General features: G+C 36.6%; 3 protein-coding genes across 36 annotated transcripts; 2 read left to right on the top strand and 1 right to left on the bottom strand.

The window, feature by feature from the left end:
• Positions 1 to 60,723: 60,723 nt before the first annotated feature.
• LCORL (ligand dependent nuclear receptor corepressor like) lies at positions 60,724 to 238,746 on the top strand. 27 transcript variants are annotated; one of them, XM_078003176.1, is made up of 9 exons: positions 61,354 to 61,714; positions 112,032 to 112,097; positions 122,114 to 122,193; positions 123,137 to 123,266; positions 176,287 to 176,538; positions 198,642 to 198,735; positions 206,606 to 211,428; positions 217,777 to 217,803; positions 237,154 to 238,746. In XM_078003176.1, the coding sequence occupies exons 1-8, from the start codon at positions 61,558 to 61,560 to the stop codon at positions 217,800 to 217,802; spliced, it is 5,628 nt and encodes a 1,875-aa protein (XP_077859302.1). In that variant the 5' UTR covers positions 61,354 to 61,557; the 3' UTR covers position 217,803; positions 237,154 to 238,746. The 27 variants fall into 27 exon arrangements, 22 of the variants coding, with proteins under 22 accessions (XP_077859310.1, XP_077859312.1, XP_077859302.1 ...); XM_078003179.1 differs by having other exon boundaries at positions 61,381 to 61,710; XM_015138044.3 differs by lacking the exon at positions 217,777 to 217,803.
• A 1,096-nt stretch (positions 238,747 to 239,842) lies between these two features.
• Positions 239,843 to 272,704, bottom strand: NCAPG (non-SMC condensin I complex subunit G). Of its 4 annotated transcripts, none has more exons than XM_015138089.3 (21): positions 272,316 to 272,704; positions 271,062 to 271,265; positions 270,348 to 270,576; positions 268,370 to 268,515; positions 268,014 to 268,098; positions 265,908 to 266,100; positions 265,277 to 265,426; positions 260,293 to 260,433; positions 259,639 to 259,762; positions 258,357 to 258,446; positions 257,855 to 258,034; positions 254,721 to 254,831; positions 252,041 to 252,160; positions 248,851 to 249,075; positions 246,027 to 246,208; positions 245,550 to 245,724; positions 243,522 to 243,683; positions 243,147 to 243,285; positions 242,674 to 242,760; positions 240,966 to 241,035; positions 239,843 to 240,049 (listed from the first exon to the last, which is right to left on the bottom strand). In XM_015138089.3, the coding sequence occupies exons 1-21, from the start codon at positions 272,424 to 272,426 to the stop codon at positions 239,926 to 239,928; spliced, it is 3,048 nt and encodes a 1,015-aa protein (XP_014993575.3). In that variant the 5' UTR covers positions 272,427 to 272,704; the 3' UTR covers positions 239,843 to 239,925. The 4 variants fall into 4 exon arrangements, with proteins under 4 accessions (XP_014993575.3, XP_077859320.1, XP_077859321.1 ...); XM_078003194.1 differs by having other exon boundaries at positions 242,674 to 242,763; positions 257,849 to 258,034; positions 272,316 to 272,703; XM_078003195.1 differs by having other exon boundaries at positions 257,849 to 258,034; positions 272,316 to 272,703.
• Positions 272,705 to 272,747: 43 nt separating this feature from the next.
• DCAF16 (DDB1 and CUL4 associated factor 16) lies at positions 272,748 to 280,641 on the top strand. Of its 5 annotated transcripts, XM_078001921.1 has the most exons (4): positions 272,748 to 273,055; positions 273,523 to 273,774; positions 278,262 to 278,380; positions 278,725 to 280,641. In XM_078001921.1, the coding sequence occupies exon 4, from the start codon at positions 279,357 to 279,359 to the stop codon at positions 280,005 to 280,007; it is 651 nt and encodes a 216-aa protein (XP_077858047.1). In that variant the 5' UTR covers positions 272,748 to 273,055; positions 273,523 to 273,774; positions 278,262 to 278,380; positions 278,725 to 279,356; the 3' UTR covers positions 280,008 to 280,641. The 5 variants fall into 5 exon arrangements, with proteins under 5 accessions (XP_077858047.1, XP_077858048.1, XP_028703995.1 ...); XM_078001922.1 differs by having other exon boundaries at positions 272,748 to 273,774; positions 278,740 to 280,641; NM_001194742.1 differs by lacking the exon at positions 273,523 to 273,774 and having other exon boundaries at positions 272,939 to 273,055; positions 278,725 to 280,460.
• The last annotated feature ends 7,717 nt before the right edge of the window (positions 280,642 to 288,358 follow it).

The following is a 288,358-nucleotide window of genomic DNA, read 5'->3' as shown; positions in this document are numbered from 1 at the left end:
CCACTCTCCTTCCCTTATCCAAGAGCTTCCTATCCACTGGTATGCTGGTCAGTATTTAACAACCAGCTTGAAATCACTGAACACAAACTTGGGAAGAGGAGCTAACAATCAAGTCTCATTAATGGTGTAAACCAGTTCCAGGACATCACTGTTTTCATTACACGTAGAAAAAAATCCAACGTCCTTACTATTAATTCATACCCTGCATGGTTTCCACTTATGGCCCCTCAGACATCACTACTCTTCTTGTTTATTGCCTTCAAGTAGTGAATTAAAGGGAAAGATAGAGAACCAAGATTAGGGAAGAAAAGGAATGAGAGTAGGTCTGGGCATCTTGAGGCAAGAACAGAGTAGTAATAATACTACCAGTATATGCAGTTGCAGTTATAATGCATACTCTACTTTAATATACACCAGGTACATTCTAAGTCCTTTAGATATTCACTAAATATCTATTAAATAGTATTAACTTACTTAATACTCACAATAGCCCTGCGAATTCAGTACTATTGATGATTTCACTTTACAGATAAAAAAAAAAAAAAAAAAAAAAAAAAAAAAAAAAAACCTGAGGCATAAAGAAGGTAAGAAATTTGCCCTAGCTACGGTCGCTTAAACCGTAAGTAACTTGCTTCAGCTGTGATATAACCAGGAGTTAAACCCAGTCTATCTGGCTCTAAGTCACTGCTCTTAGACACTCAGCGTACTACATAGCTCTTCTGATGGATAATCAATTCAGGGCCCCAGTGGCTTCAATCATTTTCCTTTTTTGTGTGTTATTTCACCAGGATTCAAATTTCCAGGAGAGGCACCACAATTGGAATGGCTTGGGTCCCATGCCCATCCCTTGGCCAAGGGAGACCATGTCACTTTCTGACAGTGGTCCCAATACTGACAGAAAAGAGAAAAAAGGAACGACCTTAAAGTAAATCATGGTGGCATCACCCAAAGCAAAGGGAATGGATCTTGCTCAACTAAACACCACATCTCTACCATACCATTTAACTTTCTAATTAAGCTTTCTAAGGTTTTCAAGAGCCCTCTCATTCCACGATGTGTCTGTGATTTACATAAACTCTCTAAGGGTCAGGCAAGGACCAGCACAGGACAGTAATATACTTTACAGGGGGAAAAAAAAAAAGAACAGGAAAAACAATTAAGAACTATTTCCCGATCTTTTAACGGGTATCAGAACACTGTACTAACAGCTTTACATATAATTTCATTTCATTCTCTCAACGCTATGAAATATTTCACACAAGAGGACTTCGAAGGTTACAAAGATCCAATAATTTGCCCAAGGTCACACAGCCAGTAGAGCTGAGACTTAAACTCCAATTTTTCAGATTAGAATTTTAATTTTCATTATTTGTAAGATATTAAGATATGCTTGACTGTATAAAATTTGGAACAGTTATTTTGGTAATGAGAAAACAATTCCAAGTGTATATAATATGCATAATATGCAAATTATTTTTTAATAAAAACCTGAGAAGATTAAGTTAAATCATAGATGTGAAATTGCTAAAGTTAAAATTACTAATCAGATGGAGTATATTATCCTATAATTGGCGTAAGGTTATTAAAATTACACATTGATTATAAAAGTATTGATCCAGTAAAGCAACAAAAAAGAATTGCTTTTTATAATAAAAGCATCATAACCTCGAACTTTCTTTATAATCCTATATTTTAGGTGTTGACATCTCTGATCTCCAGCCCAAGGAAGGAGAATGGGGTAAACAATTCAGAAGGAAAAAAGGTTGAATGTTGATGATGCCTTCCAGTCTCCCGCAAATCAAGTGGGTTGTTAGTTCAATTTAACCCTCCATTTTTCTTGCAAGGAAAAAGATCGGTTCACTTACAGAGAAGTTGTGCAGGCAACAACAATTTCCTGTTAATTCAAACCATTTTTTAATGAAGGGAAGGTTAATACAAGGAAATTCATTTCCTTCCCAAAATACAGGGAGGGAACGCCATAGAGAAAGATGCAAATAAATAAATCTATAATTAGTCTTACAGATCAATAGCATTTGTTTATCTGTTTGTGAATATTTGTGGAAAACGGGGTGCTATGCCTGCATATACATTATCTATACAACATACAGAATAGAAATACACAGGCTAGGACTTTTAGCTACAGATAGAAACCGCAGATATGCCAGGTTAAGTCATTAACTAATTACACGACGCTGGGCAAGTCGCTTGACTTCCCTTTGCCCTTTGGTCCACCCACTAGTTGGGCACTACGCAGAAACTCCCTGAATACCAGATGTTACATCAAAGTCACTATTTCCTGGAGGCCAGCCTTGCTGACTTCTTTGAAAAGCACTAAATTTAGAAGTAGCGCGCAAATAACATTGTTCAAATTAAACTCGCTTATTAGTGGTCCAGATGATAATCAAAGGCAAACAGATGGTCCCTTAATGAATGTTATTGGAAGGAAGGCATCTTTAAATGTAGGATTTGTATGAAAAGTTTGCTTTTTCTTACAAGTCATTTTGACGATTATATTAGAATGTTGGCATCTCTTTTCAGAATATAACCTTGTGGAGCCTCACATAGGCATATTGAGCAAGATCAAAGCTTTGGAGAGCCAGCGAAAGGTTTCTCCAAGTCTAATAAGCAAAATTATGCAGTTAAAATGGAGATCAAAAACCTTAACTGAAAGCATATAGTTATCCAGAGGCCCAGACTGTATATCTTAAGGAATCAAGAGACACCACGTATACCTTGCTTTTTAGAAACCTGATTTGTGAAACCAAATCTATACCAGTGCCAAAATAGGAAATGGTTGTTTGTTTCCTTTACAGTAGATTTATAATAGGATACCTTATGACCCACAGTACCCTAACATATTTAAAACAATGTTTGATTTATTTTTTTTCAAGAAACACATGTCATCCTCTTTGCTCGGCAAAAATGTGATTAGTAGCTACATCTCATTCCCTTCTACACAGAGGACAGAATTATAAACTATATTCTAAAACATGCAAGATTGCTTTCTATATATCTCCTGGAGACTCAACCAGCATCAATTCATGTTACTGATGTTAATTAATGTTAGTAACACAATTAATCAAATATCTCCAATATTCTAGGTGTCAGGCAATCTTTACAAAAGTTATTTGTCAGCCCAGCATGGTGGCTCATGCCTGTAATCCCAGCACTTTGAGAGCCCAAGGTGGGTGAATTGCTTGAGCTCAGGAGTTTGAGACCAGTCTGGGCAACATGGAGAAACTCCATCTCTACAAAAAATATGAAAAAAAAAATTAGCTGGGCATGGTGGTGTGCACCTGTAGTCCCTACGACTTGGGAGGCTGAGGTGGGAAGATTACTTGAGCCTGGGAGATCAAGGCTACAGTGAGCTGTGTTCATGCCACTGCACTCCAGACTGGATGACAAAGGGATATCCCGTCTCAAAAAAAAAAAAAAAAATGCTTTGTCAAGAAAACTTGACAAATTACACACATATACCAGTTTTCCTGGAGTACAACCACGGCTGATAGTTAACAACTCTACAAGGTTCTTATATCATTCAAGGTCCATCCAGAACACACAACCACAATAGTTATGTGAAATGAATATAAACTTATTAACTGTGTTAACTGAGTAACTGATGGAATAAAAAGAAAACTCTAAAGTAGTGATGGGCTCCCAAGTGATTACAACGTGCCCTTTAGTTGGGGAAATCTTGTTTGCACCATTTGCTAATTTCTATGATGTAAATCCTTCCACCAGGGTTGAGGAAAAAGACTCAGGACCCCAATATAATGTCGTGTCTGGGGACATCAGAACCAGCAAACAATGCAGGCTTAGAACACCAGCCAGAGCTCCAAACAGGGGTCTGCTGCCAGTGGTTTAACTACTTGCAAAATTCCTGAAAATTCTTCAGGCAACACCTAACACCCCTTGGGCTGACAGGAAGAGGCTGAAATTATGAAAACATAGAAGCTTGGAAGAGTGACCCTGTGCAGAAGTGAGAGTTCTCAGGAGGGGGTGGAGCTCGACTGGTACTGTTGGGAAGAGTTGAGAATAGGCCCCATAGGCCTGAGACACAGACATCTGAAAAATGAGGCGTGGGCAGTGCCAGTGACTCTGAAGTGGAGCACGATATTTGAAAGTGTCAGAGAAACTGCAAACTGGATTCAATTCTTAAAAGTACTGCCAGTGCCAGGAGGGAAAAGCACTGCTAGAGTGCAGCTCACATGAACAGGAAGCTGATTAGAAGCCAACAAGAACCAGACAGGAAGGGGCGTGCGCTCTCTTCCTCCTCCAAGGGCAGTCTCCCTCTAGTGCCCCCTAATGGAAGAGCAACAAGGAACAGCTGACAAAGCAGAAATACGTTTTGCAAAGTCTCAGTCCGAACACTGCAGAGCCAAATGTAGAAAAGAGGATTTGGAGCTGAAAGACAATATTTTAATAACTGGCACAGTTATAATCAGAAGAATAATCCTTTATACTATATAAAACTTTAAATTTTAAAAATTCATTTGCAGTAATAACCACCATTTACCACTATTTACATTGTGCCAGGAACGATGCTGAATGTTGAACATAACCACGCTAAATGTTATACATAACCTGTCTCCCGCAGTTCAACCCCATGACTGCACAAGCTGAAAGGGAGCCTGGGAAATGTTTTGGGTTTGCTTGTTTGTTTGTTTGTTTGTTTTTAAGTTGGTCCTATTGCCAATCAATAAAAAAAGAGTTCAATTAAAAACAAAAAGAAGAAGAAGAAGAGAGTATGGATATTGGTTTGACAATTACACATGTCAATCACAAGAGACAGGACAGGTAGGATCAATAGCCTATTACCCCTTCACTTTCTGTTGACCCTGTGACCCAGATTTCCCAAGGCAGCCTCAGTTAAAAGTATTCTACCCCTTTGTCCCCAAACGCCCTCATACTTGTTAGTTCATGTGTGCTGACTTTGGTTTGGAAAATATGTGTTAATATAAACTGCTTACTTGTTTTGTGGCGTATTCTTTAAAAACTCCAGCTCCTCTTAACTCTTGATTCAGGTACAACTGACTCTAAACCTAAGGCTCCAGGAGGACCCCTTGCAGTTTTTCTTTCCTTTTTGACCATTTTGACAAACTTTTATCCTTTTCAGTAATTCGATTTAACATTTTGAGGGATTTGGAACCATTATTGGACCCTACTCAATAGGATATATCAAGAGGGCATACTAAACCTCATCTGTAATAATCTTCTCCTTCAATAAACTATCTACTCTCCTTTTCATCTAAAGCAATTGTGAATTTGAAAAGTGAGCGCTAGGAGATCCTAAGAGTTTTGTCTGTGAGCTGTTCAACGCTTTCCCTCACCATTACTTTATATTATCTTAACCATAATAAATACAAGCTTAACCAGTGAGTCAATTTGAAGAAGATGGGAAAGTGTTCCACATAAACATAGTACCCAGCATCTCCTCGCCTCCTCTTCTCTCTCTTCCTGTCCTTTCCCTCCAAGAATTAATGGCCATGAGAGAAAGAGTAATCAAGCTCCAGTGGACAAAGACTTACCAAAAAGATATCTGAGGTAAGAAGCAAGTGACATCTCATAATTACCATGCAATATCTTACCCTACATTTTAGTAGATTGTCATAAGGTGTTGATTGTGTGTGTGTGTGTATGTGCACTTAATTCTACACACTTACACAACCATAGCAAGCTCTTATGCTTTTTTCTTTTTTCTCAATTTTTAAAAATAGGATTTTTTAATTTTGTAAATAAACATACCACATAATTTTATTCAACCTTAAAAAGAGAGAAAATTCTGATACCTGTCACAACATAGAAGAACTTTGCAAACATTATGCTAAGTAAAATATGCCAATCACAAAAAATGACAAATATTGTATGACTCCACTGATACAAGGTAACTGGAGTAATCCAATTCATAGAAACATAAAGAAGAATGATAGTGACTAGGAATTGAAAGAAGGGAAGCTTGGGGATATTACTCATATTCAATGGGTATAGAGTTTCACCTTTTTTAATCTAATACACTATCTTACCCTAATACACTGTTGGTGGGAATGTAATTTAGTACGACCACCAGGGAGAACAGTTTGGAGATTCCTCAAAAACCTAAAAATAGAGCTACCGTATGATCTAGCAATCCCACTGCTAGGAAATTACCTCCCATTTATAAGTGAGAGCATGTGGTATTTTGTTTCTATTCCTGTGTTAATTCACTTAGGATAATGGCCTCCAGCTGCAACCATGTTGCTGCAAAGGACATGATTTCATTCTCTTTATGGCTGTGTAGTATTCCGTGGTGTATATGTACCATATTTTATCTATATCATCCACCATCAATAGGCATTTAAGTTGATTCCATGTCTTTGCTATTCTGAATACTGCTGCAATGAACATACGAGTACATGTATCTTTTTGGTAGAACAATTTATTTTCTTGTGGATATACACCCAGTAATGGGATTGCTTCATCAAATGGTAGTTCTGTTTTCACTGCATTGAGAAATCTCCCAACTGCTTTCCACAGCGGCCATTCTGATTTACATTCCCACCAAGAGCGTATAAGTGTTGCATTTTCTCTGCAGCCTTGCTAGCATCTGTTGTGTTTTGACTTTTTAATAACAGGTACGCTGATAGGTATGAGATGGTATCTCCTTGTGGTTTTGGTTTACATTTCTCTGGTGATTAGTGATGTTGAGCATTTTTTCCTATGTTTGTTGGCCGCTTGTATGTCTTCTTCTGAGAAGTGTCTGTTCATGTCTTTTGCCCATCTTATAATGGGATTATTTGTGTTTTGCTTGTTAAATGGTTTAAGTTCCTTGTAGATTCCAGATATTAGACCTTTGTCAGATGCAAAGTTTGCAAATGTTTTCTCCCATTCTATGGATTGTCTGTTTTCTCTGTTAATCATTTATTTTGCTGTGCAGAAGCTCTTTAGTTTAATTGGGTTTCTCTTGTCAATTAAAATAGATTTTTATAAATCTCACCACAGTTAAAATGGCTTTTATCCAAAAAACAGGCAATAACAAATGCTAGTGAGAATGTGGAGAAAAGAAAACCCTAATACACTGTTGGTGGGAATGTAATTTAGTACAACCACCAGGCAGAACAGTTTGGAGATTCCTCAAAAACCTAAAAATAGAGCTACCGTATGATCTAGCAATCCCACTGCTAGGAAATTGGGATATCGAAGAGATATCTGCACTCCCATGTTTATGGCAGCACTATTCACAATAGCCAAAATGTGGAAACATCAACAAACGAATTTTTTTAATGTGGTACATATATGTAATGGAGTACTACTTGGCCATAAAAAATGAATGAGATCCTGTCATTTGCAACAACATGGATGGCACTGGAGGTTACAGGCACAGAACAAACAAACTTCACATGTTCTTATGCATTTGTGGGAGCTAAAAGTTAAAACAATTGAACTCATGGAGATAGGAAGTAGAAGGATAGTTGCCAGAGGCTGGGAAGGGTAGTGAGGGTCATAGGGAGAAAGTAGGGACAGTTAATGGGTAAAAAAAAATAGTTTAAAAGAATTAATAAGATCTAGTATTTATAGTACAAATACTATAGTCAATAATAATTTAATTGTATTTTTTGAAATACTAAAAGAATATCATTGGATTGTTTGCAACACAAAGGATAAATGTTTGAGGTAATGAATACCCCATTTACCCCAATGTGATTATTACACATTATATGCCCTGGATCAAAATATCTTATGTAACCCATGAATACATACACTTACTACGTACCCATAAAAATTGAAAATAAAATTAAAAAATAAAATAGGTTTTTTAGAACAGTTTTAGATTTATAGAGAAATTGAGCAAATAGTACAGTGTTCCCAAATAGCCTCCCTGACACACAGTTTTTCCTATTACTAACATCTTACTTTAGTGTGGCACAATTAACGAACCAATATCGACACATCATTAACTAATGTCCGTAGTTTATTTAGATTTCCTTAATTTTCACCCAATGTCTTTTTTTGTTGTTGTTGTTGTTCCAGGATTCCATCCAGGATACCACATCACATTTAGTCATGAAGTTTCTTTAGGCCCTTCTTGGTTGTGACAGTTTCTCAGACTTTCCTTAATTTTGATGACTAATAATTTTGAGGAGTACTGGTTAGGTATATTGTAGGATGATCCTGTATCAGAATTTGTCTGATGTTTTTCTTATGATTATGCTGCAGTTATGCATTTTTGGAGGAAGACCACAGAAGCAAAATATCATTTTTTACTACATCATAGCCAAGGCACATACTATCAACATGACTTATCACTGTTGATATCAACCTTGATCACCAGCTGAAGCAGTGCTTGTCGGGTTTATCCACTGTAAAGTTACTCTTTTCTCCCTCTTTCCATACTGTCTCTACATTTTGGGACATATTATATCCAGCCCACCCCTAAGGAATGAAGGATTATGCTCCCCCCCTTTAAGATGGAGAATCTACATGATTTATTTGAAACTCTTCCTCATGGGAGATTTGTCTCTTCTCTACCATTTTTATTTATTCAATAATGTGTGTGTGTGTGAGTGTATATATATATATATCAGTGTGGACTCGTGGATATTTATTTTGTACATTGGGCTATAATCCAATACTATTTTATTTCTTTTCTTGCTCAAATTGTTCCCACTTTGGCCATTGGCAGCTCTCTCAATTGACTCCTGTGCCCCGTTGACACACACATCAATACGGGTTTTTTTCATTTTGTTTTGTTTTGTTTTGTTTTGTTTTTCAGAATTTCCTTACTTCCTGACACTATAAAACTTCCCAGGCTCATTATGTATTATTCCTTACTCCAATGCTAGTATCAACCATTTTTCCAATTGTACTGTATTTTCGTCTTTACTATCAATTTTAGTTCTTTCAACAATTCTCTGTCCAATAAATAATCATGATGTTCCTCTTTCCTTTCACTTCCAACAAAGAAGAGTTGAGAGGCAGACACAATAAAATAGGCTCAAAAGCTGTAGATTCCTATGGGAGAAAGAAGCGGTCTTGCATCTCTATGCTGGTTTTTTTCTATGCTAGTTCCCAGCAAGTAAGACACACTCTCAGGCAGTCAAAAGGGAAATCCATCTGCAAGAGGAAGTCACTATGTGGACTGCCTCAGAGCATCCCTAGAGAGTCCTCTGCCTCCAAAAGAACCTCTGCTTTCTCCTTCCTGCAGGAAAGGGTTCTTACATCTCATCTTGCAAAGAGAGGACAAGCATCCAGCACATCTATGTGCTCCAGAGATGGTTCAAACTCTGGTTCCAACAAAAAGAAGGATAAAAGGAGTCCAGGGAAAGTCTTTAATGAACATAGGAATAGCCGTAAGCCCTTCAACTCAGATGCCCTTATGGGAGTTGCCACCGTATATTAAGTGGCCTATGGATCTTTCCATGAAGCAGTCTCAAGTAGGAGGCACTGAGTGCCATTTCTTAGGGGCACTGGAATTATGTTGGTAGGATCACAACATACTGGGAAGGAGACCCAGCAAATAGTGTGCTCCTAAAGGTGCCAATAAATGTATGGAGGGAAAGAGCTAGAACTGCTGACTGGAATTTCCCTCTGATGGTACTCAGGCTGCTTCCTTCAGAAAACCTTCTCTGGTCCATGGGCTGGCCTGAGCTGGTCATCTGTGAGCACCTAAGGCTGCAAACTCTCATTCACTTATTATCCAATGTTTATTCTGCCCCTATTATAAGCCAAGCACTAAGCTACGTGCTAGGGATAGAAAGATGAATGTATCCTCTGAGGTCTTAAACTCACAAAACAGGAATCACAAATGTATCAACATGAAATTATAATACTTGTGCTATGATAGGTAATAAGAGGCAAGAGATAATAAGAATACCTAGGGAAATGAAGATTGTGTAGATGAGGAAGCATCTAAGCAGAATCTTAAAGGATGACAATTAACCCTTCAATTCCTTTGATGTTTCCAATCTTCCACCCTTCTACATATTTTCTATTACAATACTATGTTCTTCTCTCCCTTTACTCAGCTACTTTCTTTTTGGCTCCTTTTATAGTCACTTTTTTGATTTGTTCTCTGTATCAATCAGGGTTCCACCAGAGAAAGAGTCAGTAGAAGTTGTGTGTATATGTATATGTACACACGTGTGTGTGTGTGTGTGTGTGTGTGTGTGTGTGTGATGTATGGAGAAAGAAAGACAGAGACAGAGATTTATTGCAAGGAAATGGCTAACACAATTTCACACAATGGCTTGGCTAGGCAAGTCTGAAATCTGTAGGGCAGGATGTCAGGAAGCACAGGCTGGAAACTCTCCTGCGGAAACTGATGCTGCAGTCCACGGGTGGAGCTTCTTCTTTGTCAGGGAAACCTGGGCTCTGTTTTTAAGGCCTTTCAATTTATTGGATCAGGTTCACCTGGATTATTTGGAACAGTTTCCCCTTAGAGTCAACTGACGGTAGATGTTAATCCCATCTATAAAATACATTCACAGCAACATCCAGATGAATGTTGGGTTGAGTAATTAGAGATTATAGTGGAAGTACAATAAAAGAAGGTGAAGCAGAGAAAATAATAAGTACTCCAGCCTGGGGATCAGGAAGGTTTCACAGTGGAACCTCACATGAGCTGGACTTCAAAACATCAGAGGTACTTTCCTGAGAACAAAAGCAGAGTTGGGAATGTAAAACCTAAGGAATAGCATATATGAAGAGGCACAAGCACAATGTCCCTAGAGTCCAGGGTGAAAGGAGGGTAGGAGTGTGTGGCAGGGAAGAGAGGTGGAGGGAGGTAGGGGAGATGGAGAAGTGGGAGGGTGGTAAGATGTAAAGCCATCTTCTGAAGGCCGATATGGCATGCTCCCAAGTTTGGCCTTAATCCTGAAGGCAGTGAGAGGCAGACTTCCAACTTTGCTTTTGGCCATGGAGCAACTGTACTGTAAATTAATAAAGCAGCATTTGTATTTACTGTGTACGAGCCAGACATAGCAAATGCACACATCCCCATGGAAATGTTACTCGCCAGGATCATCAGTAATCATGGCAGAGTAGGAACAGGGAGATTACACATACCGAAAACAAGTCAACCGTAGCACCCAACCCAGCCCATCACCTTACATCACCACATGGCTGAACTTACAGAGACTTTGGGAGGAAAGAAAACCCTCTTAGCTAAAACAAAGGAATATATCCCCCTAATACTTCTGTCTTCTCTCTCCTTCACACATGCCAGTTCTGCACCATTTCACACAACTGACCATTCCGTCATCCTTCCAGTACTTGTTTCTCTTGGCTTCTGGGACACCCCATTCTTCTGGTTGTCTTCCTGCTTTGCAGAGTGATCCTTCTCAGCCTCCTTTGCTGGTTCTTCTTAATGTTGGAGCCCCAGGTCTCAATCTTTGGACCTCTTCCCCATCTTCACTCACTCCTTAAGTGATTTCATCCAAACTTATTACCTTAAACACTATCTATGTGCTTTCCCAAATTTATATCTCCAGCCCAGACCTCTCCTCTCGATTCCAGACTCTATATCCTATTGCCTGCTCAGTATTTCTCCTCAAGATGTCAGGCATCTCAAACGTAAGATGAATCATAAACAAACAGTTGCTCTTTTGAGATAAGCCTGTTCAGTAAACATAAATCACAAGAATCATTTTAAAGCATAAATCACAACACCTCACTCCTCTGCTCAAAACTGTCCAATAGCTCCTCATTTCATTCACAGTAAAAGCCAAAGCCCTTGCCATGTCCTACAAAGCTGTGTCTAATTTCCTTCCCTTTACCTGCCTAAAACTGATCTGATACTCTCCATCTTGATCACTCAACTCCACCCACAATAGCTTCCTTGCTTGTCCTCAAATACATCAGGCACCCATGAGCCTCAGGGCCTTTGCACCTGCTGTGCTCTCTGCTAAGGATGCTCATTCCCCAGGTTATCTTATCTCAGATGTCACTTTCTCATTGACATCATCTTTAACCACTTTATTGAAAATATTACACCAATACTACTGATGCCCTTTCCAAAACACCCTGTCTTCTTCCTGCTTTATTTTCTCCATAGCACTCATCATTATCTAATATGTTCTACTTTTTTCTTATTAGTTTGTTGTTTTTCTGTCTCTCCTGCCTCCTCCTCTAGAATGTAACAAGCCATTAGTATTTTTTCTTCTGTTTAGTTCACTGCTGTATTCCTAGTGCATAAAACAGAACCTGGCACATAGTGCTCAATAAATATTTTTTTAACTAATGAATCAATCTAGGGAGAAAGCCCAGGACTTAAGAGTTTGAGGACCCTAGGTTTGAACCCAGGCTTCATGAGTGATGTTCTTTGTAACATTGGGCATATAATTTATCTTCTTCAGCCTGAGCTGCCTCATCTAAAAAGTGAGGATAATAGTATCTGTTTCACATGTATGTAGCAAAGATTAGTTAGGTTTATATATAAAAATATGATACAGTGGGCACTCAACAAATTATTACACATTCATTTACCTTATCTAATTTTTCTGGCAAATCAAAAAGCCAACTTGGTAACAGAATGAGAGCTTCAATCATTGTTAGCAGTTATTAGATAAAATATGCATTGTTAAAATGGAGTTTAGAAATCTACATTTTAAAACACTATTATTTCCATACTTATTACCATATTAACTCCCCAGACTTCAACAGGAAGTTAGGGCCCACATATATTTTTTAATTAAAATGATAGACTAAAATAACAGGTTGCCTATTTCATGTCAAGTATTCATTCATAAAATTATTTATTTCACAAACATTTATTAAGTGTCTACTAGGGGCCAGGCATTGTTCTAAAAATAGAGTAGAAAATGAAACAAAGTTGCTGTTTCTGGGACATTTATATGCACCAAGGGGGAAAAAGTAAACAGATTGAGATAATAATGTGTTGTGAAGAAAAAACAATCTAAGGGGACATAGAGTGATAGTGAAGACAGAGATGCTATTTTTTATAGCATAGTCTGATACGGTAACATTAGATTAGAAACCCGAATGAAATAAGGGACTAAGCCACAAGGATACCTGAGAAAATGATGAATCATGCATAGGAAACAGTAAGGGAAAGTCCCTGAGGTAGAAGCAAGTTCGATGTATCCAAGAAACAAGAAATGAAGCCAGTGTGTCTGTAACTGAGAGAGCAAAGGGGACAAGGTTCAAAATGAAGCCACAGATTGCCTAGGGACCAGAGCCTGTAAGGAGTTACAGGCCTTGACTTAACCACTAATCTTAGCCACTAACTAATCTTCAAGGGATAGGATACATATTTTAATATTATACTCCTAATGTTTGATTAATATTGTGGCATATTCCATCCAGTTCTTATTCCCAGGAATTTAATCATGCTTTCTTTTGTTCATTATTGTGATTATATTATAAATATCTTGCTTTTTATACTTCCTACATCATCCAAATTTTGCATGGTTTTAAGCATTTTTCGAACATATCTATTTAATGGTTGTACAATGTACCATTATGTAGGTGTGCTTCAATTTAGTTAATCATTCCTCATTTTAGAAGTTCCTTACATTTCCCTACTCTACATAGGGCAAAGACTTGGATTAAGATGGTGAACAAGGCCAACTTCCCATTCCTATCCACCCCAATCTATAGAAATCATAGAAGTAATATATAGGAAGAAGAGGGAAAGAGGAAGAGAAGGTGGAAAATGAAAAAAAGAAGACGATGACGACGACGAAAGGGAGAAGGAATGGAAAAGGATAAAGAAATCATTTTGATATCAACGGCCAGAAGTAAGCATATCATCAGTGGACCAGAAATTGGGAGGAATCACTGAAAGATAAAAAGCAAAGGATCATCCGGGTGCAGTGGCTCACGCCTGTTATCCCAACACTTTGGGAGGTCAAGGGGGGCGGATCACGAGGTCAGGAGATTGAGACCATCCTGGCTAACACGGTGAAACCCCGTCTCTACTAAAAATACAAAAAATTAGCCAAGCGTGGTGGCGGGCGCCTGTAGTCCCAGCTACTCCGGAGGCTGAGGCAGGAGAATGGCACGAACCTGGGAGGCGGAGCTTGTAGTGAGCCGAGATTGCGCCACTGCACTCTAGCCTGGGCGACAGAGGAAGACTCCGTCTCAAAAAAAAAAAAAAAAAAAAAAAAAGCAAGGGGATCAGATTAACAGAGGGAACCACGACACAAAACGTGCTGTGCTCTGAGGAGGGGTGCTGTGGAAGTCCTAGTAGTGTGCTGGGGTCAGATACAACTAGTACAAGGAGCAGAAGCCCTCCCACTCTCATCAGGGTGGCCAATGGGAGAACAGCAATCAGCGCAGCTATGCAAGTCATCCCTTCCTCCATACTTCCTTGTGGTGAATAATAAACAGTAGGTTCACCACTTTGGCCTATGAAAACTCTTGTGAGAGAGAGTTAGGGTAGTGACTGGGGTTGCTAGATCCACCCAGGCCCCCATATCTGTGAGTCCAGTGTAACCTACTTATGTACACATCTTGCCTTTCACCCATAATCACAAAATTTCATAACCAAATCATCATTCATACTGAAGCAAAAAGGATTTCTTCCAACACAAAGATAAATAGAGAGGAGTCGCTAAACACTTATAATAAACAACAGCAAAAACAAAAACAGAAGGGTAGAAGAAAGATTTCTGGAATAGGAGAATAAGGACATTTGAAGTTAAGCGCCTACATAAAAGCAATGAGAACACTGGCAAAAATTATCAAAATCGACATTTCAGAACTCTGGAAATTAGTGAAAGGCTTAAGGCAAGCCAAGGAGTTTTTATTAAGGAAAAATGATCAAAGCTCAGTAAGAATGTGAACTTTGTGATGTTTTCACTTGCCCTATTCCCATCTCCCTATCCCTAGTTCCATAGTAGCTTTGAAAACGAACAGTCTTGCAACTATAATACCTGTGAAAAACAGCCTACAGCCAACGGATTACGCAGAACACGCTTAGAGTGCCCAGCAAATCTTCATTAGAAGAGCGTTATTATTATTATGGCAGCTTCCTAGAAACCTCCACTCATAGAATTTGTCTTTGTTTGACCTCACTTGGAGCTGTTAGCTGTTGCCTTTTCCCCAGAGCATTTGTTGAAACAAAAACCAGTGACAATTATTTAGTATCACAGCTGTCCAAGTTAGTATTAACAGCAGGGGCAAATAAACAAGAAGCTGACTAAACAACTTTTCTAAAAAAACTTTTAAATGCTGAGTCATAAGTGTCCACAGGAGGCTTTGAGAAGGCACCAACATATTCCTGTGAATCTAGAAGGTAAAGTACATGCACAGGGCTGTGCATATGCCCAGGAAAGAACTGAGGTCTGATGGAAATTGATTCTCTGTGCAAGCAGGAAGTGAAGGCAAAAGCAAAATGGAACTACCTGAATATTGGAAGTGTGCCAAAACATGCGCATAACCCTTTGGCAAAGGCTGGTAGAACCGCTAGGTTTGAAGGGTTCAAGGAAATTCCTGTCTTAACTGACCACTAAGCTAACTGAGCAGAGACTTAATAGGCCACACATGGCAAAAAACACTGACCTTACAGAATTTGTTCAAGAAAATCACTCAATAAATACAAAGCAAGAGCAACAAAAACAAACATAAACAATAACATACTATGGGGAAGGAAGGAGGAAGGATCTGATTTTCAGAATTGCCATGTTATATTGTTTAAAATAGCCAATTTTCAACCAAAAATTATGACACATGAAAAGAAACTGGAAAGTATGGTCCATACATGGGGCAAACAGGCAATGAATAGAAATTGTCCCTGAGGAAACCCGAACTTTGGGCTTCCTAGGCAAAGATGTTGACTCCACCTTACCTAGGAAGTAAAGTGGATTGAGGGTCCTCTAGACTACCCTCAGGTTCAGTGATTCACTAGAAGGACTCATGGAACACAGGAAAGCTGCCTCTCTCATTATTATAGTTTATTAAAAAGAGAGGATACAGATTAAAGTCAGGAAAGGGAAAAAGCACATACAGCAGAGTCCAAGAGCTGCAAGGCCCAAGTTTCCAGTTGTCCACTCAAAGTAGAGTCATACAGTCAGAGCTTAGTTCTCCCAGCAATGACCTATGACAATGTGTACCTTAAGAATTGCCAACCAGAGAAGCAAACCCCTGCCTTGGAGTTCCAGGTTTTTACTGGGAGTTAATCATGTAGACATGAAGCACCCATGTGACTGATCTTACCTACTTAGTTTCCAGCACCTCCTCACAGTGGTCAAACTGATACAGCATAGCCTACAGCCCCAGGGAAACAAAAGCAGGCATTCAACATGAAGCATATTGCTAGCATAATCTATCTGGGTTGACTCAAGGCCCCAGGTATACAAAGACAATCTTATCAGGCAGGATATTCTGAGAGATAAGAGGTTATCTCCCAGGGCCAATTTTTTCTTTGTAATGTGCATGGTTTAAACATCCCAAGCCCACTGAGTTAACTCTGTAATGGACACAGCTATCATTAATATGTTCAAAGAACTAAGGGAAACCATGTCACAAAATGTAAAGGAAAGCATGAGAACAATGTCTCACCAAATAGAGAATATAAATAGATTAAAATTACAAAAAAAGGCACCACACAGAAACTCTGAAGTTGCAAAGTACAATAACTGAAAGAGGATTCTCTATAGAGGTTCAACAGCAGATTTTAGATGATAGAAGAAAAGAATCAGGGAACTTGAAAATAGGCTAAGTGCAATTATTCATTGTGAGGAATAGGAAGAAACCCTAATGAGAATCATCAAGTGGGACACCATTGAGTACCAATATACACATAAGGAAAGTTGCAGAAGGAGAAGAAAGAGATAAGGGGGAAAAATAATTACCAACAACTTCCTGAAATTAATAAAAAAAACATTAACCTACTTATTTAAAAATTTCAATAAACTCTAGGTAGGATAAATGTAAAGAGATCCACACCTAAACACACCATAAATAAATTGTTGAAAGACAATGCCGAAAGCGGAATCTTAAAAGCAACAAGAAACAGGCAACTCATCATTCACAAGAGTGCCTCAATGAGATGAACAGCTGATTTTTCTCAGAAACCATGGAGGCCAGAAGGCAATGAAATAACATATTCAACGTGCTGAAAGAAAAAGATCAGCCAAGAATTCCATATCCATTAAGACTATCCTTCCAAAACGAAGGAGAAATAAGGACATTCCTAGATAAACAAAAACTGAGAGAATGTATCATAAGCAGAACTGCCCCAAGCAAAATACTAAAAAAAGTTATTTAAGCTGAAATGAAAGGATACTAAAGAGTACCTTAAATCCACATGAGAGTAAAAGATCACTGGTAATACATGTAGCTGACAGTTTTGAAGATAGAAATCAATAATTCACAAAAATTATTGCATAGCTCAATACTATACTTTCAAAAATTAAAAAACTAGGCATAAGATCAAGAATAAAACACAGGACTTGAATTAAACAATACTATAAACCAACTAGACCAAACAGACATCTAAATATCTAAATACCACTCCATCAAAAACATCAGAACACATATTCTCAAGTGTACATAGAATATTCTTCAAAATAAATCATGTTAGGCCATAAAGCAGGTGTCAATAAATTTAAAATAATTGAAATCATACAGAGTCTATTCTCTGACCACAATGGAATGAAACTAAAAATCAAAACAAGAAGAAGAAAATTTGAAAATTGTACAAGTATATGGAAATTAACAGACTATAAATATCTACTGGTCAAAAAAGAACTCACAATGTAATTAGAAAATACTTTCAGGTTAATGAAAATAAAAATGTAACATAGCAGCTAAAGTACTGCTTAGAGAGACATTTATAGCTATAAATGGCTATGCTAAAAAGAAGAAAGTCTGGGCATAGTGGCTTACACTTATAATCCCAATATTTTGAGAGACCAAGGCAGGAGGATTGCTGAAGGTGAGGAGTTCAAGATTAGCCCTGGCAACATAGCAAGATCCTGGCTCCACCAAGAAAAATTAAGATTAAAATTTACTGGGCATGGTGGTTCATGCTTGCAGTCCCAATTACCTGGGAGTTTGAGGTGGCAGGATCACTGGAGCCCAGGCATTTGAAGTGCACCACTGCACTCCAGCCTGGGTGACAGAGTGAGAACCTGTATCTTTTAAAAAAAATGTTATGTTGGAGGCCAGGAGTACAATTATGACCAAGCAGATTTTATCATAGGAATGCATGTTTGTTTTAATGCAGAAAAATTAATCAATATGAAACACCATATTAATGGAAAAAAGGACAAAAACCACTTGGTCATCTCAATAAGTACAGAAAAAACATTGGATAAGATTTGGTACCCAATCATTGTAAAAACACTCAACAAATTAGGAGTAGAGAGAAGCTTCCTTAACCTGAAAAATATACTCTTAAAAATATCCAGAGTTAACATTATACTTAATAGCGAAAGACTGGTTGTTTTCCCCCTAAAATTAGGTATAAGATAAAGATGTGCACATTCACCATTTATTTATGATTTGGAAGGCTTAGTGTTTTTAACATATGGATCTACAAATTCTATGTAATTCCTATCAAAATCCCAGCTGTGGGCTGGGCGCTGTGGCTCACTCCTGTAATCCCAGCACTTTGGGAGGCCGAGGCCTCTTGAGTTCAGAAGTTTGAGACCAGCCTGGTCAACATGGTGAAACCCTGTCTCTACTAAAAATACAAAAACTAGCTGGGCATGGTGGCACACACCTGTAATCCCAGCTACTCGGGAGGCTGAGGCAGGAGAATTGCTTGAACCCGGGAGGTGGAGATTGCAAGGAGCCAAGATCACACCACGGCACTCCAGCCTGGATGATAGACTGAGTGAGACTCCATCTCAAAAAAAAAAAAAAAAAGTCCCAGCTGCCTTTTTTTATTTTTGCAGAAATTGATAAGCTGATTCTAAAATTTATATGAACATGTAAGGAATCTAGAAAAATCAAATCAATCTTAAAAAAGAAGAACTAAGTTGGAGATGTTCCTGATATCAAAACTCCAAACAAAACTACAGTAATCAAGACAGTGTAGTGCTAAAAGACATGCAGATCAATGAAATAGAATTGAGAGTCCAGAAATAAACCCTTAGATTTATAATCAACTGATTTTTGACAAGGGTGCCAAGACTATTGAATAGGAAAAGAATAGTCATTTCAACAAATGGTGCTGGGACAACCAGATATCCACACACAAAAGAATGAAGGTGTACTCTTCATGCCATATATAAAACTTAATTCAAAATTAATATGTATATAATTTTTTAAATGATGGATTGAATAGTGTAATAAATATAGCTGAAAATAAATATGTTAGTTGGAAATGTAAGTCAACTTATGCTCCCAGAACATGGTATAAAAGGACAAAGAGGAATGTGTTTTCAACACTTCAGGAAATACGTCAATTGGATTCAGAAGTTTAGAACATATTTAATAGGATTTTTCAGAAATAATAACAAAGAATGGAGAAGAAACAACCAAAGAAATAAAAGAAGAAAATTTCCCCAAACTGATAAAAGATATGAACATTCCAGAGTCTAATATACATATTATAAGGAGTATAAATACATATTATAAATGTTCAGAATTTCAAGCAAAAGAAAATATCCTGGCCGGGCGCGGTGGCTCAAGCCTGTAATCCCAGCACTTTGGGAGGCCGAGGCGGGCGGATCACGAGGTCAGGAGATCGAGACCATCCTGGCTAACACGGTGAAACCCCGTCTCTACTAAAAATACAAAAAATTAGCCGGGCGCGGTGGCGGGCACCTGTAGTCCCAGCTACTCGGGAGGCTGAGGCAGGAGAATGGCGTAAACGCGGGAGGCGGAGCTTGCAGTGAGCTGAGATCCGGCCACTGCACTCCAGCCTGGGTGACAGAGCAAGACTCCGTCTCAAAAAAAAAAAAAAAAAAAAAAAGAAAATATCCTAAAAGCTTCCAAAGTAGGGAGGGAAGGGGCATTAACATCACAAAAGACAGATTTATAGTGGTATCATAATTTTTATTAATTTTAAATGCCAAAGGTAAGGGAGCAATATCTTCAGAGTTCCAAAGGGAAAAGTAAGCCTAACAAAACAAGCATTTACATTATTATAAAATGTTTATATTTGAAAACTAACTGAATATTTACAGACTATCACAAACTTCTCAAGAATGTAAAACAAAATAGGACTATACAATGAGGTTCATTTAAAAATTAAGGAACACTATTTCCATTTATTCAATATGTATACATGTATATTGAACTCCTACTACATGACAGAAAATACTACAATCACAAAGGTGAACAAGATACAGTCAATCTCATTTATTCATGATTCCATATTTTCAAATTAGCCTGCTCCCTAAAATTAATTTGGAATGTCCAAGCACTTTCATAGTCATTTGTGGGAATGCACAGATCAGTGAAAATTTGAGTCACACATTTCCAGCTGAAGTTGAACAAGGTGAATCTCTGCCTTCTTTGTCAGCTGTCATACTATAAATGTGTCTTTTTAGTGGTCTATTTAGTGCCAACTTTTGTGCTTTTTTTTTGTAATCTCACTGTTTAAAATGGTCCCCAAGCATAGTACTGAAGTGTTGTCTAGTGTTTCTAAGTGCGAGGAGGCTGGGATGTGCCTCACAAAGAAGACATGTATGTTAGCTAAGCTTCATTCAGACAAACATGAGTTACAGTACTGTCAGCCATTGAGTTCAATGTTAATGAACTAGCGATGTATATTAAATGGGTTGTTTTTAAACAGAAATGAACATAAAACAAGGTTATGTATTGATCAATTGATGAAAATATGACCAGAGGCTTTCAGGAACCTAATCCTGTATTTCCCGCGAGTAATAGTTTTGTAGTTGCTAACTCAGTGTTTACAGAACTTTACCACAAATAACAAGAATTGACTATTTTGTTTGTCCTCAAGTAGAGTACAAGCTTTTAAATAATATATAATTTTTCATAAATAAAAACCAAGTAAGACATCTAAAAGCTTGAAAAATGTAGTTCCAACTGTATTCTTTAAACTTTACCAGCTGCTTTCCCTATTCTTTCAATATCTAAAATGTTCTAAATATAGTTTGTCAGTTCTAGCATCCTTAAATTCTTAAAAAGAGGGGAATCTGTATTTATGTTATTGTGTCAGCCATTTTTCTGGGTGTTAAATCTCACTTTGTGTATTTCTTAAATTTAAAAATAATAACTTATTTTCCTGGGTACTTTTGGAATCTTCTGTAGAAATCTCAGCATGATGATTAATTTCAGGTATTAACTTGACTGAATTAAGAAATAGCTAGATAACTGGTATTATTTTAAGGAGTGTGTCTGTGAGGTTGCTTCTGGAGGAGACTGGCATGTGAGTCTGAGTGGACTACGTGGAGAAGATCCACCCTCAATATAGGCAGACACGATCCAAATAATTGGGAGTCCAGACAGAACGAAAACAGAGGAAAGGCAAATTGATCCCTCTCTCTTCTTGAGCCAGGATACTCTTCTTCTCCAGCCCTCGCACATCAGAAACCCAGGCTCTTCAGCCTTTGGACTTCAGGACTTATATCAGTGGTCCCCGCAGGTTCTTAGACCTTCAAACTTGGACTGAGCCATGCTTCCAGCATCCAACTTGCAGAGGGCTGTCTTGGAACTTCTCAGCCTCCATAATCACATGAGCCAATTCCCCTAATAAATTTTCCCTAACATATTTTTCTATAGATAGATATAAAGGGAGATGAGAGATAGAGACAGACAAATATATTAATAGATATATCCTCTTGGTTTTGTCTGCTTGGGGAATACTGACTAATACACTCAGTATATCCTTCACTTCATGAGGGAGAAAAATCTCTGTTTTTTAATCTACAGAATAGTCAGCTTTGCATCTTTTAAAATAAATGTTCTTCTTTTATAAATTTTATCTCTTTAAGGTCATTTTAATTTTTTTTATAAATTTGCCAATTATTAACCAGTAAGAAATAGCAACACAGAAAAAAAATTAAATAAATGGAACAAAAAATACAGTACCAAGCAATGGTCAGCTTCCTGAAAAGCAACTGGGGAAAGATGTTAAATACTTTGAAAATATATATTCGTATTAATTCTTATGAAAATATCTTTTTAAACTGAATTTCCTTTTTATTTCCCTTAAGAAATAGAATACATTCATTTTTATATAAAATAACATATTATTGTAATTATTTCTCTCATTTGCATATTTGGCAAGACTCGCTTCTGTCAACCACTTATCTATAATGCTGAGACATTTGAAAGAGCTAAAACACGGCCAGGCGCGGTGGCTCAAGCCTGTAATCCCAGCACTTTGGGAGGCCGAGACGGGTGGATCACGAGGTTAGGAGATCGAGACCATCCTGGCTAACACGGTGAAACCCCGTCTCTACTAAAAAATACAAAAAACTAGCCAGGCGAGGTGGCGGGCGCCTGTAGTCCCAGCTACTTGGGAGGCTGAGGCAGGAGAATGGCGTAAACCCGGGAGGCGGAGCTTGCAGTAAGCTGAGATCTGGCCACTGTACTCCAGCCTGGGCGACACAGCGAGAGTCCCTCTCAAAAAAAAAAAAAAAAAAAAGAAAAGAAAGAGCTAAAACACAAGGGTTAATGGAAGTATGACTCTAACATACACTGAAAGGCATTTCTTATTCTTGCTGTCTTTGAACAAGAAAGCAACTAAATTTGCATACCATTTTGCTAATACAGGTAGTCCAAGCTCAACTGTGAGAGTGGAAGAGGAATTCTAAAAGTTTTTTAACTGTTCTAAAAAGTACCTTACTGAATCCAACTCCTGTTTTTCAGGGGCAGACTGACCAATATATACCAGATATAAATTAAAAATTAAAAATATATAATTTTCATAGCATTTTCTTTCAGTCCAAAGTGTTCTAGTGATGAGGGATTTGTATGGAGGGGGATAAAGAAGGGGCTGAGGGGGCTGATATGGCTCTGTTTTCTGTTTCACACATCTCTTGGGCAGTTATCATCTCTCTAGTCTGCCACTGTTTTCTTCTGGCCCAAGATATTACAGATTTTTTTAAACCTTAATTCAAAAGCCGTTTATTTTTATTGAGGAGTTAACTGGAAACATTTTATCATTTCGTACAACAGTAGCAGAACTAGTTTTTAGTTCATGTAAAATATAAGATATTTGTGTTTGTTTTCTGGATCACCTAACCTTAAGTATTATAATATGTTGTAAGATTTTAAGAGCAGTTGCAAAAATAAAGGAACTTTTGTATCCTGTCTCAAAAACAGCTTGGTCAAAAGGAAAATCTGGTCATCTGTGTCAATATGAGAATTCCAGGCTTTGGGGTGCAAACTACAAGTAACACTTTGAACTACAAAGAAACCACAGGCTTCCAAAATAGTAACCAGCAGGAAGTTTTGGTTTTGGTTTTGGTTTGTTTTGTTTTTGAGACAAGCTATCGCTCTTTCACCCAGGCCGGAGTGCAGCGGCACGATCTCAGCTCACTGTAACCTCCGCCTCCTGGGTTCGAGCAATTCTCATGCCTCAACCTCCAGAGTTGCTGGGTTTACTAAATTTTTCTGTATTTTTAGTAGAGACAGGGTTTTGCTGTGTTGCCCAGGCATGGTCCCGAACTCCTCGCCTCAAATGATCTACCCGCCTCTGCCTACCAAAGTGCTGGGATTATAGGCAGGAGCCACTGCACCTAGCTGGAAGTTTTGTTAAAAAAAAAAAAAAAGAAAGACATGAACTCAGCCTTTTATATGGCTGCATAGTATTCCATGGTGTATATGTGCCACATTTTCTTAATCCAGTCTATCATTGATGGACATTTGGGTTGGTTCCAAGTCTTTGCTATTGTGAATAGGGCCACAACAAACATACCTGGAACTTAAAGTATAATAATAATAAAAATCTTTCTCTGCAATCTTATTTTCAATTGATTGACTTACATTTTATTTAAAACAGTTGATGATTTTCCTTCCAGAGGAGGAGGCAGCAAGGATTCCTTCTCCATGTTAAAAAATAGTAACAGTAAAAAACACTCCATATAATAGTTGAAGAAAATGCTTAATAACAACAAAAAACCCTGTGAATTAATTACACTCTTAAATGAGATTGCACTATGTATGTCATTATAGCATCTTAACTGCATGGAGAAATAATATTGAATACATGGGTGAGAATGAATTTATTTAGTCTATTAATTTCTCATATAAAGCAATATGGATTTACTATTCTACTGCAATAAATTCACAGCCTTTTTAAGATTCAGAAGCCCAAAATGTGGGAAACTACAGTCTGCAAGAAAAAAATTACAGGTATTGAAACCAATAAACTTTATTTTTATTTCTGACTGCACTTCATTTGCTGAACTTGGCCCAATGACCTTGAGCCTCAATTTCCTCATCTATCAAAAACAAGTGCTAGTACATTCCTTACCAGATCTAATTATTAAGAGGAACAAATTAGAAAATAGATGCAGAATCTGGATGAAACTTTGAAAGTACTATACAAATTATTCACATTGTTTATTATTAGAAATACCATTAATTGTTTAATGTCTAATTTTAACAAACAAATCAAAACTTGCTATTGAATAGAAATATATCCAAATTGAAGATGTGTGTAATTTTTAATGTGCTTGGTAACAAAATATTTTTTCTTAATAAATCAAATTCACTGTGACAGTCCTTAAACTTATAAGTCCTCTCAATTTCAAAAAGAATGAAATTATTAATTGAAAAATTGGGTTAAATAGAACTTCATAACTCTCTTGATATTTATTTTTTACCTTATCATGGAAAAAAGTACATGCCTTATCTTGCGTTCAAATCATAAGCTCTTTGAAGACAGTGTTCCTGTTTGTTTCATCTTTGCAACTTTCACAGAGCCTGCACACATAGTTGAAAGCACAGTAATTATAAGCCACAGGCATTCAACAGAAAAAGAAGCAGCTTAGTTTCAGATCCAAGTCTATCTAACATCACAGTCTTATCCTTTCCTGATGTGATCCCAGCACCATAAACTAGTCACTCATTTTGCAAAATGGTGTGTAAGGTTCTATTGGTAGCAGGTCCTCCAATTACATGTAAGATTTCAGTTAACCTATACACTTGGCTTCTCCAACTTGTATTCCTGGTTCATGCTCTTCTCACTGCTCCCACCTCTCAAACCTTTGCCTGGTTGGTCTTTTCCACAAAGAAAAGATACTTGGAGCCCTTTAACCCTAAAGCACAAGATGGTCTCCTTTACCCCAGACAGAAAAGAAGATGTGGGTCCCACAGAATCCCTTGGATTCAAATTCAGGTTGGATAATTGATGTTTTGAAAACTTCTAAATATCAGTGTTGTCTATCAGCATCCCTGTTGATATCAAACCACTGAAAATCTTCACTACTTGCAAGTACTGTGTTTTCCATCTTGCCCCTGTGTTCCCAGTGCTACCTCACCATGGGTGGGTGCATCCTAGAGACATTGTGTGTAAAGTTGTCAGATGGGTCCACCTCATTGCTTGCTCATCCTGGCCTTGTTCTCTAACATCTGGACTTCAGAGGGAAAACAAAAAATTACTGTTTTCCCTAGAGAAAGGTAATATCCAAGGAATCAATTAATTGGTGTGGACCTACCTTTACCGAAAGCACGTTCCTCAGAAAGATAGCCCCTGGAGATGCTCCACCAAAAAAAGAAAGAGAAGAAAAGAAGAATGAGGGAAGGAGGAAATGAGGAAGCAAGGAAGGAAAGAAGGAAGGAAGGAAGGAAGGAAAGAAAGAAGGAAGGTAGGAAGAAAGGAAGGAAGGAAGGAAAGAAAGAAGGAAGGTAGGAAGAAAGTAAGGAAGGAAGGAAAGAAGGAAGGAAGGAAGGAAGGAAGGAAGGAAGGAAGGAAGGAAAGATGGTTGAGGGAGAGAAAAAAAGAAATATTCTTGTGATCAAAAAAAAGTGTGGTAATTATTTCACAGTATATATGTAAATCAAAACATCATGTCACACACTTTAAATTTATGTAATTTTATTTGTTAATTTTATCTCAATAAATCTAGAAATGAATAAGTAATACTGATGACATTTTGCTAAAAAACAAAATGCAAGCAAACAAAAGTATGAGAAATTCTGCATACCTTACCATTTGCTTGCAGATTGACAAGAGATTTTCACCCACCCTTACTTCCCTAAAAGTAGGAAAGATGCTTCTACTATGTCCAAAAGGCTACTAGTGACTTATGAAAGGTACTTAACGAATATTTGTAAACCAAAAACTAAATTCATATTCAATTCTAAACACTGAGAAGAACTACAACTTAAAATCTTTTTTTTTTTTTTTTTCAGTTTTGCTTTACTCGGATTTACCCGAATATATCTGAACCAAGAACACTTGTTTCAAGGAACATCTTCAAATGGCCCAAAGAAACAATGTTTTCTAGATCAAATTCTAGGAAATGTTGGTGGCCACCGTAAATCAAGCCAAAGAAAACCCACTTTGCTCTACAGATTAGAAAATATTTTGTTTGAATTCTCTGGAATCTTGAGTATTCCTGGAAGCAATCAGACCCTTATCCAGTTATTAGACTCTTATCTAATTCCCATTAGAAAGGGTTGTTAGGAAAGTAGAGACCTTAAAACCTCTTACAGTTGCTCAGCTTCCTGACATTATGGGTATATTAACCAGTTCAATTTTAGGAGATAGTCTAGCTTCGTGTTTTCTAATAGTCTATTTTCCTCAGACTGTGTAAACACCAATTTACCATCTTTATCAGATTTTTTAGAGATATATACAACTCTTTATCCCATTGTCAACATAATTTCTTAAAGCTTAAGAATAAAAAATACCTCGAATGTTACTCAGTGACCTAGTTCTACAAGCAGAGAAAGAACTAAGAATTCTCAAAGAATTTTGAATTCAAAAGTCTGAGTTTTATATTTTTAAAAACTTTTTGAAAAGAAATGTTTTTAAAAGTTGCATTTTTTCAAAAATGTTGATAATGATCTTAGTCATCTATGAGTTTGTTTTTTAAATTTACCTGAAGTCTTGTTATATTCAATTCCTCAAAGCAGATCTAAACACTTTTAGGTTTCCAGTGGATTGGTAATCAAGACTATTGGTTCTGCTTTGTATAGGAATTATTTTTTTAAAAAATGGAGTATCAGTTTATATTCCAAGAAATTCATTATCTCCTAGGATCATTATAGATCTAAAAGTCCAAATTCACATGTTAGACGAAAAAGCTGAGGCAAAGTATTCAGCCAGTCTGAGCCTCAGTGGTCATATTGTAAAATGAGCATAATTATGGAGCCTATTTCATAGATCATTGTAAAAAATGGTGGAAAAGTGTTTGACACATTGCCTAGCACGCAGACACCATTCAATGTTAGCTTTATTGTTAGCTCAATCCCCTGTTTTCCAGAAGTTAAAAATAAGACCCAGACAGCATAAGGAATTTGCCCAAAGGAACACATCTAGTTAGTATCAGAGCAGGAATTTTAACTTAAATCTCCCAAATCCAGTCCAGCTCTCTTACCACCATGTTGTAACAACAAAAAATAATAGTGCACAGAAGAACTTGAAAATACATAAAATTTGATATATAGAGATACTTTAAATTGATGTAACTGTGAGACACAATTGGCTTAAGAATCAAGAAAACTATTGAGCTAATGAACTGGTCATATTCATGAAGTTAGGCTAACCACACAAAAATGCTTTTAAGTCATATTTTGATGAAAAAAATGGGACATGTGGAAACATGAAGAAGACAAGGAAGCCAGTGGGAGGAAGGGATGACAGCAGAAATTTGAAGGATCTAAACAAACTTCATGCCAAGACCAGCAAACAAGTTTCCCTGCCCGCTGTATAGGGTTTGAGATAATTTGGAATAAAGACACTCAACATTTAATGAGGAGTTACTATGTGTGAGTTGAACACTATTCTGGGCTGTACCCAATCTTTCTCTTTCAGTCCTCCCAGGAACCCTGTAAAGTAGGTACGATTATAACCTTCACTTCCAGGTGAAGAAATGCAAGTTCAGAGTGGCTGAGTATCTTGCCCATAGACTGATACGTAAAAAGTGGCACAGCCAACAGTTAAACCCAGGTCGTCTAACATTAGGGCCAGAACAAGTTATCATGCTACAATGGAAGATGGAGAGGAAAAAAGCAAGGGAAATGATGACTTCTGAATGTTTTACCTCTTTATAGGTTTAAAATTTTAATGTTATATTAAAGATGTCACAAATATATATTTTGCATGTATGTAAATATTGTATATGTACATCTAAATAAATCATACATACATGATTTTTATCAGGTTTTGACAAATTTTAGGAAAACTGTTGAAAGTATTGTATAAAATTTTTTAAGTCAAAACAACTAAATTGTAAGAAAAAGATTTCTATGTTTTACAAAAGTTTGATAAACTTTCTGATGCTAAGAATTGTTCAAATCCAAATATCCAAAAAGCAATCAGAGCCAATTTTTAAAACTCAGCCATATCTGGCCGCATTTATAAATGGCAAAGTCCTAGTAGCATGAAACTCTAAAGTACTACAAGGTACAAATGACCCAATAGCAAAGGGAATGAGATATAATATCTAGAGGTGTTATATGAAAAGGCTTAACAGAACTTAAATAGGCAGCTTTAAGGTGTCTCTTAAAATATGGCCATCTTGCCAAGCTTTTTAACTGAATTAGTCAATTTTCACACTGCTGTAAAGAACTGCCTGAGAGGGGGTAATTTATAAAGGAAAGAGGTTTAATTGACCCACAGTTAAGCATGGCTGGAGAAGCCTCAGGAAACTTACAATCATGGCAAAAGGCAAGGGGGAAGCAAGGCACCTTCTTCATAAAACAGCAGGAAGGAGAATGAACGCAGGAGTATCTACCAAATACTTATACAAGCATCAGATCGCGTGAGAACTCACTATCACGAGAACAGCATGGGGGAAACCGCCCCCATCATTCAATTACCTCCATCTGGTCTCTCCCTTGACACACACAGATTATGGGCATCACGGGGATTACAATTCAAGTTGAGATTTTGAGTGGGGACACAGTCAAACCATATCATTAACTATAATGGGGTGTCCTACAAATACGTTTTCATTCCAGATCTGCAACTTACTGTGAACACAGGCACATTACTTCATTTCACTAAGTAATACTAGTATTATGTATTGCACATACAATAATACATAAAGTGCTTATCACAGGGCCTGCCAACTAATCGGCATATTACACAGGTTACATTTTACTTCGGTATTTGTAATGTTTTAAATGCTTCAACTGACAAATTGAAAACAAGTATACTTAGTTCTCATTCTCCTTGAACATTTCACAACACATTTGACCCTTTAGCTTATTCTTGAACTTCTCTCCTTCCTTAACATCTATGTCATCGAACTGTATCATCCTTCCACTCACTTTTGTGAATGCTGTTATTCATTCCTTTCTTCTATTCTCCCACTGTGGGCTAACCCAAAGAGTAGTCCTTGGCATTCTTATATCTCATCATACTGTCTCTCCCCAGCAAGCTCATTCACTGTTGTAACTGCCTGAATCACATCTAGGTAGATAACAACCAAATCTGCATTCACTCCTGCGTCCTTTCATGCCCTCCTTGTGCTTATCCAGCTGACTGTGGACATTTCAGTGTGACTGTCATGCTATTTGCTATCACTCATCATGACTAAAATGCCAGTCACTGTTAACCTCACTGTAGCCTCTGTACATCATCATCCAACTTTCCAAACAAACAAAAAACCAAACTCTCACCTGAAGGAGAAAATGAATTGATTGGAAGGCTATGGGGGTAGCTCCTAGGATCAATGGGAGGGCTGGAGAATGAACCTCAGAAAACAGGCAGAAACCAATGGGAGCCAAGACACAGGCACACCCCACCACAGACCCAGGCTGCTGAGGATGCTGCCCTCATGCCACCACCACCCAACACTTACTATTGTAAGCGTTGGTTGGACTCTCAACTCTGCCACACCAAAAAATAATCTCTGACCAACCACCGCCCCTTCTCATTACTTCCTCAAGCACCAAAGTTCCAGATGGGAGTATCGAGTGGGCCTAGCTTAGGTCACATACCTACTACTACTAGGTCACATACCTAGCTACTGTATGCAGAAGCTTGGGAAGATATTATCTGCTCCTGAACCACACTTCTGTCTCCCATGGTGGAGGTAGGGATATTTGTCAGTTTTCTCAAAAAAAGCAAAATACTATATATATATAAAATATATATATATTCTATGGAGATGGATATATATAAACATATATATATATGGAAAATAGAAAGTCCTATAATCTGCAGTCTACAAGCTGGAGACCCAGGAAAGCCGGCGGTGTAGTTCCAATCTGAGTCCAAGGACCTGAGAAGCAGGAGCACAAATGGTGCAAGTCCTACCCTGAGGGCCAGAAAAGACTGATGTCTCAGCTCGGCCAGTCAGGCACAGAGACAGAGAGAGCGAATCCTCCCTTCCTCTACCTTTTTGTTCTAGTCAGGCCCTCAACAAATCGGATAATGTGGGGCGGGGGGCAATCTGCTTTACTCAGTCCCCCAGTTCAAATGTTAATCTCATCCAGAAACAGTCTTGATGACACATCCAGAAATAATGTTCAGCCAATTACTTGGGCACCCTGTGACCCAGTCTAGCTGACACATAAAATTAATAAATACAATAGGAATTGAGTATTTGTGTCGTGGGCAGCCGAAACCAGTGAATGTTTCTGCGCCTTCCTGTAAAACTAGCTTTCCCTCCTAACCACGTTGCTTTTGTCATTATCCTCAAATCACTCATGTGGATACCCTCATCATTATCAACTGGTTTTGGGGTATTATCAAAACTTTCCTCATGGTATCTTCTTCACTCAAGTCCGATTTTTCATCGCCCCATACGGCACTTCTGAAATCTTTTCACTGGCTCCATCTTTAGCTTCTCTTCTAAACCTTTTGTTGTGGACACTTTCTCATTTAGTAACAGTACCCCCATTTTTTTTAGATAATTAGCTCTCCTTCATTGCATCTGAGACTATTAATCAAGGTGAATTCCAACCTCGAAAAGCAGATCCATGACTAAAATAAGCTATCACACATTTCCTCTTGAAATACAAATATTGAGCAGACATAATGCAAAAACTGCAAATGGTTGTATCTAATTTATTTCAGGTGATATATCTTGGCAGTTCTATAATCTCTCTACCTAGATCCCTGGTGTGTAGTTGGTCTTGTGAGAATCTAAGACTGATTCTCTAGGCTTCCCTGATGTGAGTTCCCCCATATTCTTCCCCTCAAAATTACTTTTTCTTTAGACAGGGTCTCACTTTGTCACCCAAGCTGGACTGCAGTAGCATGATTACAGCTCACTGCAACCTTAACCACCCATGCTCAAGCAATCCATCCACCTCAGCCTCCTAAGTAGCTGGGATCAGGTGCACATCACCTTGCCCAGCTAATTTTTTATTATTATTATTTGTAGAAACAGGGTCCCACTGTGTTGCCCAGGCTGGTCTTGAACCCCAAGCAATCCTCCCACCTTGGCCTTGCAAAGTGATGGGACTACAGGCATGAGTTATTGTGCCCAAGCTCAAAATTACTTTTGAGCTTAAGTTAGCTTTCAATTATAACTCTCTAAAAAAGCATTGCTATCAAATTAATTCTCCTGAAATATCTCTTTAATCATATGACTCTTCTGTTCAAAAACTTCCCAAATCTCCCCATGGAACAAGTAAAAAAGTCTTTCAAATATCCTTTAATGCCCTCCACATTGTGGTCTCAAACTATCTGTTATAGGTTGAGTTGTTTCCTCCCTCTCCCCCAACCAAAAATTCATATGTTGATGTCCTAACCCCCAGTACCTCAGAGTGTGACATTATTTGGAAGTAGGTTTGTTGCAGATATAATTATTTAAGATGACCAAGCGTGGTGTTTCATGCCTGTAATCCCAGCACTTTGGGAGGCCGAGGCAGGTGGATCCCTTGAGGTCAGGAGTTCAAGACCAGCCTGCCCAATGTGACGAAAGCCCATCTCTACTAAAAGTACAAAAATGAGATGGACCCAGTGGTGCACACCTGTAGTCCCACCTACTCAGGTGGCTGAGGCAGGAGAATCTCTTGCACCTGGGAGGCGGAGGTTGCAATGAGCCAAGATCGCACCACTGCACTTCAGCGTGGGCGGCAGAGTGAGACTTTATCTCAAAAAATAATAACAATGATAATAATTACTTAAGATGAGTTCATACTGGAATAGGGTGGGCCCCTAATCTAGTATGACTCCTGTCCTTATAAAAGGAACACCATTTGAAAAGAGACACATACAGAGGGCAAATCATGGGAAGACACAGGGAAATGACATCTACAGGAAATGCCAAAGATTGCCAGCAAACCAGCAGAAACTAGGAGAGAGGCATGAAACAGATCTCCCTCGCCACCTACAGAAGGAACCAATCCTGCCAACACCTTGATCTCAGACATCTGCCTCCAAAATTGTGAGAAAGGAAATTCCTACTGTGTAAGCCACCCAGTTTGTGATACTTTCTTATGGCAGCCCTAGCCAATAAACACACTATCTTTCTACATCTAGCCCCCGACCACTGTCTTACAAAAATAATTTTCTGCAGTAAAATAATGACTCACTAGAGCATAAAAGACCATTTACGTTCTCACCTCTATACCTGTTACCATGACATGCCCTTCCATCTTGGCATCTTCACGCCATTATTTTCTTCAATCTAAATCCTATCTAATCTTCAAGACTCAACTATTGTCCTATATCCTGTATCTTTGTTCTGTATTTCTTTTCCATCTCAGACAAGCTTCCTAAAGAAATAATTAATGCTTGTGTGTTTACATTCACAAGTTCTATTTTCCCATCAACCTCCAGCAATATGTCTTCTATGCCATCATTCTACAAGAAACTACCTTCTCTGATGTCCCAAGTATCATCTTTGTTGACAAATCAAATGGACAACTATTTGGTCTTCATTTTTTCTGCACCTTTTTATTCTATTTGACAAAATTTGCTACTTTTTCTGTTATGAACTAAATTGCGTTCACTCCAGACCCCACCGAATTTATATGTTAAAACTCTAAACCCCAGTGTGACTGTATGTGAGGACACAGAGAGAAGGCAGCCATTTGCAAGCCAGGAAGAGAACCCTCATCAGAACCCAACCATGCTTTCACCCTAATCTTGGACTTTCAGCCTCTAGACTGTGAGAAAATAAATGTCTATTTTGCTTAAGTCACCCAGTCTGTGGTGTTTTCCTTTGGCAGCCAGAGCGGACGAATATCCCTTCCTTCTTAAAAGCTTCTCATTCTCTAACTTCCGTACTACTACTCTTTTTTGATGTTCCTCCTACTAGTCTGGCCACAGTAACTCAGCTCTCCTTCCTTCACTCATCGGCCAAATGCTGTTGTTCTCCTGGGGTCTGAATTAGGCTGTCTTCAAAATCTACTCTACACCCCTTCCTGGAATTAAGTCATCCATTCCTATGGTGTTAACTAATAGTCATATGATAATGACTTCCCAAACTGAGATTCCTGCACCTCAGATATGATATGCTAGTGTCTATCCCCAGTACTCGGCAGGAGAAAAGGCTTCCCTGTAGTAATTCTGAATTGACCAATGATGGATGCATGTGATTTCTATTTAGTTCCTACCATCATGAATGGAAGACATGTTCCAGTTGAAACTGGCAGAAAATGGACAGCTTAAGCCAGAAGCCCAGGAGTCATCCTTGATTCACATAATTCAACATGTTCTATGGTTTCCAAGTCCTTAGTATCCTTCAAATGCATCTTTTTCTCTGAAGCTACACTGTCCTAGCCTTACTGAGCCCTTTACATTTTTCTCATTCAGAGCACTGCAACATCCTAACAAGTCTCCTGACTTCTTTATTCCTCTGTCCATGACACAGCCACCAAAGTACTCCCTCCAAGATATAAATCTGATCATTTCACTATACCCTAAACAATTTTAGTCTCTCTCCTCTGCCTCTAGAGAGAGTGTACACACTCCTTAGTATGGCATACATGGCCCTACGCTATGGGGCCCATGTGCTCCTCTTTGACTTCGTTTCTCCTCAATCTCCTCTTCTAGAACCATTTCCAGATGTGAAAATTAGGCTTTAGGCTCATTGAATTTCCTTATTTCTCTATATGATCACATTCTCACGATTATTCTGTGCTTTGCACATGCACACCCCGCTATGTGGCATCAGCCCAGACACAAACTTTCTTGCACATTTGTGCCATCTTCTCCGCATCCTTTCCTTTTGGAAACTGCCTTCTCCTCACTTTGTGTGATTTCGGTTAGGATCACGGAAAGTGATACGACCAGTCATTATATTCATCATGAACTTGAATTAAAGCAAGACTTTAAATCTGAAATTTTGGAGATAGAGAAATAAGGTAAAGGATATCCCAAGAAGCAATTAGACATATATTCAAAATGCAAGACATTCTATAGAACAAGTGACTAGGTTTTCGCAAGACATCAATGACATTTTTAAAAGGTAAAGGAACCCTCTAGATTAAAGGAGACCTAAGAAACGTAACAACCAAATATAGTGTGAACATCTTATTTATATTAAATGTTAATAGATCATATGTAAAAAAAAAAAAAAAAGGAGGGGGAATATTAAGAGAATTTGAATATAAACTCTATTAGATTTTATAAAGGAATTATTGTTACTCTTGTTAGACCTTTATAAAGGAATTATTGTTACTCTTGTTAGACCTATGGTCTGTTGGATATACAAGAAAATGCTCCCTCTTTTAAAAGAATGCTTCCTGAAATATAGAGAGAATATTGAATATTCTCTCATGAATATTTCAGCAAAGAAAACAAAAGGAGAAGCAACATTGGAAATGTTAATACCTATTCAATTTAGTTGATTGATATACTGATATATTCAATATACTATTGTCTTTATTTCTGTGTACATTAGAAATTTTTTATAACAAAAAGTTTTTCCTCAGTCTCAATGGATTTTTTTTTCTAGAAATTTAGCAAGCTGATTCTAAAATTCATATGGCTAAATAAAGGGCCACGACTAGCAAAACACCCAGAAAAAGAAAAAGTGCAGGAAATTGCTCTATAAGTATCAAAACTTATTATGAAATTATTTTAATTAAGATAGTGACTTATGAGCATAGATATAAACAAATTGCTCAATGGAGCAAAATAGACTGCCAAAAAACTAACCCATACATGTATGGAATATTGATATCTGGCAGAGACAACCCTACAGATAATTGGAAGAGCAGACTTTTCAATTAATGATGCTGAGACAACTGGCTATCCACATGGAAAAAATAAAAGTAACATTAAATCCCTACCTTATGCCATACATAAAAATCAAATTCTAATGTGTTTGAACCATATACGTGATGATAAAACTTTAAAACTTTTGGAAGAAAAATTTTGGAAAATATAGTATGACCTTAGGATAATGAATTTCTTAAATAAGGTAAAAGCCATTAAGAAAAAAACTTATAAATTCCACTATATTAAGATTAAGAATTTATTTTCATCAAAAGACACTGTATTAGTCTGCTCAGACTGCTGTAACAACATATCATCGACTGGGTGGCTCAAACAACAGACATTTTATCACCGTTCTGGAAACTGGAAATCCAAAATCAGGATGCCAGCGTGGTTGGGTTCTGGAGAGGAGGGCTCTCTTCCTGGCTTGCAGGTGACTGTCTTCTTGCTGTGTTCTCATATGTGAGAGAGGGAGAAAGAGAGAAAGCTCTCTGGTATGTCTTCTTATAAAGACATGAATCTCATCATGAGGGCTCCACCACATTATTTTATCCAAACCTAATTATTTATGAAAGGCTCCACCTCCAAATACCATCACATTGGGAGTTAGAGCTTCAACATATAAATTTGGGGGTGGTGGACACAAATGTTCTATCTATTACAGACACCATAAATAAAATGAAAATACAAACCAGAAACTATTGAGGAGAACAGCAACACAAATAACTGACAAAGGATTAGTATCCAGAATATATTGAGAACGTCTCTAAATCAATACAAAAAAGCCAAATAACTCAGTAGAAAAATGTGTGAAAGATGAATGGGAGCAGTGGGCTCACACCTGTAATCCCAGCACTTTGGGAGGCTGAAGCAGGCCTCCCAAAGCAGATCACTTGAGGTCAGGAGTTTGAGACCCGCCTGGCCAACGTGGTGAAACCCTGTCTCTACTAAAAATGAAAAAAAAATTAGCTGGGTATGGTAGTGCGTGCCTGTAGTCCCAGCTACTCAGGAGGCGGAGGCGGGAGAATCACTTGAACCTAGAAGGCAGAGGTTGCAGTGAGCCAAGATTGTGCCACTGCACTCCAACCTGGGCAACAGAGCGAGACTGTCTCAAAAAAAAAAGAAAAATATGTGGAAGATACGGACAATCATTGCACTGGAAAGAGATCAGTTCAATATATGAAAACGTCCTCAACTCCATTAATAACAGAGACAAGTAAACTACAATAAGGCACGTCATATACCCAGTAGATAATCAGAGGGGGAAAACAGAACAATAATAAATATTCACAAAAATGCTGTTGGTGGGATTATAATTTGGTGTAATTACTTTAGAAAAAAATTTGACATTATTTTGTAAAGTTGAACACAACCCAGCAACTTAACTCTTACGTATATATTCTAGAAAAACCAGGAAACATAGACCAGAATATTCACAGAAGCATAGTTTATAATAGCAGAAATAATGGGTATAACCAAAGTGTACAATCACAGATGATTAGATGTAATATGTTGACACATTGGATTTTAAAAGGAATGAACGAAAGCCAAAGGCAACAATAGGAATAAAATGTTAAAAACATAACCTTGAGTGGGAAAAAAGCAGGCCACACAAGGCTACATAGAATGTGATATTTTATAAAGCTCACAAACCAGGAAAATTTAACAATATGTTGTCTAAGGATACATACAAAAATGGTACTAATTGTTAATGCAAACACAAGCAAGGGAAGGATAAACATAAACTTCACAACAGTTTACATGGTTGGGATAGAGAAGGGGAGGCCCAGAATAAGAAGAAAAGCATCCTTGAGGAACACAGATCATTTCTACAGCACTGGGTAATACTAATATTCTATTTAAGTTTCATGGTGGGCTCAAGGGTATCCATTTTATGATTATGCATCAAATCTTATATATTGCATGTATTTTTTTGTATTTGATGTTACATAATAAAAAATTGAGGAAAATGTTTCCACATTCTAAGATCAAATAGGTTAGTCTTATGCCTTCATTCCTTGCATTTAAAGCATCAATACTTTTCATGTATTATTTTCATGTATTATAGAGAGGTGATTCTCTATGTGTTTTTAAATTAATATATTAGTTTGTCATGGCAGCATAACAGATTGCAACAAACTTCGCAGCCTAAAACAACATTCATTTATAAGCCCATAACTTTGTAGGTCAGACACCCAACCACAGTGTGACTGAGTTCTCTGCTAACAATCTCACAGAGCTGAAATCAACGTGTTGGCTGAGCTGCCTTTCTTTCTGGAGGCTCTGGCGAAGAATCCATTTTCCAAGTTCATTGAGGTTTTTGGCAGATTTCAGGCTCATGTGGTTGTAGAAACGAGCTTCACATTCGCTGGCGGGTTGTTAGCTGGGGGCTACTTTTGCCTCCTGGAGGCTTCGTAGGAGAATCTCCCTCTTCTGGAATCCTGTTCACACTTCAAATCTCCTTCCGGAAAGAGCTTAGTCCCTTTTAAGGCTTATCTGATTAGGTCAGGTCCACCTCAGTAATCTCCCTATTTTTAAGGCCTACTGATTTGGGACTTAATTACATCTGCAAAAATCCCTTCACAGCAGCACCTAGGTTCATCTTTGACTGAATTATTTGAAGAATGTTTGTCCACACCAGGAGCCACAAATCTTGGGAGTCATCGTAAATTCTCCCTACTACATTTACCTAATGATCAAGCTTAATGTATTTAATAATTTCTCCCATTGCCACTTTTTTATGCCACTGCCATCATACTGTATATGTTTATATATACTAAGATCCTGTTTCTAGACCATTAGTACTTTTGTGTTGATCAGCTTATCTAATTTTTACAGCATTTCCATGTAATAATTTTTAACTATAATATTTATGATGTATTTTATTATCTGATATGACAAGTTTTCCCCCATTCCTTATCCTTTTCCATATTTTGGGCTGCTTTGATACTTTGTGCTCCCCTCAAGTTAAAAATAATAATAATAAATAATATTTTGGAATTTTTATTATAGATAAATATATATATTTATTTCTGATTATAGATTTCTGACAGGAAATTTGACAAAACTGAAAATCTGATTGGAACTAAATTTGGGAACCATTAACAGTCGTATTAATCTGAATAATTTCCATTGCTGATGGAAGAAATCCAGGGAAAACTAACTTAATCGTTGTAAATAATATTAAACATTATCTGGCATATAGTCAAAATATCTGTTTAATTAATAAGTAAGCTATTGTTCTGGTCTCATCTTAAATATTTTCTCATCAGAGAGTCTTTTCCTGACATCTTAAGTTGTAGTTCTCCTGTTACTTTTCATTCCATTTTCCCTTTTCATTTTCATCACAGCCCTTATCTCTACCTAATATTTTCAAGTTTTTGATTTATTTGTTTATAGCCTGTCACCACCTGTTAGAACTTAAGCTCTAAGAACAAATTGTCCTATATGTGTTAGACATGTAATAAATGTGGAAAAAATAAAAACAAAGGTGTGAGAATTCACTGGAAGGATGCTGAAGTAGTTTACAGAAGGAAAATAAATAAATTAACAAAGTAAGGAGTAAAGTAGCTCTGGAGTACTCAATGACTGGCTCCAGGAACTTGACTCCTCCAAACTTTGCTGACTTTGTCTTATCACTGCTTATCTCTCTGGGCTTCATTCTCTGCTACCACAGATTGACTTTCTCCAAAACGGTAGAAAACATAGCTGCCAGGAGTCCATTCTTTCAATTCCAAGACGTGAACACTAGTGGAATGTCTCTCCTACCTTCCATTTTTTTTAATCCTGAGAAAGTTTCTGAATGTTTCAGTTTGGTCTGAGCACTCACCTTTCAGTCCAGTTACTCCCACAGGAGAAATAAAGTATTGCATTTGGCCCAAGATTGGTTATGCACTCGCCTCTGCATCCCTAACAAATTTGTATCTACTGGAGCCATTCCATTCATGAACATAATACATCTGTATTTATTTGAGTTTTCTGTTTGTTACGTCTCAACAAAGTTTTTTGTTTTCTATATATTACATTTTCTTGTTAACATTGCTCTTAGGTCTATTTGTATTCTTACTGTATTTTTCATTTTTTCTTTTTCTCAGTAATTATTGCAAGTAATAAGGAACATGATTGAATAATTTCTATACTTTTTCTTAGTTACCTTTCTAAACTCTCTTCTTTGGCATGCCATAATAAAATCTCTCCTGCTTTCAAAATCACAAAATAATAAATCTGTACCTTTTGAAGTGATGTTGTAAGACTTTTAATAATTAATTTATTCTACCTACTTAAGAGTCTTCTATGAATTGTTTGCACATTAACTCTGTCAAAATTTCACAATTTTAAAGAAGAGGTGACTATAAATGAAAGTGACTTTTTAAAGCAAACACTCAAAAACTTATACTTTAAATATGTGGCTATTTCCCCCAAAGTTGTCACCTTGCAAGTCATAGTAAACACTTATGGGATCTATGTCCAGTTCCTGTTCCCTTTACTAAGGACTTCTCCCAAACCCACACCACTTCACTCCAATTATTGACCTTTGTATTAGGTCAACTCTGTTGCCCAACCAGTCAATTAGACCAGAGTTGACACTGAGACAAAGAGTACTACTGAGCTCTCTCTACTTGGAATTTGTCATTGAGAACCCGAGACAGCTAACGCGCATCAGTTATTGGTAGGTGCTGAGTTTCTGTATTGAGGTCTGGGACTTCATTTTATGGTCAGCCATCTCTCTGCATTACATCCCCATGACACATGTATCAAAAAGTAGAAAAATTAAACAGGAGGGGAAATATGCCTACACCAATCCATTCTGGGCTGTATATCAAGTTCCTTGATATACATCAGAGCACCTAGTATAAATGGTTACTCAATAAATACTGGTTGAATGAGTGAATAAATATCATGTTTTCTTCCTACTCTGCTCCATCCCCCCCAAAAAAATTCCATTTTCATGAACTTGACCTTGCTAACACTCTTGTCCCGCACACCTTGCCGTCATCATCTACTTCCGGTCTCTGGGCCACTGTTAGTTTGGGCTATTTGTGCACTACATAAAGAGGCTACGCCCAGGGAATGTGGAGAGTGAAAATCCAGCTTATTTTCTGCTCTCCTGCTGTGAGCCCTGGCAGGTGTCCACCCAAAGGGAGTATATTTCCCAATTTACACAGACTCCATACAGGTGAACAGAGGCCCTTTCTGGACTGGACTTTGTTATGGATTGAATTTTGTATGTTCCCCCCATGCTGGTGTAGGGTGGGCCTCATACTGGAGTGGGGCCCCTGCTCTAATATGGCTGGTGTCTTTATAAGAAGAATACCATGTGAAGACAGAGACACACAGGAGGAATGTCTAGTGATAAGGAAAGCAGATTTTGGAGTTACCCAACTGCAAGCCAAGGATCTGCAGAGATTCCCAGCAAACCACCGGAAGCTAGGAAGAGGCAAGGAAGGATTATCTTACAGGTTTCAGAGGGAGAATGGCCTTATCAATGCCTTGATTTCTGACTTCTAGTCCCTAGAACTATAGAATAATATGCTATTTTAAACTACTCAGTTTGTGGTTCTTTGTTATGACGGCCCTGGAAACTAATACACATGCCTGATACCATCTTATTTTATCAGGTGACGCAGAAAAAAACAGAGAGAAAAAAAACCAAATACTCTGCCCACCATCAACTTAGCAATTACCTTTTCCCTTGCTTCATCCTTTTTTCTCCTCTAGTTGAATAAAAGACCGCTACTCCAAGGAAGAAACTACAGCGAATTTAAGGTTGTTCTCTCTACATAACCAGTGATAGTTGATTGGCACCTGAGCTTGCACAAAAAGCATATTGTGGGATCATTTCTTAAGCTCAAAAATTTGACTATGCAAATTCCCTTGCTGCCTACTACATAGAACTACCCTTTCAAAATATATTCAGAGATTAGCTACTAATGGCTGTCACAAATATGCTTTGGCAAGCTTATTTCTGGGTTCTAAACTCTCAAAAATAGAATCTTCCTGATACAGGAATAAACCTGAAACATTCCATGACAACAGAAACGTTATTCACCTGTCTGTAAGATCTTTCCATGTCTGTATCATAGACAGATGGGAGAAAAAATAACTAGTTAAAACACAATTTTTTTTTCTTTTTAGGCAAGGCCTCACTCTGTCACCCCAGCTGGAGTGCAGTGGTGCGATCATGGCTTACTGCAGCCTCAACCTCCCAGACCCAGGCGATCCTCCAACCTCAGCCCCACAAGAAGCTGTGACCATAGGCATGGGCTACCACACCTGCCTAATTTTGTTTATAAAATACAAAAATATTAATGGCCAAAGAAACAATGAGATATATAAGATGTGAATATAGACCTCTTTGATCCTCTCCAACAATAGTCTCACACTGACAGAGGAAAGTAGTTCAACAAAGTAAACAAAATGGTACAACCAAACCATGCCCTTTAGAATGGACAACATGCCATCACTACAGTTTAAACTTGCATCTATTAACATCACTGGGATTGCTGAATTACAAAATTCATCACTTAATAACAAGAACACTTTCAGAAAGAACTCAGATCAGGGTTGTTGCAGCCATTGCTCAGTTGGCTTCATTTTATGAATAGAATTCATTGTGCTTGCCCAAATTGGTTTTTTATTTTTTCTCTTTGCCAAGGAGCTTAATCAAATAAGTTATTTATTTATTTATTTATTTATTTCAGAGACAGGATCTCACTCAGTTGCCCAGGCTGGAGTGCAGTGGCACAATCATAGATCACGTAGCCTTAAACTCCTGGGCTCAAGAGATCCTCCCCACTCAGCCTCCCAGCAGTTGGGTGGCATAAGCCACTATGCCTGACTCTAAATACGTTATTTTTAATATAATTTACTATCAAATAATAATTGTTTTAAAATTTTTTAGAAAAGAAAATTGTTGTGCAAATATTTTCTGATTCTAGAATGTTTGCAAATCCAGGCTTATATTGAAGCCAGTAAATGTAATACAACAAGCATAGAAAAAAAAAATCACCTTTGTGGTTGAATTTTTCCATGTATTTTAAGCCAGTCTTTTTTTTTTTTTTTTTTTCTGTGAGATGGTTGATAAAAAATTATTTTTTTACAGCCTTGACAATGTGAAATACTTTCCATTTAAGTTTAAAAGCAATTATACTGTGAAATCCTAAATTTTTTAAGCAAATTATCCTGAAGGGTAACATTTCTTAGTTAAACAATTTTAAGTCAGTCTTCTATGTATTATAAAGATAAAAACTGAAACTGAATATAGTCACCAAGCAACTTTAAAAGAGAACAAATACAGAGCAGATAAGGTATACATTCATGTATGACTCTGAAACTGTCTCAACTACTTGGGATAAAAAAAAGGATGAACATTTGAAAATTTCCAGACCCCTCTGAGTGCTCCTTTAAAACAAACAAATAAACAAACAAAAAAGCCTCATTTCTTTTTATTCACTTTTTTGTTCATTTACTTATTTATTCGAACATTTATTCAATGTTTGCTTTCTTTGAGGCACTATTAGATGCTATTGCTTTATTATTCTATCTACATGAACTTTTGTCTTAAACTTATATGATCTTTAACTAAAGCCTGGTATTTGCCTGGAAAAATGAAAAAGTAGTATTCCTCTCTGTATTAGTCCATTCTCACACTGCTAGTAAAGACATACCTGAGACTGGGTAATTTATAGAGGAAAGAGGTTCAACGGACTCACAGTTCCACATGCCTTGGGGGATGTCACAATCATGGCAGTAGGCAAAGGAGAAGCAAAGGCACATCTTACATGGCAGCAGGCAAGAGAGTTTGTACAGGGGAACTCCCATTTATAAAACCATCAGATCTCATGAAACTTATTCACTGCCACAAGAATAGTATGGGAGAAACTTCCCACATGATTCAATTATCTCCACCCGGCCCTGCCTTTGACACAGGGGGATTCTTATAATTCAAGGTGAGATTTGGGTAGCAATACAGCCAAACCATATCACTCTCCAAAGGTATCAAGCAAATAATCTAGAGAAAACTATGGTAGCTTACCACAGACATTGGTAACTGTGTGAGATTATATGATTTGCTCATAATTCTTCCTTCCGTCCCCACAGTGCTTGCCAAGGTTCATCATGGGCAGAATAAAATTCCCCCTTCATGGACTTTGGCCTCAGTTGTGTGACTTGATTTGGCCAATGGAATGTTAGCCAATGTGATATAAGGAGAGGCTTTAATGTTTCATGTTGCCTTACTTGCCGTTATACGATTCTGTCATCTTTGTGATGACAGCATGCCCTAAGTAGCCATGGATCCCAGAGTGAAACAGGTGGAGCATACGTAAACATGACCTGCAACTTGTAGCCACATCTACCTGAATCTAGAAAACTTTCACAGATTCATCAAGTTGAGAGAGACAGAGTGGGGGCAGAGAGAGGACAGAGAGAGAGAGAGAGAGAGGTTTGCTGTTACTGTAAACCACCGAGTTTTGAGAGTTAGGTATTCTACAACAGAATTGCAGCAATAGCTGACTAATAGTGCCTGAGAGCAAAGCTCTCCACATCTGGCCCACCAGCTCACCTTGAAGCATAGGTTGCTAGTTTCGAAGTTCAGTCTGTGAACACAGTGTTTCTAACAGGTTTCTATGTTACCTCATTGTTAAATATAAAAGGATAACTAAGGGTCACCAATCACTTAAGGAAACTGTAAACATGAACATAGGGGATAAGGTAAACAAAGAGAAGGAGATTGGGATACCAGAAGAAACAATTCAGGAAGAAGTTAACTTAAAATGAATTTGAATTACTATCCTGAGATATACTTTTTTAAAAATGTAACATAAAGTAAGAATAAGATGCTATGAAAAATGAGTCATTGTATTACAACATACATATGAAGAGTAAATACTTGTTTAGTAAAAAGAAAAAAAAACACAGTAGAATAGTTTGAAACGTAAACAAATCTTCCACAATGTAGAGAAAAGAACAGAAATGAGAAATATGAGAGAAAAGTAAGAAAGAGGGAATGAATCCCGATTGACAGGAGTACAAGAAAGGGAGAAATGGGAAATGAAGGAAAAAAATTTTCAAAAAAAAAATAATAAAAGATAATTTCCCAGAGCAGAAATATTGAGTCACCAAAATGAAAGATCCTTTTACATATCCCACATAATGAATGAAGAATGACTTAGCTTTCTGCATATCATTATAAAATTTCAGCACATCAAGGATAAAGAAACATTAAGGGCTTCCAGATATTTTTTTTAAATGGTTATTGCTATGGTTCGAATGTGTCTCCCAAAGTGATGATGGTCATGTGTTGGAAACTTAATTCCCAATCAACAATATTGAGGGGTGGAGCCTTTAAAAGGTGACCAGGGCATGAGGGCCCTACTCTAAGAAATGGATCAACATCCTTATCTCAGAGTGGGTTTGTTATAAAAGCCAGTTTGTGCCACCACCCACCCCTCACTCACCACACACATTCTCTTTCCTACATGATATCTTTCATCATGGGATGATGCAGCAAGAAGACCCTGGCAAGACACAAGCCCCTTGACCTTGGACTTCTCAGTCTCCAGAACTGTAAGAAATAAATCTCTGTTCTTTATAAAACCCAGTTTGTAGTATTCTGTTACAGCAACACAAAATGGACCAAGAAAATCCTATAAAGGAGTAAAAATCAAAATACCACGAAACTTTTCATTAGTAATTCGGGGTGCTAGCTGACCTTGGAACAATGCTTTTCAAAGTTCTGGATAAAAAATATTAATCAGGCATGAAGGCAGAATTTTAAAAGTTTAAATATAAAACCTAAGAAAATGCACTTCTCAGACACCCTTTACCAGGAAATTCCTGGAGGATATAATCCCACTACATGAAGGAGTAAACCAAGAAAGGGAAGGCATTCACCTGTGGCTCCTATCAAGTACAGCAAGGACAGAAAATGCTTGTGCCTACCTGCCTAAAAAGTAGCCAGTCCATATTGGAACAGGAGAAAAGAGGACGGCCAGAGGAGGTACCTGGGGGGAAGGGGAAATTCAGGAGGTTTGCAAGTATCCTTGAAAATGACCTCAAGGTTCTGTTAGGATTCATAGTGCAAGAGGACAACAAGGCAATTGGAAACCTAAAGAAAACGAAAAACAAACTACTTGGCTACTCAGTGAACATCGTCATTACAGGTAGATGACTTCTACTGATTATTGATTTTTAGGACCAACCTATAAATAAAGCATAGAAGATTTAAATATGGTTACAGAATACATTGTAAATGTTATCAAACTTGACGTGAAAGTACAGAAAATGAAAAGTAGAAACTGAGAGGGTAAGAAAGAGCAAACAGAAATGAGTGTTAAAAACCCTCATCTTGAGAAATGGAGAATCAAATATATTGTCTGTAGTTGATGAAACAGGCAATACAAGTATATTACACACTTCTAAAATTTTAATCACAGTATGAGTTTACTAAGGCTGCCATAACAAAGAACTACAAACTGGGTGGCGTAAACAACAGAAATTTATTTTTTCACCATCCTGGAGACTAGAAGTTCAAGATGGGCAGAGTTCATTTCATCCTGAGGCCTGTCTTCTCGGCTTTCAGATGTCCCTTCTCTCCATGTGTCTTCATATGTTCTTCCCCCATGCGTGTCTGTGTCCTAATCTCCTCTTCTTGTAAGGACACCAGTCATATTGGATTACAGCCCATCCTAATGGCCTCATTTTAACTTAAGCACCTCCTTAAAGGGTCTATCTCCAAATACAGTGACAATCTGAGGTACTAGGGGTTAGAGTTTCAACATGAATTTTGGGGAGGATGCATTTCAGCCTATAGCAATCACAAATGTATTTTTTTAATGTATTAAGATATGGATCTATTGAAAGAGAGGAGGAGGGGAAAATGGATAGCTTGATAATGTCTAAAACTGAAGTGAAGAAATGGTGGTAAGCACATATAATTTAGAGATATGGCACTAATTGAGGGATGCCACAAAGAGTTGTACAGATTGGTAAGGGTACAACTGAATATGGCAGTCCTGACTGACCACAAGAACAGCTTCTTCCCCCCCACCCCCCACACCGAGATGGAGTTTTGCTCTTGTTGCCCAGGCTGGAGTTCAATAGCGCTATCTCAGCTCACTGCAACCTCCACCTCCTAGGTTCAGGCCATTCTTTTGCCTCAGCCTCCCGAATAGCTGGGATTACAGGCACACACCACCGCGCCCCGCTAATTTTTGGGTTTTTAGTAGAGACGGGGTTCCACCGTGTTGGTCAGGCTGGTCTCGAACTCCTGACCTCAGGTGATCCACCCGCCTCGGCCTCCCGAAGTGCTTGGACTACAGGCATGAGCCACCACGCCCAGACAAGAATAGCTGTAGTCATGAACAGTCTAAAAAGTTAAAAGTCGTTTGTTCTGGGGAATAGGACTGAGCTTGAGAAAAGCAAAAGCAGACTATTGCTTTTTCATGATAAACCACTCCGTATGAGTTTACCCTTAAATCATGTGTACATATTACTTTGACTAAAAATATTTTAGGCTTCAATTTAATAAAATAAAGAGATAAATGTTTCATTTCTCCTTTGCCTTCTCCTTGCCTCTGCCCCATTATAGTGATTGGAATAGACAGGAGTAAAGACTTCTAAGTGTTTTCTTGTCTCCAGACTCCTCCGACCCATTCTGTAACACCTCTAGATTATTCTGTTTCAAACAAATATATGGCCATTTCACACTCTCCTGCTTAAAATATATCAATGATCCTGCCGTTCCCTGTGTGATGTTCCTTACTCTGGGAAATAAGGTTTTCCAAGATCTGTCCTTTGCCTACCTCTCCACTCTCTTCACTAATCATTCCAGTATTACCACTTTATGTCCCCCAAAATGAACTGTTTGAGGTTTTCCCCACTCGTCATGCTGTGTCTCCTTTAGTCTTGTATTTATCTGGTTGAAATTCTATTTCTTCTTCTTCTAAACTCCAACATCTCTTCTCCTCAACCTAATTGCCTTCATTCAGCTTACTTTCTTCTTTTCCTCCTTTATTCCAAGTTTATTGGCTTTAGACAAGCTCATTACAGACTTGGTTTTCCTCTGTCCTTTGGTAAGCTCTTTTTGTTAGTGTTGGTTTTTGTTCTCAAAGTACATGTAGTGGCACTACGGTTGTTGCTATGGTTTGACTGTGTCCCCACCTACATCTCATCTTGAATTGTAGCTCCCATAATTTCCACGTGTTATGGGAGGGACCTGGTGAAAGATAATTGAATCATGAGGGCGATTTCCCCCATACTGTTCTCGTAGTAGCAAGTAAGTCTCACCAGATGTGATGGTTTTATAAGGGGAAACCTCTTTTGCTTGGCTCTCATTCTCTCTGCAATTCTCTCTTACCTGCTGCCATGTAAGACGCGTCTGCTGCCTTCCATCATGATTGCGAGGCCTCCCCAGCCGTGTGGAACTGTGAATCCATTAAACCTCTTTTTTCTTTATAAATTGCACAGTCTCAGATATCTCTTTATCAGCAGCATGAAAATGGACTCATACAGTTGTAGCACAGTTACAGGAAAAGAGGAAGGGTCTCTTCCCAAATCTCACTGTGTCTCATTGACCCTGACTAGGTAATGTACCTGTGCTTGAGCCAATCCCTGCGGGCAGGGTGATTCGACGTTCTGATTGGCCAGTCCTGAGCCACCTACTCTAGTTTGCAGTCAGGGGCACGGTCAATTCCACAGGAAGCAGATAAATTAAGAACAGGAGAGGCGATAGTCTTCAGGAAAAAATAAAGCTATTGTTTCCAAAATGAAGGTTTACAAATGCTCTGCAACAAACACTACATACAAACACCATGAACACAAGAGTAGATTCTGTTTATCTTCAAAGACCCAGCACCTGGTATAGCACTTGACCAACATTAGGTGTGAAAATGTTTGTTGAATTTTTTTGTAAGGTGTTGCTTTCTGACAAAAAGATACACTTTATGATAAAGTATGGATCTTAAATATTGACATTTTAAAATTAAATTACCCAGTTTAAATGAGTTCAAATTGTTTAAGATATGTGTGAAAAATGAACTGAATTTTTATAGTTGGATATAAATTCTAATCATACTAAATTTGCAAAGTAAAATTCTGTCACATTTTTATATATACTGTAATTTTGTTTGAACTGAGAAAGTCATGAAAAATCTATCCCAAAGTAGTTGACATTCTGGAGGGCTTTTCATTTTATGTTTTTTATCTTTCTTAACCTAAGGAGTGCTTGGAAACCTATGCTTTAATTGAAAATGCTGCTTTGGCAATAAGTTTTACATAATTCTCCAAGTGCCAAAATAAACTCTTGGATCAAGGGATTCATAACAGAAAAAAAATCTTTCTTTTTAAATGTAAGAAAAAGTACATCTGAAGATTTATTCTCAAAAGTGAGTGTGTGCAAACCAGACTTCTTTGAGGAATAAAGGTGTGCTAACAAGTATTCTATCTTAGCATTCGAGAGTCCCCCAACAGCATGACGCAACTATTTCATTAGCTGCATGTGGGTAACTTGATTCTTCTCACTCCCTCTATTCTTTGTAGAACCTATCTGGGCAGCCATTTAATGCTAACAAGCCAAATTCTTTCTTCACTTCTTCCTGCCAAGTAGTACCATAATTGTCATCAAGACAGGATCATCTGTTTCATATTGCTTTTACTTATGCTGAATGAAAGCACCAGTGCGATTTGCCATTTTATTTCAGCTCTTATTCTTGAAAAGTAGAAAATTGAAAAGTAGAACTGTGGTAAAAGAACACTTCTTTTTATTCCCTTTTCCAAATTATAAGATGGCGAATAAATTAACATTGTCCTATTTGATGCATTTTACTATTTTATTGGAACCATAAAAATTACTAGAATGGAAAGGGAAGGTTTTTAAGAGGAGAAATTGGTTGAAGGAGGGAGAAAAAGAAAACTCTACTTAGTAGTATATGAGATCTTTCACAGCCCAGAACTGCTCTGCCAAATATAGCCTCTAGCCACTGAGATTACAAAATATGGTTAATCTGAATTAAAATGTACTGTTTTGTACAATACATACAAAATTTCAAAGACAATACAGAAAAAAATGTAAAATATTTCAGTAATAACTTTCATATTGCTTATGTTTTTAAATGATGTTTTAGATATACTATATTAAATAAAATATATTCTTAAAATTAATTTCACTTTTACTTTTTAAAGGTGGCTACTAGAAAACTTTAAATTCCACATGTGGCTTGCATTTGTGTCTTACATTATGTTTCTGTTGAACAGTGCTAGTACACAATTTACATGCCAAGAAGCTAGAATGTTCAGAGATGAGATATAAAGAGGTTGAAGTCATATTTAACAAGTATGCTCAGTGCTATTTTCTGTTTTGAAAGGCTTCTTTGGAGAAATATTTGTCTCTCTAGTAGAGGTCAGGATAAAGTAGGTGCATTTTTTCAGTAAAATTGTCAATTGTTTTCGCCTGCTGGGTAGATATATTCTCTTTTTCTGGTAATAGTGCACTGGTTGTCTCTGAGGAACTCTCTCCCTCCTTGATTTTGAGACCCTGCGGTTTGGCTGAGGCTGACCCATGATTCTAGAGTTGAATGTGTGACTCAGACCTAACCAATCAGAATATTCCACTCCCATGGCCAGAATAATTGACTCAGGAAATTGATAAAAGTTGGTCAATTGAATCAGTTCTGTGATTTTGAGTAATTACAGAAAAAGAGGTGTTGCTCATCTAGGGGATTAAGTCTGCAACTACTCATGTACACCTTTTCCAGCACATGACCTGAAAATGGAAACCACCAAGAGGAGACAAGAAGAAACAGGCTCTGTTTGAATGCCTAGATCCATTCTGTGACTAAAGCTGCCATTTGGAATTTTTCAGTTTGTTTTTGTTTGTTTGTTTTGGGGAGTGGGGACAGGGTCTTGCTCTGTGGCCCGGGCTGGCGTGCAGCCGTGGGATCTCAGCTCACTGAGACCTCCACCTCTCAGATTCAAGCGATTCTCATGCCTCAGCCTCCTGAGTATCTGGGATTACAGATTCTTTTTGTGTTTTTATTAAAGACAGAGTTTCACCATGTTGCCCAGGCTGGTCTCGAACTGCTGGGCTCAAGCAATCCACCAACTTTGGCCTCCCAAAGTATTGGGATTACATTACAGGTGTGAGCCACAGCACCCAGCCAGAATTTTTCAGTTTAATAAGTTCCCGTCTTTGATCAAACAAATTTAAATTTAATTTCTTTCACTAAGAAGTCTGATTAACATAAATAACAAATAATTGAATAAACGATTGCATTCATACAAGTCAACAAACATTCTTAGCATTTGTCTATGTTCAAGTAACTGCATTGGGTGCTGGTAGAGGAAGGCACAAAATTTATTATTATTATTCACTCATTCATTCATTTATACATTCAGGAAACACTCATTAAGATTCTTTTGTGCCAGGCACTATCTTAGGCACTGGAGAAGAAAAGACAAAAATTAAAGTCACAGATATTGAGGATCTTTTATTTTTCTGAATTACATTAACAATGTGCCTATTGCTAATTATTCTTGCTCTCCCCAATATAATTTCAATGTTCAGTTTTCCACAAGTCAAATCTGTTATATAATCTCTGTTCCATTTTGTACCACGAAATTCTATTTTGGATCCTTTCATCACCTTACTTGCTTTTGGACTTGTTAATTTCTGGGTCTGCTGTCATCTCTGATCTGTAACTGCCCTCCCTCCCCTTAGGAATTCCTTGACTTTTTTCTTGTGTTAGATTCCTGCTTCCTAGATCACTATACCTCTTTGTTATAAGGAAGCACATCTTCCGGTAGTATCTTGAAAAGGGATACAGTATTTGTGAGGTCAATGTTTTGAGAACTTGCAAGTCTGAAAATCCATTCTATTCCCACAATTGGCTGATAGTTTGATGAAATTTAGAACTTCTAGGATGGGTATCATTTTCAGTTATAATTTTGAAGATATTGCTCCATTGTTTTCTGTTGAGAAGCCCAATGCTATTTTGATTTTTTTTTTTTTTTTTTTTTTTTTTGAGACGGAATCTCGCTCTATCACCTAGGCTGGAGTACTGTGGCAGGATCTCGGCTCACTGCAAGCTCCGCCTCCCGGGTTCACGCCATTCTCCTGCCTCAACCTCCTGAGTAGCTGGGACTACAGGTGCTCGCCACCGCGCCCGGCTAATTCTTTTGTGTTTTTAGTAGAGACGGGGTTTCACCGTGTTAGCCAGGATGGTCTTGATCTCCTGACCTCGTGATCTGCCCGCCTCTGCCTCCCAAAGTGCTGGGATTACAGGCGTGAGCCACCGCGCCAGGCCGCTATTCTGATTTTTAATCCATTGCACAGGGTCTCTATTTTCTCCCTAGAAATTTTAAGAATCTTCTCATTATTTCTAGATTCCTGAACTTCCATGATTATATGTCTTGGAGTGAAATTACTTAATCTGGAGGATCATTTCCCTCAGTTCTGGGAACTTTTTTTTATTATTTCTTTGATAATACTTTTTCCTCAGTTTGCTTTAATCTATCTTTCTGAAACCCATGTCAGTCAAACATTGGGCTTCCTAGGTTGATTGTTAAATTTTCTTATCTCCTATTATCTGTATTCATATTTTTGAAATATTACTTCAATGAAATTTTCTCATCTTTATTTCTCAGCACTTCTTTAAAATTTTGTTTTAATTTCATCTGACATATTTTTAATTTCAAGAGCTCTTACTTGTTTTCTCATTGTTCTCTCTCTCCAAGCATCTTGTTTCAAAGTAATTCTTTCTTTAATGATGTAATATCTTTTCTAATCTTCTTGAAAATGTTAATTATAATTAATTGAAACTTTTTTCTATTTCTTGAAACGTTTCTGTTTTTCTCTGAGTTTCTTTTATCTGTTTGTTTTGGTCTCTCTCTCTTTCAAGTTGGATATTTTCCTCAAATGTCAATATATATTTATGAGTGAGGTCCTTAAACGTTTATTGAAAGGTCTGCAGAGTGGGTGAGCTTTCTGAGACTTTGAGTTTCTCTTGAGAGGGATCGTCAATTTTTTGCTGAAGGGAATAAACCTGGTTATAGGTGTTCCAAGAACAAGGTGGAGGAATTCAGCAAACTTTGACTGTTTAATCTGTGTTCACTCTACAACGTTTGCCCTACCCTTCTACCATGCTTGGTGTCCTCCAATCCATAATCTTTTCAGTTCAACTTTTCCACAGGGTAAATTTCTTGCAGGGGTTGTGATAAAAATACTTGGCTACATTATAGTGGAGACAAAGTCTGGAGGAGCAGGCGGTTCTCACAGCTCCTTATATAACATTTCAACAAATCCCCAGGACTTCAGCTCTGACTCTGACCCTTACTTTCTGCTTTACAATCATTCTATTTCCTGAGAACAATGAAAAAAAAAAAAAAGACAGATTCGGGGAGACCACTGATATTAAAAATAGTTACAGAGTTTTGCTGTGGTTTGGCTCTGTGTCCCCACCCAAATCTCATCTTGAGTTGTAATTCCCATGTGTTGAGGGAGGGACTTGTAATCCCCATGTGCCAAGGGAGGTAAGATATTGGATCATGAGGGTGATTTTTTGTTTTAAATAAAGGAAAGAGGTTTAATGGACTCACAATTCCACATGGCTGTGGAGGCCTCAGGAAACTTACAATCATGGTGCAAGGCAAAGGGGAAGCAAGACCTTTTTCACATGGCAGCAGGAGAGAGAAGAGCAAAGGAGGAATTTCAAACACTTATAAAACCATCAGATACTACGAGAACTCACTCATTATGAATGAGAACAGCAAGGGGGAAACTGCCCCCATGATCCAATCACCTCCTTCCCTAGACACGTTGGGATTACAGGTCCCTCCCTCAACACAATTTGAGATGAGATTTCGGTGGGGACACAGAGCCAAACCATATTGTTTCATAGTTAGATTTACTTTTCTTTCAAGTTTCAGGTTTAGAGCTTAATGAATTTAGTATATAAAATCAGGTGGTTTTGCCTATTGAATTTGAAAGCCTGTAATAGGATAATAATAGGTTGTTCTTTACTTTCCATTGTTGCATAGGGTGATTATTAATTGTAATTTAATCTTATTATACTTAAATCTTCAAATATTATAACATTTTGGTTAAGTTAAAAGGTATTAAACGTTTACCAACGTCACATTTTCATTCACATCTCTTTTTTATAAGGGAAAATCATGACATAATTTAACTGCCTTATTCTTTTCTCTTTAATCACATGTATTCTCCAGGTAGATAGTAATATGGGCCATTATCAGATTAAACAGTTTAAACAAACCTTTCTTATAGTAATATGTTAAAATAAACTTCTTTAACCCAATGGATTTTACTTCAGAGGTTTATTGCATGGCCTCTTTACCATGAAACATTGGTATTTTGTACTACTTTCATATAAAAAATTTTTTGCATTTTGAAACTGAGAGTCAAATCCTATTGTCAACAGCCTGAGAAACAATTGTCAAGTTCATAAATTGTTCATATTTCTGTTTGCCTAAAGCATGTTAGTAAGTAAAATGATATGCTTTGTTGATATAAATGTTATGACTTAGTTTGTGTCAGGCGTTTCAACATGCAGAAAGGCCAAATGATGTTAATTTCTTGGTTTGAAGTATACTCTGTAAAATGCAATTGTGTGACCACCTTTTGTCACTGTCTTGACATCGGGTGAAAAATAAGTTTGGGTTTACGAGTAGAATTTGAGAATAAGGGTAAGTCATGGATGAAGGAAGCCCTATATCTTCCATATTTCTTTTCTTTAAAAAATCTCAATTAATTACTCTTTCATTTCAACTCAACAAAAGTCTCTTTGATACCTACGAGGTGTAGAATGCAAGTATAGAATGCACAGAGGTGGTGAATACCAGGCTCTGACTTCACAGTCTACAAGGTTATACAGAGAAACAATAAGAAACAGTAACAAATAATTATACTACATGGAAAAATACGGTAAGACTCATGAGAAAAATAAAGTGTTCTAAGAGCATAGAAAGTAGTAATAATCACCACTCAGTTGAGAAGTGTTCTTCATGGGAGTAGGATAGCATGGAATGTCAGATGGGGACAGCAAAAACCCCAGTTTGGCTGAATGATAGGTTAAACATTGAGAAGCCATAGTTTTGTGTGCTACTGAAAATGTCACTATCTATATCTTCCCCCAAAGATAGAGACAATATCAGTAGCCACTCCTGAAAATCTGAAAAAAATCCAGCTTCCTCAATTTCTGATTCCTTAATAGGCAGCTTTTCACCTTCTTTCCTGTTCTCCAGTGAAAAGCGGTAGTTAAATTTGGAAAGACAGAGATTCAAATTCTAGTTTCATCAGTAACTAGCTAGATAATGCTAACTTATTTAAGTTATTTAACATCTCTAAGTCAATTTATATTTCTTTCTCTCTGATATGGGGATAATAATAATGAAAGTACTTAATTGTATAAGATTATGGTAAAAGGTAAATGAATTAATAATGTGTATAAATGCCAAACTCATAGCTCTTATTATAGGAAATAGTCAAGATTAGGAATCAGGAAATTGATCTTTAGTTTGGGTGTGCTACTAATAAGCCGTGTGACCTACATAAATTGCTTATCCTCTCTGGGCCCAATTTCTCTATCTGCAAAATTAGGGGATTGACCTAGATGATCTGTATTACCTCTAAACTGAGATAGTCTAGGTACTATAGATGACATTTTTATTTTACTTTGATACTGAACTGTGCAATTGGATTAAATTGGATAAAATTGCCATCATTGAGCCTTTAATACATTGAAATTTTATTAAAAGGCTGAAAATGAAAGTGACAATAATGCGTTAGGCCAGAGAAGTGATTTCAAATGGACACAAAAAGAGTAGTGACAGATCAGGTCCTATTATCATGCCTGGATGCAAGGGAAAGTAGATGGTAAATGGTATTAAATTCAGGTGCCAAGCTCAAAGGTGTATGATTTTATGTAAAAAAAAAATTAGAAAACATACTCACCCTAATTTTGGTATTAATTATCCTGACAGTTTAGGGCCTGAGTTGTCCTAATATAGTAAATCTTAGGTCCAGCTATATGAAATTTACTATACAGACAGTAACAGGATATAACAGTAATATTTTTAAAGTATCCAATGATTGAACTCAACAATGAAAGTAAAGAATAAAAACCGGAGATGCCACCTTGATATAAGTGACAGAATTGGACCAGCTATCATGCCCATTATTATGTATACTAAGGATAGTCTTAGAATAGGAGAAAAGGAGACAGTATAATCTAAGAAACGAAGTACATTACCACTACATTTCTGTTTCTTGAATCATTATTCCTGCTGTAAAATTTTATCTTTGTTCCTACAAAATGTACAGAAAGGTGTTGATAGTATTTGGAAATGCATCAAGAAGACAAAATCATCATATATTTTAGATATCTCTAACTATTTAACTGCAGTATTGAAAATAAATACATTAACATGTATGTATTTCAGTTAATGAAGACTTTAGAGTCTGTACTTCCATAAGGAAGAAGACTATTGAGAAATCTTTGACTCATGAGCCTGGGTGAATCTCAGATGTTTGCATAAAATTTGGTATAATATGACTATGTAGTTGATTAGAAATTTTCTGGAAGGGAAATTTGTTCTATGTCCTAAATAATTGGTTAATCAAATTTTTCTCTGAAGTTTTAATCTTTGATCAGTGAACTGTATTACAGGTCAGAACCAAAGGAAATATAGTGAAATGTGATTCTTTACAAGACAGATATAATTTACTCAAAAGATAGTTTCTCAGCATTATAAAGCATTGTACAGTTAAAGTATCTAGCAGTTATGCTTTACAACTGTAAATATCTAATGCATACAAAATTGTTTAGATTTTATTAAATTATAAAACATATCATTTTATGGTATATATGGATAACATAGAATTGAGTAGGTATTTTACAATCCTACTAGTATATTGGATTGTTTATATTTGTTAAAAAATATAAGAACAGCTTTCATTTTGGGTTAATATCTCAAAAATACGACTCTAGTCATACCTCTCTGTAATTTTGTATTTCTCTATTGTGGAAATGTATTTCAAACTTCTCCAATGTATTTGTATTTGTTATATCACGTCCTCCTAAAAAGCACCCTAGCTTGAAATTCACTAACTGGTAAATTAATAAACTATTATTTGGCCCTGCAATTTATATGTCTTGGTACTGTCTAAGAACTCTATAGATGTGCTCATCAGTTTTAGGTGGATAATAGTGAACTTGGATAGTTACTGATGGTAGTTTGATTGAAGTGATGACCCAGATTTGTTCACACCTTTCTGAATCCATGCCATTTGTTAGTGTCCTTTAATTCAGACTTTGGGCTTGACCATGAGATTTGCTTTGGCCAATAGGATAGTAGCAAGCAGAACACGATGCAAGCTCACTTGAAAAGCACTTCTACATTAGTACTTATCATTATATTGCACTTCACATGCTGCCACTGCATAAATTATTGGCTCTAGCTAGCCTCTAGATGGTAAGAGACACATGACTCAGCCATTCTCATTACCCCAGCAAACTGGAAGCCAAACTGTACACCAGAGTGAGGCCATTCTAGATCATGCAGCTTCCAACACTAGCAATCTCAGGTAAGATTTGCAGAGCTTCACCTGATCAGCAAAACAGCCCACCTGAACTGCACTGTGAATAATATCTAGTGGTTGTTCTTTATGCAACTACCCTATGGATTGGCTTGCTGCACAGCAATAAATAACTGGTACAACATGTATAGGAAGTAGATAACAGAACAAAATTATTTCTCCAAAGAACATTAACATTTCATATCATATACCTGTTGTTATATGAAAATCCTTTGTGAGTAACTGGATTTTCAGTGTAGGAGACAATCTTTGATATGACCCTCTTTTTTTTTTTTTTTTTTTTTTTTTTTGAGATGGGGTTTCGCTCTTCTTGCTAAGGCTGGAGTGCATTGGCACGGTCTTGGCTCACTGCCACCTTCGCCTCTCTGGTTCAAGCAATTCTCTCACCTCAGCCTCCTCCCACCTGTAGCTGGGATTACAGGTGCCCACCACCACGCTCAGCTAATGTTTGTATTTTTAGTAGAGATGGGGTTTCACCATGTTGGCCAGGCTGGTCTCGAACTCCTGACCTCAGGTGATCCACTGGGACTCCCAAAGTGCTGGGATTACAGGCGTGAGCCACTGCGCCCGGCCGATATGACCCTCTTTTTATACTTGACCTTATAGATAACTCAAACATGTATCAAACCAATAAATAAATATTAGACACCATATTAGTGCCTGGCCCAGCACTCGATGCTTAGAATGTAATGGTTAAAAGACTCCTATTTTCAGGTTCATTGGGTAATTACAATACATTCTGTAGTACTTGCCATGGAAACTTCTTTGCTCTTCAAAGTGAAGCTGAATTCCAAAGTTAACTCCATTTGTGTATTTCAATATTTCTGGCCTTAATCTTTATCTTCTCCCAGAAATTCTAGATATGTGATACTCATTAGTTCTGTTTATATCTTTAGTTCTCCTTCTTTTGGAGAATAGGATAACCTTGCACTTTCCCAAATGTGGTAGACTACAAAAGTGGCCACAAATTATTTCTTTCTCTCTGTCCAAATCCCTTTGTAATGTGACTTGCAGATCCTTCTATTAAGAGGTAGAATATATCTCCCCATATTGACTCTGGGCTTGGCCATGTGACTTGCTTTAGCCATTGGGACCAGAGCAAATGTGACTCAAACCGAGATTTGAAAAGTGTTTGTGCATGGGTACTTCTTCTCTTGCAGCACTTTGGATCCCTCTGACTGCCACCATGTGAATAAGCTAGGGCTAGAGCTGGCCTCTTGATGATACTTGGCCTCATTGCTGTGTGTTCCCAGCTGACAGTCAGAGAATCCTCAGAAACAGGGCTGCCTTGCTGACAGGCAGCTGACCACAAACACCTGAGTGAGTCCAGTAGAGGCCAGCAAAAATGTCCAGCTGAACCTAGCACAAATTTTCATTCCACAGAATTATGAGCTAAATGAACAGTTGGTGTTTTAAGGTATTAAGTTGTGGGGTGGTTTGCCCTGCCCTCAAAGCTTTCTAATATATAACTCCTTAAAAGTCAGGCATGACCATAAAATTTGCTTCATCTATTGAAATGTGTCGCTTCTGGCAGAAGCCTTAAGAGTTGGACTGTGATTTAGTATCATCTTTCTCGTTATGGTGACTGGGGAGCTTCCAAACGGCATAGCCCCAGAAGCCTCAGTCCCTGGATGGATATGAGGCTTATAGGGTTCATGTTCTTTCCATCCTTTTCCACACTGACCTTTGGAAGACGGATAGTATACTATGAAATAAAACTTTTGTATTAAGTTTTGTATTAAATCACTGAGGTTTTGAGTTTGCTAGATTTTGGGTTTGTTACTGGAGCAGAACATAGCACATTCTAACTAATGTATAAATTGGCACCCAGAAGGAGGTACAGTTATAACAGAAAATCTAAAATATGTGGCTTTAACTCAGAGGCTCACTGGGTGGTAGCAAGGAAATTGTCAGAGGCTGGAAAGTTGGAGATGCTAACTGTCGTAAAATATTTGCTGAAACGGTTCCTGTGTGTCTCCCATTTTTCTCCTTTCTAAACAGGAATGTTTACCATATGCTGTGGTTTGAATTTGTCCACGAAAAAGCACGTGTTGGAAACATAAACTCCATTTCAACAGTGTTGGGAAATGTGGCCTAATGAGAAGTGATAGGCTATGAGGGCATAGTGAATGGATTAATGCCATTATCAAGGGAGTGGATTCTTTATAGCAGGAGTGGGTTCATTATAAAAGGATGAGTTTGGCCCTTTTTTACTTATTTGCCTTCTCTTTGCCTTTCCACTGCGGGGCCATGTAACAAGAAGGCCCTTGTTAGATGCCAGTACCCTGATCTTGGACTTTCTAGGCCCCAGAACTGTGAGCGATAAACGTCTATTCTTCATATAAATTACCCAGTAAGTGGTATTCCATTACAGCAGCAAAAAATAGACTAAGACACGTCTATTTAGTTCCTATTCCATCACTCTGTGTGTGTGTGTGTGTGTGTGTGTGTGTGTGTGTGTGAGAGAGAGAGAGAGAGAGAGAGAGAGAGAGAGAGAGAGAGGGAGAAGAGAAATTGCAAGTGAGAGAGATCGGGGGAGGATACCTTATCTTTTTAGTTGTCTATAACAAGAGCAGCTTTATCCAGTTCCAATATGGAGACTACCAAGCATCACCCAGAGATGCTAGGCTTTGAGATTAATGCCTTTACTGAACAGAACTTTTGGATTGTCTCACTTTGTGATAGGAGCAAATCTATTTTGTAGTGTAAAGAAAGTGAACTGTAACTGGTGACTAGAAAGATAGATCACAGTAATCCTTGATACTATTTACCAATAAATTCTGGTTATCTTCTTTTTGCACATATAATAGGATCGCACTTCCCTGCTCCCTTTTTTACATGCCCATATAATTTGCTTTGGTCAATGAAACGTGAGAACTGACTTGTATCACTTTTAGGAAGAACCAGTTTGCCATTCTTCATCTTCCTTTTGCCTATTACACAACGGGGGACGTTCCACATGGAATGAAGCCCCCTCCTCCTGCCACCCAGAGATGAACATGTAAATAAGCAGGAAATAGTTTTTTGTTGTTGTTTTAAGCCACTAAGATTCTTGGATCATTTATTACTGCACCATAATTTTTCCCATCCTAACTAATGTAGATTACTATAAAAGCGATCAGGAAAACTGCAAAGGCTGATCCTCGTGGCAATTATGAGTGGAAGTGGTTAACTGAAACCATCCACTGACAATTCCAAGATCACCTTCATTAGTAATTTCACCTGCACTCCAATTGTGACCGTTCTAGAAAAGGTGATTATGCGTTCAGACTTTATTATTTTTAACTTATGAAAATGTAAAATTACATCTTCACTACTGAAGTCATAATGAGCAAAGAAATACTTTCTCATAGGAAGAAAAAGAAAGAAGGTGGTTAAGGATAAGCCACAAAACATGGAAGGTGGTACTGAACTCAGAATTTATGAGATTTCCAAGAAGAATTAAACATATTTCCCACAGACTTGTGAATAAATTTCCAGACATACACAGTACTTCTTAGCAAACGTTGGGTGGCTTAGCTTCGGCTTGATCAACTGCACGTATACGGAAACAAACGCACAATCGCTCTGGTGCAAAAGTAAAAACTCTAATTGGAGTCTGTATTTAAACATAAGATTCCTCTCTCGCTCTCTCTGAAGAAGTTATTTTCTCTAGCACGGCGTAGAATTCATTCCATAACATTTGTAAAGTGCTTAATCCCGCGTCACACACTGTACTAGGGTCTAGTGAGTGACAGATGTCACGGTACAGAGGTCTCAGTGGGTCGCTGCCCTCCAGGAGCTTATAAAGAAAATTTTCCTTCTGCAGTTTTCAGCCGGCTACGCCCAGTCCCCTGCAAGTAATTTTCAGTGTAAAAACCCCGCATCTTTTTCCTAGTCCTTGTAAGGATTCTCGCTTTCCGATATCTCTTCGCCTTGAAAACCGAAGTCACTCCGGGATCTCTCTCAGGACGTTTGGCAGTTATTCCAGATGTAGGCGAATGACCGACTTGCCCTTATCCCTGCGGAGTGACAAGAAGACAGAGACCCCGGAAAGTTTCCAGCACTTAGAACACAAAGCGAAGCCTGAACCCACAAGGGGCCGACAACTCTTGCGGCTTCCACCACCCTTCTATCGCGGAGCCTGAGGAAGCTAAAGCAGTCGGGTCAGAACCGGCCACCCGGGCAGCGCACGGTCCCGGGCGCAGGGAGCGACAGGCTCAGCACCCCCAGCGGCGCGGCGCAGAGAAGTTCCAGGCCAGCCTGCAAACCCGAGTGTGGAGGGGGGGAAACGATCCTTTCTTTTGGACTACAATGACCGGCAAGCAACGCGCCACGGCGCCAAACTCGGCTTCGGGATCCTGGCGCAATGAAGCCTGGGAAGTGAAGTCTCCGGACTGTCGGAGTCCCGTAGTGAAGGCAGAAAGTAGGCGTTGCTAGTCCGCTCCACTAGCACGCCGGTTCCTGGCTGGGCTCCGGGTCTCTCGCTCCCGCTCAGGGTTTTCGCGGGCGGCGGGAGCGGTATGGCTCGCCTGAGTAAACTCCAGCGGGAGGGGGAGGAGGGTAGTGGGTGGGGAGGCGGGGTCAGCGGAAGCGGCAGGTTGCTTCCTTCTCCTCTGGCTCCCTCCCCGCCTCTCCCTGAGGGAGCGGTGGGAGGGGGAGGGCAGGGCAGAGGGAAGGTAGTGACACGTGTCAATCAACCCCCCTCCGGGGGGCGCGCGCTCCGGGGCTCGCGCCGAGGGCTCGCGCCCCTGCCTCGTGCCTGCGCTGCTCGTATGTAAATGAGGGCGCGTGACGCGGGACGCAGATGGACAAGGGAAGAGAGAGAATGGCCGCTGCCGCCGCCGCTGCTGCCGCCGCCGCCGCCGCCGCCGCTCAGTGCCGGAGCCCTCGGTGCGCGGCGGAGAGGAGAGGATTCCGGCGGGAACTCGACTCTTGGCGCCACCGCCTCATGCACTGTGTAGGTAAGAGAGACGCGGGCCGGGGCTCCGGGCTCCGCGCGGCGACGGCTGTCGCAGCCCGAGGAGTTTGTGGCTGAGGGGTTTAGTTGAATCTCCCGTTCGGGTTAGTTCGGTGGGGGAGCGAGATGGGAGCGGCGCGGCGCGGCGGCCCCGGCGCTCGCCTTTTGTCTTGCGGGCTGCTGGCCCGGCGCGGTCCGCCCTCCTTCGCCTTCCCAGCTCTTGGGCTCCCCGGGAACTGTTAGTTCGGACCCGCTTGCTGAGCCCCCGCGGAAGCAGCCCGCTAGCGCTCTCCCCGTAACTCCTCGGCGCCCGTCGCTGCCGGCAGTCGCCAGCCGTCCACCCTGACAGGAGGGAGGAAGCGGCCCGGTGGGTCGGCGCCCTGGCGGAGGGGAGCCGGCGGGCAGGGCGGGCAGGGCGGCCGGAGGAAGGCGGGCTGGTCCGCGCCCCCGCCGAGCGCACACACACCCCCTTCTCGCCGCCGGGGGCCGGGTGAGCAGACGCGGCCAGTTCCTGGGGACCTGGACCTGGAGACCCCCCGGGCGCTCGTAGGGCGGGGGCCGCGGATGGGCCGGCTGGGGGCGAGGGGCGGCGGGGGCGTCGCCCGAAGGGCGGGGGGCGCCCAACTCTGCCCTCTCGCGCTCGGCGGCGGCGCTGTGTGTACCCCTTTAAGAAGGAGCCGCTTGAGCGCTGACGGTTGGGATTTGAAGTTCTTCCTCCCTCTTTGGAAGTCTGGACGGATGGGGGGTGTTGCCACGGCAACGACACCCTCCCCCCCTTTTCTGCTTGCGGACGCCCCGACGACTCTGGTCCTCTTTCACTGTCATGTGATGGACTCTTCCTTACACACACACACACACGCACACGCATCGTCCTCCCCACCTCCCATCCCCATTCAACTGCAATTCCCTCTTTTTGGTTGGATATGAATCGTTTTGCTTCAAACTTCTGGGCTTGGGGCTGTCACCCTGTGGATTGTTTAGGGTGACAGGAATGGTGGGACTCCCGACCTTGCTGCAGTCGCTTTTTTTTTTTTTTTTTTTTTCCTAAGTGAGACGAATGCATAGAGCTGTTATCCAGCAGGTTTGTTTAGTGGGCTTAGAGGGGCAAAAACGGCTTATGGAATGGGGCGCGTAGTGGGTGTTTGTTTTGGAAAGGGGTTATGGGTGGGAGTGTAGGGGAGGAGGTAGAAAGGAAGGTTGTATTGTGTAAGCAGTGGATAGTGGCAGCGGCTTGCTCTACTGGCGAGTGAATCTTGGCATTTGGAGTTGGGGAGTAACCCTAGTGTCTTAAGAAAACGACTCTCTTACCTGGTTTCCATCTGCTCTGGCACCACCTCGCACCCCCGACCCCGCCTCCCATGTGTTTGGTTAACGCCTTAAGATCTTTTTTTCACTAGTGGAAAGGAGATCGTATTAGTTAAACTTAATACAATTTCAATTCAGAAATGTGTACCGCAGAATGCATTGAATGTAAGAAAATGTACGAGAAGGGAAGGTTACTTTAGGGGGCATTTAAGTGATGTTTAAATAATTTACTGCTTTTGTTTTACCCTTACGAGAAATGTATTTTGGTCTTCTCTAAGGAAAGACGATGAGAAATAGCTTTAGTCAAGTATTCATACGTGATTTTAGTTTATGAAGTGTAAAAAATCTCTAGGTGCTCTTTATATAAATTGTTTAAAAAACTATTGTTGTTTGTGCTTCTTGAATACAAAATGGACTGTTTTTGATAATTGCTTATGTAAAGATCTCTTCTGGACACCAATTTAGAATTACTGAGCTCATTTAGGTAGAATAAGGTAGGATGACAGCTTTGCAACACTAGCTTATGATATTACTGTTAAGTTTTGCCAAGGCACAAAGTGATTTGAGGATGTCTTTTTATGTTTTGGAATATTTTGGGTTTTTTTTTTTTTTCTCCTGATCTTGCTTATTTAGATACATTAAGTATAGCTTTGCATCATAAAAATATATAGACTTTTGAAAAATGGTCAAACTTTAAATGAAACACAATTAATTGGATTTGATGGAAAAGGGAACTAGAATATCTTTTTGCCTTATCTACTTGTATATTCAAGTAAAATTGGAAGACATTGAAAGTTAATACTGTATTACACTTTTAATGCAATATGCGATTACATTGTATCGTATGTGAAAAGAAATTGTGTCCCTGGCTTCTAACTATATTTGAGAATTGTTTCCCACAGTCCCCATCCTAATTAAGCCCTATTAAAACCTGTCTCATATTTTGTTTTTGTTATTTGTTTATTTATTGAGATGGAGTCTCACTCTGTCGCCCAGGCTGGAGTGTAGTGATGCGATCTCAGCTCACTGCAACCTCCGCCTCCTGGATTCAAGCGATTCTCCTGCCTCAGCCTCCTGAATAGTTGGGGTTACAGGCGCCTGCCACCACGCCCAGCTAATTTTAGTATTTTTAGTAGAGACTGGGTTTCATCATGTTGGCCAGTCTGATCTCGAACCCCATTGTTATTTAAAAATAAACAATAACATCCATTTAAACAGAGTATACACTTGTTGATTGGGCTTTTTTAGCATCTTAGGTGTTAAGCACTTAATTTATAGTGCGAATTGGGATTAAATGGAGTTTAGATAATTACCTTTTGCTGTTAATGTGCCTTACATTCATTACTTTGTAAACATATTTACAAAAAAGCCATATTCTTTTCCCTTTGCATGTGTATACATGTGTGAATATATATGCGTACACATATGTGTATATTCAGTGTGTATATATATAATATTCGGTGCTCTCATTGCTTACAGCCATTTTTACAAAATAATATCCTTCTTGCCTTTTGGGGAGGGAAATAATCCAAACGTCTTAATTTTAAGTGAGATACGGAATTGTAGGCAGCATCTCAGGGTTGTACAGCAAATTAGTATTGAGCCCCTAATGAGATTTTGAATCTCAGTTCTTAGCCTAACTCTGATTCATTTTATAACTCATATAATATTCTAATTTTATAGGGAAGAAAGTTGTTTTAGTTGTCATGACTGATTGTAGTTAGCCACAAAGGTAAACGTTTAACTCTTAATATGGAATGAGATGTTTGCCTTCCTCTAATTGTGGCATTCATCTCTTTATGTTAGATTTTTAACTACTGTTCTGATTCATTCCAGATAGTTTTCTTTTCATTGAAGAGTTGTCGTACAACCTTTTGTCCCAATTAATATCTATTTACATTTTGGTACTTTTTATAATTTGACTGTTTTTCTATAATTAGCCTATACTGTACTGGGTTATAGTTTTCAGTAGCTCATGTAACAAATGTTTGAGTGCTTATTGGATATGGTAAATAGTATCCTAGTACTAACTATGATATTGAGAAATAACAAATACAGTCCTGGATCTTATGAAATGTATAAAATAATTAGCATTTGATAAGTCATGCAATTTAAAACAGGTCTAGGATAAAAGAAATACACCTGTGCATTTTTAAACATCATCAAGACTTGTATAGTCCATTAGGATATCTGATCTGGGAGACTGGCCAATATTTTAAAATTTTGTATTTTGGTGTAATTTCAATCTAAAAAGTTGGAAGAATAGAACTCCTGTGTACCCACATTTGTTGTTTTACATTTTGCTGTGTTTATCATTCTTGCTTTATACTGATCTCTCTATATTTTTTCAGAACAATTTGAGAGTAATTCAGAGACATCAACCTCTTTACCCCTAAATTCTTCAGTGTATATTTTTAAAAAACAAGGATACCGTCTTACCTAATTATAGTGAGGTTGTGAAAACCAGAAGATTTACTGATATACTGTTATCTAATTTATAGTCCATATTCAAATTATATCTGTTTATTTTTTCTGTTAGCTTTTTTTCCCCCTTATTCTGGGATCCACTTCAGGATCATGCATTACATTTGGTAATTATGTCTCCTTAGTCTCTTTTAATCGGGAACACTTCGTCAACCTTACTCTTTCTTGACCTTGACATTTTAAAAGTACAGGGCAGCTATTTTGTAGAACATCCCTCAATTTGAATTTGTCTTTTGCTTTCTCGTGATTAGATTGGTTATGCATTTTGGCAGGAATACCACTTAAGAGATGTTCTGCCCTTCTTAGTGCATCATATTTTGAGATTCATGATGTTGGTGTATACCAGTGTTGGTGATGTCAGCTTTGAAAATTTTGTTAAGCTGGTATTCCTCATATGTATCCCTGAAAGTCATTATTTATCTCATTGTAACTAATATGCAATTTGTGGAAAAATAATTTTGGGGAACAGTATATTTACATAGTATAATCAAAACTTCACCCACAAGTTTGAGCATCAATTGATGATTATCTGACCTCATTCCTTCTATAATTATTAGTTGACATTCTGACATAAGGTAATCTTTCCCATCTCCATTATTTATTCAGTTCTTTTTATCTGTATGAACTCATGGATTCTTAATTTTATTCAGTGGTTAAATCCATTGCTGTCGTTATTTTGGTTCACAAATGGTCCCAGGTTTGGCCAATGGGTGTCTCATCAATCTGGTTCCAGTGTATTTCTGCCAAAACAAGATATTCCAGGTTAATTTTGTATTTTACTTGTCCATGCTGTGGCATGAGCTCCTTTTTCGAATTTACCTCCATTCTTTTCAGTGGAAAATAGACTTAGATACCAAAATCTAAGCTGCAGGTTTTAGGACTGTTTTTTAACCTGATTTTTATGATACAGAAGCTGATAATCAGTGTAACCATTTTGTCTAAGGTAACAGCAGCAAAACAGAATGGCAAAGATTGGTTTAGAATCGTTCTGTAAACTCCAGTATCTTTCCTACATAGCAGTGTTGTCCAGCAGAAATATAATGGAAGTAAAATAGGTAATTTTAAATCTTCTAATAACCACATTTAAAAAGAATATTTTATTTAACACAATGTGTTAAATATATTATAATTTTAACACTAATCCGTGTAGAAATGATTGAGTTAGTTTATATTTTTCAAAATATTAAGCCTTCAAAATCAGGTATTTTACATTGATAGCACATCCCAATTTGGACTAGACACATTTTAGGTGGCTTAATAGCCATATGTAGCAAATGGCTATCACTTTGGATAGTTCAGTTCTACACAGTAGTTGCTCCAGCCAACTCTTGATTACTGCGATACCACTTAATTAAAGACTTTGATAATAACCAAACCTATAGCATAATTTATTTTTCCTCAAATCTTTTATTTTGGTAGTATAAAACAGCAAATAAACATAAAGGTTCTAGAGCTAGACTACTTGTGTTGAATCCTATTGTTACCACTTAGCAGTCTGGACAAGTAGCTTAACCTCTCTATACTTTAGTTTCTTAATCTGTAAATTGGAGATAATCAGGTTGTTTGCTAATTTTGTTAGTATATGTTGATATGTGTCTTTCATATAGAAAGCATTCCCTAAGTGTTTGCTAGTATTATGATTGGTTTACACAGGTTATTAGCAGCTTTGAACTCTTAACGTTTCTGCCAATAGATTCTTTCTGGTAGGAATCCTGATGAACAATGAAAAGATCGTGGAACATGTTAAAGAAAAGATAGTAAGGGCTTGAATGGTCTGTATTCTAGACTATTCTAGAGCCATAGAATTATAGTTTTAGAATCACAGGGTATCACTTAGTCTAATCCTGGCTTTTTATGTATGAAACCAGGAAGGCCTTTGATGCAAAAAGGATTATTTTGGCTGTGTTGGTAACTGAATACAATAAATTATTTTTAGCTCATTTAAAAAATGTATATCATACTAGATCATCTTGAAGTTAATTTTTGTCGGTATCTACTCTCTATTTTACTTTTCCTGTTAGTCAACTTGCTGCCACTTTCTGGATGCTTCTTGTTTCCTGCTCCTATATTTTACCAATTTCTCCCTCATCTTGTCACTGTTGCCATGTAAACCCCATAGGAGTAGATTTACTTAGAAATCTGGATTTATGGGACTGGTATGGATGGGTCTGCTATCCAGAAGACTTTGTTTATACAGCTGTTTTTTTCAAGCACTATCAAATATGTTTTCTATTTTAAAAGATGTGAATTGTGGCACCATCTAATAGTGTGCATTGGACAAATGGAATCTGTGATGCTGATGAGTAGTTGGAGGGTTAAGACATATATCAAGTCTTTCTGTAAAATAGGCATATTGATGAATTTTGCATGCAAAGTTTGAAGTTCTCTGTACTCTTGGATCTTTTCATATCTGAAAGAGTGAAATTCTGCCATCTTTGGAACCAAGCAGTGTGTGAATTTTGTAGTTTGTAAATGTTAGATATGGGCTGTGGACTGGTCTTAACCGTTCTTTTTTTGTGTGATGCCCTCTTTGTGCACATACTGCATCCCTTGTTTGGCTACATGGTTGCGCTGCTTCCTGATTGGCTGTGCGCATGATAAATTGCTGTTACGTGTCCTCTACATTCCTCTCATTTGTCTGACTTCCAACCCTGGTCTTTAATTCTGCCACAGTGCAGTTGCTCCTTGGAAGGAGCAACAAAGATCTATAGATTTTTGGTTAGGTTATGTAACTTTTTATTCCTCATTAGTAAATCTTATCTTTCAATTGTAATAACCTACATTTTTGGTGGGAAGTTTCTATCTTTTCGTTTTAGTAGTATTCCTTCCCTTTGGTATATATGACTAGCGTTCATGGCTGATAGATAACAGAGCACCAAGGACGTAGGTCCAAACTTTTAAGGACCTGCCTAACTTTGTAGAGTTCATACTTAAGAGCTGAATCTATAATCAGGTAATCTTTTCAAGAGTTTTTATTCACCATACAATCTAGATAAGAAAATGTGAATGGGGGCCCAGACCAGCCTACTGCTACCAGTAGAAAACTGATTAACAAAGTAATGCCATCTTTGTATTTGAGGAATACCACTTTGTTCTTAATTAAAGCAAAATAAAAATTTTGTTTTGAGAATTTTTGTGTTTGATAGAAAACAAAACTTAAAATGAGGAATTGTCTGTATCTCCTTTCCTTTCATATAGTTTCCCCATAATTGGCAGCAACTCTATCCTGCTTGCTTCATTTGCTTCTTTCTTTTCTTCTTTTTTTAACCTTAATCTGTTGCCAAGCTATTATTACCTTCTTTACAATATCTCATGGATTCAATTTTTTTTTTTTTTTTAAATGCAGTAAGCATTAGGATAGATCCAGATAAGATTCTGGTATATATCAGTGTCTGCATTGCTGGTTTTACTGTCTTTCAGTCTGACTTACAACCAATAGTAAATCATTGTATAAAGTAGCTGCTTTGATTTCATAGTTTACAAAGCTGTAGTATCTCCCATTTGTCTTTTTTTCCGTGAAATAAAAGCTGCCAGCCTTGTTGATCTAGCTGGTCATAGTGTACCAGCCTGCTTCTTCAGTTTGTCTAGATTCTTCTTTAGACAACTCAACCTTTTTCATAGGCTTTTGTTCTTTTTTATCCACATTACCCCAAATTCTTATCTTTTTAGTTATATCTTCTACCCTGCATCCTTAGTCGCCTTTAAAATTCAATTGCAGGCCGGGCACGGTGGCCCATCCCTGTAATCCCAGCACTTTGGGAGACTGAGGTAGGCGGATCACTTGAGCCCAGGAGTTGGAGACCAGCCTTGCCAACATGACAAAACCCCATCTCTACTAAAAATACAAAAATTAGCTGGGCATGGTGGTACATTCCTGTAGTCCCAGCTACTTGGGAGGCTGAGGCACGAGAATTGCTTGAACCCAGGAGGCATAGGTTGCAGTGAGTGAGATCATGCCACTGCACTCCAGCCTAGGTGACAGACCAAGACTTAAAAAAAAAAAAAAATTCAACTACAACCTGGAGTCTTTTCTAAAGTATTTATTGAAAAGCAAATTTAAGCGCTTTCTCCATTAATTTAAATTGGCCAATTCTTTTCTGACCACTATGTGCAAGGCGTGCACATAGGAAGTAATTTTTTCCAGTAGTCTTCGTGTTTAAATTATAAACTGTTTAGGAACAGTAAATCTCACAAGTGGTAGAAAGGACTTAATGGAAATAATCCAGTTTCTTCTTAGCCCCTGTCATTGTAACATTAGGCACAAATCATTCCACTTTTTACAGATGGAAATCTGTGAAACTGGGATAATATCTGTCCTCAAATGTTTGCCATTTTTATTCTTATGAAAGATGTTATAATATTTATGTAGTAGTAGTATCTGGGCTAAAGGTATGAATTAGAAAATTACCAGCATAAAGATGATACTTAAATCCACAGAAATAGATGAGATTACTTAGGAATAGGGGACAGTATATCTGGAGTATAACTTGAGTATATTAGAGCTAGTTTAGATAGTATAACTAGTAAATGACTCAGTACCACACCTTAAGGAATCTTAGCCTTCCTTGAGCAGAAGAAGAGAAACCTCAAAGTAAGGTCACTGGCTGAATAGTAAAACCAGGAGGGAGTGGTATTACCAAATCCTAGAGGAGAGAAAAATATTACAATAAGGAGGGATCGTTACGTGTTGATGAGATGTCAGGTACCATGAAACAGGGAAATGTACATTGTTTTTGGCTCTAGGTGACCTTGACTAGATAAATTTCAGTAGTGATGGAGATGGCAGCCATATTATAATAGGTTAGAAAGTAATTAAGATATGTGTAAGTGGAGATAACATTTATAGTAAACTACTAATTTAAGAGCCGTGTTTTGAGGAAGAACTGATAATGGAGCAGTAATTGGAGACATCTGGGGTCTAGGGATGTTTGTTTTTTAGATGGGCGTTACCGTTTACCATACTTAGTAAGATGGGGAATACTGTTCTGTATCAGTGATAACCATGATTCTTTTATGTGTTAATTTCATTAAGCTGAGAGCTGATCGTAACAAAATACTTATTAGATAAAGAAATGGGATAGGCTTAGTTTTAATCTCTTAATTCGGATTCTACATTTTTTTTCCCTTCAAAAAAGTTTTCTAATCAAGTTACTGAGATGTGGTATGTTAACATTGGTGCATCACACATTTTAAAAGAATGTTCTTTTCTACAGTTAATTTACTGTTGTCAGTCATCAGTTATCTTAAGTCCTATGTGTGACCATTACTTGGGGATATAATTTTATGTTTCTTCTTTACTAGATTCTGAACTAGAAATAGACTTCGGAATCAAAGCTCAAAATATTAGCTTTTTAAAATGGTAAGGTTGCATTGAAGAACTTGGCTTGGAACTGAGACCAAAATTAGACATTAGATTGCCTTACTCCCTAACTCCCTGAATTGAACTTAGCAACCTATCAAAGACAGTACAGCTGGAGCCACAGGCCTCTTAAAATACAAGAAAGCTGTACCCTAGTGAGTTTACCATGTGATTTGCTTGTTGGTAGGAGTGAGCAGGAGGCTTGGCCATGAATGAAAAATGACTTTTAAAACATTAATCCATCCCACTAGGGACCAACTATAAGGATGTTGCCAATATTAGTTATTCTTCCTTCTTTTGGGAGGACTGAATAAGTGGTAGAGAAAAGAGCCAAGTTTATTCCAAAGTACTTCCCCCAAGAATGTGAAAAGTGTTCGTGGGAGTTCTATTTTATGGAAAAGACAGGAACTGTGGTGTGGTTCAAAAAGCTTACTGTTTACACAGGAATAGGATTTACCTTGCTTTTAAAGAGTTCACAGTAATCAGGGATGTTAAATATTAGACTTCGTGTAATGTAATGGAAAGACAGAAGTGGGAACAATTAATTTTGACTTGAAGGATTCAAAATGACTAGGCTTCAAAACATTGAGTGAAAGCAAGGATTGACAAACTTTCTCTAAAGGGCCAGACAGTAAATGTTTTAGGCTTTGTGGACCATCTGGTCTCTATTGCAGCTACTCACCTCCACTGTTGTAGTGCAAAAGAAAGACATAAATTAATAAGCATGGCTGTGTTTCAGTAGCATTTATTTATGAAAATAGGTAGATTTGGCCTATGAACCATAGTTTGCTGATCTCTGAGGTAAAGGATGCAGCAGGAAAGTACAGTGGAGGGAATGGGCAGAGAGTATAAGCAAATATATTTAAGTATAAATAATAATATATTCTGAAAATATTTAGCATTATAGTGCCATTGGTTTATAGGGTAGCAGCAGAAAGTAGGACTGGAAGTATAAATTATGGCTTCTACAAGGAGGAAATTATAAGCCTTTGAAGTTTTTTTTTTTTTTTTTTTTTTTTTTTTTTTTTTTTTTTAAACGGGTAATAAGCATGATCAGATAAGTCAGCTTATTTTCATTTGGAACATCTGTTGTTGGTGCAGGTTTGAGGGCTTTTTGTTTGCAATAGTTTTAAGAAGCTCAAATTAAAGCAGCCCTTTTAAATCAAAACTGGAAAAATGAGCAGTCTTCATTCACTTCAATGTATTAAGACATTCTACTTGGGCTCTGAACAACTTGAGAAATAAAACAAGGAGAAAGATGGAAGCCAAAATAATCTTTCTATTACTGATATAGGCCAGGTTAGAGGAATAGCTTGATGGGGAGTCAGATGGTCTGGCATAGGCTGACTTATCCATCCAGCCCTAGGCGCGGTAGAGAAGCAGAGCCCAATGTGAGTCTTTGGAGGTTTGTTCTCCTTTGAAAGCTCAACCCCAGGGGCAGGAGGAACAGAACTGAGCTCTTCCTCACATCCAAAATCACCAATCGGATAATTCACTTTACATACTTAAGGGTAAAAAGAGGCTCAGGTTGTGCTTTTGACACATCCTTCCTCATAGAAACCAGGAGCAAGGGAAAGGTATTATAACAATCACAACTGTTAATTTTTGCAGGGTTGTATCTGGGGATAAGTATACTGGAAACAATACAGCTGTTAACATCCTGAAAACAAGTCAAATTTACTTGTTCTGGATATTTAAAAAAATATGGCCGGGCTCGGTGGCTCATGTTTGTAATCCCAGCGCTTTGGGAAGCTGAGACAGGCAGATCATGTGATGTCAGGAGTTCAAGACCAGCCTGGCCAACTTGATGAAACCCTGTCTCTACTAAAAATACAAAAATTCGCCAGGTGCGGTGGCAGGTGCCTGTAATCCCAGCTACTTGGGAGGCTGAGGCAGGAGAGTCGCTTCAACCCGGGCAGCGGAGGTTGCAGTTAGCCGAGATCGTGCCACTGCACTCCAGTCTGGGCAACAGAGCAAGACTCCATCTCAAATATATATACACGTATACACACACACACACACATATACACATACATATATGTACACACAGACACACATATATATATATGCACACATATGCAAAAAATTTATATTTTAGTGTTTGGAACAACTGTATTTTTTAAATTCTCAAAATAAAATTAGTAGGGTTTTTTCTTCTTTTTCAATTAACTAGATTTTCCACAGGCCTATGTAAGATACTTAAGTAAAATGCATGTTTGGTTAGAAAGAAACCCAGTGCTCTCTTCTGTATTACACTTTTCAATTAACTTTTTAAACTTAGAAGGAATTAGTGTAAAAGAATAGAGTACTGTTTCTTTATTTGGAAAAAAGCAGGTACTTTGACAAATAGATTATTGTTTTAATTAGCTCTGATTATAGGTGCTTACACAGTTTATTCAGTGGTGTCTCTTTTTAAAAAAAATATAATTAATTGTTCTTCAGTGTCTTCTCCTCCCTTTCTGAACAGCTTAGGACTAAAACATCAAGTGGAAGAAAACAAGGGTAGGTATCCACACCAGATGGGGTGTGCGGTAGGCAGAGCCACATCATCGTTTAAGAGGAGTGGGATCTCAGAGCCTGATGGGGTGAGGAGGGTGTCCATGGGGGAATGAAGGGTAAGGAGCACCTCTCCATTGGAAGGCATGCTAATGCAGGGTATTGGAGCCCAAGCAGGGTGATATGGTGTCTCTGAAGGAGAGTGGCCTGGTATGGGGGAAGGTCAGCTGGTCCCAGCAAGGACATCTACTTAGGGTGGAATGACACCCTGAATGAGCTCTCAGGGCCCCAGTAGATAGCAGGGGATAGGGAGTGATCCATGTAGGGTTGCAATCTGGTGTAGGTATATTGAGGCTCAAGTGAGATGAGGAGGGAGTCCATACATGGAGGTATCTGAGTCCAAGGTGTTAGAGCTTGAGGGTAGAAGGAGAAAGGCCTCTCAGTGGAGACTTGGTACAGTATGGGATTTCATAGCCTGAGCAGGGTAGGGAGGATTTTCTTGTAGGAGGGATGCCAAGCATGAGGAATACGGACCTGAACAGGTTGAGGAGATTATATACATGGGGTAGGGATTTTGCGGCCAAGAGAGGTGAGGAGTGTGTCCATGCAGGGAAAGGGAAACAGCTACAATGGGAGATTGGCTACATACATGGAGATTGATCACATAAATCAATATTAATAATGGGAGCCAGGCTTCTCATTGAGAAGGGAGTTACAAATATGAAAGTAGGGAAAACTAGAATGCCGTCTGTGGTGTTGGATAGGAAATGAAGTACTTGTGTGAACTCATGGTTTTCATCATATATCGATATAGAAATATATGTGTATGTATACATACACATGCCCTATACTGGTCATTGAGAAGGGGCTTAGGAGCAGTGACACTATGATAGCAGTGAGCATAATGTGTTACCGTTAATTTCCTGATTTTAATGGTTGTTTTTGTGAGAGAATTGGGAAATACTAAGAATTCAAGAGTGGTGGGTCATTATGTAGACATTTACTCTCAAATGGTTGGGAAGATAAAAGCCTTACTATACTTAAAACTTTTGTTTAAAGTTAAAGATTGTTAAAACATAAAAGTATTTAAAAAGTGTCATTAGTCTACGTATGTTCTTGTGAATTCATCACTTTTAGTCCTAACTACCATAGTTGGTAATATACATGTTGTCTTACAGATTTTCCAGCACCAATAATTGCCCCTTGAAATAATGATAGATAATATTTATTGAGTGCTTACCATGTGTTAGGCAGATACTAAGTTTTTATGTGTATTATCACGTATAATTTTGCATATGAAATAGTACAATTTTTATCTTCATTTTACAAATGAGAAAATACAGGCTTAGAGAGGCTAAGTGTCTTACCCAAGTCTTTCTGCCTAGCAAATACAAAAGTAGAATTCACATCCAGTCTTAACCACTATACCAGGTCAAACTTCATTTAAAAATTAGCAAGTCTCATCCTTTCTGGTCAGATTGTTACATCTAAAACTTTAGTAGTGCTGTTTTCATTTTATTTTAGAATTTGAGTTTCAGGGTGGGAAAAAGTATTCTGGGTTTAGGCCTCCTCAGCCTTTTTGTTCCTGTCTTGGAGTGAGAGAGAACTGGGACTTCTGTATTTGAGTGCACGGTATCAGAGATAAGGATTCCCCTGTGATGGGTTAATCAGAGAAAATATCCACTAATTTTTTTCTTGCTTTTACAACTGGGAATGGATGATGATGACAACATGGAGTTAGTGGGCAAGGCTTTTCATTAGCACAAACTTGCAGTGTTAAGTTTTTAGTCTCAGTATAAAGTTACCTTCTATTCTGATTCTAAGAATGATGAACAATACCTTTCCATCTCTTTTGAACTTTCCCCAAGAGTGGCAGATGAATTAATAGGATATAGCTAATTGTTTCATTTTAACCTTCCTTTCCTTGTACTCATCTGTGCCAATTTAGGGTATGGAAAAGTAGTTTCTTGGTAGAATCCTATATTTTTTTTTTTGCATACTACTCTTTTGGCATCAGCCCAGTGATCACTTTTTTCTTCTTTGCTTTCTTAACCTTTTAGTATTTGTATTCTGGCATAGCACATAAATAGAATAGAATTTGCCTATGAGTACATATTAGCTTGCTTGTCTAACTTTTCACTCTTAACAGTCTGAGCCCACAGCTCCTTTCATATCCTCTGTCAGAGTGAGTTTCTGCTGACCTACTCATTCCTCAGACCCATTCTAAAATTGCTCCCTTTATTTTATGTAAAGGATAATATTATTTTCAGTGTTGAAAGAAGCATGGCCATCTGCTAAAATCCTTTTGCATATATTTTCTTCCTCATAATTTTTTTCAGTAAGTATTTATGGACAGGGCAGTGTACTAGGGGACTCGGGTGAATTAGATTGTCTTCGTGAAGCACAGTCTCAGGTGAGACTCAGGTGAATTAGATTGTCTTCATGAAGCACAGTCTCCTGGGGAAAACAAGGCTCTCTGACTACAGAATATGATAAATGCGATAATAGAAGCATATACAGTATTAAATGTGTATAAAGTATTAAATTTGCATAAAGGAGGGGAATGGTGAGGTTTCCGTATATGAGTCCATGAACAATCATAAGATGATTGTGGGAAATGAGAAAAGATAGTTTGTTTAATTGAACCTAGTAGTAATTATTTTAAATTGTTTTACTGTGGATTAGGCATTAAGTGCTTATACTTAGAATTTATTTGATTTTCACAACTTTCTTATAAGATAGGAACTATATTTTTTATCCTACTTTGTAGATAAGGAAATTAACTCACACTATAGGTGGAGAAAAAACATTGGAAGAATTTTAAGCATGGGAGTGATAATTTGTGGTTTTATAAGATTACTCTGCTAGTATGGAGAATATAACAGGTAAATCAGGAGATGTCAAGATAGACCAAGCAAGTTTTGAGGGTCTGAAATAAGAGTAGTAGTGGAAACGGAGAAGATGGGGAGACTATTACAAGAGGATTTACAATAAACAGATTTTAGTTGTTGATTAGATATGACCATACAGAAAAAAGGAGAAAGAACAGAGGATCATTTCCAAGCTTCTGTTTAGGAGGCCTAACTGGATTATGGGACCATTATCCAGAACAAGATATAGAGCATTGTATTTTCATATAATATATAATAATAATATTTGTGATATGGTTTGGCTGTGTCCCCACCGGAATCTCATCTTGAATTGTAACTCCTACAATTCCCACGTGTCGTGGGAGGAAACTGGTGGGAGGTAATTGAATTATAGGGGTGAGTCTTTCCTGTGCTGTTCTTGTGATAGTGAATGAGTCTCACGGTATCTGATGGTTTTAAAAAGGGGACTTTCCCTGCACAAGCTCTCTTCTCTTGTCTGCCTCCATCTGAGATGTGCCTTTCACCTTCCACCATGACTGTGAGGCTTCCCCAGCCACATGGAACTGTAAATCCCATAAACAACTTTCTTTTGTAAATTGCCCAGTCTTGGGTATGTCTTTATCATGCAGTGTGAAAACAGACTAATACAGTAAATTGGTACCAGTAGAGTGGGGTGCTGCTGAAAAAATACCCAAAAATGTGGAAGTGACTTTGGAACTGGATAACAGGCAGAGATTGAATAGTTTGGAGGGCTTAGAAGAAGACAGGAAAATGTGGGGAAGTTTGGAACTTTTTAGAAACTGGTTGAATGGCTTTGACAAAAATGCTGATAGTGTTATGAACAATAAGATCCAAGCTGAGGTGGTCTCAGATGAAGACGAAGAACTTGTTGGGAACTAGAGCAAAGGTGACTCTTGTTATGTTTTAGCAAACAGACTGGTGGCATTTTGCGCCTGCCATAGAGATTTGTGGAACTTTGAACTTGACAGAGATGATTTAGGTTATCTGGCAGAAGAAATTTCTAAGTAGCAAAGCATTCAAGAGGTGACTTAGGTGCCGTTAAAGGCATTTGGTTTTAAAAAGGGAAACAACATAAAAGTTTGGAAATTTCTCAGTCTGACAATGTGAAAAAAAGAAAATCCCATTTTCTGAGGTGAAATTCAAGCCTACTGCAGAAATTTGCATGAGTAATGAGGAGCCGAATGTTAATCCCCAAGACGGTGGGGAAATTGTCTCCAGGTCATGTCAGAGGTCTTCACGGAAGCCCCTCCCATCACAGGCCCAGAGGCCTAGGAGGAAAAAGTGGTTTCATGGGCCAGATCCATGGTCCCTGTGCTCTGTGCAGCCTAGAGACTTGGTACTCTGCATCCGAGCCACTCTAGCCATTACTGAAAGGGGCCAACATAGAGCTCGGACCGTGGCCTCAGAGGGTGCAAGCCCCGAGCCTTGGCAGCTTCCACGTGGTGTTGAGCCTGTGAGTGCACAGAAGTCAAGAATTGGGTTTAGGGAATCTCTGCCTAGCTTTCAGAAGATGTGTGGAAATGCCTGGATGCACAGACAGAAGTTTGCTGCAGGGGCTGGGCTCTCATGGAGAACCTCTGCTAGGGCAGTGTGCAAGGGAAATGTGGGGTCAGAGCCCAGAGCCCCTGCTGGGACACTGCCTAGTGGTGCTGTGAGCAGAGGCCCGCTGTCCTCCAGACCCCAGAATGGTAGATCCACTGACAGCTTGCATTGTGTGCCTAGAAGAGCTGCAGACACTCAACATCAGCCTGTGAAAGCAGCTGGGAGGGAGGCTGCACCCTGCAGAGCCACAGGGGCAGAGCTGCCCAAGACTATGGGAACCCATCCAGTGTGACCTGAATGTGTGACATGGAGTCAAAGGAGATCATTTTTGAGCTTTAAGATTTGACTGCTAGCCAGGTGTTGTGGCTCATACCTGTATTCTCAGCACTATGAAATGCTGAGGCGTGTGTGGATCGCCCGAGGTTAGGAGTTCGAGACCAACTGGGCCAACATAGTGAAACCCCATCTCTACTAAAAATACAAAAAATTAGCTGGGCGTGGTGGCAGGCAGCTGTATTCCCAGCTACTCAGGAGGCTGAGGCAGGAGAATTGCTTGAACCAGGAGGTAGAGGTTGTAGTGACCTGAGATCACACCATTGCACCCCAGTCTGGGCAACAAGAGTGAAATTCTTGTCTCAAAAAAAAAGATTTGACTGCCCTGCTGGATTTCGGACTTGCATGGGGTCTGTAGCCCCTTCGTTTTGGCCAATTTCTCCCATTTGGGGTGGCTCTATTTACCCAATGTCTGTTACCCCCATTGTATCTGCTAACTTGCTTTTGATTTTACAGGCTCATAGACAGAAGGCACTTGCCTTAGATGAGATGTGGGACTGTGGACTTTTGAGTTAATGCTGAAATGGGTTATGACTTTGCGGGGGGACAATTGAGAGGGCATAGTTGGTTTTGAAATGTGAGGACATGAGATTTGGGAGGGGCCGGGGTGGGATGATATGGTTTGGCTGTTTCCCCACCCAAATCTCATGTTGAATTGTAATTCCCACAATTCCCGTGTATCATGATAGGAACCTGGTGGGAGGTGATTGGATTATGGAGGTGGGTCTTTCCTGCTCTGTTCCCATGATAGTGAATGAGTTTCATGAGACCTGATGGTTTTAAAAATGGACGTTTCCCTGCACAAGCTCTCTTCTCTTGTCTGCCGCCTTCTAAGATGTGCCTTACACCTTCTGCCATGACTGTGAGGCCTCCCCAGCCACATGGAACTGTAAGTCCAATAAACCTCTTTCTTTTTTAAATTGCCCAGTCTTGGATATGTCTTTATCAGCAGCGTGAAAATGGGCCAGTACAATGTGAAATACATATATGAATATATGTTTTCACATGATACGTGTATTTTCATATAGTATATGTGGTTGGTAGAGTCAGCATATATACAGACTGAAATCGGATCAACACATTGCTATTTGCTAGTTTGTCTTAAAGCCAGTTATTCCAGGGATAAAAGGATATGTACAGCAAGACTTCCCAGAGAAAGCAATCACAGAATGGAGTTTTCCTCTACTTATAAGTTTTGTGCTTTGGTTCAAAAGCTCTTGTGTTTCTGCTGCAGGAATGCATGTAGCAGCTGTACATTCTTGCATTCTTAACATTTGAAGATCCACAGGTGGCTTTGGACTTTAATTATTGTTGTGTGTGTGGTGTACCCCTCCCCCAGGTTTCATCACTTACTCTGTCAGGAAAATTTAGCCAAGTAACTTTATGTTGTATTTTATGTTGTATTTTTGTGTGATAGGTTGAGTAACTTTATGTTGTATTTTTGTGTGATAGGTTAAATAATTTTATAACACATGTTATTTGGAAAAGTTACACCTCAAGTCAGTTTTCAGTTGATAGAGTGAATGTAACGTGGTTCAGAATTGTAGGTCTTAGATCCCTATAGCTTTGACATACAGTGACTACATCTTAAAACCTAAAACACTTTCTTCATCTTCATTTCTCTATCTCCCTACCAGTTACCTATCCCAATATTTGACTTACTCTCTCTCTCTCCACTTGTATGTCTCTCAGGTATTCTAATATTAAGATATTTTGCCATTACTTTCTGTGGCAAAAACCACAGATTTTTGCCACAGAAAGTAATGGCAAAATATCTTAATATTAGGTATGTACCATACCTAAAAGTTAAATCTTGATCTCCCTCTGTCAAATACAACGTCTGTTTCTCTGGTGTTCTTTTTATCTCAATGTACCTAATTTCACAAGCCAAACACCTGAAGGTCATCTTTTACTTATCTTCCTTCTTATCTCCTATGCCAATCCACCAATTAATTATGTTTTCAAATATATCTTAAACCCATTCATTTCCCTTTATTTTCACTCCAGTTGAAGTCAGCCTCATTTCTTACCTAGACTGCTGCAAAAAATTCTTATATGGCTTCCTATCTTCTCCTCTTATTCTTCTCTAGTTTAATCTTCCATAGTGCAAAGAAAAATCTGTTTAAGTACTTTGCTCTACTCTTACCCTTTAATGACTTCTGCACCAATAACAAAAGCATAGAGGTATGATATATTCTGTTCCTGGAAAATTATAGCACCCCCAAAAGTTGCAATGTGGCAGAAACCATGGCTGTACAAAAGTTGGCTTGAGGTCAGATTGTGATTTTAAAAAGTATGTATTGTCCTTTGGACTTTGGTTCTTATTCTGTTACTAATTGGGATTAAATTGATATTTAAGTTTGTTTTTAAGCAGTGGGATTCATAGAGATGCCACTTTCCACATTCCGTTTAGTAATATTACTGGTACAATTCTCTTTTATACCAACCCTATGCAAATTCTGATTACTCTTTCTTTGGAGAAATCAAAAGCTTTCCTGAGAGAATACCTTCCCAAGAGACTATATGAAGACTTGGGCTGAGTTTTAAAAATCATCATGGACAATTTTAAATATGTACAAAAGTAGGAGAAAACATAATGATTCTCAGTGTTTCTGTGACCCAGCTTTAACAATATAACAAATTCTGGCTTAATTTTTAATATAAAAATTATCAGTCAAAACATTTTATATGTTGGTTGTCTGATGTACTGTAATTCATTCCATGTTCTCATGTGAATAAGCACAAATTACACATTTTCTTGGAGTTGTAAATTTACAACAGAAGGTGGAAAGTATTAACATCATGACATGATGTCTTACACTTGCTTTTAGCTTAATATTAACTGTTTTTGTTTGTACTGTATGGTTTAGTAATAAACCAAAAAAGTTGAGTTCTAGAACCCAGAAGCTTTTTTTTTTTGTCTTTTGTGAGAGGTGGGAGTGGTGGTGATGAGAGCAGCTTATGTATGAAATGCGTTTTGAATAACTCTAAAACCCAGTAAGAAAGCATTGTTTATGTCTTGGATGTATCTGACAGTTTACATTCATGAAGCAAACCAAAGAAGATATTGCTTATTATAGACCCATAGCATATGCTGAACAGTGGTTCATTGTTTTTCAATCTTGTAGAGCCACCAAGTTAACAGTGATGTAACTAAAGGGTAGAAAGCCCTCAGAGCATACATCTTACTTGGTTGTTGAAATAACAATAACTTAATGAAAATGTTTTCACATTAGAGTTATATTTGTCAGCACTCATGGTAATTTGGTGCTTATGTCTTGGGTGTTTATTAAAGATCCACACCAAATTATGCCTTGGAAAATCTGAATTTTAGAGAAACAAACGTGTGTGGATGGATATAGATCAACAGAGATATACAGATAATGTGTATAGGACTATCTATTTGCATATATGTGTATAATTTGTAGTTAGTAACAAGTATAATGATTCTGGGAGACTTTTTTTAAATTTTTGTTTTATTTTAATGAATAGTTAAGGAGAATGCCCTGTTGCCATTTGTGTAGAATTAAAGTTCATAAAATGTATTTCATTGTGATTTTGTAGTAAATTGTGATCTTGGAGTTAACACCTTATGTTCACGTTGTAGATGTCATTTATTAACTGTGTAACCTTGCAAAATTTATGAGCTATGTTCTCAAAAATATTTGCATACTGATTTCCAGATCTGTGCCTTTCTCTGTCTTTCATTCTTTCTTTATACAGAACTTTTCTCTGCAAGAATGGTGATAGCCCCTTTCTTCTTGACTTCTTTTTTTAAGTTCTTTTATTGCATAACTCTTCTAAATTCAAATATGTTCATATTACCCCTGAATAAAAATCTTCATTGGTTCCTCCATTGACCTTAGGATAAAGTCTTAAATTTATAATATGGTTTAGAAAGCTCAGCATAGCCTACCCGCTCTGTACTGCCTTAGCCTTTCTGTTTTTCATTCTACTTTGAGCACTGCAATCAAAGAGCATATCAGTAGCAGAGTAATTGACTAGCCTTTATTGACTACCTATTAATAGCAGCTTTTATTGACTACTTATTAATACTTATGCCAGGTATATGCTTTACACATATTATATCCTTTAATCCTCACAATAATCTTGAGTATAGGCATTATCTTTAGCATACACTGAATCCTTTTTGGTTTTGTTTATTTGTTTGTTTATGAGATAGGGTCTCACTCTTTTGCCCAGGCTAGAGTGCAGTGGTGCTGTCATAACTCACTGCAGCCTCAAACACCTAGGTTCAATCAGTCCTCCCACCTTGGCCTCCCAAAGTGCTAGGATTATAGGTGTGAGCCAACTCACTCAGCTTGAACTCTTTTTGGATTCTCAAGCACTATGCCTGTGGGCTTTTGCATATTTGTTTTCTTTCTGGATTACAGTAGCTGCTGCTCCATTGCTACTTTTTGTAAACTGTTGTTTCTAAATAGAACTACATGGAAAAAATGTATCAGATCATGATCTTACACCTCAGTGAATAAAGTGAACATATTCTTATAACCACCTCCAGATCAAGAAATGGAACCCCCAGAAGTCTCTTCATATCCCTATCCAGTCACTAATCTCTCCCACTCAATATATGAATAGTATTCTGACTTTTTAACAAAGTAGATTATTTGTGCCTGTTTTGGGAAACTTTGAAATGGGATTATATAGTATGTATTTTGTGTTTAGCTTCTTTAACTAAGTATTTTATGTAATTCATTCATGTGGTTGCCTATAGATATAGTTGGTTCACTTTTAGTGCTCTATAATATTCTGATATGTAAGTATATCAAAACATTTATCTTTGAAGGATATTTAGGTTGTTTTCATTTTACAGTCTTAGAAACAATGCAAAGAACATTCTTAGACATTATACATTCTTAATTTTGATTCAACTCCTGGTATATTTTTAAACTTCGTTTTAGTTGTCGAGATTTTACTTTTTCCAGGAGTCCTTTTTTAACCTCTCCAAGTTTCAGATTTGCACCCTTCTTTGTGCAGTGATCGTCACTCTGTTTCCCCTATCATACACATTTACGCTATTTTTAATTGTCTGTTTGCTTTTTTCTCACCAAGTTCAAAGTGTATGTCTGTGTGTCCACAAAGAAGTGTACCATATTTTCCCCTTCCCTGTCTTTCTGGCACCTACCAAATACATAAATATTTGTTGAGCGAATGACTTTTTAATATTGTCACTCTTTCAGTGCAAAAAAAAAAAAAAAAAAAAAAAAAACCACAAATCTAATGGAAATTGAGTAATAAACTTAGTTACTCTCTGTCTTTGTTTTGCTCAGTTAGATGTGCAGAGTTACCTTAAAATGGGTTATTGTCAAGTTATGCTAAAATTTTTTCATGTGCCAGGCATCTTGTCCCTTTTGTACACTCATTCTACCCCACAGCTATTGTGTCAAGTATTTCTGGACATTGTTTTTATAACTTGTGGGACATTGAACAACCTTATTTGTAGCAGACTTAGTATGTGCTCTTCGTGGGTGGTCTTGAGTGTTGAAAATTGCCAAAAGACATTTGGAAACTGCCAAAAAGACTGAGAAATTGTATCAAAAATGAATTGAGATTTTAAGGAACATTGACTTTCTTCCCCTATTTCCCACCTACTAGTGTCCTTAAAACAATTTCTTACCAAATTGTCACTGAATTTAGGTTAAATTAAGTCACTGAGATAAACCAGAGTTTATAGTATATTGTGCTTTTGCCTTAAAAATTGATTACTCTTGCAAGTTACTTGTATGTACTGTCATATGCTACATAAAGACGTTTTGGTCAACAACAGACCACATATAAGAGGGTGATCCCATAAGTGTATAATGGACTTGAAAAGTTCTTATCATCTAGTGATGTCTTAGACATCCTAATGGTTGTGGTGCAATGCATTACTCACGTGTGTGTAGTAATGCTGATATAAACAAATTACTGCCCTTCAAAAATATACCATATACAATTATGTACAGTACGTAATACTTGATAATAAGTGAATGTGTTACTAGTTTATGTGTACTATACTATGCTTTTTTTTTTTTTTTTGGAGACAGGGTCTCACTCTGTCACCCAGGTTAGGAGTGCAGTGGTGTGATCATGGCTCACTGAAGCCTTGACCCTCATCGGTCTCAGGTGATCTCCCACTTCAGCCTTCTGAGTAGCTAAGTTTCCCGATGTGCACCACCATGCCTGGCTAATTTTTGTAGTTTTCGTAGAGACAGGGTTTCGTTATGTTGCCCAGGCTGGTCTTGAACTCGTGAGCTCAAGGGATCCACCCACCTTAGCCTCAAACTGCTGGAATTACAGGCATGAACACCATATCCGACCATGTACTATAGTTTTTTATCGTTATTTTAATTTTTAAAAGTCCTTCAGGAGATATTCCAGAAGAAGGCATTGTTATCATAGATGACAGCTCCATGCCTATTATTGCCCCTGAAGATTTTCCAATGGAACAAGATGTTAAGGTGGAAGACAGTAATATTGAAGATCCTTACCCTGTGTATGCCTAGGCTAATGTGTGTGTTTGTGTCTTAGTTTTTAACAAAAAAGGTTAAAAAATTTTTTAAAAAAGTTTAAATAGAAAAAAGTTACAGAATAAGAATATAAAGAAGTTTTATTACAAAAGAGCCGAAGATTTTTTAAAAATTAAAAGTTTATAATGTAAAAAAATTATAGTAAGTTAAGATTTTTGAAAGAAAATAAATTTAGTGTACTCGTACAATGTTTATAAAGTCCATAGTAGTATACGGTAATGTCCTAGGCTTTCACATTCACTCATTACTCACCCAGAGCAACTTCCCATCCTTCAAACTCCATTCATGGTAAGTGCCCTATACAGGTGTACTATTTTGTATCTTTTATACCATATTTTTATTGTTCTTTTCTTTGTTTAGATATGTTTAGGTACACAAATATCCTTGTGTTACAATTGCCTACAGTATTCAGTACAGTAACATTCTGTACAGACTGTATATAGTAGGCTTTTCTATTTAGGTTTGTGTAAGTACATTCTGATGTTTGCACAACACAACAACAGTAATAACACCTCAAAGATGCATTTATCAGAATGTGTTTCCATTATTAAGCAATGCACGAGCCCTTTATACTTAAATATTATTTCTTCAACTTGCAAGAGTATTTTGTTTTTCATTTTTAGCCTTGTTTATCCTGAATTTGTCTTCTCTGAAATTAAAATTTTCATCTTTGTTTTAACCATTGTGTCCATTACTGACACTCAAACAATAATGGTAGTATATCTTCTACCATCCAGAATTTGTCTTCTCTGAAATTAAAATTTTCATCTTTGTTTTAACCAATGTGTCCATTACTAACACTCAAACAATAATGGTAGTATACCTTCTACCATCCTCTTTCTCCCAGTTTTTCTTAGGCTTTAGCTCTTTATTCTTGCTGATCTCAGACGTTGTATGCATCTTTATCTTTCTTTCCCACTAAACTATGAGTTTAAAATAGGTGTTTATTGGGAGCTCAATAAAACTTTAAAAATGACGACTTTTGTCACTTGTTTTAGTGTTCTCTGAAGCATTATCATTTGCCACAAGTGCTCATTTGTATATTAGTCATCTTTGTTATTATTTAAAAACTGTTCTGCTTCTTTATTGAAAAAGCATTATGTTAAGTAAACCCTTTATCAGCCATAAAATTCAATTACTTTTATTAGGTGAATCACTGTGACAGATCCGGAGGGTAATATAAAGGCAGTAATATTGTTCCTGTTGTCAAGGAGCTAAACATTCTAGCCCTCCTCCCCAACCCACCTTTCCCCAAACTCTCAAGTCATAAATGTAATTAGAATATGAATGTGCTTGGAGAATGTGGTGTTGGTAACAATGAATTCCAACAAATAACATTGGAGAAGGCGTTGAGACTATAGACCAGTACATACTTGTTTGTATGTTACATATTAACAAACTATTGTTTAGTGTGGTTAGGTAATTGTTCAGTTTGTGATAAAACTAGAAGAAAACGTTTTAGTTTAGTTTGGAAGACAGGACACTTGACAGATGAGCAAAGATGGGTAAAAAGACATTTCAGATAGTACGTGCAAAAGTTCAAACGTTTAAACAACGTAATGGGTTAGTTGTTTCTTATAAGTGCCTATAATTTACTTATGATGGAATGGTTGGAGAAAAGGCAGGAGTTAGATCAGGGAAGGCTACGTATGCTGTCTTAGAATATTTATAATTCGTTTTGTAGACAGTAGAGAGCCAGAATTTAGTATAGACTTTTTCCTTTCTGAATGGTAAAAGTTGATTAAAACAATGATTCTGATATCCATTATAAAAGCCTTGAAAGAGATATTTTAGTGAACCTTGAATTTTCTGTACTGCTGAGAAAGATGTTCAACAGGGTTGAATCTTTGATATATCAAACTTACTGTTTGGAATTATGAAACTTTTTTTTTTTCAAGTTATGAACGATGTCAGTCTCTGGAAATTTTACAGAGGAATATAGTGTATGTTCAGCTACCTTGCATTTAAAGGAATAATATATGACAGATGAAATTGAAATTCCCATCTGTCATTTGCCAGTCCATTTCCCTTTCCTCCATCCTGGAGGTATATATTTTTCACTCACTATCAGTCTTCTATAAAGTGTTCATAGTCTTTTCTGTAAGTTATTTCAGTATAATGAATCAGTTATACTTTATTTACTAGGTATATTTTATAAGAGTTTTTCTGTGTCTGATTATTTTACTCAACAAAACTATTTAAATTGTATCTTCTTTTAAAGCATGTTAACCCCAGATTTTGTCCTTTCATTTCTCTACATCTAGATTATTTAGCTACATTTGCATAAAATGTACTTATCAGTGCTATAAATACAAAAATTCTAGTGTTACAACTTTAGTAATAATTTACCAAGTTAGTAAAAGATAAAGGGAAATAATATGGATATAGCCTGTTTAGAATATATCTCCTGAATTTGTGCCTAAGAACTTAGGTATGAGTAAATCTGGTTCACACATTTGAATTGTATATTTCTAGTTTCTGACAGCATCCAGCACTTGTTTATTGCATTACATTTTATCAAGAAGTTCCAGTGCAAATTAATTCGGTATCTGGAACATATGTGTTTTACTAAATGTTTTTCTTGAAATAATTAAATCTTCCTGTGAGGTGTTGATAATATTCCAAGTCTTAAAGAAGAGGGATCAGTGATTCAGATAGATACATTTGTCCAGAATTACTACAGCTAGTACCATGGCAAATCATGGACTCCAACCTGAGTCTTCACTCCATATTCATTACATTCTGTATTTCATGAGAAGGCAAAACAAACTTACATAATATTAGATATAAAACTCAGGACACTAATGAAAGGGTGAGACTAGTTTCCCCAACAGTAACTAAGAGGCATTTAAATAGACTGAAATATTCTAGCATCAGATCAGTTGTGTTTAAGCCTTCAACAGGGGAACCATATATCTTGTACATGTATTTATTCCTCAGTAATTCTTTATGACTAGTTTGGTTTCTACTTGTTGCATAAGTATAAATTAGGGAAATCAGTGGATAATTAAAGTGGATTTTTAATTTTTGGATTTTTCTCATTTAGTGTCTATTTAGATACATTGATCCGGTTTCTTTAATGCTGAGTTTCTCAGCCTTGGTGATATTGACATTTTGGGCTGGTTAATTCTTTTTTATTGTGAATTGTTTTGGATATTTAGCAGCACATTTGGCCTCTTCCCACAAGATGCCAGTAGTTTGGGATTAAAGAGACCAGGACCTTGTAATAGCAACACCTTTACTAATGGAGACACTATAGTCCTTAAGTCATAGCAGAGAATACATCTGACATACGCCTAAAAGAAAGGACTGAACAGAATAGTAAAAAAATGCTTAAAAGAAAGGTAGTAGTTACCCTGAAACTAAATAAATTGAAAAAGCACTAAACAAAACCAGACAAAAGAATGGGTTGTCTTTCTTAGAAGAAAGTAGGATGTAAATAAATAGAGCATTGTGGCTGTGAATTTTAGAAAGTTACCTGATGTGAGGAAAGATAATTATTAATAATAGGCAGTTTTTAACTTGCAAATTGGGCTGCATTCTAAAAGTTGTTTTGAGGATGAATATATTTGGTTTCAGAGTGAAATTTTTCCCTCAAACATTTATGCAACAAATACTTGAATGCCTAACATGGGCCAGGCATTGGGCTAGCATAGCCAGCAAGATGACAGGATGCCTCTGCTTCTTTGGAGCTTATAGTATTTTGTGACATTTATCAAATAAAAATACCACATAAATGTTAATTTATGTGTTTTTTTTCCCCCCTTCTGTTACTCCCCTTCTCTCAGTTTGAGTTGAGGGCACAACTCTTGTCTCTTTTTACTCACTACTGTATCCCCAGAGCACCTGGTAAACATGCAAATATTTGTTAAATGAATAATTGATTAGTTGAAAGAGACATAAAAAAATTACACATGATGAAGTAGAGTTATGATCAGTGCTCCGAAGGGAATAATACAGGGGTTTATATAATTTAAAGCATGTAACAATGAATCGAGTCTAAAGCAAAATAGATTAGATGAAACTTTAAATTGAGGCAGTGATTCTTAAACTATGACTTTTAAGAATGAGTAGGAGTCATCCAGACATGTTTTAGGAATGGAAATGGGAGTTGGAGTGTATTGTGACTGAAGAAACAGCTTCTGTGAATACCTGAAGGATCCACATTTTATAGGGTTTGGGTGTTGGCAGGTGCGAGGGTTAGGGAGTAGCATGATATGAGATGGAATATTGGTTTTTCTTCTATTTTGTACTGAAATATGGAATATTATAAAACAAAATAGCATTATGACAATATGGCAATGAAAATAGAAAAGCAGCTTTTAAATGGTAATTTTAAAATATTTTCATTTTGATACTTGAAGAAAACTTGTTTTAATTAATTTAATTAGGAAATTAGACCCCATCTTCCACCTGCATACTGATGTCCTTTAAGTCTTTGTTTCTACCTCCTGATATATTTGTTTGGTTTATGCCCCACATATCCAACCAAAAATGAACTTCATTTGAATCTACCACTCAAAGCAAAACAAACCTCATGGATTTCTTATCTTGGTGAATATTTAATCACTCTGTTTCTCAAGCCAGAACTTTTTTACTTCTCTCACTCCCACCTCAAAATAATGAAGCTGTGTCACTAAATTATTTCCATTTAATTGTATTGCTCAACACTATCTTCTTTCTCTCAGGTAAACTTCCACCACCTAAATGTACATTCTTGTCTTTCCTCTGATGTATTTCTGCAAGCTTTCTAACCATCCTGTCTTCATTCTTTTCCTTTTTCAGTCTATCTGCCACGTGCTGTTTGAGCAGTCCTTTCTGGATGTAAAGCTAATCCCGTTTCTTGACTTCAGGGCTTTCTATGGTTCATTTGGCTTTCAGGATAAAAATTAACTCCGTGGCAAAATATAACTAGGCTCCTCAGGATCTGTGTTGCACACGTCTTAAGCCTTTTATATTGTCCTCCTTTCATATCACATTCTTACCCATTTTTTTTTTTCAATTTGTAGACATAGGTATTTAAATTTAAGTTAATTAGGCCGGGTATGGTGGCTCCTGCTTGTAATCCCAGCACTTTGGGAGGCGGAGACATGAGGATCACTTGAGGTCAGGAGTTCAAGACCAGCCTGGTCAACATGGTGAAACCTGCCTCTACTAAAAATACAAAAAAAATTAAGGCAGTTGTGGTGGCACATGCCTGTAATCTCAGCTGCTTGGAAGGCTGAGGCAGGAGAATTGCCTGAACCCGAGACAGAGGTTGCAGTGAGCCTAGATTATGCCACTGCACTTCAGCCTGGGCGACAGAGCGAGGGTCTGTCTCAAATAAATAAATTTAAATAGAATTAAATAAAATTTTCTCAGCTACTGTATTGAACAGCGAAGATTCAGAATGTTTCTGTCATCACAGAAAATTTTATTGGATAGTGCTCTTCTTAAGCATATCAAGTTTTCTTGTCCCTGTGTCTTTATACATGCTGTTCTCCTTTTCTAAATGTGTAATGTGCCCTTCCTTATTTTGCCTAACTAACATTTGCTCTTCCATTAAGACTCCACTTAGGCATCATCATTTCTGGAAAATGACATCTTTTCCTGTCTCCCCTAACCCTAAAGTCTGTGTGTTGTTACCTTTTGTCTTAGTGTCTTTTTGCATTTAAACCCAGGAGTCAGTGCATAATAGCAAAATTCTAACAAAGTATAAATTACAGTTTTACATTTATGAGTATGGTGCATGGATTTACCAGCATGTGAGTGACACTTAAATGGATCTCTCATCTGAGTACTGAGTAAAGAAGCACTTCACTAGTTAAGTGTGACCTTAGGAAAAGATAGAGTCAGTTTGTTTGTTATGGAGGTCAAAGTTATCAGATTTGCTCCTTGACTGATAGTAATTGCATACCCTTAAGCAAATTTCAAAAAGTAGAATTGAATCTAGCAACTTAAGAATCTGTTCACAGATAAATAGGTAAATTTACAGGTAGATAGAAAAGCATTGCATCAGAATTATACAATGTAATTAAATCAGACGTATTTTCATTATGAAAACACAGCATTAAATTTGTAGCCATCAGATCAGTTTTAATAGCATTATGATAAGCAGTGATATAGTCTGGCTCTGTGTCCCCACCCAGAATCTCATGTTGAATTGTAATCCCCACGTGTTAGGGGAGGGACCTTGTGGGAGGTGATTAGATCATGGGGGTGGTTCCTTCATGCTGTTCTTGTGATAGTGAGTTCTCACGAGATCTGATGGTTTTCCCCACTTCACTCAGCACATCTCTCTCCTGCTGCCATGTGAAGAAGTACACATTTACTTCCTTTTCCACCATGATCACAAGTTACTTGAGGCCTCCCTAGCCGTGTAGAACTGAGAGTCAATTAAACCTCTTTCCTTTATAAATTACCCAGTGGGTATTTGTTCATAGCAGCATAAAAATGAACTAATATAAGCAGATTGGGGAATATTGAAAACGTTGTGGTATGTATTCTGAAGTTTATAGTATGATTACTTGTCATCAGAAAGTTTTACCTCTGCTCGCCTTTTATCCATTACTCTGCATCTCACCATCACTTTGTGTACTTCACTTCTGTAATCATAATTTCAGATATACCTCTCTGTGAGGGTGAGGATGAGGGTGAGGAGAGATTAGATTGAGCAAAGTTTAGGGCTTCAGATATGGTATTAGTGGGTATTACAAAATATTTTATTTTTTTCTTTTTAAAGGAGGGCAGGCTTGAGATTTTTGTCCATGGCTGGTCTTGTGCCCTAAGAAAGGGGCAAAAGACATGTTCTGCCTCTTGTCTATTTGTAATAAATTTGGTGACTGTATTTTATTTACCAGAGATCTGGATACATGTTCTAAAAAGAGATGGGTTTTTACAATTGTGGTTTTGGGTTTGTTCATTCAGCAATATGAGGCTATCGTGGAATAAGTTTAGATGCCAAATATGTATCCGAATGGCTTATGGAAATAATAGATTTCCCAAGATATTTCTGATTTCAAATATTCCAACTTGGAATGTGTGACTGTCAGAACCCCAGTTTTCTGAACTCAGTTGACTCCAGTTACATTTGGGATTAGAAAAGCTTCTTTGATATAGCTTAGATACTTTGAATTGTGTGACACAAATAGGTATGGTAAGCATTTAAAGATGAACAGATATTAATGAGGAATGGTTTAATTAGAGGCTCTTTCCTTGAAGACACAGAATTTGAGTTAGACAGAAGAAGGAATGGAGAAGAACAAGGAGTAGAGGCCTTAAAAGCAAAGAAGAATGAATGAGCAGAGTATTGGGGAATAATTGAAACAGAGGAACACCAGAGTAGAGTGGAGGATTAACTAGTGATAAGAGAGATTATGCTAGGTAAACTAGGACTAACTTAAATTCTTTTATTAATCTTTTATTTATTAAAAAAATTTATTTCTTTGAATTTTCCTCTAATTTTCCTAAGCTCTTCTATAAAATGTTATATTGATGTGAATATACCTCATTATCCTTACATTTACTCTTAAAAAGCTTTTTTTTTTTATTTTTTTTGAAGGTAGTTTTTCTGTGTGTACTCTGGAACATGATTTTGCTTTCGAATCATTGTTGCGCCCCCATACAAAATGCCTTTTATTTTTGAGGATCATGGACTTTTTAGTATGGCATGAGTGTGCTAAAAGCCAGATATCTTTCCATATTCACTGGTGGCTTTGACACCTAGTTTTTAATCTGCCATCCTTACTTTAAACGCTGATAGTGCAGTCGTCAGTCAGGGCCAGGACAGGGCTGATGCCCTGCGTGGAGATGCTACACCACCAGCAGAAAGCCGAGACCTGCTTACCTGTACCTGTTCACTTGTAATAAAAAGAATTCTCACAGAAAAAACAAAAACAAAAACAAGATGGGAATTTAATATATGAATTTATAGTCACTGTCATTAATAATGAACTTTACCCTTAGTGCATATCATGATGCAGTAGGCAGAATTCTAAGACAGCCCTCAAGACCAACCCTCCCACCCCACCCCACTCCCCCACCTCATGATTAGTTTGTTACAAGGCACAGTTGACATTAAGAGAGAGATTATCTGAGTAGGTCTGACCTAAACTTAAATGAGCCTTTTTAAGCAGAGGATTTTTTTGTTTTGTTTTGTTTTGTTTTTCCCTGCTGGTGGTAGAAGAGGATGTGGGAGATTCAAATTCTCTGCACAGTTGCTGGCTTGAAGATGGAGGGAGCTACATATTAAGTAATAAAGGTGGCCTCTAGGAGCTAGAGGATGGCCCTTGGCTGACAGTAAGAGAATGAGGACCTCTGTCCTGCAACCACACCAAACTAAATTGTGCTAACAAGAAGGAACTTGGAAGCAGATTTTCCCTGGCACCTCCAGATGAGAACTCAGCTTGGTCAACCAGCCACATCATACCAGGCTTCTGACCTAAAGAGCTGTGATGAATAAATTTGTGTTCTTTTAAGGCACAGAGTTTGTGGTCTTTTGTTATATCGTGGTAAATAAATAATACACATGCCTTGAATGATCAACTAATGATTTTTATGACTTGAACAATATGAAAACATTTTATAGTATTTTTAATTTTATCTTTTTCTTTTTTATTTTGAACATACATGCAGATATTGAGGGTACACAGTCAAGTTTTTACTGATGGGACTTGTGTTCCAAAAGTTTGGGAGATACTTCTGCAGACTCTGTACCTAGAATTTTTCAATATCTGAAATCATAAAGTCTAGTGTAATTCACTGGCTGCTACTATCTCGAACTCAGTAAACTTGTTTTGGTGTCATTGAAACATTTTGCCCTTGACACTGCCCATCTCTTTCCCCATGTGCCCAATTAACAAATTCTTTTACTCTGGATCAAAGTAAAAAGAGGTGCCATAGAAGGAAATCGTTATTCTGATAAAGATATGATATCTACAGAAAATCTACGGCAAGTATTATATGTGACTTCAAAATGTTATAAGAATTTCATTGTAATCAGTAAAATGGAAAGGATGCTCATTATTTCCAGTTTTGTTTAACATTACCTTGAGGAGATCATCAAAACAATAAAATAAAGGAAAATAATTTGGAAGAGGAATTACAGTTATCGTTTTCCACAGGTATTTGTATAGAAGTGTAAGAGAATCTATAGATATACTATTAAAGCTGGTCAGTTTAGCAAGTGTTTTGGATGCAAATTGGCCACATCCATGTAAACCAAAAAGAAGGGGTTGTTTTTGTTTTGTATTTATTCATTTATTTTTGAGATGCAGTCTCAGTCTGTGCCCCAGGCTGGAGTGCAGTTGCGCAATCTCGCCTCACTGCAACCTCCACCTCCCAAGTTCAAGTGATTCTCCTGCCTTGCCTCCTGAGAAGCTGGGATTACAGGCACACACCACCACGCCCAGCTGATTTTTGTGTTTTTCATAGAGAGAGGGTTTCGCCATGTAGGCCAGGCTGGTCTCGAACTCCTGACCTCAAGTGATCCACCTTCCTTGATCCTAAAGTGCTGGGATTACAGGTGTGAGCTGCCATGCCCAGCCAAAAACAAGATTATTTTTAAGTTAACATTTTTGATGATTATAAAAACTATAATGTAAGCAAGAATAATTCCAATAAACAGTGTGCTAGACCTTTATTAAAGAAATGATAAAATGTTACTAAGAATATTTTTAAAATCATAAAATAGTGATGTTTAACACACTGCAGTGTTAGCTTAGGAGTAGATGAGCAGATGAATGGAAAGTCTAAAAAGAAAGTCACAAAGAAACATGAGAAACATAGCGAAACCTTGTCTCTACTAAAATAAAAAAATAAGCCAGGTATGGTGGTGCATGCCTGTGGTCCTAGCTACTCAGGAGGCCGGATCAGGAGGATTACACGAGCCCAGGAAGTGCAGTAGTGAGCTGTGATAGTGCCGCTGGACCTCAGCCTGAATTCCAGAATGAGATCCTGTGTATTAGTTTGTTTTCACACTGCTGATAAAGACATACCCAAGACTGGGCAATTTACAAAAGAAAAGAGGCTTACTGGACTTGCAGTTCCACATGGCTGGGGAGGCCTCACAATCACGGTGGAAGGCAAGGAGGAGCAAGTCACATCTTACGTGGATGGCAACAGGCAGAGAGAACTTTGTGCAGAGAAACTCCCATTTTTAAAACCATCAAATATCAGAGATTTATTCACTATCACCAGAACAGCATGGGAAAGACCCGCCCCTATAATTCAGTCATCTTCCACTGGGTCCCTCCCACATGGGAATTACGGGAGCTACAAGATGAGATTTGGGTGGGGACACACAGCCAAACCATATCATCCTGTATGAAGAAAAAGACAATCCACAGGCTTGAAGAAAATATTTGCAGATGGATGAATATCTCATAAGGGATTTGTGTTCAAAATAACTCTCTTACAGCTCTATAATGAAAAGACAAATAACTCAATTGAAAAATGGGCAAAAAATTTTAATAGACATTTCACCAAGTAACTTACATGAAATGCCAATGAACACATGAAAAAATGTTCAACATCGTCACTAGGGAAATGAGACTGCACTTTGCATCCACTAGAATGGCTATAATCAAAGTGTTGGTAAAGATGTGGAGAAATTGTTATGGGAATGGTGCAGGCATTCTGGAAAGCAGTTTGTCAGTTTTTTAAAATGTTAAATATAGACTTACCATAGACCCAGCAATTATATTCCTATAGACCTACCTAGTAGAAATGAAAATCTATTCCATGTAAATTTCATAGCAGTTTTATTCACAATAGCAGGCTGAGCGCGGTGGCTCAAGCCTGTAATCCCAGCACTTTGGGAGGCTGAGACGGGTGGATCACGAGGTCAGGAGATCGAGACCATCCTGGCTAACACGGTGAAACCCCGTCTCTACTAAAAAATACAAAAAACTAGCCGGGCGAGGTGGCGGGCGCCTGTAGTCCCAGCTACTCGGGAGGCTGAGGCAGGAGAATGGCATAAACCCGGGAGGTGGAGCTTGCAGTGAGCTGAGATCTGGCCACTACACTCCAGCCCGGGCGACAGATCGAGACTCCGTCTCAAAAAAAATAGCAAAAAATGGAGACAACCCAAAGTTTCATTAGCTAGCAAATCGATAAACAAATGTAGTATATCCATACAATGGAATGCTATTCAGCAATAAAAAGAATTGGAGTACTGATGTATGCTACAACATGATGAATCTCAGACACATTATGCTCAGTGAAAGAAACCAGACACAAAAGTGCATTCTCTTTATATACAGTATCAGAAAAGGCAAATGTATAGAGATGGAAAGTGAATGAATTTTATGGTAGTAAATTATTATTCTTTTTTAAATTATACTTCATGTTCTAGCGTACATGTGCACAACATGCACATTTGTTACCTATGTATACATGTGCCGTGTTGGTGTGCTGCACCCATTAACTCATCATTTATATTAGGTATTTCTTTTAATGCTATCCGTTCCCCCTCCCCCAACCCTACAACAGGCTCCAGTGTGTGATGTTCCCCTTCCTGTGTCCAAGTGATCTCATTGTTCAGTTCCCACCTATGAGTGAGAACATGCAGTGTTTTGTTTTCTGTCCTTGCAATAGTTTGCTGAGGATGATGGTTTCCAGCTTCATCCATGTCCCTACAAAGGACACAAACTTATCCTTTTTTATGGCTGCACAGTATTCCATGGTGTGTATGTGCCACATTTTCTTAATCCAGTCTGTCACTGATGGACATTTGAGTTGGTTCCAAGTCTTTGCTATTGTGAATAGTGCCACAATAAACATACGTGTGCATGTGTCTTTATAGCGGCATGATTTATAATCCTTTGGGTATATACCCTGTAATGGGATGACTGGGTCAAATGGTATTTCTAGTTCTAGATCCTTGAGGCATCGCCACACTGTCTTCCACAATGGTTGAACTAGTTTACAGTCCCACCAACAGTGTAAAAGTGTTCTTATTTCTCCACATCCTCTCTAGCACCTGTTGTTTCCTGACTTTTTAATGATTGCCATTCTAACTGGTGTGAGATGGTATCTCATTGTGGTTTTGATTTGCATTTCTCTGATGGCTAGTGATGATGAGCCTTTTTTCATATGTCTGTTGGCTGCATAAATGTCTTCTTTTGAGAAGTGTCTGTTCATATCCTTTGCCCACTTTTTGATGGAGTTGTTTGTTTTTTTCTTGTAAATTTGTTTGAGTTCTTTGTAGATTCTGGGTATTAACCCTTTGCCAGATGAGTTGATTGCAAAAATTTCCCCATTCTGTAGGTTGCCTGTTCACTCTGATGGTAGTTTCTTTTGCTGTGCAGAATTTCTTTAGTTTAATTAGATCCCATTTGTCAATTTTGGCTTTTCTTGCCATTGCTTTTGGTGTTTTAGACATGAAGTCCTTGCCCATGCCTATGTTCTGAATGGTATTGCCTAGGTTTTCTTCTAGGGTTTTTATGGTTTTAGGTCTAACATTTAAGTCTCTAATCCATCTTGAATTAATTTTTTTATAAAGTGTAAGGAAGGGATCCAGTTTCAGCTTTCTACTTATGGCTAGCCAGTTTTCCCAGCACCATTTATTAAATAGGGAATCCTTTCCCCATTTCTTGTTTTTCTCAGGTTTGTCAGAGATCACATGGTTGTAGATGTGTGGTATTATTTCTGAGTACTCTGTTCTGTTCCATTCGTCTATATCCCTCTTTTGGTGTATGGTAGCAAATTCTATCTCAATAAAGCTATGAATGGACAAGAAATACAGACCCACATCATTTTGAGACTTCATGAGTAATGAAAGTGGCCTGAAATCGAATGGTGCTTCAGATAAAATTGATTTTCTGTTTTATACTGTTTATAAGTTTATAAGAAAAAATTAATTCCAACATATTAAAGAACCACATGTGAAAAACCAAATGCACACTCGTATTCACATGTAAAATTATTTTCGACTTTCAAAAATTTTTCTTACGTAAGAAAAAATAAACCATAAAACAAGATACAAAAAAAGGTTAAACTATGGTACACTAAACCAAAAGAACCACTCAAAAACAAAATGAAAAGTTAAGTCATAATTGGGAATGTTTGCAATTTATGAATTTGATAGTTATTACCCAGAATACATAAAACTATGCCTGAATTCTTAAAAGGCCAACAGTTCGGTTGAGAAGTGGCCAAAGCTGAAATAGCAATAATTGAATTCAGAATATAGATAGAAAAAAAAAATCATTGAGATTCGGGAGAACAGCAAAACCCAATCAACAGAAAGTAAGAATCACAATAAAATGATATAGGAGCTGAAAGACAAAATAGCCAGTATAAATAAACAAACAAGCAACACACCTAACTGATCTGATAGAGCAGAAAAACACACTACAAGAATATCACAATGCAGTCATAAGTAGTAACAGCAGAATAGACCAAGCTGAGGAAGTGATCTCGGAACTTGAAGACTGGCTTTCTGAAATAAGACAGTCAGACAAAGAAAATAGAACGAAAAGGAATGAACACAGTCTCCAACAAATATGGGATTATGTAAAGAGGCCAAACCTACAAATCACTGGCATCCCTGGAAGGGACAGGGAAATAGAAAACAACCTGGAAAACATATTTCAGGATATCACCCATGAAAACCTCACCAACCTCACTAGAGAGGCCAACAGTCAAATTCAGAAGATACAGAGAACGCCTGGAAGATTCTGTGCAAGGTCATACCTATGATACGTAATCATTACATTTTCCAATGTCAGAATGAAAGAATGTTAAAGGTAGCTGGAGAGAAGGGGCAGGTCATTTACAAAGGGAACCCTATCAGGCTAGTAGCAGACCTCTCAGCAGAAACCCTACAAACCAGAAAAGATTTGGGGCTTACACTCAACATTCTTAAATAAAAATATTTTCAACCAAGATTTTTATATCCAGCCAAACTAAGCTTCCTAAGCAAAGGTGAAATAAGATCCTTTTTAAATAAGCAAATATTGAGGGTATTTGTTACCATCACACCTGCCTTATGAGAGATCTCAAAAGAACCATTAAATGTAGAAAGGAAAAATCATTACTAGCCAATAAAGGAACACTTAAGTACACAGACAAGTGACACTGTAAAGCAACCACACAAACAAGTCAGCATAATAACCAACAACAGAATAACAGGGTCAAATCCACACATATCAATACTGATATTGAATGTAAATAGGTAAAATGCACCGTTTAAAAAGCAGAGAGTAGCAAACTGGATAAAAAAGCAAGACCCAGTGGTATGCCATCTTCAAGAGACTCACCTCACACACAGTGGCACCCATAGGCTGAAAATAAAAGGATGGAGGAAAATCTACCGAACAAATGGAAATGAGAAAAAAGCCAGGGTTGTAATCCTAATGTCAGACAAAACAGACTTTAAACCAACAACGATCAAAAATGGCAAAGAAGAGCATTAAATAAGAGTAAAGGGTTCAATTCAACAAGAAGACCTAACTATTCTAGATATACTTGCACCCAGCAGAGGAGCAACCAAATTCATAAAGCAAATTCTTAGAGACCTACAAAGATATTTACACTCCCACACGATAAAAATGGGAAAGTTCAGCACTCACCTGAGGGTATTAGATCATCAAGGGAGAAAATTAACAAGATATTCAGGACCTGAATTCAGCATTGGACCAAATGGATCTGATAGACCTCTACAGGACTCTCCATCCCAAAACAAGAGTATACATAGTTCTCATCACCACATGGCACATGGCACATCACATACTTTAAAACTGACTGCACAATCGGACTTAAAACAATCCTCAGCAAATGCAAAAGAATGAAAATCATACTAAAAACTCAGACCACAGCTCAATAAAAATGTAAATTAAAACTTTAAAAAAATCACTCAAAACTATGCAATTACATGAAAATAAAACAATGTGCTCCTGAATAGCTTTTGGATAAATAATGAAATTAAAGCAAAAATCAACAAGTTCTATGAAACTATTGAGAACAAAAATACAACACACCAGAATCTCTGGGGCACAAGTAAGACAGTGTTAAGAGTGAAATTTATAGCACTAAATGCCCACATCAAAAAGTTAGAAAGATCTCAAATTAATAGCCTAATATCACAAGTAAAAGAACTAGAGAAGCAAGGGCAAACTAACCCCAAAGTTAGCAGAAAACAAGAAATAACCAAATTCTGAACTTAACTGATGGAGATTGAGACAAGAAAAATCATTCAGAAGATCAGCGAATTCAGGAGTTGTTTTTTGAAAAAATTAATAAGATAGGTCACTAGCTAGATAATACAGAAGAGAGAAGACCTAAATAAGCACAATTAGAAAAGACAAATGATGTTACCACTGACTCCATGGAAATACAAATAACCATCAGAGGTGACTACAAACATCCCTATTCATACAAACTAGAAAACCTAGAAAAGATGGATAAATTTCCACCCCCCACAACTGAACCAGGAAGAAATAGATTCCCTGAAGAGACCAATAATGAGCTCCTAAATTGAATCAGTAGAATACCCTACCAACCTAAAGCAGCTCAGGACCAGATAGAATCACAGCCGAATTCTACCAGATACACAAACAAGAGCTGGTACCATTGCTACTGAAACTTCCAAAAAATATAGGAAGAGTATCTCCTCCCCAACTCATTGTATGAGGCCAGCATCATCCTGATACCAAAACTTGGCAGAGACACAACAATAAGAGAACTCCAAGATGGTATCCTTGATGAACATAGATGCAAAAATCCTCAACAAAATACTTGGAGACTGAATCCAGTGGCACATCAAAAAGCTAATACACCACTATCAGGTAGGCTTTATCCCTGGGATGCAAGATCGGTTCAATGTATGCAAGTCAATAAATTTGATTCATCATACAAACAGAACTAAAGACAAAAACCACGTGATTATCTCAGCAGATACAGAAAAGGCTTTCGATTTATTGATTCAGTTTCCCTTCGTGTTAAAAATTCTCAATAAACTAGGTATTGAAGGAACACACCTCAAAATAATAAGAGCCACGTATGAAAAACCCACAGCCAACATCATACTGAATGAGCAAAAGCTGGAAGCATTACCCTTGAAAACTGACACATGACAAGAATATCCTCTCTCACCACTTCTGTTCAACATAATGTTGGAAGTGCTGGCCAGAGTAGTCAGACAAGAGACAGAAATAAAGCACATCCAAATATGAAAAGAGGAAGTCAAACTATACCTGTCTATAGATGACATGATTCTATATCTAGAAAACCCAATAGTCTCAGCCCAGAAGCTCCTGCAGCAGATAAACAACTTCAACAAAATTTCAGGATACAAAAGCAATATACAAATATTACTCTCATTCCTATACACCAACAACAGCGAGCCGAGAGCCAAATCAGGAACTCAGTCTCATTCACAGTTGCCACAAAAAGAATAAAATACCTAGGAATACAGCTAACCAGGGAGATGAAACATCTCTACAGTGAGAATTACAAAACACTACTCAGATAAGTTAGAGATGACACAAACAAAAGGGAAAACCTTCCTTGCTCATGAATAGGAAGAATCAGTATCATTAAAATGACCATTTTCCCCTAAGCAATTTACAGATTCACTGCTATTTCTATCAAACTGTCAATAACATTCTTCACAGAACTAGAAACTACTATTTGTAAATTTGTATTGAACCAAAAAAGAGCCTGAATAGCCAAGGCAATCCTAAGCAAAAAGAACAAAGCTAGAGGCATCACATTACCTGACTTCAAACTATACCACAGGACTACAGTAACCAAGACAACATGGTACTGATACAGAACTAGACATATAGACCAATTGGATGGAATAGAGAGCACAGAAATAAGGCCATATACCTACAACTGTCTTATCTTCAACAAAGCTAACAAAAACAAGTAATGAGGAAAGGACTTCCTTTTCAATAAATGGTGCTGGGATAACTGGCTAGCCATGTGCAGAAAATTGAAACTAGACCCCCACCTTATACTTTATACAAAAATTAACTCAAGATGAATTAAAGACTTAAATGTAAAACCCAAAACTATAAAAAGCCTTGAAGACAACCTAGGCAGTACCATTTAGGACACAGGCATGGCAAAGATTTCATGACAAAGATGCCAAAAGCAATTGCAGTGAAAGCAAAAATTGGCAAATGGGAACTAATTAAAGAGCTTCTGCACAGCAAAAGAAACTATCAACAGAGTAAAGAGACAACCTGCAGAATGGGAGAAAATATTTGCAAACTATGCATCTGACAAAGGTTTAATTTCCAGCATCTATAAGGAACTTAAATTTACAAGAAAAAAAAATTCCATTAAAAAGTGGGCAAAGGACATGAACAGACACTTTTCAAAAGAAGGTGTGCATGCAGCCAACAAGTGTATGAAAACAAGCTCAATATCACTGATTATTGGATAAATACAAATCAAACCACAGTGAGATAATATCTCACACCAGTCAGAATGGCTGTTACTAAAAAGTAAAAATATACCATGCTGGCAAGGTTGTGGAGAAAACAGAACACTTACACACTTGGTGGGAGGATAAATTAGTTCAACCATTGTGGAAAGCATTATGGGCAGTTCCTCAAAGAGCTGAAAGCAGAACTACCATTCAAACCAGCAATCCCATTACTGGGTGTATGCCCAAACGAATATGAACTGTTGTATTGTAAAAGACACATGCACGCATATGTTCATTGCTGCACTATTCACAATAGTAGAGACATGGAATCAACCTAAATACCCATCACTGATAGATTGGATAAAGAAAATTTGGGGTGTGTGTGTATACGTATATATACACACACACATATATATACACATATATGTATATATACATACTCATAGATATACACATATATGTATATACATATGTATGTATACATATATATGCATATATGCATATATACACACACCCCCCCATGGAATACTGTGCAGCCATGAAAAAGAACAAGCTCATGTCCTTTGCAGGGACGTAAATGGAGCTGGAGGCCATCATCCTTAGCAAACTAACACAGGAACAGAAAATCAAATACCACATATTCTACCATATAAATGATGAGAACACATGGATTCAAAGAGGGGAGCAACAGACACTGGGACCTGCTTGAGGATGGAGGGTGTAAGGAGCAAGAGGATCAGAAAAAATAACTATTAGGTATTAGACTTATTACCCAGGTGATGAAATAGTCTACACCAAACCCCTGTGACATCAGTTTGCCTATATAACAAACTTGCACATGTACCCCTGAACCTAAAATAAAAGTAATAAGAAAAGCCTGGATGACTCTAGCCTGTCATCCAGGCTAGAGTGCAGGAGCGTGATCATGGCTTAGCTCACTGCAGCCTCAGCCTCCTGGGCTCAGGTGATCCTTGCACTTCAGCCTCCTGAGTGGCTGGGACTACAGGTGCATGCCACCACTCCAAGCTAATTTTTTTTTAATATATATATAGAGAGATGAGATTTCGCCATGTTTCCCGGACTCAAGCACTCTGCCCACCTCAGCCTCCCAAAGTACTGGGATTACAGTCGTGAGCCACCATGTCTGGCTAAAGGAAATCTGAAAGTAGAATATTTAAAATATACTGAAACTCAATAATCAGAGAACTGCAAATTAAAATGGGAATAATTTTGTATTCATGAGTTGGACAAATATGAAGTCTGATGATAACTTTTGGTGACCATTTGGGGACAATAGGAACTCAAATATTGTTGGTAAGATTGTTAAGATGATTCAGCCATACAATGCAATATTTATTGTAGTAAAGTTTAAAATATTCATACTCTAGGGTCAAGTAATCCTACTTAAAGATTTCTACTCAGTAGAAACTACCAGTCGGACAGGATAAGCCATTTATGGAAGGTTCCAATACAGCAATGTTTGTAATAACAATAACAACAAAAAAGTTATCTAGCTTTCAGTAGGGAAATGGGTAACTATGTACTTATACAAATGAACTCTATAGTATGATCAATCTTAAAGAACTATGAATTTTGGTCTTTGGAAGGGTTAAGTTATCTAAATCAGTGGTCCCTAACCTTTTTGGCAGCAGGGGCCAGTTTCATGAAAGACAGGTTTTCCATGGACAGGGGCATGGTTTTGGGATGAAACTGTTCCACCTGAGATCATTAGGCATTAGATTCTCATAAGGAGTACACAATCCAGAATACTTCACAAGTGCAGTTGACAATAGGGCTCATATTCCTGTGAGAATCTGATCTAACAGGAGGCACAGCTCAGGAGGTAATGCTTGCTTGCCCGCTGCTCACCTCCTGCTGTGTAGTCCCTTTCCTAACAGGCCACAGACTGGTACTGGTCCATGGCCCTGGGGGTTGAGGACTCATGCTCTGAATCAACCTTTCTTCTAAAAATGAAAAGTGCTGGATTTTTAAAAAGTTTCAAATGGCTAAGAATTAAAAAGACAGTTGAGAATACGCAAGCTAATTTCAGAGGTAAGTAGAAAATGAGAGGTAAAAAGCTGCTTAAGCTTGAAGTCTTTGTTAGTACCACATATTTGTGTTTTCATGGCTGTTTAAACAAGAGGATCACAATTCTAGGGCCATAGCCTGTCCAAATAGTTCTATGGGAGATCGTCTTTACATTAAGCTGTGACATCAAAGAATTATGCTTTAGGATAAACGCAAGTGGATGTAAATCATCTTGCCTTTCCCCAGTCCCAAAAGCTTGCCTTGGTGATGATCAGAGCAGGAAAAGAAAAGTAAAGGTAGAAAATATCAAATATTGAACTTGCCACAGACCAGCCCTCTAGTAGATCTGTACCCTGAGTCAATCAAGGAACTTCAAGTCATGAAATTAGTTTGAAGCAGGGATGAGTTTCCTATTAGTGTTGTAATGAATACCACAAGTTTAGTGGCACATGACAAATTTAGTATCTTACAGTTCTGGAGGTCAGAGGTCTAAAATGGGTCTCACTGGGCTATTATCAAACTGTAGGCAGGGACATGTTCCTTTATGGAAAGGTCCAGGTCAGAATCAATTTTCTTGCATTTCCCAACTTTTGCAGGCTGCTAGCATTCCATGGCATGAAGTCTTTTATTTCCAAAGCCAGCAGTGCTGGTTGATTCTTTCACAATTTCATCTCTCTTTTTCTGACGACTCTGCCTCCTCCTTCCCCATATAAGGACCCTTGTGATTATGTTGAATCCACCAGGATAATCTTATTTTAAGGTCAGCTGATAAACAACCTTAATTCCATCTGCAGCCAGCCTGTTTCCCCCTTGCCATGTATCTTAGTTTGCTCAAGGGTACTGGGTGCTAGAACTCTCTGGGGGAGAGCACTTCCATTCTAGGCCTTAGAAAATTTGATCTTTTGAGGGCAAAAGCCAGTAAGTACTGAATTAATTGCATGAAGAAACAAGGCAAGATGAGCAAGAGGCATCAGACTGCAGAAACAGACTCACTCAAGAAAAAGTATTGAAATGATTGGATACCAAGTTAATTTTTAATACTGATTTTTATAATATTTCATATTTAAAGAAATAAATTATAGACCTAGATAACTGCAAGGTATGGAGAGCTATTAAAAAGTTTTTAAGTTTTGAAAAAACAGCATAAAGCTTGTATAAATTGTTGAAATTAACAAGTCAGAGGATGAACGTCTACCTCTGTGCATGAGGGAGTAACAGAGTTTGGACTTACCTTCTCCTGTAGACAGCTGGGAAACTGGACCACATATGCACAGACAGTGGAAAACAGGGAGCACAAAACTGGTCCCTGAGAATAAGGAAACTAATGATTTAGGCCATATGATCATGCCAGCTTTTTTGCTTGTAGGTAATTTGCAGATTATAGCACAGACAGGGTTGGCCTAAAAAGAGCCCAGTGGGCTTGCTGACTTAAGAAGGCAGAGATCTGCCTTTAGTGTATTGTGAGTGGCTGGAATTTATGAGGTCATTGTACCAGAACGGAGAGAGCTGCAGAGAGAAAGAGCTCAAGAAATCAGCATGCAGCGGTGCCCTTGAATCTGGCTGAAAACCAGTTCGTGTGTGTAGGGTGACATCCATAAAACCTGACAAATAACACCTTTGGGAAAGCAGTTTCTGGGACATATAATGCAAACAATTTTCAGAACTTATACAGGACTGGCAATCATTATTCAAGTTCCCACCACCCAAAGTGAAAGCAGTCATCGAAGCCAAGAAAGCTAAACTTTTGGTTTTTTTTCTTTTTGAGACAAGGTCTCGCTCTATTGTCCAGACTAGTGTGCAGTGATGTGATCATAGCTCACTTCAGACTCCCAACTCCTGGCTCAAGCATTCCTTCACTTCAGCCACCCAATTGGCTGAGACTATAGGTGTGTGCCACCACTCTGGGCTAAGTTTTTAGATGTTTTTGTAGAGAAGGGGTCTTGCTTTGTTGGCCATGCTGGTCTCAAACTCTTGGTCTCAAGCAATCTTCTTAACCTCAGCCTCTCAAGGTCTTGGTATTATAGGCATGAGCCACTGTGCCCAGCCCTTTAAAAACCTTCCTTAAAAACCCCAAAATGAACTTTAAGTAACTTACCTTCCTGAGTAAACATGGTCTGACTCCCTTTAAAAATGGGGAACCCTGCACTCACAATATAAAATTCACAATGTCTGGCATTCAAGCAAAAGTACTAGATATGCAAAAAAGCAGAAAAATACAATTCATAATTGGGGGAAATACCATCAGTAGAAATAGAACCAGAAATAATAGATGATAGAAATTGCAAAGAAGTATATTAAAACTGCTATTAAGGTTTGCTAAGTTATGTTCAAGGACTAAAAAGATAACATGAACATAATAAGAGGGAAATGGAGGATTTAGGGTAGAAACAAATGGTTTGTGCATCAAATAGATACCAATACAGAAACAAAAAAAAAAATCAGTCCTCTCACACCATCCACAAAATGTAATCAAAATGGGCCACAGACCTAAATGTAAAATTTAAATCTCGATAACTTTTAGGAGAAAGCCTTTGCATCCTTGGGGTAAAGAAAATGATCGTTAGAGCAGAAAAAAACACTGTAAAGAAAATACTGTGCAGCCATAAAAAAGGATGAGTTTGTGTCCTTTGTAGGGACATGGATGCAGCTGGAAACCATCATTCTTAGCAAACTATCACAAGAACAGAAAACCAAACACCGCATGTTCTCACTCATAGGTGGGAACTGAACAATGAGATCACTTGGACTCGGGAAGGGGAACATCACACACTGGGGCCTATCATGGGGAGGGGGGAGGGGGGAGGGGGGAGGGATTGCATTGGGAGTTATACCTGATGTAAATGACGAGTTGATGGGTGCTGACGAGTTGATGGGTGCAGCACAGCAACATGGCACAAGTATACATATGTAACAAACCTGCACGTTATGCACATGTACCCTACAACTTAAAGTATAATAATAATAAAAAATAAAAAAAATTTAAAAAATAAAAATAAAATAAAAAAGAAAAAAAAAGAAAAACTGGGTAAATTATCAAAATTAACAACTTTTGTTCTTTGGGAAACACCATTAAGAAAACAAAAATGCAAATGATAGACTAGGAGAAATATTCACAACATATATTATTAGACAAAGGAATTGTATCCAGAATATATTTAAAAACAAAATAGGAAAGGCTCTTAAAATGTTATGATAAAATGTCTGACAACCCAATTAAAAATTTTGCAAATGATTTGAACAGAGGTATCTGAAGTAAGCCTGTGAAAAGATGGTCAATAGGGAAATACATATTAAAACCACATGGAGACATGAGGATATTAGAATGTTTTCTACAAATCACTCCATTTATTTATTTATTTATTTACTTACTTATTTATAGAAAGCAAAAGAAAAACACAACTAACCAAGTGGTGATTGGGATGTGAATCAGCCATGGTAACTTTCATACATGGATGGCAGATGGCAGGAATGTAAAATGATACAATAATTTTGAAAACAGTTTAGTTTCTTAAAAAACTAAACATAATCCTACTATATAACCCTACAATTGCACTGTTAATTATTTGCACAAGAAAAATGAAAACATATATCCACCAACTTCTGAATAGATTAAAAATTGTAGTATATCTGATATAATGGAATATACTGAGAAATAAACTAGTGATAACCAGCAACAAATAAAGCTCAAAATTATTCTATTGAGTGAAAAAGACCAGCCCCCCCAAAAGAGAGTCTGTTCTGTAAGATTCGATTCTCATGAAAGTCTAGAAAATAGAAACTAATCTGCCATAGAAATCAAAATAATTCTGCAGATTTAGTGAACTCAATAAATAATCAAAATAATTCTGCAGAGTTAGTGAGCTCAACCAGGAAAACCATGCCAAGACACATAATCATCGAACTGCTGAAAATCAGTGATAAAAAGAAAATCTTAAAAGCAGTCAGAGAAAAAGGCACATTATGATGTACAGAGGAACAGGGGAAAGAAAGATTGTAAACTAGCCAGCAACTATGCAAACCACTGGACACTTAAAGCATATCTTCAGTGTGCCAAAAAAAAAAACTGTCATCCTACAACTTTATACCCAAAACAACATTTTTTTAAAAATTGAGACAAATGATTTTGTCTTTTAAGAAAAACGGTAGCTAGTAGAAGATCTTTAAGTATAGGTTTACAAACACACACAAAAAGTGACATTGTGAGTAAATTTAAAAGACTTTCTAATGTTTTAATGTATTTAAAATGTTTTTAAGTAAGTTATATATAATGAGATTTTATTCTTGCATACTATGTATTGATTCTTACATACTAAGTAGTACTATAATGTTTTAAAGTAGATGTTGAAAAGCCAAAGTGAATTTTGTAAACCTTAGGGCAAGCCCTAAAAAATCTAGAAGAGGTATAGCTATTAAGTTTATGGTGGCAACAAAATGGAATACCTCAAACTTCTCATTTAACTTAAAATAATGTTGTAGAGTGGAGAATAGGGAGGGATATATAACAGAGGAAATAAATAGCAAATAAGATGGTAGATATAAACCCAACGATTTTAATACATTCAATTTTAATGGTCTAAACACTGTCCTCAAAAAACAGATATTTTCAGACTGGATAAAAATGCAAGTTTCAACTCTGTTGTCCACAAGAAACTCAATTTGAATATAAAGACATAGGTTAAAAGTTAAAGAATTGGAAAAAAAAATACGTAATGAAAATGCTGCTAATCGTAAGAAAGCTGGTGTAGCTGATATAACAGTAGACACAATAGAATTCAGAACAAGGACAAGGAGGAGCATTTTATAATGACGATGCCAATTCACAGAGGGGACATAAAATATGCAATATAAATGTACCCAATAACAGAGTATCAAAATACATGAAGGAAAATTGGCAGAAAAGGAGAAAGGCCAGAAAATCATGAGAGATAAAAGACCCAAAGAACATTATCAATCAGCTAAATCCTAATTAACATTTATAGTACATTCTTCCCAATAAGTACAGACACATTCTTTTCTGTGTTACATGGAATATTCACCAGTGTAGATCATATGCTATCCATAAATTCAGTTTCAGGAAATTTGGAATGACTGTAATGTTACAGTCATTTTTACATGTAATCTTACATGTTTTACAACCTCAAAGAATCTTGTACATTTCAATAACAGGCTAGGCCCAGTGGCTCATGTCTAATCCAAGCACTTTTGGCAGGCTGAGATGGGTGGATCACCTGAGGTCAGGAGTTTGAGACCAGCCTGGCCAACATACATACATACATACATACATACATACTAAAAATACAAAAACAGCTGGGCATGATGGCATGTGCCTTTAATCCCAGCTACTCAGGAGGCTGAGGCAGGAGAATTCGCATGTACCCAGGAGGTGGACGTTGCAGTGAGCCGAGATCGCGCCACTGCACTCCAGCCTGGGTGACGGAACGAGATTCTGTCTCAAAAAACAAAAAAAAGAATTCAGCAAAGAGAAAGATTTCTGAACAATACCTAAATATTTGAAATTAAGCAACACATTTATATCCTATGGGTAAAATAAGGCATCACAAGGGAAATTATAAACAATTTGAGCTAAATGAAAATAAAGAGACAGTATATCACAGTTTATGGAATAGAGCTAATGTAGTGAATAGAGGGGAATTTATAGCTTTAAATGATTTTATTGGAAAAGAACAAAGGTCTCAAATCAATGATCTAGGCTTCCACCTTAAAAACTTAGAAAAATAAGTTTGAGTGACAATAAAAAATAATTAGAAAGAAGGATATAAAGAGGAAAGGGCAGAAATGAAAAACATAGAAAATGAGTGATCAAGAAAGAAAATAATTGAAATCAAAAGTTGATCTTTTGTAGAAAGATCAATAAAATTACTCAATTTTTAGTCAAGTAATCAGTGAAAAAGGAGAGAAGATACCTAAACTGGTATCAGGAATGAAAGAGGGACATGACTACAGATTCTTCAGATGTTCAAAAGGTATTAAAAGAATTTTTTGAGCAACTTTTTGCCAATAAGTGCTGTAATTTATACAAATTACCAAAACTGAATTAATAAGAAATTGATAGCCTGAATAGTTTTTTTAGTTTTAAAAACTGGGCTTATGATTAAAATTTCACCACAAAGAGAGCTCCAAGTCTGATTAATAATTAATAAATATTACAGTACACAAACTCAAAAAATGGTGAAGGTTGGATCATTTCCCAGTTTTCTTTATGAGGCCGGCATTACTCTTACCAAAACCAAGTAAAGCCATTACAGGAGAAAAGATGCTTTGGAAAGGGGTTTGGGATGTTCCAGGTAATTACTCAGAAGGTCACAAGGGTACCATTTGAGTTGATGGAAATAATTTCTGTCTTGGTTGTGTTCTTGGCAAAATGAAAGTATGGATTTTCAAAAGTTACTGAACTTTATTTTTAAAATGGATACCTTGTATTATATGAAAATTATACCTCAATAAAGTTGACTTTTTTTAAACAAAAAGATGTATTTGTCAGCAGTTTGAACCATAAGAATTTCATGAAGTGGAATTTATAGTAGAAGAAATTAACTAAAATGCAGTAAAGAAAGCCAAAGAGACATAAAATGCAGAAGAGAGTTAGTGGCATGAAGACTATAATGAGACCAACTAATACACTTTTGATCAGTCTTAGGAACTGTGTTATCAGCAACAGATGCTCACAAGTGCAGTAATATTTTTGAAGCAAGTCGATGACAGAAAAATAGAGTATCTTCTACTATAAAATAGAATAACCCTTCTATAGAAGGATTTGGGCTTAATCTGTCTGAGTCTCTACCCAGTGTGATAGCTTGCTCAGGCAGTAGGTAGTTCATTCACTTTTTTACCAGGAAATTTCTGCTCATGGGAACTAGTACTGTCATTTCACAAAAGATTTTATTTCATTACATATTTACCAAGTATCATGATAGCTACTTTACTTTGTGAAATCTAAGATATTATTAGTTGTAGGATGCATCAGTAGTTCATGTTTTATTAAATGAAAACCTGTAGCTAGTTTTTTACTATGACAGTAGATTTTAAGATGACTCTTGATTTTGGAGATGTTAATGTTTTTCAAAAGCATCTTACAACTTATAAAATATTTCTGTAGAAGTATTAATAATGTTTTATAATTTAGGAATACCACTGAGAAAATCTACTTTTTCTTTGATTTATAGGGTCTGTCATGCTGTGTTTAGTTTTTTCCTCCCAAATCCACACATGGCTTACATTAGTTCCTTTTCTTAGCTTCTCAATTATTTTGCCATCAGGATTGTATTTTTTTTTTCTTTGGATGTCTGTAGTTGATTGTTGCTTAAAATTAAATATGTTACTTCAAAGTCAAAAATTGTAAAATCTTAAAACTAGTATGTCCAGAAAGTGTATTTTTGAGAAATTAATAAACTAGGGTTTTGTTAACTTGACAAGATTTTCAGTAATTTTTTTTACCTAAAATTTAGGGCAATCTATAGCAATGACCAAATTGTTGTGTTTTCATTTTTACAAGTAAGTTTAAATTGTATGAATCATATATTTAACAGAAAGATTTCTCCCTATTGACACTCATATACTCATTCTTGTAATTGATGTTAAAGGTGCTATTTTTTTGTATTTACTTTTTTAACACAAATGTAAACAATTATAATACATGGTCTTCTAATTATTCTTCCCCTCTCTACAAGATTATTACATACAAAATCTGCCCATAATATTTTACCCAGGAATATTTCTAAATGATAAGTTGTTTAGTTGTTTTAGTAGTGAATATTTGCATTTTGATATTTTAATTTCTTTACAGTCATGTAATTTCTGGTAGTCATTGTGTGACTGTTATATTGTATATTGCCTAGTTCAGCTTAATGCAGCTAGAGGAAAAATACTTCTGATATGTTAAATTAATTTGCTGATTGATACAGAGTTTATGACTTTAAATTGTAAAACATAACTTTTCTAGTAGTTAATATACTTTTCTCTCTTTAAAAACACAGGTTTTGAGAGTATTTTAGAAGGGCTTTATGGACCACGGCTACGAAGAGACCTCAGTTTATTTGAAGGTAATTTTTGAAATTTTATTTAAAAATTGTCATTTCCTATTCTATTTTAAAAATGAAAAATTGTTGTTCTATACTAACTTTATATTAAACATGAATTTATGATCCTATTTAATTAGAAAATATTTTAAAATTAATAAAGTAATCCAGATTTTTTATTACATATCATATTTTTAAAAAATTTTGTATACTAAATCGAAATAGAAAATAAAGCTTGTTTGGGGGTCAGTGATGTAATTTTTGTTGTTTTATAAATTCCATGCCCTAACTTATTCTTAAATAAGATTTTTTAAAAAGTTAATTAAATTAATTGAGTTAGGTAATTGCTTAATCAAATTATTAAACTTTAATTGAATTATTTGATTCAATTTAAGTAAATGTTCAATTGAATAATTGCTTTCTAAAAAGCTATCACCCAAATTTTCACTTTTGTTTGTTCTTTTAATATTTTTCTTAGTGAAACACTTGTGAATATTGGGAAGGAAGAAACAATGGCTAAGTGAACTAATATACATTGACTTCCTTTTATTTGTTTTTGTTAGGACATCTCTTTCTAATATCTGAAGAGCTAGAGTTGTAAAACATTTTTTAAATGAGGAATTTATAGAAAATATTGAGTAGGGCCGGGCGTGGTGGCTCAAGCCTGTAATCCTAGCACTTTGGGAGGCCGAGACAGGCGGATCACCAGGTCAGGAGATGGAGACCATCCTGGCTAACACGGGGAAACCCCGTCTCTACTAAAAAAAATACAAAAAAACTAGCTGGGCGTGGTGGTGGGCGCCTGTAGTCCCAGCTACTCGGGAGGCTGAGGCAGGAGAATGGCGTAAACGCGGGAGGCGGAGCTAGCAGTGGGCTGAGATCCGGCCACTGCATTCCAGCCTGGGTGACAGAGTGAGACTCCGTCTCAAAAAAAAAAAAAAAAAGAAAAGAAAATATTGAGTAGAAGTCAGGAGATTAATTTTTTCTAGTCACTTAAACCTGTAAGATCAACGTATTTCTAACCTATAAACTTGGCTCTTCACTGGCATAGTTTTCAAAAATAAGTAGAGCCTTTGTTGCTATTGTTCAAAGGAGAAGTGTCCTTGGTAGTGATATTGTAGTAATGATGCTAATATTTAATCAATTAAAAATTTTTTTAACTTAACATGAATACATTTCTTACTAGGCATGACCTGCTTTGATTTTCTTTCCAACTATCATATCCAAGGGATATTACTAAGCAGTAACTTACAAGATTTTCTTAATTTCTTAATATAAATTTTAAATATTAAGTACAATTTATTATTTTAGGATTAGATTGTGTTTCCAAAGTGTTACATCCTGCTTGTAAATTTTTTTGTATAATTACCATCATATTTTATACAATTTAGGCCAAAGAGCAAGTTTACTATCAGATTGAAAGTAATTTATTTTTAATGATAAAATCTAATGCTTTTAAAGTATGGTTGGGAAAAAGGATTTTCTGTGTATATGCAATTTTGAGCTCCTGTGTATTACTGGTACACCCATTCTGAAAAAGTTTTATCAATAAATATTCAAAGCTTAAAAAAAACATAACTACACTGTATTTTTAGGTATCACAAGAAAATAATCAGATAAGTATGCAAAAGATGTATTCTATATAAGGCTGCTCATTATAGTTCATTTAAAGTTGTTTCCAGTTTTTTTTCTATTACGTATTTAAAAAGGGGCTATTTAATATTTTATATTTATAATTGGGATATATGCAGGTATTAACAGTTTTGTTGAGTTTATTAATGACGTGGAAGGATTGTTAGACTCAAGAAAAGCAAGTGCAGTATATATATAATGTATATTGACTCATTCTATTTTTGTAAACAAAACAACTGAAAAAGAAAGTATGTATGTTTTCATTGCAAATGGACTAGAAAGAAAAGACACCAACATGTTTGTCGTGGTTATATTTGAAGTATGGATTATGCATAGTTTTGGTTTCCTTTTATATATGTGGCTTTTTCCAAAATCAAAAATGTATTATATAATTTTTAAAATGTGAAAATTATGAAACTCTTAAAAAGCACACTTTGCATTTTTCTTACTGAAACTCTTACCAGTATTGGAAAGGGAGGTCTATGGCTGACTAAGATCGTTATCTATTTTTACCAACAATTAGTTTTTTCAGTGATTTTGATCATATTATATGTGTAATGCTAGTGTGGAATATCAGATGAACTTTAGCCGATATTTTAATTTACAGAACCATAAAGGAAATAGAATTTTATTTGGGTTCTCATATGTGTAAACACTTTCTTTCACATATAACCTGTGTTTTCTTAAACTGTCCTTGGAATGGGAATGAGATCTTCCAAGAATATAGGAACATAGCATGTTTTCAGTCTTTCCCATGAGGTTTTCAAAGAACTTGTGGATTATCTTAAATGTATTGCAACAGCTTTAAGGCCTTTGAGGTTCTCAAACCTTGAAGACAAGGCATTAAACCTTGTATTCTCAGCAACTAGTCAGTGCTCAAAAGTGTCTTTATTGCCCATTGAAGCCCTCGGGCTCCTGGCTGCTGTTGGGCAATGTAGGTTACAGGTTTGCAGCTGTTATGTTCTATTGCTCATGATACAGGCAGCCTGGAACTCAGATTGCCACTCCAGGAAATACTACCTTGTGTATTCAGAGTTTTATATTTTACATTATACTGTTCGTTATTTATTATAGCCACCTCTTCCAAAGGCTGCAGCTCAGATACTCTTGGAAGCTTTTTGATCTGTGATGTAATTGCAATACCACATAAACAGGTTAGCTCTTTTATAGCTTGTTTGGAAATGTAGAGCACAAGGGGAGAACATTTTTGTAGATATATCTGAAATTTTGGAGTACAATTCATTTACAAAATGAGTAGTGTTGTAGATTTTCTGCTTTGTTTTTTGAATGAGCAATTTCTGGATCTTGTATCTGGTCAGTTTTATGTGCTGTCGTTACCTTCCACCATACTATGGTACTTTCCATTCTACCGAGACACAAAGTATCACTAAGGATCCTTCTCTTTTTTGTATAAATACATGTTTTAAGTTAAGGAAGTGATAGTGGTGATGGTGGGAGTAGTTAAAAGTTTACTGCTCATCTTTATTAATGTTGAGCAGGATAATTCAGTTTTGAATCACAAAGCTGAAAGTACATATGAAAGATATCCCAACAAAATATTATCAGTCAGATGGAACGATAGCCATGCACAACATGACTTTAAGGGTGGAGACTCCAAAATGTACCCATTCCAGTGTTTTATTATTCTTTTGGCTTAAGAGAGCTTTTTTTCTGAAATCTCTTAATTTTAATCATTTCTTATTTTAACGTAGTTTTGCACTGAATTAAATATTTTTGTCTGAAATATTTAAACAATGCTAATTTTAGTTTAACCAGTTTTTCTGCTGAGTTTACGAATGAACAAAGGAAAAATCTAAAGAATCAAGAATTTAACCCATGCTTGATGTTTCTTCAGCCATCCTTCAAGATAATATAATTCTTGTATATTCTTGTATATTATCCTAAGTTCTTTTTAGTTATAAAATTAAATACATATTATATACATTTAAGTTAAATACACTTTTAGTTTGCAAACCTACTCTTTTCTCTTGAAAAATATATTCTAAAGTTCATCCTACTACCTTAAAAATCAACTTTGGCACAGCGTTTTAAAGGTAAAGACTTCTTACATGCTCTTGTTTTGAGAGGTTTACATTTTAATTTTTGAATTTGATTCACAACCGCCTCCAGATTAAGTGGTTTTGAAAGAAACTTTTGAGTGCTGCTTATTTTTAATTTGTTAGAAACAAAATCTCCTTTAGTCTGTCTTGTGACTGTCCTTATGAAGAAAGCATAACTATTCTCTTTTTGGAGTGAGGTCTCCAAGGAAGTCACAAACTTCACACATTTGTGTACTTTTAGAAAAGTTCCCAGTACTCTATGCCTGCCTTGCTCCTCCATCTACCCTAACTGCACTTCTGCCATCATAGGACTTTTTAAGCAAAAATTTACTCGTTTCCTGCCTTAATCTTTTATGTCTTACTGGTAGGCCAGTTTCTTTCATCTGGTTGGGGGAAGGGGTCATCTGATTTTATATACTTGGCTATGTTTATTTACAAAAATATGAATAGAATGTATGTCGCATGAACCTCAATGCATTATGGCTGTGGAAACTGATAAATGCTTACTGTTTTTTCTCTAGGTGTGGCAACATACCAAAGGCATTATTTGTATCAGAGATTTGCAGGTTACAGCTTGTGGGCTAAATCCAGCTTGTTGATTGTTTTTGAATGGCTTATGAACTAAAAGTGGTTCTTACATGGTTAAAAAAGTTAATATTTCATGAAAATTATATGAAGTTCAAGTTTAATTTTTCAATTAATGAAGTTTTATTGTACGTAGTCTCACTCATTCTGTGACTATGGCTGCTTTTATACTATAATGATGGAATTAAGTAGTTGTGAAGAGACCGTATGGCTTGCAAAACCTAAAATATTTACTATTTGGCTGTTTATAGAAAAGGTTTGCCGACTCCTGACTTGTAACACTGAAATTTAATATGCTTGGCTTAATATCATTTTTTCTACCTGTTAACACTATGGAGACAACAAAACTACTTTTTAATAACATTTGTTTGATGAAATATTTTCAATGCTTATTTTGTGTTAGATGCTGTGATTAGCAGTAAGGAATAAAAGGTGCGTAAGTAAAATCTCTTCTTACTAGGAACTCATGGCCTAGTATTTACTGAGAAGTTGATAGTTTTCTAATATGAATTGATGGTTATTTATATTATATAATTAAAACCAGAGAATTTAATGCTATTTTATTATTAGTTACAAATTATATTAGCCCTTATCACATATGTATGTTTAAGTTGGTGCAAATGTAATCGTGATTTTTGCCATTACTTTTAACATTCGAAAGTAATGTCAATAAAAAGTAATGGCAAATGGCTGGGTGCAGTGGCTCACGCCTGTAGTCTCAGCATTTTGGGAGGCCGAGGCAGGCAGATCACTTGAGGTCAGGAGCTTGAGACCAGCCTGGCCAACATGGTGAAACCCCATCTCTACTAAAAATACAAAAATTAGCCAGGCATAATGGCGGGTGCCTATAATCCCAGCTGTTCAGGAGGCTGAGGCAGGAGAATCGTTTGAACCTGGGAGGCGGGCGGAGGTTGCAGTGAGCCGAGGTTGTGCCACTGCACTCCAGCCTGGGTGACAGAGTGGAACTCCGTCTCAAAAAAAAAAAAAAAGTAATGGCAAATGGCAAATAAATCTAAAGGCAGAAACTGCGATTACCTTTCCACCAACCTGGTATTTGATACATACTTACCTGAGGTAAAGACTTACCTGAGTATAGTCATCATAATGCTTGTAATACAAAGACTGGAGAAACAGGCTAAATATTCAGTAATAAGATTTGGCTAAATAAATTGTAGTGCATCTTTTTGATGGACTATACTTAACCAAAAATTACTTTGAGTATGGGAAATATTTGTGGTAAATAAGCATAAAGGTATAATATTATTTTAATTTTTTAAACTAAAATATTTTAGAGCAATTTTAAATTTACAGAAAAAAATTGAGTAGAAAGTACAGTTTCCATGTACTCTCTTTCCTCTGTCTTCAGGTCCGTGTATATTAGCACATTTTGTGAACCAATTGATATATTATTATTAACAAAATTCCACAGTTTACATTAGGGTCACTCTTTGTGTGTTGTGCAGTTTTATGGGTTTTGCCTAATGCACAGTGCGGTTAATCCATCATTATAGTATCAGACACGGTGCATATTGCTGCCAAAAAATGTCTCCTAAACTCTACCTAGTCATACCTCCCACTTCCCCAAACCTGTGGCAAACGCTAATCAGATTCTTATGGTCTCTAAAGTTTTGTCTTTTTTAGAATGTCATATAGTTGGAATCATACAGTATGTAGCTTCTGAAGATTTGCTTCTTTCACTTAGAAGTGTGCATTTAAGGGTCCTCTATTACTTTTCATGTCTATTTATTGCTGAATAATACTGCCTTGTATAGATGTACCCACAGTTTGCTTATTCATTCACCTATTGAAACACATCTTGCTCACTTTCAAGATTTTCCTATTAGGAATAAGGCTTCTGTAAACACTCACAGGCAAATTTTTTTGTGGACAAAATGTTTCAACTCATTTGGATAAATATTTAGGAGTGACATTGATAGACTATGTTTAGTTTTGTAAGAAACTGTAAGGGTATCTTCAGTGGTAACTGTACCATTTTGCATTCCCACCCACAATGAATGAAAGTTCCTATTGCTCCACATCCTCACCAATATTTGATGTCAGTGTTTTGGATTTTAACCATTCTAACAGGTATATAGTGGTATTTCATTGCCTTAATTTGCAGTTTCGTAATGACATGGTATTCAGCATCTTTTCATATGCTTAGTTCCCACTACGTATCTTCTTGGGTGATGTGTCTATTCAGACAGAGTTTGATATTTGGACAATGATGGGTTCATAGAGTAAGTGAAGAAATATTTCCCTTGCTGCTGTTGTTAGAGACAGATTGTATGGAAATCATCTGGGTTGGTGGTTTCTGTTTCAGAAGGTTTTTAATTATTAATTTCTTTAATAGATATAGGGCTGTTGAGGTTATCTATCTTACCTTGTGTGAGATTTGGTAGTTTGTGTTGTCTGAGGAATTGGTCCATTTTATTTAAAGTTGTCAAGTTTGTAAGCATGATGTTGTTCATAATACTCATTTATTATCCTTATAATGTCCATAGGATCAATGTGATGGCCAGTCTTTCATTTCCAATATTAAAACTTTGTGTTTTCTCTTTTTTTCTTGATTGGCTAGCCAGACTTGGCTGGAGGTTTATTAATTTTACTGACTTTTTTCCCCAATGAACCAGCTGATCCTAGTTTTTTAAGTGGCATAAAATATAAACTAGAAGAATCTATAGCAAAATGTTAATCATTGTCTATGGATGATGGGATTATGAATAACTTTTCTCCTTTGTACTTTTCAATATAATTAATACGTAATTTCATAATGAAAAATTAGTTTTTAGTTGTATCGCCTGCTGATCAGTATCTTTCCCTCAGACCAACATAATTATAACCAGTGTTTCATGATCTTCATGAAAAATCTAGCTCAGTATTCTTCTTTTTCATTTTTCACTGAACTTTGTCTTTGGAAACACTAAATTTACAGCTTATGGATAAAGGGACCAAAAAGCATTAAAACACTCAAAAATTATTTATTAATAGGTTATTTAGAAGAAAATAAAAATAACATCTGTTGAGGTGTTTTACACATGCTTTAATTTTTACTACAACTTTAACATGCAATGATTATTCTCTTTTTCAAACAAAGAATCTAAAACTCAAGAGAAATTAACTTGCCTGACTGAGGCTACATGAGTATGTGGAAAAGCCACAAAAAGTTCAGTACTAGGGTTCTCCTATTTCAAAATCTGGATTAGATAAAATGATTCAAGGTAGATTTTAACTATAAGAGTATATATCCATGGTGGAAAGGTTGATCTTTGTCATTCATTAACTATTAGTTTTCATTATGACATCACCTTTTACTAATGAAGCTATTTCTATGAGATATATAATTTAACCTTTTTTGAGTTTATGCATTACAGTTTCAAAAAGAGAAATAACATCTTTTAGAGATGAGTATCTTATTCATTGTTTGAGATATTAAAATGAATGTTTTATTTCAGCATTTATTTAGTTTTTAATGACATGAAAGATAACCTGGGGAGAGTGAAAATCTGGCCTAGAGTTGATTTTTCAAAAGCTATTTTCACATATAGAAAAATTTATCCCACCAAACATCATTTGTCTGGCTTAAAATAAAAAGTTAATATAGAAAGAGTGATTAAATATTTGTAAGTAAAGCTGTACATTTTGAACTTAGAAAAATTTAATGGTCTTTATATTCAATTGATTATTGATTGCCATTTATTTGACTGTGTAAGCATTTGTTATAATTTACATTTTCTTGAAGAATTCCTAAAATATCTAAAATAAGTGACAATCTCGGCATGCCTTGATACTATCTTAAAACTGGCAATTGTCTTAATCTAAAATTGTTGGCCCTTGAGCCAGGATGTTTATCACTGAAACTTTATGAAACCTTATAGCTATTTTTTAAAAATACCCCTTCCTGAAGCCTACAAGCTGTTTTCCAAAAATTAATGAGACACTGATTTAAAAAAAAAAAAAAAAAAAAAGGCAGTAAGAGTTCCTTGACCTATCAAAATTATGTTATGCTTGGCATGTGAATCATGTTTTTGGCACAGCAGTTCCAAAACAACTCCAGAATCTTACATGCTTATGGATGATCTGGTTCAGCTGGACTCCAGGCGGTGAGTGGGGAATAACGTTTTCACATGAGTGTTAGGTCCCAAGTTCCTCTTATGTTGTATGGTGATTCTGTCCTAGTGAGGGGGTAAAAATTTGAAACCTACGTAAGCCTACATAGCTACAGTTCTATAGGAGCTGGGTTTTTAATTATATAGAATGTTGAAACTTTGATTTGTCAGATTTTACAGAAAGTGACCAGTTTTCTTAATGAAAATTTAAGTAAAATCTTTCTATAAACTGACCTTATTAAATATACCTACAATGATATAGGATTAAAAAATAATGACTGGTAATTCTATCTTGTTTATAACTGGCTTTTGTATGGTGCTTCATAGTTTATAAAGTATTTTTACATTTTTTCATTTAATCCATAAGTTAGGTGATGTGATCCTTATTCACATATGAGGTAATTAAAACAACTTTGTGGCTTGAAAAGCTTAAACTAGTAAGTGGGATTCCACCCCACATTTTCAGAAACTTCAAATCTAGTTATCTTTCCATTACCCTACACTGCATCTTAGTTCCCATTCGCTGCTCTAAGTTTATGTAGATATTAGTAATATATTTGTGTACTACTGCAGCAATTAAAGGGAGTTGTTACTATATTCTTTATATTCCAACATATTATCTTTTCTGATCAATGTTTCGGGGTTGATTTGGGGGAGTCCTAGCTACTGATCCCAACTAGTATTTATTCATTATCATTCCAAAAAAGAAAAACTTTATTTTCCGTGCATTTTAGCAGAGACAAGTATTCAACTTCATTATATATTTCAAAAGTATGAAAATTGCGGTAATAGACCAGTGTTTTTCAAATTAGTTGCAGTATAACTGCCTTAGATGGTAATGATTTTGTGTTTGAGATTCTGCATATGAATTTATTTGGGAATAGCAATTGGGGAGAGTTTCTGCTGTAAGGGTTAAGTTTTAAAATCATGTCTATGCCAAATATATTTAGGATGACAATGTTATTATGCCTTCATAAAATTCAGTAGGAACCATTTTTGTTTTCCAGAAATTCTCTAATATATTACAACAGTTGGAATGTAAGGAGTATTCTTCTGGGAAAAAAAATTCATGTTTTATATTAAATAATACACTTATTTGTTTACCTGATTTTTACTCTTAATTCTTGTAACAAAGCCTTTAAACAAGATAATAAAAAACCGTTCTGACTTTTGAGCTATAGACTTTTACTTGTTTTCTTGGGCATCATTCCATTTTCTGAAATCTGTGGGCTTTTCTGGTGCTTTCTTCTATTTCTCTATTTTATGTTGTCTTTCATGGTGTGCAAAGTTTATTTCCTCCAGATATCTCCCCCTTTGTTCTGATTTCTTTCATAGCAAAAATAAAATTAAAGCACAATGATAAGTTGACTCTTTCAGAAAGTTAGATGACATTTAAAACCCTATTGTTGGAAAATTGTTAATTTATAACCAGCTCATTGTTCTTGCTATTTTGTCCCATAATAGTGCAGATTACTCTCCTTACAGCCTTCTCTGTTTATTTCTAGATGCCATGAGTTTAATTTTAAAGTTAGTTCTTCTCCCCTTACTGTTAGTTTTTTAAAAATTATTATGTGAGCCATTGCTGTGGAGAGTGGTAATTTTATTTGTTTTAATAAAGTTAGTATATTTAATGAATTTTTTCCCTCTTTTAAAGACTGTGAACCAGAAGAGCTGACTGACTGGTCTATGGATGAAAAATGTTCATTTTGTAACCTACAGAGAGAAGCAGTCAGTGTAAGTTTTAGTGCTATGAAATTATCTTTAAACTAATGCACAATTGTAACACAGTTTTTTTTTAAATCTCAATTTGTTTTGAAAATTTGTGACTCACAGTGGAAGTTTAAATATTTGATTTTGGTAAATGAAAATAATATTTTAAAGTCTTATGTTAGAAATCTAACATTTAGCTTAACTTGCAGGTGAAAATCCTAGAAAACTCTTCTTTTTTTACTTATTTATTTCACATTTCTTTCTTACTGTTCCCTGACTCATGAAGTTTAGTTCAGGTCTATTTTGTGTTTAGGTATAGAGGGATGAGCTTGAAGGCCTACTTTGGTCTGAGACCACCCTACAATCTGATGTCTTAGAAATTAATAGTAGGGGAATAATGTGCTACTTTTAGCCTTTCACTTACTCTTGAAGTCTTTTGGATATCATAATTATCTCCTGTGTAAATGATGACATATGTAAGTGTCTACTGTATAGAGGGCATAAACTGTGCAGCCAGCATCTTCTTGTGTGGTGGGAAATCCTGATTTCTTTTCTACCATTGTGAGAAGGGCTGAGAAGAAATGAAAACTTGAGAACTTGTACCAATTTTGGTCAGATTAGTGGGTAAACACAACTGCTTTGTTGTTAAAACTCTCTGATAGGATTACATTACTGGCATGCCAATACAGTGAATTTATTCACCAGTATGTTTTATATGCTCTTTTTTTTTTTTTTTTTTTTTTGCTATAGTTTTGCTAAGGAATAAGGTTATTTTGACTCTCTATCAGAGCTATTTCTTTTTTCCTTACTCTTATTCTGAAATTTGTGTTCCCTCTCTCTAATTTGATACAATTTAAAGGGTAGATCAAACGAGCATTTAGAGCATTAATTTTTTGTCTTTTTTAATGGAACTCCATGTTTGAATTAAAAAATGATTCTGGATGTTGTTGTTTTCTTACACTTTTAGGATTGTATACCATCTCTTGATTCTTCACAGTCAACACCAACAGAGGAGCTATCATCTCAGGGCCAGTCCAACACTGATAAGATTGAATGCCAAGCAGAAAATTACCTAAATGCACTCTTTCGAAAGAAAGGTAATATTGGTATGCTTTGTCATTTAAAATTTCCAATAGAGATATAAAATGTTTGAATTTTTTTACACTAAAGTTTTTTATATGTCAACCTCTCTACTTCACTCTTTATTCTTTCTTTATTCTTAATTTTTATATTTTTAGGGACAGTAGGAGTCTCAATCATTCTAGTACTAGTCTTGTATTAGCATTCCTCTTCAGCATTCTATTTTCAAATATCTCTCTGACTTTATCACACATTTTCCTCATCTACTATAGGCACCTTTAAAAATTTTTCCTTATGCTTCTGGTCTTTCTTATTGTATTGCTGTCTTGAACACTTCAAAATTTGTTTGATGTTCAATAAGTTATATGATATTATATTGCAAAGCTATACCTAATAATGTAATAGTTAAATCACTTATCAGTTTGGTTGGAGTGTATTTGCTGACTTACTATTTCAATATTTATTTGGTAACTTGAATTTGCTTAGTAGACATTAAAAAAAAATCAGTGTTCTTTTTTATTTCTTGTCTCTCCAAACTACTCAAACCAAAGAGCTTTTGTTTTACTTGTTCCCTTACTTTACACACATATATCAAGCAGAAGTAGTTTTTATATTTTAGTTACTTGGGAGAATTAGAGAAATGTAGAACCTTTCATGTTTTGTTCTTGGCTGTTCCCACAGTAATAGAGTGTCTTATTTTTACCACCTGGACATTTGGAGTAAAGTTATGGTGCATGTTTAGGTTGGGGGATTATCCTCTCTCTCAACTTTGAGATTAAGAAAATATTACCATATTGTCATCATCTACTTGTTGACCCTATTTTACTCCTCTTTGGAATGAGATATCACCAGATATTTTTCTACTAAATTGATAACTTTCATGTTTAAATCAATAATGTTTAAAATAGTACTTGCCTGTGGCACAAGAGTCTTTTGTTTAGTCTTAAGTGTTCTTTTATATGTTGAAATATGGAAATCCTCTTATTAAAAGAGTCATTAATATAATTTAAAGGCCTAAAATTAAGAACTATAATTTTTAAGAGCAAAAGACTGAAAATCTTTTCCTTTGTGTTACTGTTAAGAAATTCGCATTATCTTTAAAAATCAATTTTTTTTTTCAGAATTTTTAGTACAGTGTTAAAAATGTTATACAGCCAGGTGCAGTGGCACGTAACTATAGTCCCAGCTAATAGGTGGGCTGAGGTGGGAGAATTGCTTCAGCCCAGTTGTTCAAGGCCAGACTGGGCAACAAGACCTCATCTCTTTAAAACAATAATTTTACATGCTTTCTTTAAGGATTTTATAACATTAATTTAGAAAATTTTATTCTGTTAGTATTCACTTACAGGAAGAATTATGTTATCAGACTTGTATCACTAAGAGAACTGGAAGAAATATACACATTTACACACATGCACACAGTAAGTTTCATTTACCTTGGAACTCATTACTCAGTCTCTTTTTCCTTTGAGTCATTTGTAATGGTAATAACTAGAAGTATCAATAATAATAGCCTTTAATTTTTGATAGTATGGAGTTAACCTATGCTCCATTGCCCTATTAAGAGTAATCAGTAAAAACTTGGTACTATTTCAGCTGATTCAAGCATCTGGGTCTCCAAGAGGTCTCCTACCAATGGTTGGGTGAGTGTTCTTGGATATTTAGTGACCTCTCCATTTCTGGATTTCTTCAACATCTTTTGAAAGATTGCAGAATTTTTAAATTAAAGATTCTTCTTAGTGTTTTTGCGTTATTTTGGGCCTTTGTTAATTTCTTTATTTGTAATTCATCACTTTCCAAATTTAATTAAACATAAAAGATTTTCTGCTTGTTTACTTGGGCTTTTTAAATTTGCTTTCAATAAAATCATTTTAGAGATTTCCAAATGGTCTGACCAAGATGGAGCTAGAAGATAATAACAGTATCTTTTAAATGGTCTTAACTCCTTTTTTAGTTTGCCATTTGAGTTCTACTATTAACTCTACTTTGAAGTGAAAGGCAAGAAATATTATTTTAAAGACAGGAAATACTTCTGAGTCTTTGGAGTAGCATTTTAACATGTTATTAAAACATCTTTTTAGTGCAGATTTTTTTTTCCCTGAAAATATCCCAAATGCAGTCATTTTTAGGGATCCTGGATATGGATGGCATTAGTATTCCTGGTACTTTAAATCTTTTGCTTAGTTTGAGGAACATATGCATGTTGATCATCTTGCTAAAACATAAAGAATTCTTTTAATATCCTTATGGTAACTAATTTATTGTCTTTCCCAACTTATGCTTTTTGAGATGGTGCTAATGATAAATATAAGCTATTACTATTGAGAATATCACTACCTGGGATAATGATGATGATTGATATCATCAGTTGTGATTGAGCACTAAACCTTTTTTATGCTCTATCTCATTTAATGCCAAAACAATATTAAGAGGTAGGTACTGTTTAATAGGTAGGAACAGTGAAGCTCAGAGAAGTTAAATACCATGATTTTTAACTGTATGCTGAACATTTGAGTCATCCAGAAGAAGTTCAAAAAATGAACAGTGTTCTGTGTGAGGAGCACCTAGATTCTTTTAAGTACTAAATAGAAAACACTTCCCATTATCCACTAGTTCGCAGACTAGGATTAGAATTACTTTATTTGAATTAAGCAGACTAGAGAGGAACTATGAGGAATATTCTATATTTCTCATAGGTTTCTATTTTCTGTTCATGTGGCTTCTGAACAATTTCAGTGATTAATTTCCTTGTAGTGCTTAATAATAGATAGGTTGTAGGAATGCCACTGGCATTAAACCCTCTCAAGACTGGAAGAAGCATATTGCTTAAATACAGCTCAAGCAATTCATTGTATTTAGAAGCTAGTCAAAAATACTCTTTTAGGGTTGAATAAGTCAAATGCAAAGAGAAGGATGTTCTAGGACAAAGATGAACTTTTAACTAATTTTGTATATTCTTTACTTTAGAAATGTTTAAAAATTGAATTCCTTCTAGAGGTTAACACTAAAATTAAGTAGAGTGCTGGAGTAGAATGGAAATCTCCATAACAGGGACTTTGTTTTGTTTATTGCAGAATCTCAGCAACTAGGACAGTACCTGCATCTTAGGTCCTGAGTTAATATTTCTTGGGTGAATAAGTGACTACTAAGATAAACTCTACCTAGCTATCTTTCAGTTTCTCCAAATATTCAGTAGTATTAGTACTTCATTTGTTCTGTTTTGAAGAAGTAAATTATTTTGTACATACATATAGTTACCTTTCTCTGCTTTGTACTTAAAGTATTACTGGGTATAGTTTGAGTATCAGTTTGTTTGGAATGTTGATAAACGTAGGCATATAGCTATAAAATGCCTTGTCCACAGGTATTCTCATGAAATGTAAACTAAGTTATTTTGACCTTTAGCTACAGATTCTTTAATCACCTGAAATGTTTAAGTCACTGGCTTATGATTCAGGAAGATGTCTCATCTTTTATTTTTAAATTGAAGGCTGCTGGACTTGACTAAATTGGACAGATAATATGTACGTAGTAGCTGAACAAATCCTACTGCTATCTGTATAACAAAGTCATCCTTCATCAAAATGTAATGTTTTTCCTGCTTTAATACCCACACATGCTTAGTATTCACGTACCCACAATTCTGTGTTTTTTTCCTGAAGACCTTCTTGATGAATTTGATGCCGTTAGTTGAAAGCTTCTATGAACGAACTCTTTTCCCTTAAGTTAATTGATAGCCAGGTTTTATATTAACAACTTTTTTTTTCCCATACCTTTTGGGAACACAGGCCCTTTTTCTTTCAAACTGTTGTTTTGTTTTGTACTCTAGCATGATATAAATACTAGTATGGTTCACTGACCAGTTGGGTTATGACTGATGATAAAGTAATTGATTTCTTAAAAACAGGTAGTGTTAATCTTTTAGATTGCTTTTCTCTAAGTGCAGACATCCTTGATTGACTATGTAAATTTAACATGATTCATTCAGGCCTTAAGTATTTCTTATATAAGTGTTCCTTTGTGATGTCATTGTGGTCATACTTTGAATTTCTCTTATATAGATTGTCCTTTTGGAACTCTCAGGGAATTTTAAGTGTCGTAAAATAACTGATATACCATTACAAGCTGCATTCAGAGGTGTTCATGAAAAGATTTTTCTCCTTTTCTTACCAGGTATCTGTAAGATAGTAAACAAATTCTGAGAACACACTTAAAATTAGAACCAGATTGAAGACTTTTTACATTTCTGATAAAAATCTCCCTTTTACTTGCGAGTCCATCCGTAGAAGGAATTAAAGGAAATCTACCAGTTCATCCATCATCACCCAGATTCTCATCTCCCTTTGGCTTTTTAATTCCGTAATTTGACCCAGTCTCCTACCCCTTTACAATCACCCAGATTCTTTCTACTTTGTCTTCTGGAACTTCTGGTCTTCCATCAACAGAATCCCTCAGTCTCTTCTCTGAGTGTTCTTCTTTCTTTATTGCTCTAATTGAAACCTGTGTGTTCATAAAGGATGCTTTTGTAGCCTTCTCACTTGCTGATTGTTTTTAATTCCTTACTTTGTGTAACATAAGGAGGTAACTGGCAGGCAACCTCCAAAATCTTTATATCTGCCCTGCTTGCTCAAAACCATGACCTTCTTTGAAGCCATGACATTAAAGTATTCCATCTACATTATCGTCTTTACCAGGCTTTTTGCTTTCTTCCTCCCAAATACTATTCCCATCATAGCTCATGTTGACTTCAAATTCTATGTAGCTGATACATCTAACACCCTGGCCTCTCCATTACTTGATCTCTTCATTTCCAACATTCTTTTCCTTTATTCTACTCTAGCCACCTTTTCCCACATTCCTATACCTTTATCACCTCCCAAGTCTAATATTACCTATCCCTTTCTTTGACTACCATCTTATCCCAATACTCTCATTCCACTATTTATTTTTTATTTATTGTATTGATACATAATATTTATACATATTTACAGGATACATGTGATATTTTGATACGTGCATGAAATGTGTAATAACAAATTAGGGTATTTAGAATATCCATCACCTCAAATAGTTATTTTTGTGTTGAGAACATTTCACATCTTTGCTTCTATTTTGAAAAATACAATATATTGTTATTAACTTTAGTCACCCTACTGTACCATCAGACACTAAAACTTGTTCCTTCTAGTTAACTGTGTAGATATGTACCCAACCTCTTCATCCCCTCCCACCCTTGCCAGCCTGTGATAAATATCATTTTACTCTCTACCTCTATGGAGGTCAGCATTTTCTTAAGCTCCCACATATGAATGAGAACATGTGATATATGTCTTTTTGTGCCTTTCTTATTTCATTTAGCATAATGGCTGTCTAGTTCCATCCATTTTGCTGCAAATGGCAGGATTTTATTCTTTTTATGGCTGAATAGTATTTCATTATGTAGATATACCACATTTCCTTTATCCATTCGTAGACATTTAGGTTGGGGCCGGGCGCGGTGGCTCACGCCTGTAATCCCAGCACTTTGGGAGGCCGAGGCAGGCGGATCATGAGGTCAGGAGATCAAGACCATCCTGGCTAACACAATGAAACCCTGTCTCTACTAAAAATACAAAAAATTAGCCGGGCGTAGTGGCGGGCGCCTGTAGTCCCAGCTACTCAGGAGGCTGAGACAGGAGAATGGCGTGAATCCAGGAGGCAGAGTTTGCAGTGAGCCGAGATCGCGCCACTGCACTCCAGCCTGGGTGATAGAGTGAGACTCTGTCTCAAAAAAAAAAAAAAAAACAAAGACATTTAGGTTGAATTCGTAAGTTGGCTATTGTGAATAGTACTGCAGTAAACATGGGGATGCAGGTATCTCTTTGATATACTGATTTCCTTTTATTTGGGTAGATACCCAGTAGTGGGGTTGCTGGATTGTATGGTAGTTCTATTTTTAGTTTTTTTGAGAAACTTCTGTACTGTTTTCTATAGTGGCTGTACAATGTACACTCCCAGAAACTGTAAAAGAGTTCCCTTTCCCCTTCATATAAGCCAGCATTTGTTATTATTTGTCTTTTTTAATAATACCCAGTCTAACTGAGGTAAAATGATGTCTCATTGTGGTTTTGAATTGCATTTATTTCCCTGATGAGTAGTGATGTTGAACATTTTTTTTCATATGCCTGTTGTCCATTTGTGTGCTTTCTTTTAAGAAATGTCTATTCAGGTCCTTTGCCCACTTTTTAATGGGATTATTTGTGCAGGTATCCAATTTATTTTTTCACCTCATTGCAGCCTTCAATCTGTAGAACACACCACTTTCACTCTTGAGTACCTCCTCATGATTTCACTTCTCTCTGTACTCAGTTCAGATACTGTGCTTGATAACCATGATCATTTTTCATGTAAAATCTTAACTCCCTTTCCTCTCTTTGCCTTTGTCATGTTTGACACTCAGAATCTTATCTGTGTTTTAATTCACTTCTCATTTACTACACGCTTATTTACTACACGCTTATTCTGTAATCGCTGAACTTGACAAGAGGAAAATATCCAATCATGCTGTTTTTCTAGGTCTCCTTTATCTAGTCGATTTCCTCTCTTACGGGTAGTTATTTTCTCTCTCTCTCCTCAAACCTCCACCAACTAAAAATTCTCTTTCCTTTTTGTAGAATAGTCACCTTCTATTATACTGTATACTCTATTTGTTTTATTTTTTGTTTGTTATCTGTTGCCTTCTGCTAGAATATAAGCACCATGAGGAACTGAATTTTTGTCAACTAGTATATTTCAAAAACTAGCACACAGTAGGTATTTATAATAATATTTGTTATTGTCCATACTTTTGCCACCTCCACTTTCCACCTTCCCTTCTCTTTTCAATCCATCCTAGTTAGACTTTCTTTCCTACCACTCCGCTGAAATTGTTTTATCAATTTCACTGATAATTCCATTTTGTCCTATTCAAAGGAATGCCAGTCATTTCTCATCTTAGCCTTTCAGCATCATTTGATAGAGCTGATCACTTTCTTGGTTTCTGGAAAATTATACCCTTCGGATTTTTTTTGCCTTTCTCACAAATTGGTTCTTTCACATGATCCTTGCTGGTTTTCTTCTTCTTGACCTTTAAACGTTGAAGAGCCCTAAGAATTAGTCCTCAGCTGTCTTCTCTTCTTGATATACATTCACTCACTTGATGACCTCACTCAGTCCTATGGCTTTAATTATCATATGTGTGCTGATAATAACTACATAGTCAATCTAATCCTGACCTTTCTTCCCGCTTTACCAACTCTTAAATATCTAACTGCCTAGTTGATATTCTTCACTACAGTGGCTAATAGGCATCCCACAATGACCAGTCTAAAACAGAATACTTGATTTTAGTCTATTCCCCTTCCCCAGTTTTTTCCATCTTTGTGAAAGGTATCACTTGTGACTCAGTTGGTCAAGCCAAAAGGCCAGGAGCCTTCTTTGATTTCTCAGTATCTTTTACAGCCCACATGCAACCTATTATCAAGTCTCTACCTTCAAATCTATTCTAAATTTCACCATGTCTCATCATTTCCATTGCTACCACCTTAATCTGAGGCCCATCTGGTCTGGTTATACTACTAAAGAGCCTTCTAACTAGTCCTTTTGTTTCTACTTCTCCCCCATCTTACCTATTCAGCTTTCTATGTAGAAAGAAAAATGATGTTTCTAAAGCATCAACCAGATCATTATTCTTCTGTCCAAAAGCATTTAGTGGCTTTACATGTCATTTAGAATAAAATCTCTCAAGGACTCTATGTGGTCTGGTTCTGCCTATTCCTTGACCACATCTTATTATTCATTCTTTTGAATACTTACTGGCTTTTTGCTTTTCCTCAAATGTGCTAACCTTATTTTCTTCTCAGGATCTTTACACTTGCTGTTACCTCTGTCTGGAATCCTGTTTCTACCAGTGCACTTTGCTAATTTCTTCATATCATCAAATATTGCCTCTCTCCTGACACTGCACTGCCCTCACCACCGTATTGATAATTCATCTCAGTCACTCTTTCACGTTATGTTATGTTATGTTATGTTATGTTATGTTATGTTATGTTATGTTATGTAATTTTTGAGACAGAGTCTCGCTCTGTCACCCAGGCTGGAGTGCAGTGGCCGGATCTCGGCTCACTGCAAGCTCTGCCTCCCAGGTTCACGCCATTCTCCTGCCTCAGCCTCCCGAGTAGCTGGTATTACAGGTGCCCACCACCATGCCCAGCTAATTTTTTGTATTTTTTGTAGAGATCAGGTTTCACCGTGTTAGCCAGGATGGTCCCAATCTCCTGAACTCGTGATCTGCCCGCTTCAGCCTCCCAAAGTGCTAGGATTACGGGCATGAGCCACCGTGCCCAGCCCTCATGTTATTTTTTTAAAGTCTCCTTGACTCCTTTTCAAATCTTCTTATCTGCCACTTCTGGCATGTAAGAACAAATTAGGCAGGGATTTTGTGTTTTGTTATATCCCTAGCACCTAGAATAGTACCTGGCACCATTAACACTCAATAAGTTAATTGAGTGCATTTAAACATTTTAGAAAAGAAATGTTTTCAGAATCAAAATCAATGCTTTAAAATCATGATGGCCTTTCAATGGTTTTTAAAAAATGTAACTCACAGCTGCAGTATGCTAGACCTTTAGATAAACATCATGAGTGAGTCCTGGCAGATGACAAGTAAGTGCTTATATTCTAAGATGTTCTAGGGATCCACCAGAAATACTGAAAATATAAGTGATTCTATATTCCTTTCAGAAATGTTTAGTCATTATTCATTTAGTGGTTTTGTACTTCCCTAATATCCTTTGGGGTAAATGTTTAAATTTGAGGGGAACAGATGCAGGCGGAGTTGTGGAGAAAAGGGAAGAATTATACACTGCTGGTGGGAGTGTAAATTAGCTTAGGCATTGTGGGAAGCAGTGTGGCAATTCCTCGAAGAGCTAAAAACAGAACTACCATTCAACCAAGCAATCCCATTGCTGGGTGTATGCCCAAAGGATTATAAACTATTCTACCATAAAGACCCATGCATACATATGTTCATTGCAGCACTGTTTGCAGTAGCAAAGGCTTGGAATCAACCTAAATGCCCATCAGTGGTAGACTGGATAAAGAAAATGTGGTGCATATATACCATAGGATACTATGCAGCCATGAAAAAGAATGAGATCATGTGCTCTGCAGCAACATGGATGGAGCCAGAGGCCATTATCTCTAGTAAACTAATGCAGGAACAGAAAAAAAAAAGTATCACTTATAAGTGGGATCTAAAATAATAAGAAGTAATGGCACAAAGAGGAGAACCATAGACACTGGGGCCTACTTGAGGGAGGAGGATGGGAGGCAGGTGATAGGAGGGAGAGGATCAGGAAAAATAACTGTTGGGTATTATGCTTAGTACATGATGAAATGGTCTATGTGCCAAACCCCCATGACATGAGTTTGCCTGTAATAACAGACATGCACATGTACCCCTGAACATAAAATAAAAGTTTTTAAAAATTGTTTTGAGGGGAAATAAATGGTTTTTTAAATTTATCTTTATATAATTTGTTAGTTTTTCTAAATAATTTCTTTGTGTATTCTAATTCATTACAGTAGGTGAGAATGCAGACCTGATCATCAAAAGAGATGTAATTCTATTGGGGGCCCTATTTTTTGAATTACCATCTGTCTTTAGGTAATGCTTCTTCCCTGTGCTGTCTCTAATATGGCAGTCAGTAAAATTAGCCTGTATTTAATATATAGCAATCTGTATGTGCTGTTCAAAATTCTTTATATTTAAGTACTTAATGGGAAGAAGCACTTTTATGTGGAAGTAACAGAAGAACTAATATGTGCTATATGACTGGCTGGTATTACAGTATCTTCAGTAAGCCTTTTTAATGATATTTCTCCCAGTTTTCTTGAGTAACTCATGAATTCACCAACTGTATCATCACCTGTATAGAATGCTACTAATTTAGTTCTTTCTTTTCCCCAGTTGTGACTTTTCCCCCAAGCACAACTAGCATGTTGGGCTTTATAAAACATATTTCTGGTCCATGACTAGTTTATTAATTTAAGAAAGATTTACTAAGCTCCTACTACATGCCAGGTACTGCTCTAGTGAACAAAAGAAAAAATATCCCTGTCTTCATGGACCTTTATGTTCTAGTGAAGAGAGGCCGATAATAAACAAGTAAATTATACCTGTGATTGAATGTGTATATACACACACCCAAACCTTTCACATGCTGGTTGTATATGAATATAGATAAGTGCCATGGAGACAAAGTGGAAAGAGGGACATAAAGCATGGAGATAGTGATTACATTTTTATAAATGGTAATCAGATGACATTTGAGCAGAGATGTAAAAAAAGTTGAGGTAGCAAGCCATAGAGATCTTAGGAGAAATATATTTCAGGAATTAATAGCAATTTTGAGAAATTATGGATTTGGCATGTGGTAGGTGATTGCCATTCCCATTCTTCAGTTTTATATAATGTTTGTTTTTCTCTAAAGAACAATCTAAAATTGTAGCATTGTAAAGCAGGAAGGGGGGGATTTAGAGATTGTCTGTGTTTCTTTGCATACAGAGAAATAGTAACTTCACCAATGAACATGTACTGTGGTGTAAACAAATAATGAAATGTTAGATAATTAATGATCGTCAATAGCACTTAGCAAAATAAATAAGACAAGTTTTTAAATGTCCGATTAATGGATTATAGAGTTGGTTGTGTGAAATATGGTGGTTAAAAAAAGAAATAGGAGCTTTAGCTCCCATTGCTGTTTGGTAGTGAATTAAGCCAGAGTGAACTGGTGAAGTAGTGAAATAGATGCCCGAGGTTCATCCTTGTCTGAATCCATGGAAGTAACTCTGAACCATCAACTGAAGCAATAGACAAAGCAACTGGATGAAAAAACTCCTCAGAATGAATAAACTGTTTAAAGTTACTTCACTTGCACTTTTTCAGCTCCTGGTCACCCAATACTTTATTTGTAGTTTAATTTTTTAATGTGATGAGTCTTCTCCAGTCATGATCAAACTCACTTGTAACAACGAACATTTTATTTGTGTGGTCTAAATTTTTTTTTTTTTAAGATTCGGTGTCAAGTATTTGTGACTCCTTTTTCTTTGCTTGACTAGTGATGAGCATCAAGTGGAAAGATTTTTTCAGTTATAAACTTCAACATTTCTACTGTCCATTTCATTAAATTCAGCCTCCTTTAGCAAGATGTAAGACTTTTTGCTTTACAGTCAACATTTCCGTTAACTCCTGGAAGTTAGCAAAATATGTACTAGATTCTTCCATACTCCATTCATTGTTTGCGGTGATACTTTCCGCCAAGCCTGATTGGCTAATAGTATCATCTTATCAAAACTCTTTCATAAATCCTACATTAAAGAAGTGTTAAATGTATTAGCACCCCACATCAGATATTCATCATCAATATACTTGAAGTGTGTGATACGTCCTTTGTCTGTAGGCTGCGTTAATGACATTCAATTGGAAGGCAAAAGAGTCCATTTAAATATTCCCTTCAGAAATAATGTTAACCAGAAAGAGATGTACATAAGCCTGTTCTATTATCAGAAGTGCCTTGTTTAAGATTTTCTTTCTCCATATGTTCCTTGATGAATAATAAAGAATGATTCTGTACAACATCATGAATACCTTTATACCCAAGCTTTATGATTTGAACACCATAAAATAAGCATTCCTTCCTTTAATGAATTCCATTAATGAATTCCTTTAATGAATTCCATTCATTCCTTCCTTTAATTCCTTCCATATGTTCCTTGATGAATAATAAAGAATGATTCTGTACAACATCATGAATACCTTTATACCCAAGCTTTATGATTTGAACACCATAAAATAAGCATTCCTTCCTTTAACATTACCTTAAGGGTGCTTGAGTTTTTCAAGTGGTATACCAAAAAAGGTTTTAGCTTAATATCATCTTTACACTTTCCACTTAAAAAGTAATGATGAGCTGTCTTTGACATCTTGATGTTCTAATGCTGTTCTTATCTAAAAAAAAAAATTGAGGTGGAATTTTTCCCCCATAAAAGCTCTAGTTCATCAGGATTAAAAATGTGCATAGTGGTTTAAACACATTTGTCAATAGTGTAGTTTTTCACATTCAACAAGGAGTGTTGCTACAGCCTGTCAGCAGAAACTACTCACTGAACTGTGATCCTCAAATTATGTAGTTTGTACAGTTCTTAAGTTTCTCAGACCCTTCTGTACGTCCTTTAAAACTCAACTCTTTCACTGAATTATTGCCTTCTTCATCTGAGGTACACTATAAATACAATGTGATTGTTAGAGAATTTAAGAAATAGATTTTATGGAATCAAAAGAAGTATAAATTCAACTTGAAGTAAGAGTTAGTAGAAGAAAGTGTATTGTTTCTAGTACAGGCTTTACAATAGCAATAACAGTTGAGCAGAATTCCCTCAGTAGAAGAAAGCAAAGGAAAATGGATAGCTCCTGTATCAGGGTGCTTGATTTAAAGTTACTAACTTTGGCCATGTTAAGGAAAAGGGGATTATTGGGAGACTATTGAGGGCTCTCATAATATCTAGAGGCTAGAGGGCCAAGGTTGGCAAATAAGAATCCAAGAATACAAAGGAACCACAGCCAAGGACACATTATAATAAACAAGTCTGCATGACCTCAGGTTTATGCTCCCATAATGTGTTCGTTTTTTGAAGTCCTGAGAGGATTCATTTAATTGGCCCATTCTAAGACATCTCTCTGCCCACCCTTAGCACCACTGAGAAGGAGAGGAGGGATCTGGCCCCTTCCACATCGATTGTACATGTAGTCAAAGGATGAGAATAGCACTCTGGAAAATGAATATGCCCAAACAGACCAGGTGTATAAAAAGCATAAGATTCTAGAGTTGTCAGGTGAAGTGTGTATGCTTTTTATAATGGTACTCTCTACCTGCTAGCTAAATCCTAGAAAAGGGGGAATTAGGGTACTAAAAATAGGAGACTTGGTTGCTGGACAGTACACACACACAAAACCAGATGTCCATTAAACCCCTTAATTTGCCAAAAACAAGGACATATTCTCAGCCCTTAGGCTGCTTAGACCCTACAGTATTTGACTTTGTTGATCACTCCTCTCTTTTTTTGGAAACTCTCTTTCCTTTGGCTTTCACTGTACCATTTTCTTTTAGTTGTCTTTACTCCTCTGAAAATTGTTTCCCATTTTCTCCCTTTTTTTTTTTTCCTTTGATATAAAGAGGAAGGTATAAGTCGGGTAAGGTAGATTTTCTTATTCTTTGTTTCATCCCTTAAATGTTATTCTCTTAAGGCTCAATTCTCATCCTCCTTTTAATTTTATGCATTCTCCCTGGACAACCTTAAGCTTCAGGTTCTCACATCCTCGTGATAGACAATCCGCATTGCTGGTCATGATTTTTCAAGTTCATATTCCTGGCTGCTTCTAGGATATCTACTTCCAGATGCAACCCACAAGAATTTCAAAGGAGGTACTATGTATAACACTGGAAAATTTTAGTTATTCCTTTTGACTTCTACTCCTGTCTCCTCTGTTAAAATATGAAATCTTTGAGGACAGACACTGTCTTTTATTTCATCATTTTTTTCTAGTACTTAGCACATGTATTTATGCTCAATACATGTGTAATGAATGTTTCCTATTCTGTTCTCCAGAAAATGGGAAGTTTAAAACCCTATTCTGTGGCCCAGGTTCCTTATATAAATAACCCATATCCCCAGTTACCTTGATTAGAAACTTCACACTAAGTACTTGTTGAGTAACTGAATCTACCAGGTCCCCTCAATCCCATTGATTCTACTTAAAATATTATTTTTTTATTGACCATACAGGTGTTCATATTTTCTTGGCTATACCTTAACCCTCCACATATTTATCACTTTCTTTTAAAACAAAGCCATTATTCTCTTACCTGCTGCTGCTTAGTATCAACACTGAAATCCAATTATATTTATGTGTACTTTAGTGTTTTTCTGCTTCTTATTTCCTCTTTGCTTGATAAACTCTAAATCATCTTTCACGGAAGAAATGTTTCATATTCCTTGATTCCTTTCCTGTTTTCCTTTTCACTACCTCCAGGCAAAAATAAAAGTTTCCCTCTTAGATTTCCTGTAACACATTGTATATGCAAAATGGAACATAAATTAGATGTGCTTTGCCAAAAAGAGAGAGGATAATAAGAAACTAAAACCTATGTGGGTATCTGTTATGCTTGGTGAGAATACACCCTATACAGATGGTGATACTGGAGTTAATGGATTTACTGCTCTTTTAAAAAAATGTCCTTATTGTAAATTGACAATTTATAATTGCATAAATTTATGGGGTACAAAGTGATTTATGAACACAACTTGGAATAATTAAATCAAGCTAGTTCATACATCCATCACTTCAAATACCTAACATTTTTTATGGTGACAACATTTGAAATTTACTCTCTTAGCGATTTTGAAAGGTATAGTACTCTATTTTTAACTCTATTCATCACATTGTGCAATAAATATAAAAAAAATCCATACTCCTTTTGAGATTGTATACTCTGTGACCCTGTCTCCCCATTTCCCGTACCCCCAGCTTTGGATTCTACTCTCTATTCCTTGTATTCTACTCTTCTGCTCTCTGCTTCTTGAATTTGATTCTTCTGGATTTCACGTACAAGTGAAGACATGTAATATTTATCTTTCTGTGCCTGGCTTACTGCACTTTATATAATGTTCTCCAATTCCATCCATGTTGTTGCAAATGACAGAAATTTCCTTCTTTAAGGCTGAATAGTATCCCATTGTGTGCGTGTGTGTTGAGTGTGTGTGTACACATATGTGTATATGTACACACACCACATTTTCTTTATTCAGATTCATCTGCTGCTGGACACTTAGCTTGATTCCATGATTCAGCTGTTGTGAATAATGCTACAATGAACATGGGAGTGTAGACATTTCATCAACAAACTGATTTCAAATCTTTTGGGTGAATACCCAGAAGTGGGATTGTTGGATCATACAGTAATTCAATTTTCAGTTTTTCTGAGGAACTTCCATCCAGTTTTCCATAATGGCTATACTAATTCACATTTCCACCAACAGCACACGTGGGTTCCCTTGTCTCTGCAATTTTTTCCTCTTTTAATAGCTCTTAGTTTCTATATGCCTCACTTACTCTAAGTATCTCTGCAAATAGAGTGTAATTCTCATGTTTAAAAGATGTATGTTTCCTAATACACAATGATGTATGAGATTATAGACCTTAAAAGATGTAGACTGCACTTATGTGCTATTTAAGGGATTTTTAAGGATAATTTTGACTCTACCAGGATGAATTTTACCTTTCTTTATCAATTTTAGATATTATTTTGTCATTATCTTCTTAAGAGTATTGATCTTAGTAAATTTTAAACTCCTTAGAGGCAAGGAATACCTTAATAAGATTTATATTTTCAGTTCCTTGTGTAATACATTTATGTTTTGAATGAATTTAAGTCTGTGACATAAAACAAAAACATAACATGCTCTTCAAATGGGATGTATACTTGCTTCTCGATTTACTAAATTACACATTTTAGGTATAAGTGGTGGGAAAATGAAGTCTTTTTTTAAAAACTGCACGTTTATACACATTACATGCATGCGTGTGGTTTTTAAAATAACATGGCTAAAGCAGTCTAACGAATTTTAGGATACCATATACAGTAATACAGTTCAGAAAAATTGCTAAAAGGCCAAGGAAATAAAGGAGGAGCCTACTCAAAACATAGTGTGAAAGCAGTTTACTGTTCAGCATTCATCTTCTTGGTTGCCATATGGTTAGATGTCTTAACGTTTTGCTCTATAAAATAATAGTTTCTGAGGTAGGTTTTCATGGTTTTGTTTTGTTATGAGAACTGATGTTTACATATGCAATTTTCCTGCCACAAATTTTGTGTTAGAGGATGCTGTGGAAACAAGAGTTTGGTTTTTTTAAACTCCTCAGAAAATCTGTATGTCTTCAAGGTCTGCTTTTCCCTGATTTTTCTGTTTCTTACTTTTTAAATTCTGTCTCATTAAGTTTTTAAGTTCTTCATGGTGTTTAAATGTGTTTAAAACAGTGGTTATCTCTGTTATAAAAACAGCAGGCTATTAGGTAACTTTTCGAGTGAAACTACTGTAACAACTATTTTGCCTAGTTTTTTTTAAAATATAAGATATACGTTGTCAAAGCATAAATACAGAAAATTTTCACAGCCATTATATATAATGCATATAAAACCCTAATCCAGATTTCTTAAAACTTTATTTCTTCTTGATATCTTAACCATAAGACTAATTTGATTGTAGTCTGCCTACAAACTTAAGATAGCCCAACATACTAAATTTGGTGGTATTAGAATCTCAAGTTCATGGCCTTTTAAGGAAAAAGTAAAATTTGTAATGCTTGTAGAAATTAACCAAGGACTGAAATATTCTAAGTCTCCTGAACTTGGAAAGGGAGAAAAGGAGGGGTATATTGCTGGGTCAACTATTTTTTTTGCTAGATAATTTTCTCTATATATTCCATATATTCTAGTTGTATTGATGATAAATTCTAGTGTTAAAAAAAAAACCCAAGTTATAAGCCAGTGACTGAATCAATCCAACATCTCAACTATTTTATAAAAGGTTGAAGTTCTGTCATGTCATAAGTGATTCTGATATTTTTTGTTTCTATTCTCACATAAAGATTATTGTCTTTTAAATGCAATTTTTATAATAATAGTACTCTGTAAAACATGCTTTAATAATACATGAGTTTTCCTGTGTATCTCATTTAATAATGTGATGTAGAGTTAACTGCTGTCAAGAATTACCCTTATATCTAAGGTACTTTGGAACCTCAGTGTCTTAGTCTTTCTCCATGTTTCTTATTTACTAAGATATAAGGAGTCTATAACTCTTGCAGAGGGTATGATTAAATACCGTACCTGGGAATTGTGATAAATTAGTTTTGTATATTATTTCACCATTTTTCATCTTACGTATAATTATGAACTGTCTGCTGCACCTTACTGTCTGCTATTGGCTAGTTGTATATTATATCCACAGCCTGCTCATACTGTTTTTGTAAAGTTTATCTATAGACTTTCCAGCCTGTAGAACTGTGAGAAACAAATTTCTGTTGTTTATAAACTATCCAGTCTTAAGTATTGTATTATTGCAGCCCAAATGGACTAAGAAAAGTGCTCTGTAAAATAGTATGTGCGTATAGTCAGGGGTTATTATATAAGATGCCCGCTGAAGTGCAGGACTTCTATTTATATACATCCTTCATAAAATAAGGATTCTCCAATAAAAGGAACCAAAGCCCCTTGGAGAAGTGGTTGTTTTCATGGCTGGGGCTAGGAAAATGCAAGATGAGCAACATTTTGTGTTGCCAGAAAGTAAGGAAGTGCTCAAAAACAAGTATGAGAACACAGGAGCCATCCTGAAAGAGCTCCTGATCGCCAGAGATGCAACAATTTGAGCAACAAAGTAAACAATAGTTTTAACAATAATTTGGATTATTACCCATAGAATAAAATAAATATCTATGTTTTAATACTGATATAAGTGAATAAATAAATGAGGAGGAAGGGGCAGTTCTTTCTTACAGAAATAAATATTCCAATTAAAAAATGTGGAATGGGATAGTAAATAGGTACAAAGAAAAGGTAGAAGATTGAATAAGACCTAGTATTTGATAGCACAACAGGAGGACTATAATCAATAATAATTTAATTGTACATTTTAAAATAACTAAAATCAATGAGCCTACCTAAAAAGACTCTGTATCTGCTAAAGGATGTAATAGGGAAAATTGTAGTCACAAGGGAATCAGACTTGTGCTTTAACAAGTCTAGGACATTCACAAATACAGTGGTCAGGTCCTGGCTTTAATTAGGCAAAAAACTATGGACAGTGGCATGGATAAGGATGAGTAAACTAGATTTAAGACTAAAAGAAGATACCATGCCCATATCCTCTTTTAAGGAAAACCATCTAGGGTGGGTAGCTTCATTAAGCTATGGTAGGACATGACTTTCACTAAAATCTTAAGTAAAGTATGAGTAAAAATGAAATTTGGAAGTATATAATGGGTCTGGCAAGAGTTTTCTTTTGTGATAATGGTATGGATTCTTATGATAATGTGTCTGTACCCCTTAACTTACCCCCACCAAAAAAAAAAAAAAAACTCCTAAAATGTTATAAAAAGCAAAGATCCTATGATTCTGTATTCTTTATATTCCTGTGACCTGGCATATTCCTTGTTCTACATGGGCTGTTGAGACCATCAAATCTGTAGAATAAAAAGAAATTTCAGGAAGCCCATGTCCACTTACTTTATCCTTGACTTTGTATTTATTCTTTGCAGTGCAAACTCAGTGGTGAAATAGTAAGCCAAAGTGAAAGCAACATAAGCAATGTGTTAGGTCTTCATTCTTGCTAACCTTTGAACCAGCTAACTTCCTTCCGGAAGAAAAATCATTTTTCTCTAATAATTCCTTTCAGTGAGTGTTAGTAACTTTTGGCATAAAGTGTGAGAGAATAAAGGAATGTTTTCTCATTTTTGTTTTTCTGTGCACTACCAATTTTAAAAGATTAGTTTATTGCTCAAATATTAATGCAGTCTTTATTCCCTTTGAAGAGTGAAGAGTCGTTTCATTTATGAGATACTCACTGAGTTACCTTGTTGAGTTGTGGTACCATGGTTGATCACCGAATACATGAGTAACGTTTAGTGTTTAGTCTCAAGGAGGACGTTGCTTGTTATAGTAGGATACAGTGGAGATACAATAGGGAGAATAATACATGAGTTCTTGATTCTCTTGTCATCTCAGGGGTGTTGAAATTGAAGACAAAATGAGCTGCCAGATCCACGGTCCCCAACGTTTTTGGCACCAGGGACAGGTTTCGTGGAAGACAGTTTTTCTCAGGCAAGGTGTTGCAGGGAGATGATTTCGGGATAAAACTGTCAGGCATTGGTTAGATTCTCATAAGGAGCATGCAACCTAGATTTCTCTCATGCACAGTTCACAATAGGGTTGGTTCTTCGATGAGTATCTAATGCTGCTGCTGATCTGACAGGAGGTGAAGCTCAGGCAGTAATGCTCACTTGCTGGCTGCTCACCTCCTGCTGTGCAGCCCGGTTCCTTACAGGCCATGGACTGGTACCAGTCTGTGGCCTAGGAGTCGGGGACCCCTCCCCTACATATTCTTCTGAGAAATATATAATCTTTGTATTGTATTCTTCCATACTAGGTTGTTAACTCCTAGAGAGCAGAAAATACATAGATTTTCTCAGTATCTTTTATTACCCTGAGCAAGTATCATAGTTATATTAGAGTTTTGATAATTGATTTTTAGTAACTTATAAAAATGAAAGATGATCTCTAGTTGAAATCTAGCTGTGTGCCTCTGTAATTATCCTATTACAGTATTTTCTAGGTAAATGATTCTTTTTAATACTCATTAATAGTAATTTGTTTGCATTTTACGTACAGTCTTATGCTATTTGAAAATTAAAGATGATAAAAAACAACGTTTGGGAGGGTCTTATGGCTCATTCAGTAGATAAAGTAGAGCCATAGCAGGAGTCTTGGTAGCTAATTATTAAGCCTAATTCCTCAGTTTACCTTTCGGCTTGTTATTGTAGCATTTAAATATTTTGCATGGTCCTGTGACCAGAGAAGAATAAATTTAAATCCAATAGTAGTCTATAGGGGTCCTTACAAAACTTAACTGATTTAGAATAGACTTTTTATCCTTATTTGGGTTTCACTCTATTGTGAAAATACTAGCTTTTCTTTGGAAACAAATCTGCTTTTTAACACTTTTACTTTGTTTTACATTTGTTCCTAGGAATGCCCCAGCTATAGCAGATCCGAAAGCTTATATAAAGGTTTTGACATTTCTTGGGTACCATACTGGTTAGATTGGTTGTGTTCTAACAAGTCAAACGTTTGTGGCACCCCTAACTGTAATTCTCCATAGTAGCCTCTAGACAGTAACTTCAAAGCTGTGTTGAAGGTGGCTATGATAGGAATAAGGCATTATCTAAATGACTCTCATAGGTCGGAGATTTACACTATTTAATAGCAAGTGTCATCACTGCTGAGGAGGCAAAAAAAAAAAAAAAAAAAAAGACAGTCTATCATGGGAAATGATCCAGCATTCCAAATAATTTCTGGTCAAATTTCCACTACAACTCAGACTATTGTGTAGAGAAATATGAACATTGGGGTAATGTATCCAGAGTAAATTGCTTGACTGCCTCCCTATAAGAAGAAATTGGTTTACCCTTCCTTTTCAATTACTGTACTTAAGTGTTTCATATATTGAGGGTAAGAGGCTAGCCGGAAGACTTGTGCCATTGTTATTCATCTCTTCTGAACTTGTCTTGCATGGTGGAATATATCATTAGCTTATATAAGAAGTGGAAGCTGGATGAAGCAGGATGGGAGTGGAATGTCTGGGAACATTGATACAGAATAATTATGGCAGTCTATGGTTATGATCATTATCAATGATTTTTTTTTTTTTTTTTTTGGAGACGGAGTCTCGCTTTGTTGCCCAGGCTGAAGTGCAATGGTGCATTCTCAGCTCACTGCAAGCTTTGCCTCCCGGGTTCACACCATTCTCCTGCCTCAGCATCCTCAGTAGCTTATAAAAATGTATGAGTGCTTATATAGTATATATGCATATAGTGTATATATGCATATATAGTGCCTCAGCCTCCCCAGTAGCTGGGACTACAGGCGCCCACCACCCTGCCTGGGTAATTTTTTGTATTTTTAGTAGAGATGGGGTTTCACCATGTTAGCCAGGATGGTCTCGATCTCCTGACCTCTTGATCTGCCCACCTCAGCCTCCCAAAGGGCTGAAATTACAGGCATAAGCCACCGCGCCCGGTCCTGATGGGGATGCATTTTTAAACATTTATTTCCTTTTTCTGATAATATTCAGAAACCTCTGAATCTTTTCTGCTTTATTTTGCTTGGCAAGTTGTTCTCTGACCTCTCTTTTTCTACCTCACAGTTACAAGAAATGAAACAGTTGATATAGCATTTCATAACTGCAACTTAAAATCAGCATATACTACTTTGCTGCTGTAATTCTCATGATACTATTTATCAGATTTTTGTGTATCTTTAATTTTACTTTCTAGCTCAGAGATTCTTAACCTGGGATCCACATAGTTTGCCCAAAAGTTCATGGATAAGATTTCATGAGTCCATGAACCTGAATGGTTGAAAAAATTACATTTTTATTTTCATTGACCCTTAGTTGAAATGTAACATTTGCTTCAACTGTAAGCATAGACAACAACCAACAGTGGTATTAGTAGTACCTATTCCAGTAATAGAAATTATAAATATTTTTATATCATATCTTGAATTATTTTTTACATTCTCACTACTTTGAAATTATGGCAGGTATTGGACTTACTACTAGATTTTATATTTTAATGCATTAAAAAGAGGCACATATATTACATAATACATATATTACATATCTATTACTATATTGTAGTAATATAAAACTGTTTTAATATAGTTTGTTTCCTATATATTCATGCATTTAAAAACATGATTCAGAGAAGGAGCCCATGGGCTTAACCACACTGACAGAGGAGTCCTTGCACAAAATAGTTAAGAATTCTGTTTACCTCCTTTACTATTTAATGTTTATACTGTCCCTAGAATGTCATACCTTAAGGACAGTGTCCTTATATTTTGTATACATATATCTACCTGTATATGTATATATATAGTATATATGCATAAAGTGTATATATGCATATAGTGTATATATACATACATACATACGTGTGTGTGTATACATGTACGTATACTTTTTTCCCAGATTTTTTTCCAGATTTCGTCCCCTCTCCTGGCTTCAGCACTTCACCTCTGTTTAGATGAACCACTGCCTCTTTCATTATTCTTTTCTAGACACCTTCACATATATATTATGGGAAGAATTTTAAGTCACTGGATCTAAAACTAAACTTATTTTGCCTTTAAAACTTGTTCTTTTTTTTTTTTTTTTGCTATGTTCCCCTTTAACTTAGTGCCATTGATGCTTTCCTACTCACCCAGAGTTAAATTGCAAGAATATTTTTTTATTCTTTGTACTTTCTTACTCCTTTCTCTGAAAGGCGTTACAATAAATAGCTAGGGATTATTAATGAGGCTGCTATGAACATTCTTGTGTAAGTCTTTTTTTTTTTAAGACATCTGTTCCATTTCTCATGGGAAAATACCTGGGAGTAGAATTGCTGGGTTATAGGATCAATGTATATTTAAAATATAAAACATGAAAGCTATTTATATTATCTAATATAAAAGCTATTTATATTCAAAACTGCCAAACTGTTGTAGAAAATGTATTATTTGAGTCTTAGCAATATGTAAGAATTACAGTTGCTCCACATGCCTTTGAGCAGTTGATGTTAGCAGTCCGTTACTAGCTATTCTAGTGGGTGTGAAATGGTATCTCATTTTGCTTTAAATTGCATTTCTTTGATGACTAATGATGTTGAGCACATTTTCAAGTTCTTACACACAATTCATATATCTTCCTTTTTAAAGGATCTGTTCAAGTCATTTGCTCATTTTTAATTGGGTTTGCTTTCTGTTGATTTGTAGGTGTTCGTTATAAATTCTGGATAAAAGGCCTTTGTCAGATCATTACTAATATTTTATGTTTGTTGAATAATGCTTTAGCCTGATTGAAGTGCTTTTATAGACTTTGTCCCTAATTAGTTGGGTAGATTAACCGTGTGAGGTTAAAGATGTATTTGTTCTGATGCCCTCCCTGGGGTAGGTAAAGAAACTAGACACATAGAAGAAACTAAATTAAGACTAAGACAACTAAGAAAAGAAAGGAGAACTCTGAAAGAGATTGAGAGAGGCTTAGCAACTTTACTTTTTGAGTGGGTTATAAAAATTGTTTTATCTTCTAAGTATTTTGTATAATAAATTAAACTTTAGACACAGTTACAAAATGAAGTAAAACTATACACCCAAGATCATTAAAGGATCTGTTATTAATTTGTAATATCAAAGTAAGTCCAGTAGGATAGAAGTTTGAATTTATGGCTGGGCATGGTAGCTCATGCCTGTAATCCCAGCACTTTGGGAGGCTGAGGCAGGAGGATCACCTGAGGTCAGGAGTTCAAGACTAGCCTGACCAACATGGAGAAACCCCTTCTCTAATAAAATACAAAAAATTAGCCGGGGTAGTGGCGCATGCCTGTAATCCCAGCTACTCAGGAGGCTGAGGCAGGAGAATCACTTGAACCCGGGAGGCAGAGGTTGTGGTGAGCCGAGATCACGCCATTGCACTCCAGCCTGGGCAACAAGAGCAAAACTCTGTCTCAAAAAAAAAAAAAAAAAAAAAGAAGTTTAAATTTATAAGGCTAAAGCTTCCTTTTATTCCTGCCAGATGTAAATATGTAACCTAATTTGAAAATTATATTAAAATTCTAAATGTGTTATAAATTTATAAACGTGTAGCCCAGGCCAAATGACTCCCCTGGCTGCTTCCGTGCTAGATATAAAAGTAGACCAGATTTTGTTCTATTGTATTGCCCTTTAGTTCCTGTTTTTATTTGAAAAATATACAGCTAGGCTTATCCATAAAGTAATAATATAATGAATTTAAATTTGTCTTTTTATATGGCTTAACTATACCACTTAAGTTATGGGGGCAAGGGTGTGTGCTACTGTTTCCCTTCTGGTGTTCTAACTAGCGTACTTGTTAATATGTTTCTATGGAGAATGATGTGAAAAAGGAGAAGAAATCTAAGTCTGTAAGGTTTTTCATTTATTCCCTTCATCACAGGAGGTTTTGGTAAGGGAAGAATGAAATTATTAGTGAAAAATCAGTTGTTTATTATGAATTTGAGAAGTTCAGATTATTGCTATTCTTATATTCTACTGTGACAAATGCTTTATAAAGTTAGATTTATTAATATTATTCTTTATATTGAGGGATTACTGGATTTTGATGATATAATACAGTAGTTTTGGAAGATAACACTTTTTATTAATGGATACTGCCTTTTTACTGTTTTTCCCCCAGCTGTCTGATATAGTATGGCTGCTAGAGCTTGTTTTGTTGAGTTGTATCTAGCAGTGGAAGCATATTACAATGTGCTAGAAAAACAATTGCAATAGAATGTTGGCAAAATTTTTCAGAAAACTTGGAAGTGACTACAGTGTTAGCCCAGAGCAGTGTTATTTTGGCATTAAGGAATGGGGACAAGAAATAAAGACTCACCTAAGCTGGGAATGAATATCTCTGAATTGTTCCGGAGGATTATGGGGGTATCTCATACATGTGATTTGATAAATTTTTTTAGTCTTATATGTAAATTACGTAAGATTATAAAATGTATATAATGCATTATTAAACTATTGCAGAACAATAAAAAATGACCCATGACTACTGAGCTTATTGACTTACATATTTGTTCAACTTAATCTATTGTACATCCTACTGCTGGTGGTGATTAGGAACTTTCTACAATATTCTGTGTGAAGAGAGGTTTGGAGTTGAGGGAAACTGAAATGATCTTTTCTGATTAAACTAAATTATTGTGCCACCCCTACTACAAAAAGTAGGAAGGGAGGGAAGGATAGAATTAGAAACGCATACATGAAAAGGAAAATGATGCATCAAAATGTTCTCCCATTAACCTCTTATAAAATATAGGTATCTTTCTCTGTTTGAACTTTCATTATCTAAACTCAGGAATTAAATAAGTTCAGATAAATTTTCAAATAAATTCCTTGCTGTTGAAAATTCAAGAACCAAATAGATTCAGATTCTGCAATATCCATTGCTATCTGAACTTTCTCTTCAAGCTATGTGAATTCAAGAACTAAATAGATTTGAATAAGAAGTGATACACATTTTATTGTTTTTGTTGGTAAGACCACATGATCTGGTGGAAAAAAAATACCGATCTGGAAGATAGGAAACCAGTGTTCTAAGCTCTGCCAGTATGCCACTGTCTCTGATTTGATCTTTCTGGATTTTCGTTTCTCTTTTCTTTTTTTTTTTCCCCACTATGAGACTGGATTAGATTTTATCTAAAATCTGGTAGGTCCAGAATTCTAGTGGTCCTGAAAAGTGGATAAAAGTTTAGGAGCTATTTTTAACATTTCACAAAGGCTTAAGAAGTCATATAATTATCTGCACTAAGACTGTAGGTCTAACAAATTTCTTTTATATTTGGATCAAATTGATATTACTCTTTATAAAAATTGCCACACCGAGGTACTTGTGTCTTATTGACAATGTCTTTGAATTAAAAGTAGAGAATTATATTATAAAAGATTGGAAATCATTAGCTATATGTTTTCCAATGTGTATTTCCAAAGGTATAGGTGAATAGTTTACTCTTGTAAGTTTAGTACATCTATTTAATATTTCTGGAGAATTCAGAGATCTTTCAGTGGTCATGGTTTTTTATTACCCAGTAATGTGTAATATACTTTCAGAGGACTTAATTCCAAAATTGCTTTTTCAGTTATTGTGTACCTACACTTAATTTCATTCTATGTTTTTGTTGTTTTTCAACTGTAGTTAAATTATGTTCTAAAAATTTATTGATTGTGTCAATCTGTTTGCATTGCTATAAAGGAATAACTAAGACTGGGTGATTTATAAAGAGGTTTATTTAGACTCACGGTTCTGCAGGCTGCACAAGAAGTGTGGTGCCAGCATCTGCTTCTGGTGAGGGCCTCGGGGAGGTTACAATCATGGCAGAAGGTGGAGGAGGAGCCAATGTATCACATGGTGAGAGAGGAAGAACAAGAGAGAAAGGGCGAGGGAGGGAGGGAAGGGGAAACTGCAAGGCTCTTTAAAACAACCAAATCTCACGTGAACCCATAGAGTGAGAATTCACTCATTACTGTGAGGATAGCACCAAGCCATCTTTCAGTGATCTGGCCCCATGACCCAAACATCTCCCACTAGACCCACCTCCAACATTGATGGTCACATTTCAACATGAGATTTGGAGGGGACAGAACATCTAAACCATATTACTGATTAATTCATTTGGAACTGTGAGTAGTATTTTTTTTTTCATGGAAATATATGTTAAGTAGTAATTATTTTCTAAACTACAAAAGACTGTATTGGCAATTAATGGTTAATACACTTGATTTGTATTATTTCAGCACTGCCATCATTGATAATTTGTTTTCTGAGAATTAGATTCTAAATCTGGAAGAAGAAGAACACATTTTACTCTTCTCTCCAAATGTTACTTTGATTCCTTCTTTCTTCTTCTGTACCTACCAAAATGGCCATATATAGTATTGAAACTTCATTAATGGGCAAAGTATGAGTAACCGGGCATCTGTATAATATCACTTTTTTTTTAGTCAGGACTGCTTCATTTGTTCTCTGTGAAACTGCATATTGAGTGTGTCAGTTTGAATGCCAGTGAGTGGGCAGTTAGTTACATAGTGGGTAACTGATTTGTTTTCACTGTCTATTTTTTAGAAAGACTTAATACTTTATTCTGTTCTAGCCTGAGGAGAAAATATATTTTAAAATACCTTGATACCATGTTTCGTGAATGCTTTTAGTGTATGGAGAAAAACAATTTTACTATTGAGATACTTGCTCACTAGTAGTAAAGAAGTGCCAAGTGAAGGTGCTGTGTAGTTGTCAAAATGTGAATTGGAATTTAAAACTTTACCCATAATGTGGAATTATTGTTGCTCCATAATTCTGCATATCTGCATTCCTGCATTTCTATGATTATTCACTTACTGAATGATAAAACTTGCAGCTAAATTTGTCTTCAACACACCTTTCTCAGAGCATCAATTATATTATTCATTAAGGAATAAATAGGATCTCTAAAGCATGTATCAACATCAGAACTAAGCTTTATGAATTATACAGTGCATCTAGTGATTCCTTATTCTAAAAGATCTCTGGTGCCATCTACTGAATGCTTTTTAAAGGAAAAAACATGAAATCAAAAAATAGATGTTCACTTAATTCAATTTTTTGTTTTGTTTTAATTTTCAATTAATAGAACAGATTCAGGTTTACAGAAGAACTAAACAGGAAGTACAGAATTCTCATATAATCACTTTTCCCCCATCCCCTCAGTTTCCCCAGTAACACCTATCATTGGTGTATTTCATTTGTTACAATTGATGAACAAATACTGATACATTAGTATTAACTAAAGTTCATAGTTTACATCAGGATCAGTTTGTATATGTAGTACAGTTCTATGGATTTTCCAAATACACAGTCATGTGTCCTTCATTACAGTATCATTCATAATATATCACTTCCCTAAAAATCCCTGTAATCCATGAAAAATCCCTGAAGTCTAAGGACTTGATACTAGGAAATAAAAAGGAAGAGTCTTAAAATCATAGGATCAGAGGTAGCAGTCTTGGCAAGGTACCATTTCTGAAGAAGAGAAGGGTGAGTTAGAAGGAATATTACTTAGAATCTTGTTAATAAATGGAAGGAAGAAATTAAGGGTCCTGTGGAAACAAAAGAGAATCACAAAACTGAAAGCATATCAACTCTTCATTCCACTCTACCATTTAAAATGCACCACTAATTAAAGGAACTATACCATACCAGCATAAGGGTTCTTTTCATCCAGATTATCTCTGTATACAGCAGTTTTTATGTATGACAGTAATTGCTGGTTTGGGAATATAAAGTAATTCAAAATGAATAGAATATAGGACATATGAAATTCTCTTTAAAAAAACAAGCAGAAAAACAGAAGAATGGTACATCATAACACTTCAAAGTGAATTTATATATTCTTAAAAGAAGCATTGGCAGATATGATAAAACACCTTATATAAAATCCAGACATTCAAAAAGAAATAGATAAAAAGGAAGATGGGAATTGAGAATTGAATAAACTTAGGAATACAATTTTAGAAAAAGAAATCCTGTTAGAAAGAAAGACTTAATTTCAAAGGAGAATAGATTTGACTGAAAATATAAGAGTCTTTGGAGAAAGCTTGAAAATGGCTGAGAGAATGAAAATGAAATAAAATGATAAAAAGGTAGAGTAAAAAGTTGTTGCTAGAACAGTGCTTGAACAGCAAAAAGTCCAACACAGGTGTAATTGGAGCCCCAAAGAAGAAAACAAAATAGTGGAACATATTGAAACTATAATTTGAGAATACTTTCCAGAAATATATTTGAAACTACATAGCTCACTACATACCTGGGATAATTGACACAGAATAGCAAATTTTGAGACATACAGGTAAAACTATGATAATTTTAAAAAAGGAAAAACCCAATGTGCCTCAAGACAAAAATACTAAGTCACAAAGATAAAAATCAGATGAATCAAAATTCTCAACAAGAACATTTAAAGAAAGACAGCCCCAGAGCAACATTTTCAAAGAAGTTAAAAAATAAGCGAAACTTTTGTGTTCCGTCAAGTTCTATTTCGTGTATAAAGGTGGTCAAAACATAAATATGCAAGAACTCAAGAAATACTGTATTTAAAGCACTACTAGAACAATCTACTGGAGCTAACATTTTCTGTAAAGGACCCAGAAAATAAATATTGGAGATTTTGCAGGCAATATGGTCTCTATTGCAATTCACCATATTTGCCATTATAATAAAAATATCCATAGACAGTACATTAATGAATTAGTGTGGATGTGTTTCAATAAAACTTCATCTACAAAAAGTGATGGTGGGCCACATATGTCCCCCTACCTGCTCACCCTCATACTCTATGGCACATTTCATGAAATTAATAAATGGCAAAAGGAGCGATTGTGAGCATTGGCCATATTTTATCTAAGGCTAAAGCAGAGTGAAGATTAGAAAGAGTGGGAAATGAAGTAGGAAAAATTCATTGAGTGTCATTCAGGTATTATTTAGGAATCAAAGATATCATTTGAAGCCTGAATACCAAACAGCCTAACTAAGGAAAAGGGGACTAATGGCATCATAAGAAGGTAAAACTGGTAATCAGTAAAAAGACAAACCATCTTAAATACTGAAAAATTTTACAAAGCAAAGAAAAAGGACCACATGAAGAAAGAAAAAGAAAACGTAACTCTGTAAGCTGACACTAATATATGAGTCATTGTAGGACATGTGAAAATATTGAACTCCCCTATTAAACAGGTGTCTAGAATGGTTCATGAAGCAAGACTCAGTTTGAGCTGTATATATTGGCAAGACATACCTGAAATAAAATGATTTTAAAAGACTAAAAGGAGTGAGAAAAGGTATGGACGGCAAATGAAAACAGTAAAGAAAGCCAAGATTAATTCTAATGTCAACCAGGGTAGAAATTGGGCGGCAAAAGGGCTACTTCATAGTGTTAAAGACCATAAATCGTAATGTGGATGTAACATTTACTAGTATCTGTGTACCAGATAACATTAGCAACCATCTTCATAAACAGAAACGACAGAGAATTCAGAAGGACAAATACACAGAATTAACCCATCACTTTTAGTCCAAGATATGTGAAGTGAATCTAAAATAAGTAAGGATATAAAAGCACAAGGGATGTTTTATGAATATATATTGAACTCGATTCTCAAATAACATAAAATATATTTTCTTCCCAAGTATACATGGAACATTCACAAAAAATTTTTATATATTAAGTCAAAAAGAAATCCTAAGTTCCATAAAGTAGAAACAATACAAAAAACATTTTTTCATTATAGTGCAGTAAAGATGGACATGAATAACAAAACATTTTAAAAGTCTTATTTACCTGCAATGTTAATACTATTTTAAACAACTTTAGGTGTATAGTGAAGAAAGCAAAGTTACAGAATTTCTTCAAAATATTGATAATGACCAAAAAAACTACGTATAAGAATCTAGGGGATATAATTAAAACAGTGATTAGAAAAAGACTGAACAGCCTTATGTATTTACAGCCATAAATTAAAGAAAAATAAATTACATTTTCATCAAAAAACTAAGAAAAATCACAAAGTAAATCAGAATAAAGAACAAGGAAGGAAATAATAAAGATGAAAGCAAAAAATGAGATTGAAGATAAAAGCAATAGGACTAAAAAGTAAATAGAAAAAAATACTGGTTCTTTGAAAAAGTCAACAAAGTAGACCACTAGTTAACGTAACTGGTGGGAGTAGAGGTGGGAGGAGGAGAGGGGGTAACAGAGAGAAAGTATTAAAATGTAAGACATGACAAGGGGAGAATAACAACTATTGAAACAATTTTTAAAATGGTAAGATTTTATTTTGCACAACTTAAGTGAAATGGATTATTTCCTTGGAAAATCCAGTTTGTTAAAATTGTCCCAGAAGAAACAGAAAAGTTAAACAGATCAATTTTTTCAGAAGAAATAGGAAAAGATATCAAGAAAGCTCAGTAAAAGCACCAAGCTTAGACGGTTTCAAAGGAATGTTTTACCAAGACTTCTAAGATCAGATCATCTCAATGCTCTGTACATTTTTCCAGAACATAGAAAAAGACAGTTTTCAAATTACTTTTGAGTATGGTATTAATCTAGATAAAAATCATGTGATGGTCACACACAGGTACATACAACTACAGAACAGTCTCACGTATATCAATACAAAAGCATCAAACAGAATCCTATGCTACATTAAGAAAACAATATATGACAGTCATGACATTTATTCCAGTAATGCAAAAGTGGTTCAATTTTAGGAAGTCCTTTGATATTACTCACTTGTTAATGTAAAGAGGAACAAAAAATGAATACTCAGTAAAACAGAAATTGATGTATTTTTTAAATGTAAAACACATATATCCTAGGTTTAAATCCAACATAATACTTAATGTGGAAATGCAGCATTCCAACTAAAATTGGAACAAGACATTATTCTCCTGTTTCTCTTATACTATTTAACACTGTATTGAAGTTTTGGGCTTGTGCAATTAAACAGTAGAAACCTCTTTACTTCATGTTTGTGTGTGGAAGCGGAGTCTCACTATTTTGCCCAGGCTGGACTCAAACACCTGGGCTCAAGCAGTCTTCCGGTCTCAGCCTCCTGAGTAGCTGGAGCTACAGGCATTCTACCACTTCCTCTGGCTTTTATTTGCATTTTTGAGGAAAAGCTGATCTGTTTTCCAAAGTGGCTGTAGCATTTTGCATTGCCACCAAAATTGTATGAGGGTTCCAGTTTTTCCACATCCTCCACAATACTTGTTATTTGCGTTTTTTTATTACAACAGTCTTACTGGGTATGAAATAGTATCTCATAGTTTTGATTTTCATTTTCCTAATAACTAATCATGCTAAGCATCTTGTCATGTACTTATTAGTAACATCTTCTTTTTAGAAATGTCTATTCAGATCATTTGCCCATTTTTCATATTTGGCATGTCTTTATTGTTGAATTGTAAAGAGTTCTTCATATATGGTGGATATTGGACCCTTATAAGACATATGGTTTAGAAATATTTTTTCCCATTGTGTGGACTGTCTTTGTTTCTTGGTAGTGTCCTTTGAAGCTTAAAATTTTTAATTTTCGTGAAGTTCAGTTTATCCATTTCGTTCTTGTTGTTTGTGCTTTTAGCGTCAGATCTGAGAAATCATAGCCTAATCCAAGGTCATGAAGATTTAAACATATGTCTTCTAAGAGTTTTATAATTTCGTCTCCTATATTTGGATCTTTGATCCATTTTGGGTTAATTTTTGTATATAGTGTGGAGTAGAGGTCCAACTTCATATTTTGCATTGAAATATCCAGTCTTCCCAGCATAATTTATTGAAAAGATTATTCTTTCTCCCATTTAATTGTTTTGGTACTCATCAAAAATAAATTAACTGTATATGAATGCGTTTATGTTCGGACTCGATTGTTTTCCATTATTCTACATGTCTGTCTAGTAACACCTAGTCTTGACTATTGTATTTATAGTAAGCTTTGAAATTAGAAAATGCTAATCCTCCAGTTTTGTTCTCTTTCAAGATTATTTTGGGTATTCAGGGTCCCTTGCATTTTTATGTGAATTTTAGAATCAGCTTGCCAGTTTCTATAAAACTGCCAACTGGGATTTAGATAGGGATTGTGTTGAACCTGTTGATAAAAATTGAGGAGTATTACCATCTTAACAATATTAAGTTTTTCAATCTGTGAACAGAGGACGTATTCCTATTATATTAAGTCTTTATTATGTTTCCAGTTTTCAGTGTACAATTCTTCCACCTTTTAAAGTTTATTTTTTATAAGTATTTTATTTGTGATGCCATTGTAAATGTGATTTTTTAAAAATTGCATTTTGGATTTGTTTTGTGCCATTGGCTAGAAATAAAATTCATTTTTGTATATTGATTTGGTATCCTGTAACCTTGTGAACTTGATTATTAGTTCTTAATGTTTGTTTGTATACAGATTCCTTAGAAATGTATGTATATAAGATTATACGCAAATATACAAGATTATACAACGGTAATCTAAATTAAATTTATATATCACAAGATTATATTATTTATATAAAAAGAGAGTTTTATTTCTTCCTTGCCAATCCAGATGTCTTTTATTTATTTTTCTTGCTTTATTGCCTTGGCTAGAACACTCCAGTATAGTGTTGAAGTGATAAGAGCATATATCCTTGTTTGGTTCCTGACAAAGCATTCTGGGGGAAAGCTTTTACCTTTCACCATTAAATACCATGTTCCCAGTGGATTTTTTACAGATACCTTTATGAGATTTAAGGACATTTTCTTCTGTTCCTAGCTTGTTCATTGTTTTTGCCATGAAAGGAAATTGTATTTTGTCAAGGACTTTTTCTACATGTATGGAGATTATGTAGCTTTTGTTCTGTATTCTGTTAATATGTTTGTTAACATGCTGAATTATATGAATTGATTGATTTTTGTTTGTTTGTTTTTGAGACAGGCTCTTTGTCACCCAGGCTGTGGTGCAGTGGTGCAGTCATGGTTCATTGCAGCCTTGCCTGTCTGAGCTCAAGTGATTCTCCCACTAAGTAGCTAGGACTACAGGGGCCAGACATCACTAATGCCTGGCTAAATTTTTGTGTTTTTTGTAGAGACGGTGCTTTACCATATTGCCTAGGCTGGTCTCAAACTCCTGGGCTCAAGCGATCTGCCCACCTCACCATCCCAAAGTGCTGGGATTATAGGCTTGAGCTACTCTGCCCAGCCAGGATGGATTGATTTTTATATGTTAAACCAACCTGGAATTCTTGACATAAAGCTTTCTTGTTCATGGTGTATAATTCTTTTTAATGTGTTACTGGATCCTCTTTGATAGCATTTTATTGAGTACTGAGTCTAGAGGGACAAACCTTGTATTATTATGCTTTGCTTTATTGTGCTTTGTAGATTTTGCATTTTTTTTACAAATTGAAGGTACGTGGCAGCCCTGCATCGAACAAGTCTGTTTGCGCCATTTTCCCTGTAACATGTTCACTTCATGTCTCTGTGTCACGTTTTAGTAATTCTCACAATATTTCAAACTTTTTTAGTATTACTATTGTATCTGTTATGGTGATCCTTGATGTTATGATTGTAATTATTTTGGGGTACCATGAACCACTCCCACATGAGAAGATGAAATGTGTGTGTTCTGACAGTTCCACCGACCACTCATTTTCCCATCTCAGGCCCTCTTCTTCCCTGAGATACAACACGATTGAAGTTAGGCCTATTAATTACGCTACTATGGCCTCTGAGTATTTAAGTGAGAGGAAGAGTCATATGCCTCTTATTTTAAATCAAAAGCTATAAATAACTAAGCTTAGTGAGAAAGACATCGAAGTCGGGATAGGCCAAAAGCTACTCCTATCACATCAAACAGTTTCTGCACAATGCATCACATTGTGTATGCCAAGGAAAAGTTCTTTAAGAAAATTAAAAGTGCTGCTCCGGTGAATACATGAGTGATAAAGCAAATCAGGCTTATTGCTGATAGGGAGAAAGTTTGAGTGGTCTGAGTAGAAGACCAAACCAGCCATGACATTCCGTTAAGCCAAAACCTAAACTAGAGCAAGGGCCTAAGTCTCTTTAATTCGTTGAAGGCCGAGACAGCTGAGAGGAAGCTTCAGGAGAGAAGTTGGAAGCTAGCAGAGATTGGTTCTTGAGATTTAAAGAAAGCTGTCTCCATTACATGAAAGTGCAAGGTGAAGCAGCAGCAAGTGCTGATATGGAAGCTGCAGCAGGCTATCCAGATCTAGCTAAGATCTTTGATGAAGGTGACTGTACCAAACAATAAATTTTCAATGTGTTAATACATGAAACAGTCTTCTGTTAAAAGAGGATGCCATCTAGGGCTTTCATAGCTAGAGCGAAGTCAATGCCTGGCTTCAAAGCTTCAAAGGACAGGCTTACTCTCTGGTTATGGCCTAATGCAGCTGTGACTTTAACTTGAAGCCAGTGCTGATTTACCATGCCAAAAATTCTAGGGCCTGTAAGGATTACACTAAATATACTCTGCCTGTGCTCTATGTGTAGAACAACAAAGCCTGGGTGACAGCCCATCTGTTTACAGAATGGTTTACTGATTATTTTAAGCCCACCGTATTATTCAGCATTCTCTAAAAGGACAGGACTGATACGATAGATGTATATGTGAAAAGGGGTTTATTAAGGAGTATTGACTCACATGATTACAAGGTGAAGTCCCATAATAGGCTCAAAAGTAGGGAAAAGGAGTCTGAATCCCAGAACCTCGAAAGTAGGGAAGCCACCAATACTGCCTTCAGTCTGTGGCCAGAGGCCCGAGAGCCCCTGTCAAACCATTAGTGTAGGTCCAGGAGTCCAAAAGCTGAAGAACTTGGAGTTCAACATTTGAGGGCAGAAAACTTCCAGCACAGGAGAAAGAGGAAGGCAGAAGACTTAGCCAGACTAATTTTTCTACATTCCGCTGCCTACTTTTATCCTAGGCAAGCTGGCAGCTGATTATGTGTTGCCCACCCAGATTGAGGGTGGATCTACCTCTCCTAGTTCACTGACTCAAATGTTAATCCCCTTTGGCCACACCCTCACAGACACAACCAAGAACAAGACTTTTCAATCTCATCAAATTGACACTCTATTAACCATCACACCCCTTGTCAACTTGAACCTATACACATCTGAAATCACACATAATATTCAAATAAAGACAGTAGCAAGGTAATAATTGTGCCTAACATAATACAGCTATCCTTAGTACAGTGCACCAGTCCCCAGTCGAAATGCTATTACATAAAGTTAACAGCACTTTATTTTTATTTTATTTTTTTTATTTTCTTATAGGAATTTTATTAAATATTATTTTATCAGGTTGGGCCCAGTGGCTCACGCCTATAATCGCAGCACTCTGGGAGGCGGGCGGATCACTTCAGCCCAGGAGCTCGAGATGAGCCCGGGCAACATGGTGAAACCCCATTTCTACAAAAAGTACAAAAATTAGCCTGATGCGGTGGTGTGTTCCTGTAGTCCCAGCTGCTACCCGGGAGGCTGAGGCGGAAGGATTGCTGAGTCCGGGATGTTAAGGTTGCAGTGAGCTGAAATTGTGCCACCGCAATCCAGCCTGGGTGACAGAGTGGCACCCTGTTTCAAAATAAATAAATCAATATTTTATTAAATCATTTTGTCAAACTTTGAATAGGCCTCAATTGAATAGGCCTCAATTACGTATGTGAAAACAAATACTCCAAAAATGGACGACAATTAATCTATAGACATACATTCAAAAAATTGTATCTTAATGATTACCACTACAAAATTGTACAAAACAGCAATCATTGCTTCACATGCTATTCAGAATTTTACCCCTCTTTTATCCTCAATATATGCAAAAGGCAAAAAAAAGAATTTGCCTTTTGGGTTATACGTGGGTTGCTGAGATTTGGCTTTTTAACATTTTTTGGTGAAGTTTGGGGCTAAAACCTATCAAGTTATCTTGGTTAACAGCACTTTAATGCTGATATGAAGTCAATAAATCTTACAACACATGATAAAGGGAAAAGAAAGGAAATAAAATGAAGATATTTTCTTAGTACAAGTGTATACATGCACAACATGTTCTCTTTTTCTGAGATGGAGTCTCACTCTGTCACCCAGGCTGGAGTGCAGTGGCATGATCTCAGCTCACTGCAACCTCCACCTCCTAGGTTCAAGTGATTCTCCTGTCTCAGCCTCCCAAGTAGCTGGGTTTACAGCCTCGTGCCACCACGCCTGGCTAATTTTTTGTATTTTTAGTAGAGACAGGGTTTCACCGTGTTAGCCAGGATGGTCTCGATCTCCTGACCTCATGATCTGCCCGCCTCGGCCTCCCAAAGTGCTGGTATTACAAGCATGAGCAACCGCACCCGGCCACAACATGTTCTTAATAAATTGAGGAGGAAATGCTTATGACATTACAGTCCTCGTTTCTGTAACTGGTCACGTGGTCGTAACTGGTATTGATTACTACCTTCTTCTACTACCCATTCTGTATCCCCTTTCCCTTCAGCAGGCACCTCAGTGGGCTGTGGGTTTTTTCCCGATGGAGTGACCTAAGGTTTCATTCTCAAAGGGTCTGGGACGTTTGTAATCCTGCCTGGATTGGGCTGCTGTAGCTTCCCATTGACCTTAATCACAGAGCATGGTAATACTAAGAGATGCCCTAAGGGATCTCCTGTATTCCACACATACTCTTCCTTACCTCCACTGTGGAGTAGTAGACTGATTGCATCTTGATAGTTTGTCTGGGTCAGTCACCCCAGCCAAACTGTAACTCCCTTCTTAGCCTGTTGACTGAGAGGTAGGGGGACCCCAAAGTATCCAGGTGGCAGTCTTAACTTCCAGTTTAACGGAATCGTTGTGTTTCCTGGTGGCAGCATTCCTCCCTCCGGAACTAAGATCTCTAGGCCAGCAGAACGTAATGTTACAGGAACAGGAAGCAAGAATTTTGCTAGTGGATCAATAGGGGTGATGGTGAGTGGTGCCACTTCAACTTCCACCCCTTGACTCCTGGACCCATGAATCCTGGCTATGGGAGAAACAGTACCATACATTGAACGCTGATTCGGAGCATGCACAGCCTTCTGGAGAACTTTGCCCTAGCCCCGCAAAGTATTGTCATCTAGTTGGAGTTTTAATTGTGACTTCAAAAGGCCGTTCCACCATTCTATCAATCCAGCTACTTCATGATGATGGGGAACATGGTCAGACCAGTGAATTCCATGAGCATGAGCCCACTGCCTCACTTCTTTAGCTGTAAAGTGAGTGCCTTGGTTAGAGGCAAGGCTATGTGGAATACTGTGATGGTAAATAAGGCATTCCTTGAGTCCACGCATGTAGTTTTGGCAGAAGCATTGCGTGCAGGATAAGCAAACCCGTATCTGGAGTGTCCGTTCCGGTGAGGACAAACTGTTGCCCTTTCCATGATGGAAGAGGTCCAATATAATCAACCTTCCACCAAGTAGCTGGCTGATCACCCCGAGGAATGGTGCCATATTGAGGGCTCAGTGTTGGTCTCTGCTGCTGGCAAATTGGGCTCTTAGCAGTGGCTGTAGCGAGGTCAGCCTTGGTGATTGGAAGTCCGTGTTGTTAAGCCCATGTGTAACCTCCATCCCTGCCACCATGGCCACTTTGTTCATGGGCCCATTGGGCGATGACAGGGGTGGCTGAGGAAAGAGGTCATCCTATCCTCTTGATTATTAAAATCCTCCTCTGCTGAGGTGACCCATTGGTGAGCACTCATATGAGATAGAAATATTTTCACAGTTTTTGAGCACTCAGAGAGGTCCAGCCACACAACATCTTTCCCAAATTTCTTTGTCACCAATTTCCTCATCATGATTCTTCCAAGTCCATGACCATCTATCCAAACCATTGGCTACAGCCCATGAATCGGTATATAATCGCACATCTGGCCATTTCTCCTTCAAAGAATAGTGCACAACGAGGTGCACTGCTCGAAGTTCTGCCCACTAGGAAGATTTCCCTTCCTAGACTTGGAAGGGAAAGTCCACACTGCATGGACTTGGAAAAATCATGATTGGGAAATTGGTGACAAAGAAATTCAGGAAAGATGCAGGTGCTGCCCTTGTAAATTTGTTTTGCAAAGTATTGGTCAAGAGTATGTGTTCTGGACCCTCCCAGCTGGGATGAGTAGGTCTAAAGTGACTAATTTACTCTAACATCCCAGTCTCCCTAAGCCTTTGGATCCCTTCCTCTACATTAAACTAAGGGAGATCAGGCATTTCCAGCTTGCTCACAGGGGTCCATCTTTTTTTGGGGGGAGGTGGGGTGCAGGGATAGAGTCTCACTGTGTCATCGAGGCTGGAGTCCAGTGGCACAATCTCAGCTCACTGCAACCTCCGCCTCCTGGGCTCAAGCGATTCTCCTGTCTCAGCCTCCCAAGTATCTGGGATTAAAGGCATCCGCCACCACACCCGGCTAATTTTTGTGTTTTTAGTAGAGATGGGGTTTCACCATGTTGGCCAGGCTGGTCTCGAACTCTTGACCTCAAATTATCTGCCTGCCTTGGCCTCCCAAAGTGTTGGGATTATAGGCATTAGCCACTGCACCTGGCCTTGAGCCCATATTTAATCCATATTTCAGCTAACCAAGCAAATAAACTATTAGAACCTTTTTTTAACTCCCCAAGCTGCAACATTAAATGCAGAATTCCTGCTTAGTGAGCCCAAATCAGTAAATTCAGCCTGATCCAACTTTGTTTCTTCCACCATTATCCCCCACCCTTCATATTCATTCCTATGCCTGTCCTCCAGATTTCTGCTTATATAAGTTAGAAAACTCAAACAGTTATTTTGGAGTGTAGCACAGCTCATCATGGGTAACACTTTGAACCTTCCCTCTAGGGGCCTGCCAGATCTTTAGTTATAGGTCTAAAAGCAAACAGGGGTGTTAGGGTTGGATCCTGAGGAGAATCGGCACTGTCTTGCCTGGCAGCTGCCTTGGGAGGCCATCACTGTTGCCTCAGGCAGTGTACGGTTAATCTCCTCAGACAAAGGTGGAAAGGCTGATGGCTGCCCGGGTTGGGAAGGGGATGTGTTGGGGATGTTGCCACCACTGGGAGTGGGGAGGCTGTTCCCTCTGACTAAAAAGACTCATCAGAATTTAGTAGATTAGTGCTCCCAGCCTCATCAGGATTCTCCCACAAGTTCCCATTCCAAGTTGCAAGGCCCCTTCTTTTAGAGTCAGTGCCCTCACTTTAACACTAGACACCTTGTGAGACTGTGTGTGAACCTTTCGTTGCAGGTCAGCCACTCGCATGATAAGAGCTTGTGTCTGATTTTCCACAATTTCAGCTCTTTCTTGACAGGAGATAAAACTCTCACTCAGAGCAATCTTACTACATTTGAGACTCAGCATGTTGTTCCTCTTGAGCCGGGAGATAGAATCCCTGGGTTCATAATTTTCTTTCATCACTTTGTCTAGTGAACTTAGGAGCAACCAACCAACTTCATTATATTCCTTGGTTCTTTACATATGGTCAAAGGTATTATGTACAGAGTCACTAAACTTGCCTCTCACAGGCAGTGAATCAGGAGTATCAAATGCATTTATTTTGCCTAACTCTTTAAACAGTTTATGCCAAGGACTATCAGTATTCTCCATACTATTAGAGGTAGAGTTCTTAACATTTTTGGTTCTAATCATATTAAGCAGCCAATTCCAGAAACCCAAAAACCAACTTAAAAACTCCATCTTTAAACTTCTGTTCCTCTAAAACCGCTCCCGGGACCAAAATCTGTAATTAGTCAAGACAGGACTAATAGGATAGATGTATACATGAAAAGGGGTTTATTGAAAAGAGTTGACTCGCACAATCACAAGTTGAAGTCCCACAATAGACTGTTGACAAGCTGCGGAGCAAGGAAACCAGTCTGAATCCCAAAACCTCAAAAGTAGGGAAGCCGACAGTGCAGCCTTCAGGCTGTGGTTGGAGACCTGATCACCCTGTCAAACCACTGGTGTAGGTTCAAGAGTTCAAAAGCTGAAGAACTTGGGAGTTTGATGTTCGAGGGCAGGAAGCATCCAGCAAGAGAGAAGAATGGAGGCCAGAAGACTTACCCAGACTAATTTTTCCACATTCCACCACCTGCTTTTATCCTAACCGAGCTGGCAGCTGATTATTTGGTGCCCACCCAGATAGAGGGTGGGTTTACCTCTGCTAGTTCACTGACTCAAATGTTAATCTCCTTTGCAACACCCTCACAGACACACCCAGGAACAATACTTTGCATGCTTCATTCCAGTCAAGTTGAATATTAACCATCACATCCATTGTTGAGACCTACTACTCAGAAAAAAGAATTCCTTTCAAAATATTACAGCTCACTGAAAATGCACTTGATTACCTAAGAGCTCTGATGGAGATATACAAGGATATTAATGCTGTTTTCATGCCCTGAAAACAAGAACATCTATTCTGCAGCCCATGGATCAAGGAGTAATTTCTACATTCAAGTTTTATTATAAAAGAAATACATTTTATAAGGCTGTAGCTGCCATGGATAGTGATTCCTCTGGTAGATCTGGACAAGGTAAATTGAAAAGCTTCTAGAAAGGATTCACTAAATGCCGTTAAGAACATTACTGATTCGGTTGGGCGCGGTGGCTCAACGCCTATAATCTCAGCACTTTGGAAGGTCAAGTGGGGCAGATCACAAGGTCAGGAGTTTGAGACCATCCTGGCCAACATACCCTGTCTCTACTAAAATACAAAAAAAATTAACCAGGTGTGGTGGTGCGCGCCTGTAGTCCCAGCTACTCGGGAAGCTGAGGCAGGGGAATCGCTTGAACCTGGGTGGCGGAGGTTGCCGTGAGCCGAGATTGCACCACTGCACTCCAGCCTGGCAACAGAGCAAGACTTAGTCTCAAAAACAAAAAAATAAATGTAAAAAAAGAACGTTGCTGATTCATGGGAGGAAGTCAGAATATCAGAATTAACAGAAGAAGTTGCTTTGCAAGAAGTTGATTCCAACCCTCATAGATAACATTGAGGGCTTCAAGAGGAAGCAACTGCAGACGTGGTAGAAACAGCAAGAGAACTAGAAAGAGAAGTGAAGCCTGAAGATGTGACTGAATTGCTGCAATCTCATGTTTAAACTTTAATAGATGAAGAGTTGCTTTTCATGGATGAGCAGAGAAATTGCTTTCCTGAGAGGGAATTTACTTCTGGCAAAGATGCTGTGAGCATTGTTGAAATGACCACAAAGGATTTAGAATATTGCATAAACTTAGTTGATAAAAGAGTGGCAGGGTTTGAGAGGATTAACTCCAATTTTGAAAGAAGTTCTACTTGGGGTATAATGCCATCAAATAGCATCACATGCTACAGAGCAGTGTTTCATGAAAGCAGAATCAATCAGTGGGCAAATTTCATTGTTGTCTTAATGTAAAAAATTGCTACAGCCACCCCACCCTTCAGCAGCCACCACCCTTATCATTCAGCAAGTGTCAACATTGAGGCAAGACACTCCACCAGCAAAAAGATTACCACTTGCTGAAGGTTGAGATGATTATTAGAATTTTTTAACAATAAAGTATTCTTAAATTAAGGTATTTGTTCAGGAAAAACTCTCTCAATCTGCATTTTTTCCTATATTTTCATACCACCACAACACAGAAGACTTCTGTGACCAGAGGCCTGGATGGTTTTCCCCACATACTGAGCAGTGGACACCACCTGGGTGCCCTCTAATTCAATTCTGATACTATCTACCTGGAGATAGTGTTACATTTCACAGGGCGACTGATTGGCTTCACGTTGGGGTTCCATGACCCCCTCTCTGGGTTCGATTAATTTGCTGGAATGGCTCATAGAACCCAAGGAAACACTTAACTGGCTTATTCTAAAGGATATTACAGAGGATACCGATGAAGAGATGCACAGGGCAAGGCATGGGGAATGGAGTGTGGAGCTTCCATGCCCTCCCTGGGCATGCCACCCTCCAGGGCCCTTCACATGTTCAACTATCTGGAACCCCCCGAACTCAGCCCTCTTGGGTTTTTAATGGAAGCTTCTTGACATCAGCATTCCATCTTCCAGAGTACAGGGCAAGACCATCTCTAAGGAGGGTCTTAAGACCCACAGTTACAAAGGCAGGGGATTGGAGTCCTACGTTAGGGCAGGTGAAAGGAGGGCAGGAGAGATTCTGTTTCCTGGGGCCTGCTCCTGAGACCTAACACACCCAACACACCCCTAATAAAAGACTATAACAAGGGCTGTGGAAGTTAGGAGCCAAGAACCATGGATGAGAACCAACATGTAGCATTATACCACAGGTATGGGTACTTCCTTAGACATAATGCTATTACACACTTAATAGACTATAGTTTAAACATAACTTACAGGCACTGGGAAAGCAAAAAATTCTTGCGACTATCTTTATTGCAGTACTTGCTTTTTTCCAGTCATCTGGAACTGAACCTGCAATATCTAATATGTGTATTGCTAATGGATAGGGTTTTTTTATTTGATAGTTTTCATATGCTTTCTCTGGTTTTGATATCAGGATAATATTGACCCATAAATAGAGTTGAAAGTGTTTCCTCCATTTTATTAAAGAGCTTTTAAGGATTGGGATTAATTTCTCTTTAAATATCTGGTAGAGGTTACCATTGAAGCCATCTGTTCCTGGGCCTCTATTTGGGGTAAATTTTTGGTTATGAATTCAATCCCTTTGCTTTTTACAGGTTTATTCATATTTTCTGTTACTTACTGAGTCAATTTGGTAATTTGTGTCCTTCTAGGAATTTGGCAATTTCATCTAGGTTATCTAATTTATTGGTGTACTGTTTTTTATAGTATTTTCTGATAATCTTTTGTGTTTTTTTAAGATCAGTGGTGGTATATCTTCTTTCATTTCTGGTTTTAGAAAGTAACTCAGGCCTTCTCTAGTTATTTTCTTGGTCTGTCTAGCTAACGGTTTGTTTAGTCCCTTACTTGTGATTATTTTATTTTACTTTTTTTCTTGCTGCTTTCAAAATTTATTCTTTGTCTTTGGTTTGATTAGGATGCATCTAAATGTGATCTCTGAGTTTATTGTGCTTAGCATTTGTTGACCTTCTTAGATGTGTAAATAAATATTTTCTTCAAATTGGGGGCGTTGTCATTTTTTTTTTCAAATTTTTTTTCTGCTTTTCTCTCTTCTTTCCTTCTGGGAATTCCTTTTGTAAATCTTGATACATTTGATTGGTGTCCCACAGGTCTCTGAGGCTCTGTTCACCTACCTGCTTACCTACCCTCCCCATCTTTGTCCTTAGACTGAATAATCTTAGTCTGCCTATCTTCAAGTTGATTGGTTCTTTTTTCTGCCAGGTCAAATCTACCAGTGTATATCTAGTGATTTTTCATTTTAATTTGTGTACTTTTCAGCACCGCAATTTCTGTCTGGTTCTTTATTATAAATTTATTTAATTGCCTGTTTAGTGAAATATTCTCCTCATACTTTAGTTGTTTATACATGGTTTCCTTTCATTCTTTGAACATATTTTAAATGTCTGATTTAAAGTTCTTTTGTCTAATAAGTTCAATATCTGGGCTTTCTCAGAGACATTTTCTGTGGACTTTTTCCCCCATGTGTGATACGTTTTTATGTCTTTGCATGTCCCATAATGTTTTGTTTAAAAACTAAATAAATAATACAGTGTGACAACTGGAAATCAGATTATCCTCCACCCCAAGGTTTGTTGTTGCTGTATCATTGTTGTTATTCTTTATTTAGTGACTTTTCTAAACTAATTCTGTGAAGGTAGTATTCTTTGTGTTCTGTGCCCACTGACATCTTCACGTAGTTAGCTTAGTGATCAACTAATGATTGAACAGAGGTTCCTTATATGTCTACAATCGTAAGACTCTCAGTGTTTGCCATGGGGGCTCTGTGTGTCTTGAGGAGGAAGGATGAGAATAGTGCAGTTGTTTGTTTTGGTGTTTTTTTGTTTTGTTTGTTTCGTTTTTTGTTATGTTTTGTTTTTGTTACCTTGTAGCTTCAGCGCAAAGGAAAAACGATGCAATTTAAAATGCCATAATAGCTTGCTGTACTTGCTGAGATTCAGTTGATTTTGAGATTCAGCTGATTTTCTTGAATAGAGTAAGCCTTTGGTTAATTCCTAGAGTTCTTTTGTTTAATGACGTTACATTCCCCCTCCCACCCTGCAAAACAGCAACAACTACTCGCAAGAGACCCACACAGCATTAAGTGTCAAACCGGAAGAAAACCAGTCACCTTTCTGAAGTATATTTTCCTAGCTGTTTTCCTGATTTAATCTTTGCTCGATAATCATTTCTTAATTTTGGCATCTTTTGCTTTCTGTATATTATAGACTGAGAATTTTCAAAACAATCAAAACCTGCTATCTCTTTGTTTAACAGTCTGTAGTAAGCTGCTCTTGCATTGCTGTAAAGAAATATCTCAGCCAGCTCAGTGGCTCATTCCTGTAATCCCAGCACTTTGGGAAGCCAGGGCGGGTGGATCACCTGAGGTCAGGAGTTCAAGATCAGCCTGGCCAACATGGCAAAACCCCGTCTCTACAAAAATACAAAACTTAGCCGGGTGTGGTGGCAGGCGCCTGTGGTCGCAGCTATTCGGGAGGCTGAGGCAGGAGAATCGCTTGAACCCAGGAGGCAGAGGTTGCAGTGACCCAGGATCATGCCACTGCACTCCAGCCTAGGTGACAGAGTGAGACTCTTTCTCAAAAAAAAAAAAAAAAGTCTCAGCCTGGCCAACATGGTGAAACCCCATCTCTACTAAAAATAGAAGTTAGCTGGGTGCAATGACACATGCCTGTAATCCCAGCTACTCGGGAGACTGAGGCAGGAGAATCACTTGAACCCAGGAGGTAGAGGTTGCAATGAGCCAAGACTGTGCCATTGCACCCCAGCCTGGGTGACAGAGTGAGACTCTGTCTCGGAAAAAAAAAAATAAGGAAAAAAGAAATACCTGAGGCTGGGCAATCTATAAAGAAAAGAAGTTTGGCCAGGCATGGTGGCTAATGCCAGTACTTTGGGAGGCCAAGGCAGGCAGAGCACTTGAGACCAGGAGTTTCAGACTGGCCTAAACCAACATGGCAAAACCCAGCCGCTACTAAAAATACGAAACTTAGCTGGGCATGGTGGCACATGCCTGTAATCCCAGCTACTCAGGAGGCGGAGACATGAGAATTGCTTGAGCCTAGGAGGTGGAAGTTGCAGTGAGCCAAGATCATGCCACTGCTCCAACCTGGGTGACAGAGGGACACTCTCTCAAAAAAAAAAAAAGAAAATTAAAAGAAGACATTTAATTGGCTCATGCTTTTGCAGTCTGTGAGTCTATGCAAGCATGACACCAGTATCTGCTCAGCTCTAGTAAGGACCTCAGGAAGCTTAAAATCATGGCGGAAAGCAAAGCAGAAGCCAGCACATCACATGGCAAAAGAAAAAGAGAGAGGAGATCCCAGACTTTTAAACAACCAGATCTCACATGGACTGAGGGAGAACTCACTTATTACCAAGGGGATGGTGCTAAGTCATTCATGAGGGATCCGCCCCATTATTACCGAAACACCAATGGTTTGATGTAGGTCTTGCTGCTTGCTTCACAAAAAGCGAATCACTGACACAACAATTATTGCCAAGAAAGGCTTTAATCAGTTGCTGCAGCCAAGGAGATGGGTGCTCAATCTCAAATCCATCTGCCTGACTAAAACTAAGAGTTTATATAGCAGGGGAGAAATGTAACAGTGTGTAAGAAAACAAGAATTAGGGAAGGGGCAAGGACGCAATCATGGTGAATGAGGGATCCATGATGTGGTGCCGTCGTCTGGTGAGTTTCAGTTCTTTGATACTTTCTTTGAGAGGCCTGAAGGTCCTTTTCTGAGGAAGGAACTCAGATAAAACAAATACAAGTTTCAAGCTTTTTAAGACCAGAAGGGGCAATTTCTATGTTTATCAAAAAGAACAGTCTGTGGGGGCAGTTGGGTTGGTTTCACCATGATCCGATCACCTCCCATCAGACCCCAACTTCAACATTCAGAATCACATTTTATTTTATTTTTATTTTTTTTTAATTTATTTATTATTATTATACTTTAAGTTGTAGGGTACATGTGCATAACGTGCAGGTTTGTTACATATGTATACTTGTGCCATGTTGGTGTGCTGCACCCATCAACTCGTCATTTACATCAGGTATAACTCAGAATCACATTTTAACATGAGATTTAGAGGGGACAAACATCTAAACCATATCGCAGTTCTTCCTTGAGTTTATCTCTTTCTTTTTGCACTTTAATTAGCAAGAAGCAGCCAGGGGCCACTTTTCACACTTTGCTTAGATATTTCCCTAGATAGATCATCCAATTCATTGGGCACATTTTCTACTTCCCAAGTTACTGAAGATAACAGTGTTGTGAAACTTTCTCCCATTACATAATTCCAGTAATATTTACCTCATTTTTCTAGAAGTTCTTACTCTGCAGCCTTCTTAAAGGCTGTATTAACAGCTTATTGAAGTTACTTCAACCTTCCATTAATACTATTCCCAGAGACCACTTCCTGGTTCAAAAGTGACACCTACATTTTCAGTTTTTTATTACAGCAGCATCCCACTAATATGCACCAAAATCTGTATTATTTATGACTCTATAACAAATTACTTTCCAAATTCAGCAGTTTCAAACAACAGACGTTTATTATTTCACATTTTCTCTGGGGTCAGGAACCTGAGAATTGCTCAGCTAGTTGGTTTTGGCTCACTTTTTCATGAGGCTACAATTAAGGAGTGAGCTGGGTTGTGGTCATAGGAGATTTGATTGTTGTAGAATGTCTTGCAAGTCCACACATTTGGCTGCTTGCAGGAGGCTTCCATCTTTCTTCACGTAAGCCACCTCATGGGACTTCTCATAGTTATGGCTTTCTCTAGAGTGAGTGATGAGAGAGAGAGAGATGAAGAAACAGATAAGTGAATGGGAGAAGGAGATAGAGGAGAAGGGAAAGGGAAGGGAAGGGGAGAAAGAGAAAATAAAAGGAGAGGAGAAGCGGGGGGCAAAAGAGAAAACAACCAAGAGCACCAGTCCAGTATGAAAACTTCATTCATTTATAACATAATCTCCAAAGTGACACATACTTTCATAGTATGCTATTGGTTACACAGACTACCCATGATACAACATGGGGGGCAAGGGGGTATTGCACAGCAGTGTTATATCAGGAGGCAGGAATTATTGAGGACCATCTTGAAGCAGCAGCCACACAGGGCTTTTTAAATTAGTTAACTTTGAAAAATGAAGAAATAAGGCAAAAAATAAGTGTTCTTGTCTAATAGGGGGCAGTAAACCCTATTTCTGGGTGGCAACATTCTTCTAGGCAAATATTTACTACTAGCCTGATCCTTGTAAAAATTTGAGTTCACAATTCCTAACCTACATCTAGATCTTCAGTTATTTGCTTTTTTGTAGTTATAACAACTTGTGCAAGTGATTTAGGAGACTCACTAACCAGTCAGCAGCTGAGAAGCATTCTCTTTGTCTGTCTGTCTGTTTTTCTCCCTCTCTTTTGCCAGGTCCTTTGGTCTCACACATGGACTTATTCCACAATATAGTATAAAGAGACAAAAAGTGAGTGGGTGAATAAAACAGAGTAGCACTATTTATTGTGCTTTAAACTTTGCTGTAAATTCAATCCTAAAGTATAGCCCTAGTCACATGATATGGGTCTAATAATGTCTGTCCTTTATGGCAGATATAATCATATTGAATTGATAAAGTGATGATGTTAGTAATACATTTCAGGACAGTTAACTAAAATACCTAAAAGTAAAGCTAGTATCTCCTTTAAATACATAATACAAAGCAAGATTAGGTTTGAAAAAAGGTGAAGAAGAATGTTCATAGAAGCCTTCAAAGATTTCTAAAGATAATCATCAAGCAATAGTATATCTTTGAATCCTATGTGCAACAGGATATTTCTTGTTTTGATAGTGCACTTTAGTTAGGTTACATGTGCTAATATAATCTAGCTTGGACCAAAAACGTATCACATGGGTTTATAAAGTATGTCTTTTATATTTTTCCAATTATGAAGTTAACAAATAAGAAGGGACTTTAAAAAGTTCATGGAAAAAATGGAATTCAAAGATAAAAATAAAAAATACAAAGTTTATTTCTCAACATAAGCTCCATCCAATTCAAGACACTTTTGTAAGCAAGGATACCAGCCATTTAGTCCATACTCAAAAGAACTGGGAATGTAACCGTGTCAATGCAATTTTTTTTACATTATTAACTGAAGAAAAATTGGTGACCTTTAAAGTTTTTTTAAGATTAGGAAACAAAAAGAAGACATCAAATGAGGATTATAAGGTGGATGCCTGATGATTTCCCATCATAACTCTTGCCAGATTGCCCTTGTTTGATGAAAGAAATGAGCAAGAGCATTATTGTGGAGGACTCCCTGGTGAAGCTTTCCTGGGCATTTTTCTGCTCAAACTTTGGCTACCTTTCTCAGAACACTCTTATAATAAACACATGTTATTTCTTTGACTCTCCAGAAAGTCAACAAGCAAAAAGCCTTGAACATTCCAAAACACTGTTGCCATAACCTTTGCTCTTAGTCTGTCCGCTTTGGCTTTGACAGGACCACTTCCATCTCTTGGCAGCCATTGCTTTAATTGTGTTTTATCTTCAGGATTATATTGGTAAAACCATGTTTCATCGCCTTTTACAATTCTTTGAAGACATGCTCTGAATCTTGAACCCACTGGTTAAAATTTTTTCATTGAAAGCTCTGCTGTTGTCTGCAACTGATCTGGGCGCAATGGTCTTGGCACCCATTGAGTGGAAATCTGCTCAGCTTTAGTTTTGGAGTCAGAATTGTGTGAGCTAATATCCATCAAGATGTCTATGATGTTGACTATCATTCCTGCTGTTAATCACCAGTCTTCTTCAATTGGGATGCAAACAAAATGAATTTTTGTCCTCACAAATTGATGCGGATGTTCTGTCACTGCAGGCTTTATCTTCACCATCATCTCATCCCTTAAAATGAGTTGTCCATTTTTTTTGACCTCTGAACTTTTTATTGGTCTCCTCCTCCCCAGAGGGGACCCTGCTTCTGCTGGCTTAATGTTTCAAAACTTTGGTGTCATTGGTCTCAGGTACCACTTTGCCATCCACTATCCGGTGGCTGGTGGTCTTTTGGATGGTTTGCATGGAGTTGCTGCTGTCCAGGGCATCACCAAGATTGAAGTCCTCACCGTCTTCCAGCAGGCGTCGATAGATGATGATCTTAGCCTCCAGCTTGACCTTGATGTTTGGCAGGACCTCGTACTCCTGGGCCTGGTGCCGCCCCTCTGCCCGGGTCTGTGCCAGCTCCGACTCCAGGTGCAGGAGGATCCCATTGAGCTACTCCATCTGTAGGGTGTAGTGGGCCTCCACCTCCCTCAGGCCATTCTCCAAGCTGGCCTTCAGGTTTCTCATCAAGTCCAGGTCCATCTCCAAGGACTGGACTATAAGTCTCAACTTCATGAGCACCATCTCAGCAGCTCTAGCTCCGGCAGACTGCGTGGTGATCACTGTGGTGGTCTCCTCAATCTGCTGAGACGCTGAGACCAGTAACTTGTCTAGCTCCTCTCGGTTCTTCTGAGCCAGCTTGTTGTATTGGGCCCAGATGTCTACCATGATCTTGGCAAGGTCCTGAGATTTGGTGGCATGTACCTCCACAGTCACCCTAGAGCTGGCAGTCTGGGCTTGTAGGCCTTTTACTTCCTCTTCATGGTTCTTCATGAAGAGCAGCTCCTCCTTGAGAGCCTCCATCTGTGTCTCCAGCTGCAGCCGAGTGACATTGGTTTCATCAGTAACTTTGCAGGAGCCCATGATGTTGCTCTCCACAGACTGGTGCACGGCCAGCTTTGTCTCATACTTGACTCTAAAGTCATCATCAGCAAGACGGGCATTGTCAATCTGCTGAACAACGCAGACATTTTCCACAGTATTTGCAAAAATCTGAGCCCTTAGGTCCTTGTTGGTCTTGAACTAATGGTTCCAGTCTCTGCCCTGGGGTCCCTTCTTCTCCAGGTGCCCCCAATTTTGCTCTCCAGCTTCTCTAGTTCTTGGTGTCCAGGCTCCTCACTCTGTCCAGATAGGAGGCCAGGTGGTCATTCAGGCTTTGCATGCTCTGGCCATTCAGGCCTTACGTGGTCTTCTCGTTCTGGATGCCTTCCTTTCATGCCAGACCCCCAGCCATCCCCATGGCCAGGTCCCCGGACCTGAAGCCACCGTGGAAGCTGGTGGAGCAGGACATGGAGATCAGGGAAACAGAGCTCCCGGAACCTGCATAGATGCCAGCCACGCTGCTGACCAGTCAGGCACCATAGCTGGGTGCCTGGACGGAGTCCAGGAACCAGTAGCTGGTGGAGAAGGTGGAGCAAGTGGTGAAGCTCATGCTGTACGGGGAGGAGAGCGAGAGGACAGGACTCAAACTTTGCCAACGACCAAGTTATCCATTTTTAAACTGCTGATTTCTTTAGGACATTATCTTCATAAACTTTTTCAAAATTACTAGTGATTTTACCATTCTTCCATCCAAGCTTTAACGTATAATTAATATTTGTTCTTACTTCAATTTTAGCAGAACTCATGTTGCTCTGATACTGGATGTTTTCAAACTGATGTCTTATCCTTCTTAGTGCCTCAAGCTAGATGCCGTTTACACATGTTATAACAAGTTAGTAGTTTATTTTGGTGCAAAAAATTTTTGAAATTTATGCATAGTTTTTTTATAATGTGCATTTTCCATGAACTTTGAAGACCCCTTGTACTTTTACTTATTTACCATTTGGTGATTTAAATAAAATATAAGTGCTTAGCCTGCATCTTTTTTTTCTCCTATTATTTCTACTAACGGCTAACATTTACTGGACTATTAATATGCCAAGTACAGAGTTAAGTATTTTATCTACAATCTCATATAATCCTTACAGCATCCAGTGAGCAAGCCCCATAAATATTATCCCAGGTTCTATTATTATTTCTGTCTTAATGAATGCAGAAACTGAGGCATGGAGAGAATATGTAACTAGCCTAAGTTCATAAAGATGGCTAAGATCCCGAACTATAGCTAGGTCGAATAGGAAAACGAATAGTGTCCCTCTTTCCTATCAAGTTCTAAACAAACAATGGAAGTGAAGGCTAAAATTGTATTTTTCTTATAGGCCCATAGTTCCCTCTTTCAGATGTTTTTCAGAATTCAAAATTCTTTGTTTTGAAACAGGTAATACAATGTTTTGTAATATCTCCAACAAGTCTGAGATAGCACCCTGTGATCAAATGTATTGACATTTATGCAGGACCAGTTTATATCAGCTTAAGTCACGTTTTGCTACCAAATGTGATGGTAGTTGTGGTGGGGGTGGGTTTGTTGCCTCTCCTCACCTCCAAATAGTATATTTTGAAACCTTCTTGCATTTTAGAGCGATGGACCTATTAATGATAGATGCTGGTTGGAAGGCTTCTCTTTAAGTCTTTTAAACAAGTGTTTTAACTAATACTGAAACACAGAACTAGGGAGACTTACCACTTCAGTCTCTTAACAACGGTGGATCAGAGAAGGCCTATTCATTTAACACTGATCTACCTGAGTAAGGGTTTAGACATTTAAGGAGTAGAGATCTAGTATCTCTACAAGTAGGCCCATTTCTAAGAGGAAAAAGTGTATCCCTACTCAGAAAACAAGTATCTCTAGTCATCCTTCCCAATTTACCAATCACCCTGCATCTAAAGGATCAGAGTAAATAAAGGGAATGGAGCCAGACCAGAAATGTGTGTATAAAAGCCACCACCCCCAATACTAAATCTCTATATCACTATTATAAACTATGTATATAAGTGATCTGTTCTTATCCCACACTTCTTACTATAAAATCGTTCAGTTGTTTTACCAACTGTATAAGTTTCAGATAGAGTTGTATTATTACTGTTGAACTTTGTTATAGTTGTAGTTGATCAAAATAGTTTGGTTAAAACTCTCTATGATATTCTCATTTTACAAAAATATCTTAGGATATCCATGCTAAAATATTTAGGAGTAAATTGTCCTTATTCTGCAGTTTCAGTGGTTCTACAAATAAAAATAAAGTAAAAAGAAAGCTAATTTGGCAGACTAGTAACAGTTCTTGAATATTAGTAGAAGCTGTGTCATTGTACTATTCTTTCATTTTTTATTTATGATCAAAATTTTTCTATATAGGCCGGGCGCGGTGGCTCAAGCCTGTAATCCCAGCACTTTGGGAGGCTGAGATGGGCGGATCACAAGGTCAGGAGATGGAGACCATCCTGGCTAACATGGTGAAACCCCGTCTCTACTAAAAAATACAAAAAACTAGCTGGGCGAGGTGGTGGGCGCCTGTAGTCCCAGCCACTCGGGAGGCTGAAGCAGGAGAATGGTGTAAACCCACGAGGCGGAGCTTGCAGTGAGCTGAGATCCGGCCACTGCACTCCAGCCTGAGGGACAGAGCGAGACTCAGTCTCAAAAAAAAAAAAATTTCTGTATAAAAAATCGAGGAAAGAAAAAATCCTTGATGATGACATTCAGGACATACATGAAATGCACATTTTACAGAATTGGAGAATTTAATGGATACAGAATTATAAGAATTTAGATGTTTTCCTAGTTAATGCATGCACATTGTACATTAGGATAAAATTTGGTTGCTTATACAATTTATGTTCACATACTGAGTGTTTTAATATCTAGTAAAGTATATCTGAATGAATATTAGAACTTTTGAGAATAAGTTGTTCTGCTTCTATGTCTAATTCTTTATCTATTTTAGTTTGGTACCAGAGAATGTTTAATTGTAAGAAATAATTAAATATGCCACATTTTTGGTTGATATATTATTATAAAGCTAATTAAATCTACAAAGCTTTTATTGCTAATTCCCAGAAAACATTGGCAGTTATGGACTGATGCTAAAAGACTTCTGAAGTCATTAATTTGTAATAAAAATAAATTTAAATGTTGGTGATTTGCATTTCTCTTTTTAAAATGATTATTATATTTATTTCTTCCCTAGATCTTCCTCAGAACTGTGATCCTAACATTCCCCTAGTTGCTCAGGAATTAATGAAAAAGATGATACGTCAGTTTGCGATTGAGTACATTTCAAAAAGTGGTAAAACTCAAGAGAATAGAAATGGTTCAATTGGACCAAGTATAGTATGTAAAAGTATCCAAATGAATCAAGCAGAAAGCTCCCTTCAGGAAGAACAGGAAGGCCCCTTAGACCTCACTGTGAATCGAACGCAAGAACAAAATACTCAGCAAGGTAAGATTTTTTGTGTGCACGTAGTATATAATTTGATGTTTTATATCGTCAAATGTGTATTTATAACTTTTATATTCATAGCCAAATTTATTTTGGATGTAATATGACTTTTAATTTGCTTATGTAATATGTACTGGAGAAAAGCACCTATTTGCAGCCTCTGTATTTGCATCTTTGTGTATAAAAGAGAAAATTTGAGTTACTCGCAACTCCGTTTGCAATAAAAAAGTGTATCCTAATAAACAGCTTAAAAATAAAGCATATAAATAAATAAAGGATATAAATAAAGAGATGTTTATAAGAAATAATTATTTTTATAGTGGACAGCTGAAAACAGTAAGCACTTGCTTGTTCAGTTTTTTTTTTTGTATTTAAGTGAGGGGAAAAAAAGTAGATGATTTATCTTCCAGTTGTTTATAATGTAACTGGGAACAGAGGAAATGGAATATCTGTGACAAATGTAATGTTATCATGTAACTAACTATATGGAGAAACATTTGTCATAAGGAGCCTGAATGATGATGACCATGTTGGACTTAGAGAGTTTAATTAAAAGAGAACCATTACTTCACAGAGGAAAGGCAAGAGGAAGAGCCTTTTAAGTGTGTGTGAAGGACTTAAGTGTTTATCAGAACAAAGGATAATTTAGGTAGCTTTTGTTAATATGGGCTAGGAATAGTGTTGTCAGTCTTTGAAGCCATAAGAAAAAAAGTCAGCATTAAATTTGATTCCAGAAGGCAGTGATGTTAGTTTGGGGCTCTTAAGAAGAATATACTAGTTAGGCCAGGTGCGGTGGCTCATGCCTCTAATCCCAGCACTTTGGGAGGCCAAGGCGGTTGGATCACCTGAGGTCGGGAGTTCAAGACCAGCCTGTGACCAACATGGAGAAACCCCGTCTCTACTAAAAATACAAAATTAGCAAGCATTGTGGTGAGTGCCTGTAATACCAGCTACTCGGGAGGCTGAGGCGGGAGAATTGCTTGAATCCGGGAGGCAGAGGTTGCAGTGAGCCGAGATCGCACCATTGCACTCCGGCCTGGGCAACAAGAGCGAAACTCTGTCTCTTAAAAAAAAAAAAAAACGACAAAGAGTATACTAGCTAGTGTTTGAAGATACAGTCTTTTCAGTGTGTAAATCAGATTAAAATTTAGAGGGGCTGGAATATGGGAATAATTTTTCCTTTTTAGTTCCCTAACACTAGGTTGCAAGTATTTATGTGACAATATCTGACAAATTTTAAGATAATAGGTTATAAGACAGAGAAAGAATGTCAAAGATAACTATGATACTGCATGGGTGTCCAACCTTTTGGCTTCCCTGGGTTGCATTGGAAGAAGAAGAATTGTGTTGGGTCACACATAAAATACACCAACACTAACCATAGCTGATAAGCTTTAAAAAGCCGGTAGGGGGGTTCCCTGTGTTATTTTTATGATATCTGCCACCACAGATAAGTAAAAAAATCCTTGCAAAGGGTTGAATACCTGTGAAGGCTTAAGGAAAAAAGTATCAGTGCACAGAATTTTGGAACTCGGAAAATAGAGGATTTTTAGAATTGTTTTTATTTGCCTTTCCATGCCTTATATTCCCTTATATCTCCTCTCCTTTTGGGGATTTCTGAAGAGGCTAGAACATAGACTTTGGTATGTGACAGACTTGTGGTTGAAATCCTAGCTCTGCTACTTACTTAAGTTACTTGAACAAGTAACGTTACCTGTCAGACCTTTAATTTCATCAATTGTAATTTGGCCATAATAATAATGGACCCATTGGAGCACTGTAAGAATTAAATATGTAGTAACAAACTCATGAAAGATACTCAAATTCTAGTCTCACCGTACTCTCTACCTCCCTTTCCTTATCACCATAGAAGAAGCCTGAGAAGTAATGTGATAATGATCTATAAATACTTGTATGACTGTTACACTAACATAGGACTGAGTTTTCTGTGAATGGTCCAATGAGTTGAGTTAGGATCACTAGCTAGAGGGAAACAGATTTCAGGTCTAGATAAGAAAGAATATTTCTAAGAAAATTGCTAAGGAAAGAAGGACTGTTTCTCTGATTGTCTCGTCATTGAAGGTATTGAAAAGCATCAGATGAGTGGTTAGAATAGATGGCATTTTGGCCCGGCATGGTGTCTCACCCCTGTAATTCCAGCACTTTGGGAGGCCGAGGTGGGTGGATCACGAGGTCAAGAGATCTACATCCTGGCCAACATGGTGAAACCCCGTCCCTACTAAAAATACAAAAATTAGCTGGGCGTGGTGGCGCACGCCTGTAGTCCCAGCTACTCGGGAGGCTGAGGCAGGAGAATCGCTTGAACCCAGGAGGTGGAGGTGGCAGTGAGCTGAGATTGCGCCGCTCCACTCCAGCCTGGTGACAGAGCAAGATTCCATCTCAAAAAAAAAAAAAAAAAAAAAGAATAGATGGCATTTTAAAAGTAAATTTCCAGTCCTTAGATCTTTGATTCTGTGAAGTGGCAAGACAGATCCACGTATATGTAGAACACGAGTCATGTAATTAATTAAATTATTGTAATAGTCTAAACAAAGTGCAAAAATATGTGAAAATCCTCAGGTTGGAAAGAGTAGTGATAGTGGATATAAATCTATAACTAGTCTTCTTGATAATTTTAAGTTTTTGGATGACTTCTTGTCATATGTGATTCTAGTCTTCTTACTTGAGGATAGAAATTACTTAGTTTAATGTGGTTTGAAGTATAGAGGGCACGGGGAAGAATGATGATAGATGAAGCTCAAGAAGTAGGTAGGGACCAAATTTTGACTTTTCTTGGGATCATAAAAAGCTACCAGACTGAGAGTAACAAAATCAGATTTTCTTTTATGAAACCATTCTGCCATGGTATGGATTGGTAGTTTCTTAAAATTTGTCTACATGTACACCAAACAAGGAAAAATGAAGCACATGCCCTTTGATGCATTAGTGTGTACATATGGGTGTGTGTGTATGTACCCACTAACACAGTATGTGTACTAATCTTTCTATAAATATTTTAGGATTTAAATAAAGGTGTTATAAATAATTTTTAAATGTCTTGCTAATCACGATGACTTCACTGCCAGTATCTTATTGAATGATAATATACTTTAGAAGAGTTTCATTAGCAGTGATAGAAAGTATAAACCCATATTTCACATAGCTTCCTTAAGAATTTAACCTTTTTTTGACCTGATTTCACTGTTTTTACCTCATAGTATAGTCAATAAAGAGCTCGTACTAGTGATAGCAGTGTCAGTTATGCCTTTTTTTAATGTTGCTATTTGCTAGTGCTTACATTTTTCATATTATTCTCACTCTAATTTTTTAACAATACTTATTTAAGCCAGTTATTTATTTGGTGAGTTACTTTATTCAAATTAGATGACAATAGATAATCTATCCATAAATGATATAGATACATTTGTGGATAGTATAAACCATAAGTTTATGAAATTCTCCATGCCAAATGGTTTTATAGGTAACTTTATATACTCTTAAAGCAACAGATAATTCCTATTTGTGCTTTCCTTTTTTTCTACTCTGTTTCAAAGAGTAGAAAAAAAAAGAAATGTTGGTATAATCTTGATGCCAAAACCAGACAAAGATAGCAAAAGAAAGAAATACTGCAACTTACAAACCTAGGTGCAGAAATCCTTAATAAATATCAGCAAATTGAGTAAAGTGAGGTATAAGGACATAATAATGACTAAGGAGGCATGGATGATTAAGCATTTGAAAAATTTTCTTAATTTTCTAAATTAAAAATTATATCCTAATAGATATGAAAAAAATTTATTCTATAAAAGCACTTATCAAACTAATAATCTATGGGCACTTTCACTACCAAAAACATTATAACCTAAAGATTTAAAATAAAAGATGACACAAAAAATCCACACTATCATCCATTTTAAACATTTGATTTAAACATTTGATGAGAGGTTTTTACTCAACTACTCTATTAGAAAATCTAGTTTTAAAGAAGTTACATTTGCAATAGCTGCAACAACAGGAAAAACAGTGAAATGCCTAAGAATGAAACGGATAAACTGTATCAGGTCTTATGGAGAATATTATAAAAATATATTGAAGGAAGAAAAAGAAGAGCAGGAAAATGAATGATTCCTTAAATGAATGTGAGGACTGATGCTTGCAGATTCAGTGTCATTCCGGGCAGAATTCTGACAGGATTTATTGTTAAATGTGGCTTGCCAATCCTAAAATTTACAAGCAAGACTTAAAGAACCAAGAATAACCAAGTCAAGGTGGTAAATAAAGTCTTGCTAAATGTAGCAGCACTTATTAAGTGCAGTAATTAAAACAGGGTGCTATTGGCCAGGATAAAAATAAGTAGGACAGATCAGTCCAAACATTAGCTCCCAAACATTAGTGGAATCTTAGTACAAGACAGAAATGTCATTATAAATCATTGGGAAGGATACCGTATTCCTAAATAGTTCCAGGGCAATTGATTACCCAAAAGGAGGATAAGGGGCAGATCCCTACCTTACACCACTCATAAAAATAGTTCTAGTTGGGTTTAAAGGCTAAATGTGAAAATCAGAACTGAAAGAGAGGAAATTATAGGATAATATCTTAATTCAAAATAGGGAAGAAGTTCTTAAAATGCAAGAATCACAGTCCATACAACAATTTTGCATATTTGACTATACTCAAATCTAAAACTTAAGTATAAAGTCACTGAAGAAAGTGAAATGTCAGGCCTCATCTGTAACTGATGTATCTAGCAAGCATTCAGCTAACAGAACTATAGCCAGTTAGACAGACAACTGATGAGAAAAATAGACAAAGACAAGTCTCAGAAGAAGATATTGGAATAGGCAAATAAGCAAAGAAAAAGATACTTATAAGAATATCTTGCCTAGGCTTCTTCCCTATATAGGATTCTTTTATTCTGTATTATAAGAGATGGTAATTCAGCTTCTGAGTGAGTAAGTATTTACTAAAAATCTTTGACAACTCTAATATTTAAGCTCATATCTATGAAGAATGTACTCATTGTTTTATATTTTTTCATCTGCAGTAGCATTTTACTTTGCTGTAAATACTTGTAAAAATTATTATGTCTCCAAGACTTCTCTTTTCCATGATAACCTTTAGGGTTTTCTTCCATTTTGTTTTGTTTTTCTTTCTGCAACAATATGAGAAACTCTACTCCTTTGACATAGTAATGCTGTAAATGTTTGTTGAAACTGTTGTTTCTTCAAATGTCTGTTTACTATACAAATCTTTTCAGCTTCCTTAATTGTACTTCGTAAGTCAGTTTCCATCTTACTCATTATCATTGCCTTCTCTTTCACAAGCTCTACACTCACTTAAAATATGGTTACCCTGAGGAAAACATGCCTATTTTCCTCTCCATTGTACTTTCTATCCAGGCATTTCAAATATTTGAGGATATTTCTTTGTGCATTTTAAATTATTTAGATTTGTATAAATACTCTGAGCCTCAAAAGCTGGTAGAAAAGTAAGGCATGCATTGCCCATACCCAGGATTCTTTTTCGTCCTAGTACATTAAGAAACAGGTATAAATAACATTAGTGTGTCAAGTATGTATTTTTTAAATATCAGTTTTAATCTGGGGCCAGAGTAAAAACTCGTAAATTCCAATGTACAAGAAGAAATTTGCAACTTAGAGACCTTTATCATTACTGTTACAACTATGAAGCGTAGGCAATCCTATACAGAACAAGATCAGATTTGGCAGAGATGGAACAGCAATACTTCATTAACTTTGTTAATGCAGTTTTCTACCATAAGAGATCCAGTGAGTATTCTGGTAGAACTTTCATCATAGTAAACCTCTCAATGCATTGTAATTGTTTGCATGTTTATCTGCCTTTGGGAGCAGGAAACTTGTCTTTTTTCACTTTTATGTCTCCACTGCTTGGTATGGTACACAGTATATTGGATTTATTTATTAAATTAAAAATCTTCACCATCCTCAAATGCCACTGATAACTAAAATGAGAATTGAGACTTGACCATTGCATTTAGGATGTTTCTGCAGTGAAATTTTCTATTTTAAACATTTTGGTTAGAAAATATTCTGAAATATACATTTTAATACTTTTTAAAATGCGGTGCGGAACATTGTGTCATGATAATGGACATAAACTATTGTACTACCATGTAATGATTTGAAATTTTTAGGATTATTTTCTCTTTTTTTTTTTATTATTATTATACTTTTAAGTTCTAGGGTACATGTGCACAACAACGTCTCTTAATTAGCAAAAGATAAGTTTTTTTTACTTACTTCGAAATGTTATCAGTAGGGTAAACTTTGGAATCCACAACTTCTAGTAAATTTCCTGTCAACAAATTATGTATAGGACTAATACTAAGTAGGCTTCAAGTGATTATTTGAGAGACTATATTGCATAAAACATATGAATTTCAGCCGCATATTTAGCTGTCATTAAGTATCCTTTGTTGCTGCTGCCACCACTGTTCTGCTTTCTTGGCTGTGATTAAGGTGTTACTATGTGTAAGAGAGCCACGTATAGTTTTATGATGTTATGTATGCTTAATTATGTGGTTTATAAATTAAGTTTTGTAATTCTGTTTGGAAATCACTAAACAGTTTAAAGTTCAGTTCAAAAAAATTTCTATGTCCACTAATGCAATTGTCTATCTTTTTCTATGCTGAGCTTTTGTTTTCTGTGGCTAAAAACATGTGGAAGAAAGTGTTATATTCCATGCTTGGGAAGATGCCATGTGTTAGTCTACCTGAAAAATAAAACATATGTCTAGATGGTCCTGTGTCCCTTCTAATCTAACCTTCTCTGACTGCAGGGATAGAAGAAACAGGTGATACTTTAAAATTCCAGATCTAGGCCTACGCTGTCCTGCTGAAAATGCTTTAATGGCTTCATATTACCCTTTAGATAAGGTTTAAAATCCTAAACTCCAGGAACCAGCCCCTGCCCACCTATCCAGCCACATCTTGTGTCTCTGTTTCTTTAGTCTTCATATTGGCTTCTTCTCATTTTCTTAAATATGTCATACACTCTCAGAACCTCAGAACACTGACAGAAAAGCTGCCTTCTACCCCAACCAATTTTTTTTTACAAATACGTATTACTTATTTTTTTCCAGGTCTCCTTTTAAACATTACTTTCTTAGGAAAACCTCCTCCACACCTCCCGTATTGGATGTACACAGACACACACGTTGATATTCTTATTCTTACTCGCATTTAATTTGGGGTTCTTATTGTATTTTTATATAATATCCTATATTGTTTTGTAGCATTTGTTACCCTTGTAATTATTTGTTTCAGCCATCTTATCTGCTATTTGTCTTGTTATGCTTTTTTTCCCTCCTTATTTTCTTTTGGATTGGGTTTCCTCACTTTTCTTTCTTTGCTTATTTTGAAGTTATATACTCTACTGCTATTCTGTTTGTAGTTACCTAAGGTTTTAAAGGTGTACTTAATATAAGAAATTTAGAGTCACCTGCCCTGACACTTAACAGCTATCTTCAGTGCTGTATTTCCCTTCTTGTGACATCACAACTTAAACACAACCATTTGTTTTATATCATCAATTTTTGTTGAGAATTACATATATAGTTATCATCTCTTTTGCTTATCATTTCTTCTTACATTTCACGTGTTCTTCTGGGATCAGACATTCCTTAAATAAGGACTTATTGGTAGTAAACTCTCAGGTTTTTTTGTGTTTTTATTTCATTTTCTTTTTCACTTTTGTTCTTAAAAGATGTTTTCTCTAGGTACATAATTATCTGTTTGCTACGATTGTTGTGGCTGCCAACTAATAGTCTTTTCCTTAGAGGTAACTTTACACACTCTACTTTTGGGCGCTCTCTCTCGCTCTTTCTCTCCCTGTTTTGTTTATGGTATTCTGCAGGTTGTCTTGGATATGTTTGGAAGTGGATTTCTTTTTTTTTTTTTCTTTATATAAGCCACAAAATATATTTAATTCAGATTAAACATGAAACTAGAATAATGTTCTGTCCTTATCAAGTAGCAATTACATTGTTTTTTTAAAAAAAGAACAGTACATTTCTGTCTACATTCCAGCAGTCTAGTAAGGCAGCACAGGTGACATGCAGTTTGATGAGGTGACAGGGGAAGCAGATTTCTTTTCTTTATTCTACTTAGGAGTTACATGTTTCCTAAAAACTAAGGAGAAATCTCTCATCAATTGTGGACATTTTTCAGCCATTATCTGTTCAAATATATTTTTACTCTCACTTTTATTTCCTGTCAAAATCCATTGAGACATATTTTGGATCTTCTTATTTTATCCTCCCTATCTCTTCCTTTTCATATTTCCCATCTCTTTGTTTCTGTGTAATATCATGATTAGTTTATTCAGAAATCTTTCCCAATTTACTAATTCTCTTTCAAGCTGTTTTAATCACGATTTAACCTGTGTCTTGAGTTTCTAATTTGTCATTATACTTTTCATTTCCAGAAGTTAATTGTTACTTTTTCCAAATGTGCCTGTCAGCATGCCCATAATTTTACAAAAGAATCACTAAGCAAGATATGAAAAGTGACTGGGAGGGTTATTTTAGACAAGATGGTTCAGGAAGACCTCCATGAAGAATTGAGTTTGAGCTGAGACTTGAATAATGAGAGGAAGTCCTCCATATGAAGATCTAAGATCTGGGCATTTAAGTCAGAAGAAATATCAAATATAAATACAAAATATCAAAACTCAGGGCGGGAATGTATCAGATGTTTGAGGAACTGTATGAAGATTGTCTCAGTCAGTGAAAACCAAGAGATTGTTCAAAGCTTTTTTAATAAGGTGAGATTATAGAATGTCAAGAAATAAAATTGTTACGGTGTATATAAGCTGGATTTTTCTTTTTTCTGTTTTGTAAAGAATGTCATTTTTTAAAAAGTGCACTTTTTAAATTCAGAAGTTCCATAAATGCTACTATATAAAATGTCAGTTGACTAACTTAATTAGGTATATAAAGCAAAAAGAAAAAGAAAAAAGAAATTAGTGTCCTCTGTTGCCATTCAATTTTTACAAAAATTTGTTATATGGGTTAAGTATTCCTTATCTGAAATGCTTGGGACCAGAAGTGTTTTAGATTTTGGAATTTTATCTTATTTTGGAATATTTGCATATACATAAGATATCTTGTGGATGGGGCCCAAGTCTAAACAGAAAATTCATTTATTTCATATACATCTTATACAAACAGTCTGAAAGTAATTTTATATAATATTTTAAATACTTTTGTGCATGAAACACTTTGTGTTAAGTACTCGTATGATGTAAAGTTGATCACCAACCCCATGGGTTTCCAAGTGTCAATTCTCGGTTTTTTTCTTTTCCCTTGTAATTTCTCCAAGTATTCTCTCCCCAAAGAGATAACTTTCCTACCTACTTTATAACCTTCAAGTTATCAATATGCCAAAATTGGGTTCTTATGTCCAGTTGTAATAAAGATGATATTTTGTATTTAATCTTCCTCTTGGTTTTCTGTTATATTAAGGACAAAATTTACATTTCTTTTAATGACTTACTAGGTTCTGCCAAGATTTTATTCCTGCCTACCTCTCCGGACTTGTTCCGTTTCCTTCTCTTCTTGGCCTAGGTGCAAGTCATACTGTCTACCTCTGACACTTGCCAAGCCCACTCTGCTTCAGAGTTTTTCCTTCATCATTGCTGATCCCTTTGCCTGGGTTACTCTGCCTTCAGATATTCTTGTTTTTGTGACTTGCCCCCTGTTCATCATTTCTATCTTAGCTAGAGCATCACCTTAACAATAAGAAAATGATAAATTCCAAATTCCAAAATGTAAACAAAAGAAACTTTTGCATGACACAGAAGAAATCACTATTAGAAAAATCAAAAGACAGTGGCAGTCTGTGAAAAAATATTTGCACCTTATAAAATAAAAAATTATTCTAATCTATTAAGAGTTTCAAAAAATTGAAATGTAAAATATCAACAACCTGATAGAAAAATGAGCATAATTGTACTGTCAATTCATAGAAGAAATTTTAAAAGCCCTTAAACATAGGAAAATACTCTCAACCGTACTCATGTGATTCACAACTGTCACACTGATAAGAATTAAGTTTAGCTATATACCCTGTCAAAGCTGTTAAGCAACAGACATTTTCATGCATTACTGTGGAAATACAAACTTGTACAGTCCTTATGGAGGAATTGACAGTATCTGTTACATTTTATAAGTATTTGTCCTCTGACCTAGCAATCCGATTTCAGGAAATCAAGCCTTTAATTACACCTGCACAAATACGGAATGATATGCATTCAGGGTGATTCACTGGGACATTATTTGTAATAGCAGGACATTGGAAATAATCCAAATATCCATCAGTAGTGTCTTGGTCAGTTAAATTATTTATATCCACACAATGGAAGGCAAACATTAAAAAAAAAAAAAAAAAGGTGAGAATGATCTCTTGATAGTGAATTTCCAGGTTTTCTTGTTAGGTAATAAAAAGCAAGATGCAGAAATACATATATTACATGCTCTCTTTTGTATAGAAAAGCAGGGAAGGTAAGCCAAAAACTAATGACAGTGAACATGGTTACCAAGAAGAGGATGAAGTAAATGAGGCAGATGAGACGGGAATGGAAGTGCTCTCAACAGACCTTGTTATTTAGTTTTATGTAAATATTCTGTATATTCCAAAGGATAAAAATTTTTTTAAAGTAAAGCAATCCCAAAAACTTGAAGTGGAATATAACAGATAAACCTGGCTGGGTCAAATTAGTAACATAATGTTAGTAACATAACATTGAGAAAAGAATTATATCAAGTGATTTTACCCAGCATTTTGACTATACATTCTTAGTGAAATCCATTCCAAGGGCAATAGAATATATTCTAAGGGCAAAAAGATACTTTAAAGTATGCTTAAACCTTTTTTTAGTAATACTAGTAATAATATTGTCATTACTTTTTGAGTCGGTAGAACAAATCAAATATGTAATCATGTTAACATCATTAGGAAACCAGTATTTTCAGTATAAGATAAAAAACAAGCAACATCAAGTATAAAACCTTATATTGCATGTGGATTGGAAACGCAGTGCAGACCGTGAATTATTTTCAAAAATACACATTTCCTCATCTGACCACTGAAACAACCTAAAAGCAATGAAAACTCAGTGGCATTGAACCTAAACCTGGAGTGTGGTCTCTAAGCATTATTTCTCTTTAAAAAGAAGAAGACCTCTTTGGACTTCAGGTTTGGACTAGGAAAAGTACAAGATGAGCCTGGAACATCTTGTGCCAGCAGGCAAGGAAGCCCAAAGATGAATTTGTTAAAAGAGTACAGGAGTCAATGTTAAAGGTTCCCAGGTGGTCAAATACAAAAATATTTGATCATCAGTAGAAGAACAATTTCAGTGGAATGAAAAATATTGAATGTTTTAAAATGTACTCATTTAAGAGAACCAGAAACTGAAAGTGCCCCCCAGAGTTGGTAGTCTCTTTTGGAGGTACACACCACACCAGTTCTTTACTGCGAAAATTAGCAATTAAAGGAAAGTGTTAAGCATTTATCTTGCTTTTTCTATACAAATTGTATTTCAGGACAACCAAATCATTTAAAGAAAATTCTTGAAGAATGTTGGCTAATAAATATGGAAGGCATAATAGACTTAAAATATTACTATTTTTCCACTCCAATAAGATAATTGAATCAAACAACAGCATCAGAAGATAAAGACTAATGTAAATTAATACAGCCACTATTGAGAACAGTTTAGAGGTTACTCAAAAAAACAAAAATAGGGCCACCATATGATCCAGCAATCCCATTGCTAGCTATATACCCTTAAAGAAAAGGAAATCAGTATATCAAAGAGATATCTGAACTCCCCTGTTTATTGCAGTATTATTCACAATAGCCAAGATTTAGAAAAAACTAAGTCTCCATCAACAGACAAATGGATAAAGAAAATGTGGTACATAAACACAATGGAGTGCTATTCGGCCATGAAAAAGAATGAGATGCTTTCGTTTGCAACAAGATGGATGGAACTAGAGGTTATTGTGTTAAGCGAAATAAATCAGGCACAGAAGGACAGACTTTTCATGTTCTTACCTACTTGTGGAAGCTAAAAATTAAAGCAAATGAACTCATGGAGATAGTAGAAGGATGGTTACCAGAGGCTGAGAAGGATAGTGGGGGGTGGGGTGAGGAGGAAGTGGGGATAGTTAATGGGTACAACAAAATAGAATTAATAAGATCTAGTATTTGATAGCACAACAGGATGACTATAGGCAATAACAGTTTAATTGTACATTTTAAAATAACTGAGTATAATTATGTTGTTTGCAACACGAAGGATAAATGCCTGAAGTGATGGATGCCCCATCTGCCCTGATGTGATCGTTATACAATTGTATGCCTGTGTCAAAATGTCTCATGTACCCCATACTCAGTAACCACAAAAATTAAAATTTACAAAAGAAACACAGGCCAGGCGTGGTGGCTCATACCTGTAATCCCATCACTTTGGAAGGCTAAGGCGGGTGGATCACCTGAGGTCAGGAGTTCGCGACCAGCCTGGCTAACATGGTGAAACCCTGCCTCTACTAAATACCAAAAAATTAGCTGGGCGTGGTGGTGCATGCCTGTAATCCGAGCTACTTGGGAGGCTGAGACAGGAGAATCACTTGAACCTGGGAGGCGGAGGTTGCAGTGAGCCGAGATCACGCCACTGCACTCCAGCCTGGGCAACAAGAGTGAAACTCCGTCTCAAAAAAAAGAAAGAAAAAGAAACACGATGATACATTGTTTCACATCCACTAGGGATGGCTAGAATCTAAAAGATGTGATAAGTATTGGCAAAGATGCAGAGATTTGGACCCTTGATACATTGCTGGTGAGAATATAAAATAATGCAACCCCTTTGGGTACAGTCTGAAGTTCCTCAAAAGGTTGCGCATCTGGTTACATAACCCGACAGTTCGACTCCTAGGAGGTTGGAAAAGGCTGTGGGGAGGGGGATGGAGAGAGGTTGATCAACAGGTACAAAGTTAGGTAGGAGGGATACTTCTTGTGTTCTATTGTACAATAGAGTGACTATAGTTAATGATAACATATTTCAAAACAGCTAAAAATATTTTGAATGTTGTCACCACCAAAACAAGTGTTTGAGGTGGTGAATATGCTAACTACACTGATTACTGTACAATGTGTACATGTATACATGTATGGAAACATCACATTGGACCCCATAAATAGGTACAATTATGTGTCAATTCAAACCAATAAAACATATATACATATATATGTGAAGATAAAAAGTATAGAGGAAAGGTTATTTTGAGAACTTTACAACAAAGGAGTCAGATTGTCACCATCAGAACACACTGATCACTTGAGCATCATTGAAAATAGACTTTATGTACCTCTTGATATGTCACTTCACCTGTGAAGTATTCTTACCAAAAATGTTGAACATGGGTCTAAACAATTCTGAGACCGATGGTTCTTAAACATAGTCAGGAAGCCCTAAGAATCCCTGAAACCCTTTCAGGAGATATACCAGGTTAAAATTGATAATACATTATTTGTTCTTTTTACTCTTCATTCTCTCACAAGTATGTATAGTAAAGTCGCCCAGAAGCTACATGATGTGTGATATCTCACCACAATCAATGCAGAAGCAGATGTGAGAATTCAGCTGTTTTCTGTTAAGCTAGACATTAAAGAGACATACAAAACTTTTTAAAATATAATTCTTTTTACTCATTTTGAAGACTTTTTTCATAAATGTTTTTATGAATGTTAACATTTTTAGCGTTGTTATCAATTATACTTTTAAAATCTTTTTATTTAATTTCTGTTATGGTAAATATCAGTAGATATAGCCCACATAAACAAAAGGTCTTTAAGGTCTGCAATAATTTTTAAGAGTAAAAAGGAATTATGAAATCCACAAGTTTGAGAGTTACTTGCTTTATTGCCAATTCCACGTTTATCAGAATTATTATACAAGGAAATTTTTAAAAGCAAAGTAAATGATACCACAGGAAAACAGTGCCGATGGTCATCAACTTAAGATGGTTCAACTTACAGTTTTTCAACTTTACAATGGGTTTATTGGGATATACATGCATTTTTGACTTACTGTATTTTTTTATTTACAGTGGGTTTATCAAGACATAGCCCCATCGTAAATTGGGGAAAGTGCCGCCCTAAATTGGAGACCATGGCCAGGCATGGCGGTTCACACCTGTAATCCCAGCACTTTGGGATGCTGAGGCAGATAGATCACTTGAGGTCAGGCATTCAAGACCAGCCTGGCCAAAATGGTGAAACCCCATCTCTACTAAAAATACAAAAATTAGCCAGGCATGGTGGTGCATGCCTGTGATCCCAGCTACTTCGGAGGCCAAGGCTGGAGGATCACTTGAACCCAGGAGGCAGAGGTTGCAGTGAGCCAAGATCATGCCACTGCACTGCAGCCTGGGCAGCAAAGCAAGACTCCATCTCAAAAATAAATAACTTAAGACTCAAATGTATCACACTAAGAATCAAATGTAACACAGACATATTATTTGATTCTAATTGAACATACCAACTGTAAAAACACATTTTGGACTCAAGAAATTTCAGTGCAAATTAGGCATTAGAGGATAACTTTACCTATTGTAGAAAAACTAGAAAACAAATAAGAAAATGAAGAAAATAAAAATTATCCTGTATTCTTCCACCCAGAGCTATCTGTAGGTGCTCCTGTGTTCAGTCCTTCCAAACCATTTTCTGGAGAATGTCTACGTGTGCACAAAACACACTCACAGTGCTCAGCCCCACTGACCTACTACATGACATATAGATCCTCTGTAAACTGTTTGCTTAATTTACACTTTTGACATCCTTATGTTGCTAAGTATTTTTCTGCAGAATCATTTTAATACTTAAATTGATTTACTTAGTTCAGTAGTATGGAAGGATCACATATTAATTGTGTGTCTTATATATAAACAAATATTCTTGAGCTAAGGTTTTAAACTCAATCTTAATTTTTACTTCAGAACAAATTCCTAGAAGTGAAATTGCTGGATCTAAAATAATGCACAGTGCTGTTGAAAGTCAAGATAGTAGGAGTAAGGGCGAGGTAGTGACCAGAAGAAGATACTGAGGTGGGGGGGCGTCAGGGTTGACACTGCTAAGTAGGTGTAGTTTTTATATGGGAATGTTGAGTTCATGAAAATTCATTAAACTGTATAGTTAGATTGTACTTTTATGTAAAACATTTATAAAAGTCTTTTTAAAAGTAATCATTTTTGGAGGAGCATGACAAGGAGTCTCAAATGTATGGTTTAAAAAAATCAAGTCTTCCACTATGACATTGTTGCAATAAGTATACAAACCATGTTTTAAATAATATATTCGGCTAAAACTTTTTACAGAATAAGGTAATGTAATATAGGGGATAAAAGAGAACATGTTCTTTAAAATGTTTTTCATAGGTAGTGACTTGAAGCCTTTTGAAGCCATGATTTAATTCAGTACTTGCAGGAATAACTGAAGAAAGAAAAAAGAATTACAATAAAAGTCTAAAATGGCATTTGGGGAAATGTTGAAGCCTTATTTTAGTTTCACCTGTAGTATTTTCCTAAATTTGCTATTATAAATGTTTACATCTTAAATTCACTATAAGCACTTTACTCTGATTTATATCATCTCTTATAATGAATAAATAGATTAATGAATTCTGTAGTATTTCAGCAATATATGTACAAAATAAAACACAACGGGAAGAAAATAACCTTCCAGTTAAAAAAACTATTTGAGCCCGGGCATGATAGTTCATGCCTGTAATCCCAGCACTTTGCGATGCCAAGGCGGGCAGATCAGTTGGCACTCAGGAGTTCGAGACCAGCCTGGCCAACATGGTGAAACCCTGTCTCTACTAAAAATACAAAAATTAGCTGGGTGTGGTGACGGGCGCCTGTAATCCCAGCTACTTGGGAGGCTGAGGTAGGAGAATCACTTGAACCTGGAAGGTAGAGGTTGCAGTGAGCTGAGATTGTGCCACTGCACTCCAGCCTGGGTGACAAAGTGAGATTCCGTCTTAAAAAAAAAAAAAAAAAAAAAAAAATACTATTTGACTTGCAGAGGTAGGCAAATGAAGGAAAAACCAATCCTAAGGCTGGAATAATGTGCTACTCTTGTATTATTTCTCCCATGACTGAAACCCCATGGTTGAGCAGTAACAATCAAAACAATTTTATTTGCAGTGAACGTAAGACTTCAAATTTTTAAAATTGAAATTTGGATAAACCCAGGGAATGCTTTTACACTTTGTTGATTTTTTGCTAATTAAGTTTACGGATTTTTTTTTTTATTATGGAAACTTGGGAAAGGCAGAAAAGTATGAATGTATGTACACAATCACATATTTTAACTGCTCAACGCTTTATCAACCAAAGGTCATCATTGTTCCCATTTTTGTATATTTCCACAGTTTATGCTATATTGTATTTGATTTGAGGGTTCTTGTTTTACATGCAAAACATGTTTACGTCATCTGTATATCAAACTTTATATCATACCGTTTTGTTATAGTAGCATTTGCATTTACATGTTTACATCATCTGTATATCAGATTTTTATATCATACCTTTTAAAAATGTTACAGTAGCATTTGCAGTTTTTTCATGCTTTATTAATGGCTTTAATGACAGTGTTAAATCTAATTCTCAAGCAAGTGAAGGAACCATAATTTATGTAACCATTTTTTAAATATTTAGGGTTTTTTAAAAATTGTACAATCTATGGTATATCTTTGTATATAAAACCTTTTTATGTTAAATATTATTTTCTTAAGCTAGATACCTAGAAGAGTGTAAACATTTTTAAGATTTTTGATGACATATGGCTACATTGTTTTTTGTTTTTGTTTTTTTTAAGAGACAGGAGTCTTGCTATGTTGCCCAGGCTGGACCCAGTTCTTCCATCTCAGCCTCTCAAGTAGTTGACTTCTCTTTCATTTTCAGTTTTATCATCATTAAAACTTGCATATTAATAAATCTGTGCCATCCGGTTGTTGTGAGAACCGGATGAGTTAAGACATGTAATGTTTGTAGCAAATGCTTCACACACTTTCAGTACACTGTAGAAAAATACAGTTTTAAACACATTAGGTTTAATGTAAGTTACTAATATTTTCTAGCAATCAGTTGAATATAATTAACAAAACTGTAAGAATATCCTAGAGAGGAGAATAGCAAAAGGCCAGATAAGAGATGAAACAGAATGATTTCCTTGGAGGGGTGGAAAACAGTTCTGTATTATGAAGGTTCCAGTTGTCCTTTTTGAATAGATCCTTTATCAGAAGTTTGCATGACAATACAGGAAAGAAAATTTATGAAAAATTGAAATCTGAATTTTAACTAAAAATTAACCCAATAAAGTGAGTATTCAAGAAATTGCCCAATTTGGCCATGACTTCAATTTTTGAAACATCAGTTTATTTTTAAATTTAATTCCGGTAGTGTTATATAGACAATTACCTGACCTTGTTCAAAGATTGGATTCGCTTATCTTTAATTCTGTACATTTTACAATAGTGTTTGATCGGAAATAACTAAATTATAATGTTAAATGCCCCATCTCCAACCAGTAAATGAAAACAATTTTGTATTTATTATTAAATGTTAGTAAAAAGTTTGAATATACAGAAAAATACAATGTAATAATCATGTACTTGTTAACCAGAATTAATAAATGTGTTATTTGGTCATATTTACCTCTGATTTGTCTTCTCTTAAAGACCTAAAGTATTTCTAGAAATACAGTTAAGATCCTTTTAGATCTTTTTGTTTACCCTTGGAAGCAACCAGTGATACTACCTATTTATGTATCTATAAACAAAATAGTTTTGTGTGCTTTAAATATTCACATAAATGGCTTAATAAATACACTATCTTGTTCACTTTAATCCTGAAGTTTACTTATTCACCAAAAATTAAAAATCACCAGCAACACTAAGTGTTATCAAGGATGTGGGACAGAAATTTGGTAATATCTGTTCAGCACTTTACTTCTGAGAGTTTATCTTAGAGAAATTATTGTACATGAAGACAAAAAAATTTATAAGAATGTTCATTTCAGCATTGTTTTTAACAGTGAAAAACTAAAACAACCTGAATACCAACAGTAAATAAATGGGGAATAAATTACAGTGTAATAAGATAGACTGCAGAGAATATACTAGTAAAATTGAATTAATTACCTCCCCCCACTTACTTAGTTTATATTATCCTGTCATAGCATTCTAAGTGCTTAGTTTTATCTACACTATTTACTACAAAATGGTGGGAGAGGATTCCAAGAGTTTATTTTAAATGGATTTTTATCATGTATTTTGGGTTAATTTTAGTACTTTGGAATGATGTACACACAAAATCTAGTTATATCTCCATTGTGAAGGAGTGATGTAATCACCATTCAGATAGATGTAATTATCAGGAGCAAGAAAATATCCTTCCCCTGCCCCCGCCATTCCTGGACTTTCTCTATCCTTCCCAAGCTGTCTCTCTCATTGTTTTTGTTTTTCTAATTCAGACAATCCTAGGAATAACTTCTTTTGATTTTTCCAGCCCTTGAACTACAGGCTTTATGAAGAAAAGGGAATCATGCTATGAGCAAAATAGTATAGATGGTTAATACTGCTAACAAAAAGTGAGATTTTCTATAGATAACTAAAACTGATCTAAAATTCTTAATGGTATTAGAACTATTACATATTTATGTATTTTGTGTTTACTATGTGAACATTAATTGATTAAAGAATTTTAATGCAATGTGACAGAAATATATGATGGAGTACATTTTTCATTTTCACTAGATAGTATAATGCGTTACTTTCTTTGTCAAATCCTTTTAGAATAAAACTTTTAACATAGCCTAGATGTGGAGAAAGGGCTATGAAGAAGAGAGAAAAGCATTTCTCAATAGGGTCATTATTTAGACTTCGTAAAGAGAAAGAATCAGAAGTATAAGCCTATTTGCATAGATTTCTGAAAGATGGAGTAGAGCTTCTATGCAGCTCATCCAGATTAAAATGCGCTATAGTTAGTACTTTATGTGTGAGTAGTCCAAAAAAGAAAAACCTTTATTGCCCTAGGTAGAGAGCTGCAGCCTAGTTTTTATAGTATCTGTAAAGGAAAGATAGGGGTTTCCTGTACCTCCTTTCATAATTTATATTTTATGGATTAATTTTAAATGGAGCATATCAAGTCTAACAGCTTAGAATCAGGGAAATTTCATTACTTCATTCTGAGACTAAGAGTAACAGACTTAGGGGAGTGTGTTTTATATGCCATAAACTGTACATAAAATGAGCAAAATCAAAATTTGTGAATAAAGTTATAAACTTGAATATGGGTTTGGCAGTTATCCTTTCTTATAAGTTCTTAAAGTAGTAAAATTTTAATTGCTAAAAAAGAGAAATGAGATGATAGAACAGAGAAAACATTTCTGTCTCCTTTTAGTAGGTTTTAGCACTCTACCAATGTTTAGTAACACAAATGAATAAGTCAAGATCCTGGACCTTGAGGAATTCAGTCTCATGGGGGAAAAAGATGTATAAATCAATAATTGCACGATAGTGTCATACGTTTTATAGGATGCTGTCCACGCAGGAAGACAAAATAAGCATCTTCTGCCTTGGCGGGGGATCTGGGTCTTCAAGGATAAGTAGAAGTTTGATGAGTAGAAGTTTGACAAGTCAAATAGGCAGAGGAAACAATGTACTGCAATTTGAGAGGCATACCACTGTGTAGCACATTTGAGGGAATACAAGTAGTTAGATACATGAGCCGTGTGAGGCTTAAGATGAATGGAGACTAAGTTTAAAATTAAGCTGGATGGGTAAACTGGGCCAAGAAACTGTCTTTAATAATTTTTCAAGATAGTCTGTGCCAGGTACTTTGCTTCTTCAGTCTGTCCCTTTTATCCTAATCTATGGGCTCTAACCTCTGGCCACACTGAATTTTTCCAGTTCTTTGAATTTCTATTCAGCAAACATTTAATCGAATACATATTGTATGCCAGGCACCACTGTAAGCCACAGGGATATATTGATGAATAAAATACGCGTGGTCTGTGCCTTCACATAGCTTATAGTCTGTGGCTAGCACTGGTAGGTATATGAGCAACTAGCATTACATTACAACCTGCTAAATAATATAAGTAAGTGTTACTGGTATAGTAACCTATAATGATGATCAACCAACTCTATGTTGTGTCCTGAGTGAGGCTGATGAGTTAGATTTGGTGAGAATTAAGAGGGGTGGGCGGGGTGGGAGGGCAGGGGGCAGGAGTAAAGGAGTACGAATCTTCTAGGCAGAGGAAACCAACTCCAAGTGTGAAAGCCCAGAGACAAGAAATAGCATAGCACTTTCCCAGCAGGTTGCCCTGCTCCACCTTTAGCTCCTTGCGGTCCATTCTGCCATAGCAGATTGATCTTTTAAAAACCTAAATTGAAATCTTGTCGGTCTTCCACCCGGAATCCTCCAGTGGCTTCCTGTCTCTGTCAGAATGAAATGCAAAGTTCTTGCCATGGCCCAATGGCGCTGTGTAACCTCTTCCTGCAGCATTTCTGATCTCAGCTCACTCTTGGCCTGGCTTACTTCATTTCAGATACCCTGGCCTTTGCTATTCCTCTGACATTCCAGACATGGTTCCATATCACAGCCTCTATACAGACTGTTCTTTCAGAAACGTTCTCCCATGTATCTGCTTAGTTGGTGACCCTCACCTTATTCAGGGCCCTGTTCAAATCAAAGAAACCTGCACTGATAACACTGCATAAAACAGCAGCGCTCTCAGCCCCACCCTCATTACTCTATCAGCTTACTCTGTTATTCTCCAGAGTGGCACTATCATAATTACTGGTGGTAGTGGTGCTGGTTGTGGGGGTGTATGAATTATCTCATTAGATCCTAAGCACTGTGACAATGACTGTGACTGACAGTAGGTACTTGGTGTGACTTTTTTTTTTTTTTTTTGATGCTCTTCTAGTGCCTAAAATAGTGCTTTGCACATAGTGAGCACTCAATGAATTATTGTCAGAGTCTATATAGCAGGCTATAGATAGGATATTTTATTTTTCATCTTTGTATCTGCCCAGGAACATACGTATTTCATGGATTGATTATGGTTACAGTAAAACCCAGTTGAATATTTTAAGCCCAGTTGAATTAATATATCTTTAACCATGTATTTTTAATAATTTTTCTTATAGCTAAAACTTTTAGTTTTTTAGCTAACAATAAAAACATTCACAGAATTCTTTGCTGGGTTATAAATTCATGGTTTATGTTTATACTTTTTGATCCTGAAGTATGCCAGATTAATAATAAGTCTGAATCATTGAATTTTTATTTATAAATGTTATATAGTAACTGCATTTTAATAACATCCATAGGCAGTTATTTTATAACATTATTTTTCTAAAGCTGCATTATCGGAAGTTATGTCTTTAGTCGTAGATATAAGCACAATATATTATGTAGGCGGTGATTTAACTATTGTATAGTTCAATAATTTAAAAGAGTAAAATTTTACACTATGAGTTCTAGAAAATATATAGTTCTCATATATTCCTATACATACAGCCACAGTTTACCTTTTGCTAGTCCTAGTAAATGCTAATTATTCAATTCTCTTACTCATCATCACATTTTCTGTTCTCTCTGTTTTGTACAATTTATATCACTCCTACCTTCCCAAAGCATTATCTGGGCAGCTTTGAATGGAAAACAGTCATGAATGAGCAATCAATGGCTATTCACTACAAAATGGTAGAGAGGTGACTAAAAGTTTATCTTAGACAAATTTTATATAATATATTTAGTTTCTTCATATCACCTGGCAATGCCAGCTCCTTCTCTGTTCTTTTTTTCCTATATAGTGCCTTCCCAGTCATATCCTGTTCCTAAACCTGTTTAAGATGAATAGGTAATGGCCACATATCAAATACTAGTGTTATAAATTAGTAGATCAACAAAATATGAAATATTAAAATGTAAGGATTGCCTATCTGTTGCAAATATAAAGTTTTTTCTCTTGCAAAAATTATAGGGGATGGAGTGTTAGATCTCTCTACAAAGAAAACCAGCATAAAATCTGAAGAGTCATCCATATGTGATCCTTCTTCTGAAAATTCAGTGGCTGGGTAAGCAATATCTAGGAAATATAATTTAATATTAATATAAAATTATCTCTGCAGAGAACTCTTAATACTATTCTGAGTAGTATTGACGTATATAGTTTTCCTCCAGAATTTTTGTCACTCATAAGTGTCTCTCTCTCATACCTTTCATGTGTCCTTTCTCTTTCTTTTTTATTCTTTCTGTTAAAGAAAAGTTATCAGAACAATCACCAAACTTTAGTTCATATTACTAAAATGAACTACCAACTTAATCATAGAATACAAACTAAGAAGCAGGACGAGTAAGAGAATATTAAATTAAATACTCAGGAGGCAATTTTAAGGGAAATATGTAATTTATTAATTTTTTAAAACAATGAACAAATTCTAAAAGCACTGTACTTACTAATTGTTAACGCTAGTTTATAGTGTTTAGATTTTCTTATTGCACTTTAGATGTGGTGGCAAACTACTTAAGCATATCTAGTAATCACCACAAAAAGTCCTTTCATGTTTTGAAAAGTGTTATTAATCATTAAATAAATAATTAGTAGTGAAATGCTGTTCTGTTGGATTTTTGGATTTTTTTTTACAACTTTTTTGCATCTTCCCATTAACTAACTGCACAGGAAGCTTTTTTGTCACATTTAAATCTTAGAGGTAGACTGTAATTTGTTTCAACTATGACTGTAGTAGTACTTGAGTCGTAAGGTATAGTAAGCTTTCTGTTTGAGAAACTTTGAAAATTACAGTGATACATTTGAAATAGAAGTGACATTGATAATATCTAAAATGAAATTATTCAAATATAACTTATCTACTTGTTTCAAGTTTTAAGTTCTTGTCTAGAGAAAAATTAGTCTTGTGGAAATATGGGATGTTTGTGTTTGGAAATATTCCTGCTGCTACAAATTTCCTTTAAAGGGGTTGACTCTTTTATTACTTGTTTAGCGGTAACGTCACGTTTGTACTAACAAAAACTCCTTTAGGATTTGGGTACTTTTTATAATGGAACTCTAATTGTACAAATAAAATTTATAAGTGTTGCTCTACAAGCATCTGTCAGAGGAATAGCAACATCATGAGAATATTTTTACAAATACTGAGTTAGGATTTTATGTTCTTGGAAGGTCTGCCCGTTGAGGCCACCGTATCATTGACACATTGTCCTACCAGGACTGTAGCGTTTGCTTTGATAAGGAGTAACTACTACATCTCACAGACTTAAAAGTGTCATAAGCAGTGATGTTACCTAAGCAAGGAGTATAATAAAGGAGTGGACCCTCCCCTTCCATAGCTGTGTGAGAGTCTCTCATGCATCAGTTTACCATCGTTTCATTCCATCCATCCAGGAGACTACACAGAAACAGAGAGGACTATGTGGAAAGAAGTGCTGAGTTTGCAGATGGTTTGCTCTCAAAAGCTTTGAAAGACATTCAGTCTGGAGCACTGGACATAAATAAAGCAGGCATACTTTATGGCATACCTCAAAAAACTTTACTTCTTCACTTAGAAGCCTTACCAGCAGGGAAGCCTGCATCTTTTAAAAACAAAACTCGAGATTTCCATGATAGTTATTCATATAAGGACAGTAAAGAAACGTGTGCAGTGCTGCAAAAAGTAGCCTTGTGGGCAAGAGCTCAAGCAGAGCGCACAGAAAAAAGTAAACTCAATCTACTTGAAACCTCAGAATTAAAATTCCCAACAGCTTCCACTTACCTCCATCAGCTAACTCTACAGAAAATGGTCACTCAGTTTAAAGAAAAAAATGAAAGCCTCCAATATGAAACTTCAAATCCTACTGTACAGTTAAAAATTCCTCAGCTACGAGTAAGTTCTGTCTCAAAATCACAACCTGATGGTTCTGGTCTGCTGGATGTTATGTATCAAGTTTCCAAAACCTCTTCAGTCCTAGAAGGATCAGCTCTCCAAAAACTGAAAAATATACTCCCTAAACAGAACAAAATAGAATGTTCTGGGCCTGTAACTCACTCAAGTGTTGACTCTTACTTTCTACATGGGGACCTCTCTCCTTTGTGTCTTAATTCTAAAAATGGAACAGTTGATGGAACCTCTGAAAATACTGAAGATGGATTAGATCGAAAAGACAGTAAGCAGCCCAGGAAAAAACGTGGCCGCTATCGGCAATATGATCATGAAATAATGGAAGAAGCTATTGCAATGGTAATGAGTGGAAAAATGAGTGTTTCCAAAGCACAAGGAATTTATGGGGTACCTCACAGCACTTTAGAATACAAGGTAAAAGAAAGATCTGGAACACTGAAGACTCCTCCGAAGAAGAAACTACGATTACCAGACACTGGGTTATATAATATGACAGATTCAGGGACTGGCAGCTGCAAAAACAGCAGCAAGCCTGTGTAGATTACTTGTTAGGAAAATGTGTGTGTGTGTGTGTGTTTGCGTGTGTGTGTATGTGCACAGGTGTGTATTTGTGTGTCTATATACACACATGTGGGAATTACAAATGCTCACTCTGACAGGAGACATGAAATTTTACAGTTCAAAAACCACTTACATGCCTTTTGAAAAAAAGTTTTATTCAGGGTTTTCACTGTGGACAGAATTATATAGTTGCTTACTTAATTCTGATAGTTTGTATTTAATCCTTGTATAAATAGGTGAAAAAGATTCAGGTTTTCTTTAGTAGTCAATAGCATAAAGCGTTGTGGGAAAACGAGTAATTGTCAAGTGAAACATTTTTATTGGTGAAAGACCATTCCAGCCATTCAGTTGAACCATCTTATAATGGAAATATGGTATTAATAGTTTATGAACATTCTATACAACATACTTAACAGTTGTTGTATGTATGTCAAACAACCAATCAAAGTTTAAATAGACAGCTATCTCCATACTAAGAAAAATTAATATATACAGTATTAGTACACTACAGTGCATTCTATGAAATACAAAATGCACTCAAGTGCATCCACCAGGAATAGAAAAGAAAACCTTAAAGGATATGTATAATGAAATTTAATATTTATCATTTAATAGTTGATTTAGCAAGAAGTTGGGGTTTATAAGGTATATACTTTAAAAAAAAACTGACACATAGTTAACCCCAGCAGCTATAGAACCCTTTAATATAAGATGGAGTACTAAGAACAAAAAATAATTTAAATTTAATTATTAAAATAATTTAGTTTTGTTTTTCATTTGAAAAATAAGCTAATGTGTAAGGTTAGAAAAGAAAGTTGGAATGCAACTTAGAGCATGTTTATAATGTGCACAGAAAAAGCTTGAGAATGATAATTTTGGTTTAAATGTGCTGGTTAGTTGATGTTATGACTACTTTAAATTTTAAGGATTGTGACACACTCCTACTATTGAAAAACCTCAGTGTAACTTTAATATATTTGCTGCTGTGACATTTCAAAACATTTTCAGTTTATCAAAATGAATTGCAGATTTCATTTTGGTGGGCGATACATTATCATTTTGCTAATAACCAAATTTGCAGTTTGTTCAGGGTCTTGAATAGATTTACAAATATTTAACACTGAAGCTGTTTTGAACTTTCAGTAATGTAAACTCTACTAATTGGGTAGTTAGAAGCTGGGCAGTGCATTTTAACTTTTACTAGACTCATAAGAGAGACTGGTCATTTTTACATAGCAGTTTTAAAATATGGGTCAAAGTATCCTTGTTGGATTTATGGAGTATGCAACTGTAGTGGTAAAATGTTATAAAGCATATGCCTTCATATAAAGAATAGGGATTTGCTTTATGTATTCAAAATTCTCTGAGTGCCCCCTTTCTCTGTTAAAATTCAGGTTCTGATCATTTTTCTAAGCCAGTTTTCCTAAGTCCAAAAGGAATACTTTTAGCTGAATTTTAAAAATAAGTGCACCTTGTCAAATACTTGTGTTTTTACACTTGTGTTTGTGTGTATTTAATAATCACATATACATGTAATACTAAAGAGATTTTCAGCTATTAAATTTTAAAACTGCTTACATGTTTAAAGAAACTGAAGAGTGAGAAACTACACAACCAAGCAGTTATTTGGTCTCTGAGATCTATACTGAACCCTCTTCAGCTATTAATGTTACCTGCACACTAGGGTATGAATCCTCTTTTTTTTTTCACCCCAAGAAAATATACATCATAGATTACAGAACAGCAGATGTCAGGGTCATCTTTCTTTTTAAAGAATTAAGCCATATTTTGTGAGGGCCAGAACTTGGATTATTTAGTATATTTCCCCCTTCCCCCAATGAAAAACAAAGTTAAAGGTAAAGTACATATTTCAAAACAATTTTATTGACCTCTTTATACAGAATTTTACTTGGAAAACTTTGGGGGCTTTGAATGCATTACATAATATTTATATTGTATTGAGCTTTTTTATTCCTCACACTATATTTACATTAATAAATTGATTAAGAAGTTTATAGTAAAGGGAAACTTACAGAACACTTTTGTATCATTTAAAAGATGACCTGACCAAAAACTTTACAGGATTCATAAATCAGGGATCATTTTGCTATTGACTTCACAGTAATCAGTAGTTTTATAGGTAATATTATAGTTAATTTGCAGCATTTTAGTACTTGTATTATTTATTTTTGGTCAGAAATAGTAAATTAAAATATTTTTTGATAGTTTATAGGTAATAATCAACCCATAACTTTTAAAAGAAACAAAACATTTCTATTATTGAGTTAACATTTGATTATACAAACTAGGAAAGGCAGGGAAATTCCCCTTCTCCCCAGTGGTTCTATTAAGATGACCTTTATGTTAAACTTTCAAAGTACTTTATGAATTTAGTTACCAGTTACTATTTATTAATTGACAATTTTCTGAAAAATCCCATTTCAGCAGACTTAATGAAGGTGAAAGCAATCCTTATGTGCTTTCTACTTATTTGAATGTTCCTCAAGTATTTTATATTTAAAAAAAAAAAAAAGGAAAAGAAAAAACAGTGCCTCTGTTTTTAGAAAACTACTGCTCAGTAAAGTTGTTTAAACCATTTCTGGTAGCTAATGACAATTTTATATTAAATTGTATACTAACTTTAGTGAGACTGATTTTTTTAGTTGTTTACAGTACAAATACTTGTATTTGTTTTTTAATTGCAGTATTTCCATTGTCGCAGTAATTTAGTAAAACTCTGTGGCTGCCTTGATTTTGACAGATTTTGTTAATATAAACTGATTGTTAGGCAATTAGTTATATTTATGCATAAATCAATTGCACTATAATTCATGAATTATTTATTACAATATTTTCTAATGAATTCATGTATCTGTCTTGTGTTGTAAATGTACTGTAATTCTGTTCCTACTTTGTGTTGTTATATATCTAAATCTGATTGTATGAATTTTAATTGTTCAGTTAACGTGTTTCTAGGTTGTAATTTGTAGTAAAGCACTTCAATGCTTTTGCACTTAAATTTACAACACTGTTGGTGTGTGATTGATTTACTCATTCAGTAAAAGAAAAAAAGAAAAGAAAAGAAAAAACTGACTACACTGACTTCTTTGATTTACTTTAGGAAGCAGTTTTATTAAATATAGTATTCTAATTTACTTTTTCTGAAGAAATATTCCAACAAGTTTCTAATGGGCAAAATGGATAGTCACTTACTAAAAATAGGCAGGATGTTTGGTTTATAAATCAAACAGGAAAAGATTAGAAAACTTTAAAAGCAAAGGATTTACCAAAAAAATACAATTTTAGAACCTTATATAATCACCCGAGAATAATTCTAGGCTGGATACTTACCTGTGCGTTCAACTACTATTTACTCATTACTAGGTTTTTATTTAAGATCTTAACATGCAACAAATATGGGGGGAAGTGTTTGAAGCCAAATAAGCATATTGTGAAGTTCTATAATTTGAGATCTTAGTTTTCTGCTATCTGATACATAAGATAGAATCTAATATCTGAATATCTAATTTATACCTTTATTAAGCTGTTCTTATAGCATTAGATGGGAATTACTGGCTACCATAGTATTTTTGAAATTCCATTATTAATAAACTGAATAAGAAAACTCTAAAAGCTTTGCTTAGAATGTCAGAAGAGGGATATAAAAAGTGGTTTTGTAATTTTGTGAGTTTAATCAAGTTGATATTACACCATTGTTTCAGAATACTTAACACTAGTCATTAGTTTTTATTATTTATACCGCATACCTGGCTTTATTAACAAAAAAAAAAGGCCTTTGAGCATTTCAGGAAGAGTTATGAATGGTTATTAATCTTCAAAATACAACATATTTTTCCAAGAAACATGTAAATTCTTTGTTATGCCATAACATCACTTTAGAAACTGCTGAAGTGCATCTCTCACAACATTCTGGGTTTTCTTTTGCTTGTGTGAAAATTAGTCATTTTTAATTTGCTGGAAAATAATATAATTATATCGTAATCTTTGATAGTTATCATTTCTTCCTGCCCTTGCTCTCTACATGTATTTTTTAAAACTATCTGATTGAATCCTGGGAGTCAATTGCATGATTTTACACTCCCAACCATGACAAAATTTATAAAAAATTATTTTCAAAAAGGAAAGGATACTGGGGTCATGTCCTATCTTCATCTGTCTAGAGGCAGCAGTGGACTTTAAAAGTTTTATTGTAATTTCATATCTCTTCTCACTTTGTTTGATAGCTTCTTTATGTCAAATCACTAGTTTTAGTGAAACATTGGTTGAATCTAGTAATCTTTTTTTCCAGAAAAGTTTTGATCACGTTTAAAATTTGCTTTCTTATTTTTGCTACTCAAATAACATAATTTTTATAAAATATAAGTGAAATATTACTTATCTCTGAAACAGGCTATATCAGTTTTAGGCAGCAAAGTAAAAATATTCCACTTCCTGTTTTAAAGTAAAAATTTATAATTTTTAATATAGATGAGCATAAAAATTCTGTATTTAAGCAAAAATACATTCTTCAATAGTAATTCATAATCAGCATTATTCCAACCTTAAATAAAATTTCTAGAAATCAGGAACTATTAAAAACAAATGTAATAAACTGTAAGTGAAAGGCAATTTTCATGTACAGAGTTTGGTGATATGTTTAATTAAAATAGATACTTTTCTGAAACAGAACTCTTTAAATATATTTTATTCTTCCTGCTGCTGGTATTGGATTAAAAAAAAAAATTGTAGACTTCTATATTGGTTGATAAGCAAGCCCGGTTCTTAGTTCAAGTTAGATGTATAGTAGTTTCTGTAGTGGGCCATTTTCCGGCATTTGAAACTTAATAATTAGGTAAGTAATGCCTTTAGCTTTTATGAAATTACTTTAGTATTTAACATCAATTAAAAATAGATTTTATTTTTAAATAGCTAACGCCTGCAGCTTAATCTTAGGAAGGACATTCTCTTATTTACATAAAATCTAAATCCCTTAATTTTCCTTGTGATTATGGGAAGCTTTTACTATTTTCACTGCCTTGGAAAAAATATCTATTTTAAATAAAGATTGTACTCCTGCATTTTATTTTCCTTATTTGCACTAATGTAGACTGATAATTATGTATCAGAATAATTTATAAAATGGCTACTTTATAAAAATTTAACTCCTTCTGAAGCACTTTCCATTAAATATTCTTAATACATTGAAAACATTAGACATTAATATATAAATGTAATCATATGTATAATCATCAGCTTTTATATTGCAAAAATAGGGCTTTGCTTTGACTTATACTTTGTTGTAGGAAATTAGTTATGAGTGCTTCATTATATTTTTGCTAAACAATAATCAAAATGCCATTATTGCAGCTCTCTAGGAGTCAGGAGTCCAGCAATACCAAAATATCTTTTTTCGAACGCTGTTAAAATTATAACTCCTTGTAGTGGTATTTTTGCTGCAATTCATTTTTTGTTTGATTTTTATTTTTAGTTCAACTGTTGATGCAAAATCAGAGGAAGCTTCTAAAATGGAAAAAAGAAAATCAGCATTAAGCAAAGTTTTGGAATCTTTGTGCATACATCACCAGCAACAAGTTTTGGCTATGTTGAAATTTCTAGTCCAAGAGCAGAATGCTGCTTCTCTTTGCTGTTGTAATACATCATGTGTTGTGTCTTCAGAATCTCAAAAGCCCTTAATCGAAGATAATTTATATGGTCTGTTCTGTAATTGTGAATATAGGCTGGCAGAAAAAGGTTGTTTACAAAACGAAAAACAAAGCCCTGGTTTAGAACCTCTGCCAGTCTGTATTAAAGATTTAAATTGTTTATCTTGCCAAACTGTAACTGTTGAACACATTAAGCCAGTAGTGAATAGAGGAATTGCAGACAGTTATAATTCTCACAGGTGCTGTTCTGGACTGTTACCAAACATTCACTCTACAAAATCAGCCTTTCGTAGTCCTCTTTTGTCAAAGGAAGTATGTGATCTTTCAGTCACTCTTAAAGATGCCTGTAGATCTCGAAGTCCCTCACCCCCACCATTATCACCTGTAGAAACTGAAGGATTTGAAAAATTGAAAGACGTCATCTCAGAGATTTCAGCCTTAGAAAATAACAAACTTGAAGCAAACATTAACCAGCCTCCATCTCTCACACCAGCAGAAATAAGCAGCAATAAGAGTGATCATGAAGATAAAATACTTAAAACTAAAAAATCCGGTAACTCTTATTCTTTACTCTCAAATGACAGCAATAATTCTGCTACAAATCATGAAAAAGGTGAAACTGCTGTAATTTTTCAAGATTTAATGGATCGCATTAATGAAAAACTAAAATCAATAGAAACCACGGATATGACAAGCCTTGTACAGTTATCTAGCAGTGATTGTAATACATATAATGATTTAAAATTGGGAGATTTCATAACGTCTCTCTTGCATAATGCAAAAGCCAGTGATTATAGTTTTATGGAACTATTGAGTCAACACGATAAAAAGGTAGAAAATAAAATTATTCAGACAAGATTTCGAAAGCGTCAAGAAACTTTATTTGCAATGTGCAACTCCTCTGATTCACCCATGTTTAGAAGGCAGTCTTTACAGATAAAAAGAGAACTTGCTAGTCTCGATGAAAATTTTACAAGAAAAAAATACACCGAGAAAAGTTCAAGGAAGTTGACACAAAACAATGATATATCTTCATCAGACAAAGGAGAATTCTATCATGACCAAGGGTCTTCTTTACAAAATTCTAAAAGACTTCAAGATAAAAATGCTGAAACATCATTTTCACCAAATTATGCATTACAGTCACTGCAACTACCTCTTCATAGCTCAGAAACTAACTTGTCTTTTAATTCATTTTCAGAAAGCTTTAAAACAACTTCCCCTGAGAAAATGAGCTTAAGAAAGCCACAGGAGAAATCTGCAGATGGAAAACAATTTTTGCAAAATCATAGGAAAAATCCAAAGTTAAGTAATACTCAAACTCTTTTGAGAAATGATGCTTCTGGACTTTTGAGCAGAACTAAACGAAATATTGTGCCTCCAGGGTGGTATTCTATATATGTAACAAATAATTATGTTTTTAAAAAATCACCTAAAGCCAAAAAAGTATCCGAATCCACAACAAAAAACGTTCCAGTGAAAAATATTCACATTGAAAGCTCACACAACATAGACCTAAACAAAATTGCAATGAATTCTAATTTACAAGTTGTTGTGAAGCGTTTGGAAGATACAATAAATATAGCCAATAAATCCTGGAATAATCAGCCATTATCAGAAGGATGTAAAGCATCCAAGAAATTGATAGAAATTGATGGTAAAGATCAAAATGCTGACAGAAATATGACTCTTACTCTAAATAGAATGACATGCAAAGAACAGAGCTTATCAAAATCTGTGGTAGCATCCAGCAATATTATCAAAAGTCATTGCATGCCTACAATGGATTTGAATAACAAAAGACTTGAAAATCTGAAAAAGTCAACTATTTTAGATATGGGTCGCTTGATTTCCAGTGGTGAAAATGTACCAGCAAAATATGAAGGTATTGAAAGTTCATCTGTTTCCAACTATTCTAGTCCTATCAAACTCATGTTTTTATCTGAGGTTAAAAGTAGTGAAGGAGTCAAATATACTTTAACTTCAGTTGGTACTTCCCATTCAAATGTTGTTCTCCCTTCTGAAAAACCTACAATCCATCATGTAACTGAAGAAAAAACAGAAACAAATGAAGATATCTCAAATGCGAACTCTGAAAATTATCACTCCAATCATTATGATACCGATACTCTTCAAAGAGAACTAAACAAATTCAATCATGCAAAAGAAACTTCAGGATCCTCTACAATGTTTATAGGTGATATAAATAGTGATAAGCCACAAGAAGAAACTACGGACAATTCAAGCAGTGCTATTGATCCATCTTTTAAAAGAAAACCAGGTAGACCAAAAAAAATAGGTCCCCAAGTTGTGAGACAGATTAAGCGACCAATTGGAAGACCACCAAAGCCTAAAACTGATCAAACAGACATCACTGTTTGCCAGAATGAGCCCGTTAGTGCTGGAAGGAAAAGCCCAGAATCTCTCATATCAGAAGTAAAAGAAGGTATTTATAAAAAGAGTATTACAGTAACTGTTATTTATGGAAGATCAAGAAGAACTAAAAGGCATGTTTCTGAAGGAAATGTAAACATAAGCAACCTTATGTCTTTAAACAATAATGCTGGGGATTTTCCAACTGAATATAATAGTCCCAGAAATATTAGTGAACACAAAATTAACTTGGGTGAAAGAATAAGTGCTGTCGCAAGCTTGACTACTGAAAGTGAGATCTTGGGGTCTGGCTTTGAATATGTGAGACCCATCAAGAACAAATCTGTGATACCTCAGCCTTCCAAGAACATTGTTCGACCAAATCAGAAGCCTTTGACAATAAGTAGGAAGCCTGGTAGACCAGCAAAAGTGAAAATCTCTGGCATATCTGTGACTATTAATAGAACTTCACCTCAGGAAAGAGAAGTAAGTATTAGCAGCTGCTTGCCTCCTTTAGAACAGGAAAATACGTTAGGAAAAAATCTACCTGAAGAAAAGTATGACCAACAGTGCACTAAAATGGATAAAATAAGGCACACTGAAGCTGATATATTTAAAAATGGATCAAAAAGTATGATTGCTACTGTACCTTTGAGACATTCTATTAGGGACAGAAAACCATCTCTGCATTTCTTACATTCATTAGCATCTTCTAGCTCACTTATTTATAGAAATGCTCTGCTCCATAAATCATATAAACTGCATTTGCAGAAAAATAAAAGTCAGAAGGAAAAACATAGACAGTCAAAGATGAAAATAGCTTACAAAGATACCCCAAGAAACAGATTTTCACGGAATGCAAAAAAGTGTTTGGAAGATAATAAATTAGTACCTATTTCTGAAGTATCCTTGGATCCTATAATTTCATCAAACCCTTTGCTCAGGTGGTGGGCTACCTCTGCTTCAAATGATTCCTTATTAGAGGAATTAAACAATAGATTTGAGCAAATAGCAAATGCTTGGGTGCAAGTAAGTGGCGATGAAGCTGAAAATTGTATTCATAAAAAAAGAGAGCACATTGAAAATGATCATTTCAAAGTAGCAAGCCCTTTGGAAACTTGTCTTTTAGAACTTGAAGTTTCACCTGTAAAAATGCTTTTTCAGAAAAAGTATGATTTGAATGAACTCTGTACTTGGTTTATGCAAACAACAGAAACACAGTCTCTTTCACTAGTTAGAAAAGCAAATGCCCGAAACCCTTTGGAAGTAATAAATACCAGGGGAATCAAATTAGGGACCAAATATTCTGACTTTAATGCCAGCCCCTTCAGAAAGCACTTTAAAAAATTTGCACTCTCTTCTCCTTCAAAATCAGCAGAGAAGTTGCATATACTGCATAAAGTGACTAACTCTCCACTCTTAAATGTGAAAAGTAATTTAGCAATAGCTAGATTAAAAAGGACTGAGTTTAAGAGGTTGCATCATGAAAGGTGGAAAAGAGAGGGAAAGCTGCACAACCATGGGACAGTTGACTGGAACTCTAAAAGGAGAAACTTAAGATTTTTCTGCCAGAACCAATTTTTAAATAAGACTGAGGGAGAAACAAATGCTGACATCCCACTCCAAGGAAAAAGCATAGTAGATAATCAGTGTGTTTTGCCACCTGATATCAGGGGTGACTTGCAGCAGAGGGTAGTAATGCCTGACTTCAAAATACGTGCTAGTTTCGAGAATAAATTTAAGTCAGAAGCAAAAGAGAATGGAACAAATTGCAGCCAAAAAGACTTCCAAAAGGGACCAAGACTAGAAAATGTGTGTCCTAATAGTTGGAGGTCAAAAACCTTAAAAGACTGTAGAATATTTTTGAGGAAGCTCAACTGTCTTGAACACAGAAATACTTTAAAGCTAAATACAATCATTTACTCTCCTGAATCTACTGACAGTGGAAATACTCATCAAACTCATATGGAAGAATCAAAGCGCTTTACTTTAAGATCTCATTCTGCTAGGCAAAATTCTTTTAAAAAGCAATCTAAAGAAATAGAAAATGCTAAAGCAAATAATCCTTCAGCTGATGAATTTGCTGACCATCTTGGCAATAGTAAATTAAGCAAATGTATTAACTTTGACAAGAATCCTGATAGTTTTGAAGTTCTTAGCAATTTGAACAAAAGAAAAAGACCACCATGGAAGACCACAGAAGTATCAACAAAAAGACATAAACGACAGTCATGCAACAGTGGACAAATGGCAAACTATTTTTCCAAATCCCTAGGTAAGTTCTTCTCTATGTAATTTTGAAGTTTCATTGTAGGTGCCTTGAGTAAAGTATAACAGGTAGAAAAGGAACAGCTGATTCAGTTTTAATTAGTTTCCAAAATATTTGGACAACCTAATTTCTTGGCACCTAGTATGAAACTCATGAGATTAGGTGCTGCTAACTGTATCAGTGTGCTTCCCCACCTCTTAATATGTCCAGGATTTCACACAAATAAAAATATATATAGTAGAGACATAGAAATCATCTTTAAAATATATTATTTTAGTAATGTAGATGTTATCTCCTTTTGCATTTGGTTGATCTAATAAAATCAGTAAGCAGTTTGACAGATAAATATAACCAAGTAACTAACTAAAAATTAAGTACCACACTATAGTAAATATTACTCACTTGAGAAATCAGTAACAACTTTGAGACCATGTTTTAAAAAAAGTAAAGACTATCTGTTAAATTGATAGATTGTAACATATTATCCTAGGATAATCTTAATCTCACATCACCCACCAAGTTGTTATGTCATTTGGAACTCACTTTAAGACTGATGATTTGAAGAGTGGTAGAGCACCAATATTTTTAAAAATAAATCAGCAAACTTGTTGAATAGTTTTTTGATATCAGACATTGAGTTCATTTCCACAGATATAAAGATGAGGATTCTTTTTCACAGATAATCCGTAACCTAGCAAGAGAGAAAGAATCATGTACAAGTTATTGTTAAGGTAATGCCAAATTCAAAATGCAAACCAGAATTACCTTAGCAAACAATTACATCCTTTACTCAGTTATACTGACTTGATGTTGGTGCCTCAGGGAGACTCAAGGACCCTACAAGCTTCTCCGACCCACCGTCCGTGGGCCACGTGCAGCCCGGGACTGCTTTGAGTGTGACCCAACACAAACTTTTAAACTTTCTAAAATGCTATGAGATTTGTTTGTGTTTTTTTGTTGTTGTTTTTGTTTTTGTCTCTGTAGCTCACCAGCTATTGTTAGTGTTAGTGTATTTTATATGTGGCCCAAGACAGTTCTTCAGCGTGGCCCAGGGAAGCCAAAAAGATTGGACACCCGTGCTAAAACCTAGTAACTATAATATAGGAACACTGTAGTTGCCAATGTAGCCGTTTCCAGCTCTTCTTACTGATAAGTACTGGACAATGAGGGATATTGAGGAGTATGGAAGTACTTACTGATTATTTGCTTAACATGAAAGAAATTTTACATTTGGAAATTTAAAGATATTATATAGTTGCATCATTATATATTTTAGGGGTGTTTTAGGGGGAGTTGGGGAAGTATTGGCCTTATTTTTATTACTCTTTTTAAAACTTGTTTAAAAGCTAAAATAGGTAGTATCAGGTCTTATATTAAAATAGCAAAAGCAGTAAATTCTTGATTTTTAATAAGTTAATGATTTTATGACCCCTAAGATTCAGTTATTCAACTATATAACTTTAAAACCTATTTCAGAAAGTAATGATTAAAATTTCAAATATCTAACATGCAATGATTAAAATTTTAAAGGTTGGCCAAAGTAGATTCTCAATTATAAATGATTAATCAAAACTTTAAAAAGTGACCTCTGTTTCTTGTTCTCGGGATAACTAAAAATATCAAATGCCATGTCAGGAAAAAGAGAGGTAAAAAAAAAAACTGATAGTGTATTTTTTTAAATTATAAATCATCTGAAAATATACACACATATTTCTTAAAGACTATCATGAATGGAGAATAAAATGTAAAGCTTCATCTTAAATTCTTTATATCATCCTCATATCATACTGTTACAGTTTACCAGAAGTAAATGCATTAATTCATTTTACAACAGAACCGTATTTTGTCCTTTCAGCTTCTTAATCATTGTATCTTCCTAAGAAATAAATATCAAGCGTATTTTAATGTGATTATTTACCCCCACTAAATATGAAATCATCCTAGAAAAAATAAGATGGAAGATGCCTAATTACTACTTTTTCAAATTAATTTCAAAATCCTTTTGGGCAGTTTTAAAATTTTTAGTATCATATGAAGAGCTGTTTTTGATCTTTCTCATTTTTAAAATTACTAGTACTATTTCCTGTTCTGCTTAAAGTTTTATCTATCTTTCACTGATAACTTTCCTTCTTTATTTTTTAACATTCTTTTTTTTAGTCAATCAACAAGGACATTATTTTTATAAAGTTGTATTTATAGAAATATTTGTTATATTTATCTGATTTTTAAAGTATTATTTTTTTCTCATTATTCTTGGTATCTCATACTTCTTTTTGCCTTTTTGGAAATGATGCTAAAACTCATTATTAGTTTTATATGTGTTTTTCTTCTTCATAGAATAAATTACTGACTGAAGACTTAAGAGACTTAACAACCAGACTTTTCTAGAAAAATTTCTAAGGCAGTGTATATAAGGAAATTTTGAAATATTTCTATTGATGAAAAGTTTTGCTTCTATCACAAATATCTTGTTTTATACATTTTGAGATTAACTGTCCAGATATAATTTATGAGTTTTTAAATTTATACTTCACCACATTTGTACTGCTGTATATATCAAGTGTGCACATGGAAAGGAGGCAGAAAAATGCAATCCCATTCTATTCTTATTTCAACAAGTATTTAATGAATGCCTACAATATGCTCTTAGGCACTGTGGAAGGTTCAAATAGTTCCTTTCCATCTAAGGGAGAAAACAAGACCTACATCATTTATTTAATAAATAGAATGTATTTCATTTTTTAAGTGGGATATTATATGCTTTAAGGGGATAGAATAGTTAAAGTCATGGTTGTTGCTCTTATGGGGATTACCATGTCATGAAGGATAGAAAAATGGATAGGCAGTTTCAGTAGAAGGATGATGACTGCTATGATCAGAGAGAGAGCGATGGATTTTAAGAGCACATTAAAGGGAAACTGAACTCAGATTTAGGGAATTAGGCAAGGTTTCCTACATTGTTGCATCTAAGCTGAGGCTTGAAGGAGGCGGATGTAGTAGAAGTTGGAAGAGGAGTGTTTCAGGCAGTGCAAACGATGTGGAACATTTGAATGACAAAAGAGAGCAAGCAGCCTGGGCAACATAGTGGGACCCCATCTCTGCAAAACAAACAAACAAAATTATTCAAGTGTGGTAGCCCACACTTTGCTTGAACCTGGGGGATCGAGGCTTCAGTCAGCCATGATTGTGCCACTGTGCTCCAACCTAGGTGTCTCAACAACTTTTTTTAAAAAAGAGCAAGCATATGTGGAATATTGAGTAATTTATCAGAACTGAGGCATAAAATAGGAATCATGGATCAGGAGGGAGTGGGAAAATGGTAAACAATGAAGCTCCTGAGGGAAGCATAGCCCATATTGTGAGGTCAGCATCAAATAATGAAACAAAAATGTTTTAAGCCCTATTAGCAGTAATTGAAAAGAATAGATTTGAGATCTATAAAGTTAAATCAGTGTCTTAAAGATTAGAAGAATAAAGGGAGAACATCCAGGTTTTTGCCTTGAACATCTGGGTAGAGGATAGTAAGATCTACTAAGATAGAATGCTCTTTAGATGTGAGGATTTGAGGTGTTTAGTGGGATATCCAAGAAAGGATGTTAGGAAGCAGTTATGGATATGCTTCCTAAACATATGGATGTTTCCTAAGAAAAAGGCCTGAGCTGAGATAAGGGTTTGTGAATCAACAAATAACTGAAACCATGAGAGTGGAAGAGATTACAATGAGATTATTCATTGTAAGATTGAAAGAGCCTAGGAAGTCAGAGCCCCAAAGATTTAGGGAAAAGGAAAGATGTATACAAAAGGAGACTGATGAGAGTAGTTGAGAGGTAAGAGGAAAGCCTGGAGAATGTGGTGAATGGAAGTGTATTGTAAGATGAGAGAAGGCAATGTAAATTGTTGATAAGAAGTCAACTAAGATGAGCCCTGAAACGGTTCCATTGAATATAGCAATAAGAGTTTATCTTAGTGGTTGGGAAAGAGTAGCTTTGGTGGACTAACAGAGCCACAAGTCATATTCAAGGCTAGATGAGTTAAATGAAGGAAGAGAAAGAAAATTAGCACAGAAAACTATAATGGGCCATGAATGGAGAGAATATACAAAAGTTAGCTAGATTAAGCTGGGGTTGAAGACAGGTTTAAAAGATATATATTTATACTAATGGGAAAAAGCCAATAGGGAATAAATGATTGAAGATACAGAAATGAGATGGCAACCAATGGAAATGGAGTGAAGCCCCTGTGTAGATTATTGGGTATAGGATCTAGGACATGGTTAGAGAGACTGGACTTAGCCAAAAGGGTCACTTTTCTCTTAAAAAAGAAAAAAAAAAAAAAACAGGGTAGTGGGAACAATATGTGGGAAAGCAAATCGGTAATTTGTGGGCAGAATCCTGAGATATTAGAGTTCATTTTCTATGAATCAAGAGGTAATCAAGAGTAGTATGTGGGATTGGGTAATTGGGGAATATGGACAAGGTTTGGAATAGCTGTCTCAAGAAATAGAGGATAGAACAACTGGTTTTATCTTAGCTGCCAGAATGTAAGCCTGGAGAAAGGTGGGTCCTTAGATTTAATAATAGTCAAGTTCGCCAAGTGGGAATAACAGTACAAAGAGATCCAGCCAAGAATATATCTGTTCTGTGAATAGTGAGCAGCTATATGATCAAAGCAGAGTTCTAGAGAATCTTTTCTAATAGTAGCACACAATGTAGATTTGGGGGGTGGAGGATGGGAATGTGTGAAGGGTCAGTTGCAGGAGATGATTTTTGAGATGATAATGACCTAAAAATGGAGAGTGACTGTTGGAAATAATATAGACCTTTTTAATATCGGTATCTTTTGAGTTCCCAAAGCAAGTGTATATCTTTTCCTAATTGATAAACATGTCGATATAAATAAGCTGACTCTGGACACCTCTGAGTAAACTTTAAAGAATAAAATAACCTAATGTGGTCTTGAAGCTCCTGTAATAGTAGTACTCATCCTAAAACATTAAATTTTCCCATAAGAATTTCGAATTCAGTTGACACTTTGAATCGAATTCTGAGATGACTGAAAAAAAAAAAAAAAAAAAGTTTGTCATCTTCTATTTTGCCATCTCTCCTCAAAAATAACTGAATTTACATTTTTCCCATTCAAAATTCTGGTTTTCACACAGGTTTATAACTGATGGCTGATTTTTAACTAAGTAATATACTCCTTCAACTACCAGAAACCAAGACTAACCATACATACTCCTCTGATCTTGCTTATGAGCATTTTAACACATATTTGGAACACTGAACACAAGATAAAAGTGAACTATAAGTAAAACTGTTAAGATTTGATTCTGTTAAAGTATTCTAATGAAATTAGGAATTTTTTTACACCAAACCCCCCTGAGGAATTTTTTAAAAAGATACATTCTCTTTATATTTGAGTTTTTCCCCTGTAATTTTCTTAGGAATTGAGTAAGATAAGAGTTTAGGTTTTAAAGAGTCTCTAATTTTTGCCATAATATTTTGTTAAAATGTAAAACAGCTAAACAATCTTCGTCTTGATGTTTTTTCTTAGAATTTTTCTTGAATATTTTATATTCCATTGCTTTCTCAACTATTACTGAGTTTTCAGGATATTGTTTTACTAATTGCCCCATATCTTTCACAGAAAATCATTCAGTTTATTTAACAAAGATTGGATATTTTTCTTTTGATTTATCAGGCGTTGTGTTAGATGTTCAAGTCACAAAGGAACTCAAGGAATTTATCTAGAAGATATTTCAAGTTTTTACTTTGGCAACATAATTAGTAAAAGAAACATAATTTGGGTTATTCCACATACTAGTGGTTGTAGAGAACAGAACTATTTTCAGACATAGATTTAATTCTCTAAATTGGGAAGTCTGGCCCATGGCATATTTTATAAATAAAGTTTTATTGGAACACTGCCATGTTCATTCACTTATATATTGTCTATTGCTATTTTTGTGCTGCAGAAGCTGAATAGTTGCAACAGACACCATAAAGCCTACAGAGTCTAAACTATTTACTACCTGGCCCTTTGCAGAAAAAGTTTGCCGACCCTGTTGATATCACTACAATTTTGATATGGTGTGGCTTGAAAAAGATAAAAAATAAGTTGTTGGCTTTTAAAAAATATATTAAGGTCATTCTATCTTGTTCGTCACCAACACTCCGTCTACTTCTTCCTCAACACTCCCTCCCTCAACACAATACAATGTATTTGACATGTTAGCTGTTTTGTTTTGTTTGATCTTTACGGGTCAATATCTGTCTTTGTCCAGCAGAGTGGTGCTGGGGGAGCCATGAGCACCAGTTGTATTCTGTTTTGTAAATCTTTATTCTCTCCCTGCAGCCTCCAGACCTGCTTTCTCTATCTGAGGTAAGTTCAAGGGTCACCCTTTTCTTCTTTAACCAGCTGCTAGCACCTGCTAGAAGGAGATTGGTTTCAATGCTTCACACCATGATAAATTCCTGCCTCAAGGACTAAATATTCTCTTTCTCCTTTTTTCTTCCTTCTCTATTTCTTAAGAATTCAAAAGTCTTAGTTCAGCTCTCCTCACTACCATTTTTTCTTCTCATGTTTCCTGGGCAGTAACAGTTTTCTTGTTGTGGAGCTGAGCATTCTGTGATTATCATAACGTTAAGCCTAGTGAATTCACCTATAGTTTAATTACAAACAAAAAAGGCAAGGGTAGGTGTCTGAATGATTTCATCTTGCCACTTTTTTTTCTTGTTTGTGTTTATTTAAACCGGACCTTGGCTTCTTTTTCCTTCTCCCACTTCCAGGCAACCTGGAAAATGCATTTATTTGCTACCTTTTTCTGTGTTATGCAAACATAGAAAGCTAGATTTTAAAAGCCTGTACCTATACACTCTTTTTATTTATTCAAAAGTGTTTGTCTTCTGCATGCTAGGCAGTATGTTAGACACAGGCGAAATAGTGGGGGCAAAACCAGATGTGGCTCCTACCCTCACAGTTCAAGTTTATTTGGAGAGGCAGACATTGAGTAAATGCACAAATCTGCTGCATTCTCAGTATGTGGTGCTATGGGAATTTAATTTTGGAAGGTTTTACCAAGTGAAGGAACAGTTCCCTGAGCAAATGGCCATTAAGCTAAGCTGTGAAGAGTGAGGAAGAATTAACTAGGCCAAGTGGTAGAAAACCAGTAGAGTAGGAAAAAGGATTTGGATGTGGAAAAAATGCTGAGGTGTGGGATTCTTGGCAGGTTAGAGGTGTAAGTCATGGCTGGTGTGTCTAGTCAAGAGAGAAAGAAGGAGATGATGTCAGATGTAGAGAGGATTGAGAAGGAAGCAAAGGAACAGACTAAAGAAGTTCTTATGAGCTATGCCAAGAAGTTTGCCTACTTTCAGTGGCTCCCATTGCACTTAGAACAGAGATTTAAATTGGAAGTGGATGGGGAAGATAAGACATAATCAGATTTTCCTTTCTGGAAGATTTCCCTGGTTGCATTGTGAAGAAGGAAGGGTGTGGGGCAAAACACCTAACCATACTGAGACCATTGTGATTCACAAACTTTAGTGTGCATCAGAATCACCAGCAAGTCTTGTTAAAACAATTGTTTGGATCCACCCACAGAGTTTAATTGAAGAGATATAGGGCGGGGCCCAAGTGATACTTATGCTTCTGGACCAGCAAGTACACTTTGAGAACCATTGGTAATAGAGTGTAAGTGTTATAGTGGTAGAAGGAAGATTATTTACTAATATGAACATGTTATAAGTTTCCCTTTAAACACTTCTTCAGCTATATCACAAATTTTGCTCTGCTGTGTTTTCATTTTAATTAAATTCAAAATATTTTCTAATTTCTCTTGTGATTTCTTCTTTAGCCCATGGATTATTTAGAGACATATTAGCTGGGCGCAGTACTCACGCCTGTAATTCCAACACTTTGAGAGGCTGAGGCAGGAGGATTACTTGAGCCCAGGAATTCAAGACCAGCCTGGGCAACATGGCAAGACCCTGCCTAGAAATGTGTTGTTTCGTTTCCAAATATTTAGGGATTTTTCAGATATCTCTGGTGCTGATTTCTAATTTAATTCTAATATACTGTTTGTGAATTCAGTCTTTTTGAATTTTTGAGATGTATTATATGGCCGAGTATCTATGCAAATCTAAGTAAATGTTCTGTGTGTTCTTGAAAATAATGTGTATTCTACTGCTGTTGAATGAAATGTTCTATAATTGTCGGTTAAGCAAGATGATTGCTAGTACTGTTCAAGATTTTTCCATCTTGGTGAATTTCAGTCTACTTGTTCTCTCTGTTTTTGAGAGGGGGATGTCAAAATCTGTGACTATGATTGTGGATTTTTCTTTTTATCCTTTCAGATCTGTTAGGTTTTGCTTCATGTATTTTGAAGCTCTATAAATAGGTGCATTTAGAATTGTTAGGTACTTTTTTATTAACTGACTTTTTTATCATTATGAAATTAACCTCCTCTTTAATCCTGAAAATGTTCCTCACTCTGGAATCTAATTTATCTGATAACTACTAGAGTCGTTCCAGCTTGCTTTTCACTACTGGTGTCATAGTGTATCTTTTCACAATATTTTTATTTTTAACCTATTGTGTCTTTATGTTTAAAGATGATCTCTTTTATTAAGCAACTTAGAATCGAGGCTTGCCTTTTTATCCAATGTGACAGTCTCTGCCTTTTCAGTAGACCATTTACATTTAATGTCACCATTAATATGGTTGGGTTTAAATCAGCCATCTTTCTATTTTCTATTTGTCCCACCTACTATTTGTTCCCCCCTTTTTTCTCTTTTCCACCCTTCTTTTGGATCAATACAGTGTGTTTTATTATTTTTTCAATCTCCTGATTTGCTTTTTAAAAGTGGTTGCTGGTCAGGTGAGGTGGCTCATGCCTGTAATCCCACCACTGGGAAGGTCACTTGAGCCCCGGAGTTCAAGACCAGCCTGGGCAACATGGTGAAACTCTGTCTCCACAAAAATCAGGCAGGTGTAGTGGCACGTGCCTGTGGCCCCAGCTACTGGGGAGGCTGGGGCAGGAGGATCACTTGAGTCTGGGAGGTGGAGGTTGCAGTGAGCCAAGATCATTCCATGGTACTCCAGGCTGGACAACAGAATGAGACACTGTTTAAAATAAATAAAAAAAGCAGTTTCTGTAGGATTTATAGTATACATCATTAACTTACCAGAGTTCTGCCTTCAAATAATAATATAGTACTTCATGGGTAGCCAATAATTTTTTTTAATCTTTATTTTCGGTTCAGGGGTACATATGCAATTTGTTATATAGGTAAATTGCATGGCACCGGGATTTGGTGTACAGATTATTTCATCACCCAGGTAATAAGCATACTACCCAATAAGTAATTTTTCAGTCCTCTCCCTCCTCCCACACTTCACCCTCAAATAGGCCTTGCTTTCTGTTGTTCTCTTCTTTGGTCCGTGTGTACTCAGTATTTTACTTCCACTTACAAGTGAGAATCCTTATAAATGTTTTGTTTTCCATTCCTGCATTAGTTCCCTTAGGATTATGGGCTCCAGCTCCATCCATGTCGCTGCAAAGGACATGATCGCATTGCTTTTTATGGCTGCGTAGTATTCCGTTGTCTATATGTACACATTTTCTTTATTCTACCAATGATGGGATTTAGGTTGATTCCATGTCTTTGTTATTCTAAATAATGCTGTGATAAATGTACATGTGCGTGTGTCTTTTGTGGTAGAATGATTTATATTTCTTTGAGTATATACCCAGTAATGGGATTGCTGGGTCATATGGTAGTTCTATTTTTAGCTCTTTGAGAAATCGCCACATTGCTTTCCAAAATGGCTGAACTAATTTACATTCCCACCAGCAGTATATAAGCATTCCCTTTTCTCCACAGCCTTGCCAGCATCTGTTGTTGTTTTGTTTTTGTTTTTTTTTTTTCACTTTTTAATAATACCCATTCTGACTGATAAGAAATGGTATCTCGTTGTGGTTTTGATTTGCATTTCTCTAACGATTAATGATATTGAACATTTTTTCATATGCTGCGTGAATGTCTTCTTTTGAAAAGTGTCTGTTCATGTCCTTTGCTCACATTTTTCTTTTTTTTTTTCTGAGACAGAGTCTTACTCTGTTGCCCAGGCTGGAGTGCAGTGGCACAATCTCAGCTCACTGCAACCTCCACCTCCCGTGTTCAAGTGATTCTCCTGCGTCAGCCTCCCAAGTAGCTGGGATTACAGGCACCCGCCAACATGCTCGCCTAATTATTCTATCTTTACTAGAGATGGGATTTCGCCATGATTAGATTCCTAACCTCAGGTGATCCGCCCACCTCAGCCTCCCAAAGTGCTGGGATTGCAGGCGTGAGCCACCATGCGCAGCCCCTTTGCCCACTTTTTAATGGGTTTGGTTTTTGCTTGTTAATTGTTATAAGTTCATCTTATAAACTCTGGATATTAGACCTTTGCTGGATACATGGTTGACAAATATTCTCCCATTCTGTCAGTTGTCTGTTTACTCTATTAGTAATTTAGTTTAATTAGGTCCTATGTGTCAATTTTTGGTTTTGTTGCAGTTGCTTTTGGCATCTTCATTGTGACATCTTTGCCAGGACCTGTGTCCAGAATGGTATTTCCTTGGTCAGCCTTCAGGGTTTTTATAGTTTGAGGTTTTACATTGAAGTCTTTAATCCATCTTGAGTTGATTTTTGTATATGGTGTAAGGAAGGGGTCCAGTTTCAATCTTCTGTATATGGCTAGCCAGTTATCCCAGCACCATATACTGAATAGGGAGTTCTTTTTCCATTGCTTGTTTTTGTCAGCTTTGTCAAGGATCAGATGGTTGTAGATGTGCAGCTTTATTTCTCAGCCTTCTTTTTGGTTCTATTTGTCTATGTGTCTGCTTTTGTACCAGTACCATGCTCTTTTGGTTACTGTAGCTGATATGGTTTGGCTTTGTCCCCACTCAGATTTCATCTTGAATTCCCACGTGTTGTGGGAGGGACCTGGTGGGAGGTAATTGAATCATGGGGGCAGGTCTTTCACATGCTCTTCTTGTGATAGTAAGTCTCACAAAATCTGATGATTATTATAAGGGGAAGTTTTCCTGCACAAGCTCTCTTCTTTTGTGTGCCACCATGTGAGACATGCCTTTCACCTTTCACCATTGATTGTGAGGCTTCCCCAGCCATGTGAAACTGTGGGTTCTCCATTAAGCCTCTTTCTTTTGTAAATTGCCCAGTCTCAGGTATGTCTTTACCAGCAGCATGAAAATGGAATAATACAGTAAATTGGTACCAAGAGTGGGGTGCTGCTGAAAAGATACCCAAAAATCTGGAAGCAACCTTGGAACTGGGTAACAGGCAGAGGTTGGAACAGTTTGGAGTGCTCAGAAGAAGACAGGAAAATGTGGGAAAATCTGGAACTTCCTAGAGACTTGTTGAATGGCTTTGACCAAAAGCCTGATAGCAGTAGGGACAATAAGGTCAAGGCTGAGGTGGTCTCAGATGGAGATGAGGAACTTGTTGGGAACTGGAGCAAAGGTGACTCTTGTTACGTTTTAGCAAAGAGACTGGCGATATTTTGCCCCTGCCCTAGAGATTTATGGAACTTTGAACTTGAGAGGGATGATTTAGGGTATATGGCGGAAGAAATTTCTAAGCAGCAAAGCATTCAAGAGGTAACTTGGGTGCTGTTAAAGGCATTCAGTTTTATAAAGGAAGCAGAGCATAAAAGTGTGGAAAATTTGCAGCCTGACAATTTGATAGAAAAGAAAGACCCATTTTCTGAGGAAAAATTCAAGCCAGCTGCAGAAATTTGCATAACTAATGAGGAGCCACACGTTAATCTCCAAGTCAATGGGGAAAATGTCTCCAAGGCATATCAGAGGTCTTCACAGCAGCCCCTTCCATCACAGGCCCAGAGGCCTAGGAGAAAGTGATTTCGTGAGCCAGCCCCAGAGTCCCCATGCTGTGTGCAGACTAGGGACTTGGTGCCCTGTGTCCCAGCCACTCCAGGTGTGACTAACAGGGGCTGAGGTACAGCTCAGGCTGTTGCTTCAGAGGGTGGAAGCCCCAATGCCTTGGCAGCTTCCACATGGTGTTGAGCCTGTGGGTTTACAGAAGTCAAGAATTGAGGATTGGGAACCTCTGCCAAGATTTCAGAAGGTGTGTGGAAACGCCTGGATGCCCAGGCAAAAGATTGCTGCAGGGGGAGGGCCCTCATGGAGAACCTCTGCTAGGGCAGTGCAGAGGGAAATGTGGAGTCAGAGCCCCGACACAGAGTCCCTACTTGGGCACTGCCTAGTGGAGCTGTGAGAAGAGGGCCATTGTCCTCCAGACCCCAGAATGGTGGATCCACCAAAAGCTTGTACCATACACCTGGAAAAGCCTCAGACACTCACAGCCATCCCATGAAAGCAGGCAGGAGGGGGGCTATTCCCTGCAAAGCTACAGGGACAGAGCTGCCCAAGACCATAGTAACCCACCTCTTACATCAGCGTGACCTGGGTGTGAGACATGGAGTCAAAGGAGATCATTTTAGAGCTTTAAGATTTGAGTACCCTAGCTCCTGTGTTTTGGCCAATGTCTCCAATTTGGAATGGCTGTAATTACTCAACGCCTCTACCCTCATTGTATCTAGGAAGTTAACTAACTTGCTTCTGATTTTATAGGCTCATAGGTGGAAGGGACTTGCCTTGTCTCAGATAAGACTTTGGACTGTGGACTTTTGAATTAATGCTGAAATGAGTTAAGACTGTAGGGGGCTGTTGGGAAAGCATGATTGGTTTTTTAATGTAAGGATATGAGATTTGGGAGGGACCAGGAGCAGAATGATATGGTTTAGCTGTGTCCCCATTCAAATCTTATCTTGAATTCCCATGTGTTGTAGGAGGGACCTGGTGGGAGGTAATTGAATCATGGGGGCAGGTCTTTCACATGCTCTTCTTGTGATAGTGAGTCTCACAAAATCTGATGGTTATTGTAAGGGGAAGTTTTCCTGCACAAGCTCTCTTCTCTTGTCTGCCACCATGTGAGACATGCCTTTCACCTTTCGCCATGATTGTGAGGCTTCCCCAGCCACGTGAAACTGTGGGTTCTCCATTAAGCCTCTTTTCTTTGTAAATTGTCCAGTCTTGGGTATGTCTCTATCAACAGTGTGAAAATGGACTAATACAGTAGCCTTGTAGTATAGTTCCAAGTCAGGTAATGTGATGCCTCCAGCTTTGTTCTTTTTATTTAGGATTGCCTTGGCTATTCACATTCTTTGTTGGTTCCATCTGAATGTCATTGGCAGTCTGATAGGAATAGCATTGAATCTCTAAAATTCTTTGGACAATATGGCCCAATTTTGATTTTTCTTATCCCAATATTGATTTTTCTTACCCATAATCACGGAATGTTTTCCCATTTGTTTGTGTCATCTCTGATTTCTTTGAACAGTGTTTTGTAATTCTCCTTACATTACAAAGAAACCAAAGATCTTTCACCTCTCTGGTTAGCCGTACCTAAGAATAAAGAATAAATTCCTACAAATTTTATTTTTTTGTGGCTATTGTGAATGGAATTGCTTTCTTGATTTGGTTCTCAGCTTGGATGGTTGTTGGTGTATAGAAATGGTACTGATTTTTGTACATTGATTTTGTATCCTGAAACTTTACTGAAGTTGTTACAACCATACGTTTGCATTTTTTCTCCAAGTCTTTGTGCTTTTATTTCTGTAAACGTTACAAACCTCATAGTGCATTATTCCTATTTTTTCTTCACACAGTTATTCAGAGATTTTTTAAATAGGAAAATAAGTATTTTTCCCATGAATTTATCATGTCTAGTGCTCTTCATTCTTGTGTACAGATCCAGATTTCTATCCGATATCTTTTCTTCTGCCTGAATGACCTCCTTTAGCATTTCTTGTAGTGCAGGTCTGCTGTTGATTAATTCACTCTGCCTTTGTATGTCTATAAAAGTCTATATATCACGTTTTTGAAATATATTTTTTCTGCATATGGATTTCAGATTTGATCATATTTTTCTCTTAGTACTGATGCTCCTCAACTTATGATGGGGCTACTTCCCGTTAAATCCTTGTAAGTTGAAAAAATACCGTAAGTCAAAAGTTCATTTAATGCACTTAACCTATCTAACATCACAGCCTAGCCTCACCTACCCTAAATGTCCTCAGAACATTACATTAGCCTACAGCTAGGCAAAGTCATTAAACACAAAGCCTATTTTACAATAAAATGTTGACTATCTCATATAACTTATAGAATACTGATATTGAAAAACAGAATGGTTATATGGGTACTCAAAGCATGGCTTCTGCTAAATGCCTATCACTTTCACACCACTGTAAAGTTGAAAAATGCTAAGTTAAATCATCCTAAGCCGGAGACTGTACTTTACAGATATTGTTCTACTTGCTTCTTGCTTGTATTGTTTCTGAAGATGGGTATGGCATTCTTATATTTGCTCCTCTGTATGATCTTTTTTCTGCCAGATGCTTTTAAGATTTTCTCTTTATTACTGGTTATCAACAGTTTGATTATGAAAGGGCTTGGCATTATTGCCTTTATGTTTTCTCTGCTTGGAGTTTGTTGAACTCCTTGAATATATCAGTTTATACTTGTAATCACATTTAGACATTTTTTAGCCATTATTTCTTTTTTTTTATTTTATTTTTTATTTTTTATTTTGAGACAGAGTTTCGCTCTTGTTGCCAAGGCTGGAGGACAATGGCGCAATCTTGGCTCACCACAACCTCCACCTCCCTGGTTCAAGCAATTCTCCTGCCTCAGCCTCCCAAGTAGCTGGGATTACAGGCATGCGCCACCACGCCCGGCTAATTTTGTATTTTTTTTTTTTTTTTTTTTAGTAGAGACGGTTTCTCCGTGTTGGTCAGGCTGGTCTCGAACTCCTGACCTCAGGTGATCCACCTGCCTCGGCCTCCCAAAGTGCTGGGATTACAGGCGTCAGCCACTGTGTCTGGCCAGTTTCTTTAAACATATGTCTGTCCCTCTCCACTCTCCTCTCCTTCTGGAATATAAATCACATGTATTTATCCCACAGGTCACTGATACTCGATTCATTTTTGCTAATTTTTTTTTTCTCTTCTTACTTTCATTCTGCATATTACTATTCCTATGTTTTTAAGTTCACTAATCATTTCTTTGGCATTGTTTAATCTGCTATTAATACCATCTAAGATATTTTTTATTTTATTAATGGTTTGTCAACTCTGGAAGTTCAAATTCAGTATTTTTTATATCTACCATATTTGTCCATGTGTCATGCTCATGCTTTCTTCAACTTCTTGAAATTATGAAGTGTATTTAAAATATCCCCATTAACATCCTCATGTACTAATTTCACAATCTGTGTTATTTATTTATCTATTTCTTTAATGGTTTTTCCCCTCATTATGGATCATATTTTTTTTTGCATGCATGCATGCATGGTAATTTTCAGTGGGATGCCAGACATTGTGAATTTTATATTATTGTGAGCTGGAATTTTTGCAATATTAAATGTTCTTCGTCTCTGTTCTGGGACACCATTAACTGATTGAGAAACATTTTGATTCTTTTATGTATTAAGCATTGTTGGGCAGAGCCAGAACAGCCTTTAATCTCAGACAGTAGTTTACAACCAGGGATGATTTTGCCTCATAGAGGATATTTGGTCATGTACAGAGACATTTTGTACTGTTACATTTAGAAGGTGCTATTGGCATCTAGTGGAAAAAGTCTAGGGATGCTACTAAAAATTCTACTATGTCTAGCACAGCCCCCACAACAAATAATTATCTGGTCCCAAATGTTAGTGAAGCTGAGGTTAAGAAGCCCTGCTCTAGGGCTAAGTTGACCTGACTATAGAGGCAATCCAATACCCACCTGAAGACTTTACTAAATGCTGCATGTGTCAGAAGGTCAATTATATCCAGTTCTATATAGCCTCCAGAAAAGTATTACCTGGTCCTTTTCATTGATTCTTTTCACAGACTTGGGAAATACTTATCCACTGATCAGTGTTTATTTATCTTTAACCCAAGGAAAATCCTCTGCAGATCTCTGTTTCTGTCTCTTTCTCTCTCCTTTCTCCCCCCACCCCCATCTCTCTCCTATACTCTAACCCACAGATTCTAGTCACCTGGGACTTCGTGAACTCCAGTCACTGTCTCCGCAACTCAGGAGTATTTCCAGGCTCTGTTGGGGTTCTCTCCCTATCATGCAGCCTGAAAACTCTCCAGGCAGTAAGCCACGTATCTGGTCCCAGCTACCCTGTTACTTCATCATGGCCAGAGGCAGAAATCATATTTTTTCTTTCAGCAAATATTTGTCCAGTTTCTTTGTAGCCAAGTACTGCAGATAAAATGCTGAACAAGAACAACAATCCGTCTGTATTTTTAGTAAGAGAGAAAAACAATAATAGAAAACATAAAGCAGTGATAAATTGTGTTAATGAAATTGGATGATAGAAAGGAGTTTCTAGGGGGGAGCTACTTTAGGTTGAGGTGCAGGGAAATCCTTTCTGAATAAGTAATGCATAAGCTGTGAATGGAGTTGAGACATCTAGGATATCATTGATGACTGAAACTGTGAGTAGGGATGAGGACCCCCCAAATAGACTGTATAGAATAAAGGAGGAAAGAAAGACTAGGACTCATCCTTGAGAAATTCCAACTTTTATTATCCAAGTAAAGTAGGATGACTTGGGATGGAAGAGGCAGGAGGAAAGTGTGTTTTGTCTCAAAAGCCAAAAGAAATGAGTTCATGAAAGAGGGTGCTTTAGTCTCCTTGGGCTACCACAACAAAAGAACATAGACTGCCTGGCTTAAACGACAGAACATTTTTTTCTCAAAGTTTTGGAGGCTGGAAAGTCCAAGATCAAGGTCCAGCAAGTTTGGTTTGCAAGCTGATAGATAGCTTGCAGATAGCTACCTTCTTGCTGTGTCCTCACATGGCAGAGAGGACCCTCTGGTATCCCTTCCTCCTCTTTCAGTAACACCAACCTCATCAGATTAGAGCTTCACTCATGACCTTAATTACCTCCTAAAGGTCCTGTCCCCAAATTCAGTCACCTTCGGGGTTAGGGCTTTGACATATGAATTTAGGAGAAACACAAGTTCATAGCAGAAGAAATGGTCAACAATATTGAATGCTGCCAAGGGGGCAAAAACTAAAATTCACTGGAATTATCAATGTGAATGCCATTCGTGGCTTTAGTAAGTGCTGTTTTCATGGAGTAAAAGCACTGGAAGCCATACTGGAATCGCTTAAGGAATGAGGAGCTAAGGAAATGGTGATAGCATGTATAGGAGAACTCCTTAAAGTAATCTAGTTATAAAACTGTTATCTTGAGGAAAACGAAAGATTGAGTAAAGTCTTGTATTTTATTTTTTAAAGAATGAGAGACCTTGTACTTTCTTAAGCATCATGGTGATCCAATTGAGAAGAGATGGTTTATTATTTGTTGCCACAATAATGCTATATTACAAACTAGTCCAAAATTTATTAGCTTAAAATAAGCAATTTTTATTTCATTCATGAGTCTGTGGTTGGCAGAGAAGGCTAGGATGTTCTTCTGATCTTGGCTGGCCTCCCTCATATGTCCTGGTATTAGCTGACTATCAGGTGGGACATTTATCTCTGCTCCATGTGTCCCTGACACTAACTCAGCAGGTTTGCTCAAGCAATTTTTCTCAAGTTTCAGCATCCATCGTGTTTGCTAAGATCCTATTGGCCAGAGCAAATCACGTGGGTAAGGCAGAATGGGAACACTGCAAAATGATAGGGCAAAGAAAGTAAATTTAAGGATGAGTAAAGAGTTGGGACTATTAATGCAATCAATTTGATATTGAGAGTATATCAAAAAAAGGATTATGATCATTGGTAAGTTCTTAAGAAGGCAGATAGATGCAAACAGGGTCTCAGAATGTTATAACTGTGTTAGTTTCTGCAGTCTTTTACAGTTGGTTGGCATTGTTTTACATCAACAACTTGTTAATTGCTTTTAATTTCACATTACTAAAATTTCCTATTTTCTTTTTATAAATATAGCTGAATCACATTTGTATATTTATTGGGTATTTGAATACCTTATTATAGAAATTCAGGGAGTCTTTTTTTGTTCCTACATGGCCAAGGGTCATTTCTAAATTGCATAACATTGCAAACAGTGTTCATTAATTTCTGAAGACTGTTGGTTCTCTGCCCTTAATCCGACTATAATTTCCTTCATTTCCATTCAATTAAAAATTCAGGTGGCTCTCCCATTTATCATGAGAAAACTATTTTTTTTATTCTAGATGTTTTCTTGTGAATTCCTGACTGCCATAGTTTGCTCTAATGGTCATAACACTTACGAGTTATTAAGCACACACTGTGCACCAGAGTGCCAGTCTTCGTGTCACCTTTATACTCAAAACAAAGTTAATATAAATAATTTTCCTGAAATAGGCTGTATCAAATTGCAAATCTAGGATTATACCCCAAGACTGTTGGTCTTCAGAGTCTGGTTCTTAACCATCATGTTCTTCTACTCCAAATACAGTAATCGCAAGCAAGTAGAGAAAAAGGCTATATAATCTTCTACTTTATCTACCAAAGCCTTTAAATTCATCAGTATCCTAACAAAGGAAAATTTTGAGAAAAACTAAGTTTTTGTTTTTTTTTTTTAAAGCAATTGCAATCTAAACTTACCTGTTTACCAACCAAAAGAAATGGTTTATTAACATTTTAGACCTCATGGTCACCCTTACAAACTGTGTTTACCTGGCTAGATCTTTTGATCTCCCTTAAGTCCAGGGACTCAAAATTAAACGATTGTATTATCTGTCTACACAAATTAAATCATTATATCTGTTTATGAGAGTTACAGGAATAACCTAATATGGTACATTGCAGAAACAAATCATACACATATCTGCCATATTTTATCCCCAGTGAAAACAAGGGTACCTTTGATTGTCTTATGTTTTGTTAATAGTACTAACATTAACTCACATTTATTGTGTCCTCATTATGTGTCCAGTCAAAATGCCAGGCATTTTATGTGCATTCTATTCTCTATGCCAAGTGCTTTACATAAATTCATTTAACAGTCCCATTACCCGTAAAAGGTAGTGACTTTCATTATCTTCATTGAAGCTTAGAAAGATTAAGAAATGTGCATTTAGCTGGCCAGTGATTGGACTCAGGATCAGAACTCGAGCTCTAAAAATCTTCCTTCTGCCCCAGATTACCAACATCCTTATCCCTAAAGACTGTTATCAAATGTTTCTTCCCCTTGTCTCCCCACTCTGCTGGGATCAATCTTTCCCTTCTCTGTAATCCCTTAGTCCTTAGTTACTCCTTTATATTTATTGCATGCTGCTGTTTTATTCTGGTAATTTATGAATACTTTCTCACTCTGCCTCCGTACCAAGCTGCAAAACCCTTAAAGGTAGATACCATCACTTTTTTAATACTCCTAATATGTTAAGTAAGTACTGCTTGAGGGTTAGAAGAAATGATAAGTGACCTTCATGAAGGTTCTCTCATCTAGGTTCGTGCGCTTAACATACCTTTGGTGATACTTGGATAGATTTGTGGAGACATCAAGCTATAGGACAGAGCTGAGCCATAATAGCTAGTCAGTAAATTTTTACTGTAGTAACACTTAGAAGACACCATTCCAGAAGAAAGTAAGCCGTCATCCAGAATTTGGGGTTAAATAGATGAGTTCAAATTTGACGGTGTCAAGTACATTAACTATTCCAAGTCCAAATCCTGTACCAGAGCCCAGTTTGTCTGTGATACAGCTGACGTCTCCCTTTGAAAAGATGAACTTGTGTTCCCTGAAACTCTTGACCTAAAGAATACTCTGTTAGCGCTCAAAAACATGTCAGTCTATGCCCTAACATTATTCTTCTCTTTCAGGAATTGAAGGATATGAGTAGCTGCTCCTTATTTAGTTTATGCCATGAGGAAACTTCATGCATTAAATATTTAACTCTCCTGGATAGGGTTACAACTATAGCCTTAGGCATATCTTTCTGTTTTAAACCCATAAACCATACACTCGTCCACTAATCTCACATGTTAAGCATTCTGAAGAATAGAAAAATGGGTATTAACATGGAGAATCATGACAGAATTAGAACAATCCAAGAGTTAGTATGCAGTACAAGGTAATAGATCATAGGCCCTGGAGACTTCCATTTACAAGTTATGTGGCTTAGGTAAGTCATTTTACTTCTGTGAGCTTCAGTGAATAGTTGTTAGGACTGAATGTGGTAATGTTAAAGAAAAAAAAAAGGCTTTTAGCACACTGCCTGGTACGTAGCTACTGTTCTGTAAATGATATTTTCAGACCTGTCTTGGTTACACCAAAATTTGTTTCCTGCAAGAGTCGGCTAGGTAACATTCAAGTTTATTGTCCCTATGACAGAAATGAACATTGCATATCTCCAGTAATACAAGTTTAAATTATTAGAGCTAGATACTTTACTTTTGTGAAGATTAGACTTATCAATAATCATTAATTTAAATCACAAATTCTTTGGATTTCTATGACTCCCAAAAGATTTCTATCTTTTACGCTTTGCAAATGCACATACTCTATAAACTTCCATTCAGATGTGGAGATGGACTCTTATCTTTGGGTCCGTGGGATTACTGAAGAATCAAAAATAGGCTTAGATGCCTACGTAACCATTTCAGATTCCTCTTGCCCTTTTTCAACCCTCACCTCCATTAGTTTCCTAGTTTGATAGAGAAGAGTCCTTACTTATGATAAGCACTTCTCCTCCCACTTCTTTCTCTCTTCACCAAAGTATGCAGTAAACTAAGCCTTTGTATTTGTATAGAGCTCCTTGTGGTTTTTAAAGCATGCTAATTGACTCTCATTAAATTGTCAAACCTCTCTAAGATAAGGAGCGAAAGTGGTTTTTTTTGTTTGTTTTTTGTTTTTTATGAAGAAAATGAGGCAGGAGGTTAAGGTTACTTGTCCAGGGACATTATTATTGTGATTATTGTCAGAAATTGAGCCCAGGTCTTTACGTTCTTTTCCCCAACTCTACTCTCAAGAGTACCACTGTATACATACTATTGCTGAGCTTTCATTAGAATCCAGGATATAGACATATAAAGTCACTTTCTCAGATGACTTAACTGCTTTCAGCTTTCTAATTTTACGAAACAGAGAAGCCATGACATAAGAGTGATAAATCTGATGACACAGAATTTAGAATGGATTCACGAGAAAATCAACATAAGGAGATATAGACTGGATGCGGGGGAGGAGAGTGGGATCACAAATCACTATAGAACAAAGGATTAATTTTCATAACTACAAGAAAAAGATTATCCTAATTGGCAAAGAACACATAAAAAGGGAACACAAATGGCTTCTAAAACATGAAAATATGCTTAACCTTATTCATAAAAGAAATGTGAATTAAAACAATGGTATGCCACTTTTTAACATCAGATTTTCAAAGATCTGTAAGTTTTATTATACATTATTGGTTAGAGTAAGAGGAATGAAAGACCTTTTCACACATTGTTGATCAAAGTGTAAAATGGTACAGTCTCCGAAGAGCACTTTGATAATATCAAAAATGTAAAAGCACCTTTTGACTCAGCTTTTCTACTCCTCATCAACTCTATAGATATACTTGAACACATGCAAAATATTCAATGCATCATTGCTATTTTATGCAATAGATTAAAACAGCCAAAAATTCTGTCAATTGAGGACTGATAAAATCAATTATGATTTAGCCATAAAGTAGAATTCTGTGTAGCTGTTAAAAGACTTGAGTATTCATTTTACAAATATGAAACAGTATCCAAAATATATATTTTAAAGCAAGATACAGAACAGTATATAGAATGGTAGAATTGTGTACAGGGAGAGAGTTGAAACACAGATACCTACATATTTCAATGTGAGGGGACTATCTGAAGAATAGACAATAAAATGGTAACAATAGTTGCCCCAGAAGAGGGGCTAGAAGCACTGATAGACTTCTTCCCATTATATGACATTTTTCACTGACTGATTTTTTTTTTTTTTTGTGAGACAGGGTCTCACTCTGTTGCCCATGCTGGAGTGCAATGGCACAATCTCAGCGTGCTGCAGCCTCGACCTCCCAGGCTCAAGCAATCCTCCCACCTCAGCCTCCTAAGTAGCTGGGACTAATATTTGTATTGTTTATAGAGATAGAGTTTTGCCATGTTGCCCAGGCTGGTCTCAGACTCCTGGGCTCAACCAGTCCACCCACCTCAGCCTCCCATAGTGCTGGGATTACACGCTGATTGATGTTTTTAATTTTGCAAATGTATTATCTATTTTAAAAATGCAAAAGACAAAAAACTGTACCAAAATGGCATCAAAAGTTGAGAACATTTATTTTTCTTTTTTTTTTTTTTTTTTTTTTGAGACGGAGTCTCGCTCTGCCGCCCAGGCTAGAGTGCAGTGGCCGGATCTCAGCTCACTGCAAGCTCCGCCTCCTGGGTTCACGCCATTCTCCTGCCTCAGCCTCCCGAGTAGCTGGGACTACAGGCGCCGCCACCTCGCCCGGCTAGTTTTTTGTATTTTTTAAAGTAGAGACGGGGTTTCACCGTGTCAGCCAGGATGGTCTCGATCTCCTGACCTCGTGATCCGCCCGTCTCGGCCTCCCAAAGTGCTGGGATTACAGGCTTGAGCCACCGCGCCCGGCCTATTTTTCACTTTGTACAGATGTGTATGAATTTCCAAATATAAAGGAGTATTTTTTTAAAATCCTCTATATTGCATACTCTTTGAAAGCACTGTGTCCTCCTCATCTTTATATCACGAAAGCACTTTCTGAGGTATTCAATAAATGTTAAATAATTTCATTGACTCTGGTGTTGAAAATGGAATTGAAAAGTCTTGATTAAGCACTAATCAGAGAACCAGGTTCTTATGTTAGTTCACATACATCTGGTTTTAGAAGACCCAAAAAAGGGGCAGTTTATTTTCCTACTCTCTTAAAAAACTAAAATCTGGCCAAGTGTTGTGGCTCACACCTGTAATCCCAGTGTTTTGGGAGGCTGAGGCAGGAGGATTGCTTGAGGCCAGGAATTTGAGACTAGCCTGGAAAACACAGCAAGACCCTGTCTCTTCAAAAAAAATTTAAAAATTATTTGGGTGTGATGGCACACACTTGTAGTCTCAGCTATTCAGGAGGCTGAGGCAGATGGATTGCTTGAGTGCAGGAGTTGGAGGCTGCAGTGAGCCATGATGGTGCCACTGCACTCCAACCTGGGCCACAGAGCAAGACTCTGTCTCAAAAGACAAACATCTAGAAAGGTACTTTCTAGCTGTAATGTTCTAACGCCTCTGGTTCCAGCATTTCCTAAGATAGCTGTATTCTAAGAATTCTATAGAGCAGTACTGCCCAAACTTTGCATATCCATTGTTTTTTAAGTATATATTAATTAAATGTCAAGCTGTATATCAGTAAATTTAGTTTTTTTTCAAAACTGACATTTTCTCCCCATACGTAAGTATAGTTTTGTGCACCTGTAGGATCTGTGTACCCAAATTTATAGTATACCATTCTAGAAAAGTTACCTAAGAAAACTGCCTTATGTTTTTGAAAAGGAAAATCATGTTATTAAAGTATTATTAAATCAGTTATTAAAGTATTATTCTTCTGTGATGAAAACTCCTTAGTCAAACAAACAGCAAACAAAACAAAATTTGTTTTTATTTATGACCATGATTATTTGTTCTATGCCTTCATTTTCTTTTTTGGAGTTTAATACTTACTATACTTGCCTACCAATCTATCTTAATATAATTGTGTTTTTATAGCTTGCCTTAGAGTTTCTCAAAAAGGTGTACATCAAACTTTTGCTTTGAAAATACAAGCAATGCAAATATGAAGACTAGCAGTCCTTGGAGAAAGGAAATGGCTTTATCTGAGTTTTGCTAACTTGAAAAACAAAAATGAAGTCCCTGAGGACATTTTAATAATAATTAATGTAAATTTTTTTCAAAATCCAGTTATGATTTCTAATATGTATGAAAATATTGTATTTTGGATCTCTTTCATTTGTCACATATACTTTAAATGTTATTTTTTAATCACATCCGTTTTAGCTTTTCAAAAAAGCGGTTTACTACTTTTGATGCATACTAAGCTACCTGGTAGTTTGTCATTTTGTCTAGTATCTAATCTATACAAATTGAAACTGTATTCTCTGGGACTGGGACTGTTTGGGGAGAATGCAGTTAGATATGTTAGTGGTGGTAAAACAGGATATCATGGATTTGGCTTATTGAATGGCGTATGGGTTGGTTGGTTGAGGTTGCAGGGAGGGATCTACTGGAGTCTGGATGCTCCCATTTCCCAACTCTACCAAGTCACTTAAATATGAGACACTGAACCTCATTGCTAATAGGAAGATTTGTAGAGCTACAGTTGGAGAAAGCTTAGGAGTGATATAGTTCAAATTAACTAACCATAGTTAAATGTCAAGTGAATTAGAGAGCTGAATAGTTTATAAACATAAGGATTCACACCTGAATATGTGGACTGTAAGTAATACTTAAAACTAGGGATGGCATATTCATTACACGAAGAGTAGACTAGCTCCCCTTTTGAGTGTCACGTGTCTGTGAATCTGAAGAGTAGCACTCTGCCTTTTAAAAACAACAGGCTTTTTATAAATGTTTACTGAATTTTTGAGTAATTACTATGTATTTAGCACTGTGCATATCTTCACAGAAAAAATGTTAGCATCCTTTCCTTCTGATCTAGAGGGGGTTATCAGACTATTAGACATGAAACAATAGTGGAGAACCCAATAGTTCACTATCCAATGTTTTACTGAGAGCACGTTGAGAGATGTGAGATTGGATTAGGCATGAGTAAAGGTTTGGTTAAGCAGAGTGGTAAGGAAGGTTCCCTACGTGGGAAAATTTAGGAACAGACGGAACTGTCCTCATGAACTTATGGAATAAGACACCAGTCCAGAACATTAAAGAATAATGTTGAAGAGATCTGACCAACCTAATATAAATCCAAATAAGCCAACTTTCCCATTAATGTAAAAAATTATTTGAAATAGACAACCAGAATAAGTATCCTGTGGATGCCGCATGCTCCTCTGATGAGCTGGCCGTAAGTGTAATTCCTGATGATTTTCCAGCCTCATTAGAGAGCTAGTAGACAAGCATAAGGAAAAGAGAAAGGGCTGTATTCCAGTTCCAGGCAGGTGACTGTATGACCTCAGGCATATTTGTACTTAACTCTGAGGAGTCTTGATTTTATTGTTTACTGTGAGGATAAGCATACCAACCTTACCTGGCTTTTGCGAAATTCAAATGAGACAATACATGTGAAGGTGGCTAGAACAGGCAACAAATGTTGATCCCTTTTTTTCCTCAAAGTGGCTCTCATCCTGATCCACAAAAGGGCAAGTTAAAAGGGTTAAATCCTGCCAGGCTTACAAGGTTAAATAATATCTTTTCTGATGTATACTGATGTAATCCATATATGCAGTGTTACTTTTTCAGTCATATGTGACTTCTCAAGTTACAGTTTACATGGCATTATTCATTGTATTTAGTTCAATAAGTAGGTGGGAGAGAAAACTGTTGTATTTTCAGGATAAATGCTTTATGTATGCTGAAGTTTAGAGGTCCAAACACAACAACTACATGTTCTTTTGCAAGGTTGATAATTACTTGGAAATTAAAGTAAAACTAAAATGCCTTACACTTTTTCTTCCAGCATGCTACAAATGAAAACTGATGAGAAACTGAATGTGTCTGATGGGAATACAGCAAGTTGCCCTTTGAGCCCCGTTAAGATGTGCCTTAATCGTCCCATTGAATGGAATCTGAATTTGACAACAGCATCTCTAGCGAGCTGTACAGTTCATAACCAAAATCTCAAAAGTGAAGAGAAATAGATTGCAGTTCTTCTTGCACTATCTTTATTTTGTATGTCAATATTCCTTGTGAACAATAAGCATTTATCAATTGATCTTGAAGTATTTCTAGTCCTGTGATGTCTTTATATTAAATCATTAGCATTAATCATTTTGATTATATTCTTTGTATGTTTTTTACATGTTTTACATCAGATCATTGTGGAATTTTGTAGTATAAACAGATTTCGATGTTTCTCTTTTTAATGGTATTATGTGAATTTTTTATGCCCTAAGTTTAAATACGTAATTGTCCCCAGTTTTATTTCTGTGCACAAAGTTTTAATATATAACACATTGTGATTTATAGAGCTAGTATTGTAAAGATTTGTGATGACCTGGCCCACGAGCAGTTGTCAAACAGGAAACAGGTGGACACCAACTACCTCGAAGCACATTGGTGAAAAAGGCAAAGGTATCTCTTAGAAGTAAATCTCCTTCAAAGTTATATATGTACAGAAGAAAACAAGTTGACCATAGCTTTTTGTCAAGTAGCATGTTTCCGTTCACAGGAGAATGTGAGCTGATCAATTCTTTCTCTGTATTTTAAACCTGTAAGTCTGTGGGCTTTAAGAGCAATGGCACAATTGCATGTTTACTGTTTAGCAAATCTGTGCCTCTTGGTAGAGAAGAATACTGTGTGGTTTCTGTAAGTTACCAGTTTTGAATGAAAAAATGGTAAATGGATTTACATCTGTTTTATTGTACCTTAGCCTTTTATTTTAAAGGGATGACTTTCAAAAGGACATTCCCTACCTTTAACTGTAATAGTGCAAAGCACAGTTTCAGCAATGGCTACATGACTGTGTCTAAAAACTGAATACTCAGAATACTAAAGGTTTGGTGCTTAAATTTGTTTTTCCCATGCCACAGAAAGCAAACTTTGGTATGGTGAACCGCATGAGAACATGGCTTCTTTCTTTTTGGATAGCCTGGCCATGTGTGAATGGGATTTTAGTTTGTTATGTTTCTAAGACTTTTCCTTACAGCACACTTAATGTACCTTTTCAGTCCTTCTCCCAACCTCCTGCAAATTATCTTTAAAATAACAATGCATAAGGAATTTGAAGCACAGGAGAACACAGAGCCAACAAACAGAATGAAGAACTATCATCTATTTTTAACTGACTTTCTTTCATTACTATTTTTCCTTTTGCTTAATAACTATCTTGCTTTGTAACTTTGACTCCTTTTATAAGTTCTATGAGGCACAAATGTGTAGCAATTTGGTTCTAAAAACCAGTGATCTTACTTTAGCTCCATCTTAAAATTTCACTTTAAGTAAATGGCCTCTAGTAAATAAGCCTAAAAAAGCACAATTATTTAAACAGATCCATGTTAGGACATTTCTGAATAATAAAGAGAAAAGGTGTTTTGTTGGGTATTACAGAAAAGAGGACCAGTTTCATACAGTACAAGTTTCATAAGTCAGGTCAAGTGTCAATTTCAAAAGACAAGAAATGAAATTGACATAGTACTCATAAATTGGTAGCATAAGCCGGGCACGGTGGCTCAAGCCTGTAATCCCAGCACTTTGGGAGGCTGAGACGGGTGGATCACAAGGTCAGGAGATCGAGACCATCCTGGCTAACACGGTGAAACCCCGTCTCTACTAAAAAATACAAAAAACTAGCCGGGCGAGGTGGCGGGCGCCTGTGGTCCCAGCTACTCCGGAGGCTGAGGCAGGAGAATGGCGTAGACCCGGGAGGCGGAGCTTGCAGTGAGCTGAGATCCGGCCACTGCACTCCAGCCTGGGCGACAGAGCCAGACTCAGTCTCAAAAAAATAAAAAATAAAAAAAATAAAAATAAAAAAAAATAAATTGGTAGCATATATAAAGAGAACTTCCTGTCACATTATTTTCCCACTAGAATTATTATCCACAGTAAATATTATTTTATTATGCCAAAAATATAGAAAGCAGCTTCATGGTTAATATACATTTATGTTGACACCTCCCTAACCCAGGAAACATTCACAAACAAGGACTCCCATATGCAAATACTTTAGGAAGAGAGATTTCCCAGGCAGACAGCATCATCAAAAATGTTTTCACTGTAGGAATCACAAAATAAGATTGTCAAAATAACTGTTGAACGTTATACTGGTCTTCCTCACTGGTGGTAAGCTCCTCCTAGCCAATTTGTGGTACTTCCTTCATTTTCCCTTGACATGTTACTTGTTAAATATGTCCTCAGGCGGTTTCATCTTTGTTGATTCTGCCCATCTAAGTCATAAGCTTCTCAAATGCAAGTTACTAGCTAGTCACAGTTGAAAGTTTCCATAATGACATGATTCTAAACATAAAGAGTTCATAAGAATCACCTGGAGAGTATTTAAAAAAGAGATTCCTAGGCCCACCTCAAATTCTGATAAATCTGTGTGATGCAGATTTTTTCTGGACTATAATAACTGACGCTGTCCTAATGCTTTAATACAGGCCAAAGTAACGTGGAAGCGCACAGCAGAAAATCTTCAGAAAGACGTCAGGTTTGTTCTGATTTTGACAAGGGTAACTTTATTAAAGCAAATAACTGGACATAATCTTAAAGGATTCCACCTCCATCGTCTTTCCTAACTTACATCTTCATTGAGAAATTGTGCAAAATTAAGTTTACTTTTTTCTAGTGCTGCTGTTTTGGCTCGTCTTGGTAGTCTCATCTTCATTTCTGATTCTGGTTCTGGAACTTCATGATCACTAAATAGATGTTGAAAATACACGAATTTAGATACAAGCTTTAAAACCAGTTTATTTATAAATAAAACTTTTTTGTTTCTGACTCACATTCTATCAGTGTGTAATTGATAGCCTGATTCCATTGACTTAGCTTAAAACTAAAATCAAACAATGTCAAAAAACACTGACTTGGCTATCCAGCAAAGTGAATCATGGAAAACCTAGCTAATGATTTTATATACTATAATGGAACCTGGTGTTATACAGGAAAAAAGCCACAGACTTGTAATGAAGCTTGTAATTAAACAAGGACCATAACTGTCCAAAAAAGATTTCTTTGAAACTCAAGAAGTGAGAAAAAAAAATAAATTCTCTTGATTTAAGCAATAAATTCCGAAAACACAGTAAAAAATAAGTTCCCCCTCTTGATTAAATTTAATCAAGATAGTGTGAAACTATGTACTGAAAATACACACAATACAATTTTGCCAATGAATACAAGACAGCTACCAACTTTCAGCTCTAACAGTGGCTTCATTGACAAAAAGCCAAAAATAAACACTCTACTACACAATATACCCAAATTATAGACAGAATTATTCTATCATTAAGTGTAGAGAACCCAAATATTATCAAAATCAAGAGTTGCTAACTGAAGATCAAAGAGGAGTCACATCATGTAATTAGAAATTGAAACAACATATTAAAGATAGCACTAAAGACCATGCCAACTAATTGGCAAAAGCAAACATGCCATAAGAAGTCAAATGCTCTTGATAATGGAATTTTAGACTATATACCCAAGACAGCCATTTATAGTTTTCACTATCTTGTTATAGTATTTTCTCTCATTCACAAGAAAATTATAGTTTTTTTCTACTTCTAGAAATAAAAAGTGAAGATAGGCCTCTATATATTCTAGACATGCATGGCATACCTTTCAGAGTCGGCCTCAGCAGTCTGACGCCTCCTGTTTGTCCTAGCTGAAACTGTCACTTTTCTCTGTCCTTGAAGATAGTATAATTCATTATCAGAATTTATTATCAGTTGCTTATTGTTTTTAATCTAGTTTCTAGGCTAACTACATCCTTTGTTTTCAACACAACAATCCTTTCAACACATGTATCTCCTACTTATTCTAGCCATCTTGGTACTAGTTACCACTACCACAGAAAAAGGAACCCAAGCAAGATTAAAACTTAATTTATTTTGTAAGCACTAAATGAGTAAGGGAAAATAAGGAAATTTCAAGCAAGTTAAAAGAAGGCAAATTTTAGTTCAATGTATTTGAGGACAGAGTATATGAAAAATGTGTTATAATGAAGTACCTATATTATTGCTATAGCACAAAGTCTGTGGAGACACTCATGAAAATTAAGGGTTACAAAGGTAGGTTAGGTGCATAAACAGGTGCTAAAGAAACAACTTTTTTTTTTTCTTGGAAGGTGATAAAACAAATAGAACATTAATCAGTAAGGTAATAATGGCTTCTTGTAAAATAACATATACATGACCAATTCAAATATGTGTTCTAAAATATATTTCAATGTAAAAACCAGAACCTTTATATACTAGGGATTATAAGATTCTACGTACTAGAAATTTACAAGGTCAAGGAGTAAGACAAGGTTTGGCTTGTGATGTTTCTCATTTATAAGAAATAAAACAGTATGAATACATGAAGTTTGGTGTATTAAAAAGGATGGTGTTCTCATGGTGTGATATACCACAAAAAAAAATCTGATCAAAACCAAACTGTTCAATGTGACAGTCTGTTTGAAAATTATATACTCTACTCCATTCATGTGGCACTTTTTTCTACTCCTTACCTGCTTTTACTAATGGATTTATCCCCAAGAAAACATCCAACAATATGGGACTAATTTGGAACAATAGCCAGCAATCGGTATTTAAATAATTTACTGGTTACAAAACAATATTCCAGACTCCATTTTAGAAAAAATTAAATCTGCATCGAAAAGGGCCTTAAAAAATAGATTTCTAAAGTTAAAATCAAGGTTGGCTCATGGGTGGGATTATTAGTGTTCCTTATAGTAGTTTGCCTGGATGTACTTTCTGATTCTTCTGTAATAAGCATGCATTGCTTTTGTAATGAGGAAATAATAAAACAATAAAAAGATCTTGAATTTCAGATTTTTTTCCAAGTGATCCCCTAGTAGTCAGCATTTACTGTGCCAGCAGATCCCCTATTGTTGGATAGCCCTTGGGAAATAGGTTGGGAAAATATGAAATAAGATGGGAATAGAAGGAAAACAAAGCCCAGAAAAAATACTACAGGGATTTTTAAAAAATGCTTAGTTATATGAAGGACAGAACACAAATAACTAATATAAAACCATCATTTAACCAAATATTTAACCCAAATTATCTTTTGTAATATGATGTTTTGCAGCATACTTCTTTCAATCAAAAGCACCTAGAGCAACACTGATTTTATAGTCTTTAGACACAAGGCAAAAACTGACATCCACTGAAAGAATTAAAAAGAAAGGATACCAAAGACATTTTTTAAAAATATTTATCCCTAAGGAAAACAAAGATAAGAAAACTTGCAAAACAAGTATTTTTCATTGGAAGATAACATTTAAAACTTTTATCATAAAGATGGTCAATCCATACACTACCTCTGTTAGTCTTTAGCTGAGTAGATTTTGATGCTTGGGTTGCTTTTACACCTCTGAGAGGAGTCATATATACTTCTTTATTCTTTTCTACTAAAGGGAATAATACAACAATATAAATAAGATAGCCTCATGAAATATTTTAAATTGTCTTTTTAAGTCCAGTTTTTATGAAACTGAAATGACAAAGTCCTTCTAACAGCTAGTGAAAAGTTATAAATCACCCTTTCGAAAATTTGAATGTTGGAAAAGAATCAAAACTCCTAAAAAGATGGTCATATGTTGAGAAATGCATGTCAAAAAACACTTGAAAAGTAGAATAAACATTTATCAGTAATGCTGTTTCCCAAGAGATTAGAAAAATATTTTCATTCATTTCTGATGTCCAACCAAACATGTTAGAGGAGAAAAAAATATGTCTCAGTAAAGATGAAAAACACAGAATCTTATAAAGATTCTGGTCAGTGTGTCATTACCATCTTCGTTTTGAAAAGTAGTTGTAGTCAAGCTGGCATCCTGTGCTGCTTCAGCTTGGTCACCAAATTCTTTATTTCCTTTTTCTAACTGAATCTTGATTTTCTCCAAAGCTCTCAGACATGTCCTATCTTTTACTTGCTATAAAAGAAAACATTATTAATATTTTGTAAATACCACATTCCCTAATCTTCTTCGAAAATAGTACCAATACATATCAAGTTGTTTAAAAACACTAAAGTATATGAAATTTATGAAGCAAATATTTCAAATAAGTCGCAATATGCTAACATATGTATAATCTAATACAACCATGTAAATTCTACATGTATAAATATAAACACAAACTAAATCAGAGTAATTAGAAACTACTTTACCTCCAGAATCTCATTCAATAGAACCAGAAGATCTTTTGCAAGATGGCTACTGAGTTCTAAAGAACTCAAGGCTTTTGTATAGACTCGAATTTCTGGTGAGCATGGACTTGTTAAGATCTCATTGCAAATTTTCATAGCCAAATTGTCATGTACTGTTAAGGCCTAAAAAATTAAGAAAAAATTCTCTGTAAAATGAAAATGATTATGATTATTATATAGTCTTACACATCTAACAAATATTTCCAACTGTCTTGTCATAATCCCAAATATAAAATGTCTAAAACCAAATTTAACATCCCCTCTACCCCCAAAATAAGCTCCCCTTCTTGACTTCTTGTAGTGGATGCTGTAATATAGGGCCCAGTTCCACTCCCTTTAGGAAAGAAGCACTCATCCTCCAGTTGCAGCATGTTTTGGAGGGTAAAAGTTCCCAGATGCAGTACTGATCCAGGCTGATGAAGGTGGACTTTGGTGGGCCTTGTCCAAGATCATACCTCTTCTCCCAAAGATTTGTCCAAATCCAATGACTGGCCAATGCACAGGTACAATGTCTCAGCTTGCCTCCATTCTGGACAACTCAAAGGAACATCCCAGTTCTGGAACTCCCTATGGGATTGGCTGGGGTCTTTGCTTGCATAGCAGTAGTTGAACTTAGTGCCATGCCCCAGTCTACCTTCCTCAATCTTCCAGGATGCTGATCACGAGAGTACTCCCCAATTACACTATGGCAACAGCTCCTTTGAAGTCTGCTGTTACACATACTTAAGAGTTTGCCTGGACTCCTCCATCTCCCTTGCCTCTCAAGCTCTTTCTTTTAGATTCTTGTACCCATAGTTCTTTATTAGGTCAATTTCTATTCTGTCTACTTTCTACTATTACTTTCTAGTACTTTTTCTACAAGCGAATTACACAGATTTTTTCAACTGCTTTCTTAATATTATTTTCTTTCCGCTCACCAGTTCATCTCATATAACCATCACTGACCACCAAATTAATCTTTCTAAGTGGTTTTCATGACATTAACCCATTCTCATCATAAGCCCTGCATAATCACCCACTGCAAATAAGGCCAACTCCAAATTCCCTACATTGACCTTTAAAGCAATCTATAATCTACCCCCAATGTTCTGCCCTAACAGTCCTATTCAGGATCCTTAGCCAAAGTCATCTTTCTACAGTTCCCCAACATTTGCATAACCATCTACATATATCACCTTTACTAAAACATCCTTCCTCTACCCAAACCACTCCCCAAATACCAACAAGGCCTAACTGAATTTTGGTCAATGAGTTTTAAAACTAACGCTGTACTCATCATTCCTACCACATGACTCTTGCCTTTGTCTCAAGTCGTAAAGTGCTTAATAGCTCTATTACTGACCCTTACCTAATTCTGCCTAATATCCTTTGTAATCTTATCTTACCAATAATATAAGACATAAGACTTGAACAGAGTAGCCTATCACTAAATATCAAATAGATTAACACTTTCAACTTAATCTGTTAGCATCTGAAATCACTAATACATTAAATTTCAAAAGTAGTAACAAGTTTGACCAAATGCCATTAAAGGATTAAAACAACCCAGCTTAAGTTCAGTCTGTGAGTCAGTGTGCAGTTGGTTTATCTTCTTTGAATTAAAAGCCAAAAAAATTTGAAGTGAATTCTAGTCTTTGAATTCTCCTTCTTTGTGCCAGAAGCATAGCAGGTAAGCCAACATTTGAAGACTCAGTGAGTCCTAGATAACATAGGTTATTATTTCAGATTAACAGTCAGTACTAAGTGGGCATGGTGTGGGTGGTAAATTTTTAGTAATTTCTTTTCAGTAGCAAAAATGTTAGCATTGATTACTTCTGTTTTTGTATGATTTCTCCACATTTCCCAAGGTCTTGTTTTTTCATGCTTTGTGGTAAATGCTTGAGACAGAAGTCTAAAGACCAAAATGCAGTTCTCAGTATTTCAAGGGATCTTTGAGAGAGATTATTTTACCAAAACAGTGATCTGCGTGCAGTTACTAAAATCACTCACCTGATAATCTTGGGAAGTCTTGGTCTGAGGATTTAATCCACTTGGTCTTGTCAAATCTACAAGTAACTCAGCAACATTTGTGATATCAATTTCAGCTAAAGGAGACGATGCAGGGGCATTGGCCAGTGTTTGCAGGGTTGGAAGAAAAGCTTCTTCAAAGCATTCCTGATTAGTCCTGTTGAGAAACAAATTCAGAGTATGTTGACAGAACATTATTTGATGAGAGAAAAGCATGACTCCAAAAACTATTATGTATGAAATTCAAAACTACTATATATGAAATTCACTCATCAAGATAAAGTGCATTTTCATCTAGGAAAGAGCCAAAAATTCAGACAGATAAAATCTGTATCATTCTTGTCATTTATCTACTAAAGATAGAAAAAGTATCAACAACAAAATATTATAGATATAATTCATGGGGGACCTGAATTTGATGTCAAGTCAGATTTTTGATTTATCAGTATGACTCAATACCTGCTTGCATAAGCAAAAATGGGGAAGAACACGCCGAGGCAATGTCGAAGTCGAACATCCTCTTCAGTCACAGGATTGTACCACAACAAAATAAGACGAGAAAGAATCCTGCTGCTGACCAAAAGCCCAGAGAACATCAGCTTGGCTAGTCCTTCCGCAGCTCCAGTCCTAAGTTCAGATACCTAACAAAGATGACATTCATTAGAAGAAATTTATTTGTATCTCCTTTTTAAGCTTCTCAATATAGCCTGTCCTACAGTATTTTTACATGAACCATCCAAAAACCATTCAAGTTATTACCAATTCTTTAAAGGCACATAAAAAGACTTTCTTCACAGCTAGACTAACAATGTTAGACAAATCTAAAAGACTAGGAGACTAGATAAATGCTTAGTCTAGCCATGAAAAATTCAATTATCTTAAATTTTTTTAGAAGAACCAAAGGCCTTTTAAAACTGTTGGAAAATAAAAAGCAAAACATATATTTAAATGCTTAGCGTTTCTAAGACATAGAAAACCCTGGCCCCTGATATTAGAGGGTGGTGCCTATCTATAAGCAAAAGCTCCATAGGTAGGAGTGGCAATTTGAATAATGGATAGACTGTGAACAGAAGATGTTGAAGCAGAAGGCATTCGTAGAAAGAGTAAACAAAACAAGTCTAGAGAAGACAAAGGAAAAGAAAACTGGATGTACACAGGCAAAACAATGAAGCTGGACCTTAGACCATATACAAATATTAACTGAAAATGCATCAACAGCCTAAATATAAAAGCTAAAGCCAGAAAATTCTCAAAAGAAAACAGGGATAAATCTTCATGACTTGGACTTAGAATGGATTCTTAGATAGGACACCAAAAGCAGAAGCAACGAAAGAAAAAAATGAGTGTATGTCCAAAATTAAAAATGTTTAATACATCTAAGTATATTAACAAGAAAGTAAAAAGACAACCTATAGAATAAAAGTTACAAATTATACCTGATAAAAATCTACCACCCAAACTACATAAAGAACTCTATAAAGACAACCAACCCAAATTAAAAATGGGCAAAGGACTTGAACAGACATTTATCCAAACAAAATACACAAATGGCCAAGAGGCAGATGAAAAGATACTCAACAACACTAGTCATTAAGGAAATGCAAATCAAAACCACAATGAAGTAGCACTTCATATATACTAGGATAGCTATAATTTTTTAAAAATGGAACCTAAGTGTCAACAAGGATATGGAGAAATGGCAAACCTTCTACACTGCAGGTGGAAATTTAAAATGGTTCAGTCACTGTGGAAAACAACTTTGCCAAGTTCTCCGAAAGTTAAATGACTCGGCAACCCAATTCGTAGGTATACAGATACCCAAAAGAATTGAAACAGGTACTCAAATAAATACACATACACACCATATTCATAGTAAGCAGCACTATTCACAATAGCCAAAAGGCAGAAACATCCCACTGTCCTTCAATGGATGAATGTATAAACAAATCACCGTATATACATAAAATGGAGTATTCAGCTACAAAAAGGAATGAAGTACTGATACGAGCAAGATACCATGTGGATGAATCTCAAAAATGTTATGCTAAGTTTACAAAGCCAAACAGAGGTCACACATTGTGTGATTCCATTTATACAAAATATCCAGAATAGTTAAATCCATAGAAACAGACTGCGGATTGGTTGCTGTCAGGGCTGGCAGAAGTGGGAATGAGGAGCAACTGCTTAATGAGTATTCATTTTGGGATGATTCAAAGGTTTTAAGTTAGATGATAGAGGTGGTAGTTGCCTTTCATTTTGAATGTACTAAATGCCAATGAATTGTTCACATTAACAGTGTTAGTTTGGGCCAGGCACGAGGGCTCACACTTGCAATCCCAGCACTCTGGGAGGCTAAGGCAGGAGGATTGCTTGAGGCCAGGAGTTCAAGACCAGCCTGGGCAACAGAGCGAGACCCTGTCTCTACAAAAAATTTAAAAATCAGCGGGCATGGTGGCACATGCCTATAGTTCCAGCTATTCAGGAGGATTGCTTGAACCCAGCAAGTGAGGGGGCAGTGAACTATGATCACACCACTGCGCTCCAGCCTGATGACAGAGCAAGGTTCTATCTCAAAAAAAAAAAATTGTTAAGTTTTGTTATATCACTTCCACCTCAATGAAAAACTACAATCAGTATAAAAAATTTTTAATCAGTTGGTTTACATGTGTGCTATAAAAATAGTAGTTCAAGAGTACTTAAAAGAGATCTAATCCCATACCCTATCTTACATCTTCTATCCACCCAATATAAAATTATTCTAAACTATTTCTTAAAACTCTTGGGGATAAATCTTAGAAGTCTCTATATCACAAATACAACGTAAAGAAATAAAAAATAACAACCCCCACTAATAATTAATAATCACTTCATTTTTGTTTATACTTCATTTCTTTGCACATACAATTTGATAGTGAGAAATTAGGTATGATAGTGAAAGTTAGGATTTAATTAAGATATTTAAAAAGTAAAATAAAAAATGTCTATCCAAATTTAAAATCCAGTAGGAAAAATAAGATATAAAGAGCATAGGGGAGGGGAACATCACACACTGGGACCTGTCAGGGGATAGGGGGTTAGGGGAGGGATAGCACTAGGAGAAATACCAAATGTAGATGGGCTGATGGGTGCAGCAAACCACCATGGCACATGTATACCTATGTAACAAATCTGCATGTTCTGCACATGTATCACAGGACTTAAAGTATAATAAATTTTTTAAAAAAATAAACAAATACATGCTGAAAATGACATTTCATAATCACAGGACTGGATTATTTCTTACCTCACTATCTAAGAAATCAGACAGGAGTTTCAGAACATTCTTAGCTGTAGCAGTCTCTTCAACTTCTTTTGATTCTTGCTCATCATCACTGTTTATTTCTGTACCTTCACAATGAAGTGTTTTGATTTTTTTAGTTTTAAATGGTTCAATCCCAAACATCATCAGTTGGTCAAAGATTGCCTTTAAAGCACTTATTTTTATTGTGACATCATCAATTTGCAAAACCTAAACCAAGATATTCCCCACCAAAAAAAGTAAATTCAGTAAAGCGTTTTAATTCTGTTTACATAAAATTAATATGTATCTTAGTTTTTTCTTAAGTCAAATTTCAATGACAGTGTCAAGTCTAAAGAAAACATCACTTTTCAAAGATACAGTTAAAATTTCAATTAAAAAAAAAAACACATTATTTTTACTTATTTGAACCGTAACATTTGAGAGCTATATACTTTAAGAAAAAGTTAATCTTCACAGTCAATAAAAATTTCTGGAATTGGAGTCAGGCTGAATTATATTATTTGTTCCTTTTATTTAAAAAAGAATCAACAATGCCCTCAACTATGATTTTATTTTTTTAAGATCCAGAAAAACTGTTCAATTATGTTGAAAGTGTTCTAGCCCGTCTGTCAAGAGAAAAACATTATATTCTAAGCAATGAAAGGCATTCATTAGAACAGTATTCTTCCAGGTTATCAAGTTTCATTTTTCTCTCATTAGCTCAATGAATTTAGAATTCATTAATAGTAAATTCAGTTTTCAACTGGACTCCTTTATGAAAAGAGGTAAACCACGAAACACAGCACTTTGTATGAGTCTATCTTAAGTTTAAAAATGTCCACCAAATTTCAAAGCCATGAAAAAAATACAGAGCTCAGTATTTATATTATAAATATATATATATATATATATATTTTTTTTTTTTTTTTTTTTTTGAGACGGAGTCTCACCCTATTGCCCAGGCTGGAGTGCAATGGCGCAATCTCGGCTCACTGCAACCTCCGCCTCCTGGGTTCAAGCGATTCTCCTGCCTCAGCCTCCTAAGTAGCTGGGATTACAGGCATGCACCACCATGCCCAGCTAATTTTTGTATTTTTAGTAGAGATGGGGGTTTCACCACATTGGTCAAGCTGGTCTTGAATTCCTGACCTCATGATCCACCCGCCTCAGCCACCCAAAGTGGTGGGATTACAGGCGTGTGCCAGTTTACTATATTCTTTAGTGTAATTAAATTTAGGTAATTGGTAAAATAACTTGGCTCTGTAACTTGGCGTTTAAAACAAATAAAAATCACCTGTAAATAATGAATTAAGAAAAATGGCTCAATTTTTCAAAACTTTTAAAGAAACTTCAAGAAACTTCCTGATTGCCAGAAATGGTCCATTAGGAATCCAGAATGGTCCATTATGAAGCAACACTGGACAGCTGGGTCATTCTATCATCTTTAAAATATTACCTTCACTTGCTTTCCAGGAAATTACACCATTCCTCTTCTATTGTCCAATTCACCTTAGCCACTACTGGTTCCTCTTCATCTCCCCTACTTTTATCTGAGGCTTAGGGTCCTACAAAGTTGACCCTACACTCATTTAATCTATACTCATTCCTCAGGCAACATCCTATCTCTAAGCATTGCGTACTATCAGATACTATCAAAAGAATAAAGACTTCCATTTCACCATCTTGGACCTCTCCCCTATACTCCAAACTCACATATAAATGCCTATTCAATATATCCACTTGTAACTTAAACTGTAAACTTATCATGCCCAATACTGAACTCCTTATTTCATCCTATCTGCCATAAAACCTGCTCCTCTGCATTCCCCATCATAGGAAAAGTCAACTTCATCCATCCAGTTATTCTGGGGCAAATCTTTAAATTATCCTCTACCTTTCTGTCACATACCACATCAGATTCATTAGCAAATCCTAGACTTAAATTTTCAAACTTAGATTACCATCCTGCTCACAACCTCAACAACCACAACCCTCATCCAAACCATCACCTTCGCTTTCCTAGATTATCAAATACCCTCCTTATTAGTAGTATCCCTGCTTCCATGCTTATACCCCTATTTAATACTAAGGATCTGCAAACAGCTCAAATCCATTCAACCACCTGTTTTTGCATAGCCTGCAAGTTAGGAAGTTTTGCATTTTCAACTGGTTAAAAAAAAATTTGTTACATGTGAAAATTATATGAAATTCAAATTTCAGTGTCCATAAAGTTTTACTGGACTACAGCCATACTAATTCATTCATGTATTATCTACAGCTGTCTTCACACTACAAAAGCAGAGCTGAGTAGTTCAGACAGATCATATGGCCTGCAAAAATCTAAAAATATTCACTCTCTGGCCCTATACACAAAAGGTTTGCCAACCCCTCCCTGGTCTACACCACTTTATGCCCAGTCAGATCATAACAATCCCCTACTCAAAGCCCTCCAATTCCTTTCCATCTCATTTATAGTGAAAGCTGACGTCTTTACAGTCTATAAGGTTCCAGAAGACATGGACATCGTGCTGCCAGCAAACCCTTTCCTATTATTCTTCCCTTTGCTCAATCTTTCCTAGCCATATGTTCTCTTGTTCCTTGAACACACCCAAAGTCCTACACCCCAGGGCCTCTTCCCTTGTTCTTGCCTCTCCTTGGAAATCCAGATAACCAGGTGGTTCACTCTTGGGCTTCCTTCTGGTATTTGCTCAAATGTCAACTTATTAGTGAGGTCTTTCTCAACCAAACAGTTCCCTCTCCTCCTTCCCACTGCTTAGTCCCCTTCTCTGCTTTATTTTTCTCTATCTGATACATTGTATACATATTTTTCACTGTGTGTTTCCCCTTCTAGAATGTAAGCTCCATTAAGACAACACGTTTTATCTTGTTTTATTCACTATCTACCTACTTTATTTTTCTAAGTCTAGAACAGTTGCTGGCATATAATATGCACTCCATAAGTATTTGCTATGTGAATAATTAAAAGCACATCTTAAATAATTGGCGTTCCATCTTTTTCTACAAACACATTTTAATAAGAAAACAAAAGATAAAAGTATTGCATCTCCAAAGATTATCCATAATAATCATCATCATCAATAAGCACCAGAATAGATAAATTCAGAGTATTAGCATTATCACCACAGAGTATTTCAGAAAATACAATTGAGATTTGTCACAAGATAAATCCTACCTGCAATAGTAACACGAAGTGTTTACTTGCAAAATCCTGATTCTGTAGTCCACAGCATCCCAAGCATAAAACAGCCAGGTTTCTTACAACAGGATGAACACTTATTATTCCAGGAAGAATCTAAAATGAATCAGAAATTTTCCATATAATTTCATAGATCTACTTCATTTCCCTATTGTCTATTACCTCAAAGATGTCATTTTTCACTTTTAAAGAAAAGGTAAGTATTAAATTGCTAAAACAGAACAATAAAGCCAGAGTGACCTCCTGAAATAGGGTCTGATCATGAGATACCTCCCCTCCACCTGCTAAAAGGGACTCAACGGCTTCCCAATGCTCACAGAACAAGATAAAACACTCCTTAACATGATATATACTATTCCCTATTGTGTAGTTTCTTTTCCAGTCTTCTTATACCATGCTACCTCTTGCTCAGTTTGTTCAACTAGTCTGGTTTGGATTCAGTGCTATCCAACAGAAATATAATAGAAGCCACAAATGGGAACCACATATGTCATGTTAAATTTTCTAGTAGCCACATTAAAAAAAAAAAAAAAGTGAAACTAGTTTTAATATATTTATTAACTCAATATCACCAAAATATTGTATCTGTAGTATTTAATCAATGTAAATACTATTAACAAGATAACTTACCTTCTGTTCTTTGTACTAGTCTTTGAAACCCAACATGGTTTTTTCTTTTCTTTTCTTTTTTATGAGACAAGGTCTCACACTGTCACCCAGGCTGGAGTGCAGTGGCACAATCTCGGCTCACTGCAACCTTAGCCTCCTACGCTCAAGTGATCCTCCCACTTCAGCCTCCCAAGTTGCTGAGAGCACAGGCCCGAGTCACCACATTTGGCTGATTTTTCTTTTTTTTTTTGTAGAGATGGGGTTTCACCATGTTGCCCAGGCTGGTCTCAAACTCCTGAGCTCAAGCCATCCGCCCGCCTTGGCCTCCCAATGTACTAAGATTACAGGTGTGAACCACCACGCTCAACCCCCAACATGTTGTTAATCCTTACAGCATATCTCATTTTGGACTAGTTTTTAAAAGCCATGTGTGGCTGGCAGCTACCATATTAAACAGTCTTCTCTTCCTTTTTCATATAATGTCTACTCAAATATCAGATCAGGGTCACCTTCCAAGAATAGGTCAAATCCTGTTATTATAAGTTCACATATGGCCATATAGCTCTTCTTCATAGCAAACACTAATAGCACAAACTTTCACTTATTTCTTTACTTAATTGATGCTCCTCTCACTAGACCAGATCAACATGGGCAATCTGTATCTATTTTGTATACCATGTATACTTTATTCCCAGCACTTAGTATGTAACAGATGTTCAGTAAATATTTGCTCAATGAATAATTTGGATTTTCCCAATGAATAATTTATTAAATCTTTTATTTAAAACACAGTAACTTCATAAAAATACAACTTTTATCCAAATATCTTTTATATTCCTCTAATCTCTTTCAGTCTTTAACCACGGATTTTTATACACTTAAAATCATTGTGACCATTCAATTTTGTGTTTCTTCTTCATATAACACTGTATATCCTTTCCCACATATATACAGTCTTCATATTTACTACTTCAATTTTGTAGGACCAGACATAAAATACCCAAGTACAAACTAAGCATCACTTTTCACTAAAGATAACTGCTTTTCTAAAAATAAAGCTAAATTCTAATGGTTGAGTACAAAACAGTACTTCTCCAGAAGCTCTGAACTATTAAAACTGGTTTTCTTTACTGCATTCAGGAACTCATGACAACCCAAGGAATTAGACTTCAGATTATATTCATTGGCTATTTCTCACTAGTACCAAGTAAATACAATTTTGAGAGACTTCTGTAAGAACCTGGCTACATACAGAATTTGCTTCGAATGAGTAGTACTACCAAAAACAACAACAAAACAGTGCACTAATACTGTGGCCATTAGCCTCATGTGGCAACTGAACACCTGAAATGTGACTAGTCCAGTTTAAGATGTGCTAAGACTTAGTATGCAAAACAGAATGTAAAATATTGCAACAGTTTTACGAGTAAATAATGAAATGATTAATATTTTGGATATACTGGATATATCCAAATAATACAGTTGGATATATTCAACATACTAAAATTATCCTTTTTTTTTTTAATGTGGTTACTAAAACATGTAAAGTTACATATGCTTTGCACTATATTCCTTATCAGAAAGTAATGTTCTAGAGTCTTACAGTACTTGTGTCCCTATGGGAACTACCTACAAAGGGTTATTTTAAAAGCCCTTTAAATATAATAAATAAATTCCTTTCCCAGGGCATAAAATATGATTGTCTCAGTCTCATTACATAGCACGATTCCAGTACTTAAGTATTCCTGGTATGTTTCAGTATCTCCTCTCTTACTATTCAAAAAATGAAGATATTCGGTATCTCTTTCCAGTATAAAATCATTTTTTCAAATCTTTAAGAGACTGTAACTTATATATCAGGTCCTTTACAGGCATTATCTTATTTAATCCTCACAATATGAAGTAACTGCTATATATATATATTTATCATTTATACTTAGATATTTAAGACAGTAATCTTTTCATTATTTTGATTTCTAAAGAACATATTACTTATAAAATAAGAAAGGAGTGGACTAAAATAAAGCCCAAGAGGCCATCAACATACCAAAGATTCGATGATTCCATTCATGGTTGCACTTAAGCCTGTTGAAATGGACATCTGCTTCAACAGTTCATAGCATAAAATAAGACATTTCTGCAATGTTTCACCATCATTCTAAAATGAAGACAAAATATTCAGCATTAGTAATATCTTCTCCCCATCCCTTAAATGTTTGCTTTCTCAGGGCTTTGTGTAGGGCATACTGTCCCTCTATATAGACTCTGTAGGTGATCTTACAGCTATCACAGATAGTAAATGGTAGAGGCAGGATTTTAAAATTGACAACTTCAGCCAGGCGCAACAGCTCACACCTGTAATCCCAGCACTTTGGGAGGCCATGGCGGGTAGATCACTTGAGGCCAGGAATTTGGGGCCAGCCTGATCAACATGGCAAAACTTCATCTCTACTAAAAACACAAAAATTAGTGTGGTGGTGCACACCTGTGGTCCCAGCTACTTGGGAGGCTGAGGCACGAGAATGGCTTGAACACAGGAGGCGGAGGTTGCAGTGAGCTGAGATCATGCCACTGTGCTCCAGCCTGGGCGACAGAGGGTTGCCTCAAAAAAAAAAAAAAAAAAAAAATGTCTAATCTTCATCCTGCCTAATTATCATCTCCAAAAAAAAAAAAAAAACCTGACAACCTCGTTTATCATCTATGAGCTAGCCCAGCTATTTTCTAAGTTTCAGATTCATATATACAACTGCTAAAAGACATCTCCTCTTGGATGTTCCAGTCTCCTCAAACTCAACATGTCCAAAAGGGAACTCATCATTACACAAATGTCTCCTCTTCCTTGTTCTCTAACTTCATGCCGTCATCACCATCTACCCAGTTGTCTAAACCAAAAGACCTAAGATACATTCCTGACTCCCTTTTCTCCCTGTTACTAATTTCTAAATACCTCTGAAGTTCATCACTACTTTCCACATCCACTGTCATTATCTTGTTCAGACTACCACCATCTGTAAGTCTCCCAACCCTACTCTAAGTCTCCCAACTATTATGCCTGTCTAAGCTTTTACTACTCTCCAATCCATTTCCTAAACAACAGTGATCTGAGACATAAGACTTACCTAACCACTTAAAATACTAGTGGTTCACCATGATCCTTAGAATACAAAATTTTTAGTATTGCTTACGCAAGGCCTTACGTGACCTAGGTCTTAATTTTTCCCCAGATTTCTCTCCTGCCTCTCCCCGTCAATTCTCTAGTCACATGGACCTGAAGTTTTAAAACACAACAGGTATTCTTTAACTTCTGGACCATCACAGATGTTGTTCCATCTGTCTACAACATTCCCTCCATAATTCATTGAGGAGAGACAGCACAGAGTGAGTCACAAGCACAAGTCTAGAGCCACTTCTTGGGTTTAAATCCTGCCTCCACCATTTACTATCTGTGTGATTTTTGGCGAGTTACTTGCCCTTTGTAAAATGAAGATAATAATAGTACCAACCTCATAGGCCTATAGTAAGAAAAGAATGAATTCACATTTGTGAAGTAATTGATGCTGTGACTACCACAGAAAAAGTATCCTCTAACTGTTAGATTATATTGTTATTTTTATTCTAATCTCAGGATAAAACATGTCTTCCTCTGGGGAAGCCAACAATACTCTACCAGCATTAGATACCTCTCCATAAAACCTCTATACTTCCCTGACCATAGCATCCATTATGCTCTGTTGTAGTTGCATCTTAACAGATTTGTAGCCCTCAAACAGGACAAACAGACACATAAATGATCAAAGCGAGTCAAGTTAAACAGATTATATTAACCATGATAGACTACTTTTGCTAATTTTAGAATTTTAAGCTACAGTTTGTCATTTTTCAGATGATATTTTCAGTTTTTGCTTTAAATTTACTTTCCAAATTTAATAGCCTATAATGGCCCACAGACTTTGTCAAATAAAAGCCACCAGTAATAAAAATAAAATTCAGGCATACTCTCTGGAAAGGTGGGTGCTGGAGTTGGGATGTCTATAGCCAAAGAGATCAGAAACATAAGTCATGAAACTCTCCTATAGAGTCTCCTATTTAGCATTCTTTTTATGAGAATACTCTAATCAACACATCCCAAAATCACAATAAAATGATGTTCATTAGAAAAGGCAAGATCACAAAAGAAATTAAAGTTAATATCAAATATTAATTGATACCTATCTTATGTTTACACATTTATCATTTGTTATAAGACAGAACGGTATCAATACCATTAACAAAAAATTTCTTTAGGGAGGAAAGAAATAATCCATTTAAGAGACTACTTTAAAAAACTAATTTTTTTTTTTTTGGAGACGGGAGTCTTGCTCTGTCGCCCAGGCTGGAGCGCAGTGGCGCGATCTCCGCTCACTGCAAGCTCCGCCTCCCGGGCCCACCCCATTCTCCTGCCTCGGCCTCCCGAGTAGCTGGGACCACAGGCGCCCGCCACCGCGCCTGGCTAATTTTTTGTATTTTTAGTAGAGAGGGGGTTTCACCGTGTTAGCCAGGATGGTCTCGATCTCCTGACCTTGTGATCCGCCCGCCTCAGCCTCCCAAAGTGCTGGGATTACAGGCGTGAGCCACCGCGCCCGGCCAACAAACTAATTTTTTAAAAAACAAACTACTGAAAAGCAAGCTTTAAATGTTACTAGACATATAAGTTTAGTATGTCATCAAAAATAACAAAGCTGCTTAGCTTTTTCTAAAAACACAAAAGTAATTTAGTTTTAAAAAATGCAGTTACCATAGAAATTATTTTGCTAGCAATAAAAAAGAAAGGTCATGGATCTTCCACAAATAAGAGAAAAATGGATCTATTTTCCTTTTTTAAACCATTCAAGACAAAAATACCAGAAAACTCAGATGTGAACCACTGGAAAGCTAGCTTCCCTGGTAAGAAATACTTCGGATTCTAGAGATTAGCATGACAAGGAAGCAAATAAAGTCCTACCTACAATAATTAAAGTTAATTAAGGCCTTTCAAAGTCCAAAAATAGAAACAGGGAAAAACTTTTTTCATTTTAATTCATGTCACTGTTATAAAGTGCTCAAAGTAAATATATTTTGGCAATTCTAGAAGTTAGAGAAAATAAGATTTAGTTGAGATGATTAATAACACCTGAGATTTAGTATGAAAAAAGTTACCTGTACCTTCTCTATGTGGACTTCTTTAATTTCAAGTTGCTCTGTCTCTTTCAAAAGGTTTATTCTGGCATCTTCTAATGCTTTTATTTCTTCTTTTAATTCTGATGCCCGATTAAAATCCTGTAAGGTAATGCAATTTTCCAAAGCTTCTTTGGCTTCAATAAGCTTAACTTTTATTTCAGCCATCTAAGGGAAGATATAAATTGTTTCAACATTGAACAAAAACTGTTAATATGAGTATCTGTAGCAATTCAGACACATTATTTAATATCTCAACTGCCCAGAATTTAATGAGTCAGGCATATGCAAACTCATAATTTTCCTGACACAGAGATCTGCATATCTGAGACTGACATATGTGGTAACATTTTAAATATTCTTATAGTTTAACAATTAAACAATAATTTGACTATGTGAGAAACATTTCAGAACTGCACAGCAAGAGGAAAGAATAGACTTGTACAACTACATTACACTCAAGCACTTCTTTCATTTAAAAGAGACTTACCTTGAGTTCTTTCTTTCTCACATCAGCTGGATCATCATTAACACCAACAGTAACAATGGGCGCCCGAATCTCTGAGATAATTTCTGTAACCTGATAAGATTCAGAGTACATGCTTTAATATATGTTTGATATATCAGCAAATAGTATCAAAATTCTATATAAAACTCCAAGTAGTATCCACCATATATTGAATAATAGAGCAAAAATATACAGATAGAAATAGCACATACTCTGTTTGCTAGACAATTTTAGAAAAAAAAAATACATCTGACTACAAAATGAAATTATTTGAATGGAAAGTAAATAGGCACACAGACACTGAAAGTAAATTATCCCTCATATAATGTTTGAAAAACAGAAAAATGAATTATGGTGCTTAAGATGAGACACTAATAAATTCTCTGCCTGAAATCCTCAACCCTTGTCTTGTTCAGCTCTGTAGGATTTAAACACAGAAAAATGGAATATCCTTTTATTCTTCCTTTGGGTAAACAATGCATAAATAATAACAGCATAAGGAAAGACTTTCCTTTCAGAACCACTTGTATATTGGAACTGGTTGATCAGGAAAAGGCTGCCTCCCAAATAAAAGTATTTAAGCAGATGCTGAATAACAACTAAGTATGTTGTAGAAGGGGTGTATATATAAGGAGAGGATGGAAGAGATGACCTGTGAATTAACCTGCAACTGAAATTACATGATTTTTACGAAATAAATGATATAGATCTGTCTTTTTTGGCTATGCCAGAAAAAAATAGAACTGAAATAGTATGATAGTAAACAATTATTTCTGTATTTATCAAGCAATATAGAACAATACTTTTATGAACAATACCTCATTGAACAATGAAAGGTAGATTTCATTGCTATTCTTATTTGCAGACATGTAAAAAGGCAGAATAACTTGTCCAAGGCCACAAAGCCAGAACGTGTCAGAGGAGATTCTAAACCCAAGTATGTATAATTTGAGTAAGCTCTCAAAAACACTAGCACCCAGTGCCTCATGGACAAAACCATACCCCACTTGTAACTTCCTACCAAACCTGCTCCATTTCAAACTGATTCAACAATAACAGGTACACTAAGAGGAAGAAGGTGATTTTTAAAAACATTCTGTGTATGTAAGAGATAGATAATTGGTTTTAAGAAATTTTAAAACTCATTAAAGAGACAAAACTAAAACAAAACAAAGACAAAACAAAACGTTCTAAAGAGAAAATAAGACAGTATTCAATGTCATTGACCAAAACCTCTTTATCAACAATGAGGAAAATTACTTACAATTTGTGTTCTCTTATTATCATCTATAATGATGTGGAGTAGTCTTTCAACAAGACAAGAAACCAGGGATACTGGGATTGTGGGTAAAATAAGAATCTCCTGTAAAACAGCCAGCAGTTTTTTTCTGCAGTCAAAAAGAACTAATTTAAATATCATTATGACGAAACATGTTTTATGTCTAACATTCACCTACTCTGCAGACTTAATTATGTTTGTTTCAGTTCTTTCACTTAGGTTTATCACTATAATAGGTACAAAACTCTGTATGTACAGACTTTAGGTCAAATATTCTCATTCCACACACAAAAATTTTTTATAAAACACCCTATGATTTTTAATAAATCAATAGGATAAAATGACAAAATACCAGAAATGATTAAACCTTTTAGAAAATGCTACTAGCCTTAATAAATCTAAACAGAAACTTTTAACCAAAAACTGCAATTTCATTGATTTATTCTGAAGAAATTGAACTAGAAATATAAATGTATGTGTATATATGGAAATACATAGAAGGCAAAAGGGAAAAGCAAAAGGGAAAAAACCACTTTAGAGAGCTAGGGTAAATATGTTTAGTTATATTGTAAAAGGACTATATTTCACTATAACAAATTAGAAGGGCAAATTAGAATGAGAGTTAACATTTAAACATACCTTCCTCCTTCTTCATTGGTATCCAAAGACTTAATAATTAGAATCAATTGTTGACCTATGAATTCTTTTGTCATCAAATTTCCAATATAGGAAAAATCACCTCTGTGTTCTTCATTAACAACTGGAATGCTCTGCATATAACTAAAACAAGCAGAATTAATAAAGTAGAATCTGTTAAGAAACATCAAACAAGAGTTGATTCCCACCATTAGGTCAGAAAAGGGGCATTTTCAGGTCATGTTAGTCTAAATACATACATGTCTATACCATGTAATTTGGTCTACAAACTCAATTCTATGCCACCGTCATTAACTTTTGCAAACAAACTTATAGATGAATCAAAAGAATTTGGAAAATGTATTTTCAATAGTGAGTCAAATTTTCTATGGGAAATTTTCAAAAGGTACATATTTATGTCTAACTGATAACTAATTATTTCAATGTCACTAGCATTCTCCCAATTATAGGTGGTCCCCAATTACACATGGTCCAACTTACAATTTTCAACTTTAGGATGAGTTTATCTGAGAATTAAACTCATTTGACTTATGATGTAGCCCCACTATAAGTCAAGAAGTATCTATCAAGTTCTGAATCCCCTGCCCAAAAATCCAATTAGTCATAAAGATCTAATCTTCAGCCAGGCACAGTGGCTTACACCTGTAATCCCAACACTTTGGGAGGCCGAGGCAGGTGCATCACAAGGTCAGGAGTTCGAGACCAGCCTGGCCAAGATGATGAAACCCCATTCTCTACTAAAAATACAAAAAAATTAGCTGGGAATGGTGGTGGGCACCTATAATCCCAGCTACTCGGGAGGCTGAGGCAGGAGGATTGCTTGAACCCAGGAGGCGGAGGTTGCAGTGAGCCAGGATCACACCACTACACTCTAGCCTGGGTGACAGAGCAAGACACCATCTCAAAAAAAAAAAAAAAAAAAAAAAAGATCTAATCTTCATCATGCCTAATTATTCTTTTATTTTAAACAATTGTAACAATAATTACACAAGTAATCCATGAACACAATTAACTTTTTTGAAAAAATCAGAAAAACATAAACAATTTCACAAATGTTTATTATTATTTCTTAGGAACCCTACTAATCTCTGTATATCCCACCACCATCAGCTACCTTTTATTTCACCCTTTTATTCTTACTACAGACATCACCACCCAAACTAAAGCCCTTTATAATCCTCACCAAGAGGGCTGTATATTCAGTAGCCTCTGCTTTTTGTGTGGAATTTAAAAAGCTACTTAAAAGTAGAACTAAGAGTTTAAGCTTACTGAAGTGCCTTTAAGATGGAAGTAACATGAAAAACAATCCTGATCAAAAATGTCATTTAAAAAATGTCGCCAGGCACAGTGGCTCACACCTGTAATCCCAACACTTTGGGAGGCCAAGGCGGGCGGATCACTTGACGTCAGTTCAAAAACAGCCTAACCAACATGGTGAAACCCCATCTCTACTAAAAATACAAAAATTAGCCGAATGTGGTGGTGGGCACCTGTAATCCCAGCTACTCAGGAGGCTGAGGCAGAAGAATTGCTTGAACCTGGGAGGCAGAGGCTGCAGTGAGCCAAGATCACGCCACTGCACTCCAGCCTGGGCAACAAAGCAAGACTACATCTCCAAAAAAAAAAGTGAACAAAAATCAAGTTACAGAAATTGTGGTATATTGTATAATGAATGAGTATATTCTCATGTATTACAAGGTGATGACGAAGAGTAAATAAAAGCTCATAAATTTCTGGCCACAAGATTAGGACTTTCAAGACATCAGCCACCCTTTGGGTTCTAGTAGGAAACTAAGGAAAACTACACAACTGATAACTATCAAAATCAACCAATCAGTAGAGTTACTCTTTTCTGACAGGCTAAAAGAAAACCTTCATTTATACTCATCTTTGGATCTCTCCCCACTTCTCCCGCCCAGCTTTAGCAAAATGCATAGCATCTTGGCCGAGGGTATTTTTTTAAGTAAATTCAAACAGTTGTTTAATTTATAGATTAAAAATCCCCAACTGCATAAATACAACTTAAAACTGACCCACCAATTTTAGTTACCATGACATCTTCTCTTAACCATTTGTAAAGATATTTATTATAATGAAGAGACCACTCAAGAAAGTATTTTAAAGTCTAAGAATTTATACTTAAGACGGCTTTCAACAAATTTTATTGTTGTCCTTTTTACTTACTCTAGTTTGATAATCCTCACGTCCTTGTTTGCTCTTTAAGTGAGCACCTCGGTTAACCTAAATTGTTTCACATCAGAGTTCTCAGTCATTGAATCTACTGCCTAAAACATACAATATGTCTGAAACTATATTCCTGAGATTATCAGGAAACAATTTGTCAATTTGTTTCTGTACTCAAGTATACTAATCCCATCTAGTCATATTGCTCCAAAAAGACAGTCATTCTATTTTTCAGGTATTCTTTCAACAATCACTAAAGTAAATTTCTGAAAGTTTTCCTCTTTTTTTTTTTGAGACAGAGTCCCACTCTGTCGCCCAGACTGGAGTGCAGTGGCGCTATCTCAGCTCACTGCAAGTTCTGCCTTCCGGGTTCATGCCATTCTCCTGCCTCAGCCTCCCAGGTAGCTGGGAATACAGGCGCCCGCCACCATGCCCAGCTAATTTTTTGTATTTTTAGTAGAGACGGGGTTTCACTATGTTGGCCAGGATGGTCTCGATCTCCTGACCTCATGATCCGCCTGCCTCGGCCTCCCAAAGTGCTGGGATTACAGGCGTGAGCCACCGCACCTGGCCGAAAGTTTTCCTCTTTAAAGGTGAAGAAAATAAGCCAATGAGGTTAAAGTTCCTTACTTCAAAACTCAAAGACTGAGTGACAAAGGAAATGTTAATCCCTGACCTTTCAGAAGGGAGGAACAAGCTCTTAACAAGTCACCTTCTGATGCTGTCCTTGAGGAAAACTCCTCCCGCTTTATGCCATTTAAATATTTAATATTTCCTCATATTTTCTTGTATTTTCACTACCTCCTATAAACTTCTTTTATATTAATACATATTATTAAACTTTGCCACAAACTCATTCCTTTTGGAAACATTTCAACATGGCCCAAACAGCATTATAATGAATTCCCTAATTAAACGTCAAAGTCTGAAATAATTAACATTAAAACGCTCATTAGATTCACACAGGTTCTTCATGATGTTAATATGGGCTTGAGCTATAGTTTCCCTACTGGCTCATATTTGAGATACTTATCCTAGATTTAGGATTTTTGTGGGGGAAATTTAGAGGCATGCACAGCTTTGCTGCCTAACATCTATGTGAGATCATTTTAAACAAAAGCAGAGAAGTGTTATTTCATACAGATAATTCAGGCCCATAATTAATATTATATGGAAGCTTTTTTTAAAAAAATACATCAGGCTGGGCACTGTGGCTCACACCTGTAATCCCAGCACTTTGGGAGGCCATGGCAGGCTGATCACGAGGTCAAGAGATCAAGACCATCCTGGCCAACATGGTGAAATACTATCTCTATTAAAATTACAAAAATTAGCTGGGCATGGTGGCACGTGCCTGTAGTCCCAGCTACTCAGGAGGCTGAGGCAAGAGAATCGCTTGAACCCGGGAGGCGGAGGATGCAGTGAGCCGAGATCGCACTACTGCACTCCAGCCTGGCGACAGAGCAAGACTCTGTCTCAAAAAAAAAAAGCATAGAAGTTAGAGTTAAAAACCTACATACCAATATCTCTCAAAATATACATATATTATCCTTTGGTGTAGCAACTTATTTCTTGGAATTAACCCCCAAAGGTACCCAAAAATGTAAAGGAAGTTTAACATACTTTTGCTTTTATCAGGGAAAAATGGAAACATCCTAAATGTCCATCAACAGAGGAATAAATTAAATGTTACCACCATACTATGGAAAGATATGCTGTTAAGACTGTAACAGCATCTATTACATTATATATGTACCAATATATAATGATCTCAGGTATCAGCTGAAAAAAAAAACAGTATATATACAGTGTTATATTTTTAAAGAAACCTATATTCAAAAAATGCATATAAATGCAGAGAAAGAGGTTTGAATATATACCCTATATTTTTTAGTTGCTAATTCTAAGGGTTGCTAGAATCTACACTTAGTTGCTAATCAGTGGGATTGAGGAAATAGGAAATAAAAGGGGGATTCCACATTTTTATTCTATATACCTCTGTATTTGAATTTTGACAAGAATGCATTCATATTTTTCTTATATAATTTTAAAGTGAAATAAAGTAATCCAAATAATTTCTTAATAAGTATAATTATGATAATCCAAATTGTTTTTGAAAAAATTTTAAAACATGAAGCCAGATAGTAAGTTTTGAATAAATAAAACTGGCCACAAAGATCCACGCTGTAAACTGGAAAACAATGGTTCGTGTATCAAATCCAGACTACTACCTGTTATATAGCTTGCAAGCTAAGAATATCTTAAATTTTTAACTGATCATTATTTTTAATTTCTTATTTTGCTAACACACGAATATTAAAGTTCAACTATTTAGTGGCCATAAAAGTCAATAAAAGTTTTCTTGAAAAACAGTTATTTACATTGTCTTTGGCTGCTTTTACGATACCATGGCAGAGTTGAGTCATTGTGACAGACGGTATGGCCCACAGGACCCTAAGATATTTATTATCTGACACTTAACAGAAAATGTGCCAACCAATTTCAGAAATAATATATCATCATTATCAACTTTATGCAGAAATGGTCATACTTATATCTTAACAGTTTTGAAGAAATGATCCTAAACATAGTGACTTGCTCTTTCAGTATACAGACCAGCACAAGATATTCAAAAAGACTCAATGTATATAACTACCCCTGCATGTACAAAAAACGGATTTTTAACCTATTCACAATTAAGCATGACTTTGAGGAAGGGAGCTGGAAGGTTGACACATGCAGCAACACAATCACTTTCCAAACTAAAAGAAAAAAAATTTACCTCAGTAAATAGTCTGCATATACTACAGGCTCTGGCAAAATCTGCTCTAAAAATTCTTCACCTTCATCTCCTTTTGATTTCAAATATTCACAAAGGGCACACCAATACAAAGCAATTTCAGGAGTTAATGTTTCCACTGGAATCAATTTCCTTCATTTAAAAGAAAGAGTGTAAGAGAAAGCATGATCTTTTTATCATTAAAAATGGAATAGTACAAAAATGGGAATAAGAACATTTGCTTTAAAACTTCCACACTATCCTTTTAATTAGTCATTAATGTATCCACACAAAAAGGAATGAAGAAACTTAGAACAAAAAAGAACCAAATAAGCAAACATATACTAGGGGTGCATGTTGCTGGATTTTCTCATGGTAGGCTAATTCAAAAATCAAAGTAAGAAATTGAAGGGGGGAAAACACTTAGCTAAAGTAGATAGTCTATGATAAAGCAACAAGTTCTTACACCAGGAGGGGCAAAAGGAAGGGAAAAAAGATATTCATCAGACTAAAAGAAAACAAGAGAGAGATAAGATTAAAGGTATTAATATAATCTTAAGCTATGGGGATGAAAAAAAAATTAATTGCATAAGTTAATCAGTATTACATTTCAAAGAATGAATCCTTTATGTACCTGCTATCATTGTTTTTACAAAGTCCCACCAGTTCACTGAGAGGAGTCATTGAAAACAAGGCATTGAGAACAGAGACTGCCACTTCAGAAGAATTTTCTACATCCAACCGATGAAGCAACTGTAAGATATTTCCTTCAGAGAACCGTAACCAGCCTTGGAGAAGATGCTTCTGCATAGCTTGTTTCACAGCATCTATTGAGTCATTTGAAACATAGGTGAACAAAGGCTCCCTCTAGCTTCCATCTCTTGTATTTTGTCTATTTTAATTAACAAAGTCAATATTTACAATAGAAATAATAGAGGTTAAGAGGCACAACTAAGGGGAGATATATATATATATATATATACTTTTTTTTTTTTTTTTTTTGAGACAGAGTCTCGCTCTGTCACCAGGCTCGAGTGCAGTGGCACCATCTCGGTTCACTGCAACTTCCACCTACTGGGTTCAAGCGATTCTCCTGCCTCAGCCTCCTGAGTAGCTGAGACTACAGGCGTGCGCCACCACGCCCAGCTAATTTTTGTTTCACCATGTTGGCGGGAATGGTCTTAATATCTTGACTTCGTGATCCAGTTGCCTTGGCCTCCCAAAGTGCTGGGATTACAAGTGTGAGCCACAGCGCCCAGCCAACTAAGCATATTAAAGGGAAAAAAAAAAGAAGTACCGTGATACTGCAAAAGTCACTGTGATGGCCACTTACAAATAAAAATGGAAAAGGCTCAGCACGAAATACCACAGCCTACACAAATATCTTTACATTCCTTCTCCCCTGGGTTCAATGAGCTTCAGGTGTTAGCCCAGAATATGTAATAGCTATTATTTCACTTGTTACCTGATTTCATCTATTATACAATTGCTATTTGCAGTAGTGAACTATACAAGCATACATCACCGAATGAACCTTAGTCTTAGCTTTTAAGGTCATCCTAGTAATTAATTCTCTGACAATGCTTTCAAACTCAAGTCGGTTTTCTCACTATAGCCATCTTGGCCTTCTCGTGGGAGTTAAAAATTTCAAAAAATATCATTCTTATAAGCAGATTGTCTTAGGCTCCCCAACCCCTGGGCCATGGACTAGTACCAGTCTGTGGCCTGTTAGGAACCGGGCTGCACAGCAGGAGGTAAGCCGTGGTCTAATGAGCATTACCGCCTGAGCTCTTCCTACTGTTAGATCAGCAGACGCATTAGATTCTCTTAGGTGCAGGAACTCTATTATGAACTGCGCACATGAGGTATCCAGGGTGCGCGCTCCTTATGAGAATCTAAGTAATGTCTGATGATTTGAGATGGAACAGTTTCATCTGGAAACCATCCAGTCCACCCTCTGTGGAAAAACTTCCATGAAATCGATACTTGGTGCCAAAAATGTTGGGGAATGCTACTCTAACAGAAAAAAAAAAAAAAGGAAAATTATACTGGTCTGACCATTCCTAACTGTTGTTTCTGATACACAGAACACATTCATACCAAGGTATACACATAAGGAACAGCATTTTTTTTTTTTTTTAAGGAAGAGAGGGCAAACAGATCTTTTCCTACTTCTAACATGAATTAGCTCTACAGACTTAAGTATTGTTTCTCCATCTGTAAAACACAGAAAGGGTGAAAGAAATAAGCTCTGCTCCTTCAAAATACCAAGATCTTGGCTGGATGCGGTGGCTCACGCCTGTAATCCCAACACTTTGGGAGGCCAAAGCAGGTGGATCACTTGAGGTCAGGAGTTCAAGACCAGACTGGCCAACATGGTGAAACCCCGTCTCTACAAAAATATAAAAATTAACCAGGCATGGTGATGTGCACCTGTAATCCCAGCTGCTCAGGAGGCTGAGGCAGGAGAACCACTTGAAACCAGAAGGCGGACATTGCAGTGAGCCAAGATGGAGCCACTGCACTCGTCTGAGTGATAGAGCGAGACTCCGTCTCAAAAATATATACATATCAAGATCTTTAGCCCTACGTTTTCTATATAATACATCAAGATAAATTTCACCAGGTTCATGGGACTGGCAGGCTTACTTGACCTGATTTGACACTTTTTTCCTAAACCTTGTTAAGTCTAACCTCAAAATCTACTAAAGTTTTGTATATATAAAGTTGTTTATCTTACCTGATCTGTCATTAAGACCTTGTTGAAGGAGCATTACTCTCTGAGCAATGGACATAGCTCTCATATGAACCTTTTCAGCTAAAACCTTAAAAATAATTTATAAAGATGGTCATTAACCTCAACACAATTTACAGATTTCATAAGAACATCACCATCTTAGAAAATTACCCAGGATCTCCAACATTAATACCTGGTAACACACTTAATACAGTAAGATTCTACCTAAATCACCTGTGTTCTCCATAAAACCTCAATTGAAGAAATTATTACATGCCAAGTATTTTTCAAAGGCACTTTAAGAAAATGGCTTCTTGTCCCTTAAGAATATGCCAACACAAGACACTGAACTTATTTACCTGATAAGCCAGCTTTCTGACAGCCTCTTTCACATCCTTGGTGCGCCCTACAATTTTTGGCAAAGTCTTTGCTGATGGTGCAATACATGATAACACTGCCCGTCTAACTTCTGGATTTGAATCATTTTCAATCAAAGTAGCATATGCTAAAAATAAAGCAATACATTTTGGTACTGAAGAAATTATTTATTTAACTATAGTCATAAAATAACACACATTTTGATATTTTAAAATGCCTTTAATATGATAAAGATAGGCTGGGCACGATGGCTAATGCCTATGACCAGCACTTGGGAGGCCAAGGTAGGTGAAGAGCTTGAAGCCAAGAGTTCAAGACCAGCCTGGGCAATATAGCAAGACCCCTGTCTCTACAAAATAATTTTGAAATAAAAAATTAGCTAGGCATAGTAGTGGCGATTCCAGTTACTTAGGGGGCTGAGGTGGAAGGATCACTTAAGCCCAGGAGTTTGAGGCCGCACCTCTTCTATCCGGCCTGAGTGAGAACCCATCTATAATAGAAATAATGTCCTTTTTTTAGCCTTACACATTAAGTTTTTTTCCCACCAACTTCCTTCTCACTATGTTGCCCAGGTTGGAGCCAAAGTGCTGAGATTACAGGCCTGAGTCACTGCTGCACAGGTCACCAACTTCCCTTCTAAAGACACAAGGGGGAATTAGTCAACGGACTGGCTCTAAGGCCAAAAGTGAAAGCAAATAGCCCTAACAGTCATGGTAAATTAATCATAAAGATTATGTCTGTGCTACTCCTCAGTATTTAAGAGAAAGCTTAATATAGCAGTTTATTTTAAACTGATATGGCTTTATAAGGGCCCATTATTTTGGTTTTTTAATGAGACCTAAAAGGAAATATTTTTTGGTTTTATTCATTGAAACAAACTCATTTCTTATATTTAAATATATTTATCTGTACTTCTCACATCTTTCCCACTCAATTATTAAGTACATGTTGACTATCAAATATCTATGTTTAGTTGATGGGTGCAGCACACCAACATGGCACAAGTATACATATGTAACAAACCTGCACGTTATGCACATGTACCCTAGAACTTAAAGTATAATAATAATTTTTTAAAAATTAAAAAATAAATAAAGCAGCTACCTTTTCAAAAAACAAAAAACAAATATCTATGTTTTACACAATATTATTATGGGTATATTTTAACACCAAAAAAAATACCAACTACTATAGTGATAAATATACCAGTGATTATAAAACTGGTAACAGGGACAAAGAGGACAGAAGAGTGCCTAAAACATACCTAGGCATATATAGAAAAATGAAATACAACTATCTTTATGACCCCAGAGGTAAGAAAAACTCCTTTAAAAAGAGATTTAAAAAATACAAATCATAATGGCAGAGATTTATATTTTTGACATAAGAATTTCTGTTCAAAAAAAAAGATATCCCAAAGGGAGTGAAACAATGATACCCCAATGAGCCACCTAAAGCAGAAAGAGATATACAATTCATATGACCCAAGGATTTCTTTTCAAAATATATAAAGAATGCAAATGAATTTTTTTAAATAGTATTTTAAATTAAAAACCCAATGAAAAAATGGGCAAAACACAGTAACAGGTATTATATAGAAATATAACTGGCTGCTAAATATATACATACAGCATGATTTACACAAAATGATAGGAAAACATTAAGATAGACATATGTGATTTATGTAAAAAAAAATTTTTTAATTTAAGCAAGAGACTAATTAACACAAAACTGAGGATAATAGTTACTTCTGAGGGACAGGAATGCAGCTGGGATAGGATGCAAGTACTGATTATTTTTTTTAAGCTGGGTGGTTGCTACTTAGATGTTTTTTTTTTATCTGAATCATATATTAATTACCGATACTCTTCATATGTATAGACCATAATAAAAAGTTTCAAATACTGAGAATTTAACAAAATCAACAAATCTGAAAAAGATTTAGGAAACTACACACACCATTAACCACTGAGCATTCATCATCCTTGGGATCCTGAAGTCGTGAAAGCGCCAGAACTGCCTGTATTCTCACATTTGGAATCTTATCTTTCAATCTAATAAGCATGGCTTTATTAATTTTATCAAACACATCATCATCAATCTGAGCATTTTCTGGCATACTTCCCAAAAGCTTGTTTATGAGCTGGCACACTCTAAATCTCACTGCATTGCTGTTTGCTTCATGAGACTAAAACAGAAACAAATCAAAACTTATTCATAGTCACATACCACTCCCAAATAATCAATATTATCTGAACTCTATATATTCAGAATGCAAGAAGTTACAACAACAATTCATTTCCTGAAGAGAACTTATAATGCTACCTTGGTCCATATGTATAGCAAATATATATTTTATACAGTCTCAAAATAAACAGTCTGAAAGAAGTCTTTGCTAAGTTACATAGTCCTCTGTGTAGCAGCTTCTAAAATACAGAACTCATTTAAAATAAACATAGGAGAACTGGTTTAAAGAGGTCATTAAAAATTTAATGTTGGAGTTAAAGTCCACTTTTTAATCATAATGATAATTCTAATATTTCCCATAAAACGTAGACTCATTCAGATTTTTTAAATCACTAGATATTTCATTGTCAAAAACATACAAACTCCCACGACTCTAAGTGGCAAAATTTTCTAAAATCCCTCCCAAAGCTATCATTTTCATAGTACCTTTAAGAGAAAAGTAAACAAATAATTTAAAAGGCCACCATCTTCCTCTTCCTCATCATCTTCCATATCCGATTGGTGAAATGAGGTAACAAACTTTGCTGCAAATTCTATTACCCTCTCCACAGCTGGTTCACGTTTATAGACCACCATAACATATTTAAGGTAATGTATGAACTCCTCATGAAAAACTGTTTTATCATCCATCTGAAAGACAAAAGAAACCCTTCATAAACTGCACCGACAGAAATCCTTTATTCCCAACATCACCCTAAGACTTCTGAAAGCACTAGCCATAATAATGCAGACAAATTAAAATCTTTATTTAGTAAACTCTTAATTATCCAAACCAGCAAAAGGGCAATTAATTTGCATGAATTTCTCTCCAGGCTATAATGGGAGTAGACGAGCTTGACTTTTGACAGTAAAAAGATTCCTTTGATTGTTTTTTTCAATATCTTTGAATTCTCAATAAGCCTTTAGTACCAGCACATTACAAATACGCTTCTTCATCAACAACCCAAAATCAATACTGCCTTTTATATTTCTCATATTCAGGTCTTCCTATCTCTTCCTATCACCAGCAGCTTCTTTGTGAGATAACCTGCACATCCTATCTCATATCCTCAAAGCCCTGCGATGTTTACTTACAATTTTTCTTGGACCTCAAGATAATTCAGCTTCCCCAAATTAATTGTTCTAGTCTTCTCAAGGTTCCACTCAAAACAAACAAATAGTAATGTACATAAATAAGAATGGCCAGGCCCTAACGATTAATTTGGTATTTGGTGATTGGATTCAATGTAACCGTGGGACGAGGGTAGAATCATTTGACGGTCGGCGGGGAACGATGACCCCAGGGGCAACGACCACCGAACCCCCGCATTCAGGATCCACTCTGCGGTTCAATATTTGATGTCTGATAGCCTCGGTGGTCGTAAATGCTTCTCTCCACGTTCACAATCAGATTAAGGAATAACGGTCCACGCCGCCCAGAGGCTGGGGGTGTCGGCTCAGAAAAGCCAAGGCGGGGCCCGTGTGAACGACGCCCAGACTTCCGAGTCTTTCTGGCCTGGGCGCAGGCGACCTCGGGTAAATCCCTGACTTCTCCGAACCTCAGGTGGTCCCTATGAAGTGAGTCGCGAAGGTGAACAAGGCTGGAGTCACGGTGCGCCGAGCCCGAGGGCCACGGAGGGCCCCTGAGAGAGGGTGGGCCGGGGCGGGCGAGGGGCGGCGGCCAGGGCCGGGCGCGCTTACCGTGCCGTAGGTGCGGCTCAGCGCCACCACCAGCTTCGCCTGGTTCTGGTGCGGATGCTGCGCCAGCCGAAAGGCCTCCTTAATCGACAGCAGCCTCTTTTCGGCTCCCATGGCTCTGGAACCCTGCCGGGACGAGTCCTGCCCGCGCTCGGCTACAGCCTGCCCGCCCGCCCGCCAACCCAGAGGCAGAGCTCTCCGCAGTCTTCTCTGACAGCCCCGGGAGTCTTTACCGCCCGAACGTTCAAATAATTGCCGCGAGAGGGAAAAATCCCGCGAGACTGCCGCAAGCGCTCTGGGAGGAGAGAGCGGGAAGCGATGGGTCCACCCAACTCACACCCTGCGCTTTGGGCGCATGCGTCTAGCTTCAACCTTGTCCAACAGTTTTCACGGAGGGAAGTGGCGTTTTTAAGGGGGAGGGACCTTGACTCGGCCGGAAGTAGTGTCGGCGCGGGAGCCGAGTGGAGTGGCCTAGCCGCGGGAGGGGAAGGGTTGCTAGTGTTAGGCCTAGCTGGGTAGTGCGGTTGAGCGTGAGGCGAGAAAGAAGAAGCGATCCTCCAAGGGTGAGAACGGGAGATCTGCCGAAGATAACAACCTCCCTTGTGGCCAGAGGGCGGGGGATCCCCACACGAGGGCTCCGTTTCGAGAGACGGCGACAAAGGAAAGTTCGTAGCGCGTCCCGGAGGCCCGGCCGCCTCTGAGAAGGGAGACGCTGCTGGGTCCGCTAAGCTGGGCGACCCGAGGTTAGTGGAGACGGATGCGGTCTTTTGAAGGCCTTAGTCCCTGCCCTGGTGAAGCCGACTGCGAGGTTCCGCAGGGGGTGCAGGCGGCCCGGGGATCGCTGCGAAGGGGGTGCGGGCTAACTTAGCTATTGCCCTTTCTAGATATGCAGCTGTCGAGGCCCTGTTTACAAGCGGGCATAAGGACAGTGTATTAAGGGAGAACTCAAGAGAATGGAAAGGTCTTTCGGGTAGTGGTTAAAACAAAGAAGAGTAGAAACTAGGTTTTTAAATTTTAAATGAAATTATATCAGGCAGAATTTCTGTTGGATCTCAGGATGCACCATCCAAAAATAAGACTGTAGGAGAACAGAATATGCCACCCTACAGTATACTTCTAGGGTATATTTTGAGCTGGTATTCTGACAAAATGCAGACACAGGAGTCACTCTGAAAATCTGTCCTGTTGTAAAAGAAATTTACATCTACAGAGGAAATATACATCAGTAAAGCATCTGTATCACGAAGAGGGCAGCTCTGCGATAATTTTTGTTACCTGGGAGATTTTATCTGCATATCAAGACAACTTTTATTCACCGTTTATTTCCTCCCCTCACCTTTCCACAACTTTGTGGCCAACCATCCCCCAGAAAGCCGCAAACCACCATTTCTTGAGTAGCGTAGGATGCTGTATAATCTTCAATCATCTGACCATGGTGGGACGACTCTGCATGTGTAGTTAAGTACGGGTTTTTTTTCTTGTTAATGTTTATGTCAAGTTAATTTGTAACCCAGCCAAAGAACCTAGGAGGATGGAGGGAAGCCGTTTTTCCCTCTCCTACACCTCAGTAACCTACTGCCAGCTGAAGAAATAGAACATTACTAAAGCCACCTGTACATCTTTCTCCTTTTGAATTACCTTCACTCCGAAGAAGTAATGGATTTTCTTAATTTACTGTTAACTTTTACCATGCAGATTTTTATATATTAATGACACATTTTTTTATGTTAATGACTAAATAAATCCCTGAATGAGGATATTGTACTATTTTGCATGTTTTAACCATTAAATGAATAATTATATGTGCCTCTGGCTTTTTTCAATCAATATTGCTGTGGTTCATATTGATGTATTAATAATAGTAACTTGCACGTGATTGACCTTTATCATTCTAAGCACTTTACTTTGTTTATTGCTCACAAACCCTGTAGGATAACTTTGATCTTCTTTTAAGATGAGGAAACTGCGACACAGACAGGTTGCTATAGTACTCCATTGTATTAATATGCCATACCTTATCCATTCTCCTGCTTAATTCCTCAAACTTTATAGATATTCAACTGCTAGTTAAGATAAGAATGTGGTAACATTTGTGTTGCCCATAATTTTGCTTTGTGACGTTTCTAATATTTATCTTTATTTTTATTTTGAGACAGAGTCTTGCTCTGTCGCCCAGGCTGGAGTGCAATGGCGCAATCTTGGCTCACTGCAACCTCTGCCTCCCCAGGTTCAAGTAATTCTCCTGCCTCAGTCTCCCAAGTAGCTGGGTTACAGGCGTTCACCACCACGCCTGGCTACTTTTTTGTATTTTTAATAGAGACGGGTTTCTCCATGTTGGCCAGGCTGGTCTCGAACTCCTGACCTCAGGTGATCCACCCGCCTTTGCCTCCCAAAGTGTTGGAATTACAGTCGTGAGCCAGCTAGTATTTCTTTATTGTATTCAACTTGGCTGTCTCACCAACAGAGACATCACACCATTTTGTCAGTTACAGAAGAATGAGACATCTGGCCACCAGAGGTCAGCCTAACTATATTTTGGTTAGGTTTGTTTTTGTTGGTTTTTTTTTTTCCAATGGTTAAAGCCATGGGGGGAGGGGTTCAGTATTTTTTGATATTATAATCTGAAAATATTTTTTTAAAGATGCTAGATTAAATTTAAACAACATAGTATACTGCCTTAAAGCTTACATGTTTCCTAACTTCCGTACTGTGAAACAGAACAAAAACAATTATGGGAAAGTAAGAGCCTTTTTAAAAATTTTCTGAGTAACATAATAACTGAAGTATAGCCAATTAGTAATCTCACAGGTGCAATCTGGTTGAAGTGAAAATAGCAAAAATATTAGAGGACAGCGCAATTAAAAGCCAACAGCTTCTCCTGTCTCAGTTAATAAAGACTGAGTTGTGCTAATAAGGTCATATGGTATGGCTTCAGGTCAGCAATTTTCCTCTAATGAGTATTTCTCTGGCTTTCACACACTCCTAGCACAGTATTATAGTATTATAAACTAAGAAGTATTACATTGTTTCTTCTTAAAGGTATAAGCAGTTTCCTTTATATTGCTGTAGTAGCATCATATGTTGATCTTGCCTTAAAAAATTATCTCATTTGTCTTTGTCTAACATTACCAAATCACCAAGCTATAACTTGGGAACTGTTCTCTCCCTGGAGTAAAATAGAACTTGCTTGTGGTAGTTACTTACTGCAAGCCTTTGCCATTCTCTCATTGTTTCAGTTACATTTACTGAGCCACTCATATATGCCAGACACTGTGCTAGGAGTGTGTGAAAGCCAGAGAAATACTCGTTAGAGGAAAATTGCTCACCTGAAGCCATACCATATGACCTTATTAGCACAACTCAGTGTATTCGATAATGAAAATGTTCACTGACTAATTTTGGAAATGCCCCATACAGAGTAGCATAAACGACACATTGATACTGTTTCTTTTCTCATGTAAAGCTACGCCTTTAAAGGCCACCCATGTTGCTATATATACTTGGAATGTGTTTCCACCACATTTTACCAGTCCGCTTCTCTAGGGATAGGAACCTGGAATGCTGCTAATTCCTGTCATCACAGATGTAGCTTCAGGGTATATCTTCATACATGTTCTTACGGGAATTTCTTTGCTATCTATGCCCAAAAGTAGGATTGCTAGATCATGAGATGTGCAAATAGTTTGCCTAAGTAGTGCTGCCAGCCTGTTAGGAACAGTTACTCCACTCTGCAATCCCACCAGCAGTGCCAGTTCCAAAAAATAACTCACTGACACTTGGCATTATCCAGCTTTCTTATTCTACCAAACTGATAGCATAATGTGATCATACTGCTCATGCTTTGGGATTTTCTCTTCTATAATTTGGATGTCTTTGTCCTTTGCTCATTTCTTTATTGAAGTTGCTATCTTTCTTAAAAATTGATTTAACTTTGTCCTTGGTATCTTTAGTTCAGTCCAGAAATGATTAATTGTGATGTGATTAAATTCATTTTTTGGTCTGGTGCTTTATGCTTTTTTGTTTAAGAAGTCTTTCCCTGGCCTCATTTCACAAAGATATTCTGTATTATATTTAACTAACTGTATGGTTTTACCATCCCCATTTAGATCTTTAATCCGTCATGAATCCCCCCTTATACATGTCATTATATGTATAGGTATTACATGGTTTTGCTTTTCTTTTTTTTTCTTAACCTTGTTCTTAATTTTTTGTTAATTCTTGTTCCAATAGTTTTACTTTTTTTTAATATAGTGAGCCAGTTGTACCAATATTATGTACTAAACATATCCATTCACCCTTAGTTTATGTACCAACCTTATTTTATATTACATTCCCAAATTATATATAGCTCTGTTTCTAAGCTCTTTTCTGCTCTTTTGGACTATTGTCTGTTCTTACACTAATGCTACCCTATTTTAATTTCTGTGACGTTAGTCATAGTACATACCTTGAAGAATAGGAACTCCCTTACTCTTCTGTTTAAACAGTTCATGTGGCTATATGTGGAATTTTATTCTTTCTATATAACCTTTATATAGAGTTCCTTAAAATTTTGATTGGAATTGTATAAATTAATAGGGAGAAAGTTGATATCTTTATGATATTTGTTCCATCCAAGAGCATGGAATGTCTGTATTTTAAATTATCTTCTATATTGTTTATTAGATCTTATATATTAATGATTAGTTCCTAGGTTCTTTATAGGATTAGGTTTTTGTTGTTTTTCCTTCTGTGAAATGTCTTTATATATGGTCTAGTTAGTATTGCTAGTATAAAAGTTAACAGTGCCTGAGTTGAAACACTGGCCCTGTGACTTACTAGATGAATGACTTTGGTCACGTAACTTAATCCACAGGTAAGATGGGGACAATAAAAGTACCACCTTTTACGGTTGTTAGAAGAATTTTAAAATAGTTAACATTTGTGCAGTTACTAGAGTAGTACATGGCAAATAATAAGTGTTATATAAGTAATTAAATTAATGGATATTCATAGGTTAATCTCAGATCAGGAAACTTGTTGAACTCTAATAGTTTTTTTTTAATTAGATGATAATCATCTGTAAACTAATAGTTTTATCTCTTCCAATTCTTAACGTATCTTTTTCCAAAAAGAAAAACATTGATTAGGACTTTCCGTCCTGTGTCAGACAGTATCAGTCTCAGTCAACACGGTCATCTTTAGCTAATTTCACTTTTTTGTTGTTGTTGTTGTTGAGAAGAGTCTCATTCTGTTACCCAGACTGGAGTACAGCAGTGTGATCATAGCTCACCATGCAGCCTCCAACTCCTGGGCTCAAGCAGTCCTCCTGCCTCAGCCTCCCAAGTAGCTAGAACTAAAGGCACACACCACCATACCTGGCTAAATATTTTTGTAGAGACAGGGTCTTGCTATGTTGCCCAGGCTGGTCTTGAACTCCTGACCTCAAGTGGTCCTCCACCCTTGGCCTCCCAAAATGCTAGGATTACAAGCATGAGCCACTGTGCCCTGCCCCTGACTTCACTTTTAAAGGAAATGTATCTCATCTTATTCAGGATAATGTTTGCTTAAAGATTTTGGTAGATAACCTTTACCAAGTTAAGAAAGTTACATTCTCCTTCTAGTTTAGTGAAAGTGTTTTGTTTTGTCTTTTAAAGCATAAATAAATACATGTTGGTCAGGAACTAACAAAGGTTATCCACATTCAATATAATGATCTCTTTTTTTCCTTTAGTTCTGGTAATTTGTACATTTTTTATAATTTGAGCTATTCTTTCCTGGGATAGGCTGTATTTGATAATATTCTTTTTAATGTACTATTGGATTCTGTTAAGTGATATTTAGGATTTTGCAAGTGAAGTGAGCCTATACTTTTCTTGTTTGGTTCATCTCTAAGTTTGGAATTTATTTTTGTTATCTTTATAAAAGGAACTGGTCAGTTTTCATGCTTTTTTCTTTTTTGTGGAACAGCTTATATAGAATTGGTCATAGGATCACAACTTCTGAGGTCCCAGCAAGAGTCCTAACATCTAGCAGCTCTACCACCAGGACAGGCCCCCTAAAACTAATTCCAACAAGCACCTCTGAAGGTAAAAAAAATAAAATAAAAATAAATAAATACCTTTTAGAGCTCTCTATTTGGAGTTTGGGACATAAGGGATCAGCTTTTGCAAAAGTAATTTTCTGGGCTAAAACTGCATACAAACTGGCCCAGTTTTGTACCAACAAAGAATTAAAATGGCCCCAGACTTTCCTCCCCAATATTGTGATTGTAAGAGCTATTACCAACAGGTAAATTGGCCTAAGCCTATGAGATAGAGAGGAAGAGTCTGTAAGACTTCTTGCTCAGCATTTGTTCTGATTTTAGATATCCTGAGGTTAGGTAGGCAATAATGTTATCCAGTGCTTTCAGGCTTTAATATCATGTCTCTAGTCTTCTCATTCACAGGTTAAGGCTACCTTTCCAGATAGTCCAACAGCTAAATCACCAGTTTCCAAGGGCATTTACGTCACCTATGGAAAGCATCGGATCTTCTTACACCAGATGTTCTTGACAGCTCATCCCATCATTCCCCACTGCACAAAAGTTGCTATACCAGCGGACAACCAAGACAACTACTGAGCTTCTTTTCGTTGTCAAGTAGATATAATATCACTGCCAGCAAAACAGCACAAAAAGTGTCTCTTCACAGTACCACTACCAATTGGGACTATGCTAAGTAAATCAGCTTGCCTAGATGAGGACCCCTTGTATTCTTGGGTAGCCAGGATTTGAAGGAGATACTCTGACCTGTGCCACTGGTAAGTGACTAAATACTTTTACACACTGAACTGGTCCTGAAAACTAAGATGTCTTCTTTGTAAGTGAAGAATATACAACATAATCTTGAAGAACAGCACAGTGGTGTGGGCCGCAAGCATACTTTATGTGCATAATGGACTGAAAGACAAATTAATCTTGGCGAAAGGATTTTTCATCTCTTATTTCTATTTGCCAGTGTTAGTAAGTGTTCTGCTGGCTTTAGATTATTACCTTTTTCTGGTTCCTTACTCTGTTTTATTCAGATGGGTCCTAGAAATCCCTCTCCTGACCACTTGTCAGATTCAGAAAGTGAGGCAGAAGAAAACATTAGCTACCTAAATGAGAGTTCTGGGGAAGAGTGGGATTCCTCTGAAGAAGAGGACTCCATGGTACCCAACTTATCGCCTCTTGAGAGTCTTGCCTGGCAGGTTAAGTGCCTTTTAAAATATTCCACAACTTGGAAACCTTTAAATCCTAATTCCTGGTTGTATCATGCTAAACTCTTGGATCCAAGCACACCAGTCCATATACTTCGAGAGATAGGTCTAAGACTCTCCCATTGTTCCCACTGTGTCCCCAAACTGGAACCAATTCCTGAATGGCCCCCTCTGGCCTCTTGTGGAGTCCCACCTTTTCAAAAGCCTCTTACAAGTCCCAGCCGGCTCTCTAGAGATCATGCCACTCTAAATGGAGCACTGCAATTTGCCACCAAACAGCTAAGCCGAACATTGAGTAGAGCCACTCCCATACCTGAATACCTAAAACAGATCCCTAATTCTTGTGTTTCTGGGTGTTGCTGTGGCTGGCTGACTAAAACAGTTAAGGAAACAACTCGTACTGAACCCATCAACACTACTTATTCTTACACTGACTTCCAAAAGGCAGTTAACAAACTCCTAACTGCATCACTGTAAAGATCTACCATTTGCTGTGATATCTCTGATGTTGCTAATTGAGGAAGGGGTACAAAGTTAGTCATTACACAGCCCACTAATGTCTTCTCAATCAAACTATCTTCTGCCCTGGCAAGCCAAAGAGGATACCCTTTGACAAACCCTGTGGATAAAATGATAATATCAAGGCCAGGCGTGGTGGCTCACGCCTGTAATCCCAACACTTTAGGAGGCTGAGGTGGGTGGATCTCCTGAGGTCGGAAGTTTGAGACCAACCTTGCCAACACAGCGAAATCCCGTCTACTAAAAATAGAAAAAAAATCAGCTGGGCGCAGCAGTGCATGCCTGTAATCCCAGCTACTCGGGAGGCTGAAACAGGAGAATCACTTGAACCAGGGAGGCAGAGGTTGCGGTGAGTCAGGATTATGCCACTGCACTCCAACCTGGGTGACAGAGCAAGACTCAGTCTCAAAACAACAACAACAACAACAAAAAATACCAATGGAGAATTAGTTAAGGGGACCATATTACAAAAGCTAGTTGAATATTCTTCACACTCACTTCTCACCCTACCCATCCCAATTTATTCTGCCTTTCTGAATGGCTTTAATGAGATATCTGATTATGAATGAAGAACAGTAGACCACCACCCCTTTTATTATCCAGACTTCAGAACAGCCATTATTGAAAGCTAGAAGTTAGCTACCCACAGTGATACCTTTCTGAGCATACCCTTCTCTAACATGCATTTCTATGGAGGTAGTTGAATTAAATTGAGTAACTACACAAAGGGAAATGGCAGGGATGGGGATTTCTTTCCCAGCTTTTATATAGATGTGCCTACATAGGACACTCTTTAGGGTTCCTTTTATTTTTTCTTTTTTTGGCAGGGGGGTGGGAGCGGCAGGGAGGAGTACAATTTTAAGCTTAGCCTGTACTACTCCAAACTTATTATGGCACTTACAATTACATCATGAACGTTCTATATCAGTCTCCCACCAGGCTGTCTCTGGCTAAATCAGCCTATAAGATCATCCCTTGGGATTAAACAAACACCTGTTCTGTAGAGAATATGTTTCCTGAATCTTGGTACTCAGACTTTTGTCAAGAGTAAATAAAATACCTTTCAAAAGATTAATGGAAAATGATTAAGAGAGCATTTCTGCTTTCAGTATTAACTGCTAATGGATTAAAATTTTAGTCTGTATAGCATTTCCTGGAGTAAAAGTTCAAGTACTTTCCACATCCATTGCAAACGTCAGGAACCCTTCTAATTTTAAAGAACCTTCTTATTAGAAAATCTCAGCCTAATACAATCTGAAGTTAAGAGTTTCAGCAGCATTGTTTTTCTAAGTAGATTTAGCTATAGATTTTCTTTTGTCCAAACAAGGAAGAGTATATGCCCTTGTAAATGAGGCTTGTTTTTTTTATTTAAATGAGTCAAAACATAGAAATCAGTATACGTAAAATAAAATGCATGAGACTATTAAATCTTTTCATACACTCTACAAATAAAATGAAATCTGTGTGTGGTCCTGGTTGACTGGGCATCTAAAGGGAATCAGAAAAGAGATTGTGAAAAGTGTATGTGTGTGTGTATATATATATACATATATATATATATCCTCTTATTTTAGTTTTGCTTTTTCCTATTCTCCATAATTAAGTGCTGTTTACAAGGTGGCATCAAAAAATTGAAGCAGGCCAGGCACGGTGGCTCACGCCTGTAATCCCAACACTTTGGGAGGCTGAGGCAGGTGGATCACTTGAGATCAGGAGTTCATGACCAGCCTGGCCAACATGGTGAAAACCCATCTCTACTAAAAATACAAAAATTAGCCGGGCGTAGTGGCGTGCACCTGTAATCAACAGCTACTTGGGAGGCTGAGGCAGGAGAATTGCTTGAACCTGGGAGGTGGAGGTTGCAATGAGCCGAGATCGCGCCACTGCACTCTAGCCTGGGCAACAGCAAGACACCGTCTCAAGAAAAAAAAAAAAAAGGCAGTTAGGAATCATAAATTATGTAAATATATAGCAATTTTAAGAAGAGAGAAGAATGCTTATAACCTAATGAATATTTCTGCTGAGCCTTAGTCGTCTAAAGGAAAAAAAGAGGGAATTGTAGATAAAAGTATTTGTTAGTGGAAATTATTGACCTGAAACCATATCATATTGTTAGTGTAACTGAATGTATCAGAAATTGTTCCTATGTAGATATTCTGTGCAACTGGTTTCTAAAATGTTACAGGAAACTCTTTCCTTTTTTTGTTTTTTTTTGTTTTTTTTTTTGTTTAAGGGGAGGTGGGAGAAGGTAGGCAAGAGGTCTGAATATTAACCTATGTTGATGTTTATGTGTTCATAATATGTTCTTTTTTCTCTCTTGGTGTGTGTATAAAAGTGCCTTGCTCATGAATGCATTTTTGCTCTTCACTTCGAAAGGAAGCCTTTCCCCAGCTTGGCAGCTGAATAAACCAATAGCTTTGTACATGTTGAACAGCGTATGGTCATTTGTCCTCAACAAATGAAATAGATCCTACTTTGCTTAAGACATACTCAACATTCACTAAGTACTGAATAGAGTTAATAGACACAGTACCTGAATCTATATAGTATGTCTGACAGGAGATGACTTGACGTCTCTAGAGAAGAAACGCACTTGAAGAAGAAAATGTCTGATATTCAGTCAAGATTCAAAGTGAGCTTATTTGTTTATATATTTTAAGTAATTCCAGGTTGCACAAAATAACAGGTACCTAAATAAGCCTTAAGTTAACTTTTTGTGTGGCATAAACACTGGGTTTGGAAATGAATTTACTACCTTTGCACTCACTATGTTGGCTTCTGGTTAAATGCAGTCACCATAATTAGGATAAAAAGTTGAATTTATCCTCTCTTTATAGAAGTATTTATCAAAGGAGTAAGGAAATTATTTCTAAACCGGTGGACATTAACTGTCTTTTACTTTCTCAGTGCTGATAGGCAACTTTTTTTTTCTCTTTCTTTCTTTCTTTTTTGAGACAGTTTTGCTCTTGCTGCCCAGGCTGGAGTGCAATGGCGCAATCTTGGCTCACCGTAACCTCCACCTCCTGGGTTCAAGCAATTCTTCTCAGCTTCCCAAGTAGCTGGGATTATAGGCATGTGTCACCACACCCGGCTAATTTTGTATTTTTAGTAGAGACAGGGTTTCTCAATTGGTCAAGCTGGTCTCTAACTCCTGACTTCAGGTGATCTACCTGCCTCAGCCTCCCAAAGTGCTGGGATTACAGGTGTGAGCCACCGCACCTAGCCATAGGCAACATTTTTATTAAAACAGTCCAGATACCTTGAGCCTCAAAGACCATAATCAGGTCTTTTAATCCCATCTGCTTCCTAAGCAAAGGAAAAAATCCATACATGCATGGCAGGAGGGCATATGATATGTCTCCTCTGGGGGATAGAAGCCCTTCCTGCTGGGCCTTCTATCACACCTGTCCATATAAAAATTAAAAAAAAAAAAAAAAAAGTCTGATGAAAATGTTTTGATATTAGTGTAAATAGCTAAAGCATTTAAAGACTTTAGAAGTCACCTGGGTTATTTTCTTACGCGTAAGTTGGCTTGCATCTGGCTTTCTACTTTTGGCTCCAGTGTTAAAGAACATGTCTTTTGGAGCAGACTGTTAGTTTTAAATATCTCTTGTTAGAAATTTAGCCATTCATCCAATATTGCTATGGGGAAGTGCCTACTCTAGTACAGACACTGGGAATGCAAAACTAAATAAGATTACTACACATAGGAAATTAGTTTTAAAATATATGAACCTATCTATTACCCCAAGCCATTTCTGCTATCTAGGGTCATACTAAATAAACCTAAACCCTAATCCATATGTTGGCCCTTCACATATTGAAAATAGCTTATAGTGGAGAATCATAAAAGAATTGAATGGAGCAGCCATCCACATGTAATGAAGATTCATGTGGAGGACACACTTCAATTAAACCCCCACAACGATACTCACCCAAGGAAATGGAGAAAATATATAGATACTTTGTACAAAGATTTAAATTATATCTGCTAATCACAAGGCAGTGGCACAAAGATCAGGGCCAAAAGTGTTTTGCTCAGGTAGCTAGGATATATAGAACAGCCTAAGAAATCTGGATAGCTTCGCAGACTTCATGAGATAACTGCAAGCTGGTAACATACCTGTCCACCAGTGATATCTATTGAACTGAGGGAGTTACATTCTCTGGACCAACCACCAGTGCTTCTATGTCAACTTGCTGCTGCTAAAAGAAAAATCTCTACGCTGTGTCTCAAATAATTTTAAATAAAGTTGAGTTAATGACTACATATTTGAGTCTGCTAATCATGCAGTTTGCCAAGCTCTTCCTTTCAATTAGCAGCAGCAGTGAGACTTATTGTAAAAATAAGTTTGCAACTGAGACCAAGAAATGGAAAGGATGAGGATATACCACAGTGACCTGACACTTGCTGGCTTCCCATCTTCTGTGAGAGCTATGACCAGCTCTTCTCAATGAGATGTGGAAAATGAATGCCTGGTTTTCATTTTTTATTTATTTTGTTGACACAGGGTTTCACTCTTGCCTAAGCTGGAGTGCAGGGGCGTGATCTTGGCTCACCGCAGCCTCGACCTCCCAGGCTCAAGCGATCCACCTTAACTTCATTGGTAGCTGTGGACTACAGGTGCACACCACCACACAGGCCAATTTTTGTATTTCTTTGTAGACGCAGTTTCACTCAGGCTGGTCGGGAACTCCTGAGCTCAAGCGATCCTCCCACCTCAGCCTCCCAGAGTGTTGGTGTTACACTGGTACCTGGTTTAAAAAAAAAAAATGGAGTATAACAGTGTAACAGGAAGACAGCTATAGGGTTATTGCCTCTAAACTATGGAGGCAGTTAAAAATGTTAACAGCAGTTTCAAGTTGAATCATAAAACAGGAATTTGACTGGAATTTGGGCAGTTTATTTGGGAAAACATGATTCTGACATGACACGTGATATGAAAATTCCTGGAATCATTAGGGGAGTTAGGCTGTATACAACAATAATCATTCAGAAGGGACTCAGGATACTGGTTAGCCTAACAAAATTAAAACTAACTTCCTAGTATACACAGCAACCAAGCTAGTTTATCAAATTAGCAACAAACCAGATGAAACTCCTAAAATGAGTGTTGCAGTTAACAAGGAGCTGGTACTATAGTTTTATTTGGGGGGAAATTGTTAAGTTTGGGTTAACTGCTCGCCTATGCCTAATTCACCCTCCCATCTGTGGTATCAGCTGTGGGACCTGACACTCCAGTGTAACAGCTGATGGTTTTGGTTTACAATAAATTAAGCAATGGACCAGTAGGTGCAACTTCCTTTGAGAGGTACCCAAACAAGTGGAACAGCCCAAGGGTATGGCCATCTTCCATCAAAAAAGACCCTAGATGGGCTTTATGGTTGCACCTTGAGTAACCAGAATGTCCTGATAGAGTGGCAGAGCTCTGGTGAAAGAAGGGTGCAGCCACTACCGGAAGAATTCTAATTTCTGAATCAATTGAAGGCTGACATTAATGTTGGCCACAGCCAATGCATTCCTTGTAGACTTACTGCAAAGTGTGTTATATGATGTTGGTCCCTGTCTACCTATTTGGTACTTAAGTAGACTCCCATGCCTTGAAAGGTCCAAACCCCAGTTTCCTTCTTTGAATGCAGTTTTTCTATGTTGGTCACATTCTACTTGGGACATGTTTCTTGAAATGGGTTGGGTTGCCAGATTTAGCAAACAGAAATACAGGACACCCAAATAAATTTGAATTTCAGATAAATAATGAAATATGGCACATATACCAGAAAAAAAGTTATGTTATTTACCTGAAATTTGAATTTAGTTTCCTGCATTTTATCTGCAACCCTATAAATATGATAGTGGCATGAATTAAGCTTGGGTTTCAGTCTATATTGTTGTTCCCAGGAACTGTCTGTACTCTTTCCAGTATGTGTTTTTTTCTTATGTCTAAGTAATTGACTAGTAGCCAGGAGCAGTGCTTGTGCACACCCGTAGTCCCAGCTACTCAGGAGGCTAAATTGGGAGGATTGCTTGAGCTGAGGAGTTTGAGGTTGCAGTGGGTTATGATCATGCCACTGCACAGAAACATGAGCACCAGAGCAAGTGCCCGTCTCTAAAATAATAATATTTAATAATAAGAGACCGGGGGTGAGGAAGGCTCACACATAGTTGACCCAAGTTGTATTTCTTATATATTTATTTCTTAGAACTGTTGTTGAGTGTCAGAAGAGGAGGCCCAATTGCAGATATGAGACTTTTTATAGGAGACACGTGGTATTTAGCTAAAATAACCACATAACCATTACAATATTTGCAAACACAAATTTTTTTAAATGCTGTCTCAACAGCAGGTAGTTTGGGTTTGTGGTTGGTGGTGGTTGTGAAATGGAGACTCACTCTGTCACCAGGCTGGAGTGCAGTGGTGCGATCTCAGCTCACTGCAGTCTCCACCTCCTGTGTTCAAGCAATTTCCCTGCCTCGGCCTCCCGAGTAGCTGGGACTACAGGTGTGCACCACCATGCCCGGCTAATTTTTTGTATTTTAGTAGAGATGGTTTTACCGTGTTGGCCAGGATGGTCTCGATCTCCTGACCTCATGATCCGCCCGCCTCAGCCTCGCAAAGTGCTGGGATTACAGTCATGAGCCACCAGGCCCAGCCATCTCTGTGTGTTTCAAGCAGTTACTTTCTCACTCTTCTTTACCATGAAGGGCAAGTATATCATAGGTAGCAGAGTTATGACAACCATTTTTCATCACAGAAAAGGTTCACAAATTTGGAACACCTATCTTTGCCTTCCAGAACCCCCAGAAGACTCAAGGATTTAAAGGCACAAGGTACCCTGGAAGGTAGGAGTAATAAAGTTGAAACCAGGGGATTTTTTGAAAGTTTATCTTTGCTCTCCCTTTGTAGGCAGGCAGCTATCTCTCTAGCAAATGACTGAAGCCTTATTGTCTGGAGAAATTAAACCAAATAGAACTGAGGACAGGGGGAGGATGGTAGTGATAGTGATGTGCTATATGGAAGACAAAATGATTGACAGAATGTGAGTATTCTGAACATTATGAGCCTCCAGTCCAATTTCTCCACCTGGCTACAGAATCTGGCAATGGGGTTTATACCCAGCCCTGCTCACCCAACCCAAAAAGACCAGCAGTAAAAAAAACAGCTTGACACTCGATTATTTCTTACAGTGAAACTGAGAGTCCACAAGCCCTGTTCATTCTTATACAGCCTTCCGTCACTTGAAATCACTATACACAGATAGCCAAGGATCACTAGATATTTGAGGAAACTTTCAACATGAAAGATGAACATAAAGAAGCTGTGATATTCTCAGAAACAAATATACTGCTTCCATTAAATAGGATCAGGATGCTATTTTTAAAAATGAACAATCCAAAATCAAAAGCTATTGGAAAAACAGGACACCAAAATTAAGCATTCAGTAGATGTATTAGAAAATAACTTGAAGAAATTTTGAAAAGTAGAACAAAGAAATGAAAACTAGGCAAGAACAAAAAAGAAACTTTAAACCTGAATAATTTGCAACATCTAATAAATAAGAGTTCCAAAATGAGAGAACAGAGAAACAAGGTGAAGAGAGAAAAAATTAAAGAACATTTCCCGAAAATGTAAGACTTAGTCTCCTAAATTAAAAGGGTCCACTAAGTGCCCTGTGAAATGAATTAAAAAATACCAAAGCACATTGTTAGGATATTTCAGAATGCTAGAGTTATGGAAGGACCTAAAAGCTTCCCAAAAAAGGTAGCGGGGGAAATTACATAAAAAGGATACATTTTCAAAATGGCATTTAGACTTCTTGGTAGCAACACTGGATGCTGGAAGATTATGAAAGCAAGATCTTTAAATTTAAAAAGAAATGATTTTCAACCTAGAATTTTGTACTCAAATAATCCAATCAAGAGTGGGGCTAAAATAAAGATACCTTAAGATTTGCATGGTCTTAGAATTTTATCTCACTATCTACCCTTTCTTAGGAAGCCACTGGAGGATGTGCTTCACCGAAATGAGGGAGTAATCTGAGAAGGATGGGATCCTGAAACTAAAAGATGTCACAAAGGAAAATGAAGAAAGTCCCAGGATAACTACTGTGTCAAGTAAGTTGGACGGAGGTTCCAGGAAGTCGGTCTCTAGGAAAACTGCGAACAAAGTATTTGAGTACAATGGAAAGTGTAAAAATGAGCAAGAAATTTGAAATTTTATTTCTTAGAAAGTATGTTATTTAGTAACCAGAGTTTTAAAATTTGACATTAAAAGTATAGTCAAATTGGAGTCTTGTCAGCTATAATTAGA

The sequence above is a fragment of the Macaca mulatta genome, chromosome 5 (genome assembly GCF_049350105.2).
Source record: "Macaca mulatta isolate MMU2019108-1 chromosome 5, T2T-MMU8v2.0, whole genome shotgun sequence".
In the NCBI taxonomy this organism is placed as follows: Eukaryota; Metazoa; Chordata; class Mammalia; order Primates; family Cercopithecidae; genus Macaca; species Macaca mulatta.
The sequence above is the reverse complement of the archived record's forward strand: the minus strand, read 5'-3'. Positions and strand labels throughout refer to the sequence as shown.

Coding starts and splice junctions, on each gene's coding strand:
- NCAPG (XM_078003194.1), bottom strand. CDS start 272,426: ATGGGAGCCGAAAAGAGGCTGCTGTCGATTAAGGAGGCCTTTCGGCTG. Junction 271,266..272,315: donor TGAGCCGCACCTACGGCACG/GTAAGCGCGCCC, acceptor TTTGTCTTTCAG/ATGGATGATAAAACAGTTTT. Junction 243,684..245,549: donor AGACTTCCCAAGATTATCAG/GTGAGTGATTTT, acceptor TTAATTTTTTAG/GCCTTAACAGTACATGACAA.
- DCAF16 (XM_028848162.2), top strand. CDS start 279,357: ATGGGTCCTAGAAATCCCTCTCCTGACCACTTGTCAGATTCAGAAAGT.
- LCORL (XM_078003176.1), top strand. CDS start 61,558: ATGGACAAGGGAAGAGAGAGAATGGCCGCTGCCGCCGCCGCTGCTGCC. Junction 176,539..198,641: donor AGAACAAAATACTCAGCAAG/GTAAGATTTTTT, acceptor CAAAAATTATAG/GGGATGGAGTGTTAGATCTC. Junction 198,736..206,605: donor TCTGAAAATTCAGTGGCTGG/GTAAGCAATATC, acceptor TTTTATTTTTAG/TTCAACTGTTGATGCAAAAT.